At 47.7% G+C, this 279430-nt stretch overlaps 2 protein-coding genes across 2 annotated transcripts; one reads left to right on the top strand and one right to left on the bottom strand.

The window, feature by feature from the left end:
* The first annotated feature begins 92289 nt into the window (after window positions 1–92289).
* LOC126542025 (SEC14-like protein 2) lies at window positions 92290–169036 on the top strand. Its single transcript, XM_050188995.3, has 12 exons — window positions 92290–92813; window positions 124156–124225; window positions 137032–137075; window positions 137217–137282; window positions 138804–138897; window positions 145010–145104; window positions 148929–149007; window positions 150265–150345; window positions 153025–153111; window positions 154302–154414; window positions 166308–166623; window positions 167851–169036. Exons 1-12 carry the CDS (start codon window positions 92760–92762, stop codon window positions 167949–167951), a joined length of 1200 nt encoding a protein of 399 aa, XP_050044952.1. The 5' UTR covers window positions 92290–92759; the 3' UTR covers window positions 167952–169036.
* On the bottom strand, window positions 166539–275554 carry LOC126541983 (potassium channel subfamily K member 18-like). Its single transcript, XM_050188954.2, has 5 exons — window positions 274565–275554; window positions 180726–180913; window positions 177972–178223; window positions 172631–173020; window positions 166539–166621 (listed from the first exon to the last, which is right to left on the bottom strand). The coding sequence occupies exons 1-4, from the start codon at window positions 274986–274988 to the stop codon at window positions 172661–172663; spliced, it is 1224 nt and encodes a 407-aa protein (XP_050044911.1). The 5' UTR covers window positions 274989–275554; the 3' UTR covers window positions 166539–166621; window positions 172631–172660.
* Between the last annotated feature and the right edge of the window lie 3876 nt (window positions 275555–279430).

The following is a 279430-nucleotide window of genomic DNA, read 5'->3' as shown; positions in this document are numbered from 1 at the left end:
TGCTCACATCCTGGTGCTCAAGGTACCCTTCGAGGCTGCTCATAAGTTACGGCTGGAGGCTTGCTCCGAATAATGCGTCATTTCGAACAAAAGATACTACTTTTCCGCTTGTTTCTTATACCGTACTGAGACACCTTGTGCATCATATTGTGCATTTACTGCACTCCTACGGTACTCCCGGGAACGATGTATAGGGCATACGGAAATGTATGAAAGTGGTTTATTCATTCATATTGCCCACTGCGCCTAAGTGGCATTCCAAAAGGGGGGGGGGGGGGGGGGGGGGGGGAGGGGCATACGTATTATAAAGAACATGGAAGCAATATACAAGGAATGTTGGAGCATGGCATACAGGTAAGAGGGCCCTATTCTCAATGCAAAACAACCGAGAGTACACATTCAAAGCGCCGCAGCGAAGCTGCCATTATCAGTAACATGCACAACGGCAGATGGTAGACGATTCCAGTCACGGATCGTTTGGGGGAAAAATGAATTATACTCTTTCCGACGGCTTTCGAGAAAATTGACGTTAATTTGGTATAGGCCGTTGTCGCGGAACAAACTACGAGAATCTAACGGGAAGTTCGTTTCGAATTTCGCAAAACGACGCGAAAATCCACAACATAAGGCGTCGACACGAGGACACACTCCACGATGTTGCATCTACGTGTCTTCGTTTGTTCAAATAAAAGTATTTTTCATCGCCTATAACATAAGGATATGGTTGCTACTCTCATGCACGTTGGAGATATTGTTTTTGGCGTGTAAGGGCGACATATAAAGGAATTTGTTTTGCGTGTTCCTATTACGCCCGCCAATAATATAGATTCGGAAAGCGATGGAAATCGATTAAGTCCCTAAGCTGCTTTCGCGTATCGGGATGATATATTTTATGTTTCCTATGTATTGTTCTGCGAAATATAAAAACACCCTTTGACAGAGAAGCGTAACATAATGACGTCACCGTCGTTACAGAAATATAAAGCTTGGTCCCGTTCGAGCCTGCGCCACTGGAGGTGGCCTATGAATTCCGTATTAGGATGCACCGGCCCCCACCTGCTAAAAGCAATAGCTGTACTTTTTTTTCCGCAAGGAGGGAAAAGCCTTTTTCTTTCTTGCTTTGTAGGTGTTCTTTTCTTTCAAATTTTGTACGCTTAAGCACGTGAATATGCCAAATCATAACCAAAGCGCACGACCAGGTGCTTTCCAACGTGCATAGAATACAATGAAGCATCTGGGATCTCAGTTTATATAAAATGTATGCACATATTCATCGCGCATGCTGGAATTTCTGTGAAGCCAAGCTTCAGTGAATCAGATAAATAAATGCTTTACAACTAACGGCTATGCGTACAATTCTATTTACTTTCATGCTATGCAAATTGTACTCTCATTAAATGTTTTTTGATCCGCCAAGAAGGTCTAAACATTATTGTCGCGCAATTTTTATGTCACTCTACTGCATAGTTCATAAGCTCTTCCGAAATGCGTACTCCAAATTATGTGGATGCACACTCTGAGACGTCTACGCAGTGATGTCAGGAAGAGGAGGAGGAGGAGGAGGAGGAGGAGGATGAAAAGAAAGGAAGGAAAGGTAGGGAGGTCAACCAGACGCACGTCCGGTTTGCTACCCTACGCCGGGGAAGGGGTATATGGGAAGAAAAGAAAGGAGATGGAGGGAAGAAGGTGCTATCGGTGTGAGAACATGCGAATGTCCATAACTTTACGCCTATAATCTCACGAGGATGAACTGCGGTTTATGATGCTCGTCGAGCGAATGTTGTTGATGACAGGTGCATGCACAGGAAAGTACGGCGTGTGTCAAGCAACATTTAGGGATTCTGCACATATTGCGTCATAGTTGGACGTGCCCGTTCTGGAGAATTAGCTGAGAACGGGCACACACGCAGCGATGTGCAGAGTGACTAAATCGAAGGAAGTAAACTGAAACAAAGAAACCGTTAAATACAATTCACAATTCTATTAACATATCGGTGTGCTTTAGAGACGACTGTGGGCCGTAAGAAACTTGTTGTTGATGTTGTTACGCAGAGCAGAGGTGGACATGCTTCTTCAGCACACAAACATTATATGAGGAACTTGCCCGTACTTTCATGCATTTTTCCATATTTACTCACCAATATATCCAGGCGAGATAGCGACCAAACCAACAGCCAAGCAGTCGCGCCAAACATGGGAAAGTAGACAAATAAAGCTTAACTTTAAAGACAAATTATCACAAAGGCTGCGACGAAGCTCATAAAATGCAAGCATTCAGTATAATCATCTTTCTGAAATCTCCGACCCTTACGAATTCTAGCTGCTTTATTGAAACACAGTGAAAGGGAAGCGCTAAATGAGCCCAACTAGGCTATCGCATGGTAACCTAGTTGCAAAGTCTGTTTGTAGCGTACGCAAGGATCATTGATCGTTGTACATCTGAACAAACATCAAAATTCGTAAACACAAGTAACTATTTTGCAAAGGGCAAACTAAACTGCCATTCCTCAACTTCCTATTACTGACAATATATTATTAGCAGAAAGAGATGTGTTTCTCAGGCACACTTCTAACTACAGCCTTTTCCAACTAGGTCTGCTGTGGCTATGGTATGAAACGCGTAGGTGGATCCTACTGTATATCAGCATTTTGCCGCTGTTCCATTCGCCCCGACATCACTGCAACGCACCGATAAGAAACCGGACTTCAAGCAATTCAAATGGCCAGTCACGTCGCTAAGCGTCCCTTTACTCCGTGGCACTAGAACTAACCAGTACACAGACATCTTCTCCTGAGCTTCAACAATCTGGACTTGTACACAAACAGAACCGCGAGTAGAAGAAAACAGTTGTTCTCATACGACACAGCAGAGTTCGTGTCTTGGTAGCCCTTAACCCACTGCCGTCATTTCTCCGGCAGTTCCCTTGCAGCCACGGACTCTAACAATTGATACCGAGGCTTCGCGCCCGCTATAGGTAGATTCCGTGGCTTCCAGCTTGGCGCTCTTTGGTGATATTACGCCCTTGCGCCATAAAACAACAAAATTCATCATCATCATCATCCGTGGCTTCCTGCTAAACTACAATCGAACCTGAAGAGCCCTAACGCGGCGTTGGTGTCATAGGTGATGAAAATTCACACCATCACAATCATGGAAAAAGTAAATGTTGTATTAGCCCTGTGGTCAGCCCAAGTATTTATGCAGCATCCACCATGTGCTGTAATGCAAATGCCCCACAGCCTGGCCCGGAAAGGGTCACAAGTCACGCCATGCATTTCACGCCACAGCCCTGGACGCCATTTCACCACTGTGGAGGGAAATTTCACTGACACTTATGCGCGTCATTGTTTTCTTTGCAAAGCTGAAATCCACCAGCTAGCAGTCTACAATGTTCTTGCTTGCCTATTTCTGTGTCTGTGCCCAGGTAGTTATGCGGGGAGTCAATGTTTCGTGAAAATAGATATCGGAATGAACTTTTACATACCTATATGCGAAATCTATATGCGGAATGAACTTTCCTTGGGACAAGTCGATGGGAACGCTTTTTAGGGGTCACACAAAGGGTCCGCTTCGCTGTTGACTGTGGCTCATGCATTATCGGTCAAGCTTTCATTGTATCGAAAATTGCAACACGAAGTAGAAGCATGATGATCCACGTACTGAGCTAGCGACGCTAACATTGCGAAACAACGGGAAAATTGACCTTGTCCACAATAGCAACACGACGCCGGCGGGATCGATGCACGGCGCACTCTTTTCATGACAGCATCGGCTATCGAGTATGTCAGCGCATGCACGATATTTGCGCTTCAACATGTAACTCATCGTCCCTGGCGAAAACAGTTGACTAATGTATCCGTAGCGAGCATACTGTATACGTTTTCTCTGTCCCAACTGTCCCAGCTGTCGGGGGCTCTTGACCTAATGCCGGCTTCGTTAGCTAAAAAGATAACGCTCGTGCTGGCTCTCTTTTGCAACGCTCGTCCCCAGTTACCGCTCTGTCGAAGCCATTTCGTCATGCTGTCAACAAGTTACGCGCACATACGCATGAAGCTGCTCCCTCTGTGTGTTGCCATCCTCATCCGACTTACTTCATTTTTTTTTTTTCTCATTGTCTCCACAGTGCCGAGTGCAGCTGTTTAGGGCACGGGCTTGCACACGTAATCCTATCGTCCCTCTGTAAACGGACGCCAGCCTGGCCTCGACTACGCTGCTATCAAGTGGCGTTGACCCCGTGCGTAGTGAATGTCGCGCCGCTCTTTTGAACACGTGGTCTTCTCTGGAGACTTCAGACCGATTAGGGGTTTGTGGGATCTGGGTATCTGGACACCTTTGGTCCCGCCAAATTAGACGATTTGAGACCTTCTATTTGCATGTAAATCAACGAAAAAGGCGTCAAACTCAAGCTTCGAACAAGAAATCCCTCACCAAGTTAGCATATAGAGCGATGTATGTATGGAGCAGTAATAATGAGCAGTTAGCGTGAAGAGGCCGAAATGAAACGCAGGTGCGCTCGTTCAAATTGCTCGCACCTGAAACCGGAAGTGCAACGAAAATATATCAGCCGATCCTGGGGATAGCACAGTCCAGAAATGTGAGCCGATCCCGCAGCTGGTCCACTCCAAACAACAAACTACTCGGTACACTACGATGGTACCCCCAGAATGACCTTGTCTTTCTTCAATGTCAGGCGCTGTTGACTCATCTTTTCTGTACGCATAGTCACGGTTTCTTTCTGGTCAGATACATCAGTGCAGACAAAAAAATAAACTCAATTCAGAACTGCATGGTTAGTGAAAACTCGTCCATGCGCCTATACGAAGCGTTTAACTGCCTGTAAACTAAACGTAATAAATATAATATTTTGTACGTATAGCCTCGAAACTATCAGCCCTGATTTTATGGTCCACGCTCACGTTCCACAGAAACTGGGTAAAATGCGCTACCTGCTCAAGACTGCTTTGGTTGCATTTGAACACTGACGTTGCAAAAATTCAGGGCTTGGCAGTATCTCTGATACATGTATGTTATATACTATCCCAAGATATTCTGTGAGCATCGTGTATCTGTATCGTTAAACTATCGTCAGGACTTGTAGCAGCATCTGTATTTTCGATACATCGTACGAAGTATCGTGGTCTTAAGATACGAGATACACCGGCAAAATCTACAAGGACACTCAGAGTGCACTTACAACCCTTAAGGTCATTTTTCGAATAATCAAAGATGATTCAGAAAATTCAGTGCTGCACTATCAGCAATAATGAATAAAGATTTAATATAATCATTCCTTAAGTATTGTCATTAGGTTGAAAGTTCTGACTACGTAATGGAAGTCAAGGCGGTGTCAATTAATATAATTTGGCTAGGAACTTTGTACTTTAACCAGTTCACGAAATCACTCTGGGCACGGTTCATGGAATGCACTGCTGCTCCAACTAACACCTTTATAAACGTCATTTTGCACACCGAATAAACATATCTGAATCAACACGCATCGCTGCAGATTTTGGAATACTTTGATTGCTGTTTATGAGCGCTGATTTAGTATCCGCTAAATACCCACAGAGACGAACAAAATTCAAAGCCGCCAAAGAAAGCGCTAAGGAGGATAGCATTGTTTTATTGGACTTATTTTGTTCACCGCGGTCGCCCGGCCATCCGTGTCGCACACCTCTCTCCACGCAGGCTTTTCTGTTAAACTGATATGACCTAAAGGTCCCCGTTTTTCACATTATTCCACGGCAGCTGCACAAACTTTGGTCAGCAGTTCCCCATTAGAAATCACCTAAATCAGAAAAGTCAGAACAATATGGCTGCTGTCACAATTAGGGAACATCGTGGGAAGGTGTGCAAGAGAACGCGGAGCCTGCTTTCGCTGTTGTGTCTGCGGGCTAACTCTACGACTCCTCTCGTGTTTTACTATTTGCCACCATAGGTTCATTTACTTTTCTCCTGCCACCTTTAAAACGGAATACATTCGACAGAGAAACTACATATTTATTAACCCCTTCGCGGAATTTTTGACATTATAACAAAAGAGGCTCAATAGTTTCTGCGCCATTTCCTGACGCTACGGGCCAGTATTCCACCATCGACAAATTGGCTTCTATAGCCCCACGTCCAGAGATTACCATGCCCTTACGTGGATTATGTGACTAGGGCTCAGCCGTTTTGAGTTGTCATAAAGCTTTCTCTATTTCGATTTCATCATTTTTCAACGAACTTTGAACGTTGGTGCAAAGGAATTATGCCGTTGTCATGACGATTATGACGATGATGATTATGCATGCATCGGATTTAAAACTGGGTGGTGACTTGCGCATAACTGCCAACCATCGCGAAACGTGATGTTGACGAATTGGGGCCGGTTTTACGATTGTACGAAAGTTGCGTCAAGTTTTATGAAAAAGTAACTTGGTTTGCGAAACTGTTTCGCTCGTCGGTCCCCGTGCCTTCCTTTGCAGTTCTTCTGATGATGAGAGGGCGCTGGTGAGACAGTTCGTATATACGAACACGTTTATACAAACAAGTTCCTGAAGCGCCAATTGGAGAATAGCTTTAGGGAAGAAATCGAAATCGGCAGCAGTCACTGAAAAGTCACTATGACCGAGAAACACTTTGTTGCTTGTCAGTATTCGCTTTCCCAAGTTTCCTGTTGCTCGGTGCACTGCATGCGTCTAAAGATAACTCGCCGTTACTCAAGTTCGTATCCCTGAAAAGACGTGTTCTCATGGCAAGGAATAAATTTAAAAATGCGTGATATTTTCCTCTTTCCTCCGACTTCACGTTGCCCCGCGGAATCTTAGGAATCGGTATGTTCACTGGTTGGCAGGTATGCAAGCGTTACCAAGCTCCTTCTTTGGACTTCCTGGTGTGCCTAAGTCTCTATACCCTTACCCCCATATTCAGAAATGCATCTTAATTAGAAGTGCACGCTTGACTGGATTTAAATGACGCCTGTCATGAACGCACCTAAGGAGATGCAATGAGCGTCTTGGGCGCGTTCACACCAAGCGTCATCTATATCAAGTCAAGCATGGGCTTCAAGTTATAATGCATTTCTGAATACAGGGCTTGAACCCTAGTATAATCTAACTGGCGTTTACTCGCGCCTTGAAACAAAAACTACATAGCGCGATGTATTGTTCATAAACATTTTTATGCCCATAGAACAATTGTAACCTATTAGGTTCGTTACATGCACATTATGCACTGAAGCTTAATGTTAGATAATTACAAAAATTATGCTAACAAACGCGTTGCAACATGAGGCACTGACCCGCGTTACGAATGGACTGCAAAGCAGTGCATCGTACCACTCATAAAGATAGCGTGAAAAAAAAAACGCTGGTTACGCCACACATTTACGCTCATCTGCTGCACGTCGTGCTGGCGCCGTATATCATCGCTGAAATACGACATAGGAAAAACTTTGCCCGTGTTAGTAGAGGAAATTTGAAAGGGGTGATGTATGCTGGCTAGAGATAACCTGGAAATAAACACCTGCATACTTGTAGCTGCCTCTACAGTGGAACTATGTAATCAGGAATGGACTAATGTATCGAAGTATCTTAAGATAGAAATGGCAAGTATCGTATCGGACACAAGTATTCCGCCTGAATTTTGTATCTGTATCGCAAATACTTATCGCCTCAGTATCTCGTATCTGTATCATGATATATTTGCAAAGTATATTTGCCCCGCTCTGCGAGAACTGAAGGAACGAATTGCCTAATTAAGAATTTGTCGAAAGACACGAAGTCGTGAGTGTTGCTTAGTTAAACTGACAACCGGGCTTGTTCGCTGTGGTTTATTATTAACACGGTAGCTCAAGAGATGCAACACGAGGACAAGCCAAGCAAGCGGCCGTCATGTTTCCTTCCTTGTCCTCGTCCTGTCTTGCGCTACCATGCTCATTATGTTGTGGAGTTGTTGAGTCACGTGTCCAAAAACTGCTGACCGCCATTGAGTCTTTCAGGTTCAGTGGGAAATAGTGACGCCTTCGATCCTTCAACGTTTGTTCTCGAACATGGCTTCATTGCTGTCGAGCTGCGTAATTAACAGTGACAAATTATATTTACTTTGGCGCCGGTTCGGTACGTGCTATCAGTGCAGAGGCTTGCAAAGGCACATGACCACTGGCAAAACTGAGTTGTTGGTGATTAACAGCGCACAATTTTCAATTATCGATACTACTACTGATGTCGTTCTTGCGGCACACGGGCGCCTCCCAGACCGCGGATAGAGATCGCAGAAAATATCCACATTTGCATTTTCAGTTGCCGCCTATACAAGACGTCACAATTAGAGCATTTCGAAAAGACCGCTTTGTGCGATCAACTACGAAAATGCTTCTTTTCAACCGATCCTGCAGTGCCCATTCATTTTGGAAGCGCAGCATTGAGTGGGCGTGGCGTTACGTAGGACGTTTACGAAACCTTATCGCTCTACAGGTAATGGCCCTTTGGTACGCTTTAAGTCGTGATGCATTGCGTATAAAGGGCCACAAGCTTTTCAAGCATAATGTCGCCTCCATCTTTCATTAAATCGACTATTATTCCACCTTCTCCTGTCGCTTTTCCCTGCGACATGTCTTGCAAGGCCCTTCTAACTTCATCGCTAGTTATGGCTAGCACGGCTGCTCTGGGTTACTGTACAGGTCAGTGCAGAATCATTCTGCTGATTTTACTATACCATCGAATTTGCTGATGTCATTACTCTGCTTATCTTTCACTGCATAGATCTTGTCTTGTCCTGTGCCAAGTGTTGTTCTCACGAATTTCATGCTGCGGCCATTTCTTACTGCTTCCGCAATATTTCCGATGTTATAACGTCGTATATCACTTACTTTCCTCGTGTTTATCAGCCTTGACAGTCAGCGAATCCTTTCTGATTTAAATAGAATTGAGTTAGACATTTTCATGCTTTGTGATTTCTTTACTAAGTCCTTTGTTACTTGGGAGAGCTTACCTACAGGTTTCCTTTGTACCTTACCTCGCACTTCAGTTGCTGCTTTTGAAATCAGCCGAGTTACGGTTTCATTCATTACTTCTATGTTATCTTCATTTTCCTGTTCTAAAGCTGCATACTTGTTTGTGAGCACCACCCTGTATTCGTCTGCTTTTATTCTTACTGCGTCTAGGTTGGCCTGTTTTATCGTGACTAATTTTGCTATTTCTCTCTTCAAATTGATAGCAATCCTAGATCTCACTAACCTATAATCACTGGCCGTTATCCTTCCTAGCACATCTACATTCTTCAAAATGCTCGCATCGGCAGAGAGTATGAAACCTATTTCATTTCTTGTTTCTCCATTAGAGCTTTTCCAGGTCCACTTCCTGTTACTGCGCTTCCTGAAGAAGGTATACATTATTGTGAGTCTTGTGAGACGAAGTGTCTTCTTGGTAGAACGCTTCTATCTGTGTTCTCTGCTTTCTGGCGAAACCTTCGAAATTTCCTGGTGCCTCGACTCCCGGTCTCGTGGCCATGGACGCGGAGCCTTCCGGAGGCCCTCCTGGCCAGAGGTCATCAAGGCCGTCCTCCACGAGGAAGAGAGGAAGTGTGCTCAGTGACACCGAGGACACTGAGCTGTACTCCTTGTCGGATGAAGACTCGTCGGATGATACCTTCATAACTGTCAGCAGAAAGAGGGCCATAAGGAGGACTGTCAACGCGAATACATCAACGCAAGCGAGCACGGCGACTCTGAAGTCAAGTCCTGAACGCTGGCGTCACACCATCGTGTTCGTACTCGAGGAACCCTCAAGCAACCTCCGACTGCTAAACAGGCAAGAACTATCTGTTTTTTTGGACGGGGTCGTGCCGAATGAAATTAAGGACATTCGGATAAATGCAAGCAAAAGTGTCCTCGCAATCGATGTTTTCAACGGGAGTACGCTCGAAAAACTGAAGCAAATCTCGGAGCTAGAGCGCATCAAAGTGCGTTCCTATATCCCATTGGATGATGCATCCACAGCAGGTGTAATTTATGACATTGATGTCGCCATTCCCAACGCGGACTTGCCTATCCTTGTCAAACCAGCAAGTGAGGGTGTTGTCATCACGCGTGTGAGCCGCCTTGAAACATCGCGCTGCGTCAAACTGGTTTTCAAAGGAGATTGCTTACCATCTCACGTCAAAGTCGGTCACTTCCGACACCCTGTTCGGCCGTTCGTACAAAAGCCTCTTCAATGCCATCAGTCTTTAGGCTTGGACATGTCAAGAGGGTCTGTCCAAACTCGTTACTGTGTCCCCGGTGTGCTGAACCTCACGCAGAGGATACGTGCCGGGCTACTGCCCTAAAGTGCGGCAACAGCAATGGTTGTCATGCTGCCTCGTCTAGGGACTGCCCTCGCATCAAGAAAGAGGTCGCTGTTCTCAAGCAAATGGTTCGGGACAATTCGACACACAGGGAGGCTGCTGAAACGATCCGGTGTCGGCGTCGGCGTCAACGAACCTCCTGAAAGAAGGCAGAGACACGAAAGGAGAGGAGCCCTTCCATTGTAGCACCTACATTCTCCAAGCAGGCCAAAAATGGCTGAACAGCACAAGAAAGTCAGCTGAAAAGAATCTTTGTCAGAAAGAACGGCCTGCGCTTCCGAGCCAGCAACTTCCCACAGAGCCACAGATTGTCAAGCCCGCTCGGAAGCCTACTCCTACCGCTGATGACATGCTCAAAGCATATCGTCAAGCCATTTCAATGCTGCGTCCCCTCATAGATGTCATTCGAGTGATTCTGTCGAACATTGGAACCACGTCTGTTCGAAGTGCACTGAAAGTACTGGACGCCTTAAGCCCAGTGCTTGAGTCTTTCGAATAGAGACATGGCCAACCATCGCCCATCCTTTCACGAAGTCAAGGCAGCGTCAATCATTCAGTGGAAAGCAAGAGGACTAAAGTCACGCCTTTCAGACTTTCGTCCGTACATATATATATATATATATATATATATATATATATATATATATATATATATATATATATATATATTAATTTGTTCCTAATCCTTGTCATATGTGAGCCTAACGTGTCACAACCAGTCAGATTATCGGCATAGGAAGCTATTATATCCGCAACTGAAGCATGCAGCAAAGTCATCGTTGTTATTCGTCGAGAACTGACTTATGTTCGCCAGCCGATTCCGCCCCATGATAGCAATCAATATGTTTGCCTAACAATTAAAAAGGGTAAACTCATGTTTACACTTGTAGGCGTTTATATATCACCTTCCAGTAATTTTGATCCCAAATAAATACCGAACATCTTGTCGGTATGCTCTGCTCCATATTTCATCATCGGATATATTAATGCGCAACATATGGCATGGGGAAGCACAAGGACAAATGCAAGAGGGCAAAGACTTGCAAGCTTCACCTGCAACCACGGCCTTTCACTCCTGAATGACGGCAGCCCAACGTTTATACGTGGCATGAATTATGGCAGCTGTCTTGACCTAGCTTTCGTATCCAGCTCTTTCACAAGATGTTTTAAATGGTTTTCGGATATCGAGACACACGGGAGTGATCACATTCCCACGTACCGTGTCATCAAAGGGATGTCCGGGTCCTTCCCACGGAACACCATTCAATTAATTGACTGGGCTAATTTTATGGAAGATGCTTGTCGGGAGGGCTTGTCCTCTAGATTGGAGGAAACAATCAAGTCTGCAATACGAGACACTACGCGCACGGTCACGGTTTCGTCGAAGCACACGGAATTGCATATAGAGCTGGATCGACTTTGTGCGCTCCGTCGTCGTGCGGAGCGGCGTTACCGGCGTACAAAATCCATCGAAGACCTTAGGACAGCCAGACGATTACAAAAGAAAATTCGACGTCGCATGGATAGATTGGCCTCACGACGTTGGACAATGTTTTGCCAGTCACTAAACCTCCGAAAGCCACTTTCCCACATCTGAAGAACCATACGTGGTCTGCGCTCCCTCCCTGAGCAACGCTTCCCATTCAAAGCGATGGCGCTCTTCCAGAGGCGACTGGATGCTGATGTTGCAGAAGACTTTTGTCCAAGGATCACTGGTCAAGCAACCGGTCCAGGCTTTCCAGCCCCCAGTCACATCCCTGTTTCACGTGACTGCCCCATGGATCTTCCTTTCAAAGTGGAGGAACTAGAAGCGGCTATTGCTCTATGCATGCGTTCTTCATCCCCGGGACCAGATGGAATATCCTACCGCGCTTTGAACAACCTGAGTGATGGCGCACGAAGAGAACTGTTACATCTATACAAAGTATCTTGGCAAGATGGCATAGTGCCCGAAGAATGGAAGACAAGCCGCTTGGTCCCTCTCCTGAAGCAAGGCAAGTCCCCACTTGAACTCACCTCATAACGCCCAATAGCACTGACCAGCTGTGTGGGAAAGCTAATGGAAAAGATTATCCTTGCCCGCTTGGAGTAGTACCTGAAACACTACAACCTGTTACCAAATTGCATGGCTGGTTTTCGTCGAGATCGCTCATTAGGAGACAGTGTTGATGATCTCGCTACGTATGTCCAGCATCAAAACTCACGCAAAAGATTATCCGCAGCTTTGTACTTGGATGTCAAGGGGAAATACGATAACGTATCTCACGAGGCTATCCTCGATGCTCTTGAGATGGTTGGCCTAGGTGGTCGAGTTTTACAGTGGATTTCTCATTACCTTTTTATGAGATATTTCTTTGTGTGTACTGGCGATGGTAAAACCGCAAGACACTACACCTACCGAGGTGTTCCTCAAGGCGGTGTACTAAGCCCTACCCTATTTAACCTCACACTCATTGGTCTCGTTGATTATCTGCCAGCAGCGATCGAGATATCAATGTACGCACACGACATCTGTATATGGACTTCAGGTGTGGCACGTCCTCAGATACGTGCAAGACTTCAAAAAGCTGCTACTCTGACAGCTATATGCCTCCACAAACAAGGTCTTGAAATCTCGTTAGACAAATGTGCACTGATGACATTCACTCGCAAACCAATGACACCCTACGCCATCTCAACAAATGGCCAGATAATTTCTTACGAGAAGGCACAGATTTCTTGGAATAATCATTGATAGAGATCTCTCAAGGAGCCCACACGTGACCTACTTGAAACAGTGTCTGACAACAATCTCCCAGCTTTTCAAGTTTCTGGGCCGAAAGACTTGGGGAATGTCAGTCCATGCAATGTTGGAATTGTACAGGGCTCTTTTTCTGGGCTTCTTGAGATACAGTTTGCCCTTACTGACCAACACTTGCCAGACAAATCTTCGTGCTCTACAGGCTATTCAAGCTCGGGCTCTCAGGGTTCGTCTTGGTTTGCTAAAATGCACATCGACAGTAGCGACTATTGCGATCGCCCGGAACCAACCCATACAAACACACATTGCGGTGGAAGTGTCGAGAGTGCATATTAGGCACGTTCCCTGCGTCCGTTCCCGCCATCTGGCAACACTACCGTCAGAAAGGCCACAGGCATCATTTTGTAGTACGATTTCGGATTATTACACCTGCCTTCCATTAGGCTTCAACCCCGCAACTAAGCCATCGATTCCTCCATGGTGTATGGCTCGACCTGCTGTGCACCTCACCATACCAGGAATTAGGAAAAAATCTGAGCTGTCATCACCTGCTTTTAAACAACAAACTCTGCTCCTTTTACACAAGAGGTACGCCGACCACGTACAAATTTATACTGATGGATCGGCAACTCTCCAGTGTCCCTCTGGAGCCGTGGTTTTCCCAGCGAAAGCCACCGCCATCAGTTTCAAGACATGTCACCCAACGACACCGATGGCGGCGGAACTTGCAGCTCTGCGCGCTGCACTTCGTCTCGTCAGCCAAGAACAACCTCGAAGATGGTCAATATTCAGTGACTCGAAGGCAGCACTGCAGGCTTTGCTATCAGCCCTGCGGCCTGGACCGCACGAACAACTGGTATTCGAGATTAGAGAACTAATCCATACCTTGAATGAGAAAGGACACCAGGTGACGTTTCAGTGGCTTCCAAGTCACTGCGGCGTCATAGGGAACGAACACGCCGATAACGCTGCTCGGTCGGCTCTTCAAGGCGACGAAGAGGAGCCGATACCATTATCAAGAACAGATGCCACTAGAAAACTTCGAATGCTCAGCCGTGATATCACGTTCTCCTTGTGGAGTGCAGGAAGTTTTCAATACAGCCGGCTGCACAACCTAGACTCTTCTCTGCGCCTTTGCATTCCAGCTGGACTCTGCCGTCACGAAGCTACCCTGCTTTGTCGAATATGGCTAGGGGTGGCGTTCACCAAGTCCTTTGCTTTCCAAATCGGATGGGCCGACGACGCCTCGTGCGATAACTGTGGTAACGAAAAGACTCTTCGACGCCTTCTCTGGGTCTCTCCTCGCTATAGTTCACAGAGACGATCGCTCGCAAACGCGATAGCGCGCTTTAACCGAAGACCTCTAACAAAGGAACTTATTTTAAAATGCCGTCATCACAAGGCCATCGCAGCAGAGGGCGACGAGGGCACTGTTGCAGTATTTAAGGGCAGCAGAATTGGACAAGCGGCTGTAGCATGAACAGATGTTCATAGTGCTGCAAGTGCTACTGTGCTGTGCGGTGACAGTATGCGGTGACAGTGACCGACTGTGATTGTATGTCTGTGCTCCTTTCTTTCTCAACTTTGTTATCACTTTACCTCCCCCTCCCCTCTTTCTCCAGCGTAGGGTAGCAAACCGCATCTTCCGCTCTGGTTAACCTCCCTGCCTTTCCCTTTCCTCTGTCTCTCTCTCTCTCTATTCCTTTCCACAAATTCTACCCACATCTATCCTCTACTGTTCCTGAGTTTGATGATGTAGTTGCCAAGCGCTTGTTCCCCAGTTTGCTTTTTGCCAACTTCTGCATCACTACAAGTCGCGCATCACTACAGTATAGTGAATTTGCAAATTTCTCATTGCTAATTTAACATCTTCATACAGCTGTTCTAATTCTTCGGCATCATGACTGCAGGTTGGAGCCTAATAGAATAGAATTTATTGATAGGAAAGACAGAGAGGTCGACCTGAGCTAGTGCGCTCTAGTCTGCTACTCTGTACTGCTGAAGAGGGAAGGGGAGTGAAAGTATTGGGATGGATGATGATGATAAGAGAAGTGGTGAGTGCTTATGTACATGAGACAGTTGCCTCGCTAGAGCCGCTCGTCGAGCTTGGTGTCCTGCAGGAACTTCAACAACACTTTTGTTGCACGCGTTGAAATTGCAGTCAGGCCATGGGCCGAGGATAGCTTCCTCCGACAGTAGTTGTCTGCCAACGCTGGCTAGGAAACTGTCTAGCGTCCTTCGCTCCAGCATATATGCTGGGCAGTCGCATAGTACGTGTTGCAGTGTTTCGGGCATCTGGCAGTGTACACAATCAGGGCTGTTCGATTGGCCGATGAGGTGTGCGTAGCGACGGGTGAAAGCAACGCCGAGCCGAATCCTGTGTAGCAATGATGTTTTGCTCCGTGTAAGCTTCGGGGGCAAACAGAATTTACCGTCTGGGTCAATCATATGTAGACGTCTGTGAATGTTATCAGAGTGGGCTCTGTAAGCCTTTGTAAGGTCCTGCATGAGTGCCTTGATCATGGAGTTGGTGTCAGGTCGCGAGTAGGCAATCCGTACTTCATCAGAGGAAGAGGAGGCCGATCTTGCCTCACTGTCAGCGAGTTCATTACCAAAAACACCACAATGGCTAGGCACCCATTGAAAGGTGATCACGTGGCCACTTAACTCGGCACTGTGATAAAGTTCGACGATTTCCAGCACGAGCAGATAGTATGGTCCTTTCTTTAAAAAGTATTTTAGGTCCTATAGTGCTGATTTGGCATCGCACAATTTCGTCCATTTATGGGGTGTCTGCGTTCTCATAAAACGGACAGCCTCCCGTATTCCCACAAGTTCCGCAGCCGTAGATGTCGATTTGTGGTCTAATCGAAATCGTTGAGTAATTCCAAGTTGTGGGATGACAAATGCGGCCGTTGTGGCAGATGGCGTGACCGAACCATCGGTATATACTTGTACAGTCCCACTATATAATGTAAATATATGGGACAGGGTGAGCTGCTTCAAGCCAATGGAGGAAACGTGAGATTTCTTCCTAATTCCGGGTATCTGAAGCCTCACTAGAGGTCTTGGCAATGTCCATGGAGGTGTCGCGGGGATGTCGGTGGCCTGGAATCTTGCAGGTACAATGCTTGCGTGACATGCAATAGCTTTAGAAAAAGCACAGTCAAGGTTGGTGCTTGGAAGTGTTGACAGTGGATGGTGTGAGTGTCTGGTTAGCAGGCGAAGATAGGTTCGCACAGGTTCACAAGGCCTGTATATGTCGATAGGACAAGCCCGTGCTTCCGCTATTGTGCCCTTAGTTGACGTGCAGCGTGGCAAGCCAAGACATATCCGTAGTGCTTGTGCCTGAAGGCTCTCCAGCGCGCGTATACAAGATGACCCCATGTTAGATAACACAAGCTTGTACTACATTAAATCTATATCTCCTATTTAGCTTCAGTACAACGACTGCTACCCTCTTATTAATGATGTAGAATGCAATATTGCAAGCTATGTCCTTATGAATTATAAGTACTACCCCGTTTTCTCTCTCATCTGGAAGACGTCTGTTGCAGAGGACGTGGCCGTTAGCACTGTATAAGACTCGTCAGTTTTTCTAACCTCACTGAGGCCACTCATATCCCAGGCAATGCTTGATAATTCCGCAAAGGGCCCTACTAAGCTAGTCTCACTCAAGAGTGTTCACATGTTAAACTTTGCCAGGTTTAGTTTTCTGAAAACTGGAAGAATGCCAACAGTAAACTAATTCATAAGAAGGGAGAAGTTAAAGAATTGAATTATAGGCCCACTAGCTGGCTTTCAGTATTGTATAAAATATTTACCAAGATAATTTCCAATAAAATCAGGGCAACACTTCACTTCAATCAACCAAGAGAATAGGCTGGCTCCAGGAAGAGATATTCCACAATATATCACTGCTATGACATGAATCAAATAATTGAGAAATCTGCAGAGTACAATCAACCTCTCTTTATATGACTTTCATATATTATGAAATGTCATTAGAATCAGTAGATATATCAGCAGTCATTGAGGTATTGCGTAATCAAGTAGTACAGGAAGCATACGTGAAATCTTGGGAAATATCTACAAAAAATCCGCAGCTACCTTAATTGTCCACAAGAAAGGCGGAAAAATATCTATCGGGAAAGTAGTTCGGCAAGGAGACACAGTCTCTCCGATGATATACAAGCTGTATGATATTACAATGATATTCAAGATGTATTCAAGCTATAAGACTGGGAAGGCTTAGGAGTGGGGATCAACTGCGAATATCTCAACAGCTTTCGGCTTGCAGATGACATTGTCCTGTTCAGCAACCCTGGGGATGAATCGCAACATATTATTGAGGATGCTAACTGAGGAAGTGTGAGAGCGCGGTTGAATGTTAATATACAGAAGAAAAGGGTAGTATTCATTAGCCTGGCAATGTAACAAGAATTCATGATGGCCAGTCAGCCAATAGAGTCTGTGCGGCAGTACCTTTATCTATGACGATTCCTAACAAGAGATGCTGATCATGACAAGCAAATTTACAAAAGCATAAAAATGGGTTGGAGTGCATACGGCAGGCGTTGGCAGATCCTGACTGGGAGGTTGCCACTGTCGTTGAAAAGAAAAGAGCACAATCATTGCATTCTAGCGGTGCTAAAACATAGGGCAGAATATTGGAGGTTAACAAACGAGCGCGAGAACAAGTTAAGCACCAGGCTAACAGCAAAGGAACGAAAGATGTTAGGCATGACGTTAAGAGGCAGGAAGAGAGGGGTGTGGACCAGAGAGCGAGTGGGGATAACCGGTATTCTAGTTGACATAAATTTAAAAAAAAAGAGGAGATGGACAAGCTACCTAATTCGTAGGTCAGAAAAGCGGTGCCCCATTATAGTTACAGAATGGGTGCCAAGGGAAGGGAAACGCAGTCGAAGGCGGCAGAAAATTAGATGGAGTAAGGAAATTAGGAAATTTGCAGGCGCAAGCTGTAATCAGCTAGCGCAAAGAAAGGGATGATTGGAAATCGCTAGGAGAGGCCTTCGACCTACAGTTTACATAAATAGATTATGATTATGATGATGATGATGATGATAATGATGATGATAATGATGTGAGGCTCACTGGACTTAGCACAAGATGCGAACGAAAAGAAGGCATGCGAAAATAAATACGCGCAATTTGACACTGCGTATATATATAGAATTCGACGCTTGTCTCGTCTAGAAGTTTCCTCGAAATATGCAGAATTTCGCGAGTGTGTCTCGTGTTCTCGAGGTTGTTGTGCCGCTGAACAACACAGACAATGCTGTCTGCCAGGCTTGCGGGATGGCGAGGGAACGCTTGCCATCGTGGAAACCAAACCACCACCAGCAGCACGCGCTCCAATGCAAGCGCGCACGCGGTCGTTCCTGCGGACTAGATCCCTTCCGTGACATTTTCAAGCTCGGAAGCTTGGGCCCTGTACTGCAAACGACCCTCTAGATTCAAATTTGCCATCCAGGGGCGCAATCGGGGCTGGTGTCGCGGGTGGAAACCTGGATTTGCCTCGTATATGTCTACACATGGCGAAACGGGCCCCAACCCAACCGCTATTTCACACACACACACACACACACACACACACACACACACACACACACACACACACACACACACACACACACACACACACACACACACACACACACACACACACACACACACACACACACACACACACACACACACACACACACACACACACACACACACACACACACACATAAATATATATATATATATATTCTTTCATGAATACATCAGCAATGGCATCAGTGCATTCAGATTAGCCTGCGAACTCTCTCGTCAGGTGGCGTTGCAGCTTAGATATAAATGCGCCAAGTAATTTGCCTTTTGCTTTGATACTGAAATGTACGTGCATACATACACGTTGAATAAACTTCAGTTCGCTTGAAACTTGCCTTTCCATCGTAGCTATAATTCGGCAAGAAATTTTTTGGGACGTTATGGCATGAAGCGGCGCTACTAAATCATCGAGGTACTATTTTTTTTTTTTTAAGTGCACCCTACACTGTAAAAATATTTACAGCCTTAATGGCGTTTTCTTGTCGCACTGGTAACACCCTTACCATTAGGGTCTTGCACAAATTTATACACGCCGACACCTGAGCTCTAGCTAGACGTGCGATGGCTAAAGACGTAGTTGAAAGCTATCTAATCATTCTGACAGCCTTGGGCACACAAAAATATCTGACAAGAGAATTTCACAGGGAGACATATGAAATTTCCTGTCGCATATTTCTGCGCACTCAAGGCTGTCAGAATCATTGCATAGTTTTCAACTATAGTCGGATACAACTTTAGAAAAAAGGGGAGGCCCCGCCCAGATGACCGAAGCGCGACGTCCGATTGCCTCCACGACTAAAATAATCCCTCTCAAAAAAACGTGCTTCTGAAACGCGCAATTCTCGGTATAAATAAAGACTCTTGTATTTTGATGACTGGTTTAGTAGAGCTCTCATGCGCTACAGCAGATGCCGGATCGCGACAGAAAAATAACCCCGTGCCTTCCACAACGCTGCCCGTCGTCTGCTCTTTAGCTTCATTGCAAGTGACGAAAGTAGAAAGCGCAGCTCTGCATGGCTTTTGCGCTTGTTTATATGTACACGGCACATTTACTACTCCTGTTCCGAGCTTCAAATGAATCAGTTGATATTGAACAAGTACTTATATAAAACAATGCATTTATCACAAACAAACTCAAGATGCTTGGTGTCAGCGAAAGCACAGTGTTCAAGGTGAGGAGGGAGGTCAAAGCTTCGCATATTTCGGGTGGAAAACTGTCGACGTATTTTGTCATCGCACGTCTAGTTAGAGCTCCCTTGTCAGCCTCTATAGATTTTTGTAAGGCCCTAACGGTGGGGGTGTTACCAGTGCGACAACAAAACCCCCCTAAGGGTGTAAACATTTTTACAGCGTAGTTTTCCCACCGAGGTAAATAGATTAATTAAGGAGAAGCCGCAATCGGTACAGAGGTCCCATGCATGTCAGTATGAGCCCTTTGCTTTAGTGTGACATAGATAAATGTGCTTTTGTCTGTTAAACTCATCAGTAAGGTAGACAGTGAACATCACGTGGTTTACGTATATGAACATGTTAAGTGCTATAAACTTCAGTTCCTACAGTTGCGCCGTATGTTTCTTTACAGTGCGTGCGTTACTCGCTGTCTGTGCCCTTAGTATAGCGCATTCGGGCACAGCGTGAAGAAGCACACGGAGCAAAGTAAACGCCTTTAAGACGCAGGCGACATGACGAACTCAAGTGTAACATATCCGTTTTATGAAACTGTTTCTTCCGCTTTTATGATACCATTTAGAAGTGAAGATATTGGGGAGATACCAAAGCAGAAAGAGACGGCTTCGTTTTCTACGGCGGAAACTGTACTAGAATCATAGTGCAGTCAGATTTCGAATGAAAGTATGCCTTGCAGTTAGCACTGCAATATCCTCAGCTGTTCCATGACTATATTTTATTCCGTAAGGGAGCGCTACTGATCTCATGTAATAGTCTACTAGCCCCATGCATTCCCATACAGATTTTCAACGACCGACATATACTTCCCTGTACTTGCTCTATTCGACATCATTTGGCATAGTTTAAACTATATCATTAATGAAGCCTTTGATTCTAATACGCTCCTTATGCCGTGAAAAGAATGATAAGTTCCACGCACGAAACTTCCCCTTTTGATTTCTTACGGGCAGCGTGACCTTCAGTGAAAACGAATCACTTTCCAGCATAAATGAATGCATGCAGAACGATCGCTGGTCCACATCGTCCATTTGTTCATTCTTCTTTTTTATTTGGTTTATTTTTTTGACGAGCAGGCTTGGCCAGCACATCCGTCATCAATCCCTCATCAGTCTGCGCTTTCTTGGGCTCATTGCGCCACCTGTGCAAACGCACGTGCCTTAAGGACCATCGCGAGGATCACCGTGTCATTCGGACGATCAAGAGCCAACACATTCGCGAAAAAGAACACACCCTTCATGCGTTTCGACAGCGAGAACTTTTTTTCCCGGAACATAAAGCGTGGCGTTGTTTGCACAAGAAGTCTGATCCAACGGAATCTGTACGGCGCGAGAGATGAAGCGGGTCGCTCCGAGCGGTTGGTCCGCGCACACGCGTACGCAGCTGCCCGTGTACGTGTCTGCGCTCATGTCCAGCGAACGGATCGTTGTTAAGCAATCAACAGCCGTGCAGCGTGCTCCTTTTTACTTTTTCTTTTAATCGGGCACAAGCAATGGCATACGGTTGTTTTATGAAAGACGAACTTGAAATTTCGGGATGAAAGCTTTGGACAATGAGAGTTTAAAAATAAAGTCACCGTGCAGTTATATGGATGGAGAAACGGTGCAATCCGACTTCGTCAACGTTGTAATAGTAATTACGCACAAGTGTCACGCACTCGCACGCTACAGCCGCTTTCTCCTTGCCGTTCTTTTACAAAATAAGTGATAGATTCATTTGAGAAGGCACATTATTGTAAAATAGGGCATGTGCGTTACGTGACTATAGGAGTAAAAAAACTATGATATACCGCGTTACCCTGCCTGCGACTGGTATACTATCAAATTTGCAAGCAGGGCTAAAACTGACGAAGATAGCGTGATCTTATCTCGCTTCATCTCTCTCTGTAGTATACATACTTAAATGTACCCGCTTTCTCGCTCCTCCGTATGTACCACCCCCGTCACCTTCTTCCTCACATCTAGGCCCAAGGCAAAACGAATCCCTTTCCCAGTTTTCTCCAGTTATTCCTGCCATACGGTATATGTCCTCATATACTATGCCGCCAAATCTCATAACTTTACCTAACGGATTACCCTGCCACCCTCAGAAACACTTCCCTACCATCAGCTCTCAGTGTGTTGCTCTAATGAACCACCGATTATCTACTTGGTTACTTGACCTAAACAACTGCATTTTCGCCCTAATCCTATTATAACGTTTGTTTAAGCAGATGTTGCTGCTTGTAGTTAGCTCTGGCTACTGCTCGTCTTCGACATGCTAATTATTCTTGAAAGTGTTGCAGCTAATACACTGAGTGTAAAAAAAGATGTAGGAAAGGCATGCGAGGCTCCGGTGTGAATTATACACAGAGAATATTTTACGCGCACACAGCTGGAATTGATGCGTGTTGGCTGTAATACATACAACGACACCTAGTGATTCTTTCAGTAAGTGGACTCAGATTGCTGTGGCTGCAGAAAGCTTCCTGTGCTATTGGTTCGAATGAATGAACATTTTAGTACTGTGGTAGCGCATTCTTGATCTCCCTTTAAGAGCGTTCGAACGAAGGTTTTAACGGGTGTGATAGCGCATTTGAACGAGCATGGTTACTTTCGAAAAGGCAGCGGGCTTTTTTAACTGAGAAAAGCCGCGGGGAAGGGGGCAATAAAGAGAAGGTAGTAATGCAACAAATGTAAATTCAAAGACACGTACGTTCTTTCATAGTGTTTCGTACACGACACAAAGAAGATTGGGCTAGATTACTGAAGTATAACAGAGATTTGAGCCATAGGAGGGACAATGCGTCATAAAGCAGTGCCTGTTTGCCGATTCAGCTTTCGCGGCATAAAGCTAGTTTCCCTTTTTTTGTATTCCTGCTCCATAGATGGCGCCAACGGCTCGGCACGACTTAAGTACGCATGACTGTGTTCGCCAATGACCATCGTGCGCGGGCATGTGCAGGCACGCGATGACATTTAAACATAAACAGCATTGTTCTTAGAATACCACCTATACTACGTAATGCTTTTTTTTTCTAATTTACTTATTCATTCATTTTTCCTTCTTTTTTTCTCTTCTTTTTTTTTTTTTTGCAGAGACTGAATTGTCGTCGTTAAAATAAGGTGAATGGATTACTCATGCAAGTTCTCGTGACGCAAAGCAAATGAAGCAACGTTGTTTGCTGCGCGTGTTGGATAGGAAAAGCGCCGGTGCTGTCCAGTTCTTCTTTGTGTTCGTGTTCATTTGTTGCCCCTCTTCCAACCACGAAGTAAATAAGGACCACTGTGCCCTGTATTTCGCGTGTATGCAATAAACATACGAGTGAATGCAAATAACTTCACCTGTTTGTCCGGTTATCGGTTTAACACCTCACGGAGTGATGCGACTAAAGTTATAATTCGTGGAAGCGACACCCTTTCTCGTGCGACTAACGCTAATCGCCAAAAAACATCGGAACGAGAGCATATTTGGGCTGGAATCAAAGCGGCGGCCAGTGGTTTGCCGGTGGAAAGGGTCACAGTTTTTCAATAATTATAACCATAGGCGCCGACAACGGGGAGGGGGGGGAGAGACCCCGGGGTTTTATGGGCTGTGCCCACCCCCCTAGAAGATGCCGAAGCTCACACCTCCCCCCCCCCCCCCCACAGACACACATCTAAAGCGTCATTGCCAGTTTTGTCACCCACATCATTTGAGGTTTCTTTTGATTGCCTCTACGTTATCACCTAAAATTTTATTGGGGCTAATAGCTTACTGCATCATTGTTGGCGCGGACGTGCACGGCTGCTAATTCCTAATTTCGCTTTATTTCTTCAAACCCTGACAATAGGATGGCAAGCGCTTGAGAAGCGTCAGCGGCCGGCTGGCTCATTCCTATTTTCTCACTTGAACATTGTTTTAAGTTTCCACTGTAAACACCATGCACATATACAATATATTTATATATATACATAGGACAAAGTTTATTACGTTTTTGCAAGATGAGGCGGTAGCTAATTAACAATTATTTCTAAACGTATCGATAGTCTTTGCCTAGAGAATGAATATGTTTCTGTATGTTCACCTCGTTTCAAATTGCTTTGCGTGCTTTTTTGACCCTGAAAAAGAATAACCTGCAGACTTCAGTAACCCCTTCAGCAGAGTATTTTATGAATGGCGTATGCAATGCATGTGAAAGATGTCTTTCACTATTGCTCGTCTTTCTAGTAGCCAATTCTAATGACTCATAAAAAAAGGAGAAACTCTTCTGATAAGTTACAACACTTTTAAAGGATGGAAACATCGTTACTTGTATGCAGAGGTCATAAATCTATACAGGGTGTCCCAATTAACTATGATGTGCCAACATTTATATCAGTCATGGTTTATATCAGTGCCAACATATATCAAATATATATCAGTCATGGAAGTGTGGCGGTATACCAAACGCATCGACTATCATCATTAATTATGAAAACCTGATACAAAGCGGCCGCTTCCAGAAACAGCCGCGGAGGACTCCATCCTTGAGTCCTAGCCTACGCACTGATGTTCTAGCATTTATGGCCTCAAACCCTCATGCTAGCGTACGGGACGTGGCCGCCCAGGTACCAATATTCAAGTCATCAGTTTGGAGGATTCTAAATCACTCGGCCTTTCACTCGTACCACTTTAACCAGCACCAATACTTGGAAGATAGGGACCTGCAGAATCGTCTAGATTTCTCGAACTGGGTCCTCACAAAAGCCGGTGAGTCACCAGACTTTTTGAGCAACGTCATGTGCACAGATGAAGCCAATCTTCGCAGAAACACCCAGGTAAGTTTGCATAATACACTCATTTGGAGTGACTCCAATCCACACTGAGTAAAGCATACTCGACACCAGTACCAGTGGTCGTTCAATGTGGGATGCGGAATTTGCGCCGGTGCTGTAATCAGTCCCATCTTCTTTGATCACACGCTGAGTGGACAGCGTTATGTGTACAAAGTCCTTGAAGGACTGGTGGATGAGTTTCTCAGCGAAGTCCCGCTGTCTTGTCCTCCACTCCTGTGGTATCAGCAAGATGGGGTGCGAGCACACAGCAGCAGCTGAGCACGAAACTGGCTGGATGCGACTTTTCATGCGCAATAGATTGGGAGGCACGGGCCTGTAAATTGGCCGGCTAGGTCAACTGAGCTCTCTCTACTCGATTTCTTTCTTTGGGGTTATTTGAAAGATCGTGCTTACATGATCGAGACGGACGTGAAGTATGATTGGTCTGTTCGCTTCACTGCAGTCGTGTCCTCCACAACGGCCGAAAGCGTTGCCATTGAGGCAGCTCTAAAGAAACTACGGTGTTGTACGCCTCAACCTGTTATTCTTACAGATTCAAAATCTGCCCTTCAAAGGTTAGAGCACGGGTTCCCTACTGATGCCTTATGTCTTAGCTCCCTACGCTCGGTGCACAATCTCCATATCAAAGGCTTCTCCATACGTTTCCAATGGGTGCCCTCGCACACAGGTATCATAGGCAACGAGATGGCGGACAGCATCGCCCATAGAGCGCTGTCTGGGAATCCATTGAGAAGAGTGCCTCAAGACGACAACAGACTCTTCAGAGAAACAGTGTTGTGCCACCTCAGTTCATTGTTGAGCTCACCTCACAAGCCATGTGTGATCAAGGGCCTCAAAAGAAACCAAGCCACCTTACTGCTCCGCATTCGCACGGGCTCTGCTCGAACCCCTGCGTGGAGGTATAAGACTGGCCTGGCGTTATCACCATTATGTTCAACGTGTGGTGTGTGCGGTGACATAGAACATTACCTAATGTGCTGTACTGTGCATAACGCGGAAAGGAAGGAGTTATTCGGGTCCCTCAAGAAGACAGGAGTTCCTCACAGCTCTATTCAAGACATTGTTTTCCCGCGCGGGAACCGGTTGTGTAGGAAGGAGGTCTCTCGCCTTCTTTTAAATTACCTACAGGACACAGATTTGGCCTCCACATGGTGAACTGAGGAGTGACCATTTGTATTTTGTGTGGTCTGTGTCTGATTATGCGATTTACTTATTTTAAGTGTCGCTACGGTGGAGCAATTGCGGCAGCAACTGCAAGGCTAATCCCACCAGTAGCCTACAACAACTCAACTCAACAACTCACTCAACTCAGATTAACTCAAGAGAAGGATAACGGATGTCTGCCGTAGTATTCGAGCGTTGGTCATTAAGAATGCCACTGAAGACGTGATAAAGCGGACTCATTACTGCCTTGCTGCAGCAGGATACCTGTTCGAATAAGCCCTGTATGCAGCAGCTGGTGTTCAATGGCGCTTACGCATTCATAGATAATAAGGGCCACTGAAATCTAATGGTTTTCTTTTTCTGTTGTTTTTTGTGCAGACGTCCCGACTCCCAGTACGGCTGATTTAGAAGCGGTACATTTACTTTCTTGAACGCATCGGTTTTGCCTTTTCTCTACACGTGGGACGACTTCCGGTCTGTTTATTTCGCTGTTATTTTTTGCCACGAGCTTGTTCTTGCAGCAGGTATACACTGTCGTGAAAACTAAAACCTTCCCTTTAATTTGGTCTTGGTCCGAATCAAGTTTCTGGTGCGAAATATAGCTTTCGCGCGCACTCTTTCGATGCGTTGCGAGCAAAGCCGTGATTTTGTAACATTCTATGCCTATTACATTGCTCTTCGCATTTCGTGCGTGGTCAGAGGGGCGCTTTAGCCGCGTTATCAATCGACTTTTGTTATCAATGTGATCAGTTGGCCTTCTGAGATGGATAGTAAGCGTGACATAGAAATGAAAGAAAGTAATAGTTGCGAAGTCGCGAAACCTGCTGTTAGTGCGCCTTCCGTATCATTATCAAGGTGATGCTCTGTCTCTTCCGGTTTGCGACAAGCAGTGCAGTTGCTTTCAATCAGCTTATTTGATGGTGCTGCTTTATGATGCGGGTGGGAGTGCAGCCACGGGGTATTTGTTTATAATATGTGGGATATCTTTACCACTAGGAAAAACAATTAGTACGTAATTAGTACGTCGCTGAAAATACCGAAATTAGATGTCCCTTTGTGGTGCCTGCAAATGCTTCATTGACACTTTCATAATTAGATTAGATTAGATTATGGGGTTTAACGTGCCAAAACCACTTTCTGATTATGAGGCACGCCGTAGTGGAGGACTCCGGAAATTTCGACCACCCGGGGATCTTTAACGTGCACCTAAATCTAAGTACACGGGTGTTTTCGCATTTCGCCCCCATCGAAATGCGGCCGCCATGGCCGGGATTCGATCCCGCGACCTCGTGCTCAGCAGCCCAACACCATAGCCACTGAGCAACCACGGCGGGTTTCATAATTAGGACAGTAAATATCGAGTTAGATAATTAATTACAATAAGATCATTAAATATTATTAACGAAAAATTACTGGCGGCTACTACACTGTGCTGGAAACCACATGCACTAGGTTTTCCTCGATTAACGCAATTGATCTGTTTTGAAAACTTAGTGCATGGTAGTTGGGACACCCTGTATAATTAACTAAATCACCGAAATAAAGCCAAGTCAGATTCACTCCAAATGAGAATCAACAGCAGTCATGTGCAACAGCCCTTATACTCACAGTAAAACAGAGAGAGAGAGAGAGGGAGGCTGCAGTTTCTCCCGAAAGACGAAGCAGTATTACTGATAGCGATGTATACGACAATTCCACGAAGTAAGATTGCAGCACCGAGAGACGCCAGATGCTTGGCGTTGCAAGAAGATTCAGGCTGTGAAAGTGAACTACTGTGAGGTCTTCTAAATACTCATGTAAGGCCGTGACTTCAGTGAACAATTCTTCGAGGTGATACGAAGTTTCTTCAACTGCATATATATATATATATATATATATATAAAATGACAGTCTGCCAGGATCCGGTAGTTGAGCAGGCATTTGCAGGTTGAGGACGCACGTTCAAGAACATCAGAAAATGTACGTACAAAGATTAGTTGGACCGATAGCTTAAAATGGCTAGTGGCCGGTCCAGTGCAATATACAACAATGAATGAATAGAATTTATTTATAGGAAAGACAGAGAGGTCGACCTGAGCTAGTGCGCTCTAGTCTGCTACTCTGCACTGGGGAGGAGGGAAGGGGAGTGAAAGTATTGGGATGGGTGATGATGATAAGAGAAGTGGTGAGTGCTTATGTACATGAGACAGTTGTCTCGCTAGAGCCGCTCGTCGAGCTTGGTGTCCTGCAGAAACTTCAACAATACTTTTGTTGCACGCATTGAAATTGCAGTGTCAGGCCATGGGCCGAGGATAGCGTCCTCCGACAGTAGTTGTCTCCCAACGCTGGCTAGGAAATTGTCTAACGTCCTTCGCTCCAGCATATATGCTGGGCAGTCGCACAGTACGTGTTGCAGTATTTCGGGCATCTGGCAGTGTTCACAATCAGGGCTGTTCGATTGGCCGATGAGGTGTGCGTAGCGACGGGTGAAAGCAACGCCGAGCCGAATCCTGTGTAGCAATGATGTTTTGCTCCGTGTAAGCTTCGGGGGCAAACAGAATTTACCGTCTGGGTCAGTCATATGTAGGCGTCTGTGAATGTTGTCATTGTGGACTCTGTAAGGCTTTGTAAGGTCCCGCATCAGTGCCTTGATCATGGAGTTGGTGTCAGGTCGCAAGAAGGCAATCCGTACTTCATCAGAGGAAGAGGAGGCCGATCTTGCCTCACTGTCAGCGAGTTCACTGCCAAAAACACCACGATGGCTAGGCACCCATTGAAAGGTGATCACGTGGCCACATAACTCGGCACTGTTATGAAGTTCGACAATTTCCAGCACGAGCAGATAGTATGGTCCTTTCTTTAAAAAGGAGTTTAGCTCCTGTCAATACACAACAAAATATGCACGGATCAGCTAGAGGAGAAAACAAGCATGCAAAAAACATACATTCATATATATATATATATATATATATATGTATATATATATTGTAACGAAGAAGAGTAGCCTGCCTGCGCCACAGCACCATCGCTACCGGCATGAGCTCGTGGTTGCTGTCCTTCGCCGAACGCTTGTGACGGCTACGCGTTCGCGCCCGTTGCTAATAAATCTCTTAGCAAGTGGTGGAGGTGCTGGGTTTCGACCACCCTGGAACTTCGGAGTCTCACTCTACCCCCCATCATGCCCGACGATGCACGCACTCCTCCAGCTCCTCCAATGGCGCCGGCCACCTTGGTTTGTGCCGGTGCCTTGCGTCAGCGAGATCCCCCTATCTTCTCCGGCACAGATGACAAAGACGTTGAAGATTGGATCTCGTCTTATGAGCGAGTGAGTGCCCATAACCAGTGGGACGACGTTACCAAGTTAAGAAACGTCGCATTCTATCTTACGGACGTTGCGAAACTATGGTTTCCAAACCATGAAGCCGACTTCACTTCGTGGTTGGTCTTCAAGACCAACTTTACCCAAGTTTTCGGTAGGCCAGCAGTAAAAAAGCTTCGTGCAGAACAACGTTGGCGCACACGATCCCAAGAGGCCGGAGAGAACTTCACGAGCTACATTGAGGACATGTCGACCTCTGCAAACGGGTGAATGCGTCGATGTCAGAGGAGGAGAAGATCAAACATATAATGAAGGGTATTCAGGACGACGTGTTTCAAATGTTATTATCGAAGAGTCCTCACACTGTCGCTGAAGTGATAGAATTGTGCCAGAGTTACGACGAGGTGCGCAGGCAGCGGCTTCACACCCGAGGTCCCACCCCGCCCGCCGACTCTCTGTCAAGCCTTAGAGTCGACGACAACCATGCTGCTCTCTTCGTAAAAATTCAGGAATTCGCGCAGGGGTCGCCCGCCAGCTATCTTTGATATCATCTGTCCAGGAACCACCGCCTGCTTTGCATACCACGATCCGCGACTTCATTCAAGAGCAAATATCTCAAGCCATTCCTCCAGCCGCTGAGCAGACCGCAGTCACGGCTCCTCTTACTTACGCTGAAGCAGTTTCCCGATCTCGTCCACAAACGCCCCTGCCGCCCTCTATGCATCGACCACCGACATTTTTGCCGCCATCTATGCCGCTTCACGACCGACGGCATTTTCCTCCTATGCCACTGCCCGACCGACAGCATTTTCCGAATCCTCAACCGCGACTCGGACCTTACCCCCACCAGTGGCGCACCTTCGATGACCGCCCAATATGTTTTGCTTGCGGTGGTGCTGGTCAAGTGGCGCGCCATTGTCGTCGTTGCATGCTTCCTCTTCAGAACATCCGGTGAGCGCCACCTTTCCCCGCTCCGTTTTCCTCTTCACCTTCCAGCCTTCCTACCTCTTCCTTTTCCCCTGACCGCCCAACCGCCTCTCGCCGCTCACCATCTCCCCGTGGTCGCTCGCTTTCTCCGATGCGGCGCCGTCCCGGGTCCACAGAGCAGGAAAACTGATGGCCGCAGTTCCCGAGGCACGAACGGCGTCCACGTAGCAATGCCCGAGTCCTCGTCCCTCTCCAGCCAACGTAATTGAAGTCTCTGTAGAAAGAATCGCCGTCCTGGCACTTGTAGATGCAGGAGCCGCCGTATCCGTAATTTCCACCGAACTCTGCCGCACACTACGAAAGGTTTTGACGCCTCACTCCGACTTCTCCCTTCGAACCGCGATCGTTCAAAATATAACGCCTCTCGCTGCCTGTACTGCTCGCGTCTTCATTCAAGGTCTACTGTATACCGTCAAATCCGTCGTGCTGCCCTCGTGTTCCCATGACATCACATTAGGCTGGGACTTCTTTGCAAATAATAACGCCGTTATTGACTGTTGTCACGCCGAACTCGAACTTTCTGCACTTCCCGACCTCGAGACTATCGAAAACGGCCCTTCTAGTGGTAAACTGTTTGTGTCCAAAGACAATGCCGTCCCTCCACGCTCTTCCCTGCTTGTGCCTGTGTCGTGCGCCGCTATTTCTGATGGCACTGTTCTCTTTACGACCACTGAGGTGTTCATTCGCCGCCGATGTTCTCCGCTGCCCTTTGCTCTCCTTACTCTTCGCAATGGCGTCACGAAAATGGTCGTCGACAATCCCACGGCCTACCCTTTAGCTTTATTTCATGATGAATGCCTAGGCCTTGTTCAACTGGTCGATACCTTTTGCATCTTTGACGCTCCTGCCGTTTCTACTTCTGCCGACCTTCGCGCACTTACTTGTGACCCTACGGTTGATCAGTCAATCCTCGACGCTTTCCACTGCTCCATCGACGATAGCATGTCATCTTCAGAACGAAGCCAGCTCATTGCTCTCCTGCAGAGGTTCAGCGCTTCTTTCGACAGCCATGCTTCCGGTTTGGGCCGCACATCGACCGTTTTTCACCAGATAGATACCGGCAGTCATGCACCTTTACGGTAGCGCCCTTACCGAGTATCCGCCTCTGAGCGCCGTGTCATTGACCACCAGGTTGCTGACATGCTCAAGCGTGGCATTGTGCAGCCTTCCAACAGTCCCTGGGCATCACCGGTCGTCCTCGTTAAGAAAAAGGATGGCTCTATTCGATTCTGCGTCGACTACCGACGTCTGAACAAGATAACGCGCAAGGACGTTTACCCGTTACCGCGCATCGACGACGCCCTCGACTGTTTGCAGGGAGCTGAGTTCTTTTCTTCGCTGGATTTACGTTCCGGATACTGGCAAGTCCCTTTGGCACCATCTGATCGACCTAAAACAGCATTTGTAACACCTGACGGATTGTACGAATTAATCGTAATGCATTTCGGCCTGTGTAACGCTCCAGCCACTTTTGAGAGAATGATGGATAATATTTTACGCGGCCTCAAATGGAACACATGTTTATGCTACCTGGATGACGTAGTTGTCTTTTCCGCTGATTTCCGAACCCATCTCAGCCGTCTCGAGCAAGTTCTGAAATGCCTTACTGACGCGGGGCTTCAACTTAACTTTAAAAAATGTTGTTTCGGCGCCCGAAAGCTCACTATTCTTGGCCATGTTGTATCGCGAGACGGCGTCATTCCGGATCCAGCCAAGCTCCGCGCTGTCACCGACTTTCCGCAACCAAAGAAGTTAAAGGAGCTTCAATGTTTCCTTGGTTTATGCTCATACTACCGACGTTTCATTCGAAATTTCGCTTCCATAAGTGCCTCCCTGACAGTCCTTCTAAGTGGCGACAAAGAACTTTCCGCTTGGTCGCCCTTCTGTGATGACGCCTTCACGAAATTACGCCACCTGCTAACTTCGCCACCTATACTCCGCCACTTCGATCCTGCAGCCCCCACAGAGGTCCACACCTATGCCAGCGTTGTCGGACTTGGCGCCGTACTTGCCCAACGAAAAGCGGGGTTTGATGAATATGTCGTTGCCTACGCGAGCGGAACTCTGACAAAGGCCGAGGCTAATTACTCTGTTACAGAGAAAGAGTGTTTAGCCATTATTTGGGCCCTTGGAAAATTCCGTCCTAATTTGTATGGTCACCCTTTCGATGTCGTCGCTGACCATCACGCCCTTTGTTGGCTGTCAACCCTTAAGGACCTATCTGGCCGACTTGCTCACTGGGCCCTTGAGCTACAGGAGTACGACATCCGCGTTCTCTACCGTTCCGGCCGCGAACACACGGACGCTGACGCCCTTTCTCGCTCACCGGTCTCCGCTGACTGCGCTTGCCTATCCGCCCTTGAGGCCACAGTTCCATCTCATGCACTGCGCAACATGCCGTCGGAGCAGCGCAAGGATCCCTGGATCGATGCTCTCATCAGCATCCTTTCTGATCCATCCACTTCTTCACCATCTCGCGCTCTTCGCCGCCAGGCTACCCACTTCTGTATTCGCGACTGCCTTCTTTATCGTCGTAATTACCTCTCTGACGGTCGCAAGTGGCTTCTCGTGATACCCCGCCATCTCCGTGACCTTATCTGCGACGCTTTCCACGCAGACCCTGAGTGCGCGCATGCCGGCTTCTTCAAGACCTATGCTCGACTACGCATCCAATTTTATTGGCGCGGCATGTATAACTACGTCAGAAAGTTCATTCGCTCCTGTGCTCAGTGCCAACGCCGAAAATTACCTCCCGGACAAGTCTACCCGTCACAACCCCTTCCCTGCCCTAGTCGGCCCTTTGATCGTGTTGGTATAGACATATGCGGACCGCTGCCCTCCACACCAGCAGGCAACCGCTGGATTATTGTCGCAGTGGATCACTTGACCCGCTATGCTGAAACAGCTGCTGTGCCGACTGCCACCGCCCGCGACGTTGCATCGTTTCTGTTACGACATTTCGTTCTTCGCCACGGTGCCCCTCGCCAACTTCTGAGCGATAGAGGCCGCGCCTTTCTTTCCGATGCTTTGAAGGCACTACTCGACGAATGCCGAATCGTCCACCGCACCAGTACAGCGTACCATACGCAAACTAACGGCATGACCGAGCGCTTCAACCGTACCCTTGGCGATATGCTCTCCATGTACGTCGCCTCTGATCATTCAAACTGTGACCAAGTTCTCCCTTTCGTGACGTATGCGTACAATACTGCGGCCCAAGCAACTACTGGTTTTTCCCCTTACTTTCTCCTATACGAACGAGAAGCTTCTACTACGCTCGATACCATTCTTTCGTATACACCTGACGCGTCCGAAAGTACTCCTCTATCTGAAGCAGCTCGTCATGCCGAGGAATGCCGCCAGCTTGCCCGTTCTTTTTTCTACCGAGGACCAGTGGCAGCAGCAATCCCGTCAACCTGCCGACCGTTCTGCACCAACTTTTTCGCCTGGCTCTCTCGTATGGCTTCGGGTACCCGCTACTACAACCGGCCTCTCCTCAAAACGTGTCGCAAAATACCTAGGACCCTACCGCGTTCTGGAGCAAACGTCCTCCGTCAATTACATCGTAGAGCCCCTCACGCCATCGACGGACCTACGCCATCGCGGCCGCGAACTTGTCCATGTCTCTCGCATTAAGCCGTACTACGACCCAATAGTAGTCTCTTCGCCTTAAGCCGCCAGGATGGCGCCTTTTTCTGCGGAGGGCGATTGTAACGAAGAAGAATAGCCTGCCTGCGCCACAGCACCATCGCTACCGGCATGAGCTCGTGGTTGCTGTCCTTCGCCGAACGCTTGTGACGGCTACCCGTTCGCGCGCGTTGCTAATAAATCTCTTAGCTATATATATATATATATATATATATATATATATATATATATATATATATATATATGCGTATAGGAACAGAAAAAAGATCAACGGAAGAGGTGAGTTTCTATTAGTTATATTATTGATTCAAACAGCAATCTTGTAGTCGCGCCGCATCGCAACTGAAAGAACGCGTTCCGATTGAAAAATGTTACGTATAGGTTGATCGTGGCTCATGACTTTCAATATTCGATTTTGAAGTCGTTCTAGAGGTTTTCGATTTCCTACGCTTCAGCCAGGGTCCGGATTGTGTCAGGGAATAAATGAAACGGTAAAGCGATGAGCTTAAATACGCACATGGCATGGGGACCCCCTAATGCGCTTATCCACTGCCAAGACACATTGTTGCTGTAAGGAGCTTGCATTCGTGACACAGCAACAGTTCATGTAAAAAAAAATCGCGATTTGAATGGTGGTAACAGGTTCGCATATATATATGGAGGGGATACGGAAAGCCGGTCGAGCCCCCCCCCCCCCATCCCACTGGAGTAATGATAATGTTTCGCATATGATTATAACTAAACCGTCTCTGCTGGTATTTACTAAAACGTTCTAAAGTAGAACTGTGCTTAAGAGCAGTTGCCAACCATTAATCTGGCCTGGCCTACGACATCAAAGGGTGCGATCTCTGAGGCCACAAATATGGCAAATGAGTACGGAAGAAATCCGCAAGGTGGGGGCAGTTTCATAAAAAGGGCGGTTAGAATAGCAATGCGTGCCATAAAATTACAGTTGTCAAAGTGGGTGCCAGAACGATAATATATTGGGAGAAGCACAAAATTGGTTGAGAACAGATAGATGCTTAGATGATAATATTAATGGCAAGAAATAAATTAGAAACCAAAATGTGTGCGATGACACACAGGGCCGTGCCTTGTTATTTACTGTTATAGCTGGTTGGCCCTGGACAAAAGCATACCGCAACAAATATTCGAAACAGGATGAGGCATGTGATCGCTGCAGCAAAAATCAGGACCCAACTCGGCATATTCTAATGGAATGCAAAGGTATTCACCCAGCGACACCCGCAGGTAACGTCCTCCTTCGAGAAGCGTTGCAAATTAATGCGAATGAAAACATTAATTGGTCAGCAGTCGAGATAAGCAAGAGACATTTAAGAGTATAGGTTGGGAGGGGGGGGGGGGGAGGGGAAGCAAGGAAGGTATTGATAGAACCGGATCCATTACAGGCATAGGTAACTGCATAAGGTACATAAGGAAATTTTAAGGGAGCGAAAAGATTAAGGAGATGTAGGCAAACTGCTAAAATAATAAGCATCTCTAGAACGCCTGATTAGCTCAAGCAGGCTCAGTAGCAATTTGTTGCTCCGCCACGCAGTTACTCGCACCTTTGAGCGCGGCCTTCCTTAATTGGGTATCGAGAAATACTGTCCGCTATCGCTTGCGGCGCTATAGAAACGTCTGACTAAACCCTTTCGGTTTCAGTGGTCGATTACGCGTGCGTACGTGCTGTATGCAAGTCGGTCAGGCGTCCGGGGTGACTCCCACGTACAACTGCGGTATGCCCGCATTGCAACCGAAGTGGACTCATTTTCCACACTCTGGGGCACGAAGAAGCAGCCTCCTTCATATGCTATTTCACATTTTATACACGCTTGGAAGAGATAATCATACATGTGTGCTGTCATATTCGCGTGAATTGGCGCAGCTTCCGGTCAGCATATCACGAAGCTTAAGCTTAACTGGCTGCAACAAACAGCCTATCTCACTGTATTTTGGCACAAAACTTAGGAGGCATGTTTCTGCTATTGCTCAGCATCGGCCAGTGTGGATTGATACGCTGTACATGCATATACCCATGCTGTACCTACCCTGCAATATCTGATGGCAAAGATGAGAGCATATCTAAATCAACAGATAAATAAATAAATAAATAAATAAATAAGTAAATAAATAAATAAGAATACGTAAACATTGTTTGTCTGAAGACTCCACCGACATGTCACTGGACAAACTGCGCTAAAGAATTTACTATATAATGAATTTCGTTGGATTTCTGCAGCTCCTTTATTGCTTCTTGCCTGTTTTTTTCTTCTTTTGTATGTGTGTGTGGCAAAATGTCTGTGAGGTATGGTCTAACAGGTAGTGCGAAGATAACATTGAACCGCAGCTGTGTACATGAAGAACAATATACGCATGCGTTTAGAATAATAACAGGCCTGGGCTGAAATCTTCACTTGCCGCTCATATAGTTCATGCATTTATCGATCTTAACAAATAACTACCCTTAATAATCCAAAATCAAGAAGGGAGTTGACAGATGGGGTATCACACTGTTGTACAAAGGTTACAAATAGGTATAAAGTGCCTCAAAAAAGCTGGCTAACGTTTCCATAGGAGAACCTATCTTCGCCTTTGACAAAGATAGGTCCTCCTATCGAAACGTTGGCCAGCCTTTCTGAGGCACTTCATCTCTCTTTAAAACCTTTATCCCAATGTGCCCTTAATAACATCCCTTGGGTGTCTATAACAAATCTAATGCAGACAATCCTTCTGCGGATGCGTCTTGATCTCGCGAATATGGCATCCTATTAATGCATACAGTTTCGTCTGCACATTTAATTGCTACTCATGGGGAATGTATAATAGCTCTTATTAAGGCATCTATAGATTCAAGTTCCCGCGTGTAGTCGCGAACTTACGCTGCTAAAGGTTTCAGCTCCATTCGGTCTTATCAATGAAATAATCGCTTCTGGCCGGCTTCCTTAATTCTAGACCGTTTCAGTGATTCTGGTGCTTGTGTGAAAAGATTATTTGATATGTCATCTTGAACCCTGTATGATGTATGACGGAACCACCCAAGAGATAAGGAGTAGCCGGCGCATTACATTGTGCGCCAACATCTCCTTATATCATATCAATAAAAAATCTTTTTTTTTTCTGTAAATAGAATGTAGAAGGACATTTGACTGGCGACAAGCGTCTTCGTGAATGTATTTTCTTTGTTACTATTCGCGATATAACGACAGTGGTCGAGTTACGGTAAAGCTCGCCATGTGAGCGTATCCGGATGCTCTTTCTCTGGAGTGCTGCATCTACCTGGCTGTGCATAATCTTATAGAAACTACTTAAAATATTATATAGTTGACGTTACACTTTCATGGAGAAAATAATATAATTAATATATAATAATATAATTAATATAATATAATATATATAATAATATATAGTTAAGTATACTCTGCAAGAAAGAAAACACAATACTATTGCGATACGACTCAAAACTCCATCAATCGCAGGAAATGTGCTGTACAAATTTATCACATTCCCGTTTTCATGCACTGTTTTCAGCAGCATAATGCGATTTTCATATCATTAACGCTGCTGACGCTTACACCTAAGGAAAGCAAATTAATTATCGAGAAACTATAACAGCGCCGGAACGACCAGACACGAAGATGATGACACAAACGCGAGACACCATCGTGCGTCGTGTCTCATCGTTCCTACACGGTCTAATTTCCAATATGGAATGCCAACTTGCTCATACGTCCATCCTATTATACTAGCTGCTTCCAAGCGCACCCTTCATATTTAGACCAAAGGCGGCTGCAGCGCATGTGTAGAGCGAGTTCTCAGTGACCGCGCTCGCAAGAATACTAGCTCGCCAGCTGCAACAGAAACAGTTCGAGAGAAATTCGAACTCATCGATCACGAGAAAACCGACGCCTGGCAGTATTAGTCTGAAGCAATGGGATGTATTCGATTCTAGAAATGTTTTGCTGCCACGCCGGTCATTGCCATGTGAAGGGCCGTCTAGGTCTTGCTAGGTAGCCTACATTCCGAGCTTGCATGTAGGCTCCCTAAGATTTGCGGCAGTGTGGACACCGAGGATTAGTAGCAATACCTTGGCGAGGCAGACCTACAAGATGAGCCAAGGACGTGGCCATCGTGTGTCGAGATCATAATTCGCTAGGCGACTCGCGACTATCTGTAATGAAGGAGAGGTTGCTCGCTCGACGTACGTGACGTATAGTTCATGGCGGTCACCTTCCCCAAATTAGCTGAAGCACATTCTCATGCATTTTGATCTAGGTCCAAGAATCTCATAGTTTTCTGAGTCTGCTGCTGCCGCCTGATGAAATTGTGCTATCAGCAGTTACTAGAGAATATTAGTGAAAGGAGGGAAGGGAAAGGAGGGATAGAAGGGAAAAGCGAAGACATTAACCGGATAGGAAAATCGGATTTGCTACCATACATTGCGGGGGAAAAAAGTAGAGCATAAAATATCAAGGGTGCGAGAGAGAGAGAGAGAGAAAGAGAGAGCAACACCAAGGCGAGTACAGCACCACCTGGAGCTCAAAAACACGCTGATGTGTATCGTTGTTCAAACACGCCAACGGTAAGAAGAAAGCGAACCTTCTTCTATGCTTGCAATCAATGAGGCCGCTTCTTTAATGGCTGTCTACTGCACGTAAAATATGTTAGATTGTAGAACACTTCTATACTCCAGGGACACCAGAACTATACACAATGTAGAGTGCACATGCCTACCGCTTTGAGCCAGCGTAGCGTAGCGGTTGTTTAACAGCGCACGGATAATGTTCATTGATGACTCTGTACGGAACTGGCTTGCTGATCTCGAATCGCCATCTTGTCGAGCATGCAGTGCACTAGGGCGTCTTGTCAGCCGAAGTCGTGGGTCGTGAAGTGAGTAAGAAAGGACAATTGCACAAGTACTGCTGGACCAACGACATCCTCGAGGATGTCGACCACGACGTTCGCAACGAATAGCAGGAAGTCGGTCTCCACGCACTGCATACTAAACGCCCAACGGGACATCTGTCTCGAAAGGTGCACTTCGTGTTACCAACACGAAAAGACAGAGTTGGATGCACACGAAACTTTCTCCGTCGATGGTCTTGACCGCAACTAAGCGTGGACCTGTGCTAATGAAATGCGTTCGATAACGCATGTTTCATCATTTAAACACGTCCGCATTAGTATTGCGTGCCTGGCTCACTGCACGTCTGCCATAATCACTGTACTGAATACCAATACCGGCCGGTAAAGCGCTAGTCCAGGGTCCCATGAGTAAAACACGGCCGATCGGATCTCATGTGGGCATGGGGGATTACGTCCAGTCTTCTAGTACCCCTTTTGTCTCTGAAAATATTTCCTTAATCACGTTATTGATTACTGAACTACTTCCCTTACCAGAATAAATTAACCGAAAAGGACAGATTACATCATTAGAAAATCTAAAACAATTAATATTGAAAAGTTTTGAAACGTCACTTAAGAAAAAATCCTTCCCATATTGAACTTCTAGCATACAAATCTTTCATTAGGCCTAAACTCGAATACGTTTCCGCCGTGTGGTGCCTTCATATAATCTACTTCACTAACATCCTTGAAGCCGTACAGAATTGTGCCATTCAGCCATTCCAGGACAACAGCCGTTGATTGCACATTTGTAGACTTTGCAAAATCCGTTGCCAAATTGTCCCACCAGCCGTTACTTTTAAAACTTAATACTTTAAAAAATCGACCCGAACATCATGGAAGTGCATGGGACAGAATGCTTCCTGACTAATCGCACTCAATATGTAATAGCTAATAATGGTTCCTCACATTCCCGTTCAGTGAAACTTGGCGTTCCTCAAGGCTCGGTACTAGGTATTCGATACTGTTTCTCCGACGTCACGCTACAGCACTTCTTCGCCCTTAGACCGATTTCGAAAGTCACTGGGTTGGTAAATGTTTGCGGATGTCGCACACGTCTGCTACGACGCAGAGTTTTCGGCTCGGCCGTAGGTGCAGCGTCAGGCTGGTCCAAAGAGCTGGGGGCAGCGCTTCGAGTCGCACTACACTTTATTAGGGACGAATCAAAACACAAACCGTCGATTTTCTGCGACTCGAAGACAGTGTTTATTGTCCGCCTTACGGCATGGTCCGCATGAACAGTCGGTATTTGAAATCACAGAAGCCGTACACCACCCGACTGAGAAAGGACATGAAATATTTGTTTAGTGGCTACCAAGTCACTGCGGTATCATCGGCAATGAACGTGCCGATCAAGCTGCTCGTTCAGCTGATGCAGAAGACCACTGCTTATCGATTCCGCTGTCTAGGACAGATGCTGCAAGGATGCTCCACCTACTTGCACGCCAATGCACTACAGCAGGGTGGAATGAACCACATTTTATACACACACGTTTATTCACCCTGGATCCAACCTTAAGCCTCCGAATTCCACTGTGAGCTCCCCGAAGAGACGCGACCCTTTTGTGTAGTCAATGGTTGGGCGTCCCGTTTACCAATGCCTACGCGTTCCGCATAGGGATGGCCGACACTGTAGCATGTGGCGATTGCAGCGACGCGGGAACAATTCGTCATACAGATCCTGGTGTCTGGTGTCCACAAAATATATTTTTATCTGCGCTCGCTCAATCAGGCGGAAGCCTGAGTCCGCAGATTCCACTGCTCGCATAGCGCCAGCGTGCTGGGTGTGTCGTCGTCGTCGTCTTTTGCGACCGGACCATTGTGGCACGCAGTAGTGCGCTACAATGCAATACCCTTAGCTGAAGCTTATCAGGTATGATCACCCTTGTTCCCCATCTTATGCATTCTTGCGCTCTATATAGTTCGTCGCGACGTGAATAAAACGTTCACAACTCTTCGGAACACTGCGAAAGCCAGTCATATCAAATGAAGTGCGTCACGCGAGACAAGGTGGGATCACATCCGATAACTTCAGCCACGTCATCCGATTTTAGTGGCATGCTATCACAAAATGCATCGACGATTACGATACTCCCTAAAGCGAAAGTTGAGCGCAGCTCTACACGTGTTTTCATTTCGCGTCGTGTAAATATTTTCTAGTATGATTAAATAGGTGCACGGTATATATATATATATATATATATATATATACATTGCAAACGGAGCCAAGTGTGGCGCGACTGCCTGGCTAATCGGGAGATGGGAGAAGCAGCACATGAGTGACGCGTGGGCGCGATTCACAGCAGCCACCATGCAGCTCATGCAGCGCTTTGTTTCAATACAGACTACGTGCGCTACTCTGACGCCATATCGTGGCTATTGTCGCCGCACAGCCCGTCTTGCGCGGCACTACACTTTTCTTCGCATGCTTTGCTTCCACCAACGACGAGAGTGGCCCCTCGTGGCGGCGAAATCGTGCCACCAGTGTCAGCGGCGACAACATCCAAGGGAGCGTCACATCGAGCCTTACTCGTAGCCGCCCGCCATCGCTCCTTGCAGGAGCAATGATCCGCGTCACACACGCTGGTACCGCCGACTGACCTGATGATGATAGTAATCTAAAGAAAGGAAAGAATCAAGCGTCTTTCCTTTCTTTAGATCACTATCATCGTCAGCAGGTCAGTCGGCGGTACCGCTACAGATGCCGTGGTGGCAAGTCAACGCACACGCAGGGCGTTTCTCGTTCCCTCCTCCTTCACTTTCCTCCTCGCGCGCTCTTTCATCTAACGCTGCGCTTTGCGTTCGCGCTGTCACGAGGTGTAAGGCCGCCGACGCTCAACGCTGGAACGGGCACCTAAGCTGCGCTTTAAAAGCAAGAGACACTAGAGAGGCTCGTCGGCCGCTACAATAGGCCGTGGTAGCCTGAACAGAGCATCAACCACTTCAACGTTTCTTCCTTTTCCATATTTTAGTTCATACCTGTACACGGCCAACGTAATTGCTCATCTTTGCATTCGAGCTGCAGCAAGTGTGGGCACAGGTTTGTCTTTGCGTAATATTCCGAGCAGTAGCTGATGATTTGAGTAAAGAGTGGATTCTCTTCCATGCAAGTAGCGGTGAAATTTTTTAACCCAAACATCAGTGCTAATGCTTCCCGCTTGCACTGAGCATAGTTCTTCTCAGCTGATGTAAGTGCTCTAGACGCAGACGTCACAGACCTTCATTGTCTCTGTGTACTCTAATGAAAAATGACAGCACTCAACCCATACGACGAAACATCACACGACAGAGCAATTGGTTTCGCTACATTGTAAAAAGTGTGCACAGCACTCTTGACAAGCAACTGCTTCGTCGCAGCAAAAGCTTTACTACACTCCCGTGTCCACGACCACTTTTCTCCCTTGCGCAACAGACCATACAATCGTTCTGCCAATCAAGCACCGTTCCTTAACAACTTTGCACAAAAGTTTGCCATGCCTAGCTAAGCCTTTAGCTCCGCTTGACAAGTGAGCGCTGGCGCTTCAGTGACCGCCTTGATCTTTTCTGCCGTGGGATAGCTACCGTCAGCGCACACAGTGTGACCGAGATAATTCACGGTGCTCTGAAAACAACGACACTTTTCCTCCTTCAGAGTCACGTTGTAATTAAGCTGCTACATTAATTAAGCCATTAAGCTGCTGCAGGACTAGTTCCAGCGCCTTTTGGCAGTCAGGGACGTTCTTTTTCGACAGAATGACGTCATCTATGTAACATCCCACGTGCGGTATGCCCTTGAGCACCTCATCCACGAATCACTGAAAAATGGCTGGCGCGCTGGCTACAACCGAACGGTAAGCTCTGGAACTCAAAGGCCTCACGTGGCGTATTGATGGTTAGCAGTGGTCGGGACTCGGTAGTAAGCGGAATGCTGCCTGCCCGCGTCATCGTGCTGGCGACGAAGATGGGATCCACCCGCTTTCATAAGCTCAGTACAGAAGCAGCATCGCAAACGATCGGCGGTCGAAAGCCGCGGAACGGAATGTGGAGGCAGCCGCATGGCACGGAATGGATGAAATCGACGCCACGCTATGATAGTATGTTACTCTTTTTATTCTACGCGTCAATGACTTTCTGGATAACTTTATTCTCTTATAAGGTTGTTCGCTGATGATTGTGACCTATACCATAGAAAAACTAATGAAAATGATTGCTTTCTTCAAGTAATCAAGTCATTCAACTAAATTCAGTGTTTGTAAATCTAACTGATGTTGTGCAACGTGACTAATGACCCTTAATCCAAATAAGTGCAAAAGCATGACAATCTCGCGTTCTTCCCACTGCTCTGAATTATTCGAGTACAGTGTGAAGGTGAGCTAAACTGGAACACGTTAGTAGTTATAAATACACACGTATTTACGCAACCAACGATTTGTTATGGCACTATCTCATAATTTGTGCCACAAACACAGCTCGTGTACTTCGGGTCACCTGCACCAAAATTTTCGTCAAGCACCCACACGCTTGAAGTTAATGCTATAATAAACATTATTTCGTCCAAAGCTTCATTATGTTTCTGCCACATGGGACCCAGCTCAAATCACGTTAAATAACATATCAGAATCCGCATAAAGCAGGTCCATTTCGTTTCATTCTCAATACCTGTGCTCACTGATTTCATTAGTGTCAAACTAATGGAATCGACCATTGGCCTCCAAGACTTGGTGATGAGAAGAACAATCGCTCATCTTTGACTTTCTCATACGATTTTTTTATTTCATAATCGAACACTACGTCAGAAGTTTATCTTGCAACCTACTTATTTTTCACGTCGTGTTGACCAGTCAAATAAAGTATCCATTCCTTTCAGCCGAACTGGTCTGTTTTTACGTTGCTCCTGTTTTGCAAGGACAATCAGATAGTGGTATCACCTTCACTCCTCCATAGCTGCCATGGAAGACGGAACTTTATTCGAGTCCACAATCACTGACCACTTCCTGGAGTATCCGCAATTGCTTGCTTTAACTTTTGCTTTTGTTTTTGCTTTGCTTTCGCTTATGCTTTTCCTTTTCTTTACTTGCTTTGTTTTGCTTGCTTGCTTGCTTGCTTGCTTGCTTGCTTGCTTACTATAACGATAACGACGACTGACCACTCAGCGTGCGCGTGCACGTGCTGGCGACGTCTCGATGAAGTCGAACCTTTTGAAAGTGTATTGAAGGGCCTTGCGGCGGACGCTACGAAAAGTAGGTTAGACATATTTAACACCTGCTTGGTGCAAAACAAATGCCACCGTAAACTCCATCGCATGCAACCGGAAAATGCACCGCGTGATACGATGCAGATCCACAGGCAGCGGCAGTCAGCCTTGGCGATAGCGGTCGACTCTCTCCCCGAGCGGCGGTGCGGCGGCGCGCGGAGGACGCGCCACACGGTGGCGCCGCGATCGAGGTGCGATTGCATCACCGCCAGTGCCGCTGTCTCAGTGGGCACGCGAGGGTAAGAAAACAAGGCTGAGGTCAGTCACGCCAGCAACGCCAGCCCGACACAGTGGCCCACAGGTGGCTGGCCTGAGCACGCGCGCAGTCGCTGCTTAGCCTCCTGGCGAAGGGGAGAAAGTCGTCGGGCGTTTGTTCAGCCTCGGGCGGAAGAAGCAATGCCACGAGCAACATCGTCGCGCACGTGCTACAACATTCGTTAAGAGAAACCAAGTCGCTATTCGGCTACCACCGTTGTCCGCCATGTAGTAGAGGTTCCGGAAAAAGAAAAAACCGTGGAGCAAGTGTCACTACATTAGGGCACGTAGAGTCCCTCTAAAAAGAAACTAAGCCTTTGACGTGCACGTGAAGCTTTTCTTTTTTCTTTGTGTGTCAAAATAAATCCAGCCACTGCCCACGTCGTCGGGCATGTACAGCTTTGAGAAACCTTCGGGACTGCTGGTTTTTCGTTGGATTGGGCGAGGTGTAAAAATCTGGCAACCAACGCCGCGTGGTATGGAATGCACTTTGCCGTTTTTTTGTAGCCAAGCGCACTCCGCGTCTTTTGAGACCTCTAACCCTTATTGCAGCAAGTCAATAGAGGCTAGAAACACACGGACCTTTGAAGTCGGGAAGTGTACGAAAGCTTGGTTTCATTCAACGGTTTCATCCACTGCCATCGAGAAGCAATAATCCGAGCGCTCAGCCCTTATACTCAACGCGCCACCATTCGCATTATGACAGCACGCCGAGGAACTTTTCATCAAAATGCAAAGTTCATGCATTCATGTATGCGATGTTTACATCCATGCAAACGTGTCCATGTGTGCGATGCGCGGAAAATGCGATGCAATGAGCCATTAATTGTCGTATCCTTGTAAACACGGCTGTTAAAATGCTAAAGAGACGTGTACCACATTCATATATTAACAATATTATTAGTATTGCACAACTTGGCGACTTCCTGTGTTCTAAGTTCTTATGTCTCCTTCTTGCACTGTTCTTGCTTAAAAGTGTTCAAATATAGTGTCCAGAATGGGGCACCAGCACTTTGAGTGCTTTTGCTTTTTACCTGCAGGTGTTGCTGTGAGATCCTTAGTATGGCTGCGTGCAGCATTGTAACACTTAATGGAGGCATTTGAAGCGGTAGCCAAAAATATAAAGAATCATCCTTGTCTGCATGAATGCTTTGAGTTTCTGAATGCAGTGGTAACTATCACTATTGGTTCACGGCCCCCCACATCTATGCGGCAAGTGCCATAGCTCGAAATTGAATTATTGCTTTATTGTTTCACAAGGTGTCTGATATGTACACATTAGATGTGATCCGTTTTTTTTTTATTTACTCCAGTGTGCAGAGGACATCGTTAAATTGTTTCTTTTTTAATTCCTGGCTTGTTTTTTCGTCTGTTTCTGAATTTATCAAGCAGCAGTGTTATGATGCTAAAGTGACTAATGTAATGGCAATCATCAGCTTTTGTTTTACAGAAAGACAACGATTTCCTGACCCATTGTTTGCTATCCCATTACTCGCATAATTTTTCAGAGTATTCTACCTATATTGACTTGCTTGACCTCCGCTAGAGTCTTGCATTTTCAAATATCCTTCTTTCTTTAAAATCATTCGACACTTCTCAATTTCTGTACTTTGGGCTTCCATGCATTCATTATTTTCGCTTGTTTCTGACTAGAAATGTCTTCTTTAATTTAGAGCTTAAATTTTACCTTTGGAACACACAGAAGGGCTTGCCATTGTATATCTGCAAAACAGGGAAATATGTTTCGTTGAACATTTGCAAAATCCAATAGAAGATTGATGAATGCAGCTTGCAGTGTGGTTTGACTGAATGATCTACAAAAATAACTCATCTCACGTGCTAAATTAAAGCACATATTAGTGTGATGTACAACATATATTTAACACTAATGTGGGGGGTTCTCTTGACTATACCGCAAAATAATCGGTGCACGAGAAAAAAAAATATTTTTGCATACCCCTTAGAGACCAGAGTAACTAGTTGGGCTTGTTGGTTGAACTTAGTTGGTTGAACCGGCCGATGCGTTAACGATCGGCTTAGGGAACACCACAACAATGTTAACAACACTATTCAAGGTCATCTAGGCGTGCACTGTCGCAACTGTAGGTGCAAACCTGTCTTCGACAAATTCAAGATTATATCTAGGAGAAAGTCCAGCCTTACTATAGCAATTATCGAGGCTGTCGTAATTTCACGTGCGGGAAATAACTGTGTCAGTTGTCCCTCGATAACCTTGTGTGAAAAAGAGCTGACCTACCTTGATTCAAATGTCAAGGTGCGATAGCGGTACGAGCAGGTTCTGTGCGTATGTGTGATCTTTTTTTTTTTTATGCCAAGCGTTCGCTTTAAAACTAGCTGCGCACCAGCAAGATAAACATTTTTGTTGAAAGTCAGCGCTGTGACTGTGTACGTTGTGTGCCTCCTTTGTCTCCGTCGGTTCTCGCGCTGTAGCCTTCCCTTGCAGACACTGATTTAAGGAAAAGGAGCTGGAGCTATCCACATGATCTACTTATTTTACCTGCGAGTATACGCAACAAAATTTTGTGTCCCAGCTGCTTAGTGGTATTTGAGATTATGTCAGTATTGCATATGTGCCTGTTGTTTAAAATAATTGAATTTTGAGAATGCTCCTAGGGATCTGATGTGCATATCTGCAGTTTATGGATAAATGTAAAAGGCAGCATCGAGTGCAAGTGAACGGTCGCACAGGCTCGGAGTCGATCATGCGAATAGATTCGTTGTACACGTTCGTGACCAGGAAAGCTATGTGACATGAAATACCAGGCAAGGAGGTGTTGAAAATATTGCACAGTTGATAAAACGCCTACGCCATTATTATGTAGGTTCATGCACTCGATTTTGTCCGTATGAGGCACTCGCCTTTTCCTCGCACAGAAATACTCGGCACACCACAGGCTGTCTTTCTGCGGTGGCCTCTGTAGAAGCATGGCCGTTCAAAGTGCAACAATTAAACAGATTCTATGACTTGCTTGTATATTCGCCTGTACAATTCCGGTTGCGCTGATCCACCTGTCCAGCAATTCCCTATTACAGGGAAACCTGCAAATAAAAACACCGCTCCGCATGTAAAAAAATGCTCTACTGTGACGCTGCTCAAACAGTTGGGATGCATCACGAGAGATTTTACTCGCGCGATGTTCTGCACAAGAAGGTACATTCGTTTACTTACATGTGAAGGTAAATGCCAGAGCCCTTCGGGGCCTGGATGTGGCACCAATAAGGCACGAAGGTACCATAGCGTCCGATGTCGTCGCACGATCACATGTCAAACCTAAACTGTACGAAACTACTAGGCCTCCAAAAACAGAAAGATTCGAAACCGAAATTCCCGCCATGTTTTATAGAATGAATGCGTACATCGTGATTTACATAACTTCCGCACTTATTAGGCGCTTTCTGTAAACTTAATATTCACACATCACCTTCATAAAGCCATCAGGCATGCGTTTTTTAATGACAAAACATAAAGCGACCTGTACTTATTTTCACCCCTTTCAATAGTAATTGCGCTGTCTACATTGACAAGTAGCAACAGGGCGGCGCCCTAGCGATTCCCCCTTTTTCAGCCCAGCTTTCCCTCTAGGTTGGGTTACGTTAACTACATGTCTAATTAGAGTGTCCGCTCTTTTTGACCTATGGCTAAAGCCTTAAGTGGCTAGTTGCTATGGCTGATACCCCCTCAAGGCGGCGTCGTTGTTGAGTGTTACACAGATTATCATCATCAGCAATTGCTTATACCTCCGCAAGCAAGCAAAACTGCAATGGATCATACGTTCATTGAAATCACCCATACAACACACAAAGAGCGTACGTTTCAATAAAGGACAAGCTCAAAACAAGCATCTGTACCATCAATAGAACATCGGACACCCTCCTCGGAAGCGCGCTACGGCCGAGGATGCTCGCCAAGCGAGAAACGAGGTGCGACGTGTGCAGCGGTGGGAGCAAGGCGTTCGACCGCGAGTGCAGCTTTCCCCTGCTGAGAAGATGCAACGTTCGCTCGAAAATAAACGTCTTTGACGCGAGTTTGACTCCGCAGCTAAGCGTCGAAAGTGAGCTAACGAAGCCGTACTGCGAAATCAGCAACGATATGATGCGAGACAGCAAATTAGAGAGGAAGCCGACGTTTGCAGACAACGGCTTGCCGCACGTGTACTTCACACTGCGGCTCGTTATGTGTTGCAAGAATTCTGACCCCTCCGATCGTATAACTCAATGCATTACCAAGCGTGCAGCAAGCTTTCGCTTTCACGTTTTACAGGATTGTAACGTGCTGCCGAATTTTTATAAGCAGAGGCAAACGAAAGGACAGGCGAAGCACAGGCAAAAGAAGGAACACGGTTACAGAAACGGAGCGCAAGCTAGCCGTTCATAGTGAAAAACCAACGAGCCCAAGTGGAAACCTTATTAAAGGTGCTATTTTTGTTCCAAGGATACGGTTTCGCTTATGTTACTGCCTGTGTAACGAAGAAGAGTAGCCGCCTGCGCCACAGCACCATCGCCACCGGCATGAGCTCGTGGTTGCTGTCTTTCGCCGGACGCTTGTGACAGCTACCCCTTCGCGCCCGTTGCTAATAAATCTCATAGCAAGTGGTGGAGGTGCTGGGTTTCGACCACCCTGGAACTTCGGAGTCGCACTCTACCCCCCATCATGCCCGACGACGCACGCACTCCTCCAGCTCCTCCAACGGCGCCGGCCACCTTGGTTTGTGCCGGTGCCTTGCGTCAGCGAGATCCCCCTATCTTCTCCGGCACAGATGACAAAGACGTTGAAGATTGGATCTCGTCTTATGAGCGAGTGAGTGCCCATAACCAGTGGGACGACGTTACCAAGTTGAGAAACGTCGCATTTTATCTTACGGACGTTGCGAAACTATGGTTTCTAAACCATGAAGCCGACCTCACTTCGTGGTTGGTCTTCAAGACCAACTTTACCCAAGTTTTCGGTCGGCCTGCAGTAAGAAAGCTTCGTGCAGAACAACGTTTGCGCACACGAGCCCAAGAGGCCGGAGAAAACTTCACAAGCTACATTGAGGACATTGTCGACCTTTGCAAACGGTTGAATGCGTCGATGTCAGAGGAGGAGAAGATAAAACATATAATGAAGGGTATTCAGGACGACGCATTTCAAATGTTATTATCGAAGAGTCCGCACACTGTCGCTGAAGTGATAGAATTGTGCCAGAGTTACGACGAGTTACGCAGGCAACGGCTTCACACCCGACGTCCCACCCCACCCGCCGACTCTCTATCAAGCCTTGGAGTCGACGACAACCATGCTGCTCTCTTCGTAAAAATCCAGGAATTCGTTCGCGCAGAGGTCGCCCGCCAGCTATCTTTGATATCTTCTGTCCAGGAACCACCCCCTGCTTTGCATCCTACGATCCGCGACTTCATTCAAGAACAAGTCTCTCAAGCCGTTCCTCCAGCCGTTGAGCAGACACCAGTCACGGCTCCTCTCACTTACGCTGAAGCAGTTTCCCGATCTCGTCCACAAACGCCCCTGCCGCCCTCTATGCATCGACCACCGACATTTTTGCCGCCATCTATGCCGCTTCACGACCGACGGCATTTTCCTCCTATGCCGCTTCCCGACCGACAGCATTTTCCGAATCCTCAACCGCGACTCGGACCTTACCCCCACCAGTGGCGCACCTTCGATGACCGCCCAATATGTTTTGCTTGCGGTGGTGCTGGTCACGTGGCGCGCCATTCTCGTCGTGGCATGCTTCCTCTTCAGAACATCCGGCGAGCGCCACCTTTCCCCGCTCCGTTTTCCTCTTCGCCTTCCAGCCTTCCTACCTCTTCCTTTTCCCCTGACCGCCCAACCGCCTCTACTCGCCGCTTACCATCTCCTCGTCGTCGCTCGCTTTCTCCGATGCGGCGTCGTCCCGTGTCCACCGAGCAGGAAAACTGATGGCCGCAGTTCCCGAGGCACGAACTGCGTCCACGTCGCAATGCCCAAGTCCTCGTCCCTCTCCAGCCAACGTCATTGAAGTCTCTGTCGAAGGAATCGCCGTCCTGGCACTTGTAGATACAGGAGCCGCCGTATCCGTAATTTCCGCCGAACTCTGCCGCACACTACGAAAGGTTTTGACGCCTCTCTCCGACTTCTCCCTTCGAACCGCGAACGCTCAAAATATAACGCCTCTCGCTGCCTGTACTGCTCGCGTCTTCATTCAAGGTCTACTGTATACCGTCGAATTCGTCGTGCTGCCCACTTGTTCCCATGACATCATATTAGGCTGGGACTTCCTTGCAAATAATAACGCCGTTATTGACTGTTGTCACGCCGAACTCGAACTTTCTGCACTTCCCGACGTCGAGCCTATCGAAAACGACCCTTCCAGTGTTAAACTGTTTGTGTCCGAAGACAATTCCGTCCCTCCACGCTCTTCCCTGCTTGTGCCTGTGTCGTGCGCCGCTATTTCTGATGCCACTGTTCTCTTTACGCCCTCTGAGCTGTTCATTCGCCGCCGATGTTCTCCGCTGCCCTTTGCTCTCCTTACTCTTCGCAATGGCGTCACGAAAATGGTCGTCGATAATCCCACAGCCTGCCCTTTAGTTTTATCTCATGGTGAATGCCTAGGCCTTGTTCAACCGGTCGACACCTTTTTCATCTTTGACACTCCTGCCGTTTCTACTTCTGCGGGCCTTGGCGCACTTACTTGTGACTCTGCGATTGATCAGTCACTCCTCAACGCTTTCCACTGCTCCATCGACGATGGCACGTCATCTTCAGAACGAAGCCAGCTTATTGCTCTCCTGCAGAGGTTCAGCGCTTCTTTCGACAGCCATGCTTCCGGTTTGGGCCGCACATCGACCGTTTTTCACCAGATAGATACCGGCAGTCATGCACCTTTACGGCAGCGCCCTTACCGAGTTTCCGCCTCTGAGCGCCGTGTCATTGACCACCAGGTTGCTGACATGCTCAAGCGTGGCGTTGTGCAGCCTTCCAACAGTCCCTGGGCATCACCGGTCGTCCTCGTTAAGAAAAAGGATGGCTCTATTCGATTCTGCGTCGACTACCGACGTCTGAACAAGATAACGCGCAAGGACGTTTACCCGTTGCCGCGCATCGACGACGCCCTCGACTGTTTGCAGGGAGCTGAGTTCTTTTCTTCGCTGGATTTACGTTCCGGATACTGGCAAGTCCCCTTGGCACCATCTGATCGACCTAAAACAGCATTTGTAACACCTGATGGATTGTACGAATTCATCGTAATGCCTTTCGGCCTGTGCAACGCCCCAGCCACTTTTGAGAGAATGATGGATAATATTTTACGCGGCCTCAAATGGAACACATGTTTATGCTACCTGGATGACGTAGTTGTCTTTTCTGCTGATTTCCGAACCCATCTCAGCCGTCTCGAGCAAGTTCTCAAATGCCTCACTGACGCGGGACTTCAACTTAACTTAAAAAAATGTCGTTTCGGCGCCCGAAAGCTCACTATTCTTGGCCATGTTGTATCACGAGACGGCGTCCTTCCGGATCCAGCCAAGCTCCGCGCTGTCACCGACTTTCCGCAACCAAAGAAGTTAAAGGAGCTTCAAAGCTTCCTTGGTTTATGCTCATACTTCCGACGTTTCATTCGAAATTTCGCTTCCATAAGTGCACCCCTGACAGCCCTTCTAAGTGGCGACAAAGAACTTTCCGCTTGGTCACCCGCCTGTGATGACGCCTTCACGAAATTACGCCACCTGCTAACCTCGCCACCTATCCTCCGCCACTTCGATCCTGCAGCACCCACAGAGGTCCACACCGATGCCAGCGGCGTCGGACTTGGCGCCGTACTCGCACAACGAAAAGCGGGCTTTGATGAATATGTCGTTGCCTACGCGAGCCGAACTCTGACAAAGGCCGAGGCTAATTACTCTGTTACAGAGAAAGAGTGTTTAGCCATTATTTGGGCCCTTGGAAAATTCCGTCCTTATTTGTATGGCCATGCTTTCGATGTCGTCACTGACCATCACGCCCTTTGTTGGCTGTCTACCCTTAAAGACCCATCTGGCCGACTTGCTCGCTGGGCCCTTAAGCTACAGGAGTACGACATCCGCGTCCTCTACCGTTCCGGCCGCAAACACACGGACGCTGACGCCCTTTCTCGCTCACCGGTCTCCGCTGACTGCGCTTGCCTATCCGCCCTTGAGCCCACAGTTCCATCTCATGCACTGCGCAACATGCCGTCGGAGCAGCGCAAGGATCCCTGGATCAGTGCTCTCATCAGCATCCTTTCTGATCCATCCACCTCTTCACCATCTCGCGCTCTTCGCCGCCAGGCTACCCACTTCTGCATTCGCGACGGCCTTCTTTATCGTCGTAATTACCTCTCTGACGGTCGCAAGTGGCTTCTCGTGATACCCCGCCATCTCCGTGACCTTATCTGCGACGCTTTCCACACAGACCCTCAGTGCGCACATGCCGGCCTCTTCAAGACCTATGCTCGGCTACGCATCCGATTTTATTGGCGCGGCATGTATAACTACGTCAGAAAGTTCATTCGCTCTTGTGCTCAGTGCCAACGCCGAAAATTACCTCCCGCACAAGTCTACCCGTCACAACCCCTTCCCTGCCCTCGTCGGCCCTTTGATCGTGTTGGTATAGACATCTACGGACCGCTACCCTCCACTCCAGCAGGCAACCGCTGGATTATTGTTGCAGTGGATCACTTGACCCGCTATGCTGAAACAGCTGCTCTGCCGACTGCCACCGCCCGCGACGTTGCATCGTTTCTGTTACGACATTTCGTTTTTCGCCACGGTGCCCCTCGCGAACTTCTGAGCGATAGAGGCCGCGCCTTTCTTTCCGAGGCTTTGAAGGCACTACTCGACGAATGCCGAATCGTTCACCGCACCAGTACAGCGTACCATCCGCAAACTAACGGTATGACCGAGCGCTTCAACCGTACTCTTGGCGATATGCTCTCCATGTACGTCGCCTCTGATCATTCAAATTGGGACCAAGTTCTCCCTTTCGTGACGTATGCGTACAATACTGCGACCCAAGCAACTACTGGTTTTTCCCCTTACTTTCTCCTATACGGACGAGAACCTTCTACTACTCTCGATACCATTCTGTCATATACACCTGACGCCTCCGAAAGTACTCCGCTATCTGAAGCTGCTCGTCATGCCGAGGAATGCCGCCAGCTTGCCCGCTCTTTTTCCACCGAGGACCAGTGGCAGCAGCAATCCCGTCAACCTGCCGGCCGTTCTGCACCAACTTTTTTGCCTGGCTCTCTCGTATGGCTTCGGGTACCCGCTACTACACCCGGCCTCTCCTCAAAACTTGTCGCAAAGTACCTAGGACCCTACCGCGTTCTCGAGCAAACGTCCTCCGTCAATTACATCGTAGAGCCCCTCACGCCATCGACGGACCTACGCCATCGCGGCCGCGAACTTGTCCACGTCTCTCGCATTAAGCCGTACTACGACCCAATAGTAGTCTCTTCGCCTTAAGCCGCCAGGATGGCGCCTTTTTCTGCGGAGGGCGATTGTAACGAAGAAGAGTAGCCGCCTGCGCCACAGCACCATCGCCACCGGCATGAGCTCGTGGTTGCTGTCTTTCGCCGGACGCTTGTGACAGCTACACCTTCGCGCCCGTTGCTAATAAATCTCATAGCACCTGTTTTTGTTGCGATAGCAATTGTATGAACGCTCCATGCCCGTTTCTGCCGTCGCCGTCACCGTGATGTTCCGTATAAAGTCTAAGGGCGATGACGCTAAAGAAAACCCCATCGCGGCGCGCCCTACGCTGTATGTGCGAGTGAAAGAGAGCGAGGGGAGCCGACGGATCGGGCTTTAGACGATCGCGGCTCAAACTCGCCAGCGCGAAAGGGAGGAGAGCGGGGAGCAAGGGCGCCGACTTCCGTCGCGCGTGAGCCACCCAACATTTCGAGGCACCGGACAGAGGGTAGGGAGGGCTATGGCGTTCTACTCCGACTGCAACTGTGCATTTGACGGCCGCGCGCGGTCGTCCGGCCGTGTCTCGAGAGCGATCTGTGGGCAAAGTCTAGGTGCGTCGACGACCAGTATACCTGTGAGCGTGCTGTGTTCTAGGCGCTCAGCTTTCGTTCAAGCGATAGGCAGCAGGAAGGTACTTCGCTTTCTGATACTGCCGCGCTTGCTCACGCCAGCGTTTTGACAGCGGATTTCCTCTGTCATCGAGTCAGATGTGTTCATGTTTGCTTGGCCGTCCGGGACACCATGATTAATATGGTGGGTGCGTGATAGCGCATAAGCTGCCGGCTACATGCTCCAAGAAGCACGCCATACGCTACACCGATTTCCTTGGAGATGTCGTTTACAATATTCCCTTGAAGTGTAACAAGGTGAATATTGGACAAACTGAGCGATGCTTCAAGGATGCGCCGGTTGGCGGTCAACAGCAACATGCGCGGCCAATTGGCAGACCACTGCAAAGGCTGTGGTTGTGTGCCACTCCTGGACAAAACGACCTTTCGAAAGAAAGCAAGAAACCGCACTGAAAGGGAGGTAATCGAGGCTGTCTTCATAAAAAGAGAAGGAAATAAGTGCGTTAGCAAGCCGTCACTAGCGTTATGTGACAAAGAAATATCATCCACAAATGATAGCTTGTAATCGCAGCTATGGATTAGAACGCGCAGCTGCCACATTTGGTTGGATGCTCGGATTACGCTTGTAATGCACGCGTAATCATATGTACCTGCCATTATAATTCAGTACAGGTCACTGGCCTACGAACAGTGTTAATTCATATCACCCCTGCCTATCCTGTGATTACTTTTGACTTAGGTTTCTTGTTTAAGTTTACATGGGTTCTGATGAATAAACGGTTGGAAGTTGGCGCTTGTATGTGTCGTTTGTGTCTCAGTTCGTCCTCGTCTGCTTAGCGCCGTAATCTTTGTTTTTAAACTATTATAGTGCATTCATTTGTTGTCAAGTAGACACTCGAAGCGGGAAAGCCTCCCTACTTAATCACAAACGCACTGCAGATGGGACTTTACACCTTCGTTTTCAGCTTGTTTCGGCGCTTCGGAAGCAGCCGACGAGGCTCCTGTGATCCCACATGCCACCTCACTCCGACGGTAGCGCAAGTTTTTCCAGTGGTGGAAAATACATTAAACATAGAACGTTTCTTGGCCTCCTGATGCTTACATTTATAAATGTTACCGCACAAAAGGCGGTAGCTTAAGAGCTCTTTGTTAAGCGAGCACGCAGTCACAGGGCAAGAGAGAGAGAGAGAGAGAGAGAGAGATAAAAAAGAAGGCAGAGATGTTAACCAGTAAAGAGTCATGTTGGTTACCTACGCTGGAGGAAGGAATAGAAAGTGAGAGAGGCATAAAGGAGAGATGCCTCGACTTGCACCGCTAAGGGGGAAGGGACAAGTGAAATAAAAAGGAGAGAGAAGAGAGGCAAGGGGGAGAGACGTGCAGGGACAGCACTGGAAAGCAAACGAATAAGAATAGAGCCAGAAATTCAGAGCCGCCCTAGAAGCTGCGCGTCCTTAGAGAAAGCCGCAAGCGAGTCTAATAGACAACAAAGCTACGTTAACGCGCCGTAGCCACGACATGACAACATCTCAAGCGTTACATTCCGTCTGGTCGCCTCGTAATTCAAAACCTTGTTTCAAATAGAAATCACGTCTTTACGAGATGTACGAGAAATTTCTTGATAGTTTACTGCTCTTTTGCTTGGAGCTCATTTTTTCTTGGAGCTGTCATGGAGCTCATTCTTAGAAACATAAAGGCACCACAGGAGGATGAGGACAATTTGATCAACACCACTATGAGTCACGGCAGCCTTAGGCTCGAGTCAAGGTTTCGAACAAGGAGACTTGCCTAACAAGTTCCGTTGGGAAAACAACTACAACGCGAAAACAGACATATCAAGAACAAAAAATTGACAGTCACTTTAGCATACGGTGAAGAGGATCAAGGCGAAAGCCTGTGCACTCACGAGACATTAATTAAATTACTTGACATCCTCATTCGAATGCTTTTTACTTCCTATTACTTGTTTTCTCCCACCGAATGTGATAGGTTCGAGTCCCACCAATGGTCGAGGGTGGCACCATAAATTTTAGTGTCATTGAATTTTTGTGCCATAACGCCGGACGGTCAATTTTTCGGTAACACCAGACAACAGATTTTTTCGACCCATGGGGCACTTAAGGCTTTCGCCTTAATAAACGTTTAAAGTCAGCGCTTGCGTCTGTTCCCGTTATTCGGCTCTTGCCCAATATTGCACTGTAATCACTTTCATTACCAACCTAACCCTTTGTTATACCTTGTAGAAATCTTGGCTCGAGGCAGAGACTACTCTCGTTCGCACTCGTTCTATTACTCTTGCACTTGTTACTAGTTTGACCCCAACTAGAGACTCTGAACTTTCAGTGAAGCCCCTTTACGTTCGAATTCCGTCTGAGAGTGGTTCCGGATCGGGCTGGCTCCGATGTAGAGGACTAAAGGGACCGGGGGGGGGAGTCTGTCTATTTTGCCACCCCTGATTGGCTGGAGCTACAAGAGTGAGAAGAAGACCGGATAGGGGCACCTGTCTCTTTCGCGCTGGTAACCAATCCCAACCAGTCTCCACTCCAGCAGCAGACGAAATGGTCCTATTTACTAAGTGGGCTGTTACAAAACAGGCCTTCCCTCCCACAGTCGCAGACTAACTCCATCATGATATTTTCAGGGGTACATTATTTTTCTTTCTGCCGGTGACCGTTCTTTTACCAGATAATCATTTTTATCAAGTTATCGTTCGGTGCAGGACGCACCTACTGCACACGAAAAATCCGGAACGGATGTCTCGTCTAATGTAACTGCGAGCGCGACTCGAATGCTGTTGTACATCGAATACATCGTAACGCGTACACCTCGAAACATGTATAAATGGCGTATACGGACTTGGCCCGTGAGTTTAGATTTCGACGACCGACGAAAGTGCTCGTCACCGTGGTTGGGATTTCGCTGTTGGTCTTTCTGAGCACAAATTCGCACAATAAAGAGTTAGGTTCTGAACGCACAGTGTTGGCTGTGCTTGTTTCTACACCATCCCTACGACGTGACGATATTAGCAGTTAACGCGGCTAACTGACAGCATGACCAGTTGTGAAATCAGCTGTAGTGAACAAACTGTTTCGTATCCGGCTGACCTGAGGCCGTATGTAGCGAGTGAAAGGCACGAGAGCGGACGCGGTAAGGCCGGTTTCGTTTCAGCAAGTCAAGTTTCCCTGACCAGTGTTCCTTGCTATACGCACGTTAAGGGCGGCTTTCTTTTCCTTTCTTCTTTCTTTCTTTCTTTCTTGCTTCTTATTTTTTTGCACGGAGACTCCCTCCTCTCTTCATTGGGTGACCCACGGTCATTTTATTCACGGTGCCTTACTATATATGCAACCGCGTGAGGCTTACGTAATTAAGAAGCAAAAATGGCAGAAGGCCGTGAAAACTGACACGACGTTCCTCATAGGGAACTGTCCATCTCGCCACCCCCAGCAGTGCCTCGCCAGCACGTACTTCGGGGCAGACTGACCGCAAGCAATAAGAAAAAAAAAAACTAATTTCGGAAAAAATAAAGAAGAAAAAGGATCATTTGCTTATTCACGACACGGTGGCGTTTTGCTTTGGCGACGGCAAGCTCAACCTTCCGACGCCGTCACAGCGGAGAAGTTGATTGCCTGGTAGAGGATGTGTGGCAGTCGGTCCGTGAAAGATCGCGTGCGGCGCTCTAATCTGAGCGGGCACGCGACCTCACGTGATGGCCGAGAATCTCTAATGGCCCCGGTGACGAATACTCCGGGTATGCTTCCTCCTCGGGTTCGGCTTAACCCAAGCCGGAAAAAAAAATTATCATACACAAGCTATACATAGGAGCATGCAAGGTCAGCAAGTCGCGCGAGACCGTAGAAGTTGCAAGACAAAAAAAAAAAAACATTATTGTAGCTACACCCTGGACGCTTGGCACGACACCAAAACCACCGACGGAGGGCACCATGTACGTACGAGGTGAAACCAAACTTGTTTGACTGGTATCGACCCCAGGAAATATACAGCTCCAATAGCCTACATTCGTCCCAATCATACCAGGTGTTATTTGTGTCGAGAATACCATAGTTCTGTAGCTGGATATGCACAAATGTAAAAAAAAAATATTTATTCGACGCTTGGCAATACATAAGTTCAAGAATTGTCTTTTTGTTATCGCTTGATATGAAGCCTTCTCAGCTCCAATTACACTCACTTTGCAACTTGCTGTTGCCAGTCTCCGTTCACTCTAAAGCTGCCTTCTGAGCTAAGTAAGGTACGCGATCAGGCTAGTTGGTGCCTCAGCTAAACCGTATAGGCGTGGATCGAAAGACAGGCTGTATGCTACACTCTTTCCAGCGTAGTTTAGTGACTTTGTTGCGTTATCTGTTCTCTGAACTTTAGGCTTGTTGCTTCAGCGAAGACCCCTACAGCGTTATGTCCACCTGCTTATATAAAGCTGGCGTTTCCTCTTAATATACACATTGCTGAACGAATTAAACGCGATGAGGCGGGCTCTCAGTCTTCAGACCCTCATGTGGTTCATTTTGCAGCCCTGGGTCTTCTCCCAATCGAAAAGAAAGAGAAGGATATAAGGAATGCAGGGATGTTGTGAAAACGAAATAAACTGGGAGGGACACTTAGGTGACGCTGCCAGCCTTGGCAAGCCAACTTTCCGTAAGGCCATTCCCTTCAGTAATGTGGAAAGTTGGGCTAGTTGGTGATTAATCATCACACATTGCCGGTGACGCAGCGCACTGACACGGACACAGTGAAGACACACAAGAAAAGACGACACTCGCTGCACTCGCAACTATTATATTTCAGAATACATACTTCATATTTATATACCTGCGCACCCTCAGGCCTCAAATATAATCAAGGCAAGATTAAATGCATTCTTTTTAAATCATTTGCCCGCGCATACTCGGGCGTCAAAGATATGGCACCTATGTATCATGGGGTGCAATCCTATTGCATTTGTTGCACCCCTAACAAACATTTTTCATTACACATTTTTTTTATTCCTTTAGTGTTCTCCCAAAAAGGCAACCTCACCATGGCTTAGATGTGCAGATGGCTGACTGATACAACCCTCACCGCTCTTGTGAATGTGAGAGGCTTCAATTATTTCCCTGGTCAGCTGATCCTTATGGCGCGATAAAACTGTAGTATCGTTGTAGAGTGGCCAGCACCCATGTTTTGAGCAGTGCCCTTTAATGTTGGAATGAATGTTTCCCCCCAGTGACCTCTTGTGCTCCAAAAGTCTTGTGTTAACACACTGACCCGTTTGGCCGATGTATACTTTTCCACACGATATGGGCAAACAGTGGACAACGGACTACCTGCACTTCACAAGCTTTTCCTTATGCTTGACCATGCACTTAGGACCATTTACTTTTAGTTTTGTTGAAACTCTACGATCCAGTCCCGCGCATATTTTTCTGAATTTGTTAGGTGCTGAAGAAACTACTTGTAGACCATATCTGCCACCCAGGTTTTTTAAGTTATGCCCAATCTTGTATGCATATGGTATTGACACAATTTTCTGCTGTCATTTTCTTTTCGATTACGCTCTTTTTGATAGCCATTGCGCACATAACGAATCAACTTATAGGCTGATGTACATGGTACATGTTTTTTATCTCCTGCATTCTTTAGCCTGACAACTTGTTGGCTGATGGTTTCTTTTATTTTTTCCGGGCAAGACTTAGTTAAGGATGCTCGCAGGCACGAGAAAGCTATGCCGCTTTTTACGACTTTTGAGTGTCCCGAATTGTAGCTAAGCAAGGGTTTTTCTGATCGTGGTTTGTGTGATCAACAAACGGGGTCCGGTGTAGTAGTTAACGCCACATCTAAAAACTTTAGCTTGCCGGCAACTCAACAGTGAAATCCAGTCTTTGGCTGTTGTCCTTGAACACTTTTAAGACCTCATTCACTCTTATGTCCAAAACACCACGTTCGACTATAGCCAAAAAGTCGTCCACAAAACGGAACACTTTTGCCGCAATGCCTTTAAGGTTTGCATCAATCGCTTTGTCAATGCTACCTAAAAAAATCGTGCAGGTCGTCCGTTGTCCACTGTTTGTCCATATCGTGGGAAAAAGTATACATCGGCCCGACGGTTCGGTGTGTTAACACAAGACTTTTGGAGCACAAAAGGTCACTGAGGGGAAACACTCATTCCCAGATTAAAGGGCACTGCTCACAACATGGGTGCTGGCCGCTTTACAATGATACTACAGTTTTATCGCCCCATAAGGATCAGTTGACCAGGAAAATAATCGAAGCCTTTCAAATTCACAAGAGGCGAGAAGGTTGTATCAGTCAGCCATCTGTACATCTAAGCCATGGTGAGGTTGCCTTTTTGGAAGAACACTAAAGGAAGAAAAAATAGTGTAATAAAGAATGTTTGTTAGAGGTGCAACAAATACGATAGGATTGCACACTATGATAGATAGGTGCCATATCTTTGACGCCTGAGTATGCGCGGGCAAAAAAAAATTAAAAATTAGATTATGGGGGTCTACGTGCCAAAAGCACTTTTTGATTATGAGGCACGCCGTAGTGGAGGACTCCGGAAATTTCGACCACCTGGGATTCTTTAACGTGCACCTAAATATAAGTACACGGGCGTTTTCGCCCCCATCGAAATGCGGCCGCCGTGGCCGGGATTCGATCCCGCGACCTCCTGCTCAGCAGCCCCAAGACCACAGCCACTGAGCAACTACGGCGAGTAGTGTGAGCAAGTAAATGATTTTAAAAAATGCCTTTAATCTTGCCTTGATTATCTTTGACGCCTGAGGGTGCGCAGGTATATAAATGTGAAGCATGCGTTCTGAAATAAAATAGTTGCGAGTGCAGCGAGTGTCGTCTTTTCTTGTGTGTCTTCACTGTGTCCGTGTCAGTGCGCTGCTTCACCGGCAAGGTATGCATGACATTCCCTTCACTTCTTCCCACGAAAAGTCGGCCTAACATGTGCCCTCTGTCATAGCTCTGTTATAGCTCTGCTTGCAGAGCTTGGATGGACAGAGGGAACTAAGACCTACCGCTCACTCTGACGCAATGATCACATGTTGGGCCGACTTATTTGGATTCAGTGATGTTGCTCAATCGTCCTTCCTATTTCTTTCCTTCGGCCATGCTTTCCCATCACGTACAGCATAAGATAACAAATGTGACAGTGTTCTTTAGGTGAACATTGGCCGGAAAATAAATATTTAATTCCGGGGTTTTACGCGCCAAAACCACGATATGATATGAGGCTTCCGATTAAGTTCAATGACCTGGGGTTCCTTAACGTGCACAATGCACAGTACACGGGCGTTTTCGCATTTCGCCCCCATTTAAATGCGGCCAATTGGTCGAACAAGGGGTGTCTCTATAGGGAACGTTTTGACTTTGGGGCGTGTCTTCATCAGAGAAAACTCCCCTTGTCAAAAAATTGCCTACAGAGGCACACCTTGTTCGAGCAATGTTATTCACTTCAAGTGTACATCTTCCTGTGTACCTCCGTCTTGTTAGGACTATCTAATGCACCTATACATGTCAGAGGAAGATGTTTGAGTAACTTATAAAACGTAACGAAACATTTGTGCTCAGCTGTGTGTGATTACATGACGCTTTGAAAATGCCCTCAACTAATGTTGTATACTCAGATATACAGCAGCAATTTCTGTGCTTAAGTCACCACGAACCACGTTAATCGGGTCCCGACTACTGTGAGCGTTATGCTATATTCCCTTCTAGCTCATGCAAAAGGCATCATTCGTTTGTTTTCCTTGGGCGGTCGTTTGTAGCCTGTGGATCTCCATGGAGGCCAGGTACAACTTCTCCTCAAGTGTGTGGAAGCCACTTAGACATCGTAGTGACGGGGTCGGAAGCAAGGACAATCCGTAAACAGACTCGAGAGACAATATATGCAGCTCCTTGGTCCATCCGCTGCCGCATATAGCGTCCTTCAGGCAGCCTGTTACGACAGATGCCATGTGGAGAGCCGGGACAGGAAACGTCGTAGGTTTCCTCTCCTCGGTTGAATGCCGCCAACAGTTATCAAAGATTCAACCTGCAAGCATACTGTCTCTTTGTTTCTGCCGTAAGTGTACAAACAGGGGCACTGCCGTTCCCTACTAATTATCACTCCATCATTAACGAGGTAATAGTGACCACTAGGAAGATTGTGATCGTAACAAGCCTTATTCTATTGTCGTGCCTAAGCGCCGGAGCATTGTACCTTTACTGCGACAGCGCTAAGAAGCTCGAAACTGGGTTTGCTGTATCCTTCTGTCCTTTCAGTTACGCCATTTTCGCCAGGCCATCAGCTCATCCCCAGCTTCGCCGTTTTCGTATGATTAAAAACTTCATGCAGATACCCCTGGCACTGTGGGAGGCGCTATGAGCGAAGCTGTGGTGAGCTGGCACGACGAAAATGCGCATTTCGGCGAGATGCGCACCTCGGGTTTAGGTGACGATCGCGCCCCCACAACCGTCAGCCGAAGTGGCGGAGAAACGCGGCACGGCGCCTGCGGTCTCAAATTAGTGTTTCGCTGGCGGATTTCTGCTTGCGCAGATTTCCTAATTTCATCGCCCCACCTGGTTTTTTGCCGCCCTTGACTGCGCTTCCTTTCCCTTGGTACCCATTCTGTAACTCTGATCGCCCACCGGTTATCTGCCCTACGCATTACATTGCCTGCACAGCTCCATTCTTTTTCCTCTTAATGTCAACTAAAATACTGGCTATCACCGTTTGCTCTCTGATCCACGACCGTTCTCTTCCTGTCTCTTAAGAGTAAGCCTAACATTTTTCGTTCCATGGCTCCTCGCGTGGTCCTTAACTTGTTCTCGAACTTCTTTGTTGACCTCCCAGTTTCCACCCCATATGTTAGCGCTGGCAGAATGCGTTAATTGTGCACCTTTCTTTTCAATGATAATGGTAAGCTCCGAGTCAGGATCTGACAATGTGTCCCGAATGTGCTCCAATCCATTTTTATTCTTCTGCAAATTTCCTTCTCATGATCAGGGTCCCCTGTCACTGATTTACCTAGGTAAACGTACTCCTTCACGGACTCTAGACGCTGACTGGCGATCCTGAACTCTTGTTCCGTTGCCCTGGTATTGATAATTATCTTTGTCTTTTGCATAGCAATCTTCAACCCTACTCTTAGAGTTTCACCGTCAAGATCCTCAATACCTACAAGAGCACGAACACCATAATATCTCATGCTCCAGTAAATATAGATGGCATGAGTTTGTATCAGAAACTAAAGAAAGAGATGTACTTGTTAATCTCACTTACGGTTGAATTTGGATACACGTTAAAACAAAAATTTGTCCACCACTTCTACGAAGGATAGAACTCATGGCATGTGGTTCCGTGCTATAAATAGTCACGGGCGCTAACCGCTGCGCTGTCAGGCAGCTTTGAGACTCGGAAAATTGTCCGGGGATTTCGTGCGTCACGCTTACCTTGAGAGTGACGTGGAGCCAGCCATGCATATGCCTCGGCGGCGGACTGTTGGGGACGCGTGTACGGCGTGGTACGTGTTCCAAAGAGGTTATTTCGAGAAGACGATGGTGTCCGCTGGGAGAGTCTGCTGCTGCAGCCGTAAATCACTTCCGAGCCGGAATCGATCCCTTAAGTCGGCGCCTTCTTCATTCTCTTTCACGAAAGGGCAAAATTGTCATGCACCCGAATGTAGCACGAAGCTGCAACGGAAGACCCATACGAGTACACACGGGGTCACTACCGTTCTCGAGTGTCCACATTCAGTTTCCCTGTGCTTTGAGTTGTCGATTAATTCGCCCTCTCTCTGCGGTCTGCTAGCCTCCTGGTTAGCTCGTAGCACCGACCGATGCCGCTTTTTAAGTTAAGCGATATACTAAGGGAGAGAACCTAGGCGACAGCGAAACATGAAAGAGACGCGAAAATTAACGAATTGAACCGTTGTTTGTGAAATTGTTTATGGGTGAACACCTTTTCAGTTAAAAAGGAAGTGGAGAATGAAGGCCGCCGGAAGTGGAGAATGATTCCGTGTGTTTTGAATGACGCTTCTGCAGTTATCAGTCGAGCCGCCTGACGTAGCCACTACTCTGCTGTGGTTATGTGGTCGTTTCTCTAACCTTCCGCGGTGGGCGCAGTACGTCTAGCACTGCAACGTCCTGCACTCTACGCGATTGTACGGAACTGGTACCTACGCATCATTACGCAACATCTCAAATAACAATACGAGTCTGTTTTGGCACTTGGTAGAGCAGTAAACGCGGGATCCAAGAGAACTGTGATTGTTCCGCAAATATATATTTCTCTATAATTCTTCCAGAGGTAATTAAAGAAGCGCTACTAGGAATATCTATTTTACAATTCCGCTTGTATACATGTTCTTAGCAGTGTTCTTCCTGCGCTTCTTTCCTGAGCGAGTCAATTTGTTGTGGTTCCTTGTTGGCCAAGTGAAGGAGAGGTGTATCTCACAGGCGTACCTGTGAGGTACACCTCATTTCAGTTCTCTTTTGCAGGTTTACGCGTCTTTATGGCGAACGGTGGGCATTATTCACATTTGTACTATAAATGTACACCCCCCCCCCCTTCTTTTGCCTAGAAAAGTCACCGGGGGTTGCACCCCTCCCCCTAGAAAAAAAATCCTGGGTGCGTGTCCAGGTTGTTGTTGTTGTTGTTGTTGTTGTTGTTGTTATTATTATTATTATTATTATTATTATTATTATTATTATTATTATTATTATTATTATTATTATTATTATTATTATTATTATTATTATATAATTAAACATTCGAGCATGCATGTCCATAAATTGATAGATGATGCTTGCCAACACTGACCCCGTGCAATGGCTTTTGTAATACTCTAAGAAAACATGTCTATTTCCAATATTCGGCAAACCATCAAGTGGTAGGGTTCAGAGGCTCAATTATACTAATTATTGCGATGCAGCGAATTATTTGACTCTAATAGCTTCGAGAACGGTAATGTATAAGAATCTCTACCAATAATAGAGTGCCTCCGTTCCAAAAGTTAGGCTGTAAATGTGCAAACTTCTGGACAATGTAATAAAGTTGCTTTGCACTGAATGAGGTCGGTTGCTAGGATGGGCTAGTTTTGTATAAACTAGAAGCACGAAACCACCGTGACCGCTCGTGGCAATCTGCCGCGCGACTGCCCGCTCGAGGCACTTTGCGTGTGTTCGCGGGCTTTTACGCTCGGAAATACACTTTTATCCAGCACGTATTGAGCAACAGAAAGCTGTATCGGGAGCTTCTCACGCTGCTCTAGAATTTTCTCCTTGACATTTATACTCTAACTATAATATTTGATAAGCTGATTAATTAGTTCGAACTAATTATTTTATTCGAAGGAATGGCGAAAGAAGTAACCTGAGCATCCCCAAGCGATGGCAAGCAACATCACCTTGGTTCTGTCCAGCTACGCGGCAGTTGCATATTTGTTTTTAAATCTTGGTGCACGATAGCTGGGACACCCTTTACGTTCGCGGACAACTTTCCGAGGCAACGAAGGGGATGCTACAAGCGTGGAGCACCCGCGCTGACGTGTTGCTACGTTACGAAGTCCGGAAGAGTTCGACGGCGGATTACGTTTCGGTTTCTTGAACCGTATCCCCAACCAGTCTGGGTTGCTAGTTACGGCGGTTTCGCATGGGCTAAATCGCTGAGGAGCAAAGCGCAAAAAAAAGCAATCATATGTGAATTTTAGACTAGTTGGAGTATTTTACATCTGATTTCAGCATAAGCGCTACAGTAAACAAGATCCTTGCGTTTTTCTGCTCCGCAGATTAAACAAACATGAATGAGACTTTCGGACTGTTGTTGTTCAGGAGCTTTACTACACGTTCGGACTTCTGCGCCGGTCCGTAGCTTTCTCTCCGTTGCCGCGGAAAACTACACCATGCGGTTACACTCCTTCCGAGGTAGATTTCGGTTACATGCAGCACTGCACAGCACCTGCCCCTCGTTATGACCTTATGACGATAGCGAAGGTAGGCCGTGAATGCAAGGCTATTAGTGTCGAAGGAAAGCACGCTTTACAGAGCACTCGCCGTGGGTCAGGACGAGGAAAACGCATTGTTTTCCTCGTTCGACGGTGAAGGGCCTTCGGCGCGTGAAGGGCATTTGCCGATCCTTCGTTCCGTAGCACAAGCGTAACAGAATCATTAGGCGGAACCTATTCACTGGCACTTGCGGAGCCTTCTGAGAATGATAAAACAATGACGCAGCGACAACGTAATGTTCAACGGAAGACGCGAGTAAAGAAACAAGCAATAGAATGTTGTGGTCGCAGGGCGAACGCGTAACGTGTCTCCAAGGCGACGAAAAATTGGTCTTACTTTGATTTTTTGTTGTTTGCTGCTGTCGCTCCTGTAAGCCGCCGTACAGAAGCGTTCAATATGAGTTGCGACACGGTGCCAGTGGTCGAAGGGGCCCCCGAGACTGCGCGGCAGCGCCGCGAAACTAAAAGTTGGAGATGTAGGGTGTGTTTAAATTCTGGCCGACATCGGAAACAGTCTACGTAGACAGCTAAGGAGACAGCCGGAGACAGCGTCGAGACCATGTAATTGAATGCGTTTCTAACCGCCTGGAAGAGGTGCGGAAGAGGTTTCTGCTACGTGACGCCACTTCGCGGCGACAAGACAAAGCTCAGAAAAGCACACATTATTTCTGTATTTTAAGTACTTGCGCCTGCAAACCTATGAAAAACGCAACGTAGCTTACATTAAGGGCGTAGGCTAGCGTGTCTGCGTTTACTTGTGCCCACACAATCTTCCTGTCGATTTGAACACGAAAGTAGCCTGCATCGTTTTTGACTTCGATGCTGTCTTCGCGAAGCTGTCTACTTTGATGTCTTCGTGAGATTTGGAACGAGACCTAATAAGCCGCTGTTCATTTAGCCATCTACTTTGCCGGCCACCGCGAGTATTGGAACACAGCACCGTTCCACTTACTGATATCTATTATTTTAATTATTATTTTTTGTACGTCAACGCCACTGCGTAGTCCTCGAGTACCTTCTACCACAAGTACCGTGCTGTGGCTTATATTGAACGCGAATGCATACCTTCCTCCGTCATCGTATTTATGAGCGGTAAATCTGTCGGCGTGTTGCGTATTGGGATCAATCGAAGCAAAAGCGATAAATATGTCACGAGATGCAAAATAACAACGTTGGAGATAAATTCTGGAATATGCAAACTTCTCGTTTTGCAAATAGTTTTTGTTAGGGTAGGTTGTTGAATAGCCTGCCCTCGCTCGCACAGCCAAACAGTTTGAGAAACAAAGTCTGCTGACGTGATATCGCCGTACAGCATTGCGCTCTTATTTTATTGCAAATTCTGCAAATATTTAGAAACACATTTATAAGTTTAACTGTAGCCTAGAAACAGCTTATTTGCCTATGCTCGAAATCCAGAATGGTGCCAGGTACAAGAGAGAAAAATGACGTAAGTAAGAGACAGAGAGAGACGGGGGGGGGGGGGCGGAGTTGGTTTTGTTCATTAGCAGTGGGGCGACGAGATGGCGGCAGATATACCGATAAAATGAATACGAAAAACGAAGAAAACGTAAATTACACACACACACACACGCGCACACACGCGCACACACGCGCACACACACACACGCACACACACACGCGCACACACGCGCACACACGCGCACACACACACACGCACACACACACACACACGCACGCACGCACGCGCACACGCACACGCACAAAGAACTTCAACTTCAAAATCAGTCTCACATGCCTGTAGCTATACAAAAGTGCTCGTTGTTGGGCTGTTGAGTACACGGTATTTAGAGCTCAAACGGGGCAAATAGCAGGACAATAACTACAGAGGGATTCTTTATTTCTTGTTTCATGCGTTGAAAGCGTGTAGCCGAGAATGTAAAGCAGAGCGCTAGCAGTCCTTTACCGCAAACGTGCATTCTGACCATGGCCGTTCGTATAACCGAAATAAAGCATGGTCTTTCCATCTGACCGCGTACTGCAGCAAGCGGGTTTTATTGAACTACACTGCTTGATGAACCATTTTATCGCGGAAATAGGTACCCGCCTTACAATGCCTTAAGAGGCTGTGCGAACGCTGGCCAACAAATACAGCCAGAGAAATAAATGCAAGCTATAACTTTTCGGGAAATTCAATGGCCACTCACACGAAAGTAAGGAACACGGCTTCAGCGACGTGTTGTTTTCCATCCTTCTACACTGTCAAAATCGGTGAGAACCAGCTCAGCAGACAGTCAGCTCAGCTGAGAACCATTGTATAACGTGACGTTCTTGCTCATTATGAAATTAAGCGTGTTATATAGTCTTAACAGGAATAAAACAGCGTGGCTAAGAATGTATCGGCCGTTTATGAAGGTTCCCTCCGCCTCTCTGTTTGTTGGGGCCTAAATAGAACATAAGTAGCGCTTCGAGTTCAACTTTACGCTATACGTATTGAGTTCATTCCGCATAAGCATACGTCGCTAACGAGCAGCGCCATTTAAATATTCCGCCACATTCTCGTAATGCTCTAACTGCCGAGGTAGCTTAATGGCCAAGGTGTTGGCGTGCTCAGCTCGTCGTAGCATGGCTTGCTTGCGGCCACGGTGGCTGCATTTCTATGGGGGGGCAAACGCAGAAATGCCCGTGTACCGCGCACCGGGTGCACGTTAAAGGACCCCAGATTGTCAAAATTAAGCCGGAGTTTCCCCCCCCTCCCCCATGGGGCGCCTCATAATCGTATTGTGGCCTTGGCACCTGAAATTCCGTAATCTAAATATCTATATTCGTATTTACGTTGCGAATGTCGCGCCACCTGCGTGATATGCCTGGAGATGAGAACCAGATGTAATCAAGAACTCTTGCTTATACGATAAAGATTTGCATATTTGCACACTTGCAAGTTCGCACTCTGCAGGCAGTCGCTCACTAAAACGTTATTCCGTATCAGCGTCACTGTAACCGAACTGTTGCAACCGCGCATACGCGAGGAACTGCATTTACGTGTGCTCACGGAAACGACACCAAAAATGACACTCGTATACGCCGCTGAAACGTTTTTCTTTTTTTTTTTCTGCAGAGAAAAAGCGTGGATAAGACGAACGCCTCAAATCCCGTAAACGCACTGCGGACCACAAGGCCGATACCCACTGGTAAAAGCAGCAAAGCAAAGACGTTTCGTGCTTTTTGTCAGCATTTTCCCCCGCATTCGTATATAATGCAATAAAGGTGCGTCTGTAACGTCACGGAACTGCAGTGACGCAAGATCGTCGAAGCTTAGTAAGCATCTTGCAGAACGAGTTGGGATTCAAAGTTTATGAAAGAGAGAGAGAGAAAAGGCAGAGAGGTATAGCTAGACATTGCGCATATAGTTTGTTACCCGTATGTTTTTGAATGTACTATATGCTTAAGCAACAAACCTTCGCAAGTCCATTATGAAAACAGCACTCAGTACCAGCTCCCTCTCCGTGCGGGAGAAAAATGAGTTTCAGGCTTGCTTTTTATCTTATCTTTCTTTATTTCCTGTTGAGACTTCATATCGAGGCCTGTCGTTCCAAAATGAGTATGGCGTTGTACAATCTCCTTGGCTCGCCCACCGCGTAACGTGCTTACTGTCTGCATCTGGAACGAACCTGCTCTGCGAAAAATCTGATTTCCCGCTATCATTCCTTTACTTTCACAGTTCTGAGTAAACTTTAAAACGAAGAAGGATGCTGGTACCGAGAGCCTGGGCATAAGGTAACATGGTCCTCACAAAAATTTGTCTTGAAAAGGTCTTCGGATGTTGTTTATAATTTTTCTATTCTGTCAGTAGAATACTGCCGACTTATTCTCTGTAGACTTTGCACAGACAGTCGTTTTACAGCTTATGGACCATAAATAGCTCTGAACAAATGGACGTTCAGCCAGTTTTCTTTTTTGACATATGACATATATATCTGTTTAACATATATATACGTGTTTGTACGCCTGACATAGCCAAACGCAAAAAAAAACAGCGTTACAAGAAGGTAAAGCTACCTTTGCGAAATTTATTGGCAGTCTACAGACAGTGGATGAATATGTTTCCTAAGCTACGCGTTATACCTAACTTAGTCACCTGATTTACACACTTCTCTTGTTATGATAATAGGTGCTGCGGAGTTTATGTGTCAGGGGTATACAGGTCATCTTAAGCACCCGTGTTGCGGCGACAGCAAGCTTTCAACCACAAGGGCGGATATGTATTGCCACGGAAGAAGCAAACCGGACAATTCAAACTTGCACACACAAAAGAAAGAGTTCTGTAGTTTCTTTCATACGTTTCATTCAAGTGCGCAATTGCGCTATCCGTTCTCCTTTACAAACGACGTTGCATGACCTGTAGAAGTTGCAATCAACCGGACTACTGTGTCCCATACTTTGAAGCGTAATTTTGGCGATTTAAATTTGCCGTCCAGCATTGGCTTTTCCCGTTGAACGCATACGCTTGTCCCAGAGAGTGCTGGCATGCTTTGTGTTCTGGCGATGCCTTCCCATTGTGGCAAAAATAATTTTAAAAATTAGGGGTAGGGCGACTGTGGCTGTGAAAGCGCTGGTCGCTCAGAAAATTTCACGTTTAGATGCTGATTACAGCCTGCGGGATGCTGTTCAAGCGGCAACAACAATCTTTCGACAGGCGTTGAGACTGTGTAATACAGTTGCGTTCATAAGGGGCGACGGAACGGCTGCACACGGCGGAATTCGTGCATACTCTAGCCATAGCAGATACAACGATGTAGGTGCCACATTCAAGGTAGGCGGCATATCCACTACACGTTTCATTTCGTTAGCGTCTTCGGCAGGCGTTATGTAAATACAGACGGCTATATGGCAAAGAGACGCCGAGACGCAGAAGAGACGCTACGACGCTGCACGATAACCTCACGCGGAAGTTATCGCTTCCTGGAGACAAAAATAAAACCCTCGTCGTGGAGCTTGATACAGTTCGAAGCGGCCTTCATTGAGAAGAAAGGTTAGATTAATAAAATCTGCGAAGCGTGAGTGCCGGCGCTTGCGAAAATGTGGGGATGAAGCGAAACGAGAAAGTAATCTCAGTGCGTCGATGAGGTCTCCCACTTTCACTTGTCGAGCGATCGTGGTCGTCTCTGTGCACGAGTTGGTTAAGACCGCGTTGCCAGATGGGCGAGGATAAGCATTCCTTTCTCGGGATGTAAATATCCGCACCCACAGCAGTGGATGTAGGTGCTTCAGCTAAATCGAGATGCGAAGGAAAATGTCTGTCATACGAGGCTAACCAGATCGAAATCATTCAGCTAGTTTAACTCGGTTTTGTTTTCCTTTCTTCTCGTCTCGTGGCCTTAAAGCGATCCAAGTGACCTAGGTAGGACGGACGGCGATAATATACAAAGCTAGAAAGGTTTAACTGCGGAACCCCTCGATGGGTCGGACAACGATCCCAGCATTAAATGGAGCGTAATATAGCAGCTCAACAAAGCCGTCATGAAGTGTGACAAAGAACGCGGCAATTAAGCGCTAGAAGCACTGAAAACCCTCCGCATCTCAACAGAACTTCCGAACAGTTCGCTTCGCGAACAGCTGTCTATATCAGAAACGACCTCCAGTTTATCATAGACGATTCCGCTCCTATCTTTTAATACCCGTCTCTATACGTAGGGTTCCTGGAATGAGGAGACCTCCCACCGAGAGTAGAACCGGGGCTTACCCCGGAACACTGTTTCCAAAATAAAAGTTTATTCCTCCTCTATACGTAACGCAACAATTGGCGCGAGGCCGTCTTGCATTGGCATTTATACTTTATACTTACAAATACTACAACGTTTCTTACGGCAAGAATTATGTGAGAAAACATTTGGGTGGAATTTGCCATATGTTTAGGTTCCTAGCAAGAAAGACCTTCGGAGTGTCAATACAATTTATGCTGCAACTGTACAGGGTCATCTTTATTGGATTCCTGTAGTACAGCCTGCCAGTCACCTCCAACACCTGCAGAACGAACCTGAATACAATCCAAAGCATCCAAGCCCAAGGCCTCAATATATGCCTTGGTCTACCGTGGAATGCGTCAACGACTGAAGTTATTGCAGTCACTCAAGATTATACCATTAGTACGCAGACTACCATTGAAACAATGCGTGTGCACATAAGACACTTCGCCCGGACCTCTACCCACAATCTCGCAAGTCTCCTAGTAGAAAGGCCCCACGCGAAATTCAGTCCAACTGTCTTCGGGTATTGTGCCTCTCTCAGGTCAGGTTACGCACCTGCAGCAAGACCTTCGATTACTGCATGGTGTGTGAGCCGCACTCAAGTAAACCTTACAATCACAGAACATCAGAAAAAGTCGGACTTACCACCATCTGCTCTCGAGCAACTTAGTTTACTCGTCCTGTACGAGAAATACAGCGACTGCACACATGTGTATACTGATGGCTCAACTACACGAACCAGTTCCGGTGGTGCTGTAGTTATACCAACAATTGGAATAACCCAGTGGTTCAAGACTTCTTATGTCACTACGTCTTCAGCTGCAGAGCTCGCGGCTCCCCGCGATGCGCTTCATGTGAGAAGTGCTGAAAGTCCTGGGCCGGCTTTGCAATGTGTGCAGCGAATTCTCCGACATGGAACTCACGATCAGCTCACGTACGAAATCGGGAAACTTGTCCATCACGTGAGAGAAAAAGGCCGTGATATCTCTTTTGAATGGATACCAGGCCGTTGCAGTATCATTGGAAATGATAACGCAGATAAGGCAGCTGAGACGTCAAACCAAGAATACAACTGCGTCCCCATTCCTCGCTCAAGGACCAACGCTGCCAGACAACTTCGCATTCTAGCACGCATGCTCTCCATAGCAGAGTGGAATACCGCACATACATCTGAATCTTTTAGATGAATATCTGACCAGCAGCAAACCAAGTTTCCTGTTATATCTGGAGAATATTTAGAAGCAAGAAATAATGAATCTGTTGCAGTGGAAAATGGAAAGAGAGTTCCACTGAATTACTGTTAACTTCCTATAGTGAAGAAATCCGAGCAGCAGAGACTGCTTGGTTTAAAACGCTCTCTTTCAAGAAGTCCTTCTTAGTAGTAATCTCTCTCACGTACTTTTTAGCCTTGGATTTGGTGGTAGAGCTAGACTATTTCTCTATCGGTGACCTTGTGCATTTAAGACATCGGGGGTCCATTTCTACATCTTGATTTTCCATCTCATTTCTGTCGGAGAGGCAGGTGTCGTCAGCTTTCTTAGAAGTTAATGGCTTTGATAAATTGTTGTTAGTCAGCGGCTGCGCTGTCGACCCTTCACTAGCTTGGTTTACACTTCACAATGGCGGTTTTATTAGTAGCTTGAAAGCAGCGAGTTATTTGTGAGGAAGTCACCTAAACAAGAGAGTCGGTGAAATTTATCCCAATGCGCTCTATTGCTTTTTCCAAACCATATTCTACAGAAGCTAGAACAGCCTGCGAGATTGAGTTTTTCATACACAGTGTTTGACGGGCCGTTATACCAGCAAACCCACGAGTGCTGCTCTGAATTTCTTCAATGTCCTCACTATGAGAGCATCGGCGTCTATCAATTATTTCAAGGATTTCCAGTTCTTTTGACCTTGCAAGGCAGTTAGGCTCATCTGCACGGTGAGTACCACTGCAGAGGCAGCAGGACTCAATACGGGAAGAACAATCATTCGAACAGTGGCTTTTTCCACAAACCCGGCACCATGTGTTTGACCTGTAGCCTTTTATGGAGTGCCCAAACAGCCAGCATTTTAGACACTGAAGGACACGGGGTGATAGATGTTCTACTCGGTATATCAGAGGCCATGCCTTGATTTCCGATGAGCGGTTCATTTCAGCAAACGTAAGAATGCCTGTTTCAATGGGCATGCACTTATCATCAAAGACACGGCTGCAACGATACGCAGAAAACACGCCTGCCGCTGAAAATATTTCCGGAATTCCTGCGGAACTTAGACTTATGTCGACACCACGGACTAGGCCTTTGAAAAATGCAAGGTGATGATGAATGAAACTACTCACCGGATGGGTCGCAAGAACATTGCACTTCAGTAAATCTTGTACACAGGCCTGGTCTGCCGAACAGCAAAGAATGCCCCCTCGGCCAAATTGTTGAACTTCAGTGATTCGTTGAAAATTGGCCGAGGCCATCCTTAGTTCGGTTTGAATCGCCATGGGATTCTTCACGCAAATCACTCCGCCATCACTCGGGACTAAAGCCTCAAGTATGCCGCTGGTCCCACTGCGTAAGAAAAGCTCTAGTGGTAAATCAGGGGAGGAATAGAAGCCGACCAGTAGTAAGCCCCGTGGCCTGGCGATGACAGGAAGATCGCAGATAAGTAGAAAATTACTCTAACAAGTTAACATGTATTGGAAAAAAAGGGCAATATCAATTAGCTAAGAAAACAAAAAACAAAAGAAAACCGCCAGCTACGTAATCCAATTAAGAAAAAAACATATCAAATGGCATGTCTTCGTGGGGTGCAGTCAAGTATCGAATGGTACGCTGATTCAAAATAAAGTCTTTCCTAAGAGTCCTTTGAAGCACGACCCATAACAATATTGCATCTTTACAACTTATGAAGCAATGTTCCATAGTTTCAGGCGTATCACAAAGAAGACAATTCACAGCAGATACAAAAAAGCCTCCTTTATTCCTACGCTTTCTCGTCGTTTGGTTTTTGCTGAATATATCAACACATCACCAAGAAAACAACCGTATAAAGATTTAACACCATTCATCTTCCCACCGCCCCCCCCCCCCCCCTTACCGTTTTACTTTCCCTGGTGCGACAGAGCAAGATGTACTTCAGCTAGCCCGCAAGATGCCTTTATCCCCATGTGCAAAAACAGTCATCTTTCAATTGCACGGTGAAACAGTATATCTGCGCAAACTTGGCTGCATTAGGCCGCAAACGCATGTGCACTTCTCTTGCACGAAAAAGAACCAGATGTTTCAGATGGTCACCACGTGTTGATTATGATGATTATTTACCACACTATGGTCACGAACCCACAATAGGGAACTGGCGAAGAAGAGGGCTGTAGATATCGTCTCATTCACTACCTCTTTGATATGATCGCCGTGTGTTGACGAATATAATGCTTTCCATAATATTGCACATACACACAACGAGGTGTCCGCCAAAAAACGTGTCCGCCTGTTGATCATGATGATGATTTCCATGCTATGGCGCAAACCAAAAACAAAAGATTGGCCAAGAAGAGGGCGGTACACATCGTACCACCAATTATCTCTTTGGGGTGATCGCCGCGTGTTGATGATGTTGAAGATTTCCTCCTGCGGCACATACATACAACGAGGAATCGGCCAAGGAGCGTCTCCGCGTGTTGATAATGGTGATGATGACGATCTCCATGCAATGGCGCATACACAAGGAGCGGATGGTACAATGGCACATGTTCGCAACGGGAGATTGGCCAAGGAGTGGGCGGTGCATACTAAGGCGAGAGCCTAAGGTGGCTCGTGGGACGAAAACTCCGATGTCCCGCGTTATGTCACCGAAAATTCATAGGGAGCCGAACCTACGACCTTTGGTGGGAGTCGAACTCACGACCTCTGGGGCTAATTAGGGCGAATTAGGTCATCCATTCCTTTATAAGAAAGCGCGAAGTTGAGGCGAAGAAGAAGCGTCAGCACGACAGGTGGTGTTAATTAAGGCACAGTTAATTAAGATAGAGTTAATGCCGATTCTGTTGATGACGGAGTCGACAAGTTGGGCTGGCTGGGACACGGGCAAACTGCCAGTGGTCGCCAAAACTATGCGGACGGAGGTGCGCAAACGTTGTAGGGACAATTATCGAAGCGAATCTTGATTGGAGGTGGTTGGCTTGTATCCAAGGAGGTGTTGAAAACGACGCAGGAGCTGCGAAGTATTGCGATCCCCGAGCTCTTCAGTTTGGACATGCTGCTGTATCCGTCGCAGTTCCGACATTATCGTGAGTTTGACGAGTTCACTCGTGAGGATGTCGAAAGAGTCTGTCGCCGGAGGTTGAAGGATCAGGTCGCGAAGCTCGGTGGCAATCTCGGGCGGCAGCAGGGATACGAGATGGCTGAATTTTTCAGTATGCGGCGTGACTCGTGCAATGGCGAACTGGCTGTTTACTTGAGCGATCCAGAATTGAGGGTCCGCTGGCCACGTCGCACTATGGTTCAGAGGTTGTTCGATCGCTGTCATCCGTGACGGTGGTTCCGTGCTAATCATTGGAAGCGTTGCGGTTGTCGTCAGTCGTGTCTGCTGTCCGTAGTCACCGATCTTGTGACGCGCAATATCATTGATGAGGATAAGCCACAATAAACGAGAGTATATTTTTACTGAACAGAAGGCCCTAGCTGACAGTAATTCGCCGCGGCGGATAAAATCTCCCAGTGGCCTCGCGCAGGCTGCGCGTGATCTGAGACACGCGCCCGCTTCGTTTCCTAGTCAATGGCCTGTCCCTAGCTAGCCAGCCGCCGTTCTCCTCATCCTCCTCGACGTCGATGCTGCTACACACATGAACCCACGACCTTTGGTGGGAGTCGAACCCACGACCTCTGGCGGGAGTCGAACCCACCTTTGGTGGTAATTAATGCGAAGTTGATTAATGCCCTCTAACCAATCGTACCCCCAACCTTTGGTTGAAGTCGAACCCGCGACCTGTGCGGTTAATTAAGGCATAGTTAATAAATGTGGAGCTAATCAAGATAGAGTTAAAGCACTCGTGTCAGTGATCTTTGGTGGGAGTCAAACTCGCTCTTAGATTTGGGGAAACCGGTCATATCCCCAACTTGGATTCCAATTGAAATCGTGAAAGTCGAGAGTGGAACCCACTATCTTTGGTGTTAATTAGGACGAGATTTATTAAGGCACGGAAAGTAAAATATAGCTAATTAATACACCCGTACCATCGACTCTTGGTGTTAATTAGAGCGAAATTTATTAAGGTACAGTATTTTATAGTAGAGTTAATTAAGGCACACGAACTTACGACATTTGGCTAGGGAAAACAATAGGAAAACACAACGCATTAGAATGAAAATGTCGAGTAATATAATAAATGCCTTGTGAGAGGGCAGGCTTTCGCCTTCATCCTCTTTAGCGCATGCTTACGTGAATGCCAAGTTTTCTGGCAACGCCAACTATCTATTGGAGATGATCAGCGCGTGTTGATCATCGTGATTTCCACATTATGACACTTACCCACAATGAAGGATCGGCGAAGAAGCGTGTCCGCGTGTTCATTAAGATCACGATTTCTGTACTAAGCCACATATCCGCAATATACCTTGAATTGGCCTAGAAGCATGTGGTACATATTGTGTCAACAACTATCTTTTTGACAAGATCGCCGCATGTTGATGATGCATACTATGACATACTCCCACTGTTACCGTTGAGACATTTGTGCTCACGGTGTTCTCTAATTGTGTTTGTGTGGTTAGCCTCGGTGCTGAGAATGCTGCAGACGGGTTCCTTTCCGTCTCGATCCAGGCTGAGCCACTACACTCTGGGTGTGGATCCCCGCTGCCCCGACTGCGGCGAGGAGCGGTCCACCTTGAACCACATGCTGTGTCAATGTTCTGCGTTGCACCACTCGCCCTTCAACAGGCAAGAAGACTGGGAAGAAGCCGTCAACAGCGACGACCTTCAAGTCCAGCTTTGGGCTCTCCAGAGGGCCTGCGACAGGGCTGAAGATCACGGTTGGCGCGGGTGCGACCCTCCACTACGACAACGTAGTCCCTTAGGACCAAATAATGTTTCTTGTCTGTCTGTCTGTGGTGCTTTTGTTTGCGTTTCTGCCGTTCTGCCGTTTCTGCCACACTGGTGCTTCCTCCGGCTACGCCGCTTGTACACAGGACTCGCAACCAGTGATTGGACAAGAAACGACCACTACATTTAGGATAAATAAGGAAATATGAGGAAATATAATCCAATATAAGGTTTGTCAAATTGCGCAGCATGACTGAGCGAGAGCACATGCCTGCGCCTGTTCCTCTTACGTCTTAAACGACGGAGCAAAATGGACATATTTATAGCATCTTATTAACCGTTTTATGAGAGCTTCGCTTCGCCTATATTCCTACGCGTGCAGTGGATCCGCATAGTTTTTTAAGCATCCGTCAGGGATGGTTTCATTAGAGTGCACACAAACTGCGCGTGGCCAATCATTTTTGACCACCAACGATTTCCTTACACACAAAAAAAAAATTCAGCGAACTCGTATTTTCTCATTCGGCCCCTACCGGCGCGGCCGACGAGCTCGCCACTTATCCATCATCTGGGCGACGTTGCTGCTTAATGGTGGCCTGTGATTCGATTTCTTTTTGTTTGTTGGTACTCGGATCTACACGACTCATTTTCTTATTTTTTGTCCAGACAAATGCACGTAGGTCGAGCAACGTGACAAGACGTACTGTCCATATCTGTCATATTTGTCACCAGCCTTGTCATAGCATTCGCAAAAGAAGTGCCCATTCAACTTTCTCGCCATGCATGTACTCTGCCGTTGAGTCATTCGTTTATGGACAATGATGCTCACCCGTTTTGTGACAAACTGATATAAAAGAAGTGGGCGAATTGGTGAGACTTTACGAGTCTATGGATGGGTACTTTCGGAGCACCATCTTTTTCTGTGTCCAGATGTGAACCAGCCGCTTTGGCAGCTCATCACATCTCCTGCGCTGGAAACTATTCTTGGAACCAACAAGAAATCGGCAATGCACTGCTGCAAATTTACCGGTTCCGAGAATATTATATTTATTCATGTTCCCGGACATGTCGACGTTAAGTGACAACTCGAGTGCAGCTTTCCATACTCCTGCCATGTCAAGAAGACGAAACTTATGGACTATCCCACATGACACCCCACCGCGTTGTTTGGACCACTTTTTATGTCCACATTTCTTAAAGAACCTAGAGGTGTCGCTTCCTCATGTGGGGTTCCATTCGCAGTACCAGGACCGTTCCTTGTTATACAGCGCTGTTTCCGAATCAGTACTTATTTCACGTTAGGCTCTAACAGTCTCTAAACAGAGATCTTCAATCCAGCTCTTAAATATTCAATCCAGCTCTTCAAACTAGCTCTTCAATCTACTTATGAGATCCTCAGACGACACCCATATTACAACTTGGTTCTAGAAATTTTACGGCTTCTCGACCTTGCCCGAATAATTGACCAATATATCAGCGTTCAATGGATACCTGCACACTGTGGCACGGTTAAAAAGGCACAAGCAAAATAATGAGCAAAATAGCCTTGAACGATGCCTCTGGAGCTCGCATAGCCTTTTCACGAACAGATACAAAAGCCCTCATTTGTTGCGCCATGCGGAATTCTATGTTGAGTCATTGAACAAAACTAGCTCGACGTCATCGGTTCCTGCATGAGTGGGACCGAGAAAGGAAGTTCCGCATGCCTCATAGGCTAAAGCGCAATCAAACAAGCATGGTACACAGGACAGACATTTTTGTCACGTTCACCAAACACTATGCACACCTCAGTGACATAAGTCTGATTTGCAGACATTGTTCTGACTTGCGAACACTATTATCTCCGCCTAAACACTTGCGTATCTCTTCTGCGCTTATTTCTGTACTCGCGAGGATGGCAGAAGCTGGTCTCATTATATTCCCGCGCAGATAGCCGCCCGATTTCTGACTACATTGTTTTCGGCCGTTCGCCTGGCAAAAAGAGCACTACGGTGACTAATAGAAGGCTCTATAGCTTTCTTCGAAGACTGGTTTTGACATGAGACTTTAGAGATGCCGCGACGTGGTCAAATTGTACATCTGCACTTCCAACTTTCGTCATGCCTCGTTTTCTTGAGCATCACCACCTCCTTTCCCGTCCCCTTTCTTCCGGTGCAGAGTAGCAGGCTAGCACCAATTTTAGCGAAGGGTGACTTCTCGGCTTTTCAATAAATTGCCTCTATGACTGCGCACGTACAACAGTGAAAAAAAAAACGCTTGCCATAAACAGACCCATTATGGCCGATGAACACAAAGTAGACAGGATGTCGTAGTCGCTTGGCTATGCGTCCCGCTTTCTTCCGTTGCAGAAAACTGCATTCCGTAATGACACCGACTATACGCTGGCTCCGCTTACATTAAATCCAGCAATACCGAAAACCTAGGTGAGCTGCAGGAAACCTATAATGGGCGGTCTGGTCTCCCAGTTAGAGATTCGTTTTCGAAATATTCTTGAACTCTCTGACGAACGGGGCTGATGGAATGGGGCGTTTAAATGTGATTCGATAACCATCATTGGGTCACACTTCGAGCAGTTCATAGACGATAAAGTTACTTCAAAGTTGTGCTAATGAGCAAATCGACCGTATCATCCAGCAACCACGACGCCTTTCCAATGCGCCGTGCCCAAACTGCGACTCCACAGTGATACCGTAAATCAACTGGCAGAAGGACCATTCAGTCCGCTGTAACATGATTGAGAAAAGTGGGTGAGGGGACAGTCGGCTACGTACTTAAATGGTACAACATCTGCCGCGTCTTGCGGACATTGTAGGTTCGGCTTCCGCAGGTGCCAAGTCGCCTTTTCTTCTCCTTTGAGTTTCATTTTTCTGATAATTTGTACGTTATAATCTTTATATTACTTATTTTTTTATTATTTCCTTGGCAGTCTATTGTCTTAGGCATGGTATTCTTACTAGCACAAAAGAAAGCCACACGCACACAGCGCTGTAAGAACGTGCCTTTCTTTCTCGTTCGTTAACTGCGCTTGCTGTTCTGTCACGGTCAAGCACTACGCATGCGTTTGCGGCCGCATCCATGCCACTCAACACCTGCAACGATTGCCATTACCAGAGAACATCTAATTCAAACGCACGTAGCTTTCGACCCTTTGAGGTCACACACGGTGTAGTCATTGACCTGAAGTTGAAGTCGATAGCGCTGTCCACAGACCAAGCGACACCGCCGTAGAGGATTTCCAGTCAGCGTGCCTTGAGATACTTGAAAACCAAGTGAGCATCCCGCCTCGCTCTAGCATTGTCATTTCCGTCGGCACTGAAACATCTGCAGACGTACAAGGCGTCATCGAGGGTGACCAACGTCTGCTACTCGACCGTGAAATTTACGTCGCAAGAGGGATCGCTCGACTGCACGGAGGACAGCGCGAAAGCCATGGTGACAAACTTCAGCCAGGATTTCAAGCACATCAGCAAGGGCATGACGATCGCATACACCGAGGAAATTGTGGAAACCAGCAATGCGTTTGTCCTCTCTGATTCTGACGCATCTGCCTCGACGACCATATTACACCAAACCAGACTTCGAGATAAATCCAAGTCTCCCCATGAGTAAGCAGGAAAAGCTCAAAAGTCTTCTCCGACGACACACAGACTGCTTTTCGACGTCATCGAGGATTCGACAAACACCAGTTGCAAAGCATCGCATAATAACCGAAGAGTGCGCTCGACCACTCCTCCAGAGCCCCCACAGAGTTTCGACACGAGAACGTGAAGCTATAAGACAATAAGTCGATGAAATGCTGCGTGACGACATCGTCCAGCCCTCTAAAAGCCCATGGGCATCTCCTGTAGTCTTGGTGAGGAAGAAGGATGGAACCTTGCGTTTCTGCGTCGATTATCGTCGGTTGAACAAGATCACAAAGAAGGATGTATACCCCCTCCCACGTACAGACGACGCATTAGATTGGCTCTGCCACACTATGTACTTTTCGTTGATGGATCTCAAGACTGGCTACTGGCAAATAGAAGTCGACGATATATAGGGATCGTGAGAAGACCGCCTTCATCACGCCGGGCGGCCTCTGCGAGTTCAAGGTCATGCCATTTGGACTGTGCTCGGCACCTGCAACGTTCTAACGCGTGATGGGCACGGTGTTAGCAGGGTTGAAGTTGCAGACCTTTCTCGTCTACATGGATTACGTTGTCGTTTTCACCGCGAATTTCGACGATCACCCCAGGCGGCTTGGAACAGTAATAGAGGCCATCAAGCCACCAGGGCTTACTCTGAAGCCGAAAAATTGCCGCTCCGCTTAAGATGAGCTTCTGTTTTTGGGCCACGTCATCAGCAAATCTGGAGTCCACCCTGATCCACAGAAGTCATCTGCCATCGCTAAATTTCCACAGCCGAGAGACAAGAAAACTGCACAGATTTGTTGGTTTGTGTGCCTATTACAAGTGCTTCGTCAATAACTTTTTGCGCATCACCGAGCCATTAACCTTTCTCGCGAAATCAGACGTCGAGTTTAAGTGGGAAAGCCGCAAATCGGAGCATTCGAAGAGCTTGAACGACGCCTGCAGCTAACACCAGTACTGGCCTATTCCGATGAAGACTACGACCCCGAAATCCACACCGACGCCTCGGCGCTGGCCTCGGTGCTGTTTTAGTCCAGACAAAAGACGGACTTCAAAGGTTGAATGCTTACTCTAGTCGGTCACTGTCGAAAGCGGAAGCCAATTATTCTAGGACGGAAAATAAATACCTTGCCTTCATTTGGGCTACCACGAAATTCAGTCCTTACCTTTACGGCAGGCTCTTCAAAGTCGTGAGCGACCACCATGCCTTGTGTTGGCTGGTAAATTTTAAGTACCCTTCAGGACGTTTCGCACGTTGGAGTTTCACACTCCAGGAATTTGACATCACCGTCATCTACAAACCCAGACGCAAGCACTCTGACGCCGACTGCCTATCACGCGCCCCCAGTGACCCTCCACCACAAGACGACTATGATGACGATGCCTTCCTAGGAAAATAAGCGCGGAAGGCTTCGCTGAACAACAACGAAGAGACCTGGAACTAAAAATCCTCGCATTGTATTTGGAAGGCAACACTGACGTTGTCCTTGGGGCATATAGGCGAGGGTTGTCTTTGTTTTCCCTGCAAAACGATACCCTCATAAAGATGAACTTCTCCCTAGCCCACGCAAACTACCTTGTCGTTGTGCCCGTGGCATTACGGCCAGAAATCCTGCTCGCCTTGCATGACGATTAGGCAGCCGGGCACCACGAATTTTCCCGTATGCTCGCAAGGATACAAGAGAAGTACTACTGGGCGTGCCTCACTAACGATGTCGCCCGTTACATCAAGGCATGCCGAGACTGTCAGGGACGCAAGACACCCCTCAAGGCCAGCAGGACTGCTAGGCCAATCGAGCCTCCTTGCCGATGGTTCCGACAGATCGCAATGGACTTATTGCGGCCATTTCCGACGTCAACATCCACAAGTAACTGTATCATCACAGCTACCGACTACCTTACCCGCTACGGCGAAATGGAATGCCCTGCCTAAAAGTAGTGCTGCCGAGAATATACAGAGAATATACAGGGTGTCCCACGCAACTTGAGCCAAACATTAAAAATATGCGAATGCCACGTAACTGGACAGAACCAAGGTAATGTCGTTTGCCGTCGGTTGGACACACTCACATTTTTTTTCATTCCGGTTAATTATAGCAGTCTTAATTAATTAATCAACTTCTCAAATATTACAATTAGATGAAAAGTGGCAATTACAAGATTGTAGAGCAACATGAAAAACTCCAAATGCAAGTTACTGTTGCTCAATACGTTCCACATAAAAGTGTTTTTCCGAGCGTAACAGAAGCCCGCGAATACACGCAAGGTGCCTCGACCGGCGAGGTACGCGGCAATCTTGCGTGGATATTTGCGGGCTTCTTTCACGCTCGGAAAAACACTTTTATGTAGCACGTATTGAGCAACAGTAACCTGCATCTGGAGTTTTTGATGTTGCTCTACAACTTTCTCATTGACACTTTTCATATAGTTATGATATCTGAGAATTGATTAGTTAATTAAGACAAATTATCTAATTAGGCGGAATGAACAAATTAATCTGTTATCTCCAAGCGACGGCAAACAACATTACCTTCGTTTTGTGCAGCTACGTGGCACTTGCGTATCTTTATTGTTTGGCTCAAGTTACGTGGGACACCCTGTACGGCTACGACATGGTGCCCTGGAAGTGCTCATCACCGACCGAGGAATGGCTTTCACAGCAGAGCTCACGCAAACGATTCTGCAACACAGCCGGACAAGCCACAGGAGGACAACTGCCTACTACCCGCAGACAGGTGGTCTTACGGAGCGGCTAAACAAGACCCTCGCCGACATGTTGGCAATGTACGTCGACGTCAAACACAAGCCGTATACGATGCTGTCCTTCCGTGCGTAACCTTCGCTTATAACATGGCCGTGCAAGAAACAAAGTAGATCAGGTCATTCAAGCTGGTTTACGGAAGGAACTCGGCGACGACTGTCGACGCCATGCTGCCGCACGTCACCGACGAAGAGAAACTCGACGTCGCCGCATATCTCCAGCGCGCCAAAGAAGCCCGACAGCTCAACCGCCTGCGCATCCAAGAATCAGCAGAGGACCGACAGCCGGCACTACAATCTCCGACGACGATACGTGGAGTACCAGCCCGGCGACCGTGTTTGGGTTTTGTTAGAAATCGCACCGCTGGCACGAGTTGTTGGGGTCTCGGTGCTGACGCCCGTTATTGCCAATGGGTCGCAAGCCCCAAGGGTAGCGTTGGCCTGGCGGCCTGTGGCACTGGAAGCATCCGAAGGTCCCGGCAAAGCAAGAGAAGACTGGTAACAGAACAACTTGTTTATTCTAACATAGCAAAAGAGCGGCCGGTCAGTTCGACCGAAGTGGAGAGACGGGAGAGCACGTAACTCAACAGTACAAATCGGAGCCTCTCTCCTGGCGTCCGGGGGCAGCTGCTCTTATACTCTCGGCGTCGCGGTCCAAAAGGGAAGGTCACGGGATGAAGGTCACGGGACGGCGGAGCATGAGCCCACGACGGCGCGCACGGTCGAGCCGAGAGACCTGCTGAACCGAGTGCAGTGACGCATCGCCAACCCGCCCACACGACGGCGCGAACGGTTGAGCCGAGAGACCTCCAGGCTCCTCATTCGGGGAACTCCGCTCCCCGGCTGCCGCGCTTTGACAAGCGAGGGCACACACACACACACGCACACACGAAGACACGTGGCACTGAAACACGCCTGGACACGCTTGGCGAGTAGGCGCTGCGGCGGCGACGAACGGGCCAAAATGTCCGCCGCTTTGAACAAAGCCCCGGCGTCCGTTGCATCCGCGCCGGCATTACCGCGCGTTGTAGGCGAAACGTAACAGACCGCCCCGCCGGGGGAAGGAGATCCCGATGGTCAGGGGACTGCATCCGCTGTCCGGAGGGATGTCGCTCGATGATGCTCATAACCGAAGTCGGGCGTCCTTTGGCGTTTCTTGAGCGCAGCGCACAGAGAAGGCCTCGTTCTCACGTTCAGGTGCACACAGGACACTGCAAAGTGACTTCGGGAGAGTTGACATTTTTGTTCTCGTTTCCGGCAAGCGTTAGAACCACGCCTGAAAGTCAACCGCTCAGTCAGCAAGCACGGCACAACCCTCACTAAGCCCTGCCAGGCTCTTTCCCCTTTTATACTGCTGCCTAGTTCCTTACAGTAGTTTAGCAGCACTCAGAACGCGTCCACAAATCGGAAAATTGCACTAGAAAGCACATCATCACTTTGAAACACTACACAAAAGCAATAAGTTAAAAAAAATCCTGCCTCAGGAAGAAAAACATCAGTAACAAGCAATTTTGAGGCTGATTCCCACGTTAGGGGCTTCGACTTAAGCCATCGGCGTTACCGTTGAGACTCCCCTTTTTGTAACGCACCTCAAAGGAATATTGTTGCAAAGCGAGGCTCCAGCGCAGGAGGCGGCCATTTTTGGGAGAGATGGTCTGCAGCCATTGGAGAGGGCAGTGATCCGTTTCAATGATAAACCTCGAGCCAGCTAGGTAACATGACAATTTCTGAACGGCCCACACGATACACGCACACTCTTTCTCGGTGGCGCTATACGCCTGCTCACGACTCGTCAGCTTACGACTAGCATACAGGACGGGGTGTTCTACTTCTCCATTTTCCCGTTGGCACAGTACAACGCCCATGCCTCGCTCACTAGCATCACACTGAACAACGAACCCTTTTGTGTAGTCGGGCGATCGTAGCACAGGCTGGCTTGTTAGGGCGCTCTTTAGGGCGCTAAAAGCTCTTTCCTTCGTCTCATCCCAGGCGACTGTTTGCGGCTCTGTCTTTCTTAGAGCATCCGTCAAGGGAGCCGCGATATCGGAGTACCTGGGGATGTACCTCTGATAGTAGCCGGCGACACCTAAGAACGACCGAATATCGGTCTTCGTGCGCGGTTGCGGGAAGTCTCGCACAGCGGCCACCTTTATTTCAGAGGGGCGGCGTCGACCCCGACCAATCACGTGTCCGAGGTAGACAACCTCGGCCTGTGCTAACTGGCACTTGGGAGCCTTGACTGTCAAGCCCGCATCGCGCAGGCGGGTTAGCACTGCCCGCAAGTGCGCCATATGCTCAGGCCAGGATGCGGAGAATATCGCTACGTCGTCTAGATACGGTAAAGCGAATTCTTGCTGTCCCCGCAACACTTTATCCATGAGGCTTGAAAAGCAGTATGGCGCGTTCTTCAAACCAAAACTCAAAACTTTAGGACGGAATGTCCCCATTGGTGAAATGAACGCCGCATACCTACTAGCCTCTTCTGTAAGTGGAACCTGCCAATAACCCCTGACAAGATCTAGGGTGGAAATAAACTGAGCGCTACTCACTCTCTCAAGGCGCTCCTCGATGTTAGGGATCGGATAAATTTGATCCTTAGTGATGGAATTAAGCCTGCGGTAGTCGACGCAAGGACGAGGTTCCTTGCCCGGTACCTCAACTAAAATCAAAGGGGAGGTATAATCACTCTCACCCGCTTCAATAACACCGAGCTGTAGCATTTTCTTTACCTCAGCCTCCATAATATCGCTCTGGCGGGGTGACACCCGGTACGCCTTGGATCGTACTGGCTCTGGGGAGGTAAGTTCTATGTCATGAGTAAGGACAGAAGTCCTACCAGGCCTCTCAGAGAACAGACCTTGAAACTCTTGTAAGAGCTGGTGTAGTTCGGTTTTCTGCTCAGGCGACAGCGATGCTTTACTTATTAAGTCACTAATGACTTGATCGGTGTCTTTCCTGTTCGTCACTGAGCCTAGTCCCGGAAGCTCGACCGGAAGCTCTTCTAACTTTCCCGCATCGGGAATTTCCTCTCCAGTATCTGGTGCCTTTAACGCTACAGGCTCAATTTTATCCCGTTCGGGCGTGCTCTGAATACCAGCTTGCTGCGCCTCTGACCCTTTTTCATCGTTCAACAACGTCGGCCCCGCAACTACCGCCTTTGCAGCGAGCTCCCGAACCTTCGATCTGGTTAAGGCCTGAACGCTAGCCTCACCAAACAAAAGCCCCTTCTCGCGCAGGAGGTGATCGGACCTGTTCGAAAATAGGTACGGGTACTGGGGGGGCAGCATAGATGACACTGCGGCCTCCGTCTCAAGTGCTCCGAAAGGTCCTTCAATAAGCACTTTTGCTACCGGCAGACACACGCTATGAGCTTCCACTGCTTGCTTGATCCATGCGCACTCGCCCGTGAACATATCGGGTTCTACGTAAGAGGGGTGAACTACATCCATTGTAGCTGCGGTATCGCGAAGCACTCGGCACTCTTTCCCGTTCACGAGGAGGTCTCGCATGTAAGGCTCGAGAAGCTTCATGTTCTCGTCAGTGCTGTATATAGACAAAAACACGACTCTTGTTTTTGTTTCTGGACACTGCGCCGAAAAGTGACCCGGCTTCTGGCACGTATAACAAACGCGCGCTTGCCTCATCTCGAACCGCTTTCTGCGTTCGGCTTCGGTTGCCGCCGTCTCCGTACGTTCGGTCGGACTGCTTTCACTCGCATCCGCACTACGTGTATCCCCCTTTGCTCTCATGGGTGTGAACTTCGGCCTCTCAAACTTGGAGCCAAATTCACCCTTTTGACCGTCCTTAGCTCCACGAGCCCGACGCGTCACAAACTCCTCGGCTAACTCAGCGGCTCTAGCCACCGTACTAACGTCTGGCCTATCTAAGACCCAGTACCGCACGTTCTCAGGTAACCGACTATAAAACTGTTCTAGCCCGAAACACTGCAGAACTTTCTCGTGGTCACCAAACGCTTTCTCTTCTTTGAGCCACTCCTGCATGTTTGACATAAGCCTGTACGCAAACTCTGTATATGACTCACTCTTGCCTTTCTCATTTTCCCGAAACTTCCGACGGAACGCCTCCGCTGACAGCCGGTACTTTTTTAGCAGACTCGATTTCACTTTGTCGAAATCCTCTGCCTCCTCTCTCTCCAAGCGAGCGACTACGTCGGCCGCCTCGCCGGGTAGCAAAGTGAGCAAGCGCTGTGGCCACGTTTCCCGAGAGAACCCCTGCTTCTCGCACGTTCGCTCAAAGTTAACCAGGAACAAACCAATGTCCTCTCCAAGCTTAAACGGCCGCATCAGGTCAGTCATTTTGAACAATACTCGTTCTCCTGCACCGTGTGCCTGACTTCCATTACGAGCGCGTTCCATCTCTACCTCGAGACGCTTCATTGCCAAAGCGTGTTCGCGCTCTTCTTTTTCTTTCTGTTCTTTTCGTTCACGCTCATCTTTCTCTTTCTGTTCTTTAAGTTCACGCTCCCTCTCCTCAATGGTCTCAAGGCATTCCGACAGCTCGTCATCCTCAGCTTCTAACTCAAGAATAGCCCTTAGCAGTTCTGGTTTTCTGAGTTTGTCTGAGACATCCAGACCCAACTCTCTTGCAAGCTCCAGCAATTTCGGTTTGCGCAACGACTTCAAATCCATGGCTGCTCTGAATGCTGCTTTCTCTACTGCCTACTATTGTCTTGCCGCAAACTAACCCGGCAGCAACGACAACCACAATTACCAGCTCTGTTTCTAACACTAACAAAAGCCTGGCAAAACTCAGAAGAAGAAAGTCCCGCACTCACCAAACCTCGCAGCCAAGACTTCAGCGCAGTCGTTCCGCTGCAGGCAACCAGTCATCACACAGGGCTCGTTGCGCTGCTCCCGGATGGTCGTTGTGCTGCTCAGCATACAGTCAACCGCATCTCTTCGCTGCTGGCCTCCGTTGTCGCGATCTCACCGCTGGCAACCAGATGTTGGAATCGCACCGCTGGCACGAGTCGTTGGGGTCTCGGTGCTGACGCCCGTTATTGCCAATGGGTCGCAAGCCCCAAGGGTAGCGTTGGCCTGGCGGCCTGTGGCACTGGAAGCATCCGAAGGTCCCGGCAAAGCAAGAGAAGACTGGTAACAGAACAACTTGTTTATTCTAACATAGCAAAAGAGCGGCCGGTCAGTTCGACCGAAGTGGAGAGACGGGAGAGCACGTAACTCAACAGTACAAATCGGAGCCTCTCTCCTGGCGTCCGGGGGCAGCTGCTCTTATACTCTCGGCGTCGCGGTCCAAAAGGGAAGGTCACGGGATGAAGGTCACGGGATGAAGGTCACGGGACGGCGGAGCATGAGCCCACGACGGCGCGCACGGTCGAGCCGAGAGACCTGCTGAACCGAGTGCAGTGACGCATCGCCAACCCGCCCACACGACGGCGCGAACGGTTGAGCCGAGAGACCTCCAGGCTCCTCATTCGGGGAACTCCGCTCCCCGGCTGCCGCGCTTTGACAAGCGAGGGCACACACACACACACGCACACACGAATACACGTGGCACTGAAACACGCCTGGACACGCTTGGCGGGTAGGCGCTGCGGCGGCGACGAACGGGCCAAAATGTCCGCCGCTTTGAACAAAGCCCCGGCGTCCGTTGCATCCGCGCCGGCATTACCGCGCGTTGTAGGCGAAACGTAACAGTTTGGAGTCCAATACGCCGACGAGGTCTTGAGAAGCTTCTGTGACGCCACTCCAGACCCTACAAGATCACCCGACGAATTGGCGCACTGGACTATGAGGTCGTGCCAGACGGCATTTCACTATCACGACCTGAAATAGTATATGTTGTGCAGCTTAAGCAGTTCTACAAGCGCTGACAAACTTTGGCACTCTGTATCTTTGTTACTTTTGTTTTCTAAGCGTGCTCTTGTTTTTTCCGCTCTCCTGTTTGTAACATCGGTCGACGCTTTTTTAAGAGGGGGGCATTGACGCGTGTACTTTTTATCTTTCTAGGGTGATCGCTTTTTCACCGGCCAGCAAATGTTAAATGTTATCGCTCAGCGCAGGACGCGCCTGCATGTATCGGAAATTTCTCGAATGTTATCGGTGGTTCTACCCGTTGTCTATTGTCGCTGCACCTTGTGTAATTTGATTGTATGCGCGACGCGAATTGTGTAGTACTTTCTGGAAGAGAGGCGGACACCTGCAATTATTCTGGAACCTGCGATGACTCATGTATAAAAGCCCACGCGCTTGCCCCGCAGATAAGATTTCGACGATCGCCGACTGTGTTCGCCGCTATTCTTGTGCTTTGAGTGAATCTTGCGTTTGTGGGCACAGGTTCGCCCGATGGAAAGTTTCGCCACTCACAGTTTTGCAACTGTTTTCTTCGTCGTCACTTCAACATGACAATATCTGGTAGTTCTCGTGCAATAATGTCCCTAAAAGTTGCAACTAAGCGTGATCCCGTTGTGTCCATGCAATCGAGAACGTTTACCACGCCTTCATTGAGCGCACGAAATACATCACCGAAAAGAGACGAACAAGAAAGTCTATCCATGGATAAGTGCACCTTAACTATGTATACCAAATCGCTTGGACTGCGATCACTAGTGATAGGCAGCGAAGCCCTAACGTCGTCTTATATTACGTCTTAGTGGAGTCACGGTTAGATAAAGACTTGTGAAGCGTTGACTCCCATATTATGTACCGAGAACTGAGCTTGAACCAAGCTGCTTGTTCGGACATGCCCTCCAAGTTAGTACCTAAAGGATCCCAACTGACTCTCCAAGGCGTGTCCTACATTTATGTAGCGCCGTGGACAACAGTTAGATATATTGCATGTACGTGTCGTCGGGGCAGCGTTTTCTTTACTGTCACTATGATTTTTGTTTCGTTTTTGGTGCAAAACACTGCTAAATTGTGTATCCCAAGTATTTTCTACCTCGGTCTTTCCTCATCGTCCAACCCACAGCGGAACAGAAAATGTAAAAGCATTGACTGTACCGTTGAGCAGACGTCAATATTCATAACGTCATGGGAAGCTCGCGCATGAATAAAGGGACGTCGCCAAATGTCTTTTGTGTATGAGGTCTTCGTGGCTTACCAAGGCTCCGCCCCCGGCAAGACTTATCTGTTCACTTTACTAAAACATAATCAAGGTTACCTTAATATTACTCTTCAGTGCCTCTATACAAGAAAACGCCCCACTGGAAATGAGTTTGCAAAAATGAAGGGTGGCTACGGGCGATGCAGTCCATAAAATGCAATTCGGCGTTCTGAATTCGTCTAACTGTGCACGCAGGCGAGGACAGCTATAACCACGCAAACGTTCACTCATTTGGACAGTGCAGGTGCGAGTCCACCGTCGTGTTGGATGTTACAGAAATCCGTTTCGCCAAATTTCTTCAAAAATACCAAGGACGAAGAATCCACATAGTACTTCGGCCTTCGGCCTCTGTCTGCAATACGTCATTTGTCCTTCATTTCCCTCCGTCTTACCTCTTTCCTACTTAGTAAAGAAAGAGCGGAGAGTCTTTCATTTTCATGGAATCTTGGAACGTATCATCGCTTTCATTCATTCATTGGCATTTTGGTTTCGTGTCGGAGACGCGTGCCTTCTCCCAACGCTCATATATATATATATATATATATATATATGAGAGAGAGAGAGAGAGAGAGTGTGTGTGTGTGTGTGATTGCGAAGAGCGCGCGTGCGCGTGTATTATTTTGCCTGCGCCCCCTCGCCGCCTTCGTCCTTACCGCGTGGTCCTTTTACCCTCAGTTCAGTTCTCGTTCCGCCCGGCGACCCCTCCAAAGAAACTCTCGCTCCCTTTCGCGACCGCCAGCACGCCTGCATTCCGCTTCCTCGATACGAAAGACAAGAGTCGGTGAAAGGGAACGGAAGAGAGCCTCGCCGCTCGAGGCCCCCGGCGTTCGCTCTCTCAGCCTCACCCTTCCTGCCCCTCTCGTCTCGCGTTTCTCTACGAGAGGGCGAACGATCCCGCGAGCGAGTGCAGACGACATAATTTCGCTTCCGTCGCGAGCGCGGGGCCAGTACACCGGAGCATGCCGTTTGATTCGCGTGCTGCGTTATCGCTGCCACTACTGTAGCGCAATAGTCGCACCGCCTGGAGTAGTGCACCCCCACTGCGGCACTGCGATCGGAGATTCGAGCCACCTCTGGTGAATCGGCTCGGTGAAGTGACTCCGCGCGCCAGTGGTTGTGCGCGCGCCCGTTTCGAATTGTGTGAGCGGCCACTGGACTCGATATCGACGACGTCGGAACGAGAAGAAGGGAGGCTACGCAACGTTGGCTCGCCGGACGAGAAAGGGGCCACCTGGAAGGAACGCCGGCGCGGTTTCGAAGTATACCCACGAGTGTTGTTAGTGGCGGCAGTGCGGCGCGGGTCGGCGTGTTTTCTTGGCCTCTTGTTCGTTGCGCAAAAGAGCCCCGCGGTGAAGTTCCGGAGCCACCATGAGCGGCCACGTCGGGGATCTCAGCCCCAAGCAGCAGCAGGCGCTTCAGCAGGTGGGCATACGCAACAGGCGCGTGCGAAATTCGTCATTGTCCTTGCACTTGTACTTGCAAGCCAGATGGATTGTGCTTGTTCGTTTGCTCGTGAAACCGTCCGCTCCATGTATCGCGAGGAAGCGCCTTGTCGCGCGTTATCGGCATCGCATGTTTTATTAGAGAAAACAAACTTTGAGTTTGGATAACAATACTACCTGGGAAACATTACCGATTAGCTGCTCTTCTCTGTCATCGACTTCGTTTATTCGTCTGCAGGGGAAGACGAATGCGCGAGACGAACTGTGGATCTGCTCTGTAGATCTCGAGAAAAACGTTTTGTCTCACGTTGTCGGTTTATTGCTCGCTTAGCAAGTGGAAACAAGATTTGGTATCAAACAGAAAATTGTGTCATATAAATCAGGGATTAACCGGATATAGCACGAACTTTGGAATTGGATACAGACCTAAATCTCCTTTGTACCTTGCTAACCTTAATCTTATCCGGATTTATTTAACACGTACTGCGGTTTTACCGGACAGAGAGCCGTGCACTAAGTGGAACAAGTAAGAACAACACCTTGTTTCATTTAGAGACACGAAAAAACAAGAAAGCGCTGGCGTGAAACTGACATGAAAAAGCAAGCTCTGCAAGCACGAAAGAAACAAAGTTCTCAATCATGGAAATTATGGGCGTCTCGGACAGCTGCAGTAACAAAAGAGAACGTCCCCTCCTTAGCGTTTACGTCATGATTGAAAGCATTGTAACGCCCACAGGAGCTGCGACAGCCCTGTGATGAAACACCTGCAAAGCACCGGCTCGCGGTGTCCTCGTTTCGGACAGGGAGCTTTGGAAAACTTCTTGTTAGCCGCTGCTCAGCGAAAATGCACTGTGTCAGCTTTTCCCTCATGTATATAATCTATTAACATTCGTAGCACCCACACATTCGAAGCAGCCGTAGCTACGGAAGTTAATGTTTTAAACTGATCTGTTCAAATAATTCTATTCGTGGAACGCTACTCGCCTCTTCACGTTATGAGGCTGTAACGTACCTAGGGTGCTAGGGTTGACTAGGATGCCTAGGGTTGCCAACCGTCTCGAATTAAGCGGGACAGCCCTGACTTTTGAGTAAATGTCCCGTGTCCTGTCTCTTGACCTAGTATGAATGGCGAAATATCATGACTTTGCTTTGTATCTCTACTAGATGGCGATGAACAGACCAGATTTCCTTGTCCTAATGCCTGACAGCTCGGGAGCACTTCATTTTGTGTGTGTGTGTGTGGGGGGGGGGGGGGGGGAGGGGGGTGAGGTTGTCATAAAGATAAAGGCTATTTCGTATTTTTGATCGAGGTTCCAGTTTTGCTGTACACCCTCCCCGTTCTCACTACCGCTGCCTGTATTTATCTATATTGATAGATGTGCTAGCCAGGTAACTACACTGCTCCTTTCTTGTTGTAAATGGCGACATGGTAGGATTTAAAGAAAAAAATTTTCTACTTTGTTGGACGTACAGACTCGGCTCCTGCTTCTGACAGGGTCGGCCGTCGCCTCAGCTGTCCTCGAGTGCTTGAGAAACAGCGCATCAGAACGTTAGAGTCGGATATGCGAGGAAGAAAGCCTGAACATGACCCCAAGAGATAACGGCGACAGAAAAATGCCAGGAGTGGTCAAAGAACTCGAATAGTTAAAGAAGCAAGACAGAGAGCGCGACGAAATGTGAGCTGCGAGAAAGATAAACATCTTTCCTCAAAAAGCTTCAGATCCCGAGTCCAGATGCAAGAAATGAACGACTTCCGAGACTAAAAACATGCTATTGCTGATAAACGGATGAGGTCCGTCGACCTTTGATAACACCAACGGCTGATGCGGTTTGCAGTATGCATGCACTTGGACGACGAAAGAAGTCTCTCATCGCGTGGCCGGGCTCTCATGTCTGGCCGGCATGTTGGTGCTTTGAGAACGCTAAACGCATGGAAGCGTCGCGCTCTCTTAAAGCGAAGCTTTGTATGGGTGGGCGAAACGAAAATCTGCCTTTCCGCGCCCGTGTGCAGAAAACTATCAGCATCAGCAATGGCTCTAGCGGGTTCGTCTTCGACAGCTAGCTCATTGGCACGCATCATCCCAGCGTAGAATTTCGCTTCTGTCGTAATGGGGAGGGCGCGTTCACGGTGGTACGAGCCCTTCATTGTCTTACGTGATGGAGATATTTAATTTTGAAAACTCGCAAGCGTCACTGGCAGGCGGTTGCTGCTAACCACGCCACCGAGCTAACTGGAGACATCGAACGCAAGCGACAACGGCAGACTGTGGGCAAACCGTCCCTGACGTCGTTCCCTCCGGCGCAGCCGAATGTGTGTGTAACCTCAACACAAAGACGTCACCAATAGTTGAGATATACTTTCATGCACCGTCGGGACTGACCCAGCAATAAACACAGGGGCCGCATGCTTCAGCTTCGCTCGTTAACCATCTGTACGGGGGCGGTGATTGTGTGTGTGTGCGTGTGCGTGTGCGTGTGCGTGTGTGTGTGTGTGTGTGTGTGTGTGTGTGTGTGTGTGTGTGTGTGTGTGTGTGTGTGTGTGTGTGTGTGTGTGCGTGCGCGCGCGCGTGTGTGCGTGTGTGTGTGTGTGTCAGCATCGTACGAAGCACATGATGTCATATAGAGGGATTTATTTCTGCTACACATCGCAAGGAACTATAGCATTCACGGCGTATCCACCACGAAGAGTTGCTTCGGTCCTGCTTTAGCATCCGAACTAAAGTTTGCTCGCGCTCTGGCATACATATCTGATAATAGTAATATAGAGTAAGAAAAAAGCCAAACAAGAGTCGAGAGAATGACAGAACGATGCGAAGAAACCTTTACACCTCGTGTGGCCTGGAAACAAGCGATGCAACATCTACTGAAGATGCACCATTGCGGCTGTGTCTGTGCGCTGTCGAAGCACAGCAGCCGTATTTGGATACGGTTAGTGTTGTGTGCAACAGTGACCACGCGGCAGTAATATAGTGCGGCTTCTTGTTAGAAATTGCTCTACTCGCCGCGAGCGAACCAATTTTTGTAAAAGGCGCGCCACCAAATGCCGATAAGAGCTGCGGTTCACACTGAAGTATAAAACGGAGGGGGAAGGGGGGGGGGGGGAATGGAGAGATCCAGTGGGCGTCTGGTTTTTGTCAGACGCCTGGAGAGCTTGAAACATGATAGGCGATTGTTATGTGTCATATTTGGCTTCATTCCATTGCCGCTTCGCGTAGTTTGGTCGACGGTTTTTGGCGGTTTTAGCACGCAATTTACCGACCACGGCAGAGTTCCTAATTATCAGCATTAACAGGGAAAATCCTTACGCGAACGTGCAGGCGACCAACACTGCCGTCCATGCGATTTCGATATTCGAAAACAGATTAACAGACATTATTGAGGCTCCGATTTCGTATTGCAGCGGGAAGGCGTAATGCTAGTTATGGCATAAATAAATAATCCACGTCGCCGGGTAATACTAGTTATGGCGGACATTAATAACCCACGTCGCCGGGTTCACGTAGTCGTGGAACACGATTGTGGGCTATCCTAACTAACGGCTGTCATAAATTATTATTTCAGCGTTGAAGCGCCCTGATGATAAATATCTTATCAAGGCTCAGAGAGGTTCTGCTTACTGTAACGAAATTTTCGATATACGTTCACTTCACTCCACAGTATAGCTATACGGAAGGTCCACGTTTGGGCCATTAATTCAGCTTGCTTTATTTTACTGTATACAGCCTGCCTTCGACCGCTATCGCGCAATTTTTCTGTCATGTCATTACCACAAAAACTGTGGACAGGTAACCGCTAGCCACTCCAACTACGCTAACAAAAGGCATATACACACACACAAAATATGAGAGTATCAGAGTTCGAGTCGCCCTTCCTATAGCTTTACATAAACGTGAAAGTCTTAAAGATCTTGCTTTTCAATACTACGTGGCGTCATAACTGAACGTGTTAGGTGTGCGTGAGACCCCGCAAAGTGTATGCCCGTGTTGGTCTTTACAGTGTGCCTTTCGCGTCCGAGACGTATGATTCCTTGTGGATATATGCTGTTCCCATGGGTGTTGGATATTTTACCGGCATTTTGTTTTATTTTCTATTTATGGGAAACCGGTTTTACCAAATTTCGGACGCCAACTTTTTATTCAAGGACCATACAAACTGCTGTTGGCGTTCAAGCCTTGCGACATCGAAACGAGATAGGGCAGTATACGCAAGGTTCCTCTGGCATAAACGAGATGTCACCGACCTTGTATAGCGCAGTGATTAACGTTGACCCAATCGATTGTTTTGCGCTTCTATTCGCAGCTAATGGGGCCGAACTCGTATGTTAGGTAGCTTGCCCGGGGAGCTCCTCTTCGATCCAAGTCTTTCAACATACGAATTCGGTGCAACAAAGAAGAGCGCAGCAACGGGGGCGAATTTCTATGTAACATAAGATAATTTCGGTCCTAAAAAAAACAATTATGGGGTTTTACGTGCCAAAACCACTTTCTGATTATGAGGCACGCCGTAGTGGAGGACTCCGGAAATTTCGACCACCTGGGATTTTTTAACGTGCACCTAAATCTAAGTACCCGGGTGTTTTCGCATTTCGCCCCCATCGAAATGCGGCCGCCGTGGCCGGGATTCGATCCCGCGACCTCGTGCTCAGCAGCCTAACACCATAGCCACTGACTTTTCTCCAAGAATAGTACAGTATTTCTCGTGTAGATTCAGTGAAAAACCTTACTAGTGTTTTATTTAATGTTATTTGTTTCGTATGCTTTCTTTTAAATCTTTTTCATGTGAACTTAAACGTCTCATTTTAACTAGTATCTCCAGCTTTCATTAAACTCTATCGCACGGTTCTGTCATTGAAAAATATTAGCGGGATTACTTTTTCGCGTCATCTTTTACTGCGATAAGGCATTCAACTTACGCGAGCGGTTCCCATTTTACATTCACGTACATTGTGCCTTGTGTAAAAAAAAAAGTTGAAATTCCTACGCATTGTTTGAGGCCACAACTGAAAAATCGACGTTTCTGTTATCGATAATCGCCTGAGCCTTTTGTCCAAATGCCGCTTTTCAGTGCCACCGCTGAGCATTCTAGACTGTTAACATTAACGCTCAAGCCAGCGGGAGCTAAATAGAAGTTTTATTAAGTGCAAGTCCACCTCCACTAAAACAGGCACACTGGGTCTTGAATTAGGGAACTATGAAGCAAGACCTTGCTGCTGGTGAATGTGGCGCCGAAGAGACTGTAATAACGAATATTTGAGCATTACAGTAGCCTACATTTTGTCAGGATACTGATATAACCGTATAGTGGTACTGCCGACCGCGCCCAAGTACTCCTGATGAAAGCTCTGAGCCGGCCCCTATACCGTAAAGAGACAATCGGGCGCTACTCCACAGCAGAAGGCATCTTCTCGTGAACCTTTAAATAAGTATGCTCGGAAAGGTATGTTCTTCGCCCATAATAACAGATATTGACATCAAAAAGTGGAAGAAATCTATCGGATGATGATCATCCAAGTCAAGCTATAGCGTCACGCTAGACGAGCTAAGGTACATTCTGCTGGAGGGACACCTATTACTTAGATCTGTTTGTCAACGCTATGAGCCGTGTAGTTGTACACCGGCCTCCGGCATTGGTGCGCTGTAAAAGCCATATTAAAACGCTCGTAAGGACTCGTATTGTGCACTGGGGCGGTATTCTCGGGTGATCAATTTCAGAGATGCCTTCATTTTCGCGATATTTCACAAGATTAGCGCCGCACACGTTCGACGTGTGCAAGCCACAGCGGTCTGGCGTCGTGCCAACTGTGCCAGGAACGTGCCAAGAACAGAGTCGCTCGTAACAACCGACACCTCTGGCGCTTTATTCTCGTGAAATCTATCGAAAGTAAAGGTATCTCCGAAAGTGGTCGCCTGCACGAGAATCAGGATCCGGGCACGATGGCACATCTTATGACTACGCTGTCTCCGGGATCGGCCCAGCTTTGACTTACGCTGTATTTCGGGGTCGACCGCATGTAAACTTTGTCAGTGAGCCGTCCAACGCAAAGTTGGAGGAAGAGCCAAAGGAGGCTGAGCTTTCAAAATGCTCAGCTTTCTGAATGCCGAGAATAGCGATACGCGAAGGTCGCTCAATCAGCCGCCAGTATTCTTTCTCGCGTACGCTTATGCCACTTCCGAATCCTTGACGCAAGTGCTTAAAAGCGCTTTGCTTCGCACCCCGGAAATCCACGCGCACATCCTGTGTCTCTTGCCAGGCGGCCGCGCGGCACCTTGAATTCCGGCACGCATGCGCGCACGCCTTTGCACCGAAATCTCTCCAATGTCACTACTTAGGGCGACAGGAGAGCGCGGGCTCTCCCAAGTGTGAAATAAGGCTGAGGCCTCGTACCGGCACCACTGTGCGCGCACGTTTCAGTGGCCCAGCCTTGACAAACGCGCGTGCGCCTTCCTAGCGGAAATTTTTTATTGGCGTTTCGGGAGCTTGCTTCGAACTACTCAGACGATTCCGCATCGGCGAAACCGCATAATTCTGCCGCATGCATCACGGCGTCATGTCGGAGGAAGCCTATTTGAGCCACGGGACCCCGAGAACGTCGAAGAAAGCGTCTTGTGCACGTTCAAAAGCGGTTCGTCCATAACCGCCGCTCGTTTTTTTTTTTTTCTTTTCTTTTCTTTTCTGGCTTCCTCTCCTTCGCGATATATTTCGTCTTCAATTGCTCTCGCCACACGCGGCGTGACTTTCCAAAACAAAACACGGTCTCTAAGAGGCCTGACGTAGTTAATTTTGTGACCAGCTATAATTTTTTTTACTTGCACCTTTAGCGCGTTAAACGATAAATTTCGCATTCCGTGCCCACCAGAACGTGGCCTTAGTGGACGGGAATCCAACCCGGGACCTCGTACTCGGGACCTCGTACTCAAAACGACCACATGTCCAGTGAGACACGGCGGCGGCTCTCTGCGTTGTCTTCCGCGCGGCGCCGCCATTAACGTTATGTCTTGCTTGAAACATAAGAACATAGAAACCGGCAATAGCTATAGGTTTGCTTGAGCGGTTGAGGTGAATCACGTTCTGGCTGACGGCCGAAAAAGATTTTCATAAAGGCAGGTAAAGTGCGATATCCTACCACTCGCGGATGCGAATCAACTAATTTAAACGAAGGCATCCACAGTCTTTGACGTGAGAGTGAGCCTAAGACAGCTTCGCCAGCCATCTTTTGTTCTTGCGTCCCTCCCTGGTTCACCAAGCCTCGCCCATGGTAAAAACGTTTGAAGACATGTTGAGAACGTGGCATTGTACAGTTAAAATTCTGTTAAGTTAATGTTAATACATCTGGCTATGCGATGCGCCTACGTTGAGAATATTTCATTCGAATTCCTTCAAATACGTTGAAAAGAAATAGGTGACGATGGGAAAAGAAAATGGCAGCACCAGATTTGGAAGGAACCGTTTTATCGACTATGCTTCCGTTTGTGGCGAGAAGGCAAGTGTAGGCACTGTATCACCACCTTTAAGTTCGTCTTTTTCGATTCGTCTATCTGAATTTGCGCCTACCTTTCAGGCTAAATTATTGACAATTAGTGACAATGACAATGGCAAAAGTAACTTTGTCTTAGGCTCTAATTCTAACCGGTTGTCTTTCTATTAATCGCTACCCACACCTAAATTGCCACGTCTTTTAAAAGGGCCTTGTTCTTTCGTACCAAGTCATTTTAAGCTTTGTTCGTTTTGCGCGGCTGCCAAGCCACAAAGGTTCATCCCTAGATGATTCTGCTGATGCACTCACAGTAGCATACCGTGGGGTTCCTGTAATCCATATTTTACCAAACTGTGCGTTCATCCCTGCGGCGAGATCAGAAATTTCGCTACTGCTGATAACTTTGCCAAATCTCCATTGTCCGCCTTTTGAACTTCCGCAACAAAAATTTAATCTGGAACAATAAACAGTACTGCACTAGAATGTCTGATGGATATCGCTTACGAGATTACGTTGTCGAGTCCCCCCATCACTTAACATTTGTCTTCAGAGATCTGTTCTAGCGCTATCACTTTTATGTCATTTCTGCAATTGCTAGTGAATCTCTAGAACGTTTCTCTTTAAGGTGTCGCCGTTTTGCTGTTCAAAGGAAGACATTTCTGAAAGAACCTTTCCGAAAGGCGCTGTTTGCGTAGCGCACGAAAGTAGGAATGGAAGCACAGAGACAAGTAAGGAGCGCTAACTTCCATCCCATTTTTTTATTCCTATCTGTCCTTGCTTTCCTAATTTCGTGCGCTTCGCAAACACCGCCGTTATGAACCGCGACCAACTCGCCCGAACTCTCTACCCTAACACTTTCCGAAAGCTTGGTCTGAGGTCTTCCCGTGGTCCTTTGCCATGGTGCTACCGAACTTGGTTTTAACCACAGGAACGTTTGTTATGCCCTCTGCAAGTTCCTCTAAGAGATAAAAAAGACTTGCACGGTAAAATTTCTTCCTTTCTTTTTTTCCTTCTTCCTCGTGGATGCGAATCAACTAATTTGAGCGAAGGCATCCAAAGTCTTTGGGGTCACAGTGAGCTGGTGAGCGAATCGTAAGACGGCTTCACCAGCCATCTTTTGTTCTTGCATCCCTAGGTACTCTAATATTTAGTTACTGGAGACTTCGTATTTGTGTCTGTTTAACTTCCTAATTTTCAGTGAATCATTTCGTTCAACTGATTTTCCACAGCATTTTTATTATGTGGAATCCTTGCACCGCCCGATTCATGTCCTATTTTCCATAGTGAGTTTAGCCATTTCACTAAGGAGCAACCAACCAGCGAAAGTGTCCGAAGTATCCGGCTTCTGTGTCTATGACGGACATTCATCACCATTTGTGGCTGTGCCCTTTTACTCAAAATACTAGGCACAAGATAGTAGAGGCTTACGTTCCAGAGGCCTGTGCCCGTCGGATAACGTACAACAGATGCGCGAATGTATTGCTGTAATACCTACATCCCATAGGGCCGCATGCGTTTATTTGATGCCCTTTTTGTTCATTTTTAATAGCATATGCCTTGCGGCAAATCCCCTGAATAAAAAAAAAACATCCCGAAAGAAAAATACTGTATCCCGACATCTTTGTCGCTTGGTAACTTGCGCTGGGTTCTGAGCACCACCTAGACTTCGATAGTTATTGGAGCTTGTTTTCGAAGGTCACATTTCGGAGATTGCAAGAGGAACTATAGTGTAGCCGACTAGAATGGAGTTATGCGCATCTCAAATATGTTGCTCTTGAGATGATAGCGATATCCGCTGTGAAATCCTACTGCTGTCACTGTAAAGGAGTTTATCATAGAGTCGAAGGAATTACTCGTCTGCCGACTTCCTCCACTATCATAAAAGCGTGGCACAAGTTAGCTAAGCACCATTGGAAGACTTATAGCCATAGTTGGCTTCCGCCCGCTGAATATAAACGACATTAATGGGCGAACGGAAAAACGATAGTACCGACGATATATATATATATCGATATATATATAACGATATATATATATATATATATATATATATATATATATATATATATATATATAAACGAGAGGAAAAGTGGTTAACCGAGGGGCCCGATTTTTTATTAGTCATATCATAAGAAGCCAACAAACACTGACACCAAGGACAACATAGGGGAAATTACTTGTGTTTCAAGAATGAAATAAAGAAACGATAAATTAATGGAAATTAAAGTGGGTGAACAAACAACATGCCGCAGGTGGGAACCGAACCCACAACCTTCGCATTTCGCGTGCGATGCTCTAGCAATTGAGCTACCGCGGCGCCGTTTTCCCATCCACTTTCTTGGGTATTTATGTGTCCTAGTAGCACAAGTCCTGAGATACGCGATTACATCGAATGCGGAAATGCTCATCCGTTGACATTTTAACGTGAGCGCCAGCCGAGAAAAAAAGAAAACCAAACAAGGACGAGCGCACAGAATGTTATTGGCCGCTCCGTTGAACGGATAACATATTTTTGCATTCCGTTCGGTTGCGTATTTAGTCAAAGTTGTTTAACTAGTTTCTCAAGCGTTCCACTGTATGAGCGAACAACGCTCTTAATCCTAGCGCGCTGCCGCTGAGAAAGGGACGGGGCAGTGGCGTAAGCGTTATTGACGCCAGCGGTTGGTTCCCATTGCACTGCCAAAAGCAAGAGAGAGGGAGAGCCGACTGAAGAACCTGAAAGGGTGTCACCGCCCTATCAAGTTGTCGCTGGCAGCGTTGAAAGCGCTGCATGGACGTTTATGTGTGACACGCTTGGGACTGCGATCGTCGCGCGCAAGCGGGTTTAGTCACGTGACGTTTTTTTTTTTTTTTTTTTTGCGGCATATCTCGCAGGTCTTCCTTATGACACGCCAAAAAAATTATGGCATAATAGATGAAAATTTAAATCCTGAGTTGTTCGTTTAGAGAAGGGCTCTGCAACGTCCTCATGGGAAGTGTTTCTGTGTATTTATACCTTGTGAAATTATATTATCATTATTCTTGACTGATTATGCGACTAAGAAGCATACGAAAACATGTACGGTCTGATCCATATAAAGCGACCAACAGCGTGCTTTTAGCGACTAAAGTTAGGTAGGACGCCCGGAATAAGGAATGAAGAAGATCGAGAAAAACAGAACGCGCACACTATTCAGAATTCAGAGATGCATAAATATATTTAGCGCGTCATGCAGCAAGGGATTACCAGAATGACGGGAAACGCGTCAGATTTAGAGGTGCTAAATTCGAGCAATGCTTCATTTCAAAGCTCTTTTCGGGAAATAGACCATATCTAGACTATCTAAATGCATATTTATCAAGGTGAATTAGTTTTGAAGCTCCTGGACAGCAATAAGACCAGTCAAAATTTGAAGGACGCTTAAGCTTTCCTTTTAAGAGTGGAACGCGACAGCATTCAAATATCCATGACTGCTTCTCACGTTTCCCGGCAACTGCAGCTTATGTAACCGTAATGCTTACTGGGAAACGCTGGCAGCGAACGCTTTGCACGAAGCCGAGCTTTCTGGTAGAAACGCGGCCTCTTGCTTGAGCTGCGGATGCGTGGAGGCGAGCGCCATCTGGATGATGTTGCGAGGAACCGCGTACGCCGCTCTATGAATGCTAGAAACGCTGGAAAATGGGCTTGTGTTTGAGTTTCCACGTAACAGGATTATGTTCTCGCGTATCTTCAAATTACAATCCGACGCTATCTTATCTGTAGGTTGTCTGCAAGTCGTAATTTACGATTCTTATGAGGCGTTTTACTTTGAGAAATTCATTTAGTTCAGTGACGTCTTTGCGCTACACGGAGGGCCTGCGTGGCTGGGTATGCGTGGTTCGCTATGACTAATCGCGCGCAAGACGCTCGACGCTGGACACGGGACGCCGACGCCTGATTATCTGCGACACGGGGCTCTTATGTTTATGCTTTCACGTTAAAATGTCAACGGATGAGCATTCCCGCATTCGATATAATCGCGTATCTCAGGACTGTCAATCCATCCATCCATCCATATCTATACACATAAGTGCGGCCAACCTCGGTGAGAGGTCGAACCCGGGACGTTGTTCTCAACACGTGAGCGCCATTGCCGCCGAGCATGCGTGACACCGGCAGCGGCATGCACCAAATCGGAAAACCGTTCAGGACTCACACAGGCGAGAGCTTGCTCGGACAAGAAACGCGCGGATAGTAGGCTTCCGAAAGCGAGGGTGACGTGGCGTCGCGGCGATGCCCTCACCCCTCACGCCATACCTAGCGCACCAGCGCTGCAGCGGGTATACCCTTTCTCCCGCTCTGCTCCGTCGAGGCGCGCACGTGACGTGACGTCACAGCCAATGGGAATTTAGGTGCCATTTCGCTGCCACAGACGCCGGACTTTTCGCTCAATGGGCCCAGTTGATGCTTTCGCATCAATAAATGACTAATTTTAGCCGGCTGTTTACGTCACGATACGCTCCATTCGTGTATCTTGGTTTCTATTTAACGCCATGCCGTAACCTGGCATACTGCCAACAATAATTGCAGCGACCGGCGGTGGAAAGCGAGAGTTAAATTACCGTCATCGGCCCCTGCAAACCGGTCGTCGGTTACGGTGAAACTCGTTAACGTGATACTCGTCCCTTTCCTCTTTTCTCATTTCCTCATTTATTTTTTTTTTTTTTACGTCCGCTGCAACATCTCCAAGGTAATCGCTAACGCTCGTTGCCGGGCGCCGAGCGCCCCCCAATCGCCGGGCGAATATTCTTTTCTTTACCTCCATTTCTTTCTTATCGTCGCGTTGCGCGTTGTTTCAGGTTACCTCTTGTGTCTCCAAGCTTTGCGAACGAGGAAGCGAAGTTCAATAAAAAAAAGGTCACAATCGAGCACGAAAAGGAGTGCTCAACGATTCACCGGGAAAAACTGTCGCGCTCGAAAACTCTATATCAACAACAGGCCGCTGATGACATTGGAGCTCGTGGCGCGGATAGCTCGCTTCGGCGCGGAGCAACAGGTGCTACCTGGACGACTCGTTGCATTCCGAGCTTCTCGCGCCAGCTCGAAGCGCAGCCGCTGCCAAGAAGACTTTCGCCATGCGCCGGACACGCCAACGCCGGCCGATCGGTCGCGTGCGTCTGTGTGTACGCACGAGGAAAAGGCTTACAAACACGACGGAGAAAACTGGCTGGCAGGCAGCACCTTTCCGGGGGATTTCTCGCTCCCATGCCAAGCAGCAGTGGCGTAGCAACAGGGGGGGCCGGGGGGCCGTATGCCCCGGGTGCACGGGGCCAATAGGGGGGGGGGGGGGGGGGGGTGTCATATACGTCTGAAGACACCCGAAAATTGTCGATATCCTCGCCTTCCTCGACTATACCAGGGGTGTGGTGGGGGGGGGGGGGGGGGGGGGGGTGACAGAAGAGCTGAGGGCCCCGGGTGCCAGACGACCTAGCTACGCCACTGCCAAGCAGCTCAGTCTCTTGTCACTGGTACGGGCAATGTAGACGCCTGCCTCGCCCGGAGCACTTGCAAAGCGTGGGGAGCAAACAGAAGAAAGAATGAATGAATGAATGAATGAATGAATGAATGAATGAATGAATGAATGAATGAATGAATGAATGAATGAATGAATGAATGACGGACATCTTACTCTGACAGCTGCCGCTGGATTTAACAACTTGCATGGGCGCCATATTGGGGAACCACTGGCAGCCTCCACTGGTCACCGTGGCATGAGCGCAGGTAACTTAAGAAGCAGAAGTAGGGTTCACGGCACTACACATTCAGTCTGTAACTGTGAAAGTAAGGCACAGCGTGCAACAATCTGTTGCGTCATTTGTGCGTTCCTTTTTCCGTCCTGCGAGTGTTGCGATGCCTAATGCGCCTAGCCATGAGCTGCCAGCTTGCTCAGGCGCAGACCACACTCACGGTAAAAGACTGTGTTGCTTGTGTCGGCTTTTCGATCCTGTTGGAAGTTGACTTGAATGTTTCAGACGCGGCTCCCGTACTACAAGTTTTGACTCGCCGCAGGCCAGATCTCCCAGTCACTGCAAGTGACGTACGCTGTGTCTAAAACCACGTAACTTCCGTCTCCATGAGGCTGCCCCTTATATACTGATCCCTCCACGACACACTGCTCCTAAAGTAAGCTTTGTCACTCGAACCTAACTAGTGTGCTCGAACATCACTTTCTCTACATCGCTGCACACCTCTATCGAGTGCTAAAGACACGCGTGTAGACGCCTGTATACAGTTGGTCCAAACTACACTTATGCGTCATTGAGCGATGACTTCCAAGCGGTACCCGAAAAAAACACAAGGCAAGAGTACGACGCGGTGCTCCAACGCGCACGTCGGCAATCAATATGGCAGGAAACAAGAAAAAAAAAGTAGCTTGAGCTACGTAGTCTCCCCATGACATTTCAGCCAGACCATCGCGTTCAGGCATGGCGAGCAGGGCTGCGTATGCCCCGTTCAGTCGTGGTTTGCGTGCCATACGTCGGCGGCTCGGTCCAGTCGGCCCTCGTAGCATGCGCACAGCGTCGCCGTGTATAGGTGGCTCGCTTTTGCGTGTGTTTCTCGTATTTGTCTTCTCTCGTTTTTTTTCTTCCTCGTCGTCTACAATCACCCCCGGCGGAGGGGGGGGGTGGGGCAGAACGGGAAACGCCGCCTTCGGGCACTGCGAGGCGAGCGGCTGACATGATTTCGGAGCGCCTGGCCCCAATATTTCCTCGAAGTCAAGGTCTCTTGTCTCGAGCTAAGCTCGCCGGCTCGCCAGAGGTGCGCGTATCCGTGCCCGGCTTTCCGCCTGTGCATGATGCCACCTTTACGAGCGTGCCGATCGCCTGCAAAAAAAAAAAAATGGTTGAGGAAGGGGAGGGCGAGTAGACGTGATGAACTGTGTGTGTGTCACAAGCAAACAAGAAATTAGAAGGAAAAAAAAAACGACAGTGTAAGGAAAGAAGCATGTGTAGATGCACGAAATGGCGGCTAGACATGGTTGCGTCAGACAAATGAAAAACGATGGACAAATGTGACTTGAGAGGAGGTGGGGAACGTTCCCGTACTGCGGAGAAAGCCTTGCACAGTGAACGGGTAAAAAAAAAAGAAAGAAATCGTTGGCGCTTTGAGCATACGATCTGCGCATTAAGCAACGGGAAGACCGTTCGGCTGTCCCTTAGGTGCAGCGCAGCTCCAAGTACATTTCAGCCAGCTCGCGTAAAAGCAACCGCTCCGAAAACAGCTTGCAACGCTATTGATCTTCATCACGTGTTGTCTCTCGCGAAAAAAATAGTTTCAGGGGAATTCAGTATAGAAGCTAGAAGCCGGCATCCACATTCACCGTCTGCGTTTGCTTCGCGTAGCTTTATTTTATTGCCTGCTGCTGTAGACGCGAACGTGCGATTTTTTGGTCCAAGTAAACGGTATTTAGATAACCTTCGACGGTGTGAGATAAACAAATAAGCGTTTATGCATCCTTGCAAATATATATATATATATATATATATATATATGTGCGGGTGTGTGTGTGTGTGTACGTGGGCGGAGGTCGCCTTGCAGAAACATGAGCCCCGGGCAGCCTCCCTGCCTGATAGGTCTCGTCGGTCTTGACCTATCGTCCTACAATGCAGTATTTCTCGTTTCGACTGGAGGCCATTACCGAGCAATGTAGTGTGATCGTACTGATATGAATATTTGCAGGGTATTTGTGCGCGCATTTATCGGGGTGCCCATGGCCGATCGAACATGAAGGTCTTGATGACCTTTTTCGTGGTCTGCAAACTCCGTACGGAACCAGCCGTGCTGTTTGCATGACATTGTGCTTGGTGGCCTCGAGCCAATCAGCTGTAGCTACTCCCTGCTTCACGGTGTCGTGCCTCAGGCAAATGAAGTGCGCCTAACTCCGCGCGGCTTATTTCGAATTCAGAGAACGCTTCCAATACCTGTGAAAGGCGTCGCATCGTGGAACCACGCTGGAAGGCTGAAGATCGCATCATATGTTTCTGTGTTTGGGTAGAACCAGCGATTTTTCAACACTAACTGTACAATATAGGCGGTTTGATCATGCTTGAATTGGTGAGATTAGGCGCGCGCGCGCGCGCGCGCTTGTGTGTGTGTGTGTGTGTGTGTGTGTGTGTGTGTGTGTGTGTGTGTGTGTGTGGACCTCGCTATTGGCGTTCCTTGACTGAATGTGTGGTCCACCTGGTGACCTTGGAACATCTTGAATGTCATTGCTAGCAGAAAATAAATATTTTTGTAAGTATCAAAGCTACATTAGATCAAGTTTCGAAAACATAGTACGTGCCTATGCCAGTGCTGCCAGGCCGTGGATCTATCAGGCTTGATCAGCAAGCTCGACGGGCAGCAACATGATTATTTTTCTTTTCTTTTTTTGGCTGCAACGCTGACATACAATGGAAATGTAGCGGTAAAACCTCGCTTACGTTAACGTTCTTTAAGATTACCGTATTGTTAGCGGAAACGTAAGCTGGCGTATTCTCTAGACTTTGAGTAGTGCGATCATTCAAAATGAATAAAGAAAGAAAGAAAAGAAGAGCACCTAAAACCATCGAATCGGGTCTTGGTATTGCGTCTGTTCTCATTTGATCTGACAAACATGACTCTCAAGTTTGGCATCTAACTTGTATACGTTTACTGTGAGGTTTGAATGCTAAGAAGACACTTGTTTACCTGCTGATTGGAACACAAGTTGACCATGTCAATTTTCGCCACTTGGCGCCTTTATGACGGAAGTTTCTACCTCAAACAATGTTTTCTTTGCGCGGAAAACTCGTGAAAACCTGTGAAGTGATCATACTTATTGATTTTACAGTTTGTCTTATACAGCGTGGCTCCATAAGAATGCGCCATAACTAATTTGATTCACGGAGTTTAACGCCCCGAAGCTACGCCGTGACGATGTGACACTCCGTAAAGTAAGATGAATCCGAATGAACTATGATCTCCAGGGGCTTCTCTCCCACCGGAATAGGCACCGCACCGAACTGACGAATTCGTTATGAGAAGTATTATGTCATACCCCATGAGTTGCCGTGGCGGGTATAAAGTGTCGCGTTTCATGTCTCAAGCGACGCTAAATGCCATGACGAGTGCTTGGCTATGCACCTTGCAGTTTTTAGTCTCGCGGCCCGTTATATATCGTCTGCTCCGCTAGATGGTAAGGCAGCCCGAACCGTTGCAGACGGAAATGTGGACTCCTGGAAGCTGTCTTACTGGCCGTCTGTGTCACATCTGGAACAAGAGATGAGATGGCGACGGTCCGGTGGAGACGGCAAAGTATTTGTTTACTTCGAGAAAGGAAATACTCTTCATCGACGTTTCTTCTTCTATTTCAGCCTTGATCGTGACGTAACGCCAAGGAACGCGCTCTCCAAAAAAGAAGCAAAAAAAAAAGACATTGCAGTACTTGAACGCTATGGCTGTGTTCGCTGGACTAGAAATAATTACAGGAGCAAAAAGCAACACAGGAAGGCATTTCGATTTCCTCTTTCTTGGCTTGTGACATACCCTAACCTTCCAGGAAACACTTATTAGACGCTGGAAAAAATCAGCTCTCTTGTTTACGTCTTCGCAATTTCCATTAAGCGAACGAGGCAGCCAGCTAATGCGCAGTAGCTTGAGCAACGCTCCATGAGAAAAAAGGGGGGAAGAAATCGAGTACTGATTTCCGGAGAGATTTTAGTAGTTTAAGCACGTAGTGTTCATTGGACCACCCTTTCACGTTGTCCGAAATCAGATCTTCGTTTGGCGAAAAAAGAAAACGTAAAGTGATCCACTTACAAAATTCAAGCGTACACTAAACCAAAAATGCCGTTTTTCGTCTACCACAGGGGAGTGCTGCCAGAAAAATTCCGGAATAATTGACGTGTGTGTGTGAGTACACGGAAAGTAAAACCTAACAACGTTACCGTTTAGGGCCTATTTTAATTGGTTTGTCGCTTTCTCTCTTTCTTTCTTTCTTTTTTACGTATGTATTTCTTGTTGCGCATCGGCAAGCTAGCATCCGCTAACTGGCCAATGGGACACTCTTGGGGCTGAATTCACAAAGCTTGTCTTTCGTTAGTGCTGCTTGCCATTAGCTGTTCGACTTGTCTTATAATAATCTCGATTGTCTGGCGCCGGCACTTACGAGCACTTCTAGCTCGAAATCTTGTATTGCGTATGGTCTTCGTTCGAAAGTTTTCCAGTTGGTATATCAGCGACAGAATCGCATATGGTTGAATAATTTTGCGCACGGGCTAGTGGCCTTTCGCGTGACTCGACGCAAGTGGGTCGAGTTAGATATCTGGCCTAGTCAACCTGACCCGACAAGTATTTGCATGAACTGTGTCACAGATGTACCGCTTGTAAAGAGAAAGCAGAAGGCGTCGTGGAACAAGGCGTCGCTTTACAGGAGGGCAGATTTTTGGTCCAGTTGGTTAGTTGCATCAATTGAAGTCGTAGCGCTGGATTGACACGGACAAGAAAGACGACAGGACGTTCGCCAACTATCAGCTGAATTTTATGTCAGGAAAGCATGGTATTTATACCGGCTCATACGAGCGAAAATATCGCGCGTGCAACCCAGCATTTTCCGGATGGGCCATTTCCTTTCTGCTCGAAGAAATCGACGGAGCGCTGACGCAGTTCGCACCTTCTTTTGCAATCAAGCTTGCTTCTACAATCTCCCTCGTACCTTTATCCGCATTTCTAAACACGACTATACAATCATTAAACAGTGGTGCGTTTACACCCGCAATCATCACAATGCACGGAGACATGTCCATCTCGATAACAGTTCAATGCTTTGCTTGTATTCCCTTAGCCTGTCGTCGAGGCATCTTCCTGACTATATGTACGCTTTGCCGCACGAGAAAGGGAAGCCATGTACGACACCTTGCGCGCAGTGCACAAACGGCGGCCGATGGTTCTTCGTGCAGCCTCGGCGCGTCTTTCTCAACGGATCGGTGGCCTTACATATGCTTGATAGCTTTTGTGGAGCTGAAAATGCGACGTGCACTTCCACTTTTTCAGTTGATAGTTGGCGCACGCCCTGTCGTCTTTCTTGTCCGTGTCCATCCAGCGCTATGACTCCTATTGATGCGTCGTCGCTTTGGTCGCTTTCTCGTTGCTGGCTTCGAGCCATCGCAACCCGACCCGACAGGCGTTACATGCATTTCGCTAGACGCTTCGTGCGGAGTCGAATTTGACGCTTCGAGGTTACCTACAGAGTGACACGACGACCGCTGAGCACAATGAGAGATGGTTTTCATGAGCAAGACAGGTAATATTAAGTACTACAAACTTTTAAAAAATATCTTCGGAAGTATATAGATGGTCAATATGAACTCCGGCTTGCCTTCTCATAGGTTTCCCTCTTGTGCGTACAGGGGTAAGATTCACTACATAAAAAAAGTTCGCCAACAAAGGTGTTTTCTTTTTCCTGCTGTCCGTAGGCTTTCAAACTGGTTCTTTACAGAAAGTGTAAGTCGACAAGCCCACAAGCTGTCCGTATGCATTCAACAGCTCTTACAGCGAAATTTCTACACGCGTCCTATGGAAAGTGGAATACTTTTTAGTAAGAAGGAAGGACTCGGGACCCCTTCTTTGGTCGACTATATGTGGATGGCCTGCATGAGGGCGTAGACCGGTGGTGCACGCGATTTGATCGAGAGCGTCAACGAAGGGACCGCGCTCGCAAAGCAGCCACCTAAAAAGCCTGTTAGCTCAGTGAAGGCAGTCCTTTAGTACGTAGGCGGGAGTTCGCCTTTAGTGGGCCTCACGTAGCCTCAGGTGTAGCACGACGAGCCGTCCGTAAATGCTACGCACTTAAACGCTCTCGGGAAATGCCACTGTGACAAGCGCCCCTCCTTTGCTCATTCTGGCGGTGATCCAATAAGGCGCCCTTTCGTCGCTTCAGTCAAACGCGTACCCTGTCAACGAAAGGACAAGAATCACTTGGTACTTCCAGAGCTTCGTTCGCGCACCACCCGTAAGCTTGCAAAAGCATATTTCAATATTTGACCACCTTCGACCAGGAGTCAAAAAGCCGAAGAAAACAAACAACGAAGAAGAGCGCAAATAACGGCTAACGCGTCTTCCAGTGTGAGTCGAGGCGGGGGTTCAAGCAGCAGCATCCTTAGAATGAATGTGGCAATCGGCCAACTTAATATTTCTTGTAATACTCTGCGAGCCGCACGCCTCTTCTTGCAACATCGACTCTTTTTGTTATTACCTGCGGTGTTCTCCGAAGCAAGCATCGTCGAATCAGCGGCGAGTGGCAGCATTACGCAGGTCGCGCGTGGACGAAGCCGAGCTTTCGCAACTGCTCAGCCTGCAATATGGAGACCGCAGCGCACGCGCCATTCGTGGCGTCCTGCCAAGCCTGGGAATGTGCGCAATCGCGTCTCTCGCGTATATGCTTGCGAATTTCCCAGACATCGAGATTTCCTTTGCGGAATTACCGTTGTAGAGACTTGAACGGATGGAAGGTGAGAATGGGCAAAGGAAACCGGAGGCAGAGTGAAAGCGCCTTATCTCTGGAGTTGTATTTCCTCCTATTTTCTGTCTTCGTTTTCCGTTGTTTCACGTCTCTTCTCCAAATGTAGTAGTAGTAGCAGTAGTAGAAAACTGTATTTGTTGTTTTGTAGCGAAGTCCCAGAGGGTGGAGCCCTCAGTCCTGGGCCCCATTTGCTGCTGCTGTCAGGCTAGCTGGCCCGATCAATCAGGTATCGATGGTCGTCCAAAGCTGTCCTGGAAGAAAAAGCGGCTTCCCACTGGAATGGGGAGGCGTTGGGTATTCTGGGAAGGCCGGGTGGTTTGTAGCATTCCCACTTAGAATGGTACAGCTTTGGGTGTCCTGCACAGAAAGAACGTTTGTCGGGGTACTGGGTAGGGCAAAAAGTGCGGCGGGAGAGCAAGGCTGGGGAACGTATTAGCTTGGACCTTGCGCCAAGCGGCTGCAAATACAAGCGCAAATTTTGCGTTGTTGCGATAGGGCCAGCGACAACATATACGAACATACGAGAGATGATCCCCCTATAGGATCTCACGATTTTTTTTAATCTCCCATAACATGTTGATGTTGATATTCGCGCGTCTTCACAATATTCGCAATGTGCGTCGTCCATTCACATTATACTTTCCCGTTAATTGAACCTTGGCGGCTAATTAGTGAGCCACTGAATTTGAATCTCCAGTAATCACTGTTCCTTGCAACGGCTGGCTGGTTGCACCCTCCGCGAAGGCACTGTGGCTTTCGCGGGTGGGACTGCGTTGGCCGCATTCTGAGGGGCGGAATGCAAAAAAAAGAAAGAAAGGGAGGAAATGCTCGTGTATTTAGATCTAGGTGCATGTTAAAACCTCAGGTGGTCACATTCTATTCGGGACCCTCCACTACGTACGGCCTACGCCATAGCCCGCCGTATACAGCTTCGGGTCGATGAACCTCACAATTTTAAGAAGGCCCTCTCTGCAGGTTGTGTTGCACCTGAACGCAGCTTGGCCGGAGAGAGAGAGAGAGACAAAGGAGAGGAAAGACAGGGAGGTTAGCCAGTGTAAGTCCCGGCTGGCTACCCTGTGCTGGGGAAAGGGGTAAAGGGAATAAAAGGAGAAAGAAGAAGAAGAGGAAAAAAAAATGGAAAAAAAAGAAAATTGACACAGTAACGCGAAACTACGCGCTACAACGTTCAGAGGCGGTCACACAATTGGCATGTCCTTAAAAACTTCAACAAAGCCCTTAAGGCCTTGAGTGCCGAAGCCCGTCTGGACCAGTGTCCTAGAGCTTTTCCCTCTGTAAAGGGGCGATTGTCCAGTTTTGCGAGAGCGGTCACGAGCACTTTTCTTCGCACTGCGTAACGGGGACAGTCACAAAGGAGGTGTTCAATCGTCTCCTCGCAGCCGCAGGTGTCACAAGTAGGGCTGTCGGCCATTCCAATGCGGAATGAATAGGAGTTTGTGAATGCCACGCCGAGCCACAGGCGGCACAGAAGTGTTGCATCCGCTCGTGGCAACCCTGGTGGTAGGCGGAGTTGCAGACGTGGATCCAATTTGTGGAGACGTGCATTCGTGAATGCACTGGTGTTCCACAGATTCTGTGTAAGCTCGCGGGCGAGGGAGCGAAGACTTGTGGCTGCATCTGTTCTTGACAGCGGTATGGGTGTAATCTGGGCACCATCATGAGCCGACCGGGCAGCGTCATCCGCACTGTCATTTCTTGAAATTCCACAGTGACCCGGTATCCACTGGTAGATGATGTTGTGTCCCTTGTTGATTGCGTGATGGTGGAGTAGTCGGATGTCTGCGACTAGTTGCTCATTTGGTCCATGGTTGAAAGGGGACATCAGACACTGAAGAGCTGCCTTTGAGTCACATAAGATGGACCATGAATGTGATGATTTGTGAATAATAAACTCCAGAGCAGCACGGATAGCTGCGAGTTCTGCAGCCGTCGATGATGTAATGTGAGATGTCTTGAACTTGAGGGTAACGCACTCTGCGGGAATCACCACTGCTCCAGCCGAACTATTAGAGGATACAGAACCGTCTGGCCGGAACTCCACGCGAGCGTTCACGGTGACCAGGGGGTCAGTTTTGAACCATTGATGAATGATTCGGGTACTGAATGAACAAGGATGATGTTTAGTGATGTGCTGATGGTGATTAAATCGTGAATGGTTGTATCCGATCTTCTAATTGACATTAAGATGGAGAAATGGAATTGTGCAGGCCGTATAATGCGTAGGGAAGATAAACGGGGGTCTATTATCGCTACAGAATGGGTGCCAACAGAAAGCAAGCGCAGTCGGGGATGAAAAATAATTAGGGTGCGCTACGGAGTTAGGGAATTCGCAGGCACGAGATGGCGTCAGCTAGCGCGAGAGAGGGCTAATTGGACATCTCTGGGAGAGGCCTTGTCCTGCAGAGGGCATAACGAGATGATGATGACGACTTCGATGGACTGCGGTGGTTGGGTATCCATCGCACGCTTGAGCAGTCTGCTTCGAGCGACGAAGAGAGGAGAGCGCCTTAATACTCTGAAGAACCGACGAGGCGAGAGAGTTGTCCGTGCAGTCAGCCCCGGTGAGGCCGGTCGTACGCGCCGAATTTCCACCAGACTGGCCCGACGCCGCAGCTTCCGGCTGCTCGAGGGTCGGAAGGGGACAGCGCTGCCGACCTTGCGGCTTCCGTGGCGGCGGCGGCGACCCCGATGACGTAACGCACGTGACCCCTTTGTTGCGCGTGCACGTGCCGCCGGTTCAGCTAGGCAGCCCTCCTCGACCACCCTCCTCCCCCGCCCCCCCAATACATCTGGATTTTCCGCGCATGTTTGCTCCGCCTCCGAGATCAGGTTCCACAGCGACGCGACTGGGCATCACGTATCTCGGAAGTAGGGCCGATCGCACATCTCGAAAATGTAGCGTCGCGTGATAGAATTGAACCCGACCAAAGTAGGCTCAGCCCGCGAACGTGTCCCGTAGGTTTTAGTATTTCCTACCAACGCGCTCGGCCTGCCTTCTACGGCAAAGACTGTGGGTCCGGAGCAACGCGCGGCTGCCCAATTAGCGCGGGGCAACGAGGATAAACGAATACGTTGTGATAGACAACCGCGATGTTGCACGACCACATCGGTAGATATTGTGCACAGAGCGGTGAGCGAAGCATTTGAACAGTTGCATATAGGTCAGAAACTACGGGTCCCCAAACGTGATGTGCCTGTTCGCCGACTACTGCTGAGACTCTGAGGTCACCTGCCAGACCGGCTTCTGTAGCCACGGAAGAGAGAGGGGGAAAAAAACACTGTGCAGACCCCACGCACTGTAGGAATCGATGTTATGCGAAGAATTTTGCAGCCAGCTGGCTATGCTGCATTGTTTGGAATACCGCAAAGCGTCACCATGTTAGCCAATGTGTTTGCGTAAATCTCGTATTCGTGTCTACGACGCGAGTACAGTGAAGTAAAATTATCACAAGAGAGCGCGTGTTTGACGACGGCAGCAAGACGACGACGGCAACGACGATTGCACGATTTCTACGAATGATAGAATTCGTGAGAACCAGCGGCACGGAGATGCGAGATGGGCAACAAACGCAGAAAGCTAAATTCTCATGCACGGCGGTACGTGTTATCCGCTTGGAGCACACAAACGGGTGACTTGGTGGTGAAGTTGTGGCACAACCTGAAGCTCGTGTCAGCTGTTACGGGCATTCGGACTAGTGGCGTGGCGCATCTGCGCGCCTTGGCCGAGCCGTGATGACGCTGCCATAGTGAAATTCGATACGTCGTTGTCGTACTCGGACACTATCTGGACTAGGAAAAAGCATGGCCGGTTGATTGATTAAGCGGCCCGGTGACGACTAGAAGGCCCGTGCAAGTCCGGTACGAGCTTCGTGAGGAACGAGGAGGCGGCTGTATTGCTGTCCGGCGTTCAGAAATCAACGTTCGAGGGAAACTTGGGGCGCGATCGGAGATATTTTGTTCGATACGCGTTCTGTTCAGTTGCTGCAACGTCACAAAGTTGCAGTATGCAAAATTTGTGACAGCGGGGCGGAGAGAGCAGCCAATCAGGAAGCGGTGACCTCCCCGGAAGTTTACTTCCGTCGTTTGTCGTCTGCTTGCAGACAGTATACTACAAAACGAAATGTTTCTCGTCTTCCAAATGAATGAAATCGTTACCTAAAAAAACGTATTTTATCTTCTCAAGCCCAAACACGTTTTCAAATAGTAGTACGTGTCACTACTGCAATTTATAACTATTAGGTTCTTTGCGTCGTCCCTAGGTGGTGTCGCGCACAGCGAGAAGAAAAAAGAAAAAGAAAACGACGGGAGGAGTGGCGCACTTTTCAAGGGGCAGCGACAACATTCCAGTGGCTCGCTGGCACCAATGATGTTGTCGATTTATCTGTACAACCAACGAATTATTTGTTTCGAGAAACAAAAACGACGCCGGAATTCACTTTCTGCCATTTCTTCAAACGCGTTTCGCACCGCCACCCGCTCTCCTCCTTCCTCTAGAAACGCCAGCGCAACAACAAAAGTTCCCAACGGAAGCGCCATTTTCTCGAATTAAACTATGGATTGGATTCAAACGTGCTATTCCGCAGCCGAAAGAAAGCCGAAAAGGCCGCCTGTTGGATCCAATCCAATCCACCAGACGCGCCATGCGAAGCCGTATGATCGCTCCAAACTTCTCAACTCCCGTCGCGTTCGGACGAAATGCTCGGTGGGCGGATGATTGACAGGAGCGTGTCGTCATTTTGACGTCACCAAAAACGGGGCGGCGCCCCGCGGCTGGCGACGTCGGCGCGGAGTAGGCCAATCGCGCGCGCCGGTAACCGAACGAACGCGCCGAACAACCATCTCCGATCGCACCCCTGCTTTCCAATCACTGTTTGAACGGATGCGACCATGTTCTGCTGCCGAGATATTCTTACTGTACCACGTGGCTCGAGCGCAGGTAGCACGCGAGGGTCCGAGGCGAGAGTCGGATTACGAAACTGCAATGACGATGCAATGACCACTACGTCATCACAAACACGAGCATGTAGCCATCGGCCAAAGTCAGTAGACAACTTGGTCTACTGGGTGGGCATAAGTTCTTGTCATGGTATTAATGCCATGCTGTGTATGCACGCTTGCATGACATGAATCTATGTCATTCTCCTCATGCATCTCACGACGTTAATGGGAATCATGCCATGGCTTGGCATATAGGTACATGCCATGATATGCATTCCTGGCATTCGTGCCAGTGATGTTATCAATGCATGTCATTGCAAGTCATTCATGCCACGCATGCATGTCATGACACGCATATACGGAATCTATTCAGTTAAAGAAATACATGTCATGTCACTCAATCCATTAATGTCATGCCATTTCATTTATGACATTGGTGTCATAACCTGCATGTCATGTCATCCATGTCATGACATGTCACTCATGATAGGTTCATTTTTTAACAAATTCTGTGTCCGGCTATCCATAACAGGAATGAAATGACATGACATGCATCACATTTTATGACGTGATTGTCATGAATGACATAAATGACATAAGTTGATGGCATTGTGGTTGTTTTTTTCACCTGCATATCTGTGAGGATATGGGTGACGAGACATGTGTATTAGATTACAGGAATTACATACTCATGCCTGTCTTGTAGTATGTCATTCGTGTGAGGACATTTAAGTCATATCATTTATGTCAGGTCATGCATGCATGCTATTTCATTCATATCTACACATATATAAGGTCATCATGTCATTCATACCATTTACTTAATGACATACATGCTATGACAAGCATGTGATATCACTGATGTAATGCCATGACATGAGCATACATGTATTGTCGTTCATGTCATGACCCACATGGCACATCATGCAAGTCATAACACTCATGTCATTCATGTCATTATATTTAGGTCATGTCATTCAGGTCAGGTCATACATGCATGTCATTCATATCCTGATATAATCGAGGTAAAGAAATGACCACGATGGCATCATGTCGTTCATACCATTTATGCCGTGATATACATGCCATGACAAGCATGTGGTCTTATTGACGTCTTGAAATGAGATTCCCATGCATATCTTGTCATTGATATTATGACGCACATGATATGCCATTCAATCTGTCATTCATACCATTGCATTTATGTCATGTCATCCATGGCAGGTCATGTATGCGTGTCATTCATATTCCTGATAGATATCGAGTTAAAGAAATGACGATGATGGCATCATGTCATTCATATTATTTATGTCGGGACATACAACCCATGACATTATGTCATGGCATTGTTGTCATGACATGCCATCATGTTAGGTATTTCAACAGAACTGTTTGTTGGCCTAGTTGGTGTTTGCCGAAGGAAATGTTTTTTGCCGCAAATTGAGACACACAAAGAAGGAAGAAACATAAACGACAGCCCGGGCAGCACTGGGGCAACAAGTCCTCTGTCTTTTGTGTGTGTTTTAATTTGCTACAACAAGCATGTCCTCCAGTTTATGCATGCTTGCATATCTGCCCCCATGCTTATTCTGATAGATAGATACCCAGTTCAAGAAACGATCACAACGAAGAGGATGGATGGATGGATGGATGGATGGATGGATGGATGGATGGATGGATGGATGGATGGATGGATGGACGGATGGACGGATGGACGGATGGACGGATGGACGGACGGACGGACGGACGGACGGACGGACACAATCAAAACGAATGAAGTGGGCAGAGAGTGCTTCGCATTAGATGTGAAAGGAGCGGCTTCACAGAAAGTTGGCTAGTGAAGGCCGGCTGTGTGACGTCGTTCTCCATTTTAGTTTATTTACTTCCTCCGTGGCGATCAGCTCATTAGGAATCCTTGAGCCACCAGATGCAGCACCCATTAAGGTGCAGATCAAAAGCCAGGTATTTGCTTCGAGTAGAGGCATGACCAAGATATTTACACGGTCGTTGGAAAATAGCCAAAGCACAAATCAGTTGGATGGGAGAGCAACGGAGTGCCGAAACGTGTTAGAATGGCGTCGGCAGGCGAGGCGATGCTTTGAATTTGCGAATGAAAAACTCACAGCAGTCGTCACCACTTCCCTGCAACGGGGCAAATGCCCACCCCTATACACTAAGAAAAGTTTACACCTTTTGAGTCGTATCTTGCCACACAACAATAAACGTCATCTGTCTTGTCCGCAAGCCCGGTACTTCCCAGTAACGAACGGCATGCGTGTTATCAGCATAACATAGCATTGCCGACAGGAAAGTAGCGGGCGTGGCGTTTTCAAGAAAGGAAACGCAAGCAAGGCAGATGACGATTATCATTGTGTCGCAGATATACACCCCAAAGGATGTAACCATTTTTTAGAGTGAGTGTATTTATGCACACTCTTAAACCAGTTGCACCCTTTGAGGTGTATATTTGTCCCACAACAAAAATCGTCATCTACCTTGCTTGTGTTTTCTATCTTGAAAACGCTGCGCTCGCTACTTTCCTGTCGAGAATTCTATGTCACGCTGATAACGCGCATGCCGTTCGTGACTTGGAAGTACCGGGCTCGCAGCGTTAAAAGAAGGAAGTGCGGGCGAGACAGGTGACGATTATCGTTGTAAGACAAGATACGCCCCAAAGGGTACAAACATTTTTAAGAGTGCACGAGCGGGAACGTACGCCGCCTATGTCATTCGTAAATCCGTTTATAGTTTCCGGTTGGCCACGTAGTCAAATGGTTGTTTTCACAGAAAGTTATGCCATGAAGTTGTGGTTACTCATAGTAAAAATAAAATGTTTAGGATTCAAATGAAGCAAGCCCAACATTTCCGTACTATGGTGTTCCTTCTACTGAGCCCTTCTAGTATTGAAGATTAAGAAGTTGGGGCTGTTTGTATTCTGAACCTAAATAGCGTGACAGCAGAAGCTGACGCTGATGAGCGCTGCACAAAGCACTACATAAATCACCGAACGGTGCTCGGGTACTTTGCGGTTCGGCGATCGTGCCAGTCTGCGGGACCAACGCGTTCATTGTTTGTTGCACGCTTCCTCTGCCGGTGTTACCTAACTTGGTCGTTTGAGCCCTGCGCCGTTGATGCAGCGCTTTCTCGCCGTTCTAATGGATTCAACAGAAGACACGTGATGTGCCTTCTGCTTGATCTCTCCCAATTTAATTATTTTCCCTTATGACATATCACTTTCACCGTCAGAAAGCCTGACGGAGATATATGAACGAAGTCGCATGTGGAAAGCCGGACATTACTTTTTGGCTAACGACAGTTATATAACGGATGCAAGAAGTTCAGTGCCATTTCGCATCTAACTTCCATCAGAATGCGTTCGAGGTGGGCTGGGTCTAACTCTTGACCTCCTACTTCAGTAGCAAGACGACTTAGAGTCAACGCTGCTTAAATCGTATGCGACACTTCGGCGTCGCCCGCACAGTTAATTTACGCATGTGAAGATTCGTATCTAACATTCTGTTGACACACCACAAAAGAAAGAAACAGGACTCCTTTGTGCCTGAACTGATCTACTGCGATAGCAGCAGGCTTTCGTAGACGCCGCCATCTTTTTAGAGAACAACTTTTATATACGAGACGCCATCACTCCTCGAATCTGTAGGTGCAATAAACTCTCAACGAATTGTCATCGTGAGCAAAATCTGCGCGATATTTCTGCTGTAATGATAAATGCTACCACTAAGATGATATTCAGCGGGATCGGTATCCACGTTTGATTCGGTGTTTACCTTGTCCTATCGAGAACCTTTACAGCGAAGCTATTCATGGCTAGGGTTCCGTGGATTTCTCGTGTCGGTCAACAAATCTGCGTGTGCAAAAACTCAGCTCCCGAATGTTTTGCAAGGTCTCTTCATTCTGTGCAAAAGCTTTATACGTCTCATCACTTGGATATGCATTCTTAATAGATTAGTTATCAATAGCACCATTTTCCGGATCAGTAGCACTCAGGCAGATAATTTTTTTTTTTGCTTGCTAACGAAGGCATGAGCCGTTCATAGTCTTAAGTGACGAACGAATTTCTCGTTGGGTAGGCATAGAAATGCTTACGCATTTAATGACAGAGGTTACACGAGATAGTGTGTGCGTACCTATCGTCGCTCTTGTTTAATCAGAACTGTCCCTCAAAATTATATGACAATTGGCCGCTAAGGCGACTCTATCATTACGCCGAGTTTTATTTACTTTTCAGAACTAGGTAGTTCACAGTGAAGTTGTAAAAATTGTGGAATTCCCCTCTGCTGTCAGTACATAGGCTTCTAGGGGAGGGAAACGCACAGCCCCGTGTTTGTCTGCTAGGATACAACTCTAGTCCTTCCAAGTTTCATTAAGCTCATTAACTAAGAAGTACGCTCAATCGCAAATTACAAAAAAAAAAACGTGGTTTGTTTCGTGTACCACTTTGGACTGCGCCTCGCGGTCCATCGCGTTTTGTTTCGTGCACTCGTTTGGCTTTGCTGTCCAACAATATCCACACCACGTGTTGGGGGCAAATTTGGGAGCACAACGACAGCCTCGCTGGCATTCCATCTTCACAGAGGAGATTGGCCCTCAATTATTTTTTTTTTCGATATATACTGCTCATTTTCCTATCATGCGATGTGACAATTTGATGCTCGTAGTACCGCGTATTGTTTGTGTACTTACACCGTTTAACTTATTGTAATAAATGCCGTGAGAAGCGAAAAGAAAAGGGATCTCGTTGGCCGGCTCCTAAGTGCACGTTGCCGTAGGCACATCAGCTCGTTGATCAGTGGGGATGGTGGTGGACGAGGTTTTGTTTTTCTTTGCTACGTGGTGGCAGTTGAAGCAGAGGCCGAGGAGGTGGCCAGCAAGACTACGACGGCCCAATAGGAAACCACGGACGAACTCTGCTAACCCGGATTCCGGCTTTCAACTGCCTGTCGCAGTATAAGGGAACTTAACTCTTTCCAGCACCAAACCGTTCTCGCTGACAGCAATGCTTCAAATTGGGCAACAATTAAGTCCCAGTCCCATTGCGCAAGCGTAACTAAACAACTCCGACTGGGACGAACACGAAGTATCGTTCCGCCTCGTTCATCTGGGTTCGTGCTTGTCAGAGCTGTTTTCCTTGCGCAAGCGCAATAAAGACGAAACTTTCTCGTTGAGCGCTTCTCCGTTAAATGTTCGTGTTCTAAAACCAGTGGGTGCTCATCTTTTTCAATGACGTAGCACCGATCGTTTAACGTACGAGGAAGTGATGGAGCTTTCTCCCCCGGGGTGTCTTTACGAGCTATATTTACGTCGTCGTGGCGTGACGCATTTAATGCCCTCGCGGTCGAACGTAAACACAGAGAGCGCTCGACCTTTCGTTACGAGCACGAGAGCAGTGCCTCATAAGGAGCCCAAGTGCCAGCTCCTCTAATCAATTCATTCATTCATTCAGTTCGGAGTGCTGATGTTCTGCAGAGAACAGTTTGCTCTGCCCAGGGCCTCTCTGCCGTTATGCGGCAACCTCTGTGCAGCGCAAGGTCAACACGTCACTGACAACAGACCCTGTTCCATGCCTGTCTCTCACCAGTGTTGCTTCGTTCACGTGCGCTTCAGGGCAGCTTTACCACGCCGGTATGAATCGACGATATTCAAGCAAGTGAACTAGTGGTGCGCAAGCAACGGAGGTTTCGCGTGCGAACCGAATACTTTCGTGGCTACTTCAAGAAGTAGTTACTTCAAAAATTTGATATTCCATTTCGCGGAATATTCGGTTTTGTCGAATTCACTGCTTTACCGCTGTTATTGGTTACCGAGAAGCGATGGGAAAAGGCCCGCACTTGTGTCCTGGAGGACGCTGCTTGTGCCAGCGAGAAACTTCGGAGAGCTTTTTTTTTTCATTTTTCGCTCGTTTAATAGCTGCTTAATAGAAATTGTCCGAACATCCTTCTGTGTAATGCTGAAGGACAGACATATCTTGTTGAGTCTTCTCTCTGCAGGCTGCATGGTGTTTCTATTATCAGAAGCCGCACAATATTCTGTATTCCATTGAACATTTAGGCCAGAATGTTGAAATATTCGTATTAGAAGAAAGATCTACGAATAAGGAAAGTGGCTAGCGGGGTTTGAGAAAATAGGCATTTATTTATTTATTTATTTATTTATTTATTTATTTATTTATTTATTTATTTAATTAATTATTTATTTATTTATTTATTTTCCTGCGCGGGCGTCTTTGTTCCGTGTCGTTTTTCTCGATCTTCTTTTCCCAGCATAAATAGCTAACAGTTTATTACTGGGACAGTTGACTATACTGTCAACTATCATCCCACTCACTCACTCAGACACTGACTCAGTCACTCACTCCTTCTCTATCTTTGCAGTTTCGGGAGGTGTGCAAAGACCTGCTGAACAACGACGACGATGACTATTACTGCCTCCGGTGGCTTAGGGGTGAGTCAATGCGCATCACGCGAGCTATCACATAGCGGCGGTCAATCGTGCGACCTAAGCGTTATGGCATTGTGCTATGGCTATGGCATTGTGCTGCTAAGCTTGAGGTCGCGGGTTCAATCCCGACCGCGGCGGCCGCATGTCCATTAGGGCAAATTGCAAAACCGTTCATGTGCTTAGATACAGGTGCAGGTTGTCGAACTCCAGGTGGTCAAAATTAATCCGGTGTGCCCCGCTACGGCGTGCCTCATAATCAGATCGTGGTTTAGGGACGAAAAACACTCCACACCTTTAAATACTTAAAAGAACTTAACTTTCATTACCTCGAGTGAACGACGACGCCCTTGGCAAATTGACGGGGGCGTCCAGTTCGCTCCAGCCTTTCGTTTTATAGTCTGCTGCTGGCCAGCTACGCAGACGTTGAAGAGCGATGTCCTTCATCCTGCCAGCCTGTTGCGATGCCATTTGAAATGCGAAGACGGTGATTGCTCGGACTCAGCCGTGCCCGTCGAGAAAGACGCCGAGACCACAGACAAACGAGGTGTAATCCTCTCTCGCCGAAGCCAGGCCGGCTATGAATGGCTAGATTATGTGTTAACAGTTTTTCTACCGCAAAGAGACGCACGACACGAAAGAAGGCACACAGGACGCGCTGCCTTCGCTCGTATCGTGCGTTTCTTCGCGCTAAAAGCTATTAACACGCAATACCAACTAGCCCAGCAGTCTAGTTCTTTGAACGACTATATGTTTCAAGCGCGCGCTTCACAGCCCGGGCAGTCCCGCGCCACTGGCAGTGTAGTTTCGGCCACGGTCGCCTAGTGGCGCTCCGCCATGTTCGCAATAACCGGAATTGACCGTCCGCTAAATACGATCAAGCGGAAAGTCAGAGAGGCTCAAATAATTTCATGGGTGGCGGCAATGAAAAGGAAACCTGCCATGAATAACTACTTAAGAGGAAAAAACGAAATCAGGAAAGAAACAATTCATGATAACTCAAAGGGAAGCTCATTACTTTTCGAAGCGAGATCGGGATGCCTTAGAACACGCACCTATAAAGCGAGATATAAGAAGGAACAAGAAGCATGTGCTTGCTGCGGTAAAGCTAGGGAAACTATGGAGCATGTTTTATTAGAATGTGAAGACGTCTGTCTACCCAGCGGTCGATTTAGGCACCACTGGCCTCCTTGAAGCCCTTGTGTTCAGCGGGAGCAATGGAAAAGTAAACATGTCCGTAATAGGCATTAGTAAGAGGCGATTGGAGGATTGGTGGACGAAAAGTAGGGAAACGACAAAAAACGGAGACGTACAAAAGCACAGTTAGCAATGTGGGATCAGAAACTTCGGGTGTGGGAGTTCATAGTGTTTATTTTTTTTATTGTTTAACTTATGTAGGACGTTAAGCAGTATAATAGCAAGACCTTGGTTACGCAACCCACCACCCCGTTCCAAAGGGGACGCTCATAACATCCATCCATCCATCCATCCATCCATCCATCCAATAGGGGATCAGAAAATTTGGTTGTGGGAGTTCATAGGACATTAAGCAGTATAATAGCAAGAGCTTGGTGGCGCAACCCACCGCCCCGTTCGAAAGGGGACTGACATAACATCCATCCATTCTGCCGGCTAAAGCTTTAGTGACGACGAGTTCTTCCTGTAGTGAGAAACGCACTACAGGAGCACCTTTCTTTTATATTTCTCTTTGAGCTCCCAAGTAATATATGCAGTGAGAAACAGAGGGACAAATGTGTTTGTTTGTTTGTTTGTTTGTTTGTTTGTTTGTTTGTTTGTTTGTTTGTTTGTTTGTTTGTTTGTTTGTTTGTTTGTTTGTTTGTTTGTTTGTTTGTTTGTTAGAAAGAAAGACGTAAGGCAGGTCCACTATGTAATCAGGTGGCAAAACAAAAGGGCGTGGCATGTTCTGCGCAGCGTAGGGTGACTGGCGGGAGATAAAAAAAAAAACACTAAAGTTTGACAAAACTAGGAGGGCAGTGTGATGTAACGAACGGATTGAAAAGGCGCAGGCGATTAGTGAACCGTCGTTTGGCAAGAAAAAAAATCAGAAAAAGAAATTTGTTACACATACGTTTTACAGCTGTTTGTAGTTCTGAAGAGTAGTGTCGTTTACATATGCTATTTGTTTTGCTTATTTACTTCGATTAAACTAACGTATTGCTAGTCATAATGGAATTTATATGCGTCACCTTAATTTATAAAGAGGAAGGAAACGACGAAACGTTGTTGAAGCGCGAATTAACAGCTAGGAAAGGGCAAGAGTCACGAGTGCGGGGCGTCGTTCCATTCGAGTAAAAGAGAGAGAGAGAGAAATGCGCATTAACGGATGCAGGAGCTGTTCGCCTGACCATACTCCTCCGAATGACTGCGGACTACACACTTGAAATGACGCATTTGTTCACGTTACGCATGAGCACTACATATACGCCAGTACCCACAGTAACAAGCGACTAAAGTGTCTGGTCGAGGTCAGAAGAGGAACCGAGGGGCCAGATTTTTGTTAGTTACAGCCATATGAAGCCAAGAGACAATAAAGCCAAGAAAAGCGTAAGGTAAATTAGTTGCTTTTCTAAATGAAGTGTGGAAATGATAACGCAGAGGGAAAGCTAAAGTAGACGAAAAAATCAAATTGCCACTGATGGTATCCGAACCCAGTGTCATTGAAAAATGCGTTCTTAGTGCATTCGTTGTGCGCAAAGCACTGCAAAAACTGCTCCAAAGTCTATGCACACGTCGAACAGTAATAAATTTAGCGCCGAAAACACAATCACAGAGAGGGAAGGACGTGAAGACTATCCTCCCCTTTCTGTGGCTGTGGTTATGGAGCTGAATTAGTTATTGTTCGACGTGTACCAACTAGCCCAACAGCTATAGCACTTCAATGTACATGGTTCACTTCTTAGCAGCTGCCATGAAAATTCAAGGCAGATATTGCAGTCGCCCTTTCAGGCTCGCAATGAGCGTGCAAATGCATAAAGCACATGCACTGCGGCGAATGCTTCAATTGCAGTTTGTACAAGAAGCATTTTATGTAAGCGACCTTTAAGTGAATGCGGTTTAAAAACGTGCGATCACGTCTTGTAAGGCCACTCGGCGTGCCAAAGTCGCATTCGTGGTCGATATTATGAATGAGGCCGTATAGGCTCAAATACTGTGCATATGTTGGGTCTCCGTACAGTTGGTCAAGCCATATCGTTGCCACTGTTTCCCATAATAAGCGAATCTGCGAGTTCTTTATTTTATTTTTACATTTACTTTTCATTTTTTTTTTTTTTTTTTGTGCGCACGTTCATATCGCCGACTGTAATAAATAAACCAGAGTCAGCTTGAGCGACCGGCAATTTTTTTACGTATGAGGAGAATAAAACGCGATTCTTCGTAGTACACTATATACTTTTGTCAACCTGAGGCCGCATGACGTAAAACTATTCCAATATGTTTTTATTCCAATCTCCTGACGTTAAATATGCGTCACCGCCGACGCAAGCATCGGGCGGTCACCCGAAGGGTAGTCTGAAGAGGCAAATCAAATGCTCTCCTCAATTATAGGAGGTCACTTTTGTTGGCTTTAAAAACGAATAACATTGACTACACTGAGCGGCTTGTCTTATCTAATTGGCTAACAAGAGGCGAGAAGCACGCTCAAGAGGAGAGGGATTCGATGGGGCCGAGCCAGTGCACTGAAAATCTATAACGGAATGAAGAGGGAGGGTGGTGCCGGCGTCTGCTATTGGTCCGCTTTCCCTTACTTAACTTGAGATGGCTGGTCGAAAATCGCGGCGGCATACAGCGGAAGGTCAAGAATCCCGCTAAAACGGATCCTCATCAAGGAAGAGTTCGCAGAGCGATGTCGTATAAGGGCAGAAAGTGCTCGATACCGTTATACTGCCGCGCTCAAAGGTTTATTATACGAAAATAAACCCATACTCTCCGGCAGGTGGAGTAGCGAATGCCTGAGTGACCGGCGGCATCCATCTTTTATTCCTTTCCGAATGGGGCAGCCTGCGGCTATTCAGAAAAAAAAATTCAGATTTGTTCGGCATATTAATGGATCTTTAACGCGTCGCGTCGCTTTGACGTGGTGAGTTATTGCGGGTTTGTGTCGTCGCGTGACAGGCAGGTTAAGTAGGTGCAGCCCTACAGCTTTTGACCAATAGTCGAGGTCTAATGGCGAAAACGCGTCGAATCAGCAATAACTATTCTTCTTTTGTTCGGTCCAATCATACGTAATCAGTCTGTACGCGTCATATAAGATGGGGAGCTGCCGCGGTTTTTATCACGTCGCGTGACCGACAGGTGACGTGGGGGTGGTCCAAACATGTTTGCGACAAATCGCGGAGGGCTGATTGCACGATTGGAATCGAAAAGTTTCGGATAGCTTTGCGTTATAGTGCCTCTGGGTTCACCATTACGGCAGCTGTCGCTGAGAAGACGTTCCGCTGCGGGTGACACGTAAAACGAAAAGGGAGAATCGACGCTCAAGAAGCTATGCACACGGGCCGTTGCGCCCTCGACCTGAGCAGCTCTGATTAAATAGCGCACCACAGTATAAGAACGAAAACGAGTCTGGCATAGAAATCACGGCACAGGTGCCACGGTGCACGTTATCTCTCACGCAGTACGAGCAACAACAGTGAAAGTCCTGCTATCGCGCTCTCTCTATATATATTTCCCGACTCGTACTCCGGGTTATTACTATAACACACACATTTTACGTTGGAATAAATACTTTTCTTTACGTAAACGTTCGCGCTATAAATAGCGCTTGCGCTTTTCTTCTGGCGTAGCGGATGCTACTCGGGTACAATCGATTCCAATACCAGTCCCCCCCTCCCCCCCGTTGCATTTTTTTTTTCTATCCCTCTTCTTTCGTTTTTCCCACGGCACGCGCAGCCGAGGTCATTAGCCATGTTATTCGCCACTACCATCCGGTTCGCCTTTGGCACAGCGAGGGCTCGTAAACCAAAACAACTATTCCAGGTACAACGCAAGGACGATCGAGCAGACGATGTCTACCGGCCTCCTTGAATGTATACACCAACGGAAATGCGTGCCAGGTAGCGTTGGCCGTCTTCCAGTGCACCCGAGCTTGACGAAGCAAGGTGCCGAGCCAGTTATGCGCGAAAACGAAAAAGAAGCGTGTGCCACGAATGAAATAAGTAGGTGCAAGAAGAGTAGCATCATTTGCGTCAATATGCACACCATCACGACTACTGACCTTATATGCAATTCGCGAGCACTTTTCCTCCCTACCTTCGCCCCTCTCCGTTCGGGGCACGCGGTGTGCAGTGGCCGCGGACTACTACTCTATGACGAATGATAGTGACGCAGGTAGATGACGTCACCAGCGAGTGTCCGTCCACGCGCACTCTAAACACGCAGTAACCGTGACCGCTTGTGCAGAGTGAGCATGTAGAGCAGTCTCGCTTTACGCCACTTGGTCGTTTCTAAGAAAGCGAGGCAATAAAGGACGGGCCATTGGCCTTAGCGAGATTAGAAGAACTGGTGAGGCTTATACAGTGCTGACTAACGGCCATGTCCTCTGCTACCGAGGTATCCCAGATAAGAAGCAATACGGGGCAAGATTCCTAATCCATAAGGGCATAGCGGGCAGCATTGACGAATTCTACAGCATTAATCAAATGGAAGCAGTAGTCGTAATCAAACTTATTAAGAAGCATATATTAGAGATAGTTGAAGTCTACGCTCCAATATCCAGTCACGACGATGATGAAGTAGATCAGTTTTATGAAGATGTTGAATTAGCGATGAGAAAAGTGCAAACTCAGTATACTGTAGTAATGGGCGACTTCAATGCAAAAGTGAGGGGAAAGCAGGCTGGGGAACAAGCAATTGGCAACTACGGCGTTGATTCTAGCAATGCTAGAGGAGAGATGTTGATAGAATTCGCAGAAAGAAATAAGCTTCGTATAATGAATACCTTTTTCACGAAGCGCAGCAACTGAAAGTGGACCTATAAAAGCCCTAATGGTGAAACAAGAATTGAAATTGACTTTATACTTTCGGCCGATCCCAGCATAGTGCAGGATGTAGAACTGATAGGTAGGATAAAGTGCAATGATCATAGATTAGTGAGGGCTAGGATTCAACTCAATTTGAAAAGAGAAAGAGTAAAATTGGTCAAGAAGAAACATGTCGACTTAGAGGTAGTAAGTGTTAAAGCAGACAAATTCAGGCTGGTACTTGCCAACAAATATGCAGCCTTATAACAGAGAGATGAAGATGACATAGATGTAATGAATGAAACCGTAACTAGACTGGTTTCAGAGGCAGCAATGGAAGTGGGAGGCAAGGCAAGAGAGAGAGAGAGAGAGGCAAAGGAAAGACAATGAGGTTAACCAGAGGTTATCTCCAGTTGGCTACCCTGTACTGAGGGAGGAGCAAGGGGATTCGATAGGTGAGAGAGAGAAGGATAAAAAATAAAAATAACAAAAATAAAAACCGACACACACACACACACACACACACGTACACACGAACTGTTTCTGTGGGCACTGTCACGCGGCCCGCAAAAATGTTCCTAGTGTTACGCAGTGTCACCGTCTCCCAAGTAACAAAGGACCTAATCAAGAAACGACAAGGAATGAAAGTACTCAACTCAAGAGATAAGATAGAATACGTGGAACTGTCAAAACTGATCAAGAAAGCGAAAATAAGTGATATTCGAAACTATAACGTGAGAAGGACCGAAGAGAAGAGAGAACTAAACTTTTATTTTACGAAACGGTAAACCGAGTCAGAACCCGGTTCACCCTAGGTGGGAGGATTCCTTATTCCAAGAACCCTCTGGCTTGGGCTGCCTCCTTGGCCCGGGCGACGAGACTGCGTTGGTCGTCCAGGTCATCGGAGGAAAGCTTGGCTGAAGAAGCCTTAAAAAGTGGACGCAGCCTGAAATCAGTGAGAAGGAAACTTGGCATAGGACAAACAAAGATGTATGCACTGAAAGGTAAGCAGGGTAATATCATCAGCAAGGTATAATAAAAGCAGCGGAAGAATTCTATACTGACCTGCACAGTACTCAGGGGAGCCATGATACCTCCATTCGAAGCAGTAATGAACAGGTTGCAGAGACTCGTCCTATAACTGGCGATGAGGTCAGAAGGGCCTTGCAAGACATCAAACGGAGAAAATCGGCAGGAGAAGATGGAATAACAGTAGATTTAATCAAAGACTGAGGAGGCATAATGCTTGGAAAACTGGCAGCTCCTTTATGCGAAGTGTCTATCGACTGCAAGGGTCCCAGAAAGCTGGAAGAATGCAAACATTATAGCAATCCACAAAAAGAGAGACGTTAAAGAATTGAAAAAGCTATATTCCCATTAGCTTACTCCCAGTATTATATAAAATATTCACCAAAATATTCTCGAATAGAATAAGGGCAATGCTGGACTTTAGTCAACCAAGGGAACAGGCTGGCTTCAGGAAGGGATACTCTACAATGTATCACATCCACGCCATCACTCAGGTAATCCAGAAATCCGCAGAGTACAATCAGCCTCTGTATATGGCTTCCACAGATTACGAAAATGCATTCGATTCAGTAGAGATACCAGCAGTCATAGAGGCATTACGTAATCAAGGAGTACAGACCGCTTACATAAATAGCTTGGAAAATATATACAGAGATTCCACAGCCACTTTAATTTTACAAAAGAAAAGTACGAAGATACCTATGAAGAAAGGGGTCAGACAGGGAGAGACAATCTCTCCAATGCTATTCACTGCGTGTTTGGAAGAAGTATTCAAGCTATTAAACTGGGAACGCTTAGGAGTAAGGATCGACGGCGAATATCTCAGCAACCTTCGCTTTGCAGATGACATTGTCCGGTTCAGCAACACTGGGGAGGAGTACGTTGCAACAAATGATTGAGGATCTTAACAGAGAGAGTATAAGAGTGAGGTTGAACATTAATATGCAAAACACAAAGATAATCATGAATAGCCGAGCAAGACAACAAGAATTCAGTCGGTGAATGAGTACGGTTACCTAGGTATGTTAATCACAGGAAACAGTGATAATGGGAAGGAAATTCATAGAAGAATAAAAATGGGTTCGATCGCATACGGCAGTCATTCTCAGCTCTTGACTAGAAGCTTGCCAATATCATTGAAGAGGAAGGCGTACAATCAGTGCATTTTACCAGTGCTGACATTTGGGGCAAAGACTTGAAGACTGACAAAAAGCTTGAGAACAAGTTACGGACCGCCCAAAGAGCGATGGAACGAAGAATGCTGGGCATAACTTTAAGAGACAGAAAGAGAGCGGTTTAGATCAGAGAGAAAACGGGTATAGCCGATGTTCTAATTGACATTAAGAGAAAGAAATGGTGCTGGGCAGTTCATGTAATGCGCAGATTAGATAACCGTTGGATCACTAGGATGACAGAATGGATGCCAAGAGAAGGGAAATGCAGTCGAGGACGGCAGAAGACTAGGTGGAGCGATGAAATTAGGAAATTCGGTGGTGCTTGTTGGAATCGGCTGGCGCAAGACAGGGCTGATTGGAGATCGCAGGGAGAGGCCTTCGTCCTGCAGCGGACATAAAATAGGCTGATGATGATGATGGTGATGAAAGGACGGGCAGGGAGGTTAGCCAAGCGCTCGTTTGGTTTGCTACCCTTCACTGAGGGAGAGAAGGGACAAAAGGAAAGAAACACGTAAAGATGGAGCACTACTTGCACGAAAACGGGAAGGCCCACGTCAAGCCTCTAAACAGCCGCAGAGGCTTATAGACATCGACAACAGCAGAAATGTTTCGCGTGGCTCTCTGCGCCGGCGGCGCACACAGCCGTGGTCCAAAAGCATTTCGCTCCTCAAGGCGGTCTCGAGTCCAGCCGGTTTACTACCGCCCGGGGAGGACAGCTCTGGCGTCGTAACGGAAACAATGACGCAGAAGCTGTTCGATAATCTCATCGATTCCGCAAGCGTCGCACACAGGCGTGTCACCCATTCCAATGAGGAACGAGTAAGCCTTTCTAATGGTCAGCCGGAGCCAGAAAGCGGCACATAAATGTCGCCTCAGAGCAATTGTAAAGATCCTCTATTTTTTTTTTCCTTTATGATAGTTAGGACGGGCGACCGAATGCTCAGGTTCGTGTCGCAGTGCCCGAAGGGTGACTAGAAATGCATTTAACATGACTAGAGTTGTGCGCGTATGCGCAAGCGAAATCGCATGGTCGTGCTTCACTCCGCCACCTGACCCTCGACGACGGCGCAAGCGATCTGCTGCTGAGAGCGAAAGCTTGGCTTCCATTCGTAGCATTTCGATGGGACAGTAACGCTAAAGTGGTTGCGCACTTAAATAATTACGTGCAAGTTAAATAAGCCCGTGTGGAAAAGATTAATTGGGATCCCTCGTACGACGTTCTCGATAGCCCACGTGTCACTTTGGGGAAACACCGATGTCGCGGCGCCGAACTGCAGCACACATGTTGAAAAATAAATGAGAACATGAGTGGCCCAGCCACAAAAGCCACGTGGAGCTTACGATTGGCTGTAACAGCTCGTTGCTTCGTTCTCTTTGTTTTATTTTCTTTTTCTCTTTCTTTCCTTTTTTTCGCCCTGTAATATTTTGCATAACAGGAATGTCCTAATGTCTGGGACCTGCAAAGCTGCAACACGTGGTCCGCAATGCTCAGTAAGTAACGTACAGTCGCGAGCAAAAGTTAGGAGACTACTGCATTAGCAAAAAAAAAAAAAAAATAAGAATATATTCAAATGCAGCTCCGCGGCCTGTTATTGGTTTAATACGTTGTATTGACTAAACACGCGCTCGTAGCCGTGTGCTCTTGATTTCAGCCGGAATGCCAAGTCTGCGAAAATTAAAAATAAGACGCGGCACCTTTGGTCCCCAAACTTTTGCTCGCGACTATACGCGATAAATAATTGCTGACATAAATGCACCATCACTGGGAATGGCAGTGGTCGAGCCACGCGCTCGACACACAGTCCTTGTAAGACGCCGAGTGCAGTACTCGACGTTGGCACCGAGCTTGGCGAGCGAATGAACGGGGAAATGCGGTCCCCGCTTGTGACGAGCGGCGGCCAAGCGCGTCCGAATGACAACACGAAACGCCGATGTCGCAAGGATCGCGTGCGCGCGTCGAGTGGCGCGTGTCCGACTCGCCTTTGTTTTTTGAAGGCACCCGCTTCACTCCGCGCTTCGTTGACAGTTCCGTGCAGTATAGTGTCCCTGTGTGTAATGCAGTACAGGGTCACTTCGTGCTATACCTAAGCCAGCGGCGAGCAAACAAGGATGCGAGTAGCAAGGAGAAGGATAACACGAACGCGTTCGTGTGGCCCATTTTGTTGCCACTCGTGTGCGTGATTGTAGACGTGCCTTCAGTGACTTGCGTTTCCACCGACTTACTCAACTTTCAGTTGTCTTAAATTCAAAAACGCTACAGTGCAATGTGTCGTGGCAGCAGTTGTCGCTGTCTTTCGGAAGCCTATACGCCGACCGCACCCCACTTTGTCCCTTGTCTAGTTTATCAGTTCACTCGTTTAGCATATCCCAACGCGCTGCACAGAATTACAAATTATGAAGCAAGGGCATGTTGGTTGCCTCGGTGGCTTTTTCCAATAAGAAACAACGGCTGACGTCATTTCGAGGGGGTATAGCGCCGGGCAAGATTGGGACTGAGTGAGTGAACGAAAAGCAGTGAGGTGGCACGCACGATTTCGTATAGGTATTAAATCTGCCGCGTATCGCAGAGCTGGAACGGCGGGCACACCCGGCATTTAATATATTCAACGAATACACCCTCGCGATCAGCGCCTTCTCGAGCGCACTGTATGCGTTGTGCGTCATCTAATTATACGGCACTCTGGCACTCTGGTATTACCGTTCAAGAAATTTCGGATACAGTATAGACGCATCTTGCGCCGAGCGATGATTTGAAAACGGTGATAATCCGGTGAAAAAAAATGGCCACCGGCACAAAGTAGAGCAATATCTTACACAACGGGCAGCCTCCACGTCGCCTTTCTTTCTTCGTACCTTGAGTTGGTCCTGATCGTTACATTTAGGTATTCGTACACCCTTACATATAATCTAACGACCTCGCGAACGTTACTGGAAGTGGTCGGTGCTATCTGAAAGTTCACAGCCACATCTTTTTATCGAAGTTCAGCGGTCAACGTGCGCATGCGCCGTGAGTGGTGTGCAATGGCTAAGACGCGCGTTGCATACGATCGACTTTCAAACGTGCGTTAGTTATGGTTCTAAGGTCGGCGATTGTTTCAAACGCGTTATACGCACGTGAACTCTGCCAGTTCGCCAACACCGCTAGTTATCAAGGAGACTGCGTGACGAAGGCTGTGCAATTGTCCAATCTCTAATCTCGCCATATATTAGCCGACCACAGACGTATATAACATTGACGGGTACAGCGGGCATCGATATCACTTTTCTTATAAAAGATGACGTGGTCGACGGTTAAGCTCTACTCGTTGCGACACTGTGCCCGCTTTTCTACACCTTCGAGCGCAAATGTATCGCTGGCTCTTTATCCTCACTGAAATTTTGATCTACCGCAGGGCGAATTCGCGGTACATTCCCACATTAACGTTGTTCCCACATTAACTCTCTCTCTCCTCTCTCTCACTCTCTCTTTCAGACTGACATCTCTGGGCGATAATCACACGTTGAGTGTAGAGAAGTTACATAAGCAGAGATAAAGTGCCTCATAAAGGCTGGCCAACGTTCCTATAACGGGCCTATGTTTAGATAGATCCACCTGCCGGCCAACGTTCACCTATGTTGGCTGGCCAGCATTTCTATAATGGGCCTATCTTTAGGTAGGTCCACCTAGCAAAACATTGGCCAGCCTTTCTGGGGCACGTTATCCCCGTTTGTGTAACTCTTGTACCCCTTTATTTATTCATTTATTCATTTATTCATTTATTCATTTATTTATTTATCTATCTATTTATTTATTCATACTGTTAACCCTCACTTGAGGGTCGTTACAGGGAGGGTCTATAGTTGATTTGTAGATATATAGAACAAACATTAAAGATCATTTGTAGGAAAAGATTTGTAACACATAGAACATTTGTAGAAATAACACAGTTACATGTGCTTGCCGCAGGTGGGAACCGAACCTACAACCTTCGCATTTCACGAAGTTCTGGGTTCGGTTCCCACCTGCGGCAAGTTGTTTTCTCATCCACTTTCATTTCCATTAATTTATCGTTTCATTATTTCATTTATTAAGCACAAGTAATTTCCACTATGTTGTCCTTGGTGTCAGTGTTTGTAGGCTTCTCTTATGATATAACTAATAAAAATCGGGCCCCCCCGGTTAACCCCCTTTCTTCAAGTTTGGGCGTCGTAAGTTATATTACAAACATTGTAACTCCTTTTTTGTGACGTTCTCAAAAACCATGAATGCATACATATGTGCTTTTGCCCTTTTATTCCATTCATTAATATGATCGCATGCTTCTATTATGTGCCTTGTACATGAGGGGTCACGGCTTTTCCTCAAGCGAATTGTTTCGCTTGCTGTCCAATCTTTCCGACATCTACACGGTGTGAGTAAACTGAATTGAATTGAATTGAAGTGCGTGTAAAGCCCATACGGTTTGAAGCTGAGCATGACTGCCTGGTTGCTTCGACAGAAGGTTTGCCCGGTCCAACACACGCGCGCACAGGTGCGTGTGTCGGTGCGCGTGCGCGCGTGTACCATGCACGGACACCGAGTGTCTAGCCTGATGCTTAGTAAGCGCACGCGCTTTTTCTTTTCTCGCATGACCAACACGGACGACAGCCCGAAACTTCGACATCCAGCAGTCTAAAGAGATGATGAAAAAGGCGAGTACTCAATTTGTGCGTCATCTGCTCGGCCGTGAGACTCAACGCTGCCGGCTCTGCGAGCGAGCAGGGCGCAGCGATCGGTTTAGCTTCGTTAAAACCGCGTGAATCAATTTGAGAACGCCGATATTTTTTTCGCAGAGCATTGCGTGGAGGAAAGCCAACCACGTCGATGACTTCGCGAAGGACGACTACAAACCACCAGAGGTGAGCGAGTTCAACTGATTTTCACGTGTCTCCGAGAGATCTTGAAGTACGGCATTCGGTGAAGCTCTATAATCGTCGGGGAAAAGCAAAACCTTTGTTCAAGCAGTGCGGGGACATCTGGGCACATAAATATAAGCGACGTAGCGGCTCCCGCATAACGGAACGTTTGAGCGTGCTTCCGAAGAATCGCCGCCTGTTTGATCCGCTGGTAGAGAGACGCAGTAAGACGTATAGATTGGGAAGTGCAGCGCAAGATTATTCAGTCAGCCAGCACGAAAGTTAAAAGGAAAATGCATCCCTGTACTGTGCAATGCGCTTCCCATTTGCATGTTACAATCCAAAAGAACAAAATACTCGACGACCTCGTGTAATGCCCGCCATTTTCATGCTGCCCTGATTTCACCACTTTTGGGTTCATTCCACAAGCACAATAAAGATGATCATCTCAGTCCTCGGGAATATGTCAGGGATCGTTGCAAAAAAATAATAATAATTACCTGCTCGCTATAACGTGTTCCTTTACTGATATCGTAAATTCGACCAGTCGCTACAATATCCTCATGTCTTTAAGCAAGGTGCTACCCAATACAAACATGGACGAGAAGAGCTCAAGGACGGGCGTGTTTGTATTGCGTAGCACATTGCTTAACGATGTACGACCGACTCGCTCAGCAACATGCGCTATTGATACTCATCTCTTTTCTTATCATTGATGGGCCTACTAACTGAGACATACTACCTACTGCTTAACCTTACCTATACTTAAGCTTACCTACGGCCTAGCACCTATAGGCTGCCAGTCTGCGGTTCTTGTAAATTAGCCGAAAGAAGAAACTATTATTGTTAATAATGCTACCTATCCATTTGGCTGTGACGGCAGTTAAGAGCTCGAAAGCGGGCTTGCTTTTTCCGTATTTCGACGCCTACGACGCGACCAACCTGAAGTCGTTCTCCTCGGCTTCACCCTCACCATAAGGAGAAAAGTAGACCGTTGCCCAAAGCCACCGCCACAGGGAGTCGAACTAATGGCCGTGTGGCAATGTGCAGTGGGACACACACATTGCCACATGCACATTGCCACACAGGCAAGTGCCAAAACTGAGCTATTGCTCAAATTTGGCGCTTGGCGACCTCTGCAGGGATTCGTCTGCCGTGCATGCTCTGAGACTGGTTGAGTTTGTGCATGTATTTGGGAGATCACAGCAGAAACTATGGTGCACAAAGACGTTGTTGTGGGCCTCGCAAAGATGGTGCTCTTGAGGTGTACACTGTGAAATCCTGTTGCCGTCGCATTCAAATGAGTTCAGAGCTGGCAAAATCGCTGAAGACTGCTGACTTCCTTTTTCTTCTTCTTCTTCTTCTTGTAGAGGTGATAGGAGCGTACTAAGTAACATTGAACAAGGTTTGATTTAGTTAGCTTACTTTTTATGTTAATCTCTTTATTTATAACAAGAGGAATGGCAATCCTTTGTATTTTCTTTTGTTTTGCCTCCCCACCTCCTCGCTTCCTTGCTTGAGCAGTTCGTGCACAGCACCCTGATCGGCGGCATGTACGGCGTCGACAAACAGGGTGGTCCGGTCTGGATCTACCCGTTCGGAAACTTCCAGATCAAGCGTACGTACTAGCCACATCATCTTCTCAACATCTAGTCGTTTGTTTTCTTTATTTATGCTAATGCAGCAGATACATGTCTGGGTGAAAGCGCAAAAATATTCCGTATCTTAATACCTGGACTACGAGGACGCCTTCGAACATGCTGATAGAAGGGCACATATTAGAGTTTGCTTCAAGCTACTAACAGATTCTGTAATGGCGTGGGAAATTACTGCTGAAGTTCTTAAATTTCATGCCCAAGCAGTGACGCCTATGACTCATGATGACAGCACCAATTCCCCGATACCTTCGCACATCTCGGTCACCTCGATACACGGCTGTAGCTCACTAAAGTTGTTAGATAGGGTACGCGTTCTCTTTCGACTGAAATACATGAATGAATAAACGACTAACTAACTTGGATCAGATTATGACAGTATTATGACATCGCATGTAACCTTTCTGACAATACAAATGTGGCGTCGTCACCAGCTTTTAATTTTAGATGTCTTTCCGACAGAAGACGAAGTGATTCCTCTGTAGAACGCTGGTTTTCAATATCTGTAATTTTTCAAGGTTTTCTCTGGTGCTTGTGGAAGACGCCGTTCTTGTGAGTGCGGAAATGAACGTGGAATTACCGGGGCCTCCGCACATACCTTCCACGTCGACTGCAGCCGCTCCAAGAGAGCACTCCGGCCACCCTAGCGACGCAGACAGTGAGGACACTCTGATGTACTATACGCCCAGTGACGAAAGCTCGGATGAGGGTGACTGTGTGTCCTTGAAAAGGCGTAAAGCAAAGAGAAGACTACTTATGTCCTCTCCTTCAGCAAGTAAGGATACCATGTTTACACAAGAGCCACCGGTTCACGCTATCCTGTTTGTGCGGGTGAATTCTGCTGATAGCCTCAACCGGCTTAATCGTCAAGTCACGCCTGCGTCTTTTGAGGCCCGCGCCCCGGAACAAATCACAGATGTGAGGATCAATGGTCGCAAGAATGTTCTCGCTATGCGCTGGATGTATTGAAGACGGTCAATGTGTTGGGGGACATCAATGTACGCGTTCTTACAAATCTGATGGCAAGGAATCGACCGATGGTGTTATTTACGATGTCGACACTTCCATCAGCGAAAATGACCTTCCGATTCTCATCAAGCCGGTGAGGGGAAGGTCTTCTCATATTGCAAGCCCGTAGTCTTGGCAATTCGCAGTGTGTAAAACTTGTCTTCAAAGGAGGCATCCTCCAATCACAAGTCAAAGTTGTCATTTTCGATATGCAGTGAGGCCGTTTGTGCCAAGACATTTTTATTGCCGTAACTGCTGTAAAATGGGACACGTCAGCGCTGTTTGTACAAATCCTGCCGTGTGCTCGGGATGCTCAGAGTCGTACTATACAGACGCCTGGTTTGCAGAACATCGCAACTGTGGCAATTGTCACGGCCCTCACGATTCATCTTTAAAGGATTGCCCAAGCATTAAGAAAGAGATGCAAGTGTTGAAGCGAATATTCAGAGACGGTTCCAACCACAGGGAGGCTGCTTCCAAGGTAGGACGTCGGCGCTCTCGTCGCCTGAGACCTTCCCGAAATCCTGCTGCTGAAGCTAGGAAGGCGGCTCTCCCACGGACTGTCCACCCAGCGCCACAAGCGCCCAACAATGGCAGCAACAAGCACCCTGAGAAGGATACAAGAATAATTGGCCGACCTGACACGTGGCCTGCGCTGCCGTCGATAAATCCGCCCGTGGAACCACAGCATCGCTCGTCTACGGTCACTTCGGGACGAGCCTGTGGCAACAATCAAGATAAGAAAGTCATAGCCATGGTAAAAACACTCATGAATACCCTTCAAGTGCTCTTAGCTAGCATTCGCACTCCGGCTGCTCATATTGCACTTCAAATATTGGATGCTCTAAACCCGGTGCTGTCAAATCTGGAGGAGCACCATGGCTCGTCCTCTGCAGCCCTTTGGTAAACACGTCAAAGAAGCTTCGATTTTCCATTGGAATGCCCGAGGCCTTCAACCCCGCATTTCGGCTATTCGGCCATTTATACTTACGAATGAGTTGCCAATTACGTCATTTACGAATCACGCCTTCACAATGCCATACGATTATCTAGCTACGAAGCTTTCAAGTCTGCTACCTGCACCGACCACAGTAAAATCATCGTTTATATTAAGTGCGAGCATACTTATATTGAGCATCCAGTAGCGCATGATGATAACCAATGCGTCTGCCTGACAGTAAAACGCAATAACCTCATTTTCACGCTAGTGGATGTATATATTTCACCTTCAAGCCGTTTTGACACTGCGAGATTGAGCGCTCTGATATCACCGACACCTGGGCCGTGGATTATTACCAGGGATTGCAACGCTCATCACCTACTATGGGGAAGCCAGAAGATGGATCGCCGGGGAAGACGAGCTTCCTCCTTTGCGTCAGATCATGAGCTGTATTGTGCAAGCGACGGCAGTCCTACGTCCTTCAGAGGACTCACATATGGCAGCTGCCTCGACCTAACGTTTGTGTCATGCAGCCTAAGTAAACAGGTACAGTGGTTTGCGGACAATGAAACCCGTGGTAGTGACCATATTCTTATCTATATAAAGGTCAAGGGCCCAGGCAAGTCGCACATCACCGTTTGGTTACGCATCCACTGGTCAAAGTACAGGTCCTTCAAAGGGAAGCGGTGTCAGAAAAGTGAAGATTCTCTTGAAAACATAGAAGGCATAATCAAAGCTGCTACTCAAAACGCTGCCTGTAATTTTGCACCTTTATCACAGTTTTGTGAATGTGAAGCGCAATTGGAGCGGCTCCGAGCAATCCGTCGTCGAGCTGAACGAAGGTATTGGCGCACAAAATCCATCTACGACTTCAAGGAGGCGAGTCGTCTGCAGAAGAAAATTCAGCGCCGAGTCAATGCACTCCAGTCTACAATATGTAAATATTTATGCTAGTCGCCTGATCCACACAAGCAATGTCTACCAATAGATTTGCAATTATTTGAAGGTCAGAACCTTCTTTATACAAACAAAAGCTGGTACAGCAACGCATCATTGTATTTGTCGCGGTGTGCCTCAACGTGGAGTCCTGAGCCCCACTCTCTTTAACCTGACGCTCGTCCACCTTGTTGATGTACTTCCACGGTCCGTGCATCTGTAAATATACGCAGACGACATCTGCATCTGGGCATCACGGGTGACGCGTCTGCACGTAAATGCCAGGTTTCAGAGAGCGGCTACACTCGTTACCTTCACGCGCAAGGCGATGGGTCCACACGTCATTGAAATCAATTGATAGGCTATTAGTTATCGGAAGACCCACCGCTTTCTGGGGGTAATAATAGATCGCGGCCTGTTCTAGAGCGCTCATGTTGCTACATGAAAAAGAAACTCACCATGATCACCCACGTGCTAAGATTTCTTGCGGGAAAATCTTGGGCTGCATCTGTGCGAGAGATGCTTCAACTTTATAAACACTGTACTTTTCCTCGGTTTCATGCGCTACAGTTTACCTGTGCTCGGCAGCACCCGAAGAACAAACATACTCGTCCTCTAGTCGAGTCAAACTCAAGCACTGAAAATATGCCTTGGCCTGCAGCTACTGTCGTCATCGTGCGCGATCACCCAATCACAACATATATTCGCCTCGATGCCTTAACAATGCAGTCTGCTTTCAGATATGTTATTGCTTCGCATCCTTCAGTGCTTCCCTCGAACTTCACGTCTGCAGCAAGACCACAATTACCGTTGTGGTGCCTACATGTCCACGAAGCCCTCCTAACCATTCCTGAAATCCATCACAAAACACAATCGTCATTTTAGCCCTGCAACAAGCCACACTACTGCTCCTGCATGAGAAACGCAGATGATGCCTTCACATTTATACAAATGGTTCAGTTTCTTCTGCGAGCTCAGCTGGAGCAGTGGTTATTCTCGCGAAGTTTGTCACGATAAAATTCAAGACATTGAATTTTACATCATCGACAGCTGCAGAAGTCGCCACCCTCCGCGCTGCTCTAGAATTCGTAATTGAAGCACCATCGCAGACATTGTCAATTTCCTCCGACTCCAAGGCCCCTCTCCAATGCATTATGTCGCCATTTTGTCATGAACCTTAAGAACAATTAGTCGCTGACATAAGACTTCGTCATCAACATGCTGTAGAGAATAAACACAACATAGTTTATCAGTGCATACTGGGCCATTGCGGTATCTACGGAAACGACTGTGCAGATGAGGCCGCTCGATCTGCTCATGATGGCCTCCACTGTGTGCCTATACCGTTATCCAGGACAGACGCAAATACAGGGCTTGGTTCGCTCACGCGTAAGCTTACACTTGCACAGAGGAACTCGACCGAATTTACGAACGCTCCTCTCCACAATGTGGATCCGAATGTACACTACGTCTTCCGTCAGGACTATCTGGAGCTGAGGAGATGCTTCTGTACCACACGAATGCTTACTCACTTCAAATCGGAATGGTCAACAGCCCTACGTGCGATAACTGCAGCTGCGAGGAAACAATCGCCCACCTTCTCTGTGAGTGTCCCCGCTTCAGTGCACCCGGAAAAGAACTTTCAAGAGTGTAAGATAGTCTTGACAAACTCCCTTTGTCGGAGAAAAGGGGCCTGGGGACATTGGCCGAGACCGTCCTCAGCACAGAAGGCTTTCAAAGCGTTGTTGCGCTTCTTGCGAAGAATTGGTCTTAGAGATAGACTTTAAGCAGTGCCGTATTATCCTTTCCTTTCTTTTTTGCTCTTCTTTCCTTTTTGTAATAGCTCTTGTTTATAATCTTTTCTTCTCTTTACCTCCCTTTCCAGCACAGGGTAGCCAGCCGGTCTGAGAAGTGGTTGACCTCCCTGTCTTTCCGTCTATTCCTGTTTCTTTCCTTCTTTCCTTTCCAGCACATCAAGCCTCCGTTCACAGGAGGAAGATGATAGCTTCGTAACACAGCCTCGTGACAAAAGTCAGCAATTTTTTCTCTAAAGAGCAACTCATCAAGTGCGATATAATCCGAAGCCTGTCATAGTACATACTAGGGAGTCTAACGGCGAGGACCTAGTTGAACCGAGACACAACAGGCTACGTGCCGTCCATCACAGCTTGCGCTGCCAAGCCGCCCACGCTGCTCGCTATTCACACTTCAGCTCTGTGTCACGGAGGAATAACAATTGGTTTACTCACAGGAAACCATATATATATTTTGATATACAGTTCGAAACATCTCGCTCCTTATAGGCATGATATTTCGACTTGATATCTTCCTCTGTTCATTTCTTACTCGTTGTGTGGGCAGATGTAGCAGCATAGAAGACGACCGATCGAGCCAGAGCGAGTGTCAAAAGGTCGCAATGTCCTGCTTCCACATACTGTGTCGTGACCTCGCGACATATTAGCCTCCTGGGAAACTGAATGTATGTAAATTATTTGCGGTGCTCTAACTCTTGTCGCTATCTTATTTTTCTAGGGTTATCGCAAAAGAAAAAGTAATAGTCAGAAATATCATGCCAGCTTTCCTTTAATATTGAGTGTCCCCACGAGAACAAAATTACATTCTGCACTCCAATACTTTACGCTCTGCAACAAATTGCAAACACTCTAACAACTCATGGCCAATGTCGTGGAGACTTTAACACTGCACACACGGCGATGACATGATAAGTCCCACCATGCATGGCAACGCTAGAGTTTGCGCTGTCCTTAAGCGGATGCTGTAAATGAGAGCGGATCCAGTGCAGTGAGGTCCTTCGCTCACACAAGGCTGGTGCGGCGGAGGCCACAACGAAACGGAAGTGACCTCAGACGACCTGGTTCGTCGCTCCTCTTGCGTTCTGAGGAGCCTTCTTCGGGGCGTTCACACACAGTGCACACTGCGACTTCACAGTGCAACCTGACTATTAGTGGCTTCTGAAACCTAATGCCGGAACCTAGCTTGATTACCTCAATACATACTTTTGGTGTCCCTTTAACGCTGCGTTGGTGCGTAGCTCTGCGTAACGTCTTGTATAACGCAATATGTCAACCGTGTGCACTCACTGATCTCGAGGAGCAAGTGCTTCCGGTCGCCGACAGTACCATGTCCAACCTTACTTTTTTTCTCTCTCTCTCTCTCTGTTCTTCCTGCAGCATTCCTTCGGGGCTGCACAGTTAAGGAGATCCTGACGTTGATGTCGTGGCGCTGCGAACAGGGCATGAAGAAGATGCGGGAACAGTCCAAGAAGGTGAGCGAATTGCCTCGTCACGAAGACGGGAGAGTGGGACAGCACCCACCTGCAGGCATTGTAAAACAAATGTGACCTACGCCAAGCAGGGTGGCCGTGGTCGGAAATGGTGGTCATGTGCATGTAATACGTCCGCGATAGTTCTGCAGACCAGCACATTACTAACCGTGTGGTTGACGTGACGTTACTAACCGTGTGGTGGCGCTATGGTCGCTCGAAACGGACTGACATTTTATTTATTTATTTATTTATTTACTTACATACCTACAGCGCCCAATGTTGGGCATTAGAGTAGGGGGAAGGAGTATACAAATTATGGAAATACAGATGATTGATGTTACAAAAGGATAGATCTCATACACAATACAACAAAATATTGATATTGAAAACACAGTACTTAAGACAACATTACACTAGAGGTTATTATGAAATACAATATAAATACACTTTAGTACATAATACGACGCAAGATATTATTAATAATTATAATAAAGTAAGGAAAAAAAAACAGCGAGTTTAAAAAAAAAAGAAAAAAAGCCGCGGACAGGAAAGGTTAATCTCCCATTCTGTCCGAAGCGAAACACATTTTAGAACTAAAGATATAAATGTTTCGACAACAAAGTTTCGAACACAGATGGCGTTGCTGTAACAATTTCGAGCGGCAGTTTATTCCAATCATGTACAGTTTTTGGAAAGAAGGAATGCTTATATAGGTTGATACAGCATTTGTATTCTTGCACCTTTAGCGGATGATCTGTTCTAGGCGATATGTAGCTTGGGTTCTTTATGTATGTGTCACTGCACAAACCAGTCTTGCCTGTGTAAATATTGAAGAAAAGTTTAAGCCGCAAATATTTCCGTCGGTTCTCGAGAAGTGGCCATCCCAAGTTAACACGTATTTGTGATGAGCTCTGAGTGAAATCATAGTTGGCAGTAACGAACCGGGCGGCGCGTTTTTGTATTCGTTCCAGTTGGTTAATGGCTGTGTTTGTCTCTGGGTCCCAGGCAGAGCTGCCGTACTCTAACATCGGACGAACGTTTGTTAAATAAAGCGTTTCCTTTACCTTATGGGGGGCTCTCCAGAAATTACGTTTTAGAAAATGTAACATACGACTAGCCTTTAACGCCACGCTCTCTATATGGTCATTCCAAGAAAGATTATTTGTAAAGACAACGCCTAAGTACTTGTAACTAGTGTAACATTGTAGTGCAGAGGCGCTTTTCCACGGATAATTTACGCAATCGATGGTGATGATGTTTATTGGCATCTGCTTTGAAACGATGCGGGGAAAGATAGTCACCTAGCCTGCTTGATTTAATCAGGTTTTATTTATTACGTCTATCGCTATGAAGCCGTTTGCCTATCTTACTTCGATCCCAACTTGCGTATTTAAAACCCCTCGCACTATATTGTACCATTACCTAGGCTTGCAGCGTCTCCGGTTCTATTCAATCTCTCGCCGGTCTTTTTTTTTTTTTTCATCAATACTCTAACCGTCTCTCACTTATCTCGACTGCTGACGAGTTAATCCTTCCGCCTTCTTTGAATACAATCGCAGACGAGCGCAGCGCCGCCAGACGTCTTTATATATGGCAAACCCGCCGTGGTTGCTTAGTGGCTATGGTGTTGGGCTGCTAAGCACGAGGTCGCGGGATCGGATGCCCGCCACGGCGGCCGCATCTCGATGGGGGCTAAATGTGAAAACATCCGTGTACTTAGATTTAGGTGCACGTCAAAGAATCCCAGGTGGTCCAAATTTTCGGAGTCCTCCACTACAGCATGCCTCATGATCATACTGTGGTTTTGGCACAAAAAAAAACCCACAATCTCTCTATTGTGGCATCATTTAGCCAGATCGTAAATTGTTTTATGGAGGCAAAATGGCGGCCAACCTCTAATAATTTCCTTCGCCCTCTAAAATAAACCTCATATAAGCTTTTGTTTGAAATGAACAATGTTCGCCGCTAGACTCATAGCAATATATGATGCTGCCACATGTGCATTAGGCAGCAAATCAATGCAATTGCGGTTTCAAAGAAATGCAACAGCTGCTGCCTACGCAAGGAAGTCCCTCCATTTTTCCGCTGGAAGTGGTGATAGTGTGAGACTTCTGTTGGTTCTTGAGCCTGGACGAAAAAAAATTGGTAGGGTTAAAAGTTCACGCATTTCTAGGCGTTGCTGGTAAGCTGTGAGAAGGGTGAAATGCCTTTGATGTCCATAAACGCTTGTATTATCAAATTTGCATGAACTGCACCCCTGCTTCACAGATGTTTTTCTTACTTGTTATGTTCCTTTGGAAGAGAAATGAACCTCACTTATTGTATATGTGGTCCTTCCTTAAAACTTAAGGATATATATATCAGGAAGCCTATAGTATATTGGTTTCACGTTATAACATTTTCTACCAAATGACTGTACCATTTTCGATGCACACATAGCCGCAATACCCGGCACAAACGTTGTTTTTCTTTTTTTGTTTTCTTAATCATAGCAGCTGTCTGCTTAAACCCACTCACCAATTACGCGTTTATCGACAGGTCTTTGTGATATTGATAGCCATTGAGAAAGCTGTCAAGTAACACGACGCTTCCCTCAACGAGTATAATGGGCGAATATACTTACGGAATAACATGTTTTATCTGCTAATCGAACAGTCAATCGTGCGGGCAGCCCCCTGGGACTAGACGCAACGAGACGTCCGCCGTGAAATTATCATCAATTAGCGCATTTGCTGCAACATCCGCAAAAGAACATTTGTGGGATGTTAAGGAAGCCGCCGGATAGCTGCTAAAAAAAATCAGTCGGTCAAAGCGTTTACGTCAAAACTCGTAATGAAACGTGCTGCGTCCACGAACTCGGAGAGTCGGTATGAACGAAGCAGTAAATTACGCGTACGCACACGAACTCACGCTGTATCCACTGTATTCGAAAGGAGGCTAATGGCGACGGGTGCTTCGTCTCTGTAATGGCAGCTATGCGAACCCTCTTGAGATTGAAGTCCGACAAAGCCCCCTGGCGCCGTACGTTCAGCTTCTTCCAGAGCAATAGGAGGAGCGACGTCACGGAAGTACTGTCAAATTTCGGTCGCGCTGCCGCACTTTAGGTGGGAGCGCCTCCGAGCGCTCTAAGCTGTCGCGCGACGCTCCGAACGAACCAGGCCATTGTGTTCCCAGAGCTCGATTTCGACCAACCGAATGTAAAGCACGTCACCCGAGTGGTCAAAGTGATCGGTCGAATGTGTAGTAAGAGAGCTTTAGCAGTGCGTGTAGCTGTGGCAGTGCTATTATTGCGCGGGCCGACTACAACGTCGTTTAACTTCAATGTTTCAGCCCGAAATGAGACGCAGACGGGGGAAGGAACGGGAAAAAGAAATCGCCTCTGATAAATCGTTAACAAAGCGCTCATTCACCTCCCATGAAAAGTTAACATCACGTACACAACAGCGAAGTCAGAATGCCTACGCAGATTTTCCTTCGTCGTTACACATGCTCTGCCGAGGCCTGAAGCACGGGTTGTCTTTCGCGAGCTTCATTTGCAGACCGAGACGCTTGGAAACGTTTGCTTTCGTGCCGTCCGTCGTCACGCAAGACGTGTCGCGTGAATAATATCTGCTTCTTTGTGCTTTGTACAGCTCCTTTCAAGGCCAGCTGTATATTTGCTAGGGGCGCTTGACCGTTCGATTTCCCTCGCCACAGCCCATAGTGCCATTCTTGTTGGAAAAACGTTGCTGTAGCAGTAATTACTTTCACTAACTGTAATGACGTTCAAGATTAGCATCTATGTGAACATTTTCTTTTCTCTCTCTCTTCTCTTCTGTATGCAGCTGGGAAAGGTCGTGGAGACGCAGACGGTGATCTTCGACTTCGACAACTTTTCTATGCTCCAAGCACTCACCGCCGAAGGCAAGAAAGTTTTTTGGAAGAAATCCACGTCCGTATAAGGAGAAATCCATGGCCAACAATTTGAGGCGTTTCGTTTGGTTTTACGTGATGTGCTTGTACAATGCTTTGTACTTTCGTCCAGCCGCGCACAAACGCACTTACGTTTACATGGGCTGTTCGTCAGCTTGAGCTTCACTGATTCGCCGTGAACAACTTTGGAATGATTGTACGCCGCACAATGCGCTGCATATGTCCTTATTTAGCGTGTCCTCGCACTAGTCAACACGCTGGTCAGCACAAAAAAAAGTGTAGAGAGAGAGAGAGAGAGAGAGAGAAGGGAAGACAGAAAGGCAGGGAGGTTAACTAGACTGAGTCCAGTTTGCTACCCTACACGTGGGGAGGGGAATGGGGAGTGAAAGAGGGAGAGAGAGAACTTAGGTATAGGATGTCTACAGTCTGGCACTCAAGTCTGTTTCCCTCAGGTAGCGAAAAAGCGCTCGAACTGCTTTCTGGGCCATTGAACTATGAGGCCAGGCCCCCAAGATCTTCGCTTCCGTAAATGGCCTGTCATCCAGTCTATTTAAGGCACACTGGAGAGTCTCGCGTTGATTATCGAAGCGAGAACAGTGGCACAGAAGGTGACTAATAGTCTCTTCACACTTGCACTTCGCGCACATTGGTGAATCCGCCATTCCAATACGATAGCTGTAGGAGTTGGTGAATGCTACTCCTACCCACAGCCGACACAGCAGTGTTGCGTCACGTCGTGGAAGGTTCGCTGGTACTGTAAGTTTCAGTGATGGGTCGAGGCTGTGTAAACGACACTTAGAGTTCTGAGGTGTATGCCAGCAACTTAACGTGATTGTACGAGCGAGACTGCGAAGCTCTCTTGCAGCGTCGACTCTGGATAAAGGAATAAGGAGTGTCGGTGAGCCAGCCTGGGCACGTCGGGCAGCGTCATCGGCGAGGTGATTACCAACGATGAAAAGTGTAATCGACCTTCGTGTCACATGGAGGTAACATTTGTCAGTACACATGGCGCAAGCCCTGTGCGGCCGGCGTTGAACGCATGTATTTCAGCTAATAACCCAAAAAGAAAAGGAACACGTCGGGATTGGCTAAAGTTCTTTTCCGTGGTTTCTTAAAAGTTTTCAATTTGGACCACTGCAACATTATATATATATATATATATATATATATATATATATATATATATATATATATATACACTACATAAGAGGCTACAAGTTATTTTCTTTTTGTGTGTTTTTTTTTCAGCTGTGAGCGCAGTGTCGGCATTTATTCGAATGTACGAGGCCAACTACCCTGAGCGGTTACATCAAGCCTTCGTCATCAACGGTAAGCAAGAGTTGTGGTCATTTCCTTGTCAGAAGTAGTTTAGTTAAACTGATATAACCTGACCTAAAGTCATTTATACCAGCCACACGATGTACCGTGTACCAATGCACCAATGTACAAAGAGAGCAACGTATATAAGATGGCGAAGACAGCTGTTCGTTGGCTGCGTGATGTGCACTAACCGTGCTCTACGCCAATAAGGTTACAAATTAATCGAGTTTATATGTTCCCAACCTTTGTCGGAATGCGGCAGGCCCTTGACCCCGCGACCTGAAGCTCGACAGTGAAGCGGCCACTGAGACAGCTCGGCATGTGTTCTACGCTGAACCAAGTCAACAACGCCTAATGTTGTTTAATAGTCGAGTTGATGTTTGTCAAGCACAGAAGTTTCCGTGGCTGCAGGTGCCGAGTGCACAGCTGCGGAATGAATTTGACAACATTCCGGCCCAAAACTGAGTTTCATTCAGTGGTTAAACCCGTTGTCCGTTGCCAAATTTAGCGAGCCACAGTTACGAGCAGGCTGCACTGAACTACATGTAGCCCAACGGCTTAGCATATAAGGTAAACAATGTGAAATCGCCATTGGTTTCGACATCTGACGCACAGCCGACGACGAATGCGACGTGTCGCTTCTTGGTGCTGCTCCACCTTGCAGCGTGTGGCACGGGAGCTCCTGAAAGCTTTCATTTGCGCCGCGCGCGCGCGCAAATTCCGGCTCCGCAACGCGCCGTCGACGACCGAGAGGTTCGACGGCGCAACCAACCGCTTATGCATGCAGTGAATCTCGCACCGTCGCCACCGACGCGAAAGTACAGTCGTCGAGATGGGGCGGTTTTCACGAGTGTATACCGCGGGAAGAGGGGTAGGCACGTCGTCTGAGGCGGCCGCGTCGCGGCGCCGTCAAAACATCGGAGTCAAGGTCGGTGGTTCGCAAGTCGCGCCCGTTGCAGAAGGAACGAACCCGCGAGACACTTTCGGCTCGATAACATCTTCCGTGGTTAGCTGGAACTTGAGTCTGAGTCTGAGTCTTTATTCCAGACATTCATTTACATATACGTGGCTCAAGAGAAAGGGAGAAAATTGCTAAGCAAGATGCAAATTGTGCTAGGCCGTGAACTGGTTTTTCTTTTTTCCTTTTTTTTTCCTTTTCTTTTTCTCAAAAAGGCATTGGGCTTCGTTCGGCCAGCCGTAAGCATAATTCATTCTACAGCGCAACTGTACCTACAGGGAAGTTCCAAAACGATCCCGACCACGTGTCGAGGCGGTGTGGCCGGTGCCGAGGAGTCACGGGCGCACTGTGCAAAGCTGAACAGTAAAGCCGGCGAAGCCTAGAGGAACATTTGTCGAATATAGCGGACAGTATAGAAGCACTGAGCTCGGATATAGCGAAGCGCCTGAACGGACTCCAGCGCAGAGGAGAATAGTTACATCTAATGAAGCGTTTGCAATGTCTTGAGCAAATGTTGCTCAGTTTAACCTTGATGTGTGCACAAGGCGTCGAATGTAATAAAAGAGCATGCTGGATAAAGTGAAACGTTTCGATGCACCGGGGAATGTAACAACTGTTGCACCGGATAACTGGTGCGTTTAAACAGTGCGGAGTCGGTGCATCATACCAGGGAAGACACCGCGGATTATGAAGGAGATTAAAGAAGTACTAAGCTTGGACATACTAAAACGCAAGCGTATTTAGATACTTCGGCCGGTTAGATCCCCATATCTTCCGAAGGACTTGATAACTTCCTTATACAGTTTCGCAATCTTTGTGGCACACACCAGTTGCTAGCGGTTGCATACACCAGCATGTGTTTTTTTTTTTTCTTCTAAGCATAAGAAGAAAGGTACAGCCGAGGATTATATTAATGTGACGAGTTCGTGTGGAAGTCTTGCCGCACGTGGAAACACATAGGATGTTTGCTAAGGGTGGTGAACGGGAGGTGCATCCCTTGGTGGCTTCGACACGCTGAACATAAGCCAAACGAGGCCGTCCTCAGCGAGCCGCAATGCACTTAGCCAGTGGACTCGTGGCCGCACCCCGCGGCAGCCGCGGCATTGACGCCATGTAGCCGACCGCAGCTTGATGTCGTCTATCGACCAATAGCAGCCATCTAAGGGAATGACGAAATAAAGCGTCCGATGACGAAATAAAGCGTCCAGCAAAGAGTGAGGACAGGGTCTTCTGTTGAAAAGAGAGCGTTTGAGAGAAAGGCGACTTCGCGATCCGCTGGCGAGCTCCTTGCACTACGTACTACAGCAAAACTTGACTGAGACGTTCACAGCAGCGTACGCTACCCGCTGGCTATGTTATTTCACCAAGCCCGTGGGGTAGTTCAGGGCACCTTTAAAGCACGCAGTTCATGTACACGTGGTACACATTCCAGATCTACTATATAGCACTTGTCCAAATATATACAAAGTGTCAGAGGAAGACGAAGACTTGAAAAAAATGGATCAACAGTGTTTTAACAAAAGAAGACTCAGGCTGAACCCGGCGTTTCTACCAGGAGGCGTACCTTCGTCAGGGGACAAATGAAGCTTGAGACGTCATTCTTTTCTTTTGCTCGTGTTAATATTTAACGAGGAGTGGTTTCCACGATGGCGGCTTAGTTTGGCGTTCGCGTCAGGTGAATGATATGTGACTGCTGTTTACGTTTTCTTTCTTTTTTTTCCCACTCCTAGTTCCGTCGCTGTTCTCCGTTCTGTTCAACCTGATCAAACCCCTGCTCACAGGAAACACGCTTACGAAAGTTCACGTCCTCGGGAAAGGCAAGTGTCATTTTAGAATGTCAACTATTCATTTTGATCACGGACATTACTAGTGCTTACGCCGATACTACTACTAAAACAATATCAGTGATACGCAGCAGGCGCAAAGCATGTAACACAGACGAGATGTTTTCATTTCGCACTGAGACGCCGACCGCCAACCGGCCATTTTAACGGCAGCGTTAAATCTAGCAGTGTCACCGGCGTCCACAGTTGGGGGTGGCGCGACAACGCCTCTATAACTAAGCGAAGCTCTTCCAGAAACACCATAACACGCGTCACATGCATATGAAAAATTCTCTCATTTCATCATTATCTGTCGCGGTAGTTTACCTTTTCACTTTCGTATATCAGTTGTTTTTAGCACCAGTACACAAACAAGTTTCGCCCTATAAGTATTCAATTTAATACCGTTTTGGCAGTACAGACGCCTGTACAGTTATCTGCAAAAAGCGGTCGACATGCTGCAGTGTTGGCAGCTCTTCTGGAGATGTCATGGACGGGAAAATTGTCTGGCGCTACCGGACTAGCAGGCCGCCGTTGTTTGCACTGTCCTTGCGGCAACGAAACCCACCGATGCAGTGAGTGAGTGGGGCCACACAATGGGGCAAAGGCACGCCTTCATTTCGCGGTTTGGTGACTGCTGAAGTTCGCCTGTTGCAACGTAATGCCGTGGACATAAGGCAGCCTTTAAATTAAGGCAAAAAGTGGCTGCCAGCAGCTGTCAAGCTTCCTATAATCGTCTACCACAGATGACTAGAGACATTTCCTAAGTCATCTACCGTAAACTTCTAGACACACTTAAAATGAAATTATGAGGTTTCACGTGCCAAAAACACTTTTTGATTATGAGGCTCGCCGTACTTGGGGACTCTGGAAATTTCGACCACCTGGGATTCTTTAACGTGCGCCTAAATCGAAGTACACGGGTGTTTTCGCATTAAACCACCATCGAAATGCGGCCGCCGTGGCCACGATTCGATCCCGCGACTTCGTGATTAGGAGCCCAACACCATAGCCGCTAAGCGACCACGGTGGGTCTAGGCACATTTCTTAAGTATGTTCTTATGTGTTCTTTCGCGTGCCATTCCCGCTGATCAACGTGAACAAAAGCGTTGCACCAAAGCAAAACAAAGTTTCACACGATCGTGCGGTGTCGGGACCACTAAACGTGTGCTTGTGGCGCGCAGGCGACAACTGGAAGGAAGAGATACTGAAGTACGTGGATGCCGACCAGCTGCCCAAGCAGTGGGGCGGCAACTGCGTCGACGAGAACACCGGCGACCCATTCTGCTCGACGCACGTGAGTTGACTTCTCGCCTAATAGAGATGTCCTTCTCTGCCAGCCGACCCTATGGCTTCGGTCACACTCACTGTGCCCCGCCGAACGGCATTCGCATTCTTGAAATATTCATGCTTACTTCCCAGCAAAACACAAGGCTTACTTCCCAGTACTGAATTGTCGCGAACACGACCATTCGAGTTCGAACACAATATACTGCACTAATTTCGTTCTTTGATTTTTTGTACAGAAGTGCGCGTCGGTTTCCTCTGTACGAAGAATAGTGTCAGACATACGGCAGTGGCGGTCGACCACACTCGTACACTACTGTGAGCACAACTAATTTTCAGATTTTTTTTTATACTCTGTTTCCTGATTCATGTTTTGTGCTGTGTTTTAATATTCGGATTGTTTACTTTGACGCTGACGCGCGATGATGCGCAGGAAGAAAGCACAAGCAGGGTAAGACTAAAGACACTGACGTGGCAACAGCCACCATTCCGTTTCAGAAGAAATACTCATAACGTCTATCCATCCATAGACTACATGACCGGTCTGTACGAGCGCAAAACACTGTAGAACAAGGACATGTGCCTCAGACTGTGCCTTGGAGACAACCAAATGTACAAGTGTGGAGGTCTTCCCGTCTAGTCAACACTGGTCAACATTCTAGCACCGTGCGGAAGGCGAGGATGAAAGAATGAAACGCAAACACTGCGCAGACTTGGCTCGGTGTATCGGCATTCTGCGAAAAAATTACAACAAAAAATGCAATGAAACAGATCACCAGGTGCATTGACTCGGCGATAAAAATTAGCACACTCAGCCCTTTTCTTGCCTGCACGCGTATGTTTTCCGCGTCGCGCTTGTGTTCCTTTCCTTCGTTCTGGTCGTTAGCGCTTTACTGCTGATTACAACCGAGGGCACGTCAGTCTTGCAACTTGGTACACACGCTAAATTACTATGCTTCCCCCTGATCAACACTGATGGAACAAGGAATGTCACCGGAGTAGGCGTTTCGACAATAGGACTGTCGTCGTCAGGGCGAACAGGAAGACAAATACCCTTCTACAAATGTTGGCTCCAGAGACACGACTTCTTCACCACTGTTGATTGATCGCTTCAAGTCTCCACTTTCCTGTACACTTCTGTCTTGTTTCAACACCGTTCGCCGTGTAATGCAGAGAAGATCAAGCCGCAATCCAGCTGGAATTACATCGCTCAACGCTTGCGCTCAGCAAGACGGCTCGCTGTCACATGGCAGCTACAGCGTGACAGAAGCGGACGAAAGGAATAGAAGGGGACACAGTACGGCGCGGGCTAACAACTGACGTTTATTGGAAGAATACAACCAATATATAACATGCATCAGATGACCAATCAGCTCCCCCCTTTACCCGGCATATTCAGATACACTATCAAAAACAACCTTCACATCACAGAAGGCGCAGGTTTCGACGGTGATACACATGTCACAGCTGATGAACCAACGTAATTAACAAGCAAATTACTAAGACACGAGGCAACTCAGTGGCTTTACCCTAGATCTAACACGGCAACCCCACTATCTCGCAGCGAAACGGAAGGGTGGCTAATACATAGTGAGCATTTCTTTATAATGTGAAAAGCCTCCATTAATTTACGTGAGAGCTTTTCACGGTGTCTGAACAGCACAATAGTGCTTTCGAAAAACGGATGACACTCACAGTATCGTCAATGCATAGAAAGGTGAGAACGCGCTAAACCCTTCAAAGAATTATGGTGCTCCCTTAGTCGAATGTTCGAGCATTTTCCAGTCTGACCGATATAATGTGGGCTGCAAGAAAAAAGAATCGAATAAACAACATTTTGCGCGTAAGGGACGCATTCCATATCATGTTTCACTTTGCAGTCCTCTGAAACTGGATAACCTGCCTCATTAAGCCTTGTCACCCGATTTGTCACACTTTCGAACATAAGATGAGGACAGCTCTTGGTTAGGGCGCCTCTAAATGAGTGAGTGGTAACACCGTGCTTTATAAGTTTTGAATGGCTAGACCTGTAATCAAGAAGAGACTTATAAGGTCTCAGGTGATGTCATCAGCACACGTGACTCCTCGTAAAAGTAAGCTTCATTTCAAGAAATTGCAGCGCTTCTTTTTTAAGCACTTGAAAAGTGACGTTGATACCATGTTCTTCTTCTCTAAATAGCTTCGTTACATCGACGACAACTCTGTGAATGTTACCTTTGCCCACAAAAATCAAATAATAATCCATGTGTCTGAAAACCTTAAGAGCAAGCCCACACAGGTTTCGATTAACTTTCTGGTCAATGTACCTTAAAAAATACATTACTGAGCAAAGGCGCAACACAGGAGCCTAGGCAGACGCCAGCTTTCTGGTCAAATATGTTGCCTTACCACCCGACCAAAGGTGAGTTTAAATAGAAATCAAGAAGCTCCAAAGAACTTGCAACCGGAATTTTACGCCTTTAAACAAATTTCAGTTCATCTGTTTGATCGTGTGTGTAGTCCTTAGCAAACTGCAGGAGACGTACATGCGGTAAAGCATAGTATAGATTTTGTTCGGCCGCGCATTTGCCCGAATTGCGAGAATTTTTTCCAGGTTTCCCCACATTGCGCGAACGTCCTTCTGTATACTCGCCTGCCTGACTATATAAGGAAATAGTCAATGCAACAGGGGTACGTACCGGGTAACTTGGCCGGAGATCGGGAATCTAGCGTGAAAGGCTACCCGGCTTCCGGAGCCTCCGTAGCTCGTTGTCAATTGTGTCGGCGTTGCCGTGTTTCTGGCCAACGTGTCCAGACACAACGCCTGCAAGAAGCTGTGTCACAGCTGTTTTTGCCCGCCGTTTGCCTAATGCATTGCCTAGGTCGTATGCGGAATCTTTGGGAATTGGAAATGATCGCCACAATGAGACTAGCAAGATGTCGTGCCGTTGATGCCGGCTATAAGGCAACAGATTCACGTGCTAAACGTGAGCTTGCATGCGCCCATATTGAAGTCTCGCAAGAGCTCGGCGAAATTATGTGACACAAACTTCGCTTATTTTCCCTAACACAATTAGTTACTCGTCAAAGTGATCTTGTCTTACGGAACGCGGCTGACCAAGATGAAAAGGTGAACATGAAGTTTCATTTTAGGTTAGGTTAGGTTAGGTTAGGTTAGGAAGCCGCCTATTAAAACACACTGCATGACAAGCAAACTGTATGGCCTGTGTGGATGATTAACAAGTGTTCCACTGAAGGCGCAGTTAAATAATATAGATGTAATTATAAGGTACTCGAACCCACAACCTTTGGTGTTAATTAGGGCGAAGTTGATTAAGCCACAACTATCAAATATAGAGTTAATGAAGGCACTCGGACCCATGACCTTTAGTGGGAGTCGAATACATGATCTTTGGTATTAATTAGGGCGAAGTTGATTAAGGTATAGCTAATTAATATAGAGTTAATTAAAACACTCGAACCCGCGACCTTTGGTGGTAGTCGAAGCCACAGCCTTTGGTGTTAATGTGGGCGCAGTTGGTTAAGGCACAGTTAAATCATATAGATGTAATTACAGGGTACTTGAACCCACAACCTTTGTTGTTAATTAGGGTGAAGTTGATTAGGCCACTGTTCATTATTATAGAGTTAATGAAGGCACTCGAACCCACGACGTTTGGTGGGAGAAACCAAGTAATAAGAAGTAACAACGCATTCGTATGAGATTGTCAAGTAATTTAATGACTGTCTCTTGAGCGCATAGGCGTTTGCCTTCACCCTCTTTGGCCTATGCTAAAGTGACTGTCGATTTTTTTTCTTTCACATGAGTATTTTCTACCGATGCCACTACACGTCTGTCACTTATAGGCAAGTCGGCTTGGTATCGTGTAAGAAAAATTCGATTTCAGTGGGTTTCGTACGCCTTTGACAGCAACGTAAGGCGACAAGGCAAGGCTAAGCACCGACGAATGTTCAGAACCTTCGACACTTTTCACCGACGCCTCCCCCCCTCCCCCATATGGGTCCGCATTCCAAAACTTCTCCCACGTAACAGTGTTCCATCATTGGCTGTCGTTCGGGCGCCTGCTGCTCACGGTATCGGTCGCCGTGATAACCGGACGATTGGCACCGCAATAGTCAACCTCGGACAGCACTTGCTTACGCAAGAGAAGTTCCACAAGTAAGCGCCCTGAGTGGAGAAGGAGGGAAAATAAAGCAAGAGACAGGGTAAATACCTGCTGCCTACCTTATACTGGGGAAAAGCGTAAAGGGCATGAACGGTGCTATGAGGTAAGAAGAAATACAAACGATAAACAAAAGAAAAAAGGTCTGCACACAAACGCGATGCAGCACTGTACTGCACCGTCCGCGTGTCCTCAAGTAAGGAAACAACGCGCTGAATGCCTTCGGGATTGAACCCGGCTTGAAACAGTGTCCGAGGATTTTCTCCTCCGCCAAATGGCGTCAAAATGCCCTGGGCAAGGTGGTGATCTCTCTTAATGGGTGACTGATGGAGCCAGTTGGGGGATCCCTAATAAACGAACAGTGCCAAAGCCAGAAAAGGACGTGAAATCGACCATGGCGAGCGCTGTCTGCAATTGTCTTCGTCGTGTTTACGTCCTTGTCGGCTTTTCGCGTTGGGGTGCTATGCAGGGAAGGCCCCAGTTTGGCAAAGTTCGTGACATTCGTGAGCTCTGGTGACGCTCTCAGGTGAATGAGCTAATGGTATGAAGAAATAAAATTGAAGCCTCGGCACGCCTGTAGTTTCGTTGGCTTATCTAGATTCACTTTAGGGTTATCACCACTCGGGCCTGGTGATAACCCCGTCGTGGGGGGCCGTAAAAAGAGGAGCCACGTGGTCAAATGGTCGGTCCCTTCTGTCATTCATTTTTCGTTCGACCCACTGCATTACCTGTGCAGGTATGTTATAAAAAGAAAGTTTTCTTGTGTATTTTTATTTCGCACTTTATGGTAGTTTGGAACACATTTCCAAATGCGCATGATGTACACTGAATGGATTTTAAAGTGATTTGCAATTTTCATCAGTTTTGCGTTGTACTTCGAGGGAACGGTGGATAGACAGACAATGTCCGAAAGAGGAGACAAGCCCGTCACTCACCCCGGAAAGGCGTGGCAAGCGGCTTGCGCAGAGTATGTATAGATAGCGGGACAGTCACGGTATCGATGTTGTGCTGATGCGGTGGTGGCGCGTAACATTGCCCATGCCTTCCGTGTTTGAAACGAGGAAGCGGCTTGCGCAGGGTGCGCCAGCGTTGACGCTCGTTATCTCGACATTTTGTTGTCTGCTGCTTTCGACTGTCTCGCGCTATCTTTGTTCACTCAGCGCCGTCGAGCAAACTCGGGCGAGCGAGAAACTCGAGTGCCCTTCAAAGCAAGCCTGCTCAATTACTGAGACCCTGAATGCACAAAGCTTTCCCACCATCCGTTTTTACAGCGAAGCTTTCTATGGCTAGGATCTGGAGAAAAAAAAAATGGGTCCGAGAGGTTGACAAAAACAAATCATCGTGTTGGCCGATCGTGGCGATAGTGAAGAAAAGGTCCTAGTTCAATGGCACATACCCCTGCGGCTCGGGAACCTGTAACGCGCCCTTGAACTGCCCTTGTCCCACGCGGGACCCAAAGATGTCCCAGGTACAAGTGTAAGAACAGACATTTTCGAAGAAAAAAATGTTTTGTACAACTTTTTCAAAAAGGGCCGTTATAAAATTCTCGGCGGCAACCGCGCGAACGCGCTACTGCCACTGTTTGCGCGTTCGTCGTCGTCATCTTCCGCAGCTGGCTCCGTTGTGCAAAAAGCTATCATCATCATCAGCAATGGTTCGAGCGTCGTCGTCTTCCACAGCTGGCTTCGTTGCCGCTCATCACTCTAGCGTAGAATTTCACTTCTCTTGTACCGTCGTAATGGGGAGGCCGCGTTTACGGCGGCGTGAGCCGTTGCTTACGGAGGTATGAGCCGTTTATTGTCTTACGTGACGGACACATTTAATAACAGAGGCATTACGCGAATGCATGTGCGTGCCTACATCGCCACGATGGCCACAGATTATGGACAATATGTTCGTACCTTCGTTGAGTATTCTAGGTCACCTATGTGTCGTGCGCCAAACAGCTTCGCTGGTCATCCTGGAATGACTGAATTTTTCTTTCTTTCGTTTTTTTTTTTTCTTTTACTCTTTAGCGCGATAGCGTTAAGGGCCCCGTATCGCAGAAAATCTGGCGTCGGTGCAGGTGCCTGCGTTGACGCCAGCGCTGATGTTCTTTGATGAAGATCATCCCGAACCTCGCATCCGGGTCCACGCAGGCGCTCCGCGTGGCGCAGAGACGTTACTGAACTAACTGACTTTCTCAAAGTAAAATGCGTCAGAAAATTGCCAAAGTACGAGTTATACACATCCTACGGACAGATAGCCTCGGTCTGTAATTTCAATATATGAGGAAAAATAATTCTGTTTCGCGGAAACTGGCGCGCACAACCCTTTTCCAGTTGCCGTTTGAGGTCTGTCTTAGGAGCGGCGTGCCCCTCTCTGTTCCTTGCAAGACCGTCTGGATGGTGTTGCCAATAGCGTTAGCAGGAAAAAAAAAAAACAAGACAGCTCGCTTTCGCGCATTGCGTTCGCCGCCAGCTTTCCAAGAAAACATAGAGGTTACGTATGCTGCAGTTTCCGGGAATAAGTATTCATGGATTTTTGAATGCTTTGAAGGCGGAGCTTAAGCGTCCTCCATTTCGTGTCTGTTTTTTTCTCTTTTTCTGGCTGGTCACCTTCGCTGATAGAATGTACGCCATGACAATTGGCCAGCCCCTCTTCTGACGAACTGCTTTGTTTCTTTGCTTACCTTTGCTTCCCCTCTGCTCGCACCACTACATGCACGCTCCATCCGGCCTGGTCAAGGCTTTGCAGCTTCTGCGCTTTCTGGTCAATCGCGTTCATTCATGGGATACTATTTTTTCTATCTCTTTTTCAGCCGATCCGTCTATGAACGCGCTCTAGGCCGGTATAATAGCAGGATGGCTTTCTCTTGGTTCGATTCTTTTTTTACGCAGTCCACCGCCCAATTACCAATCCTGGTGACAACGTAGACGGAGGGATGCTTGGACCCCTGACAAAGAGCGAACATGAAAACAATTGAAATATAAGCGTTTAATGATCTCGGCTCTGCTCTTCGCTCAAACGTAAATTACACAAAAGATAAATTCGTCAGCATATAGCTCTCGCTCTTGTGCGTAGTACCTCTTACATGAAGGAGACGATAAAATGAGTAGGATTCACACGCAGCTCACATGGTTGCCGCAGAATATTTCGAAAGACGATTTGGCAAGCCAGGTGCTTTCATCGGGCCTCAATACTGTATGTTACTTGGAAAGAAATGGAATATCAAAAATGCATAAAAAGTTTGACGAGTCGTTGGACCCAACAACAATGCTTTATTGACTCGGTCTGACTTTTACATGCGCTTCGTTTCGCGTTTTTTCCAGCAGGGTAGCAAACTATGCGACATGAACGCAGTATCCAGTCGCTTAAAGGCGCAGTAATGTTCCACAAGAGGATGGCATTGCACTGCAGGCATAAGCGATGAAAAGGGCTAAACCATGTGTGTCACGGCCGCTGACGAATGGGCAGGGCGACCGAAAAAGCTTCGCTCACATTATTTCAGACCATGCCTTCTAGTGTGCGCGTACATCTCGCTGACTCCGCCGTACCAAAGCACATTGATGGACACCTCGAAAAAGAGATGTCTTTTTTCCTATAAAGCGCCTATTGTTTCTACAGAATGGTCCATTCCTGCGGTGCATCCGGAACTTACGCGGTCATTGATGTTTAAGATACGACCGCAATATTTTGTTCAATCAGTCCGGTTTCCGGTCTCCCTGCCAGATGGTCGTTGCCGCAACTGCCGCGTAATTCGCCACTTTTTGTCGACATATTGGTGGCACTGCGGCTCTTATGCCAGAAATGGCACACTTCCCCAAAACTTCAATACAGATTTAGCCTGTCTATTTCACGTGCAGCAGTTTACGGTTTACCAGAGCACCAGGGACATGGACGGCAGCACCCACCGCGTTCGTAGTGTCCTCATGTGCCACTTTCTTCAACCACAAACACCGTTCCACCGTTCGAAACATTTTAAAGCTTTCTTTAGCTGATTCCCCGGGGTTTCGTGGCTGGCGGACGGCGATTTAACAAGGTAAGGGGCAACAAGAGTGATGAGGAAAGTAGAGAGAAGAGGGAAGTGAAGTTGTGGAGGAGGAGGAGAGAAGGGAGCGCATGGGCAGGGTAGGATGAGAAAGAGTGAGAGAGGCACGTGGTTGATTGGGGCAGGTCCTGGTTTTTGTGCGGTGTTATATATCGAAATGAATTATCAGCGCGCCCACATCGCAGTTTCATTGCGCATAAGAGGAGCAGGAAGGTGAAGACGGCGAACGCCAGGCCGCATCTTACCCACCTGAGAAACGCCGCAGGGTAACCTGAAAGCTGTATCGCTGACTTCGACAATCATTATTGATGGTTCCTCCCAGAATGTCTAGTGTGTTGTGTATGTTCGTGGAAAGGAAAAGAAAAGTAGACAAAAATGCATGATTATGGTTCCTGCCAGGCCTTTATAAGCCAACAGCTCAGTAGCACATAGTCCGTCATTACAACATTACTTTTGCGCCCTCATGGCGTAGCATCACAAGATAACGCCACCGGCGTTGCTACCAACCTTTACGTCACCAGTGCTCCGGTATTCTGTATATGGTAACACGTATTTGGACAATGATAAACTGCTCTAATGGCTCCATGAAACACCATCACTGTTAAGCTACAAGTTATTGGCCACCCTCACCCATCCGCACCCATACCTCTGGTTCCACATCATCAAGAGTGAGTAACCACATGAACAGAGGTGACTTTGCTCCTCGCTGTAACGCGGCGCGGAAGAAGTACTCCTCATTACGGAAAATAATCGCCCTTAAAGGCAGGACGGATGCATGCCGCTTGTGATATGAGTATGTAACATGCTCGAGACTCCGGCAAAAATAGGCGCCTACACTCCAGGTTAGTTGCGAAGAGAAATGGCGTCTACTATTTCACAGCCGTAAGCTTTGTAGTTAGTCATCGTAGTTCTAGCTAAGCGCTTATTGCTACACTTTGATATCGTTGCGCCTGAGTCTAGCTAGGTGAAGCTGCAGCAGTGTGGCGTCATAACCTCCGAGTTCCGGCAGTTTAAGAATTCTGACGAGAAACAGCATTTTCAACAACGGTACCTGTTGGTACCTGAAAGACTGCGTTAAGTAACGATAAAAGTTAGAATAATCAGGAAATGTTCTACTATCGACGGGGCCACTGAGAGAGCCTCTGCCTATATAATAAAACTACCTAAACGCTATCGGCGACGTACGTAGGTAGATATGATCGCAATATTTGCTGGAGACAAAACTTTACACAGGCACAGTAGCATGCCATTATTTCTTTTTTCAGTTTCACCAACAACAGAGAGAAAGAGGGAAAAAATAAACAGTACTGGGCGTTATTTTCTAAAAATGAGGTTGTGTTCCTTTTTTTTCGGTTAAACCCGGGAACAAGGTATCTCATCCCAGCGAAAAGTACTTTCGATGGCGATGTAGCCTGTACAATCTCACTGTACACTCATGACCGCATTGTTTTGTCGGGTAATGTGTAAAGACGTTTTCAATCCCCCTTTCGGAAGTCCACAGGAAGCGCATGCATGGAAGAAGATTGACTTATTAACTATATATGTCTATTATAAGCACAGTGTAGGCTTAATATAGCCAAAAGGACAATACTAAGCAAAGCCCTCCACAGGTAGCCTGAAGACTGTTTTAATACATTTGTACGGGTTTGCCGCTTGTCATCAGTTTGCGAACGCTTTTCCCGGCTTATGTGTAGTCCTGACCGATGCGCAACAACCAAGTGAGCGAGTGAAACGCTGCGACAACTGCCATAGGTGCGGCATACGCTAAATGTTCTCAAAATTGGAGCTCTGTACAATCTAAGTCCGGCGCAGTCTGAGGCCTGGTGGAAAGTAGTGTCAAGGGTGCTCGATTTCAAGGAACGAAGCACTTGGTGTGGTATATATATATATAGTCTGAGGACATCAATATTGTCGAAGGACCTCTAACACAAAACTTAACGAGATAGTCTTAGCTATGCTGAACGAACGCCCGAACGAACGAGGCGAGTAAAGATGCAGTACACAGTTCTCGCCTCTCGCCAATCCACCGCCGGTCTTCACAGCAGACCGCCGTGGCTTGAAGTGAAACACCATGAGCGGTACTGGCGGGTGCTTGCTGCAGGAATAAGCACAGATATTGACACCCCCCTTTCCCCTTCACATCAGTGTACACTGTGCAGGGTATTGCGTCGCGTATCGACATCAGCGAACACGTCTTAGCACTCGCGTAGGATGTAGCGCGATCTGTCAGTCTATGGAGAACACATGGGCGTTCCATCGCTTCGTCTTCTTAGTAGTTCAAGAACTGCGCGGTGACAGGCAGACCGAATTGAAGCAGTAACAGTGGTAACCTGTGATATTCATCTTTGAAATTCAGTTTCAGTATTACTGCTTGCTCGCTAGCTACTTGCGTTAAGTACTGTCAGCGCAGTGCTGGACTTAGCGACGACTGGGTGTGGCACATAGATTACAATATATACGCTTGCAACGACTCGTTCGGAATCTGCGTAAGCACTATAATTTAAACCATGAAATACTCACCCTTGAAATTGCGAATTCTTACGGTGTCCGTCTATAAGCTGCTTGATCAAGTGAATTTCTAGTTGAAGGTGAACGCGTATGGCCGCATTGCACGCGTAGGTAATGGGATTCCGTACACAGCAACAGTCGCTTATGGCAATATGCCAGTTATTAAGAATCACCAGCTAAGATGTCAACATCACCACTTTTTTTTTCTAATTAAGCGACAAACATGCCGTATCTGTCACTGCAAATGTAGTGACTACATCAATTCTCACTAAGAAATTTTGCGTATTCATCTAGTGTGCCCTACAACACTCTGACAAGAATGCTACACGTGCTTGAAATATCACTTGGCGAACGACATCAAGGTTTGCTGCAACCGCCTTGGTTGCATGGATTCGTACTTCATAGCCATTGAATAACACACCAATTCCAACACTAACGTCCCACGATATACTTTGTTATATGCTGTTGGCCCGACCATTTGGTCACCTTCCTGTACGCGGGAGGGCTGCTGGTAGTTTATGCTCGGCAGCAGCAGTAACAACTCCAGCACCAGGATCGTCACAACAGCTGCGCCGTAATCGCCGCTAGCATATAGGCTTCTCGATGCGACGCAGCCTTGGGACCTTCCGCACAAGAGACGTATTGCAGCTCACTGATCAAACACAGGGATGGGTACAAGCACTGTGCGCCTTGCCTATGCCCTGTCCTCTGGGCTGTGTTGCTCACGGATACGTGTTGGGTGTAACGCCGACATGAGTTACGTAATACGGCTGCCGCCCTTCGAGAGGTCTTCTTCGGGCGGTCGGCCTTGCCGCTCGACTGGGGAGGCCTCCTTCCTCTTCTCTTCTATTATTCCCCTCACGCCTCCCCTGTGCAGTGCTGTTGAGGTGTCCTCACAGCGAGAGACAGTTACGGCGCTGCATTTGTCTCTTCCATTTCCTTCCTTTAAAAGTCATATTACTACTACTGCTACTACTACTACCCTTCAAGAATGCACCCAACCCATCACAAATCACACACAAACACACGCTGCAGTTTTAAGCGCAGCCATAGGTACTATCGGTAAGCTACGCGCACTTTGGCACCTTAGTTCCGTCTCGAGAAGACAAATAAAAACAAAAGGAACGATATCGTCTTCCGCGCTTCCTCTTCTTTTCCTTTCTTTAGCCTGAGTCATTGCTCGTGTGATTGGCACGTCGCAGATCAACATCGCACGGCCCATCACGGAGGCTGACTACCGGCGCCGCAGCAGCGTGCTGAACGGCGACCAGGGCGGCTCGGCGGCGGCAACGGTGTCCGTGGACCGGCGCAGCTGCCACGAGGTGCCCGTGTCGGTGACGCAGGCCGGCTCGCGTCTGTGCTGGGAGTACGAGACCGAGGACCACGACATCGGCTTCACCGTGGTGCGCCGGCCGGACGCCCAAGCCGACGAAGACGTGGTCGTGCTGCCCTGGCAGCGAGAGGACTCGCACCTCAAGCCGCGCGAAGGGAGCCTCCTCTGCCAGGAACCCGGAACCTGTACGTATTGGGACCCAAACAACAACAAAAAAAGCGGTGGAGAAACACTGTAATAACTTCCAGCCTGACCCGGGATGCTAACCCGGATAGTATGAGATCCCGTCATATTGTTAAGCATGCCATCTTGTGAGTCCTGATTGGCTCGCAGGGCTGCTACGGCTTCTCTGACTGGCTCTAAATATGCTAACGCGGTGGAATTCGACATTGCCCAGAATAGCAGCCCCTGTTTACGGTCTTTGAATAGTCACGTGAATGCCTAAAGGCAGAAAAAAATGTTTGTACGCTCGGCTTTCCTGATGTCTGGGCCCTCTTATAAACCTTCGCTTGATCAGATCCCTGCGGATAGAAGCAAGCACGTTTTCGAGCAGTTTGACAGCGTTTTGAAAAGGCTCACAATCGGCCTTTTCGTTGATGCAAAGAGTGCTATTGCGAAACATCCTTGCCCCAGCTAAAAGCTCATTTCACGTGGAGAATGAACCCGGTTAGGGCCTCTGCACCTGCTCGGACTGGTGGAAAACAAACGTACGTGTTAAGGAATTGGCGTGGCGCACTGTGCATTTATTTTCTGTCATTTGTCTGCGCCACTCTCTGTTATTTCAATTGACAGAAGTGATCGCATAGCTTCGACGCCGTCTGCACAGAGGAATGACGTCTGTAAAGCGCACCTCAGTACTACAGGTGGTCGAAATCCAGTGGATCGAAATTCTTCCGAAGCCCTCTATAACGGCGTCCTTCATATGCCACGATGCAGTTTTTGGGATGTTAAACACCGCAATTTTTATTTCAAGTTGTATGCTTGAAAATTGCGATAACATCACATAGCATTCACCTCCACCAGAACGGTGGAGGACAATACTGTCATTAAACAGCTGACGCACTATGCTGACCCTTATAATGAGTCAAATTATAATGAATCATTTTATTCATTCTATTCTCTATCTTTTTTTAACCTTTGTGTGACATTGTGCGATAATATGCGATGTATTTCCATGTCACCCATGTGAAAAGAAGCAGCCGGAAATATAATCTGGTGCCACTAACTTTTTATTTATTCATGTCCATAAATATATATAGACTGTCGCGCATATGTAACGTCATATTAAGCGCACGCGCACAGTGCTACGAAATGCCGCAACCAGAAAGAGAAAAGGCTGCTTTCGCACTCAGTTGATTTATTCAATATCTCCCGGTTTTTTCTGTGACCTCCACCCTGCGTTGCCTTCGCAGATGTGCTGAAGTTCGACAACACGTTCAGCGCCTGCCGCGGCAAGAAGCTCACCTACACCGTTCGGGTGGTACCGCCTTCCATCGGCGACGACGCGGCGTGACGTCACACACCCGCTCTCCTTTCCCCGCCAATCGAGCTCCGTGGCCGCGGAGCCTGACCGTTCTCCAGGCCGAAGCCAACCGAATTCAGATGCCCCAACGTGCACTTACGACCCAAACAGTCAGCTAAAGGTGGCGAACCCACAAGCACCACGATAATGGAATGTTTCTTATCTAGATCCTCATCCTCTCCTTCCTCTTTTTTTTTCTTGTGTTTTCTTTCCTTTTTATAGCAAAAATACTGAACTGTTAATTTCTCGACTGTGACTGTATGTCGTGGAAGAGGCGTGTGAGTTTTGGAAAGGACACAGAGGCCAAGAGCAGAACAAGGTCTTAACGAGGACCTGGTGTAAATTAGTGTAACTGCACGACACTTTCTTCCCGTCACCCTCGGTAAGCATTTCGGTCAGTGGTCTCGCCCGACGCTCCCCTTGAACTCCAGTGGAAGTGAACCGTAAGCACGGTCACCACTTCGTTGCTTTGGTATGGTCACCCTATACGCGAGGTCACTTCATTGAACTGGTCTCGGTATTCGCGTGTCATGCCTACGATTACTTTGCTGAATCTTGTGGTGTCGATTACGAGACCACAGGTTGCATATAAAGTCGAAGCTTGGACGTAATGTGTTAGTAAGCCGCTCTCGATGAACGTTATTCCAGCCCCGAGTAAACTGGTGGTGGATGTCGGCATCACATTTTTTTAAAATATGGATCGCATAAACATGGCACGAGTGCTACCTTTCGTAGGAGTAGGTAATCACGCCGTTGAATACTACCTTTGTCCACGCTCTAAGGCTCTAACCTTTAGTGGAAACATGGCACGGACGGTTCTGGCACAATGTCATCTTTGCAACTCGACTGTATTAGCACACTTCAATTGCGCGTTGCGGCGCGGTCACTGGGACACGGTGCACTACAAGTATTTGCTTGTCTGAGAGCTCAGGCGTTTCAGCTCACCCACGTTCCAATATTTTTGCTACTCGTTGTATAAAGTGTCGATTGTTGTATTTGCTGTTATTTACTTGTTTCTTTACTATCCTGCCTAGGCAGGGCGCAAATAAAACACCGCTTTGTTTGTTTCCCGTTGAGCCGCATGCATACCTTTGTTGAAGCGGGAACAGGCCACATAAATCCCCACCCGGGACGCACGGATGCCCGCGAATGCACGTTGTCGTTGCGGGTTCCAGCGCGCTGCAAGTTTTTTCTGCTGCTCAACAATTAACCTCGCTTCCTATCAAAATAAGAAAAAAGAAATCGCATACCACATATTCTTCATATATCATGCGATAATCTTAGATAACATACAACCGCATCAAGTTACACGAATCAAACAATGCTGTTTCATATGGGGGCTCCGGGCAACACTGGAATTCTATACTGGTTCACGAATAAACCCGACGTACGCATTTAGGGGCCATAGACAAGAAGTCCGATAATACGTTCAGGTTGGAAAGGCATAATCGTCTCTGTCATTCTACCTTGACCATTCTCCTGACACCAAAGCAACAACGGCCTCTTTCTTTGTTTGTATTGATTTCAGTGCCATACTTCCTTTTTTTCCTCGCAAGAACACGTGTTCTTCATAACAAGCCTCATCATGCTTAGTGCTGTGCTCCCTTTATACGTGACAGAGCTTGAGAGAGTGTATTGATTCACTTCGGTTGCAAACACATACACATGAAAAGAATTTGTTTGAAGGTATCAGCTGGTCACTTCGCTGAGAACAAATGCTCAATAGGCACCTGACGCACTGAAGCTACTTTTAAGATCGAAAGCTTCCTTCTAAACATTCTACCTGACGGTTGCTAATAGATCCATGTACAGATGAGGTGCAATATCGAGTTACTTCAATGCGCTGCTTCCGCGTTAGTTTAAACACTGTTCGTCCTTCCGAAGACTCCCAATGACGTAAGCTGAAATAACCTGGAACAAGGAGTGTAGATCACCATTCGAATAGCACGCGGACAGCCAATACCCGACTGTTGGAGATCCATTTCTTTTCTAAAAAAAATTAGGTCGACAAATACAGGCGCAACGGAGGGGTACACATGAGTTCCTTTTGTTTTTTATCTCTCTCTTTCTTGTTCCTTTGAAGTATGCTTTTTTACTAGATGAATGGTAACTGATTCGTGTAACAGGCGTAACGTCATGGAGTGAGTTTTACTTGGTCACGTTATTTCCCAGTGTTCAGTGTAACGCTGCGGTTATCCGCTTGACTGATACGTTGTTGGTTGACTGCCCTCGTTCAACACCGCCAGAAAATCCGCTACGGGCTATATCAATTTCCTGAGCCGGAAAGAGCATTAGTCATTCCTCAATGTAAATGTACGCAGCATCAGTATTGTCGGTCGATAACTGTTGACAACGGTAATATCAATCGTCGACAGTCAGTACAGCACCGTAAGGCACAAGCGATTACCTAAGCTTAAGTGTTACTGAGGTTACCCATCGTGTGGTGATATGTATACTGGCATTCATCAACAAAAGTATCACTGATACGCGTATTCTTAACTATGATTAAGAAAGAGCAAAAGCTTTCGAACAGGTGTCACGATAAATACTGCTTCGACATTTCGGACGATCTTGACCTAATCGCTAACGAAAGAATGGGTGATTGAGAATGTTGGGCAAGGTGCAGATTTTTCAGTAACACTTACCCAGAGCAGAAATATAGTTGAGATTACGCCGACCGTGTTTTACGCTTCACCTTCACACCTCTTGGTCGAGCATTCTCGGTCAAGCATTCTTGGTCAAACAATTCGTTTTGATGCGCAGCTTACAAGCGAGCATATCCTTCTTCTGCGACTCTCGTTTTAGGATAACTGCACGAGGTCTCGTGCGTGGTGCGGCCCTCGTTCGATTATGCTGCATCGCGTCTTGCTGTTGCGACTTAGTCGTTGAGGAGTGTCGTAGATTTATTTTATCATTAATGTCATGAGGTCTCCGTTTGTGCGTTTCATACTCTACCACTGGATGGTGCGCCCTTCTTGGAGCGCGGAAAGTAACCTGTGATAAAAAGCTGCAGCGCTGTGCTTCTTTGTTTTCTCTCCCTCTTTATCTCTTCCTCACTAACGAGCAACGAATGGACCAAAGCTAAGAGAAGGGCATGCATCGGTCGTACAATAGCCTAAGCTTCGGTTACCACGTAAATGCGCTCCCCGTGGATTTCGTCTCTTAATAATTTACTTAAAAAAACAATAACCTAAAGGCCGAGGTCCTTTTCGAGATCAACAGCTCTTTGCTGCCCTTTGCACATTGTAAGATTCCAATTGTTGGTATAATAAAACACGGGCCATGTTAAATGTCGGCAGTGTCGTTTGGTTAATTTCCATGTCTCAGGACGCTGTGTGTTTTTATGATTACTGTGAAAATCGTATTTCTCACCTAACACCTGGAGCAGCATGCCAAGCTACTAGCCAAAGAAAAAAAAAACTAACTTCAGCGTCTTATTAAAGTCTGCATCTCTCTCTCTCTCTCTCTCTCTCTCTCTCTCTCTCTCTCTCTCTCTCTCTCTCTCTCTTTACGCGGACGCTGTGCCATCCGCACGGTTTCGGTACCAGCACGACAGACAAGCTCGGTTCGATTCAAGCTAAACAAACCGGGACTTCGTCAGAAATTTTGGAACAGAAGTCATTACTTTTCGAGTGCACAGAGATATCTTCGAAGCCCGAAGTCGTCGCACCATGCGAGTGTGCTCTCCACCTATCACATTACGAGTCATCCCCTTCCTACAAGGGCCTCTTGCACGTAATATTTTAGCCATGCGATTGAATTTATCCGCGCACAGTGTGTTGTCGAGTGACGATATTAAGAGAATATTTCGCGATGATGTCACCCCTTTGTCAGTCAAGAACTTACGTGTGCGGCAACCGACTGTCGCTTGCACGAAGTATTTTTAAATATTAAAAAAAAAAACGTTGAAGTGGTTAAATTTATTGACGATTAAAATTCCTGGAAATTGTTTTCACAGACATGGGGGCCTTATTCTCGGTTGCTCGTTTTCAGAGATAAGGGAGATGCTGCGTTGTACATCAATTCAAGTGAATGTATCCTTGAAAGTGATTGGCGAAGACTATAACCCCAGTGTCTGTCATAACGAATTGCATTCGACTATATGAACCCACCTTAATATAGAAGGCCGCGTACAGTCACGTATCTTTGCGTGTCGGAAATAAAGTAAAAGAAAAGACCAAGCGGTACGTCGCATTCCCAGCTTGCTGGATCCGCCAAATTTTTGCATGGAACGCACTTCCGACATTCACAAACTGCAGCCTTCTGTGAACCAAACGTTCAAAAGAACCACGCAACCTAAATAACTAATGCATGTAACTGTGACGTCAGCAGTTCTGGCGGAATTGTAAACCTGCCGTTTCGGTTTCTCTCTACTACATCCTTTTATCGCTATAGAAAAAAAAATTAAGGCGTTTGGGGATTACCATTCAATCGCCACTGCTCTTCTTCAAACGCACCTAATTATGCGTAACGCATGTTACGTTCCACAATTTCCTTGTCAAAATTAGTTCCGTCCTTTTCTTTCCTTTCCTTCTAATTCCCTGTTATGTCTGTGCACTAAATTGTGGCCAATCGCAATATCTACCGCGTTACCGAAATGTAGTAATTTCTAAACGACGTTGCCAGTAATTGCGAATTAAAGAAAAGTTAAATCCAATATGCATACATACCTTAAGCACATCGTGCCCACGCCAAGCGGGCTAGGAGGTGGCGGCGCCCTCGTCCGAAGAGACGAGCGCCCTGAGCGTGCGCACGAGGTCCTTGCACTTGAGGACCACTTCCTCCTGGACGAGCGTGAAGGACATGGCGATGATGGCCAGGCCGAACACGAGGTAGAAGCAGCAGATGATGAGCTTCGCCTGCCCGCTGCCCGAGGTGGCGCCCTGCTCGAGCAGGTGGGAGCCGGGCACGATGTCGCCGAACCCGATGGTGCTCAGCGTGATGAAGCTGAAGTAGGCGCCGTCCAGGAAGCTCCACTCCTCCCACACCGAGAACAGCGTGGCGCCGAAGCAGACGTAGCCGCCCACCAGCAGCAGCACCAGGTACACCGGGATTCGCTCCTGCGAGAACGACGGGAGTAGGCGCGATAGCTCGAGCGCCTGTACTGCTGCCCCCACGGGTGAGGCGATGCGAGCAAGAAAGTACCGGAGTGCACCCGGGCGCCAGTCCTCATCCTTCCGGACTGCACGCGGGCTTTGATAACTGAGTGTCGATCAGGTCGAGAGCGTTGGTGTGGGCTAGCTGATACACATCGGCGTTCATATGTACCGGCCGCGATAAAATAGTTTGCGTCCCTGCTCTGTCCCGTCCTTTCACGCTGTTTAAATATAATATGACGTTAAAATAAATTCCGATGTTTCGCTTGCCAAAACCACGATCTAATCATGAGGCATGCCGTTTGACCGCCTCTAACATGCACCCAGTGCACAGCACACGAGCGGTTTTTTTTTTTTTTTTTTGCATTCCGCCCTCGTCGGAAGGTGGCCTCCGCAGCCGGGGTCGAACACGCGACCTCAGCAGCGTAACGCCAAAGCCACTCGACTTACGGCAGCGGTTTCGAGCTTTTTTGACTCCGCAGATCAGATTATCTGGTGGAGGGGCTCTCCCGACGCGAAAGGCATTTGCTGGGTTATAGTTGGTGCACGTAAGAGTTGCGGAGTAGCAACTGCGGAAATGGAGTAATTACCGAATCATTCCGCATCTTGAAACAACGAGAAGGGAATGGGTATGGAATCATGGCCCAAGTCTGACAGATGGGATGGGAATTGAGTGAGAGCCCGAGATTCTGGAACGGAGTTGGGATGGAATGGGTACTTAGTCCCGGAGTGCTAAGCGTTTATTTTAGGCGAGAATACAAAAGTGCAAAACAGATAAATTTCTCATTCAGATTAAACTAGACATGGCCAATTTATATTATTTCTCCTGCCGGGTTTTTTTTTTTTTTCAGTATCCTCCTATAAGTGACTACTTCTGCCGCGGGAACTATAAACAACACAATAGCCTACGTGCATATTCTACAACTCTGAAGACCAGGAAACCTTTCTGCATTACAAGGCAGAAGTTTCTTTTAAAGCAATTTCTAGTTGCCAAGAATTATTTGGTCTAACAAGAGCACGAATAGTCTGCAACACAAGGATGGAGGCGACGAATGGTTGCACCTTGCGTGCCGCGATAACGCGCCCCACAGGGCTGGGAGTGTTCTCTACTATACAGAACGCCCGATAACAAGCGGTCGGAGAGGTCCTGAAAAAAAAATTCGGCAGTGTTTTGCACTCCTGTAACACGTGAAAACGAAAGCCTGCTATATGAAAGCCTGCGTACGATGTGGTCGCGGAACGGCCAACACGCGTGCAGCTAAAGTGAAGTTAATTTCGGCGGTCGCGAGCAGGCAGCTGTAGGATATAGTATGTGATAAATCGCTTCACCATCATCGATTCACAAAACTCATTCACCAAATCGAAAGTCAGCGGTTGTCTCCGTCGTTTCTGTTCGTCATTTGGCCCATGTTACAATCAGCACATCATCATGGATTATCTACTATCTACGAATTATCTACGAATATACACGGCGAAGCGTAATTTCACTATCTGAAGGCATCAGTCATTATACGTCATTTCTTAATCATAGTTTTGAAGAAGCCTAGATAGTGACGGAGCCTTTCCCCGTTTCTTCACTTTTTTCCCATTATGAACAAAGGAAGGGTTTAAGAAGATGCATGGTACCGCAGGCTGTCACCACTAATTGACAAGTTGAGGAGATATTTTGATCAAAAGTGCTGAATATAATTTACATTCTCGCCATATATTCGTAATCTCTAACACGCGCACCCAAGGTAAATTGGTTGACGTTATATGTGGCAAGATACAGAATAGAATTTCTGCAATGATGTTTTATCTACTTCTTTGTGTAGTATCATTCCACATACGTATAATTGTCTTAAGTATCCTCATCCTGCTTCTGTGTCGGTGAAATAAGGTGCCTTCAGTATGGGTACTGCATCGACCAGGCATGTGCTCTATCGGGAACCGGCATGTGATCTACCATACGAGTTTTCGCTGAAGGCTTCTTTTGAGGCCTCATAATCGTCATAGGCAGAGAGGCTTTCTTACTGAAACCAAAATTCACGTAAGGCTTCATTCTAAACAGTAAATATCAGAGAAATAACAGGCAACACCGCGTTACAGAGGTAACACACCGTTCCGAGGGGATAAGAGAAGTGGAATTACGTACGGGGTATACCTCCACTGCGCCGAATGGAGTGGCAGTGGAGTGGATGGCCCTACTCCGCAACTCTGGTGCCTATCGACTGGTTCAGCAAACATAACGTTACGCAGGAATAGCAGAAAGGAATCAAGAACACCGCCGCCTAAAATCAAAATTTCATTTAATGGATGCAGAAACTTATATATCAACGCAAAAAAAAAAAAAACAAGAATGTTTAGCTGTGGTGTGGGCTAGGCGTTCTCTCTCCCCATCTCGAGCTCGCCGAATCGCTTGGGGTCTGAAGGTCCTGCTTCTTTCCTGACATTTCAGTGTAAAGAATGTTTTGTAGCGTTCTCGTTTAAACCCCAATGCTCGTCTCCGATGCTCGAGCGCTCACCGGCTTTCTAAGCATGCGTACACTAGCGCAGCCGCAGTGATTATGACGACGACGGCACGACGACAATACGATGATGATTCTGAAATAATGAGGATAGAGTAACCACGGCACCATGACTACAACGGCTTGAGGACGATGGGATGACGATGAGTGTATGACGATGGTGACGTCACGAAGACGGCATAACGAGAACCGTACGGAGAAGCTGGAATGACGACTATGGAACGACCACGACGGCAGCACAACGATCATATGACAACGAGTGCGTGACGGTGATGGCATGACAACGACTTCATAATAACGATATTATGACGAGGAGGGAATGACGTCGCTGGAACGACGGCGGCATGATGGCAACGGGATGACGACGACTGTACGACGGCGATGGCATGACAACGACGTCATAATAACGATATTATGACGAGGAAGAAATGACGTGGCTGGAACGACGGCGGCATGACGACAACGGGATGGCATGTACAACGGCGATGGCATGACAACGACGTCATAATAACGATATAATGACGAGGAAGGAATGACGTCGATGGAACGACGGCGGCATGACGACAACGGGATGACGACGACTGTATGACGGTGATGGCATGACAACTACGTCATAATAACGATATTATGACGAGGAAGGAATGACGTCGATGGAACGACGGCAGCATGACGACAACGCGATGACGACGACTGTACGACGGCGATGGCGTGACGACGACGTCATAATAACGATATAATGACGAGGAAGAAATGACGTGGCTGGAACGACGGCGGCATGACGACAACGGGATGGCATGTACAACGGCGATGGCATGACAACGACGTCATAATAACGATATGACGAGGAAGGAATGACGTCGATGGAACGACGGCGGCATGACGACAACGGGATGACGACGACTGTATGACGGTGATGGCATGACAACTACGTCATAATAACGATATTATGACGAGGAAGGAATGACGTCGATGGAACGACGGCAGCATGACGACAACGCGATGACGACGACTGTACGACGGCGATGGCGTGACGACGACTGTATCAATAAATCGGATGACGACGAAGTGTGAGATGGCTTTACGACGACGGTACATACGGAGTGGCACGACGACATACCCAGCGGCACATGTCCGTGGAAACTGTAGACTTCACTATCTCCAGGATCGGCCCACCCCTGTGGATGGTGCCAACGGGGCAAAAACCGACGGACGAGCTAAGAAAAGCTAGCACATTAAAATTAAGTTGTCAGTCTAGGGTGTTTCTGTTCACTTCCTGTCGTCAACTTGTATGCGTCATGCTGACTGAACCAGTAGAGTTGCATTCATAAGTATCCGCGTGGATGCCCAATAAGCACCAGCTGCACCATTTTACAGCATACAAACCATCGGCTGGCCGCCCAGTGTAAACTAACCTTTCTTTCGTCGTACGGCGAACATTAAGAACTTCTACTATTTTCAGGGCTACACTTTCAAACATTCCGATAACTTTCCGAGCTCCAGCTATACATCCAAGCCGCCCGCCTGACTGTCATAGGTATATAAATGGGCGTCACCAAGGGTCCCTGCTTGAATTGATAAACAAAAGGCAGCTGAATGTATGCATGTGGTATGCTAAAACGGATGTATGCTTTACGGCAGGCTATCGAGCAAAAAAAAAAAACAATCTAACTTTCATTCATTATAGAACCACTGGTAAACCGACAAGTGCGACAAGGTTGACAAGTGAAGCAGGACACCATGCATTTCTAAAAGCGTTTTCATTTCTGTTTATCATATATGTTCAATTATTCTACGACATACTGCGAGTCTTTAGCATACTAAGAGTCCTACGACTCGCGGTATGCTAAATCTTGGTGTAGTAAGCATTGGAACGCTATGCGCAAAAGTAAAAACGCCGAGACGATGAGACGCGCCACTTAGCGCATGCTTCGCAGAGCAATAGAGTCCGGCAGTGCAAGAACTGGCAAGAAGGGGCAATATGTACGCAAGTGAAAAAGTAAGCCTTTGAATTGTTAGGAGCCAGATGAGTGAAGAATAATAGGCCTGAAGCTGAAACACGCATCTGAATTAATCAGTGAATTAGCAGTCTCTATGCACATGCACACTGACATACGCGATGTGAAGGGCTTGTGTGAACATCTTTATCGCATAAACTATCAGTTCCACTCAGCTATCGCCACTGGATCTCGTTCCCTCTCAAAAACTCGCCCAGCAAACCATCCTTCTCAAAATCGAAAGGGTTCGTAGTTCTTTAATTGCACTTTAGATGGCGCGACAACACACGCCTGCAGCGCGCACAGCGGTCAGTGTCTGAAATATAACGCTAGACGACTACGCGAGAAATTAAGCTTTCGAGTATCCCCACTTTTGCCCTCTTGGCGCTCGCATTCACGTCAGCAGTGAATCACCTGGGATATTGGCGTCGATTCCTTGACGGGTCTCTTGGACGGCAGCTCGGTCACCGATGAGGGCGACGCGTCCGGCTTCTCGGGGCTTGGCGGAGGTGACAGCTCGGGCGGCCTCCCGCTCTTTTCAGTCAGCGGACACGTGACACTGCCGTTGTTGTCCCCCTTGGAAACGTTGTTGGCCACCGTCACCACCGCGTCGAGAACCTCGGTTGGTATCTGAGGTGGCGTCTTTGCCGTCGACGACACCTGAATCTGCGAAATGCGCGCCCACACGGTTTCGATAAGCAAAGAAAACAGAAAAAATATCGAAATAGAAATCGATATAGAGACGATATCGAAAAGACAGGAAGTGAAACAACCGGTTTGATGCCCTACATAGGGTGATACAACCGCATGAAGTAAACAATACAGAGCTTTAGTTTGTCCACAGACTTCTTACCGTTTGCAAATTGGCGGGTTACCGGAGACGTATACGTAAGCGGTAGGGTTGGTGGCGCCATCTTGTGGCGCAGAGCTCAAACACAGAGATACTATTGCAATAAACTAGTGTATGCTACTGCGTTGCTGGCGTAATAATATTTTCGGCAGCGGCGTAATCGTAAAAACACTGCCTTTTTATGTCTTTTCTTTTTCTACAATAACATTCATGGAACACGAAAAGGGGCCCATAAGACATCGTGGTTAGGCGAAGCTGCGCAAGATGTCGCTATAAACATGAGGTAAACCGGTATACGCAAACGTCATTGCGTATACCAAATAAATAAATAAAGGAGTAAAATAAAGGAAATCACAGGAGAAATTACCTGTCGCTTTAATTGAAGTATAGCAGGTACGTTAAGCTAACCGAAAATAAAAGAAAAAGATAGCTTGACGCCTATGGGAGCCGAACCCACATCTTCCGCATTGTGTGCGCGATGCTCTGTCAACTGACATATACGTCGGACATTTATTTTATCTTTCTTATTTCCCCCTTTCTTTTTATCATAATTATGCGCATCGAGTATATGTAACAGCTCTTTCGCAATGTCGAGACACTTGTATAGAGTTACTGAAATTAAGCCCATTTCCGCGATGCCTTCCGTAACTTAATTGGTATGACAGCCTGGATAATACCAATAACGAGCCCCTCGGCCGCCCTTGCTGTTGCCACCCTGTCCTTGGACGCAGAATGAAATGATAGGAGAGACGGCCGAACCCGATGAAGAAATTTCATAACTTGATGTCTCGGCCCCTGCGCGGCATGCTTGTTCAGAATCTTTTTCGTCCTGCTCGGCATTCTGCTTTTCTTTTTTTCCTTCTTCTTTTAATGCCTTCGCATTAGGGGTGTCAGCGTGAAAAAAGTGTATGTGAGTGAAGTGTGGAAAGCCTGTCATGTGGCAGAGGTAGAGAGGATATGGGTCAGCTTAAAGGAGTCGGAACTGGGAAGGAGGGAGAGAGTGCAGCGCAGCTGGGAATGTACGTGCGAGAGAGGGAGAAGGTGGCGGCGCTAAAGCGCCGTCGCCTCAGTCCAACGTTACTATAAGAATCATTATTACACTGTTTTCGAACTATTATAGAATCAAATACCTCAGTGTGCTCCGGGCCACCTTCAGTTGCACTGCTGATCCTCAAAGAGGCTGGACGTGTGTCAAGTGAGCTCCGGAAGAACATTTTGCAATGTGGTGAATGCGCTTTCAGTCATCGATCCGGAACCTCAAAGAGGTGCGACGTAACGCTAACTCATTCTTCTCGCATCTATTGCCAAATCGTCACTGACGTTTTTTTTTGTTTTTTTTTTTTGATGATTCTTCTTGACCACACGAGATTTCGTCAAACTCACGACTCCGTCTCCACAAACATGTCTGGAAGGCAAAGCACGTTCAAATGGGCAATAAACAATAAGTTTTAAGTCGAGCTGAATCGATAGAATATTATTTTAAAACGCTGCCATCGTTTTCTGGGAGCCAATATGTCACTTAGCGGTTCAGAAAATTGCCGCCGAATGTCCCGCTGCTGCTCCTAAATTTAAACCTCCCGGACCAAAACGGACGAGTTGACGTAATATTCACGTGACCTCCCTCTACGGCACTCTCCGTGTGTCGGCCAGTGCTGACGTCACAGAAGAGGTACCGTAGTCCACGACAGGTGGTCCCACTCCAATTTTTCATTTTCGTCATTTTTCTCGCTTGTAAAACGTTGAATACGACTGACTTCCGTATTTACTCGTGCAATGCCCGCACTTGTTCTTTTTCCTTTTCTTTTAGCTTGTACCAAGTACCTCGAATTACGCTAAGACTACTATTCAAATAAATGAAACTACTGGCGGCCGGCTATTGACACATGTACAGTGCCCGACCAATTTGTCGGACATGGACTATTACCATGTTTTAGCGCCTTGCGGTAATTAAACAGAATGGGAGAACACCCGGACGCTTAGTCAGGCAATATTTCCACATTTTCGGGCTCTAAAGGGGGGGGGGGGGGGGGAGGCTCTACACGTGGGCAGGGGCTTAAACAAGGGTGAGCCTTACACGAGTAAATGCGGTAATTCGTTATTACAGAAGTCAAATATTCAATCTTGCTCGACTTAATATTTCTTTCTTAATCTTGCTTTCTTAATCTTGCTCGACTTAAGCGTCCTTTATAATATCCCCACGAATCTATATTTGTCCGGTTCAAACGTTGTCACTTGCGTAGCCGCATGACCTGGTGTCCACCTCTCATTACACGCGTGAAGGCAAATGTGCGCGACGACAAAGAGGTCTGAATGCCCACCTTTGAGGCGGCGGCGTCTGCCCTTCGACAGAGCAAGCAGCAGACGTGTGCGTAGAAGAACTTGAAGCTGTGCGCCAAGATGTTGCCGATGTTGGACAGGCAAAGCAGCATCAGCGGGATGCCTATGATGGCGTACAGGATGGTCACCACCTTTCCCGGCGGCGTCTTTGGCGCGATGTTGCCGTACCCTGCACACAACAAGACACGGTCACGCGTTTTAGGGGGCTCGTGCTCCTGAAACGGAGACAGCTGTTTCTTGCCATTCGTCTTCGTCGCACTCGTGAGCTGTGATTAATTGATTGATTGATTGATTGATTGATTGATTGATTGATTGATTGATTGATTGATTGATTGATTGATTGATTGATTGATTGATTGATTGATTGATTGATTGATTGATTGATTGATTGCGTTAGAAATGCTGTCAACTTTTGTCGCCGGCCTTCCGTATTTGACAATCATATGAACAGACCGAAATGACAAGGAAATGAACACCAAACACGCGCGTACGCGCGCACGCGTATCGAGCACTTAACCTCAACGCTCTGAACCTATGAGCAAAGTCTCTTTGGGAGCGCGTCGCATAACGCCTCTATAAACAGGTATATAGAAAACGGGAATTCATCAATTTCAATGTAACCGATTGAGCGTGCGATCACGTGCTGGACTGGTGGCCACGTGCGCGAAGCGGAGTTTAGGTCTGCGGCCGACCAGCCGGCGGCTACATACCGCGATCGCATATATAGTGTGCGCGCTTACTGGACGGAGCGGCACGAGCTCGTGTCCGTGCATGGGCCTGTACAAGCCAATAAGGTTCCAGACTGGTTTCGTGCAGCACAGCCTAAACTGACAGCGTCGCGGAGTCCATGTCGCGGCGGTGCCTACACGCACGTCAGGCTGCGCGATGGGTGAACGCGAAACGCACCCGCGGCCTCGGCCATCCCGAAACCTCAAGTATAAACTTGATTTTACTAAACCACAGCACTCAGCAGAAGTCCGTGAACAAACTTTCTGCTGCGCTAGCGCCCTATGAAACAACGAAATTGACACTGCGGTCGTAATTCGATTCTTTTTCCTACTGCCCAAGTATTCGACCATTTTTCTGGCATTGCACATGTCCGAAAAATTGGTTGGCGACTGTAAATGTGTTCGTAGTTGGCCGATTGGTTGCATGATTTTGCATATCGGCTGGAGTGCTAGTTCGAGGCTTCAGTGAGCATCGTGTAGGCTATGGTTGGGCGTCGCGTTCACCAATGCCTACGCGTTCCGCATAAGGACGGCCGACACCGCAGCTTGTGGCGATTGCGGTGACGCGGAGACAATGCGGCACGCTCTTTGCGAGTGGCCGAAGTACAGCGTGCAGGGGCAAACGCTTTCCGTTGAGGAAGGAAGGAAGGAAAAAGTGCAGAAGGAAAGGCAGGGAGGTTAACCAGTTTAGCTTAACCGGTTTGCTACCCTACACATGGGAGTGGGATGGGGGGATGAAAGATCGGGAAGGGAAAGAGAGAGAGAGCACATAGCAAAGCACACACATCGTTCGTTAGAGTCCATCCCTCTTGCGTGGTACGGGATATCACTGTCACAGCCACTTGTCCAATCCCGTCTCTTTCAAAAACCGAAGTACCTTCGTCGCCTTCAGCTGCGATGTCTTCTGTCGGCGGCATGTGAAAATCCTTTCGAGGGACGATGGTCTGGTGTCAAGGGACTGTCGGTAAACATTATATTCAGGACAGTCGCACAGAATTTGTTCCAGCGTCTCCTCGCAAAGACAGGTATTGCAGAGAGCGTTGTCGGCCATTCCAATGCGAAATGAGTAAGATTTCGTGAAAGCCACGAAATTGATAAGCGATAAAGCAGAGTCGCCTCTCTTCGGCGGAGTCCAGATGGCATACAGAGATGCATCAAAGAGGGCAGGTGGTATTGACGGTCGCTCCGGTTGGTCTGGCTGTTTGGTGTGCACCATAGAGAGAGCATGATCTCCTGTGCAAGCACTCGAAGTCTGCTAGCTGCGTCGGACCGTGAAAGTGGTATGGCCTCTTCTTGTGTGTCTTCAAGAGCTGCCCGTTTCTTCTGCTCTCTGCTTCTTATGCACGAGAGGTACGCGGACAGTGTACATATTTATACTGATGGCTCCACAAACATCCAGTGTTCATCCGGTGCTGTGGTTGTACCAGCAAGAGCTTTTACCATCAGCTTTAGGACTGACCACCCAACAACACCGACGTCTGCGGAGCTAGCTGCCCTTCGCGCTGCACTTTATTTCGTCAATCGGGAGCCACCTCGACAATGGTCAATCTTCAGCGACTCAAAGGCAGCCCTACAATCTGTGCTATCAGCTATGCGACGCGGGCCATTCGAACAGCTCGTATTTGATATTAGATGTCTACTCCAGACATCACAGGAAAAGGGACACCACGTGACGTTTCAGTGGCTGCCAAGTCACTGGGGCGTCATAGGAAACGAAGACGCCGCTTTCCGTTAAGTTGAACCAGTTGGACTACCAGCTTCTGTCGGAAGAAACAATTTTGCGACATCGATGCTATTTAATATCGCATCAGAAGGCCTTGCAAGTGCTACCGCAGTTCTTGAGATGGACCAGCCTCTGTGAACGCCTGTGACTGGAACGCCTTTTCTCTTACCTGTTCCTGTTCCTTTTTGCTCTCTCTCTCCTTGCCCTTTTTCCAACTCCTATATCCCCCTCCCCAGTGCAGGGTAGTAAACCGGCAACTCGCCCCTGGTTAACATCCCTGCCTTTCCGCTCTCGCTCTCTATAAGCCCGCCTCGTGTAAGGCCCGCACCAAGTAAAAAAATAAAGAAAGTGTCGGCCTTACACGAGTAAATGCGCTAAGTAAATATCATATCTGCCATCCCCATCTCTGCCATCATCTTGCCATGCTCCTCTTCCTGTCCTTTAGCGCCCCTTACAGTTTCCGTCCACTACATGCATACCTCCGTTAATATATATGTCAGCAGCAACTTCTTGCCATCACATTTCTTTTGTTTGCTTGTTTGCTTGTTTGTTTGTTTGTTTGTTTGTTTGTGAAGTTGTTTAAGTTAAGTTAATTTAGTAAATAATTTTAGCTTAAGTTAATTAAGTTAAGCGTGTTAAGGTTGTTTGTTTCAAGTTCCAGAGCTTGGAACATTCCGCGAAGGGGGGGCAGGGGGTGCTAGAGAAAGAAGGCGGGTAGGTAGTACATAGCACATAAAAATGCTTAATTTAGGGAAAGCTGCACAAATATGGTACTATAAAATTATAATAAACAAACAATTGATATTACAGCCTCATCGGTCGAGCTACGTACTTGTCGAGCAGACACTTATATTGTCCAAGGGAAAACACGGGGAAGGCGGGAGATGGAAATGCAAGACGATGAGCAAAATGAGAACAAGGTGAAAGTAGGAGCCACGTTTCGACAAGTGGACCTGTCTCCTTCAAGGCGACATATGCTTTCTTATATAACGTAACTCGGATACTCATATTGTCCGAGTTACGCATGCTGCTTGCGCAGTCGAAAGCCCTGGAAACCTTTTTGTCGAGCTTGCTCGATCGAAATTTAGACAGCCGGAATTTCGGGCTAAGGTTAGCAGCTCCTTCTCAGAATAACGCCGAATACAGCATTTGGCCGGACGTTTGAAGCACATGTGACAGCTTAATTTACATCATTTCGTTCAAACTAGCCTCGTCATAAGTGGATTTCTTGCAGGCTCGCATTACGTTGTAAAACAAAGCTCCTAGAGAAAATGAATGTCTAATTGTAGCTCTTGATCTAGACTGTTCTGAAAGAAAAATAAAACGTTTTTGTCCTATGTTTCAACTAACTACGCGAGGCTTTCAAAGGCAGTTTAGTGGTGATACGTCTGTACAATGACATCTCTACACAATCTGTACTCACCTCGATCTGAGCTGCGTCCCACTATAGTGCTTATAGCATTACAGACCTCAGTAAGGCTCTAAATAAGTATTGTGTTAGGAGTGAGAGGAGGAGGAAAAAAACTTTACTCTGGTCATGTGCATGGTGTTGCCACCTGCCTGGCTAGTCCCATGTCGGGACCGGGAGGTCAAACCTCCTAGCCCTATCAGAGGCGTACTGGACAGAGCCAGGATTTCAGGGATGTGATCGTGGGATCTAATCATTCCTAAAAACCGATTCCGGGAAATGCCAGGGCCGAGCGACCCACACTCCAAGAGCATATGTTCAAGCGTGCATATCTCCTTTTTGCATGCTTTTGCATATAATATTCATGTATGCTCTGCAATGGCATACCATTCCTTCACTTGTGTAGGTGAATAGCTAAACTGTGTTTATAAATGCCCAAGTGTAACTGCTTTTGCTCTGTTTAGCTTATAGTGAGAGGATATAAACTCCCTCCTTCCTATGTAGTAATGTTTTGTAATTTCATTGTATGTAATGAGCGTATCTCTCTGTAGGTTCTCCAATCCAGTAGACTCAAAACCATATGTAAAAGCGGCCCGGTCTAAAAGTTCGCGGGCGACGCTGTTGGCCGATTCATTTGGATTGACAGGAATGTTATCAAGTGAACCAAGGTGCGCCGGGAACCAATAAATTTAATGTGTAACATTTGTTTGTCTTATGTTAACCTGGCAACGTTTAACGCTAGAACGTTATCTAGTGAGGCTAGTCTAGCAGTGCTATTGGAGGAATTAAAGGGCAGTAAATGGGATATAATAGGGCTCAGTGAAGTTAGGAGGCCAAAAGAAGCATCATCATCATCATCAGCCTAGTTACGCCCACTGCAGGGCAAAGGCCTCTCCCATACTTCTCCAACTACCCCGGTCCTGTACTAATTGTGGCCATGTTGTCCCTGCAAACGTCTTAATGTCATCCGCCCACCTAACTTTCCGCCGCCCCCTACTACGCTTCCCTTCCCTTGGAATCCAGTCCGTAACCCTTAATGACCATCGGTTATCTTCCCTCCTCATTACATGTCCGGCCCATGCCCATTTCTTTTTCTTGATTTCAACTAAGATGTCATTTACCCGCGTTTGTTCCCTCACCCAATCTGCTCTTTTCTTATCCCTTAACGTTACACCTATCATTCTTCTTTCCATGGCTCGTTGCGTCGTCCTCAATTTCAGCAGAACCCTTTTCGTAAGCCTCCAGGTTTCTGCCCCGTAGGTGAGTACTGGTAACACACAGCTGTTATACACTTTCCTCTTGAGGGATAGTGGCAACCTGCTGTTCATGATTTGAGAATGCCTGCATATACAGTGCTAAAAAGCGGGCGTGTCCTGTGCTACCGGGGCATAGCAGAGTGACGAGAACTAGGAGTCGGATTCCTGATTAATAAGAACATAGCTGGTAACATACAGGAATTCTATAGCATTAACGAGAGGGTAGCATGTCTTGTTGTGAAACTTAATAAGAGGTACAAAATGAAGGTTGTACAGGTCTACGCCCCTACATCTAGTCATGATGACCAGGAAGTCGAAAGCTTCTATGAAGACGTGGAATCGGCGATGGGTAAAGTCAAAACAAAATACAGTATACTGATGGGCGATTTCAATGCCAGGGTAGGCAAGAAGCAGGCCGGAGACAAGTCAGGGGGGGAATATGGCATAGGCTCTAGGAATAGCAGAGGAGAGCTATTAGTAGAGTTTGCAGAACAGAATAATATGCGGATAATGAATACCTTTTTCCGCAAGCGTGTCAGCCGAAAGTGGACGTGGAGGAGCCCGAATGGTGAGACTAGAAAAGAAATCGACTTCATACTCTGCGCGAACCCTGGCATCATACAAGATGTAGACGTGCTCGGCAAGGTGCGCTGCAGTGACCATAGGATGGTAAGAACTCGAATTAGCCTTGACTTGAGGAGGGAACGGAAGAAACTGGTACATAAGAAGCCAATCAATGAGTTAGCGGTAAGAGGGAAACTAGAGGAATTCCGGATCAAGCTACAGAACAGGTATTCGGCTCTAACCCAGGAAGAGGACCATAGTGTTGAAGCAATGAACGACAATCTTATGGGCATCATTAAGGAGTGCGCAATAGAAGTCGGTGGTAACGCCGTTAAACAGGAAACCAGTAAGCTATCGCAGGAGACGAAAGATCTGATCAAGAAACGCCAATGTATGAAAGCCTCTAACCCTACAGCAAGAATAGAACTGGCAGAACTTTCTAAGTTAATCAACAAGCGTAAGACAGCGGACATAAGGAACTATAATATGGATAGAATTGAACAGGCTCTCAGGAACGGAGGAAGCCTAAAAGCAGTAAAGAAGAAACTAGGAATAGGCAAGAATCAGATGTGTGCGTTAAGAGACAAAGCCGGCAATATCGTTACTAATATCGATGAGATAGTTCAAGTGGCTGAAGAGTTTTATAGAGATTTATACAGTACCAGTAAGACCCACGACGATAAGGTGAGAGAGAATAGTCTAGAGGAACTTGAAATCCCACAAGTAACACCGGAAGAGGTAAAGAACGCCTTGGGAACTATGCAAAGGGGGAAGGCAGCTGGGGAGGATCAGGTAACAGCAGATTTGTTGAAGGATGGTGGGAACACTGTCCTAAAAGATTGGCCGCCCTATATACACAATGCCTCATGACCTCGAACGTACCGGAATCTTGGAAGAACGCTAACATAATCCTAATCCATAAGAAAGGGGACGCCAAAGACTTGAAAAATTATAGACCGATCAGCTTACTGTCCGTTGCCTACAAAGTATTTACTAAGGTAATCGCAAATAGAATCAGGAATACCTTAGACTCCTGTCAACCAAAGGACCAGGCAGGATTCCGTAAAGGCTACTCAACAATAGACCATATTCACACTATCAATCAGGTGATAGAGAAATGTGCGGAATATAACCAACCCTTATATATAGCCTTCATTGATTACGAAAAAGCATTTGATTCAGTCGAAACCTCAGCAGTCATGAAGGCACTACGGAATCAGGGTGTAGATTAGCCATATGTAAAGATACTGGAAGATATCTATAGCGGTTCCACAGCCACCGTAATCCTCCACAAAGAAAGCAACAAAACCCCAATAAAGAAAGGCGTCAGGCAGGGAGATACGATATCTCCAATGCTATTCACAGCATGTTTACAGGAGGTATTCAGAGACCTGGAGTGGGAAGAATTGGGGATAAAAGTTGATGGAGAATACCTTAGCAACTTGCGATTCGCTGATGATATTGCCTTGCTTAGTAACTCAGGAGACCAATTGCAATGCATGCTCACTGACCTGGAGAGGCAAAGCAGAAGGGTGGGTCTGAAAATTAATCTACAGAAAACTAAAGTAATGTTTAACAGTCTCGGAAGAGAACAGCAGTTTACTATAGGTAGCGAGACACTGGAAGTGGTAAGGGAATACAACTACTTAGGGCAGGTAGTGACCACGGATCCGGATCATGAGACTGAAATAACCAGAAGAATAAGAATGGGCTGGGGTGCGTTTGGCAGGCATTCTCAAATCATGAACAGCAGGTTGCCACTATCCCTCAAGAGGAAAGTGTATAACAGCTGTGTCTTACCAGTACTCACCTATGGGGCAGAAACCTGGAGGCTTTCCCTCTTACCGCTAACTCATTGATTGGTTTCTTATGTACCAGTTTCTTCCGTTCCCTCCTCAAGTCAAGGCTAATTCGAGTTCTTACCATCCTATGGTCACTGCAGCGCACCTTGCCGAGCACGTCTACATCTTGTATGATGCCAGGGTTCGCGCAGAGTATAAAGTCGATTTCATTTCTAGTCTCACCATTCGGGCTCCTCCATGTCCACTTTCGGCTAACCCGCTTGCGGGAAAAGGTATTCATTATCCGCATATTATTCTGTTCTGCAAACTCTACCAATAACTCTGCTCTGCTATTCCTAGAGCCTATGCCATATTCCCCCACTGACTTGTCTCCGGCCTGCTTCTTGCCTACCCTGGCATTGAAATCGCCCATCAGTATACTGTATTTTGTTTTGACTTTACCCATCGCCGATTCCACGTCTTCATAGAAGCTTTCGACTTCCTGGTCATCATGACTAGATGTAGGGGCGTAGACCTGTACAACCTTCATTTTGTACCTCTTATTAAGTTTCACAACAAGACATGCTACCCTCTCGTTAATGCTATAGAATTCCTGTATGTTACCAGCTATGTTCTTATTAATCAGGAATCCGACTCCTAGTTCTCGTCACTCTGCTATGCCCCGGTAGCACAGGACACGCCCGCTTTTTAGCACTGTATATGCAGGCATTCTCAAATCATGAACAGCAGGTTGCCACTATCCCTCAAGAGGAAAGTGTATAACAGCTGTGTGTTACCAGTACTCACCTACGGGGCAGAAACCTGGAGGCTTACGAAAAGGGTTCTGCTGAAATTGAGGACGACGCAGCCAGCTATGGAAAGAAGATTGATAGGTGTAACGTTAAGGGATAAGAAAAGAGCAGATTGGGTGAGGGAACAAACGCGGGTAAATGACATCTTAGTTGAAATCAAGAAAAAGAAATGGGCATGGGCCGGACATGTAATGAGGAGGGAAGATAACCGATGGTCATTAAGGGTTACGGACTGGATTCCAAGGGAAGGGAAGCGTAGTAGGGGGCGGCAGAAAGTTAGGTGGGCGGATGACATTAAGACGTTTGCAGGGACAACATGGCCACAATTAGTACATGACCGGGGTAGTTGGAGAAGTATGAGAGAGGCCTTTGCCCTGCAGTGGGCGTAACTAGGCTGCTGCTGCTGCTGCTGCTGCTGCTGCTGCTGCTGCTGCTGCTGCTGCTGCTGCTGCTGCTGCTGCTGCTGCTGCTGCTGCTGCTGCTGCTGATGATGATGATGATGATGATGATTATGATGATGATGAATTATTCTCGCAGCCTGTGGGGCAATCCTGCCCCTATTGAAAGCTCTAATAGCCGTTTTCGAGTCACTATATATTTCTCTGTATCTATTGTCTGTTAGTGCCAATGCAATGGCAACATGTTCAGCGACTTCAGGTTTGCTAGTGTAGATCGTGGCGCAGTTGGTGCATTTGCCCTGGTGATTCACTACCACCGCAGCGAACTTAGTTCGATTCTTGTAGGCAGCCGAATCAACAAAGCAGGCTCCTCTGCACCCTTTATAAATTTTCTTGATTAACGCCATGGCTCGTGCAACTCTCCTGTTGATGTTATGTGTTGGGTGCATATTCCTGGGTAGCGGTGTGACAATTATGTTGTCTGCGAATTCTTGATGAACTGTAGTGAAGTGTGCTGGATCCGCAATAGGATTGATAATGACCTTGTCCAGGATTGATCTTCCCGTGCTGATTGCAGATAATCTGGCTATTTGTGATATTTCTTGAGCCTCCGCGATCTCCATGGTCGTGTTGTGTTTTCATAACTTGAGAAATTTTTCAGTGCTAGTTTGAAATTTGGAGCCCCAATGTGCTTTAGCGACCTTCTTCATCGCTGCGTCAAGCTTCTTGAGTTGAACCTGCGTCCAGTTGCACATGTCAAAGTATGACAGAGTACGAAAGAGTTAGTACAGTTGTCATAGTGTATGTATCAGTCTGGATGCTTCAGTGTGTTTCTTTGTTTGTTTGTTTGTTTGTTTGTTTTCATTCACTCTTTTTCTTTCAACCCTTACTATCTCAACCAGAATGTCAAGTCTTTCGATAGGCTAACATCTTCGTACACCATTAAATTACCTCTACCTTTCTCTGTTGTCAAATGCATTGAGGAAAAACTCGTCAGCGAATCGGGCAGAGCTGACCAGTTCTCAACGAATTCTGCACTACCAATCCTCGCGTCTTTGGCTGTGCTTCAATGTTGCACATCGATGACATGCACCTGCGTCCGCGTTTTAACATTAATGCGTTTTTCGCGGTCATTTAGCTTTGCGCAATAGCTGGTGCTGTTCATCTGTTCATCAAGCACAAACAGCTTAAGGTCTGACTAGAGAGTACATCGCACTTGCTACGAACAACTACAACTTCGCAACTTACATTTAAGTGCTTTTTTTTTTTTTGTTTCGGCGACAAGTAGGTACCACTACTTTTATCTGCAGCCAATTCACATAACTTTCCTACAAGAAATTGCTAGAAGTGTCACCGGTAGCTGCACCCATGGCACTTCAATAAACATGGGAATAATTACCTTACGTGTGCTATGGTGTAATGGGATGCAACAATATCGAATAAGAACTTTGACGCTCTTTTCTGTCCTGTGCCGTTCTTCATAGTGTTTCGCGCCCTAATACAACTTCACAAGTATGGGTGCCCAATCATCCCAGCAACGAGTAAGGATAAGTTGTGCATATGCGTGTCCCTTCTTCGTTCGACGTCCTGTCTTTGTGCGCTCAAAAGTCTCTTAAGGACCATGTAAAACCAATTCGCCCAAAACGTAACGCTTCTGAGGGATAAGTGATTTGCCTTTATTTCGTCTTTCTGTCTACAAACGGCTCTGTGACTTCGAAAGGTGATGGTTTAGGAGAAAATATTGCGTTCCAAGTTCACAATAGTGATGCATGCGGACAGAATCTTACTGCTTTCGTGCGTTCAGAAAAATACGATGTCCTCGAAATTTATACGGTAAAGCACAGTAAACAGTGCCAAAAATAAAATCTGAACCCACAAGCACCAAGATCTGGCAAATACATGTGCTGCTCGCAATTCCCACAGTAACTGAACGATTCTGAAGACTTGCCTATAGTAAACTTTGCAGGAAACCATATATGCAGCACAGAGAGGGGATTATTATCTTTCGCTTCGCGCCCGAGCTGTAGGCCGCCTGTGGAAACATACGTCGTCCAGATTTAGTATGGCGCGTTTGAAAGCGCTAGCCGTGACTAATGGAAGCTCCGCGTCAAAAAATAAGTTTTTCTCGACGAGATGTTCAGTAAACGTTGACAGTTCAGCGTCAGCCGGCCCTCAGGCGTCATCGCGACCACAGCGACAGGGTCTGTGCGTCATCCGCCTCTCAGAAACTCCATTGACCGGCGTATACGAGGCTTTCAACGGAGCCGCAACGATATTTCGAAAGTGTCAACAGAAACAGAGTCGAAAATGGCAGCCAGAAATGTTCCCACGCAAGTAAGTAGCAGGCAACCCAGGCGGAGGGAAAGTTTGACGCACAGGGGTGCCGACACGAGCGACGAACGATGTATGCGTCAGCCTATATCCCCGCAGCTGCATTTGGGCCGGCACGTCTCCACTTCCGGTGTCTTGCATGTGGGCGCTCCTTCGACTGCGGCATCGCACTTTACTTTTTTTTGTGCTTTTCTGTGCCTTTTTTCTTTCTTGCTTCTCTGAAACTCTGCTTTTGCAAGGCTATTGCGAGCAACCGACGGATAATATAACTTTCCATTCGGAGGTGCCCGTCCGTGAAGTACAGTTCGAGCAGGCTGGCAACGCAATTGCTCGCTGAAACTCTCTCAACTCGCCTGGAACCTTGATTCTTCGAAGGCGGCAACCAAACGGGGCACAGACGGTTTCGACACATCGCCAAGCGCTATGGAAGTGCGTGGCGAAACATACATCCTCCCCGGTAACACAGTAGCAGCGCCTGGCTTGCTTCGTGAACTTACGCAGCGAATTGCGCCGTACACCTTGAATTTCGGTTATGACAGTCCACCAAGGGGCGGCCACACTTGGGCTTACCGAGCCGGTCCGACTGGGTCCGACTTGCCGCGTCTCGGTCCGAGTCTCGAGTCTCGGTCCGACTTGCGGCTCGCGCTCGGCGACTTCGTCGGGCAGTCACCGTCCTCTATAATATAAATGCGTGCAACTTTGAGTTTGCTTTTGCCAATGTGTTCGCGCTTTCGAGAACTTAATTGCGAATATGGCACTCTCAGAAACTATGTGTTCCTTAGCAGTGCTAGCCGCTTTCCAGGAAAGAAAGAACAGTCGAAAGGCAGTCTAAGAGGCCCGAAACTATACCCCATTTCGCTGCCACTCTCCGACAATAAAGCGAACCCTTTGGTGGCTGTATCAGTATGCATGTTTGGCCATCCTTACACTAAACCCGTGCTGGTACTTTCAGTCCTGTAACAGCTACTTTTAAATCTCGTAGAAATCCTTACTTTTGGTGTAAACGAAGGAGAAGGCTTAGAGACTGTCAAGAAAGCCCCGTCGCGAAGATTCTAATTGTTTTTGGAAGCGTTCCGACAGCGCTCAGGAACATATAGAAGTTTAGTTTCAGGATTGGAGTGGCAGTGGACGTGCGCTAAAGGTGGCACTAATATTGCTCGAATGCGTCCCTAATAAAAACTAAATAGTGGCTGTTTTTCTCGGGCATAGTCAGTTCAACAACACTAATGTTGTTCAAAATAAAACGAAGTTATGTTCAAAACGTTCCACATGCACTGCACGAACTTTGCGCGCTCAGACACTGCAGTAGTATTACCTGCCGCAGTCTGTTAACAAACGTAATTGTGCAGCAGGACCCTTGCTTGGAAGCATGATCCTTAAGGAGGAAACGCAGAATGAATAAAAAAACAACTTTACAAACGAATTCCAATATGAACCCAGAAATACGAAGGTCGACCACAGCATGTGTAGGTATCACCGTCGACATAGCTCTTTCTATTTAAGCCTAAAGAACCCGCCCCCTAAAGACCAAATAGTCAATCTTACTGCCTACGCGAGTCGCGTAGTAATTTATTGTTGCAGTAGATACAGTATACATTCAGGGCAACACCAGCCATTTTTAAAGAAGTGACACGGAAATGTCTAAGATAAACGCACGGCTTCTTGACAGTCACTTTTCTGCTACCGTCACAGGTGCCGCAGCCACGTCTATGTTGCTTGTTAGCAAATCTATAGAACTAGTGTCCACAACATAGCAAGCCAAGTAATTATGGTGGTTTTGCTGTATATTCGGAATTGTACACCTCATCTACACAAGATCACAAGGAAAACTTAATGCTGTACAGCACCTAATGTTGGCCTGAAATATCCATGCTTCAACTTGAACTATGCTTTCTTTCTTTCTTTCTTTCTTTCTTTCTTTCTTTCTTTCTTTCTTTCTTTCTTTCTTTCTTTCTTTCTTTCTTTCTTTCTTTCAGGCTAGAAAGGAATGATAAAGCCAACAGAATGGGAGCAGTAAGAACTAAGTTTTAAGACTAGAAAAGCTGTTACAAAGAATATCGCGCCATAAGTTGGCATGAAAAGTTTTCAGTTGGCGGCACACTTTACGGTGCGTCTTTGGAAAATTTTTTGCGGCACGGCACCACAGAAGCCTTGAGGAGAGATAAGACTCTCACGAATCGTCGCATCTAGGCTTAATATCGTTACCCAATTTCTTTTTTTCTTTAAGTAGTCGTGATCATCACGTTTCTTGCTTAGTTCCTGAGTGGCAATGCAACTCCGACGCTTTTTCTTCCGCGATGAAAAAGTACATGGTAGCCGTCACAATCCAATAACAATAAAAAAAAGAACTTTGTTCTGTTTATCGCAGCCGAATAGGACACGAGGGAAAGTAAATAGAGAGACGCACACAAACGAAGCAGTCCACGGGAAAGTTGCGGGGAAGAATATATGTCCATTGTTCGTCCCAGGATCTTCGGGAAAGGCTGCATTTTCACCACCTTTCTTCGTTCATTCTTTCCGCTCTACAGAAAATGAAGCGGGCTCTGCAATACCACAAGATCTCAGAGTTGTCACTCATTTGTACATTTCACTACTTCCCCAACTCACGAAAGAGAGAATGAACTTAAGCGCAGAGTTCTTTCCACCGGGGACTAACACGCTTTGTGCGACATCAAGAGTTGTGGCAAAAAGCGCGCTCGTCTTTCCTGAAGGCGGGAACAGCGCTGGCAAGTGTAAACTTGTGCATTTGACCTCTTTTAACTGTGCGTTTACTCCTCCCAGGACGTGCGACCGCCGGCTGCTCTGAAGTTTGTTTTCTGCCTTCGACTTTGTAACCTCTTGCGACATGAAAAGCCACGCTAACAAAGGACATCGTGATGCTGGGGCGAAGTTGTGGGCACCGTTCCATAATCGCGCTGCCTGCACGCGTAGTAATGAAAAAAAAAAACCATTTGTCGGTGACGTTGCGCAATAAAGGCTGAGAGTGTGTGGCCTAATGTGGGATGTTCTAGCCGGCTCATACTCTGTACCGGAGGAGGCGAAGGCTTACGGATCGTTCTCATCAGTTTGGACACGCAACAAAGATAGTTCTACAATATCTCCAGTGGATCTTTTCTGCACGTTATTGCTGATCGTCGGGCAAAACGGCACGTCTTCAAGGTTCATCGCGATGCTTATCTGAGCCCCGATAAAGGTTCACTGAAATCTGAGTCGTTCGATCTTCTCAATCAGAAAAAAGGGGATTTCAGAGAGAGCGCAGAGGGGACAGGGGGTTGTTAGGACTACGTCGTCAGTCTGACAAATTCAAGCACGTTCGCACGTGACGCAAAGAAGGGTATTCATTTGTACTGCATGGTCACGACACGCTTAGCCATTGGTTATGGTTACGGTAAATTCCGGGGCTCGGCATCATTTCTCGTGACATACTGTGCAAGGCATGACCAGATACATTTGTCATGTCAGAAGGACGCATCCTCCTCTTTTCTCCGCTTCCCTTCTCCGTCATATTTTTTTGTATGTGCATTTCCTCTTGCTGCAACTTCATACAACTGTTGTGCGTAGCGGCGGAAGTTACAAGCCTCTATATCTGCTTCTTTCTTTGCACTTTTTTTGTTTTTGTCAGAGGAACCATAATTCGTTCCACGTAGAACTTTCGTCCTTTTCACAGTGCGTCGCCAAGTGTGTCGCCACCCTTATTGCAAAAGGAGCGGGAGTGCGCAGTATACAAGTTCCTCAACGTGTACGCGCTCAAACACCGACTATGCTCGCAACCGACATCGGAGGACGAAAGGCAAAGCCGTGTAGCAGCGTCGTCGCGACGTCTGGGCGCACTGCAGGCCGAGCTGCAGAGGAAACGAGCAAAAGATGTGCAGCGGGGCAAAGACCGGCAACAACAGGCTCGTTAAAGACTAGAATAGACGGACGAAAACAAAAGCCCACGGCCCCACACAACCGCTGCCCTTGTCAAGGCCGGAAGATTGCGCAAAAAAAAAAAAAAAACCAACAAGGGGGCGGCTGTGTCGGCCAAACCGAGACTAACGTAACGACGGCGCCGTTACATGTGCTCGGTGCAAGCGATCCGCGTCCGACGTTTAGTGTCGCCAAACAAAGAGATCCCACCCGCACGGCTGTATATCGAATATGAGGGCTAAGTGAATGCCGACGCCCGCTTGCTTCAGCCCTTCTGTATAGGCTGCGTTAAGCGGGTACAACAGTTAAGCGGGCATCGGAGAAGCAATCAGGCTGGCAACCTTCGCGGATGAGAAACCACGAGGAACGGGGAAAGAAATGCGAAGAAAATAGCTGCTGATGAGAAAATCACGACTGCAGCAGCGTCGTCGCGCGAGTAGCGGGAAACTATAAAATGGAGCCGTTGACGGCAATCTTGACGTGCATTTAGCGAAAGTGAAATGCCGGAGTGTTTCAGCCGCCGTAAAGCGATACGTTGCACGCGATAATGTATTTACGCAAAGCGCTAGCCTTAAAGGGAACTGCGGCTTCGAAGCACTAAAAGCAGCACAGCGTACAGGAGGTTGGCGGGGTACACTGCAGGCGTTTGGGCTGACACGTTTGACGAACGGGCAGTAAATACAGAGAAGCATTGTAACATCTTTACCGAGAAGAACGTTATCCTGTTTTTCAAGGAAGTTATCGCGCACGTACACGAACAAAAAGTTTAAAAAAGAAACACTGAAATTGAGTTCTTCTGTTGTTATGATCCCCATCGCAATCAGTGCGGGGGCAGAGGGCGTCTTCTCCCTTTTTTTTTTTTATCTATACTTATTATTCCTCCGCGACTTCTATCCTGTACCCCTCTTGGACACGGACATTATTTTGACAGACAGTTTTGTGTGGGCTTTGAGCTTGGCGCATGTGTAATACTTGCGTCTGGAGTATTGGCGTGCTCTGACACACAAAACTTTTATGTCAGTGTGTCGATCATGCTTGGGAACACAGCGCAAGCATGCTAGGCTTGTCTCGTCTTAGCTGCAGCATCATGTAAATCCGAATCATTAATTCGGGCTTGTTGGTCTGTCATACTGGGAACCGCATTAGCGCTAAATAGACAGGGAAAGATATAGACGCTGTGTGTTGCTGTGTGTTGCCTTGTGTTGTTGTTTCTATGCTTCTGCCTGTCTGTTTAGCGCTATTGCGATTCCCATTAATCTATGCGGTTATGCGATTACGCATAAATTGTGCACGGCACGCTTGCGTGCGCCATTACACCGTTATATCACGAAGCGAATGCGTGAATCGTCCGTGACTGAAATTTCAGGAAAATGCGCGCAGCCCATGTACACAATTCGTCTGAGCGAAAGCGATCTCATGCAAGGCTTCTTTCGGCAAAAGCTGAGAAAAGCTTTCCACGCACCTCTGCAGCTTGAGTATTGTGGCACTTAAGTTGTTTTTGGAAGTTGTTTGATGGATTTTATTTTTCTAAATATATTTTGGTGTTAATAAATGTGTTAACGGCTGCTGTAAAGCGGCATGTTGGCTATAAGGGGCGCCGTCGTGAAGATCTCCCATTTTCGCTGTGTGTGGCTCTCCGGCGCTCGCCGAAAAGTTAGCTTTAATTTCGCCCCCATATAAATGCCATCAATGCGGCATGGAGTCGGACTTGCTTCCTCGCGCGATAAAGCGGAACGCCAAAACGGATAAGCCACGGAAATGGACCTCTGCATAAATGTTCTGTGATACTGTTTCATGGGAGCGTTATCACGTTCGCAGCGACCAACTACGTCGATAGAGAGGAGGTGTCAGTGATGAGGACGAGGACGATACGGTGGTTAGCCAACGAGAAATCATCGAGTTGGTTCCGTGAGGAGGAGCCAGGAAAGATAGCTAAGAACAAAGGAGGGGGGGGGGGGGGGGGGGGGCAGGATGTAAGTAATCGCGGAAAAAAATGAGAAACACAACCTGAATTGTCGTAGGCATCAACGAGTTGACATGAAAAAGCTTAGCGACGTGCTTTTATTTCCATTCCTTACTGTTTTCACTCTTCACTTCACTTCACTTTATTTCCTTAAAGACCCTCATGTGAGGGTATTACATAAGGGGTGGGACACATATAGGTTAACAACAGTATACAGAAGAATTTTGAACGAGGTATACAAACAAAAATGATTATTGTGATGCAAGCGCACGCGTAATTTGGTTAAGGAACATAGATGGGCATGTGATGGCAGCAAGTTCTTGGGGAAGGCCGTTCCAGTCGCAAGCAGTCCGGGGGAAGAATGACGAAGCAAAAGTTTTTGTGTGTGCTCGTGGTCGTGACACCTGCTCCTGATGTCCAGTGCGAAGAGAGAAACGTGGTGGGGGAGGGCAGATGTAGGGTTCCTGTGATAGCTCGGAATAAAAGAATTTATGAAATAAACCCAAACTAGAAATGTGGCGACGAAGTGCAAGAGTGGGTAAGTTGGACTGCGATTTCAAAGAAGATATGCTGATATCAAAAGAGTACGAGGAATGAATGAATCTAGTTGCCCTGTTTTGAACTGATTCAAGTGAATTAGTAAGGCATACTTGTTTCGGGGACCAGATGGGCGATGCGTATTCTAATTTTGGTCGAACTAGTGATTTGTATGCGAGTAGCTTAACATGCAGGGGGGCAGAGTGGAGATGACGCTTTAAGAAGCTAAGCGTTTTGTTAGCAGATGAAATAATATTCGCGATATGGCTATTCCACGTAAGATCATGACTAAGATGAACACCGAGATATTTATATGATTGGACAGGGTCGATAGGAACGTTAGAGATAGTGTAGGGAAACAGGAGAGGATTACTGTGACGGTGGAAAGATATATATTTGCATTTGTTTATATTAAGAGTCATTAGCCAGTCGTTGCACCAGTTTTGTACCAGATTTAGGTTAATTTGTAGGGATTGTTGGTTAAAGGTGTCAGTAACTGTTTTGTAAATAACGCAATCGTCGGCAAACATCCGAATATGGCAATCTAATTTCTTAGGTAGGTTGTTAATATAAATTAAAAACAAAAGAGGCCCTAGGACGGATCCTTGGGGTACCCCTGAGGAAACTGGTAGTAGGTTAGACATTTGTTTATTAATGACGACTGATTGGGAGCGGTGAGTCAAGAATTCTTTTATCCATGCTAGTATGTCACAATGCAAGTTTAGGCTGGAAAGTTTCAGAAATAGGCGGTTATGGGGTACCTTGTCAAATGCCTTAGCAAAGTCGAGGAAGATTGCGTCGGTTTGGAGGTTAGCGTCAAGGTTGGCATGCAGGTCGTGCACGAAAATGGCTAGTTGAGTCTCACAGGAGTAACCTTTACGAAATCCATGCTGTGATGAATGAAAGAAATTATTTGAGTCCAGAAACTGCATTGTTAAAGAGTAAATGACGTGTTCCATGAGCTTGCAGGGTATGCTGGTAAGTGATATGGGGCGGTAGTTAAGTGGTGAATCTTTTTTACCCGACTTGTGGACTGGGACGACCTTCCCCACTTTCCAGTCGTGGGGTATGATACCTGTAGAAATGGACTGCGAGAATAGTAAGCATAAAAACTTGGCAGACGTGTGGCGAGTGTTTTTCAAGACCTTTGTGTTGATTTCATCAAACCCGGTAGATGAAGAAAGTTTTAATTTATCTATAAGAAGGGATATGCCGGTTTCTGAGAACGTAACGGCTGGCATTGCAATTGTAGGGTCACTGGCTGTCATGAGGGGTGGTGGTTTTTGTTCTTTAGTGAATACAGATGCGAAGGCAGAATTAAATATGTTGGCGCACTCAACGTCTGAAATAACACGTCCAGAATCGTCAGTCAGGGTAACAACGCGCGAAGATTGGGGGTTTAAAAGCTGCCAGAATTTAGTCGGGTTATCTGTAAGTATGTTTGGCAAATCGATGTGGTAAAAGGAACGTTTAGCGTTTTTTACTGCGACCAAATACGCCTCTTCAGCAGCGTAATACTTTTCCCATGCGCAGTCTGTTCTGCTCAGTTTAGCACTTCGGAAAAGGCGTTTCTTTTTATTTTCTAATCTTCCCAGAGTCTTGGTAAACCATGGCTTGTGGTGGTTAGCGCGGAAGTTGCATTTGGGAATATATTTATTAGTCAATTCATTCATTTTATGTTTAAACATTGACCAGTTTGTGTGGATGTCTTGTTCGTCAAATGACCCCTGATATGATGGAAAAAAGGCCTCCAATTCCGCGTTGAAGGCCTCATAGTTTCCTTTGTTGTAGAGAGAAATTGTTTTTTGGCAAGTTGCTTTTGTTATTGGAGTGAGGTTAAAACATGCATGGATGACTTTATGATCGCTGATTTCACGGAGATAAGTAATAGCGTTCAGGCTGTCGGGGTGGCTAGATAGTATTAGGTCAAGAATGTTAGCAGTATCTCCGGCGATGCGTGTAGGCTGGGTTACTAGTTGGGCTAGGTTAAAAGTTAAGCAGACATCCATAAATTCATGGGATTCATCCTGTCTAAAAATAGAATAATTAGGGGCACACCAATCTATGCCAGGATAGTTGAAATCCCCAAAAAGAAGAATGTGTGCCTTAGGGTGTCTAGTTTTAAGTTCGTTTAAAATGTTGTGCACTTTACGGGGGAATTCGGGGCTATTGTGAGGGGGTCTATAACAAACGCCAATTAATATAGATACTGGTGTGGCGCGACAAAGGAGCCATAATATTTCAAGGTCTGATGAGATATTGATGTGGGAACACTGCAGCTTATTGCTTGTAGCAATAAGGACGCCACCCCCTCGAGAGTTTGTGCGATCAGTGCGGAAAAGATTACAGTTAGGTAGGTTACAAAGAACTTCAGCGTCGCTTATATTATCAGTCAGCCAGGTCTCTGTCAAGATGAGCAGGTTGCTGCCCGTTGAAGACACGAGGCTGGACACAAGATCGCTCTTTGGAAGCAGGCTGCGTATGTTGGTGTAGATAACCGAGAGGCAAAGATTCTCTCGAGGGGCGGTATCGCAAAGATTAGGTTTGTGACGATGGCGAGGTAAGCGCTATGCTATTTCCGTAACCGTTTCTGTGGCAGCATCGAAGGTGTAGCGTTTCTTTCAGAGAAACAAAGTTTTGTACCGCAGGGAGAACGGTCCGGTTTTTGCTTTTGCGAATGTGACAAGGTGTTTGCGTGCTGTACGAACAGGAAGGGAAAAGTCTTCTCCAATGCTAAAATTGGTGCCCTTTAACTTGGGCCCGTTTGAGAGGACAGTTTCTTTTGTTTTAGAGGACAAAAATTTAACTATAATCGGCCGCTGACGGCCATCTACGTAGCGGCCCAAACGATGTGCACGCTCAATTTGACATGGGTCCAAGGTTATCCGTAGTTTGTCACAACAATGACGGATTAGCAATGCTTCCGATTCAACGAACGTTTCGCGCGAATTAGAATCCGAAAGGCCATAAAATATCAAATTGTTGCGGCGTGACCTATTTTCGGCGTCATCTAACCGAGCTTCAAGGTTAGTAACAAGAGCAGCAGTCTTAGCGGATACAGATTGGGCAGACTGCAGATCGGTTTTGAGAGTTGAGACACCCTGGAAAACACTTTCTAGATCTGCTACGCTCTTGCTCAAGTCAGAAATGGTTGTGTCAATAGAACGCATCTGATGTTTAAGGTCCTGTACATCTGTGATTATTTGGTCCTGACCGGTTGACAACGTCTCCAGTTTAGCAAGAACACGGTCCAATCTGTCAGGACCAGGGTTCGTCTCTATATCGCCCGACAAGAGCAGGAGGTATTTCATAACACCAAAACATTCACCAGCGACACAAATGCAACACTGCAGGCTCGGCAGCTGTACCAGACAGTAGTTATTAGTTTTTTTAGCGAAAAGGCAGCATGGTTTACTGACCTGCATTGCGAAAGTCAGTGGATGAGAAGGCTGTGTCATGGCACAGCCACCGAGCCCGCAAAGCGCAGGCGGGAGGCAGTGCTCTTTATACGCTGGCAGGAACGATGTTGTCGCTGCCGATTGCGCTTTCCATCCGATATCGAGGATCCAGTGAGGGAGCGCGGCTTTCGTCGACGCTTCCGAGGCGCTCAAAACAAGGGCTCCGTAGTTCCCGTTGTAGAACGGCATTTCCAGCTGTGGTAGGACGACCGATGAAACGTTGAAGAGTGCTGGCAAGACGTAGGCGAAGGTAGGCACGAGTACCTGCATTGCGAAAGTCAGTGGATGAGAAGGCTGTGTCATGGCACAGCCACCGAGCCCGCAAAGCGCAGGCGGGAGGCAGTGCTCTTTATACGCTGGCAGGAACGATGTTGTCGCTGCCGATTGCGCTTTCCATCCGATGTCGAGGATCCAGTGAGGGCGCGCGGCTTCTTTCGACGCTTCCGAGGCGCTCAAAACAAGGGCTCCGTAGTTCCCGTTGTAGAACGGCATTTCCAGCTGTGGTAGGACGACCGATGAAACGTTGAAGAGTGCTGGCAAGACGTAGGCGAAGGTAGGCACGAGTACCTGCATTGCGAAAGTCAGTGGATGAGAAGGCTGTGTCATGGCACAGCCACCGAGCCCGCGCTGGTTTTATTGCGGGGTCGAAATAGGCCACTCTCCAGGTTCCTTTATACAAATATGTAACAACGGCTTGTGAGATCCGTACTCTAGACAGCAAGAAGTGAAAAATAACACGTTTCTATGAGGTGCCGTACACGTACAGCGCTTATATCTTTTTTATTTCTGTCTTTATGGTATAGCGACGTTAAGGGTAATATGCGGAAAGTAACGTGAAGTAGCTGGTTTAAGCTTCCTTGTTTCGTGTCAAAGCTTTTAAGCTCGTAATTCAGCTTAGAAGAACGCAGTGCGCAGGTGATTTCGACTGCGCGAGAAAGAGGCACCAGCTGCATAAACAATTTCTATAAGAACTTTTTTTTTTATCTTTAACCTTCGCCCACAGTACAACCGTGACGAAAGTTCAGAAATCGCAACATGCTGAAACTTAACGGCTCTGCTATTACCACAGCATGGGCTTCACACTCATCAGAACTTCCATGCACTTACTGGCATATTGATTGGGTGAGTAATCAGTCCATTAATTAACTATTGATTGATTGATTGATTGATTGATTGATTGATTGATTGATTGATTGATTGATTGATTGATTGATTGATTGATTGATTGATTGATTGATTGATTGATTGATTGATTGATATTGGAAATGTCGGCAACTTTCGTCGCCGGCTATTACTCAACCTTTGACTTTTTTATGCATATACAGAAATCACATAAAAATGAGAAAATAAGAACACACGCACACACGTTCACATAATCACAAGCACTTGGCGTCACCGCGCTTGAATTGATGAATAGTGCAGTAGGCGCGATAGGACATCGGGGTGCGATTTACAATTATGTGTTCAAGCAAAGAAAACAAGCAATCTAAGAAAGCAATGGAGTATACAGAGTAAGAATCAGTCACTAATGCAAGGATACATATTTGCACAATGAATATACAGAGATCACAAGCAAGTACAAGTTATACATTGAGCTAAAGGCGACGAGACGAGAGCACTGTTGCAGTTTTTAAGAACAACAGACTTGGACAAGCGGCTGTAGCCTGAACTGATGTTTCATCATCATCAGCAGCAGCGGCGGCGGCAACAGCGGCGGCAACAGCGGCGGAAGCAGCAGCAGCAGCAGCAGCAGTAGCAGCCTGCCTACGCCCATTGCAGGGCAAAGGCCTCTCCCATACTTCTCCAACTACCCCGGTCATGTGCTAATTGTGGCCATATTGTCCCTGCAATCTTCTTAATCCCATCCGCCCACCCAACTTTCTGCCGCCCCCTGCTACGCTTCCCTTCTCTTGGAATCCAGTCCGTAACCCTTAATTAGCATCGGTTATCTTCCCTCCTCATTACATGCCCTGCCCATGACCATTTCTTTTTCTTGATTTCAACTAACATGTCATTAACTCGCGTTTGTTCCCTCACCCAATCTGCTCTTTTCTTATCCCTTAACGTTACACCCACCATTCTTCTTTCCATAGCTCGTTGCGTCGTTCTCAATTTAAGTAGAACCCTTTTCGTAAGCCTCCAGGTTTCTGCCCCGTAGGTGAGTACTGGTATAAGACACAGCTGTTATACACTTTTCTTTTGAGGGATAATGGCAACCTGCTGTTGATGATCTGAGAGTGCCTGCCAAACGCACCCCAGCCCATTCTTATTCTTCTGATTATTTCAGTCTCATGATCCGAATCTGCCGTCACTACTTTCCCTAAGTAGACGTATTCCCTTACCACTTCCAGTGCCTCACTACCTATCGTAAACTGCTGTTCTCTTCCGAGACTGTTAAACATTACTTTAGTTTTCTGCAGATTAATTTTTAGACTCACTCTTCTGCTTTGCCTCTCCAGGTCAGTGAGCAGGCATTGCAATTGGTCCCCTGAGTTACTAAGCAAGGCAATATCATCGGCGAATCGCAAGGTACTAAGGGTATTTTACATTAAATCTTGTCCCCAATTCTTCCCAATCCAGGTCTCTGAATACTTTCTGTAAACACGCTGTGAATAGCATTGGAGAGATCGCACCTCTCTGCCTGACGCCCTTCTTTATTGGGATTTTGTTGCTTTCTTTATGGAGGACTACGGTGGCTGTGACGCCGCTATAGATATCTTTCAGTATTTTTACAAACACTCACACTGATTCTCACACTGTCTCACACTGATTCCGTAATGCTTGCATGACTGCTGAGGTACCGACTGAATCAAACGCTTTCTCGTAATCAATGAAAGCTATATATAAGGGTTGGTTATATTCCGCACATTTCTCTATTACCTGATTGATAGTGTGAATATGGTCTATATATTGTTGAGTAGCCTTTACGAAATCCTGCCTGGTCCTTTGGTTGACAGAAGCCTAAGGTGTTCCTGATTCAATTCGCGATTACCTTAGTAAATACTTTGTAGGCTACGTACAGTAAGCTGATCGGTCTATAATTTTTCAAGTTTTTGGCGTCCCCTTTCTTATGGATTAAGATTATGTTGGCGCTCCTCCAAGATTCCGGTACGCTCGACGACATGAGGCATTGCGTGCACAGGGTGGCCAGTTTTTCTAGAACAAGCTGCCCACCATCCTTCCATAAATCTGCTGTTACCTGATCCTCCCCAGCTGCATTCCCCCGTTGCATTGCTCCCAAGGCTTTCTTTACTTCTTCCGGCGTTACTTGTGGGATGTCAAATTCATCTAGACTATTCTCTCTTCCATTAGCGTCGTGGGTGCCACTAGTACTGTATAAATCTCTATAGAACTTCTCAGCCAGTAGAACTATCTCATCCATATTAGTAATGATATTGCCGGCTTCGCGTGCAGCGTGGGGATTCGTGTGCAAGAGGACCATGGTTCGAATCCCGATGCCGCGCAATTTTCCACCGGATTAAAAAAAAAGAATCCGCGTGTTGATAAAATTGCATAAACAAGCCTGGAGTGCGGCCTGATCCCGGTGACCGGAACCGGTGACGCACTCCCTCACCAGAGCAGGATTGGCCACCCTGTTGCAGTAGTTGGCCACAACCTCCTATATGAATGCAACAATCCAACTGATGTTTACAGAGCCACAAGTACTACTGTGCTGTGCGGTGACAAAATGCAGTGACAATGACGGACTGTGATTGCGCCATCTGTGCTCCCTTAACTCCTCTCTCTCTACTTTCCTGTCACCTTACCTCCCCTCTTTCCCCAGCGTAGGGTAGCAAAGCGGATCTTCCCCTCTGGTTAACCTCTCAGCCTTCCCCCTTTCCTCTCTCTCTCGAACATACACAGACCTGAATGAATGAACAAACAAACGGACAAGTCAATGTTTGTCGTCGCCGTACCGTGTGAAGTCCTTCACCTGGACGAGCGCGAGCTGTAAGTGCACTCATGCGAAAGGCAGCAGACATGTGAAAGGCAAGTGCAATGCTTGGAAAGCCTGGCCCCCGCGGGTGCTCTTTCGGGCAGTGCAAAAAGGCACTGCGCCGCTGCGTCGTACGGGAGGTGCCTTTCAATCACTTTCAGGCCCGGGGGGTAAACATTGGCGCCCTTCCCAGCTCGGCGGCGAGCTTTAAAGGAACGGGCAGCGTCGCGTATCTGACAGCTTTGCAGAGCATAACAGCGAGGCGCGACGGCGCTTTTTTTCGACCTGGCTCAGCTGTGTCGACGTGTTGTGAGTAGAGACAGCTCGCAGGCGGCCGAAGGCAATGGGCTATGTGGACTCTCCGACTGCGCTGATCGTATCCCCGTTAGTCGCGGCCGTTTTCTTGCTTTGGAAGCCTGCTGCCGCCGTCGCAAGGAGAACCTTAATAGTGCAACCGAAATAATCGGTCTAGTTGGTTGTCCGTGACTTGAAGGCTATAAACCAGAGTTGACGTTCGACCTTGTCGGTGTTCCAAAGCAACCGGTATAAAGCTCTTGAATAGACGAGGACGACGAAGGAGGATGCAACAAGAGCGGTAACTTTCAACAAAGGGTTTATCTGAAAACCGAGGGCAAATATATATATATATATATATATATATATATATATATATATATATATATATATATATATATATATATATATATATATATATATATATATATCTTCTAGGACACATGTATATCTGGCGTCCGGAAAAAAGCAGATATGGAACCGCCGGCTCTTATACAGCTTACCTTACTCCTATTAAATGAGACGTACCGGAATTACACCCACATATAGAGTGACGGCTCCGTCCAGCCGAACAGCTACATCGCAGCTGTCGTAATTCCAGCAAAATCCACCACTATAAGGTTAAAAACGTCTCACCTGAAAACGTACACGGCAGCACAGCTATCAGCGCTCCTAGTGGCACTACCCTTTACCCTACACAGAATTGGTCAATTTTCTGTGACTCGAAGACGGCACTGCAGCGTTTATCGTCAGCCTTACGGCGCGGTCCGCATGAATAGTCGGTATTTGAAATAACAGAAGCCATACACCACCTGACTGAGAAGGGACATGAAATATTTTTTTCAGTGGTACCAAGTCATTGTGGTATCATCGGCAATGAACGTGCCAATCAAGCTGGTCGTTCAGCTCATGCAGAAGACAACCGCCTATCGATCCCGCTGTCTAGGACAGATGCTGCAAGGATGCCCCAACTACTTGCACGCCAATGCACTAGGTCAGAGTGTAATGAACCAGATTTTATGCAGTCCGTTTATACACCCTGGATCCAACCTGAAGCCTCCGACGTCCACCAAGACTTCCCCGAAGAGACGCAACCCTTTTGTGTAGGCTATGGTCGGGTGTCGCGTTCACCAATGCCTACGCGTTCCGCATAGGGATGACCGACACCGCAGCATATGGCAATTGCGGCGACGCGGAAGCAATTCGCCGTGTTCTTTGCCAGTGTCCGCAGTACAATGTGCAGAGACAATCGCTTTCCGTCGCGCTGAACCAGTTGGACGACCAGCCTCTGTCGCAAGGAAGAATTTTGCAACATCGACGCGACTTAGCATCGCATCAGAAGGCAGTGCAAGCGCTATTGTGCTTCTCGAGACCGACCGGCCTGTGTGAACGCCTGCGATACGAACGCCTTTTCATTTACTTGTTCCTATTTTTTTTTTTATTATTTTTCGAGCGAAGCTGCTAAGGGCTAGTTCCCCCTGGATCGTGTCCGTGTGTAGACACAAAACTCCCCATACGTGGACTGATCACGATGATAGTGCAATACCAAGCCGACCTGCGGCGGAAGTGACGCAGGCGTTAGGCACGTGGACCGGTCCCGAAGATAGTGAAAAGCCGGGCCGACCCGCGGCGGAGATGCAGTTCGCCATTAAGGGGCCCAGATACACAGCTTCGCTGGTCATCCTTCTTCACAGCGGAAGGGCATGGAGGAGGAGGAGGAGGAGGAGGAGGAGGAGGAGGAGGAGGAGGAAGGAAGGAACGTTTATTGTGAGAAACAGTGAGAAAGTGTTCTTTGTTCGCCCTAAGTGGGCGGCTCTCTTAGTCCAGAAAGCCGTTGGCTAATCCGAAGCCCGGGCCCAGTCCACCAGACTTCGCTGATCTTCCAGTCTTTGTGCCCTTAACATTGCCTCCCACGTTTCTTCGATCGTTTGCAGTGGTTCTGAGGCACCATCTTGACTGTTTTTCTCGCGGTGTGGCCACACCAACACCATGTGTTGGAGGGTGTCTGGTACAGTACATCACAATATCGGCATAGGTATGAGAATTTGGTGGGGTGCATCCGGTGCATGATAATTCCACAGACATACGTATTCGTTTGTAGTCTGCAGAGGGTGGTGGCTTCTTCCTTGCTTTATTTTGGATGTTGTAGAGGATATTGTCTTCTTTCCAGTCGGTAATCTTGCAATATTACGGCGTAGTTGATGGGAATGTCCTCCAACATCGCCGCTTTCTGGAGACCGTACGGCAGGAAATCCCGGCTGGTATGCTGTCGGGCGACAGCATGTGCGGCTTCGTCGAATTTTTTTTTCTTTCTTTCTATATCTGCCCTCTTTCCTACCTCTACATCCCCCCCCAGTGCAGGGTAGCAAACCGGAAGCTCGCCTCTGGTTATACTCCGTGCCCTTCCTCTCTCTCACTCTCCCTCTCGCTCTTAGGAGAGATTTAAAAATGATAATTTATTCTCTGACAAAGTAGGGATAGGCAGCTTACACATTCGATGCTCAAAGATTTTCGCTGCTTCTATAATTAATCTTGTTATGTCGCCTCTGTTTAGCGATAACACCACCTGCTTCTTGAAAAAAGAAATGCTTCGCACGCACACGCGCTACAATGCAAGGCCACCCACCCAGCGCGCCCAATATATACAGGGTGTCCCACAAAACTTGAGCCAAGAATTTATAAATGAAAGGCGAGTCGGAAGCGAACTGAACCGAACGCATACTATTCGCAATATCCTATAGTAACTCAAGACATTTTTTCCCCCATAACTCGCAAATTATTTAAGTTGATTTAATTATTGGCTGAGGACCCCAAGTATGATACGCAGTTTTGTAGAGCACCTTCAGAAACCACCGATCGAGTTCTTGCCTCTACGATGCGTCTCACGTAGTCCTTCTTTCCAGGTTGCAAAGAAAGTCCGCGAAATCTGAAAAAAAAAAAAAAAAAGCCACGTTACGGAGCGTTTGCGCAGTGGTATTGTGCTGCTCTCAAGCGCGCGTTCGGTGAACAAGGTCGGCTGCATCGTGGGTGGCGACGAGGAAGCGGCAGAGCGTCCTTTATCTCATCGGCAGCGCTCGGCCAACAGCATGCATTTTCGCCGTCACCCGGCGGGAGCATGAAGCTGATTCACTGGGCGCTCCAAGGAGTAGGAACGATGAACTGTGCGCACTAGCATTTCCCTACCCCAGTGTTCTTGAGAACATGGTGGTGGTGGTGGTAAAATGCTTATTTTCTTTAAAAATGCCGTCGCACCTTGACCGAAGTCCTAATGAGCCGCCCGAGATTACTTTTCAGAGCATAACTCAAGAGGCTTGTAAAAAGAGGCCGGCAGATCACACGCCCTGTGAAAATTAGGTTAAATGAGTTAACTCGAGTTAATGAGTTAAATGAGTTAACTCGACCATGAGAGCACCAAGACGTAGGCGGCTGTTTCATTACCTACATGACACGCATGTCATGATATTCATGTCATGTCCTATCATTATATTCGCCATACACTCTTGTTATACTATGCCAGTTTTGGTACATACCAAGTTAACTAAACGACCATGAGAGCACCAAAACGTAGGCGGCTGTTTCATGACCTACATGACACGCATATCATGGCATTCATGTCATGACCTGCATTTATGTTCGTCATACACTCCTGTCATACTGTGCCAATTTTGGTACATACCAACGAAACGACCATGATAGCACCAAAACGTAGGCGGCTGTTTTATGACCTACATGACACGCATGTCATGACATTCATGTCATGACCTGCACTTATGTTCGTCATACACTCTTGTCATACTATGCCAATTGTGGTACAGACCAAGTCAACAAAACGACCACGAGAGCACCAAAACGTAGGCGGCTGTTTCATGATCTACATGACACGCATGTCATGGCATTCATGTTATGACCTGCATTTATGTTCGTCACATATACACTCTTGTCATACTATGCCAATTTTGTTACACACCAAGTTAGCGAAACGACCATGAGAGCACCAAGACGTAGGCGGCTAGATAGATAGATACCGTGAAAGTTGCAAATGTTGACAAAGAAATGCTTCGCATTTAAAGCAGAATCAGTACATCCGGTTCAGTAGCACAGATGGAGCCAGGCATGCAAGTCCTGCGGCCGATTGCTCGGCGGCAGCACTTCCAGGGCTTGACGGCGCTGCCGAGGGAGACCAGGGCGGGCCCACGCGATATGCCCTTATGGACACGGCCGCCTGAAGTAGTGCGGAGTCGACGCTTTGATGACGATTTGATAGCAGCACGCGCCTTGAGCGTCGAGCACTCTCGTTATAGAACACGTAGCTGCTCGTGCACGTGGGTGCGTAGCCAAACAGCCTCAACCACTGCATGACGGCGGGGCACTTAGCCCGACCTTGACTCGCGACCACCTTGTAAATGCCGGAATGGCGTACACTTGTTACGTAGACGTTGCGAAAGAGAGGCCCTGGTGACTCGTCCATCTCGTGCAGGGTTTAATGAGCAGTGACGCAGGTCATCAGTCAGGCCGTATACGGGCTCCGTTTGCGACTGCAGATAACCGCCCCAGAATTCGCAGGGAATGCGGCGTTCGTCGGAGATTTGACTCCGGGAGCGACCTCGTGTTTTCGTCGTCTGCCGGAGTGTTTGCAGCGTCGCCCTCTCCCTCCTTCAGGTCGCGGCCGACCGAACTCGGTATTCGCGCTCCGCGGAGCACACTGATGGAAGGCCCTTGGCGACGAAAACAGTCTCTGGAAGTTTCCATCGGAGCTGCAGAAACGGCGCGCCAGGCGAGGCCCTCGTTTCCGCAGGGTCAGCAGTCTTCTCTGTAGGTTAGGTCAAGTTGAAGTACGTTCTGGCTGAGCGTGTGCTGTGGACCGGTTTATCTCCAGGCTACTTAATTTCTCTGCATGTCAAGCAGTGGAAGCCAAGCTGTGAATGCAGAAAAAGAAAACGATGACCAGATTCACAGTGGATATAGTCACTGGACACTGCGAACTAATTGTTGGATGACGACGCAAATGCCTTGAACGGTCCAAGTGCGAACACAGATCTCGGATCTCGGCTTCAGGGCTGAGATGAATGAATACATATACGGGCATTGCACAAAGTGTATTAGTCTTAATCGGAACCTGTTTGTTGATTCACGATCGCTCGCAGTGACTTCCTGCGGAAGCGAAGGACGTAACAAGCCGGCGAGTGTACATCTTCGTGCGCCGGCAAGCTGTCACCTCCCCTTCAGCGAGGAAAAAAATCGAAACCTACTCGCGTGGTGTAAAAGTGACCCGAAAATGCTACTGACCTCCGTGCTACTACTGGCCGTCTTCGAAGAATGCAAACCCCATCGCCAAAAAGCAAATACGCCGTTTCAATCATGTCGTATGTACCGTATACGTGAGGCTGCACAATTCATACGGAATTTTGTCTCATGAGTAAGACACGTTGCAAACGCTCGAATTTGGTGAGTAGCATCACTTTCACTGAGTTAAGTATAGTTATAGGTATTAATGTTCGAAATCAACGCGCAGGCTTTCAGAGACGCTGTTAATTGCCACTTAATTTTGGGTTACTTGAATTATTTAGCATGCACGCAAGCCACAGTACACAAGCATTCCTTCTTTTTCGCCTTCGTCGAAACACCGGAGTCACGGCTCGTACTCGAACACGCGACAGTGCGCTCAACATCAGAAGCCCGTAGCCACTGAGCTAGCGCACCGGGTCTCGTACTTATACAGCGTCTCAGTTCATGTCGCACGCCAAAGCTTGGATGTATTTCCTTGTTATAATGTAGTCGCTACAACCGCGTCGCCATTGACTTCGCTACGTAAAAAAAAAAAGTCCGGTATATCTCTTGACATATATACAGCTGACCTCTACCAAGCGCCACATCCGACACGGCGTGCAAACTTGGCTGTCGGTAAAAACACAGTGAGAACAGTGAGGTGCACAATATATTACGAAAGAACGCGGGGCTTCTTCGATCTCGGCTGTGATTGTGAGTCTGTGCTCTCTCTCTCTCTCTCTCTTATCTCTGTTTTCATCTTATTAATGCGAATTGCATTATTACCAATCTAAGACCAGCTTTTCTTCAGGCTCTCTGTCTAGCCGAAAATGTGGACTGGTCCCGAATGTAGCGCAGTCTAAAAATGTGGGCCGTTCGCGGCATTGTGTGCCAATGGGTATTTGCCACTCTACAATGAACCTCTACGACACCAACTTGAGTACGTGCCCCTGTGACCACAGAGTATGTTCCGCCTTTCAATGATCCTCTTGACGCGAACTTGGGTCGCCGGGTATGTGCCACTGCGTAGGCGCGAACTTTGCGGCGGTGCCGCTAGATGGCACAGTGCGTCCAGAGGGAAGAGGGAAAGAGCAGCCCGGCTGCAGTACGCGGCTCATACATGACGCGTTTCCGTTATTCGCATACTTGTATAGTCATGTGCGAATTTGTTTTGCTGCGTCCCCCTCGCTCGTTCCCCAGTGAAGGATAGCAAATTGATTTTTTTGTTCTGGTTAACCTCCTTTCCTTCCTTTTGTGTTTCTCTCTCTCTCTCTCTCTCTCTCTCGCTCGCTCGCTCGCTCTTTGATCTTGGTGGCATTGTTCTGGGTGTGATCTAGCATTCATTGCGCTGATTCACAGACTCCCGGAACAGGAGCAGAAAGCACGGGACGACCTAATGTTCCCGGCATAACGCGCACGCTCCCTAAGAACAAAGCCGCCGTTTCACCACGCGATTCCTGTCGTCAAGAGAAAAGCTCCGAGGGTGGGACTATTGCCCAACGTGGGAGTGAGAAAGTCTTCACGGGTCGGTGCCTTCTTTTTTCTTTATTTTTCTCAGAAGCGCATTTAGATGGTATACCTGGTCACGGAACCGACGCGTTAGTATCCATCATCACCGACATTGCTAAACGTGCTTCCGGGAGAGCGGAATAACGCCCAAGGCTCCCTCTGTTACGATAGCGGGCGACAAAAGAAAAGAGAGAAAAAGAAAATTTTCTTGGAAGCATGATGTGTGAGCATGTCTGGGAAGTTGAAAGCAGAGGTGCCTTCTCGTGTCCCCCGTTCCAAGGTCGGCCATTCTAGAGAAAAAAATGCTGCCGAACCCGCCTGATACCATCGTTGAAATTGTCGGTGAGATTATCGTATAGCGTCCACACACAAAAAATAATAATTGACAGCATGGATTATTTGGTTCAGGACGTATTTTTTTTTTTCTTGTCTGTAAACTTGGGTGGATCTCCTTCGTATAATTGCAGCTAGATTCTGATGAGAACGCGGTGCGATAAGGACAAAGACCGAAGGACACAGCAACGGGGGACTACAGTGTTGGCTACCAGCCGATTTCACTGCACTGTAGACTAGCCTTTCCAAGAACGAAAGGTTACCGTATCAGTTCAACTATAGCTCAAGAAAATTTAGTGTCAATGTCCCAAGCTATAACGCGCAGCAAGGGGACAGCAAAATCATGCGCAAAATTTAAACGACAGTTTTTTGTTCCCAAGAATGCTCCAAGAGACCATTTTCAAGGAAACAGAATCAAAGAATGTGTTTCGACATACGCCGGGTAACAATCAGCGGTATCTTAGTGGCTGACGTGTTCATCTGCTGCAGCATGGCGGGTTTGGTTTGATGAGGAAGAAAATCCGGAGCCCTCCATTCAGGCGTCCTTGTTTTTTTATTGATATGCAAGGAACTTGAAATGCAAGGAACTTAAGTATGCTACCCGCACTGGCTTCACGTGGTTTGTGCCTAAAACGCGAACGAATTATGGTCGCCAAATGCTTAGCTACATTCTTCCACAGACGTTAAATAACGCGCTGTGAATTGATGTTAATTTATGTACTGCTGACACTTATGTCATAGTGCTTTGTGCTTGCTTTTGTTTTTGCCTGTAATGTTCAAATACCGTTTCATTTGTGTCAATGTTGTTATTGCGAATGCTTTACACATGCTGTATGATATACTGCGATACTGTTGCCAAGTCATTGTAGGGTGCGTCGACCTCTGTCAAGCCTTTCTTCTGGCTTTTTGTCGATGCACCCAACATCCTCATGACGATGTTGAATAAAAGAATTGAATTGCTTTAATGATATAAGGAGATGTTGGCGCACAATTTAAGGCGCCGGCTACTCCTCATCTCTTGAGTGGTTCCGTCATAAATCGTACAGGGTTCAAGATTACATATCAAATAGTCTTTTCACACAAGCACCAGGACTTATCACGCAACGTTTCCACAGGAAGACTATGACATAAGGAACACATGGTATATACAATATATAAGGCAAATGTCTCCACACTTATTTAGATGAAAGTCTCAAAAGTACAAACGATACTGTCGCCTATTAACACATTGTCTAGTCCTGGAGTTTTTTGGCTCCCATTGGTCCGTGAAGGCTACGGTGAACCAACAAACAACACTCGATTCGCCAAACGTGTTTCGCTTTGCTGGCGCCGAAGGGACCGAGGGGGACGCATTGTTAGCTTCGCGAGGCGATTCGTCGCAGTGGGGCAGGAGAGTCTAGAAGGTCACTTCTAGCCTCTTCTACCCCGGCTGGCCGATCGTAACAAGGGACGAGTGGACAAGGGAGGTGTATGACAGATATATCTAAATATAAGCTTCCTGTCGCCCTTGTGTCAGAGTGGCAATACCTGGAGGCACTTGCCCAGTCGCCCAAGAATGGAGTAGCCCAAATATAAGAAATAAAACCGTTGAATATTATGCGCTATTCATTAACCATCCTGCATGGTCTATAAGTACCTATAACCTAACATTATATGCACATATTTTATGTCATACAATGCACTACAATACCATCTTTATTGTGCATAAAGGAAAACCAAATTCACGTGCATGGCGCCACTGTCAAAACCTTCCATTTATTGTTTCGTTACGCAGAGCAGAGTCCTGCTGACTCGCAATACATGGTCGGTCGAAGTTTAACGATAGTGTCCCGCACACCGTACAAAGCGGTGCCAACTACCTAGACCTACGGTTTTTGGAACCAACTGAGATCACATTTCAACAGCTGATGCATACGCGTTTGATCATATTTTGTAATTACACATTTCAATTCACACTATTTCGCTCTTTGTTGGTGGTTGGGGCGCCGTTGTTATCACTCGGATCCACTTGGGCAACAGACATCATAAATAATCAAGATTGGATTGTTACAATATGCGGCCTCTTAAATTGGGCAGATGCAGATAGTATGTAAATAAGGGAACGAAAACTGCTCATGTCTAAGTCCCCATAATAATTCTTGTCAAACACTGTTAATAACGGTGAATAAAAGCTTAAGTCATAACAGCTCTACAGAATCAAATGGTGTCAGCGGACTGGAATACCATGTCTTAGCCTCTCAGATTTAAAAGTGTTATGTCAAGCTGAAATAAACGCATTAAAGTAGGATGTTAGGTTTGCTCCGGAGCGGATAATTCACTTCTCGGGAAGAAAATTTTTAAAAGATCTTGTACATAGATTTCAGCACTGTCATGTTGCATCCAAAGATATGGCATGTGCTGAGTGTATATGTCAGTCCTTTTTTTTCCTGGCCTTGGCGTGGAAACGTGACTGCAAAATAGCAATATTTACCTCGCCGGAAAATTGAACATACGATAAACCGTCGCAACTTCAATCACGTGAGAAATGAAGCGTCAATAAAAAAAATTGGAGGCATATCAAGGTTAAGCCCAGTGGATGCTTCGCATCCACTGGGCTTAACCTTAGCGTATCCTTAGCGTTTGGAGGCATCTTGACCGCATACACGCCCGGCGCAAAGACACTGGCGCGGTTGCGGGCACAGAGACTGACGCGACGGCGGGCGCGCGCCGCTTCATCCCTGGCGTGACGTCACATATCACGTGATGCAGCGATGGTGGCGCCGCCGCCGCGTCGCGCGCGACGGCGCGAACCGAAGCGTGGAGGCCTCCGCCGGGCGACGTCCGACGGCGCGATATGAGGCCCCATCTGCAGCCGGTGTGACGTCATCACGTGACGTCACATCATGTGATCTCACTTCAGGGTCAATGGTGGCCACCACCGGGAGGCGACCGACGGCGCGATATGAGGCCCCATCTGCAGCCGGTGTGACGGCATCACGTGACGTCATGTCACGTGACCTACTTGAAGGTCACTTGAAGGTCAATGGTGGCCACCGCTGGGAGGTGACCGACGGCGCGATATGAGGCCCCATCTGCAGCCGGTGTGACGTCATCACGTGACGTCATGTCACGTGACCTACTTGAAGGTCACTTGAAGGTCAATGGTGGCCACCGCCGGGCGTCGCGCGAAGGCCCGAAACCTACGTTAATATTCTTCGCATAAAAGTTGAACAAATTTGAATTGATTCGTAAAGGGTTTTGCATCATGAGGGCGTGCGGTAGATATTGCCGCCTTTCTCTTCGCTTTTCGCGCTATAGTACCATAGTTATTAATTGCGACATTATGAGCAGAGTGTCCGCTTTTGAAAGATTGCCGAAATACATAAAGCTAGGGATATTTCAGGCAGACTAGGAAATTTTGAGGGGTGAATCTATAGGGAGGCCTGGGGACGGCAAGTCGGCATCACTGCTGTACAAAGAAACTCAAGGTTCGAGCACAACAATGTTTTGCATGAAAAATAAACCAGCACGACATCTATCCACTGATACGTTGCTTCAGTTCATCGAGAACGCATTTATAAAAAAAAAATAAGAAGCTTATTTTTGACAAGGGTGAGATGGCCTATATAACCTAAATAAAACGGTTGAGAAACTGTGTCCCTACTTTACTAAATAAAGTAACATGCCTGCTGATGAATCCTTATCTTCGACTATCTTGATAAAACCTGCCATCAATCTTTTCATTCCTGCAAAATTCTTGCGACGCGTGAAAAGTTGGTGCACAGTAAGCACTGCTTGCTCCCCTACCAACTGACTTATGCAAGGTCTGCACGCTACCAGATGAGATTGTCACCAGCTTTGCAGCGTTCTTCCTTTGTCACTTTCCTCGCCTAAAGTCGCAATGTCGCCCCACTCATAAGAACTGCGTTCTAACTACACTGCGCAGTAAGAGCGTTGGTGTTCAATCCGAGGCGATTGTTTCTCGCAACACTAGTACTTTACATCTCATGTTGTCCACCCAAAATAAAGTAACCATTCCCTTTTTGCTTCCACGTTATTATCAGTTTTTTTTTTATTACTTTCTTTCTTTCTTTCTTTTCTTCTTTTTTTTTTCCCGAAGACAAGCAGCGGGTGCAATCACCTTCTTCCTTCTATTGCTGCCACAAAAGACGGAACTTCGTTCAAGTCCGCAGTCACTGCCCACTTCCTGACGTAAGTGCAAATCATGCTTTCTTTTTTTTTATTTCATATGTTGTTTGTTTCGAAGTATTTTGTACTCACACCCTCTGTGGCGCCCTTCGAGCCCTGAGGGTAGACTAACAAAATAAGTAAACGTAATACGGTTAAGCCCTCGACTATTGAAAGTAGCTGTAGACAAGAACAGCAAGAATGCATAGTACATGAAATCGTCCCATGACCATCTGTCTAGGAGCAGCTACTAAGCTCGCTACTTCGCTCTGTCGCTCCATTGATGTCGCCGCAAACGCTCTGGCGCCAGCAAGCATATACAAGCGATGTTCAGTCAACATCGCTGTCATTTCGAAACACTACAGCAATCAAGGTCGCAGAAGTCCAGCAAGTATAGGCTTCGTCGAATACACTATAGAGCGCAGATTGCGGAAGCGAAGCGCGGTTCTCCGCGGGGAAGCGACCGGCCCACTGCGGGAACGGCACTCAACGATAAGCCTTGAGTCAAGTAACAAGCTGAACAGTATGTATCTCAAAGTAGCCCCGATCACTTGCGACGCGACGAGGAGCATGGCAACAGAAGAAGAATGCAATATACTCTCGACTATACGACCCATAAATGAACGTTGCGTATAGCGATGTGTGCGTGCGTGCCGGGCGCGGTCCGACCTCGTCAAGGCACCGCACGGAGTAGGAAGCAGCGCGTGTCGTAAAAAAAAAAAAGGGGGAGGGGAGTAAGAGAAACAAAACGGCATAGAGACCTCGCGAAGAATGGAAAACCAGACGCCAATCCAATTATGAGCGAAGCAAATAACACAGTTGTCCGATCGTGTTATAGGCGAGCGGCAGGGGGGAGGCGCCCCTCACACAGAAGCGGGTACGACGCAGCGAAAGCTTGGATGTTTGAGCCAGCAAATCCCAACAAACAACCTCGGCGGGCGCAACGGCAGGGTCGGCCCGCGGTTCATCTCTCTGAATATATTCGAAAGGCGCATTAATTACGATCAAAAGCGGGGATGCGTCATCGAGAAAAATAAACTTTCGGTCGTGTTTCGTGTATACGCCATAATGAATGGATCTAAGCGGATCCGCCGCTCGTGGAAGGCTCGATGGTTACAAAAATAAGCACTTCCGCGGACTTCCGCGCGGTACGTGCGCCGTGCAGCGAAGCGCCACGCTATTTATTCGCGGCAAACACGTACACACATACATGTGAGAGAACGTATGACGCACGTGGTCGTGACATCTCTGCAGCGTCGTTTATTTATAGTACAAATGAGCGCGTGTTTTAGACGTTTAGTTGGTATACTCTAGTTATTGGATCACGTAGTTTAAAAAGTTGCACATGCATGCGGTGGCATAGAGAGAGAGAGAGAGAAGACAGGAAAGGCAGGGAATGCGATCGCATAAAGCTCACATCAGGTGCATAGCGCTTGCCTCCTAGTTTAAGACTGTCACGGGGACAACTCCCTAAGAAGGAAAAAGTGACAATGTCAATGCAGGGAACTGACAATATTTTTGTGATAACCTGAGTTTACGGGATATCCGGGTAAAGTCTTCAAGCAGCCAGCGTAAGACAGTGTATCCGCGCGCGTCCATTATTGGTCGTACAGTAATATCCAAAAGCAGTCAATGATACGCCTTGTACCAGAGGTGGTGAACAAGACCGGGCGTTATGGTAGTGTCACAGGGGAAAAGGACAAACTAACCCGAGCTCATTGCGCGACTTTATAACGGACGCGGTGGAACTCCAACTGTCTGATTGACGATGTGCCGCTATTCTTCGTTCCCCCGTTGTGCCATGGCAGGCGGATGTCGTGACGCTGAAGAGCAAAAAATTTGAGCTACGTTAGTAAACTACCCCCACTGTAACGCAACAAATGTCACTCTTACCGTGAGAGAGGGACTTGGCAATTAAAGCAAGGTGCGATAGCAACAGGCGGGTGACGACGCCACCTTGAAGTTCCCGTATCAGCTTGCCATGAGGCCGCGAATCTCAACCGCGTCCACTCAATCCTAATTAGTTTGTTATTGGCAGTCAAGGACTACATTGTGTTATAAACGAGCCATACACTGAGCTAGTTTCATGCACTGTTAACGAATCACAACAGCCGAAATACAAAAGAAAATTGTTATAATAAGAAGTATTTCGAAGACCGTGACGTCACATTGACGTGCCGGAGCGGGTATCGACTGGAAATGTAAAAAAGTGCAACTTTTATCATAATTGTTCTGCTAATAATCAAGCTATTACCGCCAAGTTAACGTATAAATGGAGTTTTCAAAGAGTACTTTATCAGCCTAAGCTTAGTTAGTGAATCTCTTCACTGGAGGCGTAGACATAGGAGCTCCCGTTTCGGCCTGTGAGTGCGTACCCCTGTCCAAATCGCTGAATTACAAAGGTGAGTGATTTGCAAACTTGGGTAGGGAAACACCTACTGCATCCAGGCTGTAAACAAAGCGTGCAACGAATAAGTCTACCTGAACAACTGAGTAGTGGAGCAGAGAAGATTAAAAGCTTTCGTACGCGCGAATGCGAGCGATGATTGGTGGAAGTCGCTCATGATTTGCAGACTAAGGCATTTGAGCAAAGATCTCCTGAACATGTTCAACACTGAAATCAAGATCATGAAGCAAGGACCTTCCCATTGGAGAACAGTGGGCTTTACAATTAGTTTATCTTAGTATGACGGAAAAAGTCGTTGAAACGAGGTAAGCAAACGATAGGCACCTTTACAGAAGACCAGTGCTTAACAGCGTCCTGCCGTGTACCAATCGACAGAGCCAGGATGCGTCGAAGTGGCGGATGTGACTGGAAAGGTTGTAGTTGCGGTCTGCGAAGGCTTTTCTTTTGCGAAAACGTTTTAGAAAGCGCCAAACAAGACGAAGTATCCCCGCAACGTTCGGGAATTGCAACGACGTCGAAATGCCGGCGTTCTTTTTTTTTTTCATAATTTAACCATGCTCATTTTCCCCCGATCATTACCGCACTGTCTTTAACAACAGCTTGCTTGTAGTTGGTTTTTCTTAATTAATTTATTTATTTCTTGTGGATTGAAGCTCTGTTTTATCTCACGCATAACCGAGTGGCTGCGAAGCATCGGCCATTACTAATAAGCCTATTTTCAGTCACTGGAAGTTTACGTCATAATTAGAACTCCCGTGCTCACATACTTAAACATTGCGCCGGTTACGCGCAGCGGTATACGTATCGCTTAACAACGTCGTCAGTTATTGTTTGGATTAATTCATACGACCGATCTGTTGTGTAAACCTAAAAAGGCAGACCTAAAGTAAACGTCGTCTGGACCACGTCTTCTGCCACGTTCTTAGCGGCGCGTCAGACGACCAGACGTAAGCTCAGCCAGAGAAGCCAACGCAAGCGCCATGCAAATCGGGTGCGATAATAAGGACCGGACAAATCGTCAGTACACACTATACACGCTCACCAGGAACAGAGCGTTGTTTTGGTGAGGTAAAATAAAGGACCCCATGGCGTGGGGGGGGGGGGGGGGAGGCGACGTCTGGGTTCCTGGCGGGGGAGAGAAACCCGAGCCAAGTAGGTCAGGCCCCAGCCGGCCGCATATAAACCCACCTCCGATCCTGATTGGCCCGGAAGGGGGAACCGCTTGAACTTTTTAAGAGGAGGGGTGCCGAGGGCCTTCAAATAGCTGAGTGTCCCGCTGACGGACGGCTGCACATCAAGTGTACGGCGGCGCGCTCCGCTCACTCCCGACTATCGGTCGGCGGCGCGAGAGGCGCGCAGCCCTCGGTTCCGCTGAAGTGGACTTGGAGACGTGCCTAGTGTCTCCTCCCTCTCCCTTTGTTTCTGCAGAGGCTGCAGGTGCATCGTGTCGAGAGGTTTCCGCATTTTGCGGCGCGCCTTAAGAGCACGCGCACTAGGCATGCCTCGCCGCGTACCACTCTCACTCGCGTCCCGTCAACAGCTGGTTATTGGGCGCCTGAACTCGCTCGAGAAGGTCGCTCCGCGAGCGAACTATGAATAAAGTTTTGCCTACTCGATATACCGTACATTTATGTAAACCCTGCTGCCGTCAACGCTATCCTATCTCCCTGCCATTTCAATTCACCATTTTTTTCTACTGCTGACTGCCGTTCAGGTGTCAACAGGCTGGGCAACACAGTGACTGTGCGGCCAGCAGTAATTGTCCCTTTCGTCTTTCTCCTTCGTTTATTTTATCTCTTATTTCGCTAAACAACCAATCGCCCACTAGTTATTCTAACAACCCTAGTCATTCGTCTTAAACACGCGGGATCGTCGGTACGGGCCCTGGTCGAATACTTTTGTTTACGTCATGCTGTGCTGCGCTGGAGCCGAAGCGTGTCCATAACGGACTAATTCGTTGAGCCAGTTTTCTAGCCCCACAACTACTGCTCCGCGTGTCGCTCGTTTAATCTTGTCTCCATGCTGCGCAACACTTTATACCGATTAAATATAACGGGCCAACGAGCCCACATTGCCATCACTATAACGGTTGCTCGCACTAAAATATCGTTGATTTGATTCCCTGCCATCGCGATCGCATTCTCATGGGGTCGGAATGCGAAAACGTTCGTGTCTCGGCCTCTCATCATCATCAGCCTATTTTTATGTCCACTGCAGGATGACGGCCTGTCCCGGCGATCTCTAATTGCCCCTGCCTTCCGATTTCCTGGATTCCAATTTCCACCTGCCAATTTCTTAATTTCATTACCCCACCTAGTTTCCTGCCGCCCCCGATTGCGCTTCCTTTCCCTTGGCGCCCATTCCGTAACTCTAATGGTCCACCGGTTACCCACCCTACGGACTACATGGCCTGCCCAGCTCCATTCTTACCTCTTAATGTCAATTAAAATATCGGCTATCCCCGTTTGCTGCCTGATTCACACTGCTCTCTTCTTGTCTTTTAACGTGACGCCTAACATTTGTTTTGTTATCTGCAAGGCCCTTCTAACTTCATCGCCAGTTATAGAAGGAGCTTCTCTAACCTGTTCATTACTACTTCGAATGAAGGCAGCGTGGCTGCTCTGGGTATCGTACAAGTCAGAGCAGAATTCTTCCGCTGCTTTTATTATTCCTTCGAGATTGCTGATGAGATTACCCTGCCTATCTTTCAGTGCATACATCTTACCTTGTCCTATGCCAAGTTTTCTTCTCACTGATTGCATGCTACGGCCATGTTTTACTGCTTCTTCAATGTTTTCTACGTTATAATTTCCAATATTCCTTACTTTATTCTTGTTTATCGGCATTGACAGTTAAGTGAATTCTATCTGATCTCTTGAGTTGGACATTTGCATGCTTTGTCGTTTCTTCATTAGGTAATTTGTTACTTGCGAGAGTTTCCTTGGTGCCTTAGCTCCTTCTTCAATTGCTGCTTCTGAGATCAGCTTAGTTACGGTTTCATTCATTGCCGCTATGTTATCTTCATCTTTCTGTTCTGAAGCTGCATATTTGTTTCCGAGCACCAGCCTGAATTGGTCTGCTTTTACCCTTACTGCGCTTAGGTTGGCCTGTTTCTTGTTGACTAATTTTACTCTTTCTCTCTTCAAATTGAGAGAAATCCTAGACCTCACTAGCCTATGCTGACAACGCTTTACCATACTTAACAATTCTACAACCTGCACTATGCTGGGATTGGCAGAGAATATGAGATCGATTTTATTCCTCGTTTCTCCATTACAGCTTTTCCAGGTCCACTTTCTGTTGCTGCGCTTCCTGAAGAAGGTATTCATTATTTGGAGCCTATTCCTTTCCCCAGATTCTAGCAGCCTCTCTCCTCTAGTGTTCCCAGTATAAACGCCGTGGTTTCCAATTGCTTGTTCACCAGCCTGCTTTTCCCCACTTTTGCATTGAATTCGCCCATGACTACAGCATACTGAGTTTGCACCTTTCTCATCGCTAATTCAACATCTTCATAAAACTGTTCTATTTCTTCATCATAGTTATTGGAGGTTGGGTGTAGGCTTGTGCTACCTTTATTCTGTGCATCCTATATTTAGCTTTATTATGGCTACTACTACTCTATCATTAATGTTGTAGAGTTCATCAATGTTGCCCGCCCTGTCCTTAAGGATTAGACATCCTACCTCGCATTTTCTCTTATCTGGAAGACCTCTGTAGCAGAGGATGTGCTCATTAGTCAGCATGGCGTCAGCCTCACTAGCTCTTCTAACCTCATTAAGGGCAATAATGTCCTAGCCAATGCCTGATAATTCTTCAAAGAGCCCTGCTAAGCTATCCTAATTCGAAAGGGTTCATGTGTTGAACGTTGCCAAGTTCAGTTTCCAGTGGCGGCCTGTCCTGATCCAGATATTCTTAGCACCCCCTGACGCGTCGCAGATCTGACTGCCACCTTGATAAGGTGCTTCGCAGCCGCTGCGGTCTAAGGCCCATGGGTTCATCGCAGGAGTCAAGAGGGAGGTAGTGGCCGAATACTACACCAGAGAGGCCAATTCCTGTTCTGGTGAGGCGTAGTGGGTCTTCCTAATTTGGTTGCACCTGGACTAGTATAGCCCCACTAGCTCTCGGCAATCTTTCGCCGTTGTTAGGTGTCACTCCATGCCTGAAGATGTGGTGGACTGGAGCAGAATTCTAACCTACTACCTTCAGATTGGAGGTCCGGTGTTCTACCTCTGCTCCATGCCACCACTGGGCTCTTATTGCATATCAGAGTGCCGGGCTCTCACTACAGGTGAAATAAATCGATTATTGCAATGGCGATACTCGAGGAGACACACGCGACTCGACATGTTGTTCGCTATCAAGAGTAAAGAGTCGTAGTATACTTTCTTTCTTTCTATCTATCTATCTATCTATCTATCTATCTATCTATCTATCTATCTATCTATCTATCTATCTATCTATCTATCTATCTATCTATCTGTCTATCTATATATCTATCTATCTATCTCTCTCTCTCTCTCTTCCTCTCTCTCTCTCTCTCGATTGGAACAAAATTCAATTATACCGTTGTCAAGATCTGCACTGTCCACATTGATGCTTGAGCCTTGAACATCTCATGCGCCAAAGTCAGCTTCTTCGCTACGCTTACGAACACTACGGTAAAGCCGCACTCTCTTAGCCGCAGTGGGTTTTTCGCATGGGTAGTTCAAAGTAGAGTCAGCAAACAGGTGTGCTAACGGTGATGTTGAACGGTATTTGTTGAAGTGTCCTGAATTCGCTACAGAGCGCAATTGTTTGGTTGAAGCCTTCCCGCGTCGAGGCACTCCACGTGCTAATGTGAATGGCATGGTGTTACCGCGAGAACACTTGACTTCAAGTGGGACGTGTCCCAACTTCAGGGTGCTTTATCGAGCGTGGGCGGGATAGTGTAGCACCGTGCGTTGGATGGAACTCAAGCTGCAGGCTTGAGTTCTGTTCCGCCTCACTGTGCGCGTCCTTTTGTCCACCCGTCTCTCGCTGCGCTTTTGAATGACGACGCACTAAACGGCATACCCATAGCTTTAGCACTCTTTAAGGTGTCCTGAAAATATGCGCTCTGGCGTCAGTCTAGATCCAGCTTCAGCTAGCAAAATCCTTCTGCGCCTCCTGATAATGCTGAAGAGAATAAGCTACGCCAAGTAAGACAACAAAATATAGGAACGCACGGGCCAGGCTCGTGCTGTCTTACTCCCTTTGGCGGCGAGCATTTAAAATGTCTTGTCTCTGTCACGTCCTTGTTTTCTAGCAAGACATGACAGAGACTCAAAGTGGAATCCGGGTAAAAAGAAAGTAAACTGCCAGAAGTCGAGAAGACCGCAGAAACGCAATTGCAAACCCAGCTTCGAGTTTATCAAACAAGTTGCAACCGAGCATGCGCATCGTATTTTTCGTTATTTTTATTCGAGCAGCATGCCTTGCTGCATATGTGGCTTATCTAAATGACAGCGTACGTGATCTCTTCATGTAAGAGTGGAGGAAGTGGCTTATGTAACTCATTGTGTGTAAGGTAATATTTCTGCTGATCGCGCATGTGCAGTGAAGATTGATAAAATAAGAGGTAAGATGAAGAATTTTCTATGGATAACTAAAAGAGAGAAAGGAAGTGATTACGACGATAAAGGATACCAGCACTGGCCGTAATAGTGAGACTTCCGGACTCCTCAACGATACGCCTCCTGTACGGTCGACGACATTTTCCCATTACAAATAAACTCCTTTACACCGCCATAAAGGCGCCGCCCTTCAAATGCGTCACGTTGTTTGAGCATTTTCTCTAATATACTCTCGCGCGTGTACTCTTTTTCCAGGGGAAGCACGTGAGGGATCATCAGGTCGTCAAGCCCATATAGTATGGCGCATATCTGCCCAAGACAAATGTGGTGCGCGGTAAGAATTTAGGGGGGAAAAATCAGCGGTGATATGTAGCGATATAAATGTGAGAGAAAATGCTCACGCATTTCACTCAGATTTTGAGTGAACACGATTTAAACCGCGTTCACCGCATTGAAAAAGTATTCACGTCCTGTCTCTTGGAGGAGCGAAGTGCAATTGACGGTGAACCAGAGCAGACCAACGTCGCTTGCACAACGTATACGCTCTTCTAAGCTATCCCATACCCCTCGCTACTTCTACCACGTGATCGGCTTCCCACCCTTCCCACTCATACATCCCCCCCCCTCTAATGGCACTCCTAATGCAAGCGCAATAAAGATCACGCGATATCCCATGTATGCCCGTTCACTGCTAATATGGGCAGACAACGGTCCCAATTTCAATATTCCCGCATCCCCTATACACCGCCTGTGAACGCGCTGTTTATGGAGTTATTTTTAACTGCCTGGTGCACTGTGAATGAATAAACGAGATAGGACGCGCTGAAGTGCTCCGGATTAATTCTGACCGTCCCCAGGCTATTTCGTTCACGTCTAAGTACGCAAACGTTATTTTCCTTTTATTTGTTTGTTATTTATAACGCCATCGGGACCATATATCATTAAAGAGGCAAGTGGTTACAAAGAATAGTATAAAACAATTACAACGAGTTGTAGTAATATCATAACGATCATTCATATTCCTGCATTCTAGCTGTCCGACGACCTTGCGCGCAGCAGCGGAACGTCATATATCTTACTCGGTCACGTGGCAGTGGCACATATACGGATGTTCAGCACAGCCAGACAAAAAAAAAAGTTTGGTGAATAACTAAGCGATTAAGCGACGCTAAGAACATAGAGAGGGTGACTTTAATGAGACGCTAGAAATGTTAGCTTGGCTGACCGGCAAACCAAACAAGAGCTAAAGCATTAGTTTGACCGCTTCATGTATACGAGCGACCGCGCAAGCACATCAAGCGGGGTTGGTAATACTCAAACCGATGCTAAGTGATGTCATTTCAAACCTCGGCTACGCCCGTGCTTCCGCTCTGAGACTGGAGGCTAAAAATGTACTCGGGACACTTGACGAGAGCGAAAGTAGTCCGCCCAGTTTAATTCTTGAAAAAATGGCCCGCGAGATTCCGACAGCCGCTCTATAGGCTGCCGACCAAGGACGATTTGTATCCGGCCCTCTTACGCTTCGGGCGGCGACCACCCGTGTGTCTGGGCAGCCCGCGGGACGTCACCACGCGACAGCGTGGTCATTCATTTCACGCTGTCTCAGACGCGAGGTCCACCCGTATGTACTCTCCCGAAGGGAAGCAGAAGTAAAGAAATGTCTACAGCGCGTTATGCTCATCTCCAGCGAAGCAATCGAGGCTAACAACGCACTTAACGTCCCTTAGGACACGCAGTTCGACACAAACCGCAAGAATCTTGAGGGCCTCGCAACTATATACACGGGCCGAATCAGAGCCACACAACTCAAAACAAATGTAATCGCTATGTTTAGCTGCGTTTATATTTCTCGGAAAGAAAATATAACTCTAGAATGTCTGCTCGCTGAACTGGATGCATTAATAACAATAGCGCGAAAGCGCTGGCTAGATATATTATGCACGACCCGTACATGCGGACCATTTCTTCTCAAAAGTCACCGCGAAATGGGGTCTGAACTCAGGCGCTCGGACCGGGGCGTACAGGCGGCAACTGAAGATCCGAGCAGCGTAAAACAAAACAAAAGAAGAAAGAAAGAAAGATGAGGAGGACTCGCAGCACATACTGAATGAAACTTCGTGCATCGTTTGCATCGCGCGATGATTCTTGCGGGGCTGATGTTTGCCGGCTGAAATTTCTTCGCGGGGTCCCCTGCCGGCCTGCTCACTCTTTAATAATAGCGCCTTTATTTACATAATATAGATTAGGGATAGATAGGAGTAAAAGCTGTGTAAACAGCTTGACTATCTCCCACCACCCCAGAATAATTATACATTAATACAGTACACAGAAGCGCAAAAAAAGTATTTAGCAACCTGGATGTCCCAACTGTCATGCACCAAGATTTAAAGATATGCAAATGCCACGTAGCTGGACAGAACGAAGGTTATATTGTTTGCCGTCGCTTGGAGACACTCAGATTATTGTTTGCATTATACTTAAATGCATAATTCGTCTTAATTAATTAATAAGCTTCGCAACTATTATAATTAAACGAAAGGTGTCAATGAGAAAATTGTAGAGCAACATACGTGCTACACAAAAGTGTTTTTTTCTGAGCGTGAAAGAAGCTCGCGAATACACTCAACAACTGCCGCGCGACTGGCCGCTCGAGGCACTTTGTGTGTACCCGTGGGCACCTTTCACGAGGATGGTTCATCATTTTTTTTTTTTTTTTTTCAGCGACGCCAGTTGAGGAAAAAAAGTATCTCTTTATATTGCTACGGCACAATATGCGCGATCACGAAAGGCCAGCAGTGTGAAGACGACGACGACGATGAGAAGCTAGCGCGGGCTGTTGCCTCTTGGCCAAGCGCAGCGTATTTTCCTTGTAAATATATTTGTACATAGCTTTTCGTCTGCGTCTTCCTACGTAACATATCTGGTGGAGGTGGACGTTCCCTGTACCTCGTCACGGAGCTTCGCAGTGGACGGTACGTCGAGCCTTCCTTCATGGCTCCCGGCGACGACAACCCGACTCCGCCGGCTCCGACACCTGCTGCCACTTCGACGACCTACATCACTCTCCCCGCTCCCCGTGATCCTGGCGTATTCTCGGGCCAAGATGGGGAAGACGTCGATGACTGGATCAGCCTGTATGAACACGTCAGCCGCAATAACCGGTGGGACCCTACTATTATGCTCGCCAACGTAGTCTTTTACCTCGGTGGCACACCTCGAGTTTGGTATCGCACGCACGAAGATGAGCTCACCAGTTGGGATTCACTTAAGACACAGCTTCGAGACTTGTTCGGCAACCCCTACGGTCAACAACTTGCCGCGCAGAAGGCGCTTTCCGGCCGTGTGCAGACGTCAACAGAGCCCTATGTCACGTACATTCAGGACGTCTTGGCTCTGTGCCGCAAAGTTGACACCCACATGACTGAGTCAGACAAGGTTTCCCACATCCTCAAAGGCATTGCCGATGACGCCTTCAACTTGCTCGTTTGCAACAACGTAGCCACGGTGGATGCTGTTATAAGAGAGTGCCGCCGCCTGGAACTCGCCAAAAGCCGACGTATTGACCAGCAGTTTGCCCGTCTGCCCAACACCCCAGCGACATCTTCCTGTGCCGACGCTCCTCGTCCCAACAACACTGCCGATGTTACCAGGATCGTCCGGCGTGAGATCGAGGCCGCCTATCCGGCTGCCTTCGACTCCAGTCCCACCAACACATCTGCAGTCACGGTCTCACTGATCCAGGCAGTTGTCCGCCAGGAGTTTGAAAACATGGGTCTTCACACCATCTGCTCGGCCCATCGCCCTAATACCCGCCCGGCTTCTTCGATTTCGCCCCGTCCCGCATCTTCTTACCCACCACGTTTCCGCAACCCATCTGAATGGCGCACTGCTGACGACAAGCCTATTTGTTTCCACTGCCATCGAATCGGGCACATTTCTCGGCACTGTCGTAGTCGCTGGAGTTCCCCGAGCCGGCCTACTTATACTGCCTACTCTCGCCCCTCAGGTGGCCCTTCTCGTCCCTATGCCGCACGCTCCGATAATGCCGCCACTGATTCTCCTGCAACGAACCGCCCCTATTCTCGTTCGCCTTCGCCCCAACGACGACAATCTCGCTCTCCCCAGCCCCGTCGCTCCTATTCGCCGACTCCCTTCGGACGCCGCTCCCAGCCGGAAAACTAGACGATGCAGCGCCTCGAGGTGACGCTGCATTGCTCCCTACGCCGCCAAATCCTCTACTGACTTTGCCCACTCATCTGAACCTTCTTGACGTGCAAGTCGACGGTGTTTCTGTGTCTGCTCTCATAGACACTGGGGCGCATTTGTCCGTAATGAGCGCTGACCTTCGTAACCGGCTCAAGAAAATTATCACGCCCGCCACGACGCCTGTTGTCCGTGTCGCCGATGGCGGAACAGCCCCCGTAATTGGTATGTGTACCGCCCGCGTCTCCTTCGCCGATCGCTCAACAATCGTGCTATTCACAGTCATCGCCCACTGTCCCCACGACATCATCCTCGGCTTAGACTTCCTTTCCGCACATTCTGCTCTCATCGATTGTTCCGCCAGTACTCTCCGCCTTGACCTGCCTGTTCTGGATCGTGCTGAACCACACCCTAGTCGCCTCAGTTCCGCCGACTTCGTTCGCTTGCCACCTTCGGCACTGACCTACGTTGACCTAGTGTCATCCCCACCAGTCCCCGACGGTCACTACATCGCGGCTCCTATGCAAGACGTCCTCCTTACACATGGGATCACAGTACCCCATACAGTTTTATCTATTACGGCGAATTGCGTCTGCCTGCCAGTGGTCAACTTTGGCTTGACGACACAAGTGCTGCCACGTGGGATGTCTTTGGCCCAGCTTTGTTCATTCGAGGATCACTCAGTAGCATCCATTGCAGTAGACGACACTTCATCCGATACTCCTCTACCATCGCAGTCGGCAAATTGTACCATCGCTGACTTACGGAAAATGATTGCCCCCGACTTGCCCTCCGAGCACGCTCGTGAACTCTACCGCGTTCTGTTTTCCTACCACGATATTTTTGACTTTAACGATCGTCCTTTAGCCCAAACTACAGCTGTCAAACATCGCATTAATACCGGCGATGCCCCTCCTATTCATCGCCGCCCGTATCGAGTGTCACCAGCTGAGCGTCAAGTTATTCACGCAGAAGTTCGCAAAATGCTTGCCAAGAACATTATTGAACCATCATATAGTCCATGGGCGTCACCTGTAGTACTGGTCAAAAAGAAGGATGGCTCATGGCGCTTTTGCGTGGATTATCGGCACCTTAACAGGGTTACCAAAAAGGACGTGTATCCCCTACCTCGGATTGATGACGCCCTTGACTGCCTCCACGGTGCTCGCTATTTCTCTTCTATTGACCTTCGCTCCGGCTACTGGCAGATTGCCGTGGACGATCTCGACCGCGAGAAGACTGCTTTTGTCACACCCGACGGTCTTTATCAATTCAAAGTGATGCCGTTCGGTCTATGTAACGCCCCTGCCACTTTTGAACGCATGATGGACTCCCTTCTTCACGGTTTCAAATGGTCCACGTGCCTGTGCTACTTGGACGACGTTATCGTATTCTCCCCAACGTTCGCTACGCACCTCGAGCGCCTCTCAGCAGTCCTGGACGTTTTTCGGCGAGCCGGTCTGCAACTCAACGCATCGAAGTGCCAATTCGGCCGTCGCCAGATTACCGTCCTTGGACATCTCGTTGACGCGAACGGAGTGCAACCGGACCCAGGCAAGATCCATGCTGTTACGCACTTCCCTGTTCCGAAGTGTGTCAAGGATGTGCGCAGCTTCATCGGCCTTTGTTCGTACTTCCGCCGTTTCGTGAGAAATTTCGCCGCCATAGCACGACCACTAACCGACCTTTTGAAAAAAGACGCTCCTTTCCAGTGGGGCGATAACGAGGCCTCTGCATTCTCTCATCTAATCGACATTCTCACAACGCCTCCCGTTTTGGCCCATTTCGATCCTTCTGCGCCTACCGAAGTCCGTACTGATGCCAGCGGTCACGGAATTGGAGCAGTACTGGCACAACGCCAGCGTGGCCACGACCGTGTTATCGCTTACGCCAGCAGGCTCCTCTCACCCGCGGAGCGCAACTATTCCATCACTGAGCGTGAGTGTCTGGCCCTAGTTTGGGCGGTTGCGAAATTCCGCCCATACTTATATGGCCGATCCTTTTCCGTTGTCACAGACCATCACGCGCTTTGCTGGTTATGCTCACTGAAAGATCCTACAGGAAGACTTGGTCGCTGGGCCTTACGCCTCCAAGAATATTCGTATACTGTCACCTATAAATCTGGCCGACTACACAAGGACGCTGACTGCCTGTCTCGCTACCCGGTCGACGAGCCTGACGACGCCGACAGTAGTAGCGCCAACGGCATTTTCTCTGTCTCTGCCTTCGGTAACATCGCCGATGAGCAGTACCGAGACCTATCGCTGCGAGCACTTATCGAGCGTCTGCGCTCTACACCTACCGACGCATCCGTTCGCCGATATGTCCTCCAGGGTGGCATTCTGTATCGAAGGAACTTCCTCCCTGACGGCTCTGACCTTCTTCTTGTCGTGCCAAAACAGCTACGACAGACTGTGCTCTTTGAGATGCATGACGCACCCACTTCAGGACATCTTGGGGTAACCCGCACGTACGACCGCGTCCGCCGCCGCTTCTATTGGCCTGGTCTCGCTCGCTCCGTTCGACGCTATGTTGCTGCCTGTGATCCCTGCCAGCGTCGGAAGACACCTCAGGTGCTACCTGCCGGTCATCTCCAGCCGATCACCGTCCCTGTGGAACCGTTCTTTCGTGTTGGATTAGACCTGCTCGGTCCCTTTCCCACGTCATCTTCTGGGAACAAATGGGTAGCCGTCGCGACTGATTACGCCACCCGATACGCTATCACTCGGGCTCTCCCTACCAGCTGCGCCACTGACGTCGCGGACTTTCTCTTGCGTGACATTATCTTGCTTCATGGCGCCCCGCGACAGCTGCTTACTGACCGTGGTCGAAACTTCCTCTCGAAAGTTATCGCTGACATTGTGCGTTCCTGCTCCATTCAACACAAACTGACTACTTCATACCATCCTCAAACCAATGGCCTGACAGAGCGGTTAAACCGTACTCTTACCGATATGCTGGCCAAGTACGTTTCCAAGGACCACCACGACTGGGACATTGCCCTTCCTTACGTAACATTTGCGTACAATTCTTCCCGGCACGACACCGCCGGATTTTCTCCCTTTTATCTACTGTACGGTCGCGAACCTACCTTGCCCCTAGACACGGCACTTCCTCCTGCTGCGGTCTCAACAAGCGAGTATGCGCGCGACGCCATCGCCCTCGCTGACCACGCACGCCAGCTTGCCCGTGCTCGACTGACGGCCTCACAGACCACTCAGCAGTGTCAGTACAACGCCCGCCATCGTGACGTACAGTTTTCACCTGGTGCGCTCGTGCTCCTGTGGTCGCCCTCTCGTCACGTCGGACTTTCAGAGAAGCTCCTTTCGCGATACACAGGGCCCTACCGCGTGCTGCGCCAGGTGACGCCTGTGACTTACGAAATTGCTCCTGTGGCCTCAACCTCGTCCTCTCCTGTGGCATCTAGTGATGTCGTACACGTCAGTAGGCTCAAGGCCTACTACACTGCTTCCGAGTCCGATCTTTAGTCGCTCCGGGACGGCGCTTTTGCAGCCGGGGGTAGTGCTACGGCACAATATGCGCGATCACGAAAGGCCAGCAGTGTGAAGACGACGACGACGATGAGAAGCTAGCGCGGGCTGTTGCCTCTTGGCCAAGCGCAGCGTATTTTCCTTGTAAATATATTTGTACATAGCTTTTCGTCTGCGTCTTCCTACGTAACAATATGAAGCTGAGTTTTATAAGCTGTGAATAGTCGAAAAAAGTAGAGGTTATGAATGAATACCAAAGCTTACTGAAGAACGGAGCTGTAGGTTAATATTAGGCCACGTTGTATATACACGATCGCTCAAGTAAAACCAGGATTTCCCGTAGTATGCACATAGAAAAACACACCAGCACCATCTGTTTGGCATGCTTTCACGAGACACTTGTAGATGGTCACGCCGTGGTGCGCTGATGTCGCTGACGTGTTAAACAGGATGGCGGCGGAGCCTGTGAACGCAGTCGTGGAAAAGCGCATTCCAATGAAGTTTACCACAAACGAAGGCCTAAAACCAACTAAAGTTTTCGCTAGACTTCAAGCTCGACTTAGTGACATGACGGGGAACCGCAGCATAATATCTGAGTGGTCCGAACGGCTTCGAGATGGCAGAACGTCAGCGAAAGACGATACCGGTCGATGATGCCCGTCCGCTGTATGAACTCACGGCGACAACATTTGGGGATGAATATATGGCATCTCTTACGCTGATTTCCCTCCCAGTATAAAGACTATAAACAGCAAGTACTACCATGAGGTTCTACCATGACTAATACTAAATACTAATAATCTTTCGTAATCGTGAAAAATATGTCCGGGTTTGAAGCGAGTACCTCTCGTATTTCGGAGTATTTCTTTTTTCTAGTCAGTGTTTTGGGTACTTAATTTTGTAACTGTAGTTGATGCCCAGACTAGACGACAGTACATTAAATGCGGAAAAAGTAGGCGAGTTGTAGTGGGCATTGGTTTGTCCCAATATTCTTGATAATTTTGGGGTTCCACGATTATTCTACTTGTCCCGGGACATTCGGTCCGTGAAACTTACGAGTAGTAATGTCTGTTTCTATATTTGATCCTTTGTATGCTATACCTTCATCGATCAGCGCGTCTTTGGACGAAAAAGAACAGTTCTTGTTTTAATGTTTAAATTAAGAGCATTGTAATCACTTCATATACTTATATAGTTGCAATTATTATGAGTTCTGCTAATGTTGTAGCAGAAAAAAAGGAAAGGTAATGTCGTGGTATCTGTGTATATGACAAATTTTGCTGCATTGTCTGCATTGACGATGTCCTCAATGTATCGATGTTAAAGATAAACGAGCACATGATGCTATTCAGTGAAAACACTTAACTATACCGAGGGCATTAACGCTCCGAATTTTCATAGACTGCTTATACATTCAGTCCATCGCCTGTATTTTGCTTCATAATTACTATTTGTGTGTGCAAGCTTGTCGTATCGCATGCATACGTTAAAAAATTACATCCCTAGGAAAATAATGAGTTGCTCATCAAAAGATTTCGTTATTCGAACCGTAAAACCGGTCATCATCATCATCATCACGTCTTTTTTTTTTTTTTTTTTGTCCACTGCAGGATGAAGTCCTCTCCCTAGGATCTCTAATTACCCCTGTCCTGCGCCAACCGGTCCCAACTATATAGCACCCGTGAATTTCCTAATTTCATCGCACCACCTAGTCTTCTGCTGTCCTCTACTGCGCTTCCCTTCTCTTGGTATCCATTCTGTAACCCTAATGGTCCAACGGTTATCTAACCTGCGCACTACATGACCTCCCAGCGCCATTTTTTTCTCTTAGTGTCAATTAGAACATCGGCTATACCCTTTTGCTCTCTTATCCAAACCGCTCTTTTTCTGTCTCTCAAGGTTATGCCTAGCATTCTTCGTTCCATCGCTCTTTGTGCGGTCCTTAACTTGTTCTCAAGCTTCTTTGTTAGCCTCCAAGTATCTGTCCCATATGTAAGCACCGGTAAAATGCACTGATGATACACCTTCCTTTTCAATGATAATGGTAAGCTTCGAGTCAGGAGCTGACAATGTCTGCCGTATGCGATCCAACCCATTTTTATTCTTCTATGAATTTCCTTCTCATGATCAGGGTTCCCTGTGATTAATTGATCTAGGTTACGATAACCTAAAGAAAACTAGTTGATATGCATTAAATGTTTCCATAATGTTTATAGCAATGACATACAGATCAAGGCCATCGCCAATTGCATGACAGTACTTCCAGAAACTAACGGACACTACCTAGGTAACGCTTACCAATCTAAGGTCGTTTTTCACTGCTCGATCTGGAGCAGGACTTTTGCTCCACAGCGGCGAATCCCTATTTCACTGGTCGACCTGGAACGGGTTCGCGCTTTCCATTGGTCGTTTAGGATCAACTCGCTCCGTGCCGGATCGCTCTCACTTTGCCCGCTGCCGAGGCGCGGATTCAGGCTGAAATAGGACGAGGAGCATACGTCACTTCCGCTCGCTGAGGGACGGCGATATTGGTGGTCATGGAAACGATGGAAACGCACAGAGCGGAAGACGGTTTGTGTGACGTGTGCGCACAGACTTCCGGTACGATCCACCGCGGATCATTTTCGCTCTCCGCTGGAAAATTCGGGTTGGCGAAATGCGGGCACTCGCTCCAAGATTTCGGCCAGTGAAAAAGATCGACCAGTGAAAAACACTATAAGAACCGCAGTAAACAAAGCCGCATAATTCAGACTGCAAAAAAAAAAAAAAAAAACTGCGTGTCACTTTCTACCGTTACGCGTGCCTTCTTTCCCGCGCTACAGGAGCGCCCCCTAGGCGCAGACGCCCCTCGTACGAATGGCTGCAGAGCGTTGTGAAACATCGTTACAGCGCCAGGAAACACAAAGTGCGCGTGGACTGCAGTGCGCGCAGACCCTGCAACACACAGCGCCTGGGCATGGCGCGACAGTGTAGCTGCAGCGATGTCCTGAGAAGGCATTTCCTTCGGCGGCGGGCCGGAGAGCGTGTACAGATAGCGAGAACAATGCGGGGCCTCATTTTGCTGCGCGCTGCACAGATGGCTGTAGAGGCCGCCACCACTGCAGTCCGCGTCTTCGCCGAGCGAAGTTGCTCGTTCGCCCGGGTGTGCAGCTGCATGTTCAACGAGGCGTACGCGTCTGTAGACACCGAGAGCTGGGCGGAAGATTAGACGCGTACTGCGTGCCCCGCGGAGCTTTCAAATGGAAACCTCGCTTTGACTGGCCTCTTATCGGGAATGTCCAACCGTTCGTGACGGAAGCTTTGGGACCGCGTGACCTAACGAGAATGTAGCATATCTCCAGCTCACTTATGGATATATATATATATATATATATATATATATATATATATATATATAATGTACATATGTACCTAATGTATCTTTCTTTGAGCGTAACTGTTATCCTTTCTTTACTCCTTCTTCAGGGATGAAAAATCAGCTGTTTCGATTTTCCTTTGCGGCAATATTTGTATAAAAGTCCGAGATGCGCGCGATGCAGAGCGCTGTTGTGTCGTCTCTCTCTCTCTCTCTCTCTCTCTATCTATCTATCTATCTATCTATCTATCTATCTATCTATCTATCTTGTTTATTTTCGCCTACTTCTTGTAGGACAAGGCCGCCAACCAAGGAACTTTACCGTAAAACTTCACGCCTGCAGCACGACCATCTCTACCGCTGTGGTGACTGCATCCACTCCAGGCCCTTCTTGTGATTCCCGGCATCAAAACGAAAACGGAGATGTCATCTTTCGCCCTCAAACAAACCACGCTTTTATTCCTACATGACAAGCTCAAAGAACGTATCCACGTTTACACGGACGGTGCTGTCTCCTCTAGAAGTGGTAATTCCCGCAGAGTCTGTCACCATCAAATTCAAGACGTCTCACATTACATCATCGACGGCTGCAGAACTCGCATCTATCCGTGCTGCTCTGGAGTTTATTGGTCACAAATCACCATATTCACGGTCCATCTTTTGTGACTCGAAGGCAGCTCTCCAGTGTCTGGTGTCCCTTTTCAACCATGGACCTAATGTGCAATTAGTCGCAGACACCAGACAACTCCACCATCACGCAATTGACAAGCGGCACAACATCATCTACCAGTGGATACCGGGTCACTGCGGAATTTCGGGAAATCACAGTGCGGATGACGCTGCCCGATCGGCCCACGATGGTGCCCATGTTATACCAATATCACTGTCAAGAACAGATGTAGCCACAAGTTTTCGCTCCTTCACACGTGAGCTTACGCAAACTCTGTGGAACACCAGTGAATTCACGAACGCACGTCTCCACAGATTGGATCCACGTCTGCAACTCCTCCTTCCACTTGGGTTACCAGGAGTGGAAGCAACACTCCTGTGCCGCCTGTGGCTCGGCGTGGCATTCACGAACTTCTATTCCTTCCGCATTGGAATAGCCGACAGCCCTGCTTGCGACACCTGCGGCTGCGAAGCGACGATCGCGCACCTCCTCTGAGACTGTCGACGTTACAATGTGCCAAGAAAAGTGCTCGTGACCGCGCTCGAAAAACTGGACAATCGCCCCTTCACAAAAGAAAAAGTTCTAGAACACTGGTCCAGGCGGGTTGCGGCACTCAAGGCCTTAAGGGCATTGCTGAAGTTTTTAAGGGCTTGTGAATTGTGCGACCGCTTTTAACTGTTGTAGCGCGTAGCATCGCGTTACTGTGTGAATTTTTCTGCTTCTTTATTTTTCTCATTTCCCCTCTTATTCCCTTTGCCCCTTTCCCCAGCACAGGGTAGCCAGCCGGTACTTACACTGACGTTTTTCCTTCCCTATTCTCTCTCTCTCTCTCGCAGACGTAAGCAGCGAAAATTCCATGGACAATATTCGATGCTCGACGTTGTCAGCGTGGTAATGTTGCGCCTCGACAGAAAGCGGATACGCGTTAAGCTCGGTATAAGCAGTAGCCTCCGTCGTGCTTTCTTTGCGGTGAACGTTTGACGCCATGGTGTGCTTTCACTGATCAAGTTACATTTGTCGCAAATGTCAGTGACTGTACAAAAAAAAATAGTAAGAAAGAAGGCGAGGCATTCACGAGCCTATAAATATATAAAGGTTAGTCTCCCGTTGAGCTACATTGCGAGTGCGTATATAACCACATGAAGCCGACACAAAATGAAGCCAAGAAGAACATGAGGCGAAGAAATCATAGGGGAAAATATTTTCTCATTTAACGTAAACTTAACATTTCTGCATTTCAATTAAAACCACAGGTAATTTGCCCTGTGATTTCCTTGGCTTCATTCTCGATTACCTTCACGTCGTTGTATCTAGCAAAAAATTGTGCCCTTCTGTTACCCTTCTTCTCGTTCATTCATACGCTGTTAAATACGTACCATTTCTCAACATCGGTCAAGTCCTCCGAGCGCACCTCCTTGACGACGTTTTCCAATTATGGTACGCAGGTGCGCGTCGATCGTGTTACCAGACCCGCCAGAGAGGCAGGTTATATAGCTTGCTCTCGTGGGTCGTGCGGGAAGCTTTTGTCTCCCCAGAAAGTGTACATGAAGGTCAGCACGTTTCGAAGTAGCTGACCTTAGTGCCGAGAAATGCTACTTTGCAGCACTGGAAGCTCGCTCAAGGACGACCGGGCGAGGAGGCAACACCGGAGGGATGCGGCCGTCGGAGGGGAGACCCCAGGGAGTTGGCCAAACATGACGACATCTGCACGGGTTCCCCAATTGGATGAAAACGGCGACACCTGCACGGGATCCACGACTGGCTAAAAATGACGTGATATCGACGAACTGAAGGGGTTATAAGCCAGAGAACCATCGGAAATCGGAAACAAGTTCAGAGACGTTCTTCTTGCCACGGGCCACAGCGTACGATTTGGTGCCGGCCGTCGATGACATTTTTAATGTTATTTCACTTGTTCCTAAGTCTTGTACATAATGTAAATAAACCTACCATTCTCAAAGTCCACTTCAACGTTGGTCAACTCCCGCACTCAACGGCAAGATCAAATAACGCATACGGAAGCAATAACAGTCTAGAACATTCAGAGTAAACGAACAGAACCAAGGGTACCCCCACTCCGTCTTTGCATGTGTTCTCCACGTCGGTGCGTTGTTTAATATAATTACAAGAAATATTGCCTGCTCAGGGAACCGCGACCCAAAGGACTGCGTGATATATAAACCAAGGAGATCACTAGAGGACTGGCAAGCAGCCACTCACCGATTCGGAACCTGGAATAAATGTTTTCGGGATCAAAAGTAGAGGAATGTATTTATTTATTTATTTATTTATTTATTTATTTATTTATTTATTTATTTTAACTTTTCAAATCAACACAAAGGTATATTGGAGACGCCGTAGCGGAGGTCTCCCGATTCACTTAGACCTCTTCAGGTCGTTCAACAAGCACCGAAAGCTTGGTACACAGGCGTCTTTCGCGTTCCGCACTATCGGAACGCGGCTCCCGCTGCCGGCAATCGAACCTGCGGCCTCGTGCACAGCTGAACGGTCCCGCATCCACTGAGCCACCATCTGGCGGGGGTGAATTCACGAAGCGCGCACATTCCGCGCGGGTGGCAGAAAATCTCATCTCGGAGACTTGAATCCGTTCAAATCTTCCTTCACCTGCTTGATTTCACCGAGGAAAAAGCGTCAGTGGCAACGCACATTTAGGCTCATAGCAGTTAGACCTCAATATTCGTCGCACTCTCGTTAAAAGTGAAGACACCCGTTAAAAATCGCAGATGTTGTTGTTACGGGGCGCGCGCCTTGCCTACAGAACGCGCCGACAGCTAGTCACATAAACCAGCTGTGCAGAAAATAAAAGAAGAAAATGAAAACATTACAACCGTCCGCGTAGATGGCCCATCCCCCGTAGTGGGTACGCTCCTTTAGTATAGGGAGCAAGCAAGCAAGACGCGCTGAATCGGCGCTCTTGATTTTGTTCTAGCTGTCGTCGCGGCAACGAAGCACTATATACGATCACGGAAGCGACCACCTATAACGGTCTGCGACAACGTGGGGTTTGGCGACAATCTTTGTTCGCTCCGCTGGAATAGAGCGTCGAACCAGACCACAGAACGCGCTCGTAACTCTTCATATAAGCCGAGACAATATTTATAGGGCCTAGACTAAAACGCTCGTATGTCTCTGAAGTGCCACTCACATATCTACTTTACGCTGACGTCAGCTCAGATAGTTCGCGACGAACTAGCTGAGCTGAGAAGAACACAAAAAGACAAGACGACAGCATTCCCGAGCTCCGCAAACCACTCTATTAGTCTATATTGTGCTGCCTTTTTTGTCTTATTATTTATCTGTTCAGCTTCGGAAAGAGAAGGGATGTCGTTGGCTGGCGCTTTCACATATCGTTCTGTATAAAGAGGAAATCTGGGTGATTTCTATAATAACTCGTCGACTACAAATGCACATCGCTGAATGAGAATGTCTTCTCGGTATACTTCTTCGATTGAAGACATCGGTTTCATAGAACTGCCCGACCGATCCGACCGTCACGTACAGCATACATGTACGCACTGTCTCATTTTGTCCAGTCTGCCAGTATCCTTCATTCAGGACTTTATGTCTCGTCGTCGCCTTCCTCGATCTCTAGACAGGGAACATTGGGGCCCGAATCTGCTTAACATAAATAGAACTGAACTATAGCACCATGCAGTTACAAACATCTACGTCATGAGCGGGCTATATCAATATTATTTCATGTGGCTGATCGCTTTGCACAGTATACCGACGGTAATGATAGATCAGAAAAAATGAACTTTGAACGAAATGAGCATGATAAAGTGACAGCAAGGCAAAGTAAATTGTACGGATAGCAGATAAGAGTAGTCAGCAAAGAATACGACCGTCAACGAAAGTTGTGTTAGTTGTTTATGAAAAAAAAAAAGATAAGTAAGAGAACTGGAAGGAAAGGAAGTTGCTGCTGAAGACATTAAATAATACCCAAGAAAATGAACGAGCAGAAGGACATTCCCGCAAAATGAGTCATCAGCACTGCGTTTGATCTCGGTATTGTTGCAACAAACAGCTTTCCATAATACGCCCAACATTGACTGCAGTATTGCCATGTAGCCTTCCTTAGTGAATGTGCCTTTTTTATCATTTTTTCTCCCTTTCTCTTTCTCTCTTTCTCCTTAGTGAATGCTTGTGTGGTTCCTATGTTTTGTTCAATCCAATGGTTTAGTACGTGCAGTATGCCACAGCTTTCTTTCTGCTTGTTCCTTTGATTGATTGATTGATTGATTGATTGATTGATTGATTGATTGATTGATTGATTGATTGATTGATTGATTGATTGATTGATTGATTGATTGATTGATTGATTGATTGATTGATTGATTGATTGATTGATTGATTGATTGATTGAACTTGTCTTCTCATTCTTCTCTTTGCTTGATTATCTTTTCTGACCGTTCTTTCTCGAGCACGCTGGTGTTGAGCCTCTCTTGATGGTAGTTCTCAGCCAGCCCATTCTTCTTTCTCTCTTTCTTGATATCATTATCTTGTATTCGCACACCAAATAACAAAATATGTTTTTCAGTCTGTTAAAAAGAAATGGAGGTGCCTCGGCCCTCCGCTCCTCTGGGTGGAGCTTTACTATAAAAGAAAATAATAGAGAAAGAAGAGAAATCGGCGGAATAATCATAAAATACACCGGTTGGCTCATCATGAACGAAGCTTTTCATTGCAAACAAGACGAGCACAGAAGGAACACACATCACAACAGACAAAATAAATTAGCGGTCGTCCCTACTGTCGATACTCGCATGTCAGTGCGGACTTGTTCGAGGCAAACAGGTGTCTTCGTCGTCAGGTGCGCTGGCTCCTCAACAGCGCGAGTCGTGTCGGTTCTTATTACAGGCACCTGATAAAGTTGTCTGTATCAGCTAGTGAGCGCAGTGGTTGGTTTTCACGGCAACGTGTGCTAACTGTGTAAGCACACGTCAAGTTCTTTGGGTTAATAAGTAGAATTAAATGCCATAATGACGTTCAAACAAAAAAGCGAACTCGGAACCTCAGAGCTCTATATAATTTCTGTGTTTATTTGAATATCGAAAATACCGTTATACTGCGATCCATAGGGTGTAGCCAATGCATTTCCGCCTTTCTGAAATTGCACTCGTAAAACTCAGCGAGAAATGAAGACAGCGAGAGAGAGTAAGACGTACTCTAAACTATCAAAATGACGAAGACTGCAATAAACGTTCTAACAGAACAAAAAACAGTCGTAGTTTCGCCGGAAAGGCGAAACATCGATTGCGATAGCGAATTAGTAGACAGCTACACGAAGTAAGGATAGCAGTTCTATCGGCCGTATAAACTTGTAAACATTCGCTTCTAACTAAATTAACAAGTACGGTGTCACGCGCACACAAGCAAACATGAACACATCTCACTAGAGGACCGCGCACATTCGCTGTCAAAACGCTGGAGTGAGGAAGCATGGCAGCCGCAGCGATTGAATTGACCTTCGTGCTTCCTTTCACTTCAACGCGAACTAAGCGGGGAAAACACAGCGCACACGAAGCTATCAGCACTCTGCGTTTTCTGTCCCCATCGCAGATCGCTCTCAAGATAACGGCCCGCGCGGCCGTGCCATACGCAGCCGCCGCCAGAGTGGAACGACCCCCCCCCCCCCTCCTACCTACCCGCCCCACCCGGTGCCTTGTGGGCGATGGAAGACAGCTCGCTACCTGTCCGCTTTCCTCCCACGTGCGCGAGAGATTGAGCCACGATCGTCGGCTCGCTCTCGCACGCTTTCACTCGCACATACAGCATACGGCTTTTGGACTTTATGCGGAATGTCACGGTGACGCCGACGGCGGAAATGCGCCTGGAGTGTCCCTATGCTTCCTATTGCAATAATATAATAATAGAAATAATATGAAAGAAAAGAAAGTATCGCGCCCACTCTTAAGCGCTCTTTGCCGCCACGCAAGGCTCCCTGAAAGAGGGCAGTTCTTCTTCGCCGACTCCCGGAGCAGCAAACAATAAACGGGCAAGAGTGTAGCCTTATCTTCCCTCGACGAACCCTCGCGTGCGTAACACGGCGTAAACATGGCCGCCGCACGCCGTCGAATGACAAATTGGGATACGGCCCTCTTCTCTCGTGAAGTTCGCACTCGCGAGCGATGCGCGCGGGCGCGCGCACCCCCGTGTATTTTTGGCGGCCCGCGAGTCGGGACCTTTGCGAGAGGAACGATTCCGCAGCCAACAAGCGGGCGTCTTTCTTTTTCCCGTGCCGATCCCGGCTATGCTGGAGAAGAGCTATGTGGGGTGGCTGGCTTCGAATTGGAGCGCTGCGCACGGACTACCACGCGCCACGCTCGCGTGGTTTATCGGCAGCCGCAAGGACCGCGAGGGTCGTGAGTGGCCGCTATTTCAACCCGGACTGGCAGCAACAGGTGAACGTCGAGTCGTTGCGTTATGCTGCCGCGCGGAAAGAAATTGTAAGCGTTCTTCTACGTGCATGCAGCGAGCACAAGGACGGGACACCGAGGAAAGAAAGGCCCAGGAATGCAGCGCTGACTCGCAGGCACGTTTGCAGATCGTGGCCTTCTAAACAGGCTTTGTCAAATTAAGCTACTTTTGGGTCGCCGTTCTCATTCCTCGTGTAGCATTTTCACTGTTGACCGATCCGACACGACCTGCAGGTTGCTCGTTTGCTGCGTGATGTCTTGTTTGTGTTCTTTGTTTTGTTTTCTTCAACGTTTTCTACAGCGCAAGTACTTATATCACGCGTAATGCATGTCTTGGTAACGAGACAGCGTTGTATCCCTGCGCCTTTACTTCCTTTGTGTATCGTCTTTGTGCGCGCTGTACATAGAAGATCGTGAACACGATCATGAATTGCCTGATCGTGCAGGTCTCCACCCTTGTGCGCGATCACTTGAGAATGAACATCTGGGAAAGTACCGCGCAGCCAAAGGTCATTGTTTCTTACTCAGGTACCAGCACATCTCGTCTCATGACCAAGCTTACCTGCACAAGCATGGTGAATGATGGAACAGACAAAATATACGTAAAGAGTTGTGCGAGTTTGCTTTCTTTGTCTGTTTTCACCCTCCCGTCTTTCGCGCTGGGCATATTAAATTAAAAGCCGATAGTTTTACGGCTTCACGCTGACGTTACGATTTTTGTGGTTACCACTACTGTTACCTTCATGCCGAAACGGAGCGGCAGGACATCAGGTGTAAAAAAGCGGTGTGCAAGGCCGGCTCTGCAAGGTGATCAAAGTTAGCATGATGTAATAGTAACCGAAAAAGTTGCAGTTTCGCCCGAAAGGCGAAGCATCGATTGCTACAGGAATTTAGTAGACGGCTATGCGATGTAAGGATGGTAGTTTCATCGGCCGTATAAACTTGGAAACATTCGCTTACCTACTGGATTAACAACGATGGTGTCAGCACGCACAAGCGAACATGAACACATGACACTAGATGAGCGCGGACACTCGTAAAAACGCTGGTGGGCAAGTGCAGCAGCAGCAGCGAGCGAAGTGACCGTCGTGCGGTCTATCGCTTCAGAGCAAGATCGGCGAGAAAACAGCGCGCACAAAGGTATGAGCCGTTTGCAGATCCCGTTGAAGATACGGCATGCGCGACCGCGCGCTGCCGGCGGCCGTACGCACTTAGTTGCTGGCGGAGCCGAGGCCATCCCCACTCCCTCCCGCGCTGCCTCAGGCTTTCCTCCATGTATGGCGCGTGCGAGATTGAGCCGCGATCATCAGTTCCCCTCGCGCCCGGTCGCAAAATGCGCAGTTGCTCCCGAAGCACAGCGCCACCCCCTCCCCCTACCTCTGTACCATCCCCTCACGGCCTTTCGCGCGACGGAAGACGGCGCGTTTGCTCCCCGCTTTCTTCCTTAGCGCGAGCCAAATTGAGCCGCGATCGCCGGCTCACCCTGGCACGCTTTCAAGCGCGCATACAACATATTGCACGCGGTAACGATTTTATCGCCCGTGGACTTTATACGGAACCTCACGGCGACAGCGACGCCAACGGAAGAAATGCTCATGGAGTGTCCATAATATTGCTACCGCAATAATAAAGGTGAAGCTGAAGTACTCTGTTACCTAACAGAGAAGATTGTGATGACGATGTGATGGTGGTGGTGCTGGTTCTGGTGGTGATGATGATCAAACGAAGAAAAAAACGAGGAGGTGGAGCAGGGAGGCATTGCCAATTTAATTTAGTTTCATTAAATCATGCACATTATCGTTAATTGAATCACGACACGCCGTCATGATCGCCGATATGATTAGCTTATTGTGTTCACAACCGAAGGAAGACCTCCCCTATGCCCGCTCTTAGTTACCCCTGCATTTGATCACAGTTCGCATGTCACTCCAAATCGACGTTCAACGGCCGCCTTTCCTGCCCACCATCATGTACTTCATCGTGTAGATTTCCACTAGCGCTTCACATTCCTTATATACACACTATTTTAATGTCTCCCTTGTTCTTGAAATTTGCAAAGGTCGGAACGAGCCGTCTTCATTATTGCGTTATCTCGGTATAACGTGGCCATTATCTTGGTATAAATTAGTATGCACTCAAAATGTTCTCTACTGAAGCGAATTCCCGCAAATATGCTGCATTGTAAAATTCGCTATCGTGCAGCACATCCTTGCTCTGACGAAGTCATTGCGACTGGAAATGTACTGACTATAAGCGGTGTTTCGATAAAAGCACCCCCCCCCCCCAACTCCTGAACAAAGAAATCGCAGTAGGACAGGACGTGCACTCCAACAACGTAGGATCTAGTAAAACGTGTACAGAAACACATCCGCTCTGGACAGTGGGGACATGATAGTGGAGCAATTCTTCTGACAGCGCTCCTTGCCTCTCAAGGTTGATACGGAAAAAACGCAAAAGGGTTACCGCGCACGGAGCCCAGTATGGCCCCGTGCCGATTTCACTCTTAGCGCTCCGTATTAGGCGAAGTTCGGAACCACTGCACTTTCAGTAGTACAGCCTAGAATGCGTGCAGTGCGGCCGGCACCCCGAAAAACTTGGAAAGCGTTATTGCGGATACATCGATATCGTTATAGCGGGTGCTTACTTTTTTATTCGACTGCCATTGACTAGCGGTTTAATTGCATGGGCTAGCTCAATCAGCTCTTCGTTGGGCTCCTGTCGTCGTCAGGACGCCGTTGTCATCGTAGCAGAGTTATTTATTGCTTTTGGATTCGGGTCGTATTTATTGTGTCTCATCGTCGCCAAGTCACCTCTTTACTCTCAGCCTCTTCTTCGCCTATACGCTAAAGAAAAATAAAACACTTCCCACCTCTGCCGCCGGGGTTAGAATTAACTCGTGCACCGGCGGCAACGTGCAGTTCGGAGCAGGACGGCGCTATTCACGTGACACCTATTGCGTGACACCAATTGCCTGACACCAAAAGGCCAACCAATTGGCGCTTGGCGTTTTGCGCGGAGTTTTATCCGTCATGCGGACTCCGAGAGCGGTGGCGTCTGTGCTTGTATTTCGGAGGCCACAGCAAACGATACTGTAGCGTACGACGAAGACGCCGCGCGCGCATAGCAAAGAAGATGTTCTTGCGCACACGGTCGTGTCCGCTGCGATAGGGCGCCTGATGTTGCCGCAGCAAATAACCGATTCATTGGCCGCATGCTTGCAAACATCCCGGAAACACATACTTTGTACACGGACACATCACGCACTCAAGATAGCTATACCTCGGTAGTTTTGGATGGCACCGAATCCCTGAGACTCTGCTACAAAGCGCGGAACAAATGCCGCTTACGGAGAAATTCTCGGTGTTGCTCTTGCAATTCGATACGCCATCCGTGTTCCTGGGGAAGTGTATATATTGACGGACTCGCAACAGACATGTCGGGCGTTCCTATCAGGACACCCGAGAGCGGCGCACCAAATTCTCAAACAGATCCCGCAAAATACACCAACCGCACCTCCCCGCATCCACTCACTCTGGACCCCTGGTCATACCTCGCTGCCGGGTAACGAACGCGCCCATGCGGTTGCCCGAGAAATTTTACTCCGGGCGACTCGGCGTGGTGAGGCGACTACTTCAGAGTAGGGGGATCTCTTGCTCGCAGGAATAACCGCTCAAGCTTGCTCAGTCACTTCTTTAATGCTTTTAAGGAGATGTTAACGCCTGTCAGAGGCGCCGGCCACAGCTGTAGGTGCTTCAACATGCGCGGGGGAAAGAAAAGCACACACAACTTTGTTATTGCATTCTTCCATAACATTTAGCCATTTCTTCTCGGCAATCCTTCTTGGTGTATGTGGGAGTAAATAAATAAACACGATTGAGTCATCTTCTCCTCGGGAGCAAGCAACAAAAACAAACGCGCCTCGGCTTAGCGCACTTGCTGCGAGCGAAGGTGTCGGTGAGACAATGCTCCGGGGTTGGACGGACGGACGTTTCCACAATGGCGAAACCTCGCGTCGAGCTCTGACACAAGAGTTGCTCCTCCCGCGGAGAACAAGACGAGGGGAGCGAAACGGCCGCGACTGTAACCGTCTGCGCCCAGTGTACACACCTTGTCGGAGGCGCAGAAAACCTCCCCGGCCGAAACCGTAAATCAGGGGCCCCGTAGCCTAGCTCTCTGTCTGTCTGTCTGGGTTGTTTTGACCGCGCATCTGGCTGAAAGTCCTCACAAGCCTCTCTCTCTCTCTCTCTCTCTCTCCATCACTTCGGTTTCCCAGGGTTTTCGCTACGCAGACAAACACCGTGCGTGCCTTCTGCAGCACGCCTCGCACTCTCTACAGGGTCCGAAATGGGAATCGACACTGACGCCAGGGAGCCTAAATTCAGTGCTGTTCCGACGAACCAGACGAACAGCGCCGCGCCAGCGCAACCTATCGACAGAGACGTCCGGCGGTGTTCCCGCGCTCCTCCCGCAAGCAAGGCCTGCTGCGTCGTTAAAATTTCCCGCTGTCGTTGTTTGCCGCCGCTCGTTTCGCGCGCGAGATGAGTTGACAAAGAGCGCGCCCGCTTCTTCCAACTCCTTTCTGTCAGGCCTTCCGAAGCAGGTTTCGTAACGTTGGAAATATTACAAAAGCGTTCTTCAATATTTCTTTTTTTTTTTACGTATGTGCACACCACTTCACATGGTGCGCATACTTCAACGATGACTCCGCTTGGACGCAGCAGGAGTTGCAAGGCAGGGGGGGCTCTTGCAGGACCCCTTCCTGCGTTTTGAACACGAGGGCCTGATGACTCAAACATGCGGTGGATACCTAAGTTAAGTTTTGTCACGCTGTCAGAAATATAGTAACAAAGTGTCCTCATGAAGAAGTCAGAGTACGAGGATCACCCAACTGCAACAGTGATTTCGCTTGTTGAGAGAGGAAGGCATAACTTATTTGAAGAGAAATAACGAGTACCTAGTCCAGGCCTAGATGTAGCCTGGAATGTCTACAAGTCCTCTTCGAGCCCGTTCTTTACCTAGTGGAAATCAATTCTGTGCGGAAATCTGCAAGGTGGATTAAAGTTTACACAGAATTTATTTGCCTTACTTGGTGTCCCTGTGCTTCGATTTGTCGATTAATTCGGCCTCGCTCCGCGATCTGCTAGCCTTCTGGTTAGCTCAGATAGCAGAGGTACCACCCCGGAAAAGGGATGGGACCGAGTTCTATACCTGGAACAGGACTGACACACGTCGCACAACGTGTTTGGTATGCGTGTGTCCCAAAGGGGGCGCTGCGATTCTGCGCAACTGCACAGAATGCATGTGTTTGCTGCGGTAAAGCTAGGAAAACGATGGAGCATGTTTTATCAGAATGTGAAGACATCTGCACAGCGGTCGATTAAGTCACCTCTGGCCTCCTTGAAGCCCTTGGGCTCAGCGAGCGCAGGAAGAAAGCAAACATGTCCGCAGTAGAGGCGATGGGAAGATTGGTGGAAGAAAAGTAGGGAAACGACAAACAACGGAGGCGTACAAAAACGAACTTCGCAATAGGTGTTCATAAAGCTTGGTGATGTGAATTCTCAGTGCTTTCTTTTTTAATATAGTTATGGAATTAGGCAATATAATGAGAGCTTGGTGGCGCAATCCAAAGGGGACGCTCATAGCATACATCCACCTATCCACTGCTATTGCACGTATGCTAGAGAACACTCAAAGGGCTTTTGGCCATATCTGTCATTGTTCTATGTGGTAAACGCCGGGCTCCGGGCTTTCTTGTCTAGTTTACCATATCGCAGTCTGACCCCTATCACAGTTCTCGCAGTATAGGTCAATTCTTGTTTGCTCTTTAGTGCGTATTCACGTTGTGCGAAGGTCATATTCGACAGTAACCAAGTTAGGCCATTTCCAGCATATAGTCCGTCCGTTCATACCAAGGTCACTCTAGTGCAGGAAATTTATGAAGCTTGGGGAAATGTGACGTAGTGCTTCCGCTGCTCCTAGCCTCACAGCAGTGGCAGCTGCAAAGCACCCGCGCTGAAGTTCCCTAACTGTCTTAGACCTCATGAAGGCTCTTCGAAGGAATGTCCCCTTATAGAGAAAGAAATTAACATATTGAGGTGGATAATGAAGGCACACTGGTCTCACCTAGAATCTGCCTACATACTTCGAAAACGACGCTGAATACGTCGAAGACCATCGCCGAGGTTCATCAAGGACCACCTCAGCTCCTATGATGCGCGTGTCACATCCGTCATCACCACCTCCTTTGCCACCCAGCCAAGCAGACTCGACTCCAAGAACAAAGAAGCCAATGATAAGAAAGCTGCAGAGAGTGTGACTGCTCATTCTCGGCCCATACTCAAATCGCGCCATCATCCATCCTCTGACTCGCAAGGCACAACGACTGCTTCTAACTCCCAATCTGTTCCAGAAAAACTACTAGAGCAAGGCCACTCGTCTTATTGCACTCACTAGTTGATGGTCTTCGCAAGCGTTTTTACTGAGCTTCAAACACCGTCAACTCGAAACACCTCATGGGTAATAAACGCCCAGCATCCAGTGATCGCATGCCTTTAGTAAGCATCGTGGTTCGCACGTTATCGTTTCGGACAGAAGTCAGAAGTTTATCGATGTGCCAGTGGAATGCTGGAGACATCATGTCTCGCAATTTCATCCTTACGTCGATGTGTTTTCACAAATGGGTTCGCAACCTAGACTATCAAGTTTCGTTACACTATCTGGCTACGAATCCGTCAACTCTTCAACATCCGTTGAACACGACAGTGGTCGTTTATAGCTGCACAGACGACTTTTATGTTGCATCAACTCTTCAACGTGCATAAACCACAGCAATGTGTTCGTTCAAATCTGCACGGACCTCACACATGTTCCCCATGCGGTGTAGCCCCATGCCAATAATTAAAGCGTCAAGCTCAGAAACTGATCTTTACAGGTCCCGGTGATGAACTGCAGTGTCGATGTGCATCCCCGGATGAAATTGGATTCAGTATTTTCTCTTATTTCATTTTCTTGCTTTTTATCCCTTAACACGCTTTCCTCTTTGTAGGTTAGCAAACCCGACGCGCGTCTGGCTGACCTTGACTTTACCTTTTCCACCGTTCTCTCTCTCTCTCTTTCTCTCTCTCTCTCTCTCTCTATCTATCTATCTATCTATCTATCTATCTATCTATTTACCTTTTTGTTTTCTTTTTCTTTTTTTTACCATCTGACATTCCTTCAGCTCCGTTATTCTCGGCTGTTTAGTATCCGTTTTTGATAATTGAGGTTCATCGTCCTTTTTTCGTTAAATGTAGGTTTTGTTTTATCTATTTTCTTTGCTTTCTCCACGTATGCGAACGCTGTTAGTCCGAACTTTGGAGCACCCTGCCGTTCGAAAGCATCATCCCCGCCACGCTGCCTTAAAGTGGCACTAAAGTATGACGAAATTTGAGCTGCATTAGTACATTATCCTTCTACAATACCAAAAATGTCACTATCACCGTGAGAGGAGGAGACTTGATAAGGCATAAAAGACGCTAAAGCAAAATACGGGTGGCGACGGGTGGCCTTGAAGTTCCGGCGCCATCTCATCGTGAGTTCATTGATTTTGACGGCGTCTACATTGAGCCTAAATCTCTCTTTTTTTTCTTATAATTTATTTTATAAAAGCGAACTGCATTGTATTCCTAAAGAGTTCGAGGACTGAACTTAGCAAGTTTCAACATTTATTGAGTCACATCGGCGGAAGTGCGAAACAATACTTTGAGATCCACGACATAACACTGACCTACTGGTGCTGGGATATAGGCGTCAAATTGAATAAACGGAACGCTGACCTTAATTTCAGCTTCTAATAATCAACGTATCACTGCACAATCAAATCAAAAGAGATTTGTTTAACGAATATCTCACCAGTCCAAAGTGATTTACTGTCTCTTCTAGTGGGCCCCTACAAGGCACAACTGGCTTCTCTTTCGTTGTAAAGTCAAATACGACCCACTTTTACAGGCAGTTAGCACCATATAGTCAAGCACACATAAATATACACACGAACGAGCACGCGTAAGCACATAAAGTGACGAGAACCACTTCAAAGCTAGACAATGGCCCCGCCAAGCCATGGCGCCTCCCGCGCGTCCAGCGCCGTAATTTGCATGCGTCCCCACCGCCTGTTATGAGCCATAGCTCTTCGTCTTGCGAGACAGTAGATGGGCGTGTCAATCCCAGTTTCTGACATTCTGAGCAGTTTTCACCGTACATCAATGCGCGAACGCGACACAATATACGCAAACACTGCGCCCTTGCCCCGCCACTGGCGTCCATCGTCCTTTCCTCCATGCAGTGAAGCCACCACCGCGGTGTGCATAACCTTAACGACGACAAAAAAATGGGGCGGAGACGAGAAGTGGAGGTTAGGCTTCCCCGCCGAGCACGCAGCGGCGTTCCGCGCTGGCCCTGTGCCAACCGTGAGGAGCCCCATTGAGATGCAGTTTAGGTTTCGCGATGAGGCAGGCCCGCCTCCTTCCGCGAGACAGCCAGTCGCTTTCAAAACAAACGCGTCGTCGTCTTCGGGGAAACACTCGGGGCAGCCGATCGACGGCGCCGATGCAGCCGCGGTCTGCGAGCCCTCTTTCAATCATCCGGCCCACCATCGTCGTATCTGGCCGCGAGTGCCACGAGCGCGCGTGGCAGGCCTCTCCGACGGCAACGTCGAAGCGCGCGCGCGAGGCTGGTCGGGCCTTGGGCGCAGTTGCCCCGTGCGACATTGCAGTTTCCCTCGCATGGGCGGTCGGGAAGTGACTTCTGCAGTCGCCCGCTTCTTTGGGACAAGGTCGGATGGGAAGAGCCCCCCTCCTGTGTATGAACGTTTGCTCGGAGCAAAACTGACGCACGTTGTTTGATGCTTGAACGATGAGCAGCGCGTGCACGGCATGTCCGAGCATCTCTCCGCGCAATGCGAAGTCTGTGAGGGATTCGTGCGAGAAACAATCAAGCGACTATACGCGCATTATATACGCTGCCCAGAACGCCGCGCACTTGATACTTCGGTCGTTGCAGTCAAGTAAAAGTGAAACCTTGACCTCTTTCTTACAGAGCAAGGAGCGAAGCTGCCGTTCGTTTTGTTCTCTTTGTAGCGTATGGTTGACGCAGGACGCGAATGTCGCAGTGAAATCTATGCTCTCAAAATTAGCGTGCAAAGGCGTAAAATCTTGCTTCTAAGCCTAATGATTCATGCTTAAACGTATGGAGAAGTACACGGTGCGCTTGTAGCGGGTATTTGAGAGCTTTATCGCGCGACACGGAAAAATGCGTTTACTACGTTGTTCCATATTACGTCCAAGCGGTACCGTTTAAGGCAGTTCCTGGAGTATATATCGCTACATCCACGCGACGCAGAACGTGACCACTGCAATTATTTTTAAAGGGTCCTTTTTATTTGTTTATTAAGGCGCAGTCTTGTCAAGTCGCCGCACTTGACACGACCGGAATCGGATACCGTGAGTGCAGAAGCATCTCCGGTCTACTGTTCGTTCCCAGGCAGATACACGTTTTATTCATTCACCAAAGTTACATTCACGCTCCTACTCTCCTATTTCCCTCCCTCTCTCTCTTCCTCTCACTCTTTACACCTGCGAATGCCTAAGACTTGTCACAAAGGCCTATCGCTGAGCAAATTTTAATATCATTTGGGCGATCATATTAATTTGTTCACTGTACTAGCACATCTATTCCGAATGTCAATGTAAATCGAGGTTCGTATTGCCACGTCCATGCGTGAAAAGGCGAGCGCGAACAATAAATATGGCCGCCGCGCAGACATCGTTCTTCTCCCCCTCCCTTAACATCGCGTTTCTCTTCACACGCCGCCTTTTCACGCATGGACGCAACAGCTGAATACGAAACCCAAAGTGTCCCCTGGAAATGGCCGTTAAGGCGCCTTTCTCGACGTTCGTCGGGTTTTTGGCGGTGTCAGTTGTATGCTGGTCCTGCGAGGCTTCAAATGTGTTGAGCGAAAAGTCCAACTGCTCTTCTGAATTTATGATCTTATTTTCTTTCTCAGCGGGTCGTCTTTGTGACGATCGGCAATGGAGCACTGGTACGGGACGTTGTGACGCTCCAATTTTCGAGTGAGTCGCCCCCTTAAGTTCAGTTATCTGTTCACACAAAGTATACACGTTCAACAGCACCAGGTTCAACTTGTGATGAGGCAAAGACTTGCATCTAGGACAAGTTTGCACCACGACACAATTCTCGTCAGAATGAGGTTTGGATTTTCGCCCGACTCGTCGGGTGAAACATCCAACTGCCACAACTGCCACAAGGAGACGCAAAATAATTCCCTGGTCACAGCCAACCGAACAATAGTGTTGCACCAGAAGCAATGTCTTACAGTTTTCTTGGGTTTACATTAGATCTAAAACGCTTGCCGAAGATGCTTGCATAAACGTACAGTAAAAGTTCTGGTATGTGTCGTAGGTACTATGGTGCCTCGATGTTACTGCAACTGCGATCAAGGCCACCCTAGTAAGGCATGCGAAATAAACCAGCTCAACGGAATCGATGGTGAAAGTCCCTATTTCCACTTTTCATTGCCACCTGCTCCTTGGCTGTTATGCCGGAAACAAATAGGTGATTCCAGTTTACCATTTCGTTATTTATTTCATTAATTCATTCATTCTTTATTTGATTCGTCCATAGGAAAACATGCGCGCATTATGGTTAGGATTATGGCCTCGTTGCTAGTAGGGGGTCTCTCGTTGCTAGCAAAATGACCGCGAGCGCAGGTTCCACGTGTCGTGCTTTTCCTCCACAACGTCAACCAGAAGAGCGCGCGCTGAATGCGCGGCATACACCGGAGGTGTTTTTAGTCTTCGTATCGACGGACAGCAACAGTGCCGCAACCGCTCTCCCTACATAGCGCCGCGAAGGCGGCTTACTCAGCCACTTCGGCAACAGAGAGACACGCTCAAAGCGGCAAGGGTTGGGGAGCGGAGACTAAAACGGTGTACCTAGCACAGCGGTGAAGCGTGGGGCACCGCACTCCACTGGGGTGGTGTGATTAATGCCGAACGACAGCGGCTTAACCGGGCTGCAAACGGTGACAACCTGGCTTGGAACGCACGAGCTTCCCTCGTGCCAGTGCACACAGGTTCACGTTACAAACTCGGAAAACGTCGACGCGACGACACCCGCTACAAACACCTTTCGTGCGACACAAAGTCGTCATCGAAGAGATGAGACATCGTCGAACCGTTTCCGTCGCTGGCTTACTTCTTTTCCGCGCCGCGGAAGTTTTCCAAGAAAAAGGGAGAGGAGCGAGGTCGTTACCTTTCTCTTCTTTCCTAGAAGCGCAAGAAAAAAGGTCGACGCTAAAGTTTTGTCTTTCACTAGTGTTTATTTTTTTCGAGTAGAAGGGTTGTCCCAGAAGCCTCGGCTCGCGCGAGACGGCACGCGAGACGAAGACGAAAGAGTGGGACGAGCCGTCTGAGAGAGTCGCGAGCCAAGCGACATCTTGGACAGCAACCAAACTGAGGGGGCGGGGGTTGAAGAAGTCGGCGCACGCTTTTTTGAGGCGTTCGCTCGGGGAACGGGGCGCCAATTTATTCACCGTACAGCCAGTTCGTTGTACACGGTAAACGTGGAAGAACCGCGTATTTGCGGAACTGTGTGCCCGCTGTGGTTGGTTGACCATCGCAAAATATAGAGCGTTGTGGCCGGGGAATCGTCTCCGTGTGTTTTAATTGTTATCTTTCCCACACGGATTTTCATGGAGCCTGTCGCGCGCACCACTTCTGAGAACCGCGAAGCCGGAGACGATGTGCCAAGTATGCTGGGACCGCTCGACCCGAATTCGACCCGAATTCGGCACGCTCCTGTGTTGCGCTCGTTCGCTCAAAATGCAAGGCACTTAAACCGCCGCAGAGTTGCTCCCCTAATTTAAGAACGTTGAGAGGGGGAGAGGCGAAAGCGGCTTTTCACTTACGCAAGTGCGAATGCGCCCGAAAATGTGCACTGTTTCGGTTCGCAAATTACCGGCAGAAACTTGGCAAGCAAGACGTGAGACGCAGGCCTGAAGAAGCGTATGTCGGCGAGGATAGAGCACCTGTCGCAAAGCGGTTGGCAAGGCATGACAAGTGGCACGGAACACGGCAGCGTGCTGGGAGAACGACGAACGACAACAAAAGGGTCGCGAAAGTTTAAAGTCTCTTTTTGAGTGATGTTATTTAAAGTAGTGACGCGGAGCAGAGGTAGAACACCGGGCTTCTAATCTGAAGGTAGCGTGTGCGAATCTTGGTCCCCTCCCCGTTTTTCAGGCTTGGAGTGGCGCCTGACACAGGCAAAAAAAAAATTGCTGAGATCCAAAAGCGTGGCAGTTTGGGCGAGTTGGTATGTCATGACTGTTTTAGGCTTGTAGCGCAGCTCAGGACGCGCAAAAAAGGAAGGAGGTAGGGGTAATCAAAGGGAATGGATTACCCTTTCCCTTTGATTACCCCTACCTCCTTCCTTTTTTGCTCGTCCTGAGCTGCGCTACAAGCCTAAAACAGGCTGAGATCCAGTTAGCTATATTCCAGGCGCACCCAAATTAGGAAGGGCCACTATGCTTTAACAAGGACCCTCCCTCAACAGAACAAGAATTGGCCTTCCTGGTGCAGTATTCGGTCACTACGTCCCTCATGCCTCTTTTAATTATTCCATGGCCCTCAGACTCCAGCGGCTACGAAGCACCTTATCAAGAGTAATTAACGCAGAAAGTTGTGCTAGTTGGTGTTGATGCATTTGCCGTGACATAGTTACTAGCGCTAACAAGACTAACGGAAAAAAAGGTGGGACAGAGTGCTAGACTTCAACTGGCAAGCTTTACTCAGAAAAATACATGCAGGAAACCACCGTATGCTCAAATAAATGCGCAGACAGACGGCTAAACGAATGGACCACGTATGAGGAAACCAAATGCGCAACGAAACCGATAGGCGCCCACAGCAAGCCCTTAAAAAGCATTCATCAGATTCTTCTCAAGGTACGACACTTCTTTATCAGTGAGTGCCAGTGATGGAGTGCTTACGCATTCATCAGCAGCTTTTGAAATGCAGTGCGCCTCAAATATTTCCCTATCTAACTGACTAACGAACCGTCTGAACACTTGCGTGTTACGAAATCACGGGGAGCATTTACGTGTACATCAACGGCAGTGATCAGCCAAGTGGTCAGGCAAGTGGCCAGCGCCTGCCAAAGCATTTACACCATTCCGGTGCTCCCTAAGCCGGTCATTCAGGCATGTTTGTCCACAGGGAAGTGGAACTTTGTATACCACGCCTACATTACAAACAAAGTGGGTGACATGGTCCTTAGAACACGTACCTTGACTCCCGGCGTTCTTTACCAGCCTGCACATTCTTGCGAACATGAGTGGCGCTGAAAAAACAACACCCACCCCGGACTTGTTCCCCACCTTTTTTAGGCGGTGAGACACCCCGTGTACGTATGGCACGGCCCCAGGGCACCCCATGGGACGCGCGTTATTGCAACGAGCGGCTGCCGGGTAGGACCTCTAATCCATAAGGACATAACGGACAACATTAAAGCGTAACAACAAATTATGACGTTCGAAAACTTGAGGAAGCAGTAAAAAATGGCCGCAGCATTAAATCAGTGAGAAGAAAACTTGGCGTAGGACAGGGCAAGATGTATGTAGTGAAAGATAAATAGGGTGATGTCACCAGCAACCTCGATGGTATAGTAAAAGCAGCAGAATTCTATACTGACTTGTGCAGTACCAGGAGCAGCCACGGTACCTTTATTGTAAGTAGTGATGAACAGGATACAGAGGCTCCTTTTATAATTAGCGATGATGTTAGAAGAGCCTTGAAAGACATGACACGGTGAAAAGTGGCAGGGGAAGGCGGAATAACAGTCGATTCAATTAAAGATGGAGGAGATATCGTGCTTGAAAAGCTTGCGGCCCTTTATGCGCAATGCCTCACAACCAGAGAAATGCAGGCGGTATGATGAGAAGGAGATGGATTAAACGTTTATTGCGCGAAACAAAGAGAAAGTTTTCTTCCTTCGCTCTAGGTGGGCGGCTCTCCCTGTCCAGAAAGCCGTGGCCCGTGCCCGGTCCACCAGACTTCGATGATCCTCCAGACTTGGTGCCGTGACGAGGTTGAACAACAAAGGTGAAATGAGTGACCCTGGTGGACTGCTTTTGCTGGCCACTTCGAATTTGTCGCTTGAAAGGTTACCAATACTCCCCCGTAGCCATGCGATTTTTGAGGAAGTCCTGTACGTATTGGTAGGTCCGGATTCCCGAGTTTGTGTCTTGGATATTCTGAAGGATTGCTTCATGCTCCACATTATCAAAGGCTCCTTTGACGTCTATTGCTGAAATAGAGAACTTTTTGTGAAGGGGGTCTCTCTCTAAACGATTTTCAATTACCGCTGTCTTGCGTTAGCTGATTCCAACTTGCGCCTGCAAATTTCCTAATTTCATAACCCCACCTTCCTTGAGCTATAGATATACTCTTACAGCTCATGGAAGGTGGGGTGATGAAACTTTTTAGGAGCTACTACGAGACGTTCCGCAAGTCGGTAAACCGTTAGTTGACTTATGAGAAATGAATGCACTAATAGAGCCCATACATTTTGATAGAGCCCTAATAGTACAGCGTGAAGGCAGAAAGAATCTTAACAACGACAGTTTCTCAAAGAATGTTCCCGAATAATGTAACCTGAATAATTACGTCATGTATAGCAGCTGCGTATATGCAAAGCACGTTCCTTGTGTATGTTGCATTCCAATCGTGGGGCTCCTATGGCCGGTTACTGTGAGAACTACTGCTCGTGGCGCGGCACGGCCCGATGCTCGGAACACAGAGCACGCCCGGCTTCGGCGGGAAAATATTACACCTTGACTGCTCGTAGTTTCGGTGTCGTTTTTTTTTTTTTTTTTTAGGGCCACCGGCTGAGTCCGAAAACCTACGATTGCACGGCTTTTCTGAGCCCTCACCATTATAGCATCATCAGGTTCAACAGTGCTGCGAGCAAGTGGTCGGCAATCTTGCGAACGGAAAGTTGAATATGTGAGGTAGCCCGATTACGGGATTTTTGTGCTGAACGCGGTGGCTCAGTTCATGGCTACGGCACTTTGAAGCAGAGCGCTAGTTAATCCAGTGTGGTGGAAATGCGAAAAAAAACACACTCGTGGGATGAGAATTGGGTGCCCTTTTAAGAAGCGAAGGTCGTAAAAAATTGTTGTGCAGTATTTCACTACGGCGTATCTCGTTGTCTTTGTGTTACCTTGGAGGCCTTAAGTACAACAAACACTAACACCACGTCTTTTTCTTCTTCTTTTTTTTTTGGAAGGGGAGGGGGGGGGGGGTTACCTCCCCCGCGAGAGGCACGGATTTCTCGGGCTCGTGCGTGAAATTGATGTGGTGGTGATATGGGGCTTTTGTGTCACAGGACTGAGATGTTGCCGAAAGTACGTTACTATATTAAACCAGTATTGACTGATACGGAATCTTGGGAAGCGAGAGATTGCCAGCGTGACGTCGTGCACCGAAGGTATTGGAAGCACGCAAGAGCTGTGATATTGAAGTCAACAGAGCCAAATGACGGGGAGTACGCAACAGGGTGACTAAGCTTTGCTAACTTGTGAGCTTCACCTTCGTATCATTTAAGGCGAAGCTTTCCTTTGCCTTTAAGACTCGGGTTACCGAAATAAATCCGAGGTCGTCGCGTGGACCCAGCAACGCCACACCTTCCACAACGCAGGCGCCCGATCGAGACACGCGATCTCTCGGCGGCGATGCATCTTGTGACTTCAGCCTGCCTTCTATATGGGACACTGCGAGGCGTCTAATTCGGGACGGCGGTTTCTGCGCGCGTTCTTTCTAGTCGCCGTCATTCGGCTCTGCCCTTATGACTTCGGAAAGAGGCAATGCGATGGAGCTAGCGAAGTTCGTAATTTGCATTGTTTTTCGAACTTCGTAATTTTCAATCTGTTCGGTAGCTTAAGGTTGACTGTATGCCCTGGCACGTTCGGCACTGATGAGATCGAGAGCACGCTTCCAATATATATATATATATATATATATATATATATATATATATATATATATATATATATATATATATATATTCCACTTCGGTTTAGCACGTGGCATAACTGAAGTATGACATTAAATATGAGAATACGGGCCTGTCCCTTGCAGATGCTGCAACAGTGACCTATAGAATGTGTTGTCCATAATCCATCATTCATAGTCTTCAAGTTGGTCGCTTCTCAATTTCTAACTTCTAAGGACACTTTCGCGGACTGTCCCATGGCGCGTCCAAATTAGACGGTGGGCATCCGCTGCAGACGCAAGAGTGGACCACTGCGAAGCGAACACTGGACATCACCTTAAAATGGCTGACCTCAACAGCAAGTGATGGCTGGTGTAAGGGTGTATCTATTCCGCCACATCCGAGTCGAAGTGTCATCAGGGCGGGCGCTGCGTAAATACGGGTTAGTTTCTTTATTCTCTGAAAGAAATGTGGTAATGTATACGTGTACCTTCACATGCCGTTATGCTCTGCGTTCGCCTCGCGACTTACACGCAACAAAGTGAGCTGTGTATTGTGCTCTTGGGTGGTCTTTCCCGAGATTCCGGTGCACAAGATTTGCCCCGATCGGCCTGACACAGTGCATGTGTTTGTATTATCCCCTTGTATCATTATGCCGCACGTGAACTGTAGTATAATGAGAAAAGTTGCAACATTCCACTTCGAGGATTGTATGAGCCGTGCTTCAAATATACGGTTACACACGCGCGACAATACTGTTGGAAGCAACTGTCGTGACTACATCAATGAAACTGTGCTCTTCGCGTCTCAGTAACATCATCATGCATTTGATCGACCGTTAGAAGGGGATCGAGTGAAGTTTAAATGGAAAAGTGGCAAGCCTGGGAATATACCAGCGCCAATCTAACCTCCTTACAGCTCCAGGTGGTGGTGGTGGTGGTGGTGATGATGATGATGATGATGATGATCTCATACTATGGATCGTACGTACGTACACCGGGGGATTGGTCAAGAACTGTATGCTTGAACTTTTAATGTCGAGACCCAGGAACAGTTCGTCTCCTTCGTCGGGGCGCCCGCGTGCATCGTCCAAAAGAAACACGCAAAGCTCTATGGGCACTTTGCTGAACTGCGATAGGCGATAGCCTGTCTATGACTGCCTCTGTGGCTGTTGTCTGAACTGTTCTGCGAACGGACGCCGACGTGGCCGCGAGCATGGGATGCAAGCGCAGTGCCACCGGCTGTGATTGATCCCCGCTTTCCTGCGTCCACCACGGACTGTGCACGGACAATCATGAGCCACTAAAGGCTTACGCCTTAATATGCATGCAGCAATATATAGCCGTGCATTTCGACTCCGCACAAAGCCAGAAATGCGTATAACGCGCATTTCGCGCACAGAATGCGCAGGAAGCGCGAAGTGCGCACTACAGACCTGTCTTCGCGTTTGCGCACACGGTTGTTTTGATTGCCTATATGCTACATTAATTAAAGTTGTCGTCTGACATCCTACCTATACAATTCTACCCAGGTAAAAAAGAATCAGAAGAAATGCGCTTATTGTACCAAATTAATTAATTCTTGGGTTTTTCGTGCCACAACCGCAATCTGGTCATGAGACACGCGGTAGTGGAAAAAGCTCCGGATGAATTTTGACCACGTCTGCGCTTCTTCAACGTACACACCCAAAGCACGAAACACGGGCGCCTTTGCACATTCCCGCCGCTACCGGGAATCGAACTCGCCACATCCGCGCCAAGCGTCACAATGTCGTCACCACAGAGCCGAGAAGAAAGAAGGGAATAAAGGCGAGAAAGGCAGGACGGGAGATGGAGAGATGGAGAGATGGAGAGAGAGAGATAGTGTGTGGTGACGGCAAGTTATATACGGCGGAAGAACCGCGAACAGATCGCAACAGAGCGAAACGGGGGCGATCTCGGGCGTTCGCGCGAGAGCACAAACCGTGCGGACAGCGCGACGGCGGCAGCGGTGGCAGCAGCAGAGGATCCGCGATTGTTTTCGCCGCGAAACGCAGTAGAGCGCGCGCGGGTGGTTGGGGAGCTTGGGCCGATTCCGTTGTCACCGCACCGCCTATTTTCGGCTCGCTCTTCCGACCCGCTCTGTCGCCAAGAGCATAGATAGAGAGAGAGAGAAGAAAAAAAAGGCAAGAAAGGAAAGGGCAAGGGCCTGTAGCACTGCGCCCCTCGCCGAACTTTGCTTTCAAGCTCTGCTCCTTGAGTGACGGTCAACGACCCAGCGAAGAAAGCGGCTTGAAGTAGGTGACAAAAGACGAACGTTCTGCTCCATCATGACCCCCATGCCACTGCCGTCTTCCGCTCCAGATGAGCAAAAAGAAGCTGAACGAGGAGAACAGAAAGGAGGCCATTTTGTCCGGAACGAGATCGTCATTGTGTTCGCGGGATTTTGTCGCCGCGCCGCTGTATCTTGGAACGAATGAATGGCCACGCGTTCCAACATTCTTCAATGCGCAACGCTTTAGCCCCGGCGCGGCGTGAATTTAAACTGCATTAATCACGAATAAAGGCGGAAGGCTCGAGGGAGAAGCGCCATGTAACAACTGCACCGGAAGTAGTACTTTGCGCACGACCCTTCCCGTCTATTCCGTGTTCGTGTAGAAAAAGCTAAAGGTGCAGGCATAGTTTCGTATTGCATTGTCTTTTCGCAATAGTGCGCTCTTTTGCTAAGCGACATCAGCCATCAGCGCTTCTCTGTCTTTTGTTTCGGGTATACGGTCGTTGTTCGCTTATGTAAGGAGCTGCGACTTTCTATAACGACATCGGTAAGGATAATGGACATAGTTCCCAAATGAAAGCATCTAAAACGTTGTCTCCTATTTCTAGTCGAATGATAAAGCTCGAAGCAGACCTATGAGTAGGTTCGCAAACAGCCACGAAACTGAAATAGAGTTCTAAAATAGAGTTCGAATCGTGTCAGCGAGCTTGCGAAAGTTGCAGTAGTGTGAGGCAAAACAAGGGTGACAGAACTTCTTCGACGAAAGAACACAGAGCTTTCCAGCCTTAAAACTTTACAGGAACGCTGGCAGCGAAATCTTGTAGAGTTCTGCTAAACCAGAATGGGCCCGAACGTCTCTGTACAGCAGGTGCATTAGCAAGCCTTGCGTCGCCGCGAAAATCTTTCCGTCATCACATAAGAGAGCGTAGCCTCAAAACGCGGTAATAGAATGTGTAAGCGCGTCTGAACGAGGACGTAGAAAGAAACAGACACACAGAGACAGAGCTGTCAATTCGCATCTGCTTCTTTCTACGTCCTCGTTCAGTCGCGCTTACACATTCTATCATGGATCCAAACCAACTAACCTGCCTACGTGTTTTAGCCGTAATAGAGACGCACAGTTCGATTGGACACAGCGTAAGCTGAACAGCCGTCTACCTTTGCACAAACCACAGCATTTCTGGCATCAAAATACCGCTGACAGCATGCCCAAGTAAAGGCTTGGATAAAGAAATCGAACAGCTATGGGCTACAATCAACGTTCTCGTTCTAAGAGCACATCACACGTTTCAGGCCGCTGGTCGGGAACGACCATTTTCCTCGCGTGACACGATGTCACGGCAGTTTCCTTTACTTGTGTGCTGCACGCATTTGCATCTCCTGGGCCATCGCCAATTTCAGCGAACAAAAGCGCTATAGAGAATTCGTGACAAGCGAATACATGAACCAAAGCTCCTGTTTTCTTTTCGCTTGTCTGCACTTTCCACAACGTTTGCGTAACACCGGGCCGTTTAACTAGCTTAAAATGTTTAAGCAATTCTTCCGCTATGTAGCACGTGCAAGATATATGGGGAGTGAGTGCGGCCGACCGCGTTGACAGATGTTTACGGCTAGCTTCTTACTCGGCAAGGGAAGTCAGCCTGTATTTATTGTCGTATATAATTCATGCAGCGATAACTTATTCGCGGAGCCCGAACACACGGCCGCTTGGCACAAGACAAGTTCGAAGTGCAGCATTTCGTCAGCGCGAACCTTTGGTGCTTGAGCACGACGACGCATGGCCCTGATTGCGTGTCGACAATAAAGTATATTTTGTGAGTGAGTCTGAGTGAGTTCAATTTATTTTGCCGACATCATTGTCAGTCAGTTGTCTAACGTTCACCATGTCACAGATAGATCATCCCACAAAATGAACGAAAGTGCAGTCAGCCATTGACCACGCATCTCAGACCGGAAGTGATACTCCGGGACCCGTGCGGGATCCTTCATGATAGAACAGCATGTCCAGGCTTTAAAACGTCGCTGATGGGTGCCGTCTGATTCCTCCAAATTGCAAATTTGCCATTCTCCTGCTGTGATTGGATTGAGTGCCTACCCGTCTCTCATTGGTACAAAAAGCAGACATGGTGAAACTCGACAAATGGCCAAACGTAACATTATTTATATATAATAGAGCAGTGATTGATTGATTGATTGATTGATTGATTGATTGATTGATTGATTGATTGATTGATTGATTGATTGATTGATTGATTGATTGATTGATTGATTGATTGATTGATTGATTGATTTCGACGTGCCAAGTCAACACAGGGGCTATCGGACGAGCTAGCTCCTATAGCCAGGGACAGCGATGAACCTTGCTGGTTCTAGCTCAACCTTGATCTTGGATGAGTGGCAGCAACATTACTCAATCCTGCGCTGGGGTACTATCCTGGGACATTGTCAAATAGTCATATTGCCGAATTGTGTAATGTCAGCATTTTGGGCCAACCAAAGAGGTCGCAGCAGCCTTCTGGGCCAATCAGAGCCGACAAGGTGTCCAATTCAACAATACGGCGGAATTCAACAATGTCTTGAATAGCACCCCTGAATGAGCAGCATAGCTGCTCGCTTCCCGCCATGTCCATTTGATTGTTTGTACTACCACGGTCAATTTCAACATTAAACGCGAAGGCAATTGTGCTTTAAGAGGTTTAACGTACTGAAACTGCACATTGGGTTTTGAAGGACGCCATGGTGAAGATTAGTTTTGATCCTCTGGGTTTCCTTAAAGCGCGCGCAAAACACGGCCTTTGAGGCGTTTTACAGCGCAAGTTGTTAGGATGGATGGATGGATGGAGGGATGAACTTTGTTGTAAGCTGTTAGGGCTCATTCAAGTGGTGCTTTATTGGTTGGCGATGTTGTCCGCCGCCGCCGCCGCCAATGTCCATCGCAGCTATCGCCAGGAATGAGAAAAAAGATACACCCAGTACACGCCGGGATCGAACCTGGGTCCTCTGCGTGGGAGTCAGCTACTCTACCACTGCAGTACGCCAGTGCTTGCTATAGCTGCTGCGGAAGCCGATAGGATGCCAATAGATCATCATCATCGTATTGTGCCACTATTCACGCGATGTGAGATGCGCGCCACGTAACGGAGATACATGCGCACGTATCTCGTTGCAGTTGTCCATTATTGCACCAGGTGGCACCCCATGTAGCAGTTGCATAGGTAGCTGTACAAGGTAAATGGAGAAGTTTTGAGGAATAAAACAAAGATTAAGAAGATGTATACAATAATGTTAGAATGAAAAACATCTATAGCATACCTGATTAAATCGAGCGGGCTAGGTGAGTATTGGTCACCGCCCCGTTTCAAACGGGTCGCCAATAGATCATCATCAACGTAATGTGAGACGCGCGCCGCGTAGCGGCGACACGTGCAATCTTTGCATTGCAGTTACGTTGCATTCCACCAGGTATCACGACATGTAGCAGTTGCATCGTATCGTGCCATGTGTCATAGGACGTGACATGCGCGCCGCGTAGCCTCGATACCTGTGTTTACTTTTCGGTACGCGTTGTGGCGCCTCCTCGCAAGGTACGCCGCCGCTGCTGAAGAAGCGAATGGCAGAGCTGTACGCGCGCGGCTGCAACCAGGCAACGTCGGGCTCAGCAGACCGCTGTGCAAAGAGCAGCATAAGCTGCAGCCAAAGCCGCAGCTCGCCGTCGACGCCGGCCGGACAGTTGAGATCGTTCTCGTGGAAACGACGCGCAGAGACTTCGCCGCGAAGACCCCCTAGTGCGTGCTGCCGAGAATGCATGGAGCTCCTCTGTAGCCGCTCTTCCAGCTTACGTTGTGACTGTGCTGCGTGTGCCGCGTAGGCCTGTGACTTTTTTGGCATTCCGTCCCCCGTTGAAATGAGGGTCCAGCGGTTGGTATCGAACCCGCGACCGCGCGCTCAGCAGCACAAAGCCATAGCCAATGCTCAACTACCGCAGCGGGTCGTTTGACTATATGTAGGTTTGTGAGAGGTATAGAAGTTGTAATAGAAAACCACTGGACAAAAGTTAAATAAATTTGATGGTATTTAGGAAAGTTAAATTTCTTGTGGTTGAAGGTCGCAAGATTTTTATTTAGGCTGTCAAATATTTTACAGAAATTGACATTATAATGCGGTAATTCGTTTTAGCACTATTAAAAATTGCAGTATATCAAGAAATTCCCACGGTAAATCTACAACTCCACAAATTCTCAATAAACAGATATCTCGATAGCGCTTGCCGCTCCCACAACGTTCGAAGCAGTTAAAGAGAAATCATTTGACAAGCCACAGATTTTTAAAAAAATGTAGCTTCTTCTTTTGTTATTTTTGACAGCCTTTAAAAAATAACCGAGGGCTTGGCATCGCAATCACGGTCCTATATGAGTCACTGGAACTTGGCCTTCTTTTAAATGAAACAAATGCTTCTCAGACCGGTTTACCAGCCGTTTGCTTGATGAGATTACGTTATGCGCTTAACCTGTGTACAGATAGAGAAATAGGAGACAGGTTTGAGCTCATAGACCTTTTTAAAAGAAGAACTTCATGCGGAGTTACGGGTGATCCAGATTAGGTAGGCTGCGAGGCCGAGGCGGAAGATGGAGGCATCACAGAAGCCATCGACCCGAAGCCGTCCATCAGTTATAAGCTTGGCATCCGGCCAGCGAACTCTTTGAAACTTCGTTCGCGCCGCGGTGCAGCTCATATCAGATGCTGACTCTGCTTCCGGCACCTCGAGCAGCGCGGAGTGAATGACAGACGGCGCTGGCAGGAGGTTCGCCGGCGAAGCTAAACTCCCCACTTCTGATGGGACGGACAGCGCGGGCGAAGGAGTATAGGTGACGGGACGTGCGCTGCACGCACGGGTACGGGCGCCTCGCGGACAGCGAATTGTTGAACCGAAGCTTTCTTTCGGCTCTTCCGCCCACTTCACGTGGACAGTTGTCTGACCGAGTGCATTGTTTGGCAAACAGGGTTTACAACAAATAAAGTGCATGAAGGCCAACTTGCCATACTACGCGCACTACCTTATATTGCCACATCCTATATGGTCGCCGCGGGTATGTGCCAGGTGATGAGAACGACGCTGAAGTAGCTAGCGCGCGAGTAGAAAAACAGAGACGACAACGACGTCGCGTTGACTGCTCTCATAAAGTTCTTTTACACGTCCTCGACACTGTTGTGCCATTACCACAAGCCCGGATTCCGAATCTGCAAGATGCAGAATTTATCCTGCGAGCGCCCTTTGGACAAACCCGGGGCTGCGCCGAAAGGCACAGCGCCCTAATTCTCCCTTGACAAGTCAAGATGCTGAGCCGTCAGGCAGTGGTGTCCTCCGGAGAAGCATCGGCGGGCAACATGTTCAAACGTGTCGCCTAGTGCCAGACAGCCCGGCGCCGTACCTCCCCTTGCCTGGAGGTCACCGCGCCCGCCAACTTTGAACGGGGTGGCCAGCGCAGTCGCTGGTTGGACCTCTCAGACGACCGTCGAGTGCTCACTTTGTATTGGGCCGTTTGAGTGACAATGGTGCTCGGGGATTATAAAGCCGCGACGCGGCCGCCTAAAGAAACCGGATCCGCCGACCCACCGGGAGCTGAGTGCCGCTCTCGACTGGAGTGAGATGTGTCACGCGTTTTCGCCGGACGTCGCCGTGCGAGAACAGTCGCGTTTGCTGTGAGCTCTCGGCCCCAGTGCCGATCCCTTCATGTCCTGTATAATGACCTGTATATAGTGTATAAAGTCCCTTTTGTTATTCTCACCGACGCCTGACTCGGAGTCTTCGCTACCAACGCTCTGTCACGAAACGGGTGACGAGCGCTACGGGACCACCTCAAAGTCGTAATAGTGGTGGCACCGGTGCAAAGTCGTAACACCGGCTTTCCCGTCTCCTACTAGGCTGTGACACTGGTGGAGGTGCGGGGTAGGATTGCCTCATGATCGGCACCCCTTCGCGGAGCCATACATCGAACGCGGAATCACCTGCGTTCGTCGAAACTCCTGTTCACCGATACAGTCGCCGCCTGCTAGGCCTGACGCCCGAGTTCAACCCTTTGCAGGACCCTGCAAGAACGCGTCTACCGATTTCCGCCTTCGGAGGAAATCGGTAGACGGTACATATATATATATATATATATATATATATATATATATATATATATATATTGTTTCTCTTCGCCAAATTTATGTCGTTCTACATTATTTGTACTCAAGATATCGAACTTATTTTTGTAATTTTGTAAGTTGGCGGAGTGCGTGAAGCTTGCTTCACCTCCGCCGCGGTTAGGCCCGGTATTGCCCTATCTTCGGAATCGGCCCATGCATTCCTGTCTACGCACCATGATACGGGCGTGAGCCAGGGTACCCTCCCGCCACCCCCCTGGAAACGCATGCAGGGAATGCATACGGGGGCTAGAGGTAAACAGCTTCGCTGTAAAAATGCGCATCGGTAGCATTGACACGAAAACGGATGACTTTCTACCCCGTGTACATCGATGCCAGCTCGGTCAGTTCAGTACAAGAAGACCCATAAGTTTTTTAGGCGTTATTGTCGATCACAATCTCACCCGCGAGACCATTTGCCATGGTGTCAACTCTAGGTAAGTTTCCCTAGATCTGGGTATTTTAGGCGTTTTGGGGGGAAATATTGCATTTTGTCCAGACCTTGGGAACTTCTTGCACTAAGAGCAAAGCACTAGTGAGACACCACAACGACCGATGCGTGGAACTGCTGCCGTGAAGGTGTTTTGATATCAGTACACCACAAATTACCTGCGCATTATATTATTCGAACATTGACTGATGATCGTATATACAGTAAAACACGTTGTGGGGCTAGTTGGTGCATAGCTTTCAATAGGTGAAGCGCCAAAGGTGACGGCACACAAGAAGGAATACAGACAGGACAAGGCGCTTGTCCTGTCTGTATTCCTTCTTGTGTGCCGTCACCTTTGGCGCTTCACCTATTGAAAGATCGTATATACTGCAGTACTGGGGTAGCGATGTAAACGCATCGGGCCAAGCAAACGACAGGGTGTGGATGCCCCGGGCTGATTAACGAAGCTCTTATATTGCGCTATTGCAGCTGTACCGTGAATTTCTGTGCACTTTGAGAGAAATTTTGATTCGCAGCCGGCTAAACAAACGTATGCCGCAGCAACAAACAAATTAGGCAGTAAGGCAAATCTCGGCGTAAGCGAGTAAATACATGCCTACCGCTGAGCACGACAAGACTATGCAAGCCTACACTAAAATTCACCTGGAACAGCCCACAGGCAGAGCAATCTTGACAGGGTCTCAGTGGTGACGTTTTGGACTAGTTTAAGGCATGTACGAAAAAAAAAAGGGGGGGGGGGGAATTGACTGCGCATCCGCGTGCTTCACTGCAAATGACATGTAAGCGCGTAATCGTGCAGTTGCTTAGTACACGGCATACGAGAAAAATTTATTCCACGTCTTTTTACATCGATGTGAAGTGGAACACTGCTTTGAGGCTGTTACAGATTCTGTAAGGGGAGTCGAGCGTCCATCTTCCATACATTTTCAGAAAGGTTCCGTGGAAATCTTTTTTTGCAACCAGAGAAAAGTATAAATTTGTCGACGTGCTCTTCTGTGAATATGGCTTCCAGCAAAACTGTGTTCTTAGCCTAACAACTTGCACTGCGACATCATTTCAGCTTGAACCCAGTAACATTTGACTTAAATATTTCAAATCGCGAACTTAGAAATAAATTCGAAATACAGTTCTCAGCCTCTTTACATATAACAGAAGAATTTATCTTTGCAGAAACCATATTGACAAAGCAAGGAACTGCGTCTTACTTAAACCTAAGGAAATCTGGGGAATTGTTTATCCGAGTTAGGATGCAAGCACCGTTCCCGTGTCAATTATCTGAAAAGGAAGCTTGTTTGCATTGATATCCTGTTGAAGTTCATTGCAGTTAAATCATGGGGACCATGGGGACAACCAATGACTCTCAACAGTATATGCTCTGCGTGCTATACTCCGTTTCAGACATCAGGTGCAACGCTGTGGAAGGTATGCGCAAGAAGTTCGGTGACGGAAATGTATCACTCCGCGCCACGCTGCGTCCGTGCCGAGCTGCGTGCCAAAGGCGTAGTATGCTCGCGTGAGCGCGCACGTGAGGCTGCCGCGACGGGCTGCCAACAAAAAAAAAAAAAGGAAAGACGAAAACAAACACAATGAAAAACAAATTTATCTAAAACAATGCACAAAAAAAAACCATATACCACAGTTTGTTTCTGCAGATTAAAACGTTTTTCATTTAATACTGAGCCTATATATTAAGAACAGTTTCGCACAGCTGCGATAAAGAACAACTATTTCTAAGTGTGGACGCGGCCACTGCAAGAAGTATTTCTAGCTTCCACAGCGCTGCATTTGATGTCTGAAACGGAGCATAAGTCTTAGCCGTTTAGACGACAGACCGGTCTCGAAAATTGAGATCCTCGGACCTTGGCCGCAGATCTCTTTAGTGTTCACAAGGCCGCCACAGCGCTAATGTACTTCTTGAAAACAACCGGGCTAGACGAGTGCTTGTGGCGTGTGTGAAGAGTCATCTATGGGTTAGCGCAAAATAATTCTCCTCCTGTCCTTATTCTTATCTTTCTTTCCCCTTCTCCTCCTGTATATAGGGTATCCAAACGGGCGCGACCTTGGTTAACCTCGTTCCTTTCCTTTTATTTTCTCTCTCTCTCTCTCTATCTCTCTCTCTCTCTCTCTCTCTCTCTTTCTTTGGCATACACAGAAGAAGAAAAAAATTGGCTGAACGCTTAGCTTGGTTAAGCCTGGAAGATTGCGAAAGCAATACCCTTGGCTGCGCCTTGGTTCGGCTGATGGTGTGGACATGGTTGCCCTTTGTTAAACTTATGGCTATACATCATCCGACATAGCGCAAGGCAGCTCGCCGACCACTGCGAGGAGCCGAGCTGTAACCCCATTTATCCTCCCAGCGTGACGTCACACCAGCGAGCGCCCTCTCTCGGTAGCGGCGCGCAAGGCTTCGCCTCCACCATCGATGCCGCGAGCTGGGGCCCCGTCTCTCGGTCTGGCGTGACGTCACACGGTCACGTGACGCGCAGCTGTGTAAGGAGGCGCCACGACTACCGATGGGCCGAAAGTGCGAGCAGTATTGCTTTCGCAATAAAAACAAAAAAGAAATAAATGTTAGAAGGCGATTCAACCTCTCTACTTGAAGTTGATGAAAGACAATGTCTTCCTGCAGGCGATTTGTGGGTGGGAATGGGGTGTATGAACCGTATAATTTATTTTCAGAGCTGGAGCGGCAACGCTTGATCGACGTCAACTGAAGGTTGAATCCGCTTCCACATTTTTGTCATCAGTTATCATCATCGTCATCATAATGATGATCATCATCGTAATCGACATAATCATCATCACAGTCATAATCACCGTAAGTCTCAAAATATATGGATCATCATAGTTATCATCAGTCATCATCATCAGTTCTGGCGCATTTGTACACTACTCGCTCTGTCCCTATTTCCCTCTTTCTATTCCCGCTTTCCCTTACCACCAGTGCACGGTAGAAAACCGGACGCTCATCTGGTTTACCTCTTTACGTTTCCTCTCCATGCTTTATCTTTCATTCTCTCTCTCTATCTCTTTCTCTCTCTTGTAAGTATAAACCCCGTGCAAGTGATCCTGCGCGCGACCGCGATTAAGCGACACGACAGAGAGGGCTGTCGCGTTCGCTCGTCGCCTACAAGTCGCACCCGACGCAAGCGACGACATTGAGCGACGTCTACCCGGCGTTGCCGCTATGAGGGCAGCAAATACGCGCCGAAACTGGCGTGGTACGTGCCTTATTAATTTAAGTGGATGTGTTTTATTGTGAAGAACAACACCAAGCTCCAATCCCATGAGAGCGATCTTGTGGGCCACGGCGACGAGCGACGGCTTTGAGCGACGAAACGGGCTGTCGCGCGAACAGATCGTTCGTGTTTGTCGCTCGATCGCTCGGTTCTGTAAATCTAGAATTCGACGCTCGTCACCCGGAAGTGCTGTGAGCGACTAGCCAATAGCGCGAAACCGGAACTGGATGTACATCAGTCAAGTACTACCGATTGTCGCACGGAAGGTGCAAACGGCTAAATTTTGATACGTGCAAGGATAAGTATAGAGCTACTGCAAGACCTTCAGAAATATCTTACGCTGCTCTTTACAGTAAAACACATCAACTTAATTTAATGAAGTAGGCGTCACGCCAGTTGCGGCGCGTATTTGCTGCCCTCATACCGGCAACATCGAGAAGACGTCGCTCAATGTCGTCACTCGTGTGGGGCACGAGTTGTAGGCGACGAGCGAACGCGACAGCCATGCAGCGTGCAAGATCGCTTGCATGTGGTTTAAACTTAAGATATTTCCGAAGGTCTCGCAGTAGCTACTTATCCTTGCACCCATCAAAATTTATTCGTGAGATGTGAGAAATGTGAGAAGCCGTTGCATGACGACTTGGCAGACGTACAGAATATGCGCACTTGTATACTGCAGCACAGGTAACGTTCGATAATCTTCAAAATAAACTCGGAAGCCATTACAAAAAATATTCATCCCGAATATATATTTGGATGATGAAACCATAGAAGTGGCTTAATCACATTTTTGCCGTGAGCTTTCGTGAAAAATGTCACTAATTATATATATATATATATATATGTGTGTGTGTGTGTGTGTGTGTGTGTATATATAGACCACCGCGCCGTCACAGACGACAAAAAAACATAAGACAGCCATGAAGTGCACTTGGAAAAGGGCTAGTTAGCACGATACTCCGGGACGTATAGCATCGACATGCCAACCTGCTACGCAATTTCATACCGTCATATCTCCTGCGTTTCAATCAGGCTGGTTGGTATACGTCATCATGAATGTTTTTCGGACGCAGGGGAAGAACAAGAGAGACATGCAGCGCTATAACTTCTAAGTTGGTTGTTTGGAAGTTAGCGGTGTGTACGTTCTTCACCCGCGTCCAGTCCGTGTACTGACCAACGTAAGGAGAACGTTACCTTCTCCATGTACTTGGCGATGCTGCCGCCTTCAACACCTATAAGTATGGCATTTCAATAAACAAATGAGTTCATCACTTTCTTATAACACGCCAGTCAGTAACAAGAACCGCAACTTGGAAGCTGATTATGCCCCCTAGCTTTGGAACCCTTTCTCTAACACACAAAGTGTACGTAAGCAACTTTTGTAGCCCAGTGCGTCCTATCAGAAGTGTTTCAAGATGTATGCGACGCGCATAAGATCTCATTATTTTCATTACCACATTCTACATTGAGACGCTATTTCGGCGCGTACGATTGTACAAGCAGAGCCTGCAGAATTAATAAGGCTTGTGTATGTCTAAACCTAATGGTGGCTTGCAGTGAGAGAAAATAAAGAGAGAATTAAGGCAGAAAGGTTGACCAGAAAAGCGACTGCTTCGCTACCCTACTCTGGGAGAGGGAAGCAGAGGAGCACAGAAGGCAGAGAAGAAGGCAACGAATCTATGTACGTGCGCGGACAGCACCGCGCAGTCAAAGGCGCTCGCGCAAGCCAGTCGTTTTCGCAAAGCACAAAGGTGCCTTCACTGCCATCTGACCCAGTGATCTGTGGGGACGGTGTTCCAGTATAGAGGGCACTAAGTCAAATCGAGGACAGAGGCACACTGGGAAAACCTAAGGGGCTAAATACAACAAAAGAACACAAGATTAAGCACCGGTCCTGTGCTTCTTATTTTCTTTTTTTTTTTTGTGGCCCTTAACGCTTTCCTGATCATGAGTCCACATGCACCATGATCCACACAAACTCGCCCCATTCGTCATATTTTGCTTAAACCTATATCTTCTGTTCTGAGATAGCAGACGCCCTCGCGCACTTCGCGTCTCCTTCTTTAGTAGACAAATACGTCTGGAGTTCTTCGCCTCCATGCCAAGAGAACGCGTGCGATGGCTCAGCTCGCGCTGCGTTGAACGCGAGCTCCGCGCGCGGGCCCGGTTTGTGCTGTTTACAAAGCAAGCGCGCTCATTACGGAAGCCGCGAGCGCGTGTTCGCTGGGAGTGCGTGCCAATTTGATTCGGCAGACGAGCGCAGCGTGGAGACCCAGAGGGTGCAGTGTAAACAGAAACACCGCTGCACCGGCCTTTGCGTCTTGCGAGTGGCAACTGGGCCACGTGCTTTATGGTTCCGTATTGACGGGCCTTTACTCATAGTGGCATATGCTATAGAAAAAAATATAGAGAGATGGAAAGACAAAGAAAAGATAAAATATCCTCTTTTTTTTTTTGCATGCATGGAGGAGAGTGGTGAGTGCCTTCTCAGCTTAGTTGTAGCACCAGAGTTTGTTTGCTAAGCCGATTAGCGATGCGAAGAGTAGGCCGTTATCGGATAATATCGAAGTTGTTGACGGTCAAGAATGAGAGGAAGAAGTGCGTAACTGATAAGGCGAAGTAAAAGCCACTGATCGAAAACAGATACCTGATAAAAAAAATCACACATCTCCTAGAAAACTATAGCTGTCTTTCCTCTTTTTCTTTTCTCATGCGCCCGCGTAAGCATGCGCAGATCAGTACCACGTAGTATACCGCAGGGATGTATCTATCTATTATGCGCATCAACGTTCTCCGCGATCGTCTTATTTTACCATCTCTTTGCGCCCGTTTCGTACTCCCGCGGCGCAGAGTAGCAGGTTATAGTATGTGCTATAGTTCAGGACAATCCTTGCCTTTCCTGGAAATGCATTCTCTCCCTTGCGGTGCTTCGACTAAGACACTCTTACAAACAAAGTAGTACTTCGTGCGGCGAAGCAGACGACGAGCAATGGAGCGTGCACGACCGTTAGGGACGAACAGAGGAACGAAAAGCTCGGAGAGAAAGCGAAAACGCGGGATTACAACAAAAAAAAAAATAAAGGAAAAAAGCGGCGTTGTCGGACAGAGGCCTACCGATGGTAGTGATGACGGTGATGCTGTAGAGGAGCGAGCCGGAGAAGGACCACTGGAGCGCCCCTTCCTGGGCGTCCTTGCCGTCGTAGCCGTCGTTGCGGACGGCGAGCACCACCTCGTCCTCGAACTCCTTGAGCTTGACGCCCACCTCGTGCATCCACTCCTCGTCGTGGAGCACGTTCAGCCGCTCGGTGACGGCCCACATGTCGCGCAGGTAGCGGCGCCGCAGCTGCGACACGCGGTGTCGCTGGTGCACCTCCTTGTCGGCCTCGATGGCCCGGAAGATGAGCGCGCCCACGACGGCGTACGCGATCACCAGCAGGCACAGGCCCACCTGGGACACCAGGTGCGTCAGGAAGATGCGAGCGCAGCGACGGACGCGAGCCATCCGAGAGGGAGGCGTCGGCGACGCCTCCGCCGGCATCGTCGCCCTTCGATATAGAACTCACGCACACAGCCCTAGTCACGCGTCACGCGTTGTCGCCGCCGTGTTTCGTCGCAGTCAACGTCCGAGGCTTCCCGTCGTGGTTCGCAGTCCCCGAGTGAGCATCGCGCTAACTTAGAGACGACGACACAGTGGAGGCAGTCTTCTCCCGAACTGGCCAACAGCCAGCCATGCAGTCACGCACACTTGCAGACGGACGAAAGGCCACTGCGGCTCGCAGTCGTCGAGCGGTCTTCGGGCTAAGTCAGAGACGAGAACCGCAGTCGCCCCTCCAAAAAGAGTCGGCCAACCCAGACATCCGCAGACGCTTTCGCACGGACGAAGCACGCCACTGCAACTCGCAATGCGCCTAACACTCCTCAAATTGTGGCGAAGGGGCGGAAATGAATTCACTCGGTCCCCCGAATTAACTAACCGACCGACTAACTATGCAAGCACACAAGGCCTCCGAGTGGACGGGGGTCAACAGCGTACAGGCTGCACGCGGCGCTGTTGTTCGTCGAGCGGGCACCGGTTCGGTGCAAGTATGCAGACGGTCCGCGGCACCCTCCTAAGAGCGCGGGGAACGCACGTGTTCTGAGTCGGGGTGCGAGCGGTGGAGCCAGTTTGGCCGGCTTGGCCACCGCGCCACGCGTGCGCCCTCCGGAGTCCGGACCCCGCGATGCGAGCGCCGCGCGTCGCCCTGCAGTTCGCGTCGCGCCGGGGGCGGATTCGTCGCGGTTTCAGTCCGTGGAGCGAGCGTATGTGCGCCTCCCGGGTCGCCCCACGAATTGTTTCCTTTGTCTCCGCGGTGGCGAGCGCGCGGTCAGTGTTTATTCGAGCGGCGCAATTATTCGTACACCCGTATGGTGTTGAAAAAGTGAAGTAACGCGCCGAGGTGCGTTTGTTCGTACTCGTATTTATAGAGAAAGACACTTTTCGAAGTACTTTCGCGTTTTCAGCGTTTTATGCAGTGCAATCGTGAGCGAAAAACTGCGATACCGTTCAGCGGGTGTTTGTAAGGTAGTTCTGCTCTTCGCTGCTCTGGAATAATTTTAATACCTGGTATTTGGTAGACGTTGGCGCCTCTAAGCGGCGCTCGCTATTTCTTTTCGCGCAGAATGGATGCATCATCATCATTATCATCAGCATCATCAGCCTGGTTACGCCCACTGTAGGGCAAAGGCCTCTCCAATACTTATCCAACAACCCCGGTCATGTACTAATTGTGGCCATGCATACTATGCATGGCCACAATGGATGTATACTAAAACATAATAGAACAATTATTATTATTATTATTATTATTATTATTATTATTATTATTATTATTATTATTATTATTATTATTATTATTATTATTATTATTGCAACTGTATGGACACTCCAGGCGCATTTCTGCCGTCGCCGTCACCGTAAAGTTCCGTATAAAATCCAAGGGCAATGAAATCGTCGTCGCGCGCAGTCTGCTGTATGTTCGAGTAAAAGCGTGCGAGGGTGAGCCGGCGATCACGGCTCAATCTCGCGCACGCAAGGGGTGGAAGCGGTAAGGAAGCAGTGACGAAGCGCGCCGTCTTCTGTCGCGCGCAAAGCTGCAGGGGGGGTTGGGGTTCTACTTCGGGCGGCTCGGGCGTCCATCTGCGCCGGCGACAGAGTACGCCGCGCGAGCTGTTTTCGCGGCTTAGTTCGCGTTGAATCGAGACGCAGCACAAAGGTCAATTCGCTCGCTGCTGCTGCCGCGCTTCTTCACTCCACCGCTTTGATAGCGAGTTTCCACGGTCATCGAGTGAGATGTGTTCATGTTTAATTGTGCATGCATGCCACCATGCTTGTTAATTTAGTTGTATGCCTATGTTTAGAAGTTCATACGGGCGACAAAACTACTATTCTTATTTCTTATAGCTGTCCACTAATTTGGTATCGCAATCGATGCTTTACCTTTCGGGCGACACTGCGACATTTATTATTATTATTATTATTATTATTATTATTATTATTATTATTATTATTATTATTATTATTATTATTATTATTATTATTATTATTATTATTTGTCTTGAAAACACATACACAATTGACAGGAAAGGGAAAGCGAGGAGCAGGCTGGCAACTGCCACCGGAAGAGGCACAACATACGCCCAGCGCGTGCTTGATCACGTTACCGCGCGTTCGCTCCTTCCCCATCCCGTTTGCGCAGAAGGAATCGTCAGCGCTCGTGTTTCTCCGAATTGTTTACCAACGCGACAAATGGCGCAACGGTGTTTACTGCCTACCGCGTCTCGATGCTGCTTGAGTAGGTGACGACGAATCAGCAGACAAGTGTCACCAATCTTGCACATTGGATTGGATTGGAGCCAACTTTATTTATGCCTGCAGTTGGGCGCTCGCGCGCCCCGACGAGGGCCTACGTGATCTACGAAGTCGCCGTTACTCGGCGCGGGTCGCCCCTCGCCGTTGCCGGCTGGCTGAGTCCCTGCCTTTCGAGCGCCTCGAGGGCCTGCTGGACGGCCCAGAGCTGTTCGTCTCGGTCGTAGCTCTTCGCGGCTGCCTCGAGCCACGGTGGGAGCGTTCTTGATTTTGCTTCTGGATTTTTAACGCAGTCCCACAAGATGTGCGTGTAATTTGCCGTCTCCCTCCAGCAGACTCTGCACTTATCGGTCGGATATGTCTCAGGGTACATGCGATGCGTCAGTCTCGGGCTTGGTAGCGATCCGGTCTGGAGCTGTCTCAGTAGTACCGCCTCCGCTCGACTCAGCCTCGGGTGTGGGGATGGTAGAGTCCTACGAGCCAGGCGGTAGGCCTTCGAGATTTCGTTGTAATCCGTCATGCGGTCCTTGGTTCCGAACCACGTCGAGCGGTCTGTAGGACGGTCTGTATGAAAATACGTCGTACTTGAGTCGAAGGGCAGAAAAAAGCTGCAGAGGTGCCTTGACCGTCGCTGTGTACAGATGCATCTATGACTACTTGAAGATAATCTGGAAATCTTTCGAACATGTGTGAATATCGGCAATATTCCAATTGGAATATTGCCGAAACAGGCATATCAGGTTTTTTGTGCATGCCAGGGATTATGAGATAAATGGTGAATACGCGTTTGTTTATATCTTTCGGAGGCGGAGGCGTAACTGAAGCAGCCATGTTCAGAACTGCCAACACTGTTGATAAATAACGCTGCCAAATTTCCAATGCGAAAACACTGGCGGCGAATCAGGCGATCAAGAAGCGATTGACCATTCAATGCGTGGTGCAGAAGCTCGATATGATATAGAGCTATCTGGTCTGCTTGCTGACTCAGGGGTAACTGAGGCGCTTCAGTGAGTAATGCAGCAGACTGCGCCTCACGCGGTAATCCAAGCATATATAGTCGGAGGGAAACGCGATGATGTCCTTTCGGTTGGACCATTCAGAACTGGTAACGCGTACATCATGCCAGAGAGCATATATGATTTGTGCGCCTGCAAAGCCGTTGTTGGGGCGCAGCCGACACCTCTAGCAGTCAAGGCGGCCACATAGTACAAGTTTAACTGCAGGACGCCAGAAGATGCAGTCATCTACAATTAAGCCCAAACAACGGTGTTGTCGCAGCCAGCTTATTGGCGTCTCGTCAAGGTAAAGTCGGCTCATTGTTCGACAAGCGCGTTGTTTCGGATGACATGCTATTGCAGCCGACTTAGCGGATGATATCTGCAGGCCAATTTCACCCATGCACTCCGAAGTCGCGTTCGGAGCTCTTTGCAAGCTTGCATGAAGCCGCGGACCAAGATGCGAAGAAATTAAAACTGGCCTTATAAGTAAGGTGTACAGCAATTGGACAAGTTGGCCGAGATTCTAATTGCTTGCAGTAAATGTGATGCGAAGCACAGAAATCCTTTCGTCCCTTGTGTTACATATTATTGAGGGGATAGCGTATACTCAGAATTATTTACAGGGCAATAAAAACAATAAGCAGCCGCGACGGATGCGGACCACACTCGATCGACGACACGTAAAATTTCGTAATTGCCGTACGTGAATAGGCAACACTCTGTACCTGGAACCATCATAGCGGGATATGACCTGACCTTTTCAAAGAGACCTATACGCAGGACTGAGACCGCGGCTACCCTAGGGAACCTGGACAGTAACATGCGTTTCTTAAAATGAATTAAACTGTGGTGCCTTACGTGCCAGAACCATGATCTGATTATGAGGCACTCCGTAGAGGGGGCACTCCGGGTTAATTTTGACCACCTGGGGTTCTTTAACGTGCACCCAATGCACGGTATACGGGTGTTCTCGCATTTCGCCCCCATCGAAATGCGGCTTCCGCAGCCGGGATTCAAAACAAGAATAAGCACAAGAAAACCGCGACGCGAAAGAGAAAAAGCCCTTTCCTTCGTGCGGTGCAAAAGGGCGAAGTCTTAGCGAACGAGCGCGTCTGTCGATTGGTCGGTGTCGCTTGC

Source organism: Dermacentor andersoni, chromosome 3, assembly GCF_023375885.2.
Source record: "Dermacentor andersoni chromosome 3, qqDerAnde1_hic_scaffold, whole genome shotgun sequence".
Taxonomy (NCBI): Eukaryota; Metazoa; Arthropoda; class Arachnida; order Ixodida; family Ixodidae; genus Dermacentor; species Dermacentor andersoni.
The sequence above is the reverse complement of the archived record's forward strand: the minus strand, read 5'-3'. Positions and strand labels throughout refer to the sequence as shown.

Bases quoted from the DNA above. Each gene is read 5' to 3' on its own strand.
- LOC126542025 (XM_050188995.3), top strand. From the start codon at position 92,760: ATGAGCGGCCACGTCGGGGATCTCAGCCCCAAGCAGCAGCAGGCGCTT. The intron at 137,283-138,803 runs GTGAGCGAGTTC...TTGCTTGAGCAG, and splicing joins ACGACTACAAACCACCAGAG to TTCGTGCACAGCACCCTGAT. The intron at 153,112-154,301 runs GCAAGTGTCATT...TGTGGCGCGCAG, and splicing joins AGTTCACGTCCTCGGGAAAG to GCGACAACTGGAAGGAAGAG.
- LOC126541983 (XM_050188954.2), bottom strand. From the start codon at position 274,988: ATGCCGGCGGAGGCGTCGCCGACGCCTCCCTCTCGGATGGCTCGCGTC. The intron at 180,914-274,564 runs GTAGGCCTCTGT...TGTTGTGTGCAG, and splicing joins CACCGTCATCACTACCATCG to GGTACGGCAACATCGCGCCA. The intron at 173,021-177,971 runs GTGATTCACTGC...TCGTTCTCGCAG, and splicing joins AATCGACGCCAATATCCCAG to GAGCGAATCCCGGTGTACCT.